The following is a 288,358-nucleotide window of genomic DNA, read 5'->3' on the forward strand; positions in this document are numbered from 1 at the left end:
CAACTTCACTAAGAGTCACAAGGGTAAAATGAGCTAACATCCTCGAGAGTATCCTGTAAAATATAAACTACAGTAGAGAGTTTTATTATTTTAAAATTATTCTGCTTTCTAGAAATTTTATGTCTCTTTATGTTACCTATCTCTAAATTCTTTTAAACTTTGAATACAAGTTATTTTCAAAAATAGGAATTTATAAATGTTTCTTGTCCTTTGTTATTTTGATTTACTTATTTACATCTCAAATGTTGTCCCCCACCACTGTCCCTACTTCCAACCTTCTTATCCCATCCCCCTCCCCTTTGCTTCTGAGAGGCTAACCTGCACCACCCCCCTAACCAATCTGCCTTCTCTAGGGTATCAAGTCTCTATAGGATTAGGTAAATTCTCTCCCACTAGGGCCAGACAAGTCAGTCAGTCCTCTGTTCATATGTGGGGGAAGGGTGCTGAGACCAGCCCCTGCATGCTCTTTGGTTCCTGTATTAGCCTCTGGGAGCTCCAGAGTCCAGTTTAGTTTGCAGTTAGTTTTTCTATGGGGTTGCCATCTCCCTCAGCTCCTTCTACCCTTCCCCTAACTCTTCCCCATAGGGGTCCCCGAACTTAGTTAATAGCTGGCTGTAAGTATGTGCATCTGTCTCAGTCAGCTGCTGGTAGAGCCTCTTAGAGGACAGTCATGCTAGGCTTCTGTCTGTCCAACATAGCATTAGTAATAGTGTTAGGGTTTGGTGCCCACCTATGGGATAGATCTCAAGTTGGCCCAGTTACTGGTGAGCCATTCCTTCAGTCTCTGTTTTTTTGTTTTGTTTTGTTTTGTTTTGTCCCGGCATTTCTTTTAGACAGGAACAATTCTGGGTCAAAATTTTGAAGATTGGTTGGTGATCCCATCCCTCTACTGTGGGCCCTGCCTAACTACTAGAGGTGGGCTCTTCAAATTCCATCTCTGTGTTGTTGGGCATTTCAATGAAGGTCACCAACCTTGAGTTCTGGGCTGCTCTCACATCCCGGGTCTTTAGGACTTTCTAGATGTTCCCTCCCCTCCCAAACCCAAGCCCTGGCAACTGCATATTTCCATTAATTCTCTTAGTCCTCTGGCCTTCTCTGCTGTCTGCACCATATCTGATCCCACCCCTGTTTTCCCCTCTTCTCTCCCACTCAGGTCCCTCCTTCCATCTGCCTCTGGTGATTATCCCCCTTGTAAGTGAGACTGAAGCATCCTTATTTGGACTTTCCTTCTTGTTTAATTTCTTATGGTCTGTGGGTTGTATCCTGGGTATTCTGTACTTTTTGGCTAATATCCACATCAGTGAATACATAGCATGCGTGCTCTCTGATTCTGAGTTATCTCAGTATAATATTTTCTAGTTCCATCATTTTGGCTGCAGAATGCATGATGTCCACATTTTTAATAGCTGAATAGTATTCCACTGTGTAAATGAACCACATTTTCTATATCCATTCTTCAATTGAGGGATATTTGGTTTGCTTCTAATTTCTGGCTATTATGAATAAGGTTCCTATGAATATAGTGGAGCATTTGTCCTTGTGGTATGGTGGGCCATCTTTTGGGTATAAGTCTAGGAGCAATATGGCTGAGTCTTCAAGTAGAACTATTTCCAATTTTCTGAGGAACCACCAGATTGATTTCTAGAGGGGTCATAACAGTTTGCAATTCCACCCAAAATGGGGAAATAGTCCTCTTTCTCCACGTCCTTGCCAGCAGATGCTGTCACTTGAGTTTTTGATCTTAGCCGTTATGATTGGTGTAAGGTGAAATCTCGGAGTCTTCTTGATTTACATTTCCCTGATGACTAAGAATGTTGAACATTTCTTCAAGTGCTTCTTGGACATTCGAGACTCCTCCGTTGAGAATTCTTTATTTAGCTCTGTACCCCATTTAATTGAGTTATTTAGTTTGTTGGTGTCTAACTTCTTGAGTTCTTTATATATTTTGGATATTAGCCCTCTATCAGATGTAGGGCTAGTGAAGATCTTTTCCTAATCTGTAGGCTGCTGATTTATCCTATTAACAGTTTCCTTTGTCTTCCAGAAGCTTTTCAGTTTCATGAGATCATATTTATCAATTGTTGATCTTAGATCCTGAGCTGTTGATATTCTTTTCAGGACTCGTCCCTTTTTTGATAGTTGTCTCTATAGACACATATTGTTTTACAGGACTCCATGTACTAGAGACATAATATTGCCATGGGCTTCGTAATATACAGATTGTAGCTTATACCTATCTTTCTTCTGGGTAGAAATTATAGCCTTGATGATCCCCCTGCCAAGAACAATACTGAAGCAACAGGTATAAATGAATGTCCATCTGGAGTGAAGACTTGCCCTGGTGGTCTCTTGGTCTCACAAAGACAATTAAGAATTCTGCATTCTCTTCCTACCAGCACCTGAGTTTCATGGAGGCTAGCAAACATCTTCATACCTTATAAGTACCTATCAGGTACCATTTGGCCCAGAAAAAAATTCCAGCAGGCCAAGTGGCCATCATTAAATCAGAGGACGGTGCCATAGCTGTCCCTCCTTATTTGCTCACTCTTTAGGATTTACTTATTTTTAATTTATATGCGTTGCTGTTATGCCTACATGTATGTCTGTATGAGGGCATTGGATCCCTTAGAACTGCAGATACAGACAATAGTAAGTTGCCATGTGGATGCCGGAAACTCAACCAAGACCCTCTGGAAGAGCACACTAGTGATCTTCATCACTTCAGTGAGACATCTCTCTCTGGCCCTTTTCAATTGTTTTTTCTTTCATGAACATCTATTAGGACAAAATTTTGTGAGGGAGATGTACCACAAATGCAGTGACAAAAAAAGGAGCACCACATACAACATTTGGATAGTTTATCTCTGTGTAAATGGGACATGGAGAACACCAACTTAGTAAGGTATTAAGCTCCGTTCTTTTGGCTACAAAGCTTAACATATATAAAGGGGGGAAAGTCCTTCTCGGGTGCTTTGGGAGGCACTTAGACACAAGGATTGGCTCTTAGTGATCTGGCTGATATTAGCAGCTTCTAACACATTGATGCATAATAAAGGAGACCTTTAAGAAGTGTTTATGCAGTGGTAGGAACTGGCTGTTAAGTAAATGAGCACTCAGTCTGAGAGAATCACTTAAGAACACTGAAATTCATGTCATGTCGTGCAAACTGATAAATATGTTAGACTCAGAAACTAGACGTTTAAGTTCCTTGCTTACACAAAAGGAATGATCCCTTTCAAAGTCTTTCGACCAGATTCTCTCTCTCTCTCTCTCTCTCTCTCTCTCTCTCTCTCTCTCTCTCTCTCTCTACTTGTATATGTGCATGCACATGTGTTTGGAGGCTTAGGCATCACTCCCACAAATGCTGTTCATCCCCACCCCTACTCCTTTTTATACTGGATCTCTGGCCTTAAACTCACCCAGTAGACTAGGCTGGCTGCCAGTGAGCCCTACAGATCATCTTGTCTCCATCTCTCTCTTATCGGGGTTAGAAACGTCTACATCCATGCTCAACCTTTTACCTTGGTTCTGAGGACCAAACTCAGGACTTCATTACTACCTGACTGAGACATGCAGGCTATAGGCCTGCAATCAGATTTTGCCTAGCCTAGCAAATGCTATACATAACAAAAGCCTAATATATTACTTTGATACAAAATCTTGTAAAACCTACTTAGGAGATCACAAATTCAAGGCAACATACAGACATGTTGAATATTTCAGAAGAAATTCTCTCATTTTCTTTTATGTTTTTTACCTTTGATGTTTATGCTGAGTTGATTTAAGTACTTACCTATGCATATTTTTATTTTTTCAAATATGATATGCAAAATTATATAGACTGTTTACTGCCTTAATCATTTTTACATGTACAGTTCAGTAGAGCTAAATATAGACACAGTGTCATGTAACTGATCTCAAGGTTTTCATCTTGCAAAACTGAAACCCAATCCATGTTAATCAACCACTTCCAAACCACCCCTCCTCCCCAGACTCTGGTAAGACCGCAAATGTATTTTGTAATCTCTAAGCATTTTATAATCTCATTTATGTAAGGCAATGACTTTATATCAGTATATACACACATGGATCAAACATATAAATAGACTTTTAAGAAGTGAATAGCCATAGAGTCTTGGACTCCTGAAGTTGAAAAGAATCTTTCATAGGCTTTTCTTCTATTGTGGCAACTATAAATTTGACAGACAAACCTAATGTTTGTGACTCCTCACAGGTTTCTCTGTCTATGTCAATCCAAATTAAGATAATCTCTATTTCACGTATTCTTCTCAAAACACCTATATCATGTATAATATATGTATAGTTGTTTATTTTTATTATACATATATATATATATTGATACATATAATACACATATACTGAATATATGTGTATTAGATAGATAGATAAATATATATATGATAATAGAAAACATTTCAAGCTTTAAGTAAATATTGAAGTCACTGATTTTCCTGTACCATTTCGTAGTCCTGATAAAGTAGCCCTCAGATGTCCCTGCCAATCCCTAAAGTGAACACCAGCCTGAGCCTACAGTGACAGCACACAGCACGCTGGAGGAACATGGTCAGCAGCGACTCATTACTCGAGGATGAACTGTAGTATTTAACTATTCACAAGCAAAACTGAAAGTCACTTGAATGGGTCTTTTTGACCGCAATCTAAAATGTAGCCTCTTCAAATTGCCTTTGTGTGACTCTTCAAACCCATCCCCTGCCCCTTCTCAGGATCATGTGGCTGGAGAGGTGAAGATGTGAAAACAGTAGAAAGCGACAAATATTTCGCAAGTTCAGATCACACAGAAATATATGATATTATAAATAAACCAGAGGGGAATTTCCCGAGGTCTTGGAAGTTACTGTGAAAGTTTTAAAATGGTCTACTGCTCAAAGCTTTAAATTTGGAGAAAATTCACTGGAGGGATTTTAAAAGCCACACAATTCATGACGGAAGTGGTGTATTGAACCTTGCTTTCATACTGTTTCTGCCAAATCAAGTAAGTGAATCTACTCAGGAGAAAATATCCACAAAAACTAAACTAAGCAACTGGCCTGTCATCTTTCCAAATAACCGTGTCGTGAAGCAACTGAAGGACCTGTTCTCAGTGAGAAAAAGACTAAATAGGGAAATGCGTGAATCAGGATTTTCTGTCACTATGCAGGCATAATTGGCTCAACAGGCAACTTGAAATGGACGCAGAGTAGATATTTTATGGATGTGCATTTTGTGGTTTCTATGGCTAAAGTGTGATTATGTAAGAGATTTCTTCCTTTGGGAAACACAGTGAAAAGTGTAAAGGAAAGGCACATCTTGCTTTGGATCTAACAGATGCTTCCGGAAAACAAATCTGGGCAGTACCAAATAAGGACTTCCTGTGTTTCTTTATTTATCTTCCATTCACGTGGACTTTGAGCAAAGGACGGGTGGGAGGGAAGAGCATCCCCCACACAGCTGTTCGGGTATGTCTGGAAGAGAAGCCCACCCACATTGCTTTTGGACACTGGGTGTGACTTCGAGGGTATCAGGTTTGTCTGTTAGGGAACCTGCCAATCTCTTCCCTGCCTAATTGGCTTCTGTGTTTCCTTGCATTCCCCTGAGTCAAAACATCCCCATTTATTGGGATAGACCCCAGAAATGCTTTCTCTTCTAAATAGACTCCAGTCATTAGTTTAGCTATAAATATTTCCATGCGATGGATTGTAGGGCCTGTAAGAAGCTCAAGGTCAGATCAAGAGACCATAGCTGTTAGCAATGTATATGCTTCTTCAGTGAATTAGCATTTCCTCCTTATCAGCACACATGGATTCTGGTTCTACCTTTACTCTACCCAGATGTCAGCACCTTGCGTTCCATATTCCTTATAATTATTAGAGTCTGATATCTAAGTAGAATAAAAGGAGAACCAGAACTTACGTATACTGATAGTAAGTCCCTCTTCCAAGGCAAGCTTTAGTTTGTTCCTCAATAAGTAGAGACTGTGGTCTGAATGAATTTGGTGCTAAAGAATGTTAAACTCAACTGTTGCTTTGTGGTGTGTGACATTTGGTACGTTGGCCACCTTATATTCTAGAAGGTTCCATTTTGATCCCCATAATCTGAAGTGGTATAGGTCATATTGAACTAGACGGGATAGAGGCTTAGATCCAGTTGCTCTGAACTCAGCTTCTCTGATAAACAGTGACTACAATCACAAACTACCATGGCTGGGGGAACACACAGGTCATGAGCTGCTCGTAGTAACATCTGTTTTACACCACCCTACACTTAGAGTTCTTTCCTCAAGTGGTAGAACTCTTTTCCTTTTTTTAATGAGATTCACAATCAAGGCACTAAGGTGTGGTAGAAAAAATTGTCTGACCTGAGGGGGCAGGAATGTGGGGCTGCTTGTTAACATCTTGGTGAATCGGGAGGGAGCCAGAGGTATGACAACAGGCAAATGGAGTTAGGTGATGAATCTTAAAGCCAGTGGTCCAGAGAATCATTTCCTTCTACTAGGCCTCACCTCCCAAAGGTCCTAAGACCTCTCAAAATGTGTCTTCAAATACATGAGCCTGGGAGCGACAATATATATACTCACAATTTATACCATAGCAGTTGAATGTAATGGTTTAGGATAGGAGATAAAAGTCAGTTCCTGTTATCTGAAGGCACAAGGGAGTCATGTGATTTTTGAAGGTCACACAGATGAGGTTTGAAAACACCTATGGTGAAAAACAAAATATGATCCGAAGCGGAAGAATAATGATAAAAGTTTGCAGCCTAGGCCAGAAAGGGCATAATTATTAGTTGTTGTGCGATAAATATCGTAGACTTCAGAGAGAATTTCTGTGCTGAATGTCTGAGGCAGGCTGGGCACATTCTTGGCTGCTTGAAGTGGAGAAGGAAGGCATATTTCTTCCTGGGACATTATGTCAAGAACTGTACATATAAAACATTACCATTTCTCTGAAGTCTTTATTCTGGCTTCATACGAATCAAGTACATTCACAAGCATCTTTCAGACTTGTAGGTTGGAAAAGTCCTTTGTATACATGTAAGCAACTGTACTATGCATTCTAAGAGACTTAAAACTCTCAGAAAGCTTTCCAACTGTATCTCAAAAACAAATGTATGCATTGAGGAAGTAACTGGAGTATCTAGAAGTGGTGAAATCCAGCTATGAAGAGGTATAGTGATTGCAGGGTAATCGCCACTCATTTTCCCAGGTCACATATGTTCATATGCTATGATGTGTTTTGTGATCCTGAGGAGTTTGCTTTTCTCCTCTAAGTCAAGTTAACTGTTTATTCCCACTAAGTAATAGGAACCAATATCCTGTATAATTATTTCTGTAAAATCCAGTCTCCTGATAATCTGCCTTCGGCACCCAAACCAATATAGTATTTTTTATAATAACTGTTGATGTAATGGCATATGCTTTAAATTAGTTTAAACTTAAACCTTTTAAATTAAGTTCGACTTAATTTAACTTGTAAATGAAAATATGCATGAACAGTGCTTGAGAATTGATTATGTGGACTTCTATGACTTTGGAGCATGATGTAAAATACTTTCACAAGTTCTTTCTTCCTTTCAGCAAGCATTTAATTATAAATACCAGAGGAGAGGTGAGCATAGATCTTACCACTTCAGATCTGGTCCTTGGGCCAACCACCGTGGCATGGTCATGACAGGATTAGAAATGTAATCTCCCCCATCAACCCACCAAAAAAACCAAACCAAAACAAAACAAAAATAGCAATAACAAAAATGGGCAATCATCAAGCAGAAAAGGAGAAAAGAATCTTCCAGCTTTGTACCTAGAATTCATGGTTCATTGAAGGAACAGGGAAAGGTTCCATAGAATTTACTACAGGACTGTGGAGGAAAGGAAAATGGTGAACGTTGAGACTGGGGAGCTAGGCAGGAGGCAGATGTACTTTCTGTGAAAGATTTTGAACTTCATAATAGAAGTGATGGAGAGTGGGAAAAAAAAAGAAATGTAACCTCAAACCCCTCTCTGGAAATAAAGACCCAGATTCTGCATGGACAAGAATTCCAAGTGACTCTCAGGTTTATGAAAATTTAAGACACTCTCCATGTGAAACCATAGTCCCAGTTCTTAATTTTTCGCGACTGAGGACTGAACCCAGGGCCTTTTCCATACTAAACATGTGCTTTGCCACAAACCCTACCCCTATTCTTGTGTTTTTGGGGACAGCTTAGGCTGCCTGTGGCTAGGAGAGCATCCTTCCTGTGCCTCAGGAGGTTCCTCTTACAACTGGAAGCAGGCAGGTCCCGTGGAATGAAACTCCTCCAAGGCCATAGCTACAGGACATTGGTTATTCTCAATTTAAGAACTTTGCAATCGGGTCATCTGTATTTGCTCAGAGAAGAAAGTCAGACACTTCAATTCCAATGAAGCAAATCTATAATTAATTAGTGAAATGATCTTTGCTTCAAGCTTCACATTTTTTAGAGAAAGCTGTCTGATTTGGCTGGGGCTCAGGCCCGCATGTGTGTGAGTTTCACAATTCACAGATGTTAGACACGCTCAGTCTGAGGAAAGGAAGAGAATGTCAAGTTTTAAATAGCTTCTCCCTGGCTAGAACAACAAATAAAACATCTTTATGAACACATTTTGAACCAGAATTTCTTACAAGAAAATGTCAGATTTCTCTTCAGCTTGTCTCACAACTTTGACATTTTCTGATGTCACTAGTTTGCAGGTGTCTATGACTACTGCATGAATGGAGATATGTACTTAGCATGTCAGCGACACTTGGGCACGCAGCTCTATTTCCCTCTTGGACTCTATTCTAATTTAGCTTCTGAATCATATTTCATTCAATTTCTAAATCCACAGAACCAGGATTGGTTTACGGCCTACATTCAGAAAGGAAACAAATTCATCATCATGGAGACTTTGCCTGGTAATATATTAATTCTTCACTATATAAACAAATGCCAGATTTTAGAGTAGAGTAAGTCAAGGGAGACTAAAAGCAACTAAAAGTGAGATGTAAGAGAATGAGACAGACTGACAGAATTTGAGGTCAACTTCATTTTTCCCATTGACGGGCTATCTGAAATAATTCTAAATAAATATCCAAATAATAAAACAATTAAGAAGCATTATGAAAGGAAACATTAACATATTAACTCCTATTTTAATATCACATTAAAATACTATAACTTACATCTGTATGGATAAAAATCACTACAGGCTATTTTATTTGGAGCAGAAAATATTTCTAAATACATAGGCAATCTCTCTCTCTCTCTCTCTCTCTCTCTCTCTCTCTCTCTCTCTCTCTCTCTCTCTCTCTGTCGAAACCAAGAGTGAGTTCTAGGTTAAATATAATCAAGGAATTTCCCTGTCTTTGCTATTTGAGATTGTGACCACAACAGGCGGTTGGCTGAAAGGGAGGCTGAAGGGGGGTTGGGAGGGGAAGAAGAGGGGAAAAAAATACTCTCCTAAGCGTCTCTGCCAAACAGTCTAGCCAGAGCAGCACTGACAGGAGCTCTCAAATCAAATCAGAGTACAGATACAAGGAGATGTTATTCAGTTGGAACAAGGGGGACATTTATTAACTCAGTGACAAGTCCTGGCTCCCGTGATTAAACTCTGATGCCATTCATGCCAGCACCCAATCACGGACAAGACCAGAAGTTCAGAGATGCCTACAAATTGCCAACAAGTGTGGCCACTCTATGTCAAGGGCTCTAAAACTGTGGCAGAGAGGAAGAACAGCTTTACAGAGGATGCCCAGCTGGTAAGAGCTGACTGTTTATGATGCTCCGGTCACTTGAAGACTCTGATTGGCTGAAAGGAAGAAACGCTCCGCCTCTTAGCAAATCTGTGTAAAGGGGGGAAGTGTCTAAACTTCTATGTCTGATGGCATTTGACCCTATTGCTTTCAGCCTCCTGGCTACATACCTAGATATTCTCAGGTGTATATGTATATTTTATAGAATTGTTCCCCATCTGTTGGTATCAGAGAGAGTTGAAGGAAATGAATTTTGAAACTTCACGGTGTGCTACCCTACAGTACTGCCCCGACCCTTACATCCAGCGGTGAGTTTAAATCAGACCTGACGTCTGTCAAAACTGAACTGGTGTGCCTGTGTATTCTGAGTGTTTCTGCTGTTTACTAAAGAAGCCCTCCTTGTTTAGTGGGCATAATGATACTACTTTGCACTTTGTGTGGACTTAAAGTGGTTTATAGACATCTTTTCTACAGTTACCTTATACTTTATTGAGTTACTAAGTGACAAAGTTTGAAGGCATCCATTTTTAAAAATTTGTCACACTACTGGAGAGAGAGAGAGAGAGAGAGAGAGAGAGAGAGAGAGAGAGAGAGAGAGAGAAGATGAGGTAGGAGTTGGGAGATATAGGTTGGAGGAGGGGGGATGAGATTAATCATTATCAGAGAATTAATTAAAACGGTACTTAAAATATGTCACACCATTTTAAGATGTTAAAAAGTATTAAAATGTACCAGTTGCCATGCTCAGTCCCCACCCACCCAAGAAAAAGAAATTTCATTGGGCAGGGATATAATAATGTATTGAGCAATCTTCAAGTCAATGAACACTGGAAATTTTGATTTATATCTTAAAACTAGATAGCCATTGTTATGTGCAACAGATTGTGGCTTGTCATTTTAGCTCTAAAGAATATTTTCTTTTTGATTTGTTTCAAAACAAACATCATCTTTTGACAAATACGACTTCTAAAACCTGTGATGAAACTGGATTTTGTTTTGTGTTTGTAGAAAAATATTTACCTAGCACTGAGAAGGAATATTAGCGAGAGTTCACAATAGTGTGCCTCTGTCAGGGGAAGAGACTGTTTCAAATTAGAGTTTGCTATTTTTAAACTGGTAAATGAAATCTGAAGAGTGTTTCCCGTGTAAAGTTATGGGAAACATTCACACCACACAAAGCACTGTGATGTTGTTAATTTAATGGCATGAGATTTGAAGATGGAATTTGGTACTTTGTAAGACTTATGAGAGAGATCTAGAGTGTTGAAAACGGCAGGGTTAGAAAGGGGTTAAACTGACGCTTGCCACCTGTGCCTGCTGGAGGCTCACACTAAAATCGAGTCCCAGTGCTGGGCAGGACCGGGTTACCATAGCATTGCCTTGGATTGTGAAAGGCTATTTATTTCCATCAGTATAATTCACCCTCTTGTCGGGATGACTCTTTCTCTTTTTGTGAGGTTTTCTGGTTGGAAAAACAGAAGAGAAAAGATACATGAAATGGGGAATACAGAAAGAGAAGACAGACTACAACCTCAAAGGAGAGAGACCCAGCCAGAGACAGAGAGATTGTTAATATCTCCCAGGTTGAAATGCGAAATGTAAATAGTCTTTTAACTCCTCCGTTGTTTTCTCTGCAAGCATCAGTCTTAGCAAAAACAAATGGACCCAGAATCTATCTTCTCGGATGACCTAAACATTAAATTTATCTGGAGCTGGAGACAGGAATGACAACAAAGCAGAATACCCAATTTTGAGTTCTCAAAGACCGTCCAGCAGTCAGAAAAATCACTCATTCCATTCAGTAGCTTCTAGACTCATGTATCTAAGAACGGAGCTGTGAGTCAGCAGTCGCCTTTACCATGTTCCCTCCTGGGCCTCTTCTGAAGGCTGTGCTGGATTCAGAGTATGGACTAGTGAGCCCCTTCCCTCCTGCATACATCCTTCTGCAGCCATGTGTGCTGGCGGATGGGGCACATCCATACATACAAGCAAAGAAATGGTTTTTCATGTGCCCCTGAAGACCTGTCGCACATGGTTAGACAGAACCTAAGTTCTCAGAACACTGAGAGATCCAAAATAATCAAAGTCTCTTTAAACGATTTGAAATTTTAGAGTGCCTTTATTTCAATAGCTTTCCCAACTTGGGAGAAGGCACAAGAATGTGTATAGAGCTGTGAGACTCGATTAACAGAGTCTTGGAAGATTTATAAAAATATTTTTCTTAGGCTAAAATGTTTCCTCATTTATTATAAAAACAACCATAAAATAACATAGGAAGGACTATGTATACTAAGCCTCCTCTTGTAAGGTATACGTGTACAAAAGTTGATGAGAATACAGGTGTGATGGATCATGCTTGTAATCCCAGCACTCAAGAGGCTGAGGCAGGAGGATTGCATATTCTGGGCCAGCTACAGAGATCCTGTCTGAGAAGAAAAAATCCATTGCGTTCATTATTGAAATCTGATTAACTCTATAACACTTACGTATTTGATATTCAATGAGTCCTTAAATATCTTAACTTTTACACTAGATTAGTTTCCCACAGGTTACTCTTCTTAATGAATAAACAAGGAAGTGAAATATTACAGGGGTGAGAGGAAGTGGGGGAGGGGAAAATAAAATCAAACTATATTGCATGAATATGTTTCTTCAGTAAAAAGAAGAAAACTGTATATGAACACAAGAACCCAGCACTGTTCGCTTCGCTGTCCAGTGGGTGAATAGTGTGAGTTGATTTTTCTAAGCAGACAACGCTGGTAGTTCTCAGTTTACAGAATCTATTTTAAGAAAGACCAAATTTAATCATTCCATAATCATCGTCATCTACATACTTACACTTGTCTTTCCTGACCTTGTCTTTGAGAGAAGCTCAAAGAAGACTTTAGTTGTTAGTGTTGTATTAAAGAAGGACAGGATAGTTTGATATTTTTCACACTCTGCTATGATAACTCATGAATTTCTTTTTCTTATATAGAATAGAGTCAACAGCATGTATTATGGCTAACTGATGAATACTAATGCCAGCCAAAAAGGGACAGTTGAAATATACATTTCAAAGTAATCTATACTATAATCTATAGTACTTTGAAGTATAAAGATTTCACCCACTTTTTCTTTCCTTCCACCTGAACGTATTGACATATTATGGATGTGATTGTGTTCTGAATCAATACTAATTTACTTCAGTCTTTGCAAAAGCTCTTCAGAAAAGAAGAAAGGCATTTATGTCCATGCAGCTTTGTGTTTGGCGAAATTCGCAATTACACAAAACAAGAAAGGATGGCTAAAAGTTACAAACCTGTCATTCGATTCCCAATCCAATTCTAACAAAGATAATAGAGCAAGAATAAATGGTGCAAAATCAGCAAAGAAGTCAGTGGGTTAATTTTCTAATAAACAAAGCGTATGCACAGTAAGTCTATTTGCTCTATTTAGCCAAATACTCAAAGCAAATGTAGTAATCAATATGTAAACTCAAAGTTGATATTTATGATATAAATTGTGTCCTTTACATTAGTTTCTCTTAGCATCTGGTTTGCTAAGCACACTTTGAATCCATTCTGGGATGCATTCGATTCTTTTGAAATACCATTTCAAAATATAAGCCTGTGAAAAATTAAAATAAATAAAAAGATGTCATTTTGAAATAATGTGATAATTGAAGTAAAAAAAAAAACTAAAAGTGGATATCATTACAATGTGATCCATTTATACAATATTATATTCTTTCTGTCAGCCTCTATTTAAAGGCAGTTCATGGTGCTGGAACATCAATAGAGTGTTTCTCATATAAGTGAGTTTTTGGTTTATTTGTTTGTTTTTGCTTAAAGGTCAGTTTTGTTAACTCTGCTTTATAAATAGATTGTAAGTGGAGGGGTGGTGACAGAACACATACAGAGGAAGGCCATTTCTTTTGTGTGAGAAAACTCACATAAAAGCAGAAACATGTCTCACACGGCCATCGTCATATGGTCTGTTCCCGCACTGGCACCCTTCTTACTCTGTGACCAGGAAAGCTGGCTTCCAAGGATGGCACTGACCATTCCTCTGCCCTCTGCGTTTGTATTGACGTCAGATAATGGGAACATCAGGAAGAGAGTCAGCACACCGAGAGTGAACTTAGGCTATACTTTCTCTGGTGGACTTCTTGTCGAGCTTCCTACTAAAGCGTGCAGGCCTAGTAAGAAGAGCTTCCCACAGACCACGTTTTGAAGCAACTGCCGTCACCTTTTTCTTTAATGTTCCATGTAATGAGCACTTGTAGACACTGCTAATTCCAAGGAGTCACAACAGTGCCATTATTTCTAATTACAGCTAGAATTAAAAACACAGATTAAAAACTCTTTGTGTGTTAGGAAGACTGCCTAAATAAATAGTACATAATACAATTTCCAGTGTTGGATAACAAATGTATGTGTATCTTTGGATGGGGAAATCAGACTTGGGCTTCTCTAATGATTAGGTTTATCTTGCTGACGGTCTGTAAGAAGTACATCACATCGAAGTGAGCTCATATTGTCCAAGTTCAGTTCTTATACAAAGCGAGCCCTAGCACAGGAACAAATAGATTACATTCCTTCAATTAAAGGAATATCAACTTAGAATTTATCTATAATTTATGATAATATACACATCAGGTGTAATCATGAAGTACTTCAGATTCCTAACCCAATGCTAATATAACTCTCTGTGTTACTTCTGGCACATTTGAATGTTCTGGGGACATGGAAATTTATCAGCAAAGTGCATGAAAGATCTGGTTCATATGATTGTCATGAATTTCTTAAACTGACACCTCTAATCTATAGTTCGCACATAAGCCAGTTCGACTCTAAAATGCACCTCCTTCCTGCTCGGCTCTCTTCTGCTTTTTTGTGTCTAGTGAGCTAGACTGCTCTTGTCCCACAAACGTGTGTGTTTTCACCGTGGACACTATTCAATGTACAGTAACAAACAAGGACATTCTACTTTACATGCCATTCTCTTCCTTATCATGTGTAAATTAAAACAAGAATCATTACAGGTCTCAACATTGTCTCATCTCTCTGAAGGTTTACACTTTAGAATTAAGTACTACGGACCTTAAAGGGGCTGAGTTGCCCGTCCCCAGCAACACACTAGCAAAGACAAGATGGAAATGTAAAAAGCTCCCGTTCAAATTCAAGGCTCCGGATCAAAAATCACATTTATCAATAACAAGGTCATATTATTAGATTCATATAAGATCTTATAAGACTGGTCTCTCAGTGTATCTGATCCACTTGGAAGATGGCAGTATGATGGCATCTCTAAGAAGCTACATCTTATGTGAATAGACTATATTATATGCCCAAAGGGAATAAGACAGCTACTAATTAAGGATTCCAATTAGCCAACTTTGAAAGATAGACTAATTTGGTTTACCTATGGGCATACAGTGTGATCATGAGAGTCTTTAAAGGTAGAAAAGTGAAAGTGATATAATATGAAAAAGATAACATAGCATAGCTACCTTACGGCTTTGAAGATGGAAGAGAGTCATGGGGCAAGATAGACGGGCAGCTTCTGCAGGCTAGAAACATAAAGAAACAAATTCTTCTGGAGAGGGGACTGAGCTCTGCCAACACTTTGGATTTCAGACGATATATAAGGCTTCTGACCCACCAAACTAGAACATATAAATTTTGTGTTGCTTTCCAGCACTAAGTTTGGGGTAACTCGTTACAACAGCTGTAAGAAATGAATCTACCAACTGCCAGATATTTATCCTCAAACAATAGAAACAAAAAACAAATAAACAAAAGAAACTTTGTCTTGGTTTGGTGTATTTGACTAATGTAGTCAGTCTCCTTATGTCAGTGTTTATGTTGCAGAGTCGGGGAGGCAGAAGCTAAATGAGATGAGTCCCATTCCCAGATTTCGGGGTACCTGAAGTAGAATGACCTGTGTGGAAACAGCACAAGAATAACCTCAGTTATTCTTGCATTATTAATAACAACAGTTAAACATGTGCTTAAGGGCAGATGAATGGCTGTCGGGGGTCAGAACTGGAAGCAGCCATCCGAGAGAACCAAACTGGAGTAGTGATTTTTGTTAACCGTGTTGGTTAATAGTTCCCAATTTGTTTTATGTGAAGTCAGAATTGACTTTTTGACAGTACCATTGTCTGAGGCCCCCATGTAGATTCAGGAGACATGGGGATGTTATATGCTTACTTCTAATTTTCCCAAGTATGGAGAGAAACGTCCCATCCATAATTGGTGGCTGTGATGGCTAGGTTTGGCTGGAGTCTTGGAATTGGTTAATATGGCAAAATGACTTGACGTGCCTAGTTATCGGGTCACCCTTGAAGACACAGCTCTAGCGCTTCCTGTGCGCTGAGGCTCCTCACTCGTTTGAGATTTGAGATAGAGAAATTGAGCAAGCGTTAAAGGAATGCGAAATCGGAATTTCTATCAAGTACTTCAGATGCCTCTCTTGTTTGCACACCAGGACCTTAGTGAAAGAACCTGAGACCCAATTCCCTCCCGAAGACGCATATAGCCTGGGATAAATCTTCCCCGAGCAGTACTGCATGGTCTTACTTTACTTAAAAGGCAAAAGTGGAGTGTAAGATTAAAGTGACTACTGCAGTCTGTGAGGCAGGACAAGAAAGCAGAGTTTCTGATTAGCTGTTTTGAAGCTCAAATTTGTCTCGACAGGGCTTCCAGCTCCTTTAAAGAGTTCACAAGGACTAGTCCTCCAGCAACAGTGATGGATGGATAAAGCACTGTAATTATGATCAAAGGCCACCAGCTCCTGCCTGGGTAATTACGCATTTCCCGGCTTCTGAGAGTCACTTTGTTCCATTCAAAAGAAGATGAGAAACGGACACAAGTGATGTGTGCTTATTGGTTAGTCAAGGTTTTGGAAATGACAGTTATTAAATTTTTTTTTACCTTAAGCCATAAGAATTAGGGTAATAATTTAGATGGGAAAAACTAATTATGACTTCATTCTAATGTTTACTGGTATTATTTACCTTCTCCATTCTTGGTTATCTCTCTTTCTAATTATAAATTTGACTTTCTGAAGATGAGACCTGAAGCCAGTAATGCTGAGAAACAAGAATCTGAGGACCCACGTTTTCCTGCCACGTTCAAATCTCCATTCCTCTTGTAATTTTTTTTCAAATGACCAAATATAATTTGCCAGGTTCAACAACAAACTCCCACTCTCAAATTCCCTTAACTCTTTGCATCTCTTATAAGAAGGCAAAATTAGTGGCACTAAAATAGTAAGTCTGAGAAAGCCTCTTGAGTCAAGAACTATGGAAGAGAAAGAAGCGTGATCATTTAATCGGCCCCACATTTACCCACAGTAGTTTTTAAACATAAGCTTCTTATTACATGTTTAATAACATGGGGTACAATAAATGATAGAACAATACAAATTGATCATGAAGGAACACTGCGATACAGATATTAGTTTTTAATACTACATAGTATGCTGCACCTGTAATTTGTTGATTGTTTTTAATTAGCTTGGAATTTCATCAGTGTGGTCAGGTTTTAGACCATCATTTAAAATAGCAAATGTAAAATCTTTTATTTTAAAATAAGGATTGGCATTTTTTTCTTCTCATCTTATCCTAGTTCACAGATACTTTTCGATTTTCCTGACCAAGTTGAACAGTGTCATGTACTTCTTAATTACAAGTTAGAGTATACAAATAAGTTTTCAGAGAGAGGACCTGCTTTCTTCCAGTTTTTCTAGGACATTGTGCCCATCTCTTAATATGAAAACAGTAAGAGGCATGGTTCTTTTTATAACTTGTTTTTCTTCAGACAATGAATGAAAAGGCATTATCTGATAGTATTTCTTTTTTTCCAACTAAATTGTTAGCAACCACAAGACTGCTAGTAAAAATGAAGAATGAATAACATCTTGACTGAAGAATCTAAATGAATGAATTGTTGTGGTTGAGTGTGCTTTTCTTTTGTATCCCATAGAGGCTATCGTGAGTTCCGTTGTGATTTCTCATTACCTAGGGTTATGAATAAATGGCTTGCTGTCAGTTGGGGCTGGCATATACACTGACACTATCCAGTATTGTACACTTAGAGTGAAAACCTCCTGTGCTTCTCTGTTGTTGAGTACTTCTGGTAGATGAGGTCTTAGTTAAGTTTTATATGTATAAATACCTTAAACTTTAATACTTAATACTTAAATACTTTAAGATATATATATATATATATATATATATATATATATATACACACACACACATACATACGTACACACACATATATAGATATAGATATACCTTAAATTCTCCAAAAGAGAAGACTAAAACCTTTTCTATTTGCCCTCATTTCTCCTTCATGACCTTTGCTTAAGTTAATGACTTTTTAAATTACTTTGATGATACAAGAAGTATATTAAGTAGCTTATAATGTCATAATAATGTTTAATCAGTTCAAGCTCTAATTTGCAAATATAAAACTGCACCCATTTCTTAAGCTAAAGAAAAGCATTATAAGAATATATCAAAACTAAAAATGGAGAAATGAAGCTAAAATAATTATATGTTCTTTGGGTTTTATAAAGGATTTTTTTTCAACTCTGGATTGCTAACTACATTTTCAAGGAGATTTGTAAATAATAAATATTTAAGTGAGCTGATAAACCTTTTGAGGTTGTAAGAAATGGAACAAAGGAAACACAAGATACCATGAACACCTCAATTTCATTACAAAGTACAAAGGTATTTAATAATGTTTAGTAAGTATGTATTAAGTGCTAGATTCATAAAATAGGAAGACTTTAAGAGCTCAGAATCTTATTTCTTATTGATTAGAAACATTATGAATACTTTCTACTTGGTAGTTAACTTTACACTTCTAATTTAAGATCCTGCCTCAGGATCCTTCCTATCAATGCAGCTTGATACTTTTATTGTTATTATTTTATAACATTACTACTGATTTAAATTTTATTATATATTTTGATTTTACTCACAATGTAACCTGCTCAGGGTAGACCAGTTGGACATATATATGTATTCTCCTGATGCCTACTACTTTATATTTTGTGTGGTCAGTGCTCCTGCCTAACTTTTCCTCTAGACTCTACTTACCCAAGGCCTGGTGGAGTCCCAGACTTGTCTCTTCACTTAAAGATGGAGGCGTTTTTTTTTTCAGTTTGCTGGTAACAGCTAGATGTGTGAGGAATAGGTATGGTGTACAAATGAGATCTCTTGGAGCTGGAGAAGCAAGAGAGCTGTTTTTAAAAAGTATTTCAGGATGATCATCAAATGAAGGAAATTGAAGTTCCAAAGACTTGGATGAATCCACTGTGAAATGGGAAAGAGGCCGAGTAGGGTTTACTTGTCTACATAAACTTATGACAGATACCTGAAAATCTAATAACTCTTCTAACTTTTGAGAGGAGATAGACTTTTAAAATTGCTTTGCACAGTGCTAGGAATTGAAACCAGGACCTTGTGCATGCTGGGTAAGCACTCTAACACTAAGCTGGAGGACGTGGCCCACATCCCTAGAGACTATGAATTTTAAGGAATAATTTTCACTTAATACCACAGAGCCAAAATTGAGGGAAATTATTTCTGCCTAGAGAATAAAAGTTTTTATCTGAATCAGAGAGACCTCCCACACAGGGCTTCAATTTTCAAAGCCAGGAATTACTTAGTTTGGAAGCACGGGGCTGATTATTTTAGAGGCCCTTCTTTTAGTTGATTTTAATGCAATAATTTTTCTCCCTATCAATCCCCAAATCCTATCTGCTTACTTCAGCCTCTGAAATTTGCTGAGTTCTACATACTCTAAACCCTATCAGGTTAATTTCACTCCCCCATTTTCTCCTTATCAATATGCTGTTTCCCCCCAGTATAATAATTTAACTGAGCCCAACAACCAGAAAAACTGGTTTCAGGTTTATTCCAGAAAAACTGCACATTTTCTGGATCTCACAAATCACATTCTCGTACTGAAGCTTATGGCAAAATAAGAACCTTTAAAAAGCATTTTACTGTGTTGAGGCTTTTTTTCCCTTTTCAAACTTTTTCTTCTGATAACACCCCCCCAACACTTTTTAACCATTCTACTGCTTCTTCAGCTCCAAAGGTCTTATCTCTATTCCATTCCTATTACCATAAGATCCAGCTGTACCAGCAACCCGAAAAAACACCTTCATCTCAATGAAACAGACAAGGCTGGACTCCTCCCCAGGTGATGGATGGATAAAATATAGAGGGAAAGTTAAGGCGGCTTTCAAATCAATTAAAATAATAAGAACAGTGTGCTTTGCGGGAAGAGAACATGTTGCCCCGAGACTTGGGATCCTTATAGCATATTCTGGAGATTAAATACAGCCGAGCTGATATGAGCCTTTAGAGGCAAAATTGTATTCCTTTCTAACAGCTTTGCATACACACTGAACATAGGTGTTCTTAAGGAAGGGAAACCTGAATTACTTTTAGTTTGAATTTCTTTCATGGACAGTGAGGTTGAACGTTTTATCATGGAGTTATCCCCCACCCGTGTTCCGTCTTTCACAATGTGTTATTTCATCATTCTGCTTCTGGTGCATTATTTGATTTCTTTTGGTTATTTTAGTTCATTGAATGTGCTAAGTATTAATCTTCTGGTAGATATATAGATATCAAAGATTTCCTCATAGGCTATAGATTAACTCTTTACTAAATAAACTATGTTTTGAGAGAAGCTTTTTATTTTACGAAATCCCATTTGTCAATTTCTGCCTTCACTTTCTAAGCAACAAGAACTCGATTCAAAAAATGCAGACTTGCATAATACTTTAGTATTAAATCACTTTGCCTCAAGTGTATATTAGATATACAAGTTTTCTTTGTGGGAAGCATCTCTTACTTATAAAATCATATCAATTTCAAATAAGGATACTTTGTCTCCCTTTTTTTTTTGTAAATTTGTATCCCTTTTATTTTCCTCTCAGGGGGTATGGCTTTTAGCTAAGACCTCAAGGACCATACTGTTTAGAAATAAAGGGAGAAGATACTCAGAATTATTCCAGATTTTAGTGGAAATATTCAGCTTTCTACCACTTATTATAATTTTGGTAAAAGTGTAAAGTGTAAAGTCTGTGTAAAGTCTGTAGGTTGGGACTATTTCCCAGAAGGTATGCTGGTTTTGCCAATAGCTTTTCCTAAATCTGGTAAAGTGTTAAGCAATTATTGTCTTTTAGTCCCCTTGTATGACAGATAACATTTATTGAATTACACATATACTAGTATCTTTGGAATGAAGAGTGTTGCATTGGGTGAATTATCTTTTGGATGCATTCTTGAATTTAGCTTAAAAGTCTTTTATTAAGAATATTTGCATTCATATGCATAAAATAAATCAATAATTTTCATCTTGTGTGTGACTTTATATACTTTTGAAACCAAGGCTTCACAAAAGGAGTTCAGTAGTGTTCCAATATCCTTATCTTATGGAATAGTCTGAAAAGACTTGGTGTTGTTACCTCTTTACATATCTGGGCCTGGGGCTTTTAGCAGATTATTATTATCACCGCTTCAAGAATCTTGCCTGTTTTAGATCTCTTTAAGTTGTTTTTCTCATGATGGTTTAATTTTGATATGCATCTAGAAACTCAACCATTTCTTTTAGACTTTCCAATTTAGTGGAATCAAAGATTTTAAGGTATGTCCTCATGGTTTTCTGAATTCCACTGGTATGGATTATGTTTCCCCTGTGCCACTAATTTGGTTGAGCCCTCCCTTTTTAGGAGTTTGGCTAAGGGCCTGTATGTCTTTTGAAAACACAGCAGCAACAACAACAATGACAAAAACTAGGCCTTTGTTTTGTTGATGCTTTGTATTATTTTGTTCTTGTCTGTTTGATTCTATTTCATCAATTTTGGTCCTGAAATTAATTATTTCTTTCCATCTACTAATTAAGGTTTTGGTTTGTCTTTGTTTTCCCAATGCCTTAGAATATGGAGTTATTATTTGAGATACCTCAGATTTTTTAGTAAAGGGACTTATGGCTATAAACACCCCTCGTGGCTCTATTCTCATAATATTTCATATGTTTGGGGTTGTTGTGTTTTCATTTTCATTGAACTTTAGGAATCTGTGTTTATTTACTTCTTGATTTCTTTGACTTTTTCGTCACTGAGTGGCATCTTGTTGAATCTCCTATGTGACATATGAATCTCCTATATAATTGTCCTACAGAACATAAATTATTTCAGTTTTCCTGTATTTAAGGTTTATTCTGTACATGGTTATATGATCTGTTTTACAAAATGTCAAATGAGTTACTGAGAAGAATGTGTTTCTTGAGTGTTTGGCTGAAATGTCCTATAGGTGTCTGATAGGTCCATTTGATCTATGATATAATTTATCTCAAATGTGTCACTATTTTTCATCTGTTTTTACCTTGTTGTTAGTAGTGGTTAGGAATCCGGGCACTGAAATAAGCCAATATGGTTATGGAGAATTAATCTCTGTCTTTACATATAGCCATCGTTACTTTAGGAAGCAGGAACACTCATGTTCAGTGCTTATATGTTTAAAAATCATAATACCTTCTCACTGTGTTGTTTCTTCTGTAATGATCACTAGTGAATTTGGCACAAAGTGAAGTTTATCAGATACTAGGAGAAGACATCTGCTGAACTCCTGGTTCTACACACTTGGGATACCATTTATACTTTTTACTCTCAGCTTATATCTCTCTTTGATGATGTGGTATGTTGCTCAGAGAAAATGCATGGAGGCACTCTGTTTTTAAAAATGATCTGCTGGTCTATGTCTATTGATTGGTATGTTGAGATAATTAATATTCTGGGTTAATAATGAAAAATATATATTAGTTTCCATTATTTTCCCGATTCTATAGTGTTTGGTATTTCCTTTTTTTCCCTTTCCTTAACTGCTCTTCTAATATTGATTATTAGTTTCTGTATTCTCCTGGGTGTGGTTCTCTCTGACTGAAGTTTCCCTTTAAGGATTGTCTTTTGAGCTGTCTTAGTAATGACAAATTTCTCTTTTTAGCATGGAAACAGGTTGTCCTTCTTTAATTGGGACGGGCAGTTTCTCTCTATACAGTGGTGTAGATTGGTAAGTATTATCTTTCAGAGTATGAAATATAACTTCCCAAGTCACACTGGCTTTTAAAGTTTCTGTTAAGATATCAACTGTTATTCTGGTGAGCTTGCCTTTGTATGTGACTTGATGTTACTCCTGTAACTGTCAATATGTTTTTTTGTTTGGTATATTTAACATTTTTAATTATAATATGACATGAGGAAATTATTTTCCAGTCTTAACTGTTTAGTTGTATTGGAATGACTTTTTTTTAATTTTTCTACTGTTGTTCCCTCAGGCATTTTTTTTTACCCATGACATATTGTTGCATATCACATTAAAATAACAAATGTAAAATGTAAGAAAGTTGGGCCCTGATCTATTGACATTAGTTTCTGCATAATAACAAAAATAAATCTTGTGAAATATAGTTTAACATAGAAGTGGGAAAGGTGAGTGAATCTGTTTTTGAGATTAGATATGGTATCTTGGTGTTTATTTTATTTTATTTATTTATTTTTTTTTTGGTATAGTTAGGTTGCCATATCAAAATAAGTAGTAAGAGTATAGTAGGAATGTTGAACACTGGGGAAAGCTTGAGTTTGAAATGGACTTCTCCAGTCACAAGGGAGTGCCATGGTTGTCACTGCCCAAATAATGTTATTCAGTTTTAACCACTGATAATCTTGAAATGAAACTGGCAGGCTAAGTAACTAATGTGACTTTGACAGAATCATCTTATAGATTCCTTTGCTGAATAGAGGCAGTGTGTAAATAATAGTCTTTATCTGAAGCTTTCTCACCTTCAAGAACTCAAAGAGCTCTGACAAATAGATTCCAATTTCTTTGCTACCCTTCAAGTGGGTATAATCACACACACAATGGTAATGACTGTGACCCAGACACTAATATCAAGGTTTGGGTCCTTCAGTTTAAGATGTTGGACTGACAACGGCTTTCCTGTTATTCCTGTCTTTGCTTTGTTGAGTCAAGTCTTAAAACTGTAGGCTTCACTGAAATACCAGGCATTTCTAAAATTGTGAAAAATCTGTGTGAAGGTAATACATATTTTACATTTCTGATTTTGATGAGGAACAGTTTTCCAAAGTTATTAACAAAAGTCATACATTAGTAATGTTACCTGGGGACAGCCCAACTCAGCAGGCCTTCCTATGGTACGCATGTTACACACTATGGTCCAGAGGCTTTGGACCATTTTCTTGGAAAACCTTTGAAAACACTATATGACGTATTCTTATGGGCATGGGGGATATCTCTCTGGAATTTTAACACCTTTCATTTCATTTACATCATCTTTCAAACTAGTTGGTCATTGTGTATTACGATGTCTATCTCAGGAGGCCCTTTTAAGGGACAAAATCTGATTCCAAATAATACTGGTTGAATATGGCACAATGCAAATATGTCTGATAGCTATGTAATTTGATCTTGTTCATTGATCTAACTAGAGCTGATACTCTGAAGCAGGCCATAGCCTTACATATGCAAACTGGATCTGCAGTAGAGACCCTATAATCTGAATCTACGGCCTTTTTGGTATTGTTCTACCATGACTGGTTATCAATATTTCCATTAGCTCAACTAGCACTTCCTTCTTTTTGATGGATTAATATATTTGACAGACTTGATCCTAGATATGAACTGTTTTCATTCTGTCTCTTTGATGTCTTAGTCAGATCCACAAAGTATCACTTAAAAAGGGCAACCAGTCTTATCGTTGGTTCTAAGTTACCATAATTATATATATATATATATATCACCATGATGAGCTCTCTTCTAAAATCTTCATTAAATTCTAATCCACAAAACTGCTTAATTTAGACTGACAGAATCAGAACAAGATATTTTTTTCTTTAAAGTCATGTCACTGTCCATCACTCTACTTTTGCATCACAGCACTCCAGCGTTCGAAATGTTTCTGTTTCCCCGCCATGAAACTATACCTTTTGGCCTTGTATGCCAGCCAAGCTTTTGTAAGCTCTAATAATGAAACAAAACTCTTTCCATGTTTAATATCTTTTCAGTTTTTGTTTTGTTTTGTCCAAGCATGTTTAGTTTCTTGTTTGTTGTTCTAAAATCTTTTTATTGTTGTTGCTCTAAAATCTTTATATTTTTATGGGACTAGATATCAATAAGTTCTTATGCTTTGTCATTTTGGCACCAGAACATTTTGTTAAGGAGAAGCATCTCAAGCTTTTCCTGTAGTTCTTTGTGCTTGAGAGAGAAATTCTTGAATTTCAATGATTCTTCCAATAGGGAGGAAGAGATTAAAGAATCAAACCAGTCGCTCCTCTGCTGCATGTTTATGCTCTTCAGAGTAAATGCTATCTACCCAGTCATCCTATTGAGTTGTGACAGAATTTTGTTCCTATTAGCTAAAACTGGGAAATTGTGTCCTATTTTCCAGTAACATATTTTAAGTATGCAACTTAGAGTTAACTCCTAAACTATGGAAAATAAATACTTGGCTAAAATAATATTAACATTATATTTCTTTATAGTCTTCCTTCCAAACACTCAAAATGACAGGTGATGTGGCAAAATGAAAAATACAGATTAGTAAACTGAAATGGATGTGAAAGAGAATAGTGTGTTTTCTTCTATGTGTTACAGTTCAATAAAATCAGTTTAATTTTAGCTTAAATAAATATTTTGTTCTCTGGCTTTGCTATTAGAGTGCTAACAATTTTGTCTCACTATGCCAAAAATTCAATATCAGATAGAAGCTATAAAAACTTTTAATTTATTTTTAAAAATATCTCTGCATAAATTCATTTTGAAAATGCTTTTTGGTAGAAGAGATACACCATTGATTACCTTGTGTTTCTTGGGTATTCTAATGTCATAAAAGGTATTTTCTAAAAATCTCTTAGTATCAGAAAAATAAGCTAAACAAATGATCAGCAGAGTAAACTGAAAGATATGGTGTGCCACAGTCTTTCCTGTATCTACTGCTGACTTTTGACTTAGAAATCTTGCAATTTCCTGTAAACAAAAAGATCCTTCCCTGGGCTTTCAACACAACATCCCTGGGCTCAATCCCTCTCTCCCAAGACAGACCATCCTACTTCTCATTGTCATGCCCTCAGTGAATTCCATGTTCATCTTCGCCAGCTGGAAGGGATTTTAATCTAAGAGTCAGTGTGAAGGAGCCAGATTTTAGCTTTCACATTTTATTTGTAATGCTTGGGTGGGAAGATCATGTACGCATTCTTGTGGTTCTAAAAGCTATAATCCATTAGTCTCTTCTGTAGTGATATCAGTCCCTGCATAAGAACAGGAGACAATGCTCAAATTAAGGACCCACAGGTTTGGGACACTGAAAAGAATGTTTCTGATTCTCTTTTAAGTACTTTTAGCTTATAGGAACAAAGTGTAAATGGACACAGTGTAAAAATCTTTGGAAGTCATTTAGAGACAGTAGCAGTTTAGCCTCCAGGTTGTTCTTCTCTGTCTTACAAAAAAAAAAAAAACCAAAAAACAAAACAAAACAAAAAAGCAAAAACAAACAAACAAACAAGCAAACAAAAAAACCAAGTAGAAAAATAATCATCAGCTTTTCTTAGACCCAGCAACCACTGACTTTTGTATTTGAAGTATTCATTTTTTGGAGTCAAAGTTAGTGCCTCTGACTAATGTTTGCAAATATAAGTATCTGTATTTGAAAACTTCTTTCCAACTGTTTCACAGTAACCCTAGTTAGAAGTGGAAATGGAGTCCAGAAGGTGTGCAAAGCAGCTGTGAAACACAGAGTTCATACTACCTACATCCTGGTTCACCAACAGAGGACAGTGACACAGGACATCCCAGAAGAACAGATTTAGAAATACAATCCCAGCACATCTTAGAGGCCACAACCTGAACTTCTAGTGTTGATGTTATCCTCTGAAGTCCAAAGAGCCCAGCTGCATTAGAATGAGTTAAGTGTCTTTACCAGGCCTGGGTATTTCATTTCTTTCTTTCTTTCACCCATAACTTATTTCAATAATAAGATTCCTGTATATTTCAAACACAATATTAGATTCTTTTGCTATAAAAACAAACATTAGTGATCATCTCTTGAAAGTCTTGTTTGTTTACAGCTCAATTCATCTTCAGAACAGTTAAATGACCTAAAACAAAGATTCAACTAAATGAGAGGTCAAGACACAGGCTAACACTCTGTATAGCTTTGAACTTCAAACTTACTTAGACCTAACTAACTTCTAAGACTTCTCTACCCTACCATAACATTTGGCCTTAGAAGACATAGGGGTTGAGGGCATGTAAACAGCAACCATGGTCAAATACTCAGAATTACTGGTCATGCAGCCTGACACCAATTATTGAAGGATGATGTCATTAATAGGCAGTTTTAAAGTTAGACTTATGAAATGCACAACCCTCATTATTCTTTTTCCTTTAATTCCTTCTCAATCTCTCTCTTTCTTTCTATCCCACTTTTTCTCTCTTTCTCTCTCCAAAACCAGTTTTGAAAGATAAAATCATTGACCAATAATGAAAAGTTCTGATCCTATGTCTTACTGACAATGCCATTTTTTCCATATAAATTTTCCTCTCTCATATTCAAGTTTTAATAAAATACAATAAGAAGAACATTTATTCCTTATTTTTATTTCATGAAATAATTTGACAATTCTAGATTATTTAGTTTTTATTTGAACATTAAGTATATCAATATTTCATGTCCTTTTATAGTGAATGCGATCTATTTATTTTTCCAATGCCTAAAGAAACTTTAATCCTTTACATGTGTATATAGCTTAAGAATATACATTTCTCTAGAGCAGAAGGGGTTAACTGATGGAGATACAGGTGAGCTGGTGCTAGGATATGTAGCTTAGCACTACTGTTCAAAATCAGTTTTGAAATCTAGTCATTATTTTAAAAATAAACTATATTTGACTTAAAACAATAAAACAAAGTATTTATAATCCAAACTTATGACTTTTATACTCTGCATTCAATGATAACGTTTTCACAATTTAAAATTGGCCACGGTTGGGATATTTATAAGCTAGATGTTTGCAAATGACACAATTCAGAGATCTTTCCCCTAGGGATGAAGTTGTTAAATGTGACCCCCAGAAAAGGAGAACACAATGAGTGTTGATCTGTGAGAACTACCCACAGCGCATGCCTGCCTTAGTTGGATGCTATCGTCTTCCATTTATGATTAGAAAGCTGATTCTGTACTGATCAGGTTTGAGCTTGGTATACTGTGTGTGAACTCTCAAGTGGGGTACAGCCTCAGTAATTGAAAGGTGAAGCAAATGTCCTGTGATAGCCATTGTAATTTTTGGGGTTTTGCAACTGGCAGGCCTTCCTGAGGAGCAAAGTCAACATGCAGGGGATGGTGGAGGAGGACGCTGAAAAGAAAGAACTTGGGCTCCTGGTCATGCGACTGAATTAACTAACTCTAGAATCACACTTCAGGCATTTTGTCATGTGAAAGACATATTTTAAAGCCACATTTAATTGGGGTGTATATTTCTTGTAGCTGAAGGTAACCTGACTAATATCCCAATTACCCTTTTATAGATAAAAGTCAGATAATTTCTACAGCCAGGGCAGTTAGGAAAGTTCACATAAGGTCTTATTAGCACTTCTATTTTCAAAGCTGCTCTTTTATTTTTAATCTTAAGTACAACTTTGAATTAATTATAGCTTCCAGTATATGAAAGTGTTATTTGAACCTAAGTCCTTTATGTGAAATGCAACTAGAAAGGAACTCTTTAAAGAGTATGAACAATCTGACTGTGTGTTCATATAATTATGGACACTGAAGACCATGTTGAATACTTAATATAGAACATAAAATAAATAGAACTCTCTTTAGCAGAGGAAGTTACGCTACAATTCGGCCTTGGAAATGTGTGCAGAGTCCATTAATTTTGGAGGTTGTTAATACCATATTTATAAAATATATCATCAGTAAGTATATATCCAGTTAGAAACAGATGAGTCACATTTAATTAAACATTATCACTATAATTCCTTGGAAATTCTAGAAGTTATAGAAGCAATGTAAAATACCTTAATATATTATTATCATGTGATTCTTTAACACAGAAATGTCACGCTGTTGAGGAGAAAGAGTCATGGACTGTAAGTCCATGACCCTGAAGAGTGTTATAGGAGGCTCACAGCAACCAGGTCAAAAACAGTAACTGTTGGTGCTATTCTTGAGGAACTGAGAACTAGGGGGGAGATGATTGTTGCAAATATGAGTTTCTACATTCTAGCAAAACATACAACATTTGAAGTGTTCAAAGTCAACCTCCATCCTGAATTTAAGTACTATTCTAATGATATGAGGCAAGAAAATATAGGTGAGGTGGTTATATATCATACATAATCATGTATATTAATAACATATAATATAGGTGAGAGAGATGGATATATATCACTGAACAACATTCATATATATGAATATATATATGTACATATGCATATAACAACAATAAATAAAAGGTGTCATGAATTTGAAAGGTAACAGGAAGGGGTATATAGGTTGGCTTGGAGGAATGAAATGGGAATGAAAATGATGTAACTATATTATGATTCAAAAAAATTAATATATGTATCATATATTATATGTATATTCATATATATGAATGTTGTTCAATGATTAAGTAAACTATAACAATAGCATAATATTAGCTGATATATTGGTTCATTTGGCTGATGAGATGCTAGCTCACAGACAAAAAACTTCTTGGTACAACTGAATTATGAATTGTTCTGTGTTAATGAAACCTAGATGGGACCCTTCCCAATGACATGAGCATGGTACCATCTTCGGTGCCTTGTCTCTGTAACGTGTTTTCATGTACCCACATCTTCAAAAATTCATGTACATTTGCAAAGACAGGGATTCACTGTGTTTGAAGGACAATAGAGGGATATATGTTTATGACCATATACAAGTCATTTAATATTGGACTCAATTATTTTAGAAGCTGTTTATACATCTTGCAGAAGGTTCTGAATCTTAAAAATAAGGCAACCTAGGGGTGAGTCTCAAGATTATTTCCAACATCCTGACTAAGTTCCCTAAGCTTTGAGAAAGAAAGCCAGGATACACACAGAGCTCAACACAAACACTAACGTTCCTTCAAAAAATGAGAACTGCATTGGGACACGTTAGCATTACTGCAGGGTGCTAAATTTTCTTGGCTATCTTTAACATGTGGAGCACAACTCCTCTTGTGGAAATTCTCAAAGGCAAGCTTTAAGCTTTAATGAGTACCTGTGGCATGGCCCTCACTCTAGAACCAGAGTCAGCAAACCATGGCCTGTGGGTCAAAGCTAGACAGACACCTGGTGTTTTGGTAATTAAAGCTTTATTAGAGCATACTCATGCCCGTTCATTTATGAACTGTCTACACAGTGTTTGGCACTGCAAAGACAGAGCAGGGAGATGCAAGGGTGTATATGGATAGAAGAATACAAAATATTTCTTACGACTCTTTAGAGAAAATAAAACAAACATGCTTGGCTCTGCTCAATTATAAGGTCCTGATCTTCCTCAGGACTCTGCTGAATGCTTGGGCATACTAAATTTTTCTACTCTGGCTGCATTGGAACATCATGGTCTCCCAGAACTGTGGAATCTTGTCACTATTTTCTCAAGTCTGAAATATATGCTTATTATTTGACTCTAATATTTTTTTCTTGTGTTCAGCAAGTTCAGCTCGTATAAAGACACTTAACTTGAATCAGTTAAGCCCTTAGGACAAACTCTGGCTATGGTAACTCACTGTATATGGGTGCTACGAACCAAAATCTGTTCCTGGAAGAGCAACACATGCTCTTAACTACTGAGCATTTTTTCAGTCTTGTGTTTTGAAAGCTAACATGAAAAATACATGTTATTGTCAAATATTCATTTAGTGTTCATTAACGATTGATTACATTCTGGGCTATAAAAGCCTCAGTATACTTGCAAATATTGAAATCATAAAAATTATGTTCTTTGACAAAATGCTCTATGTTATACAGTAGAATGATGTGATTTTTTTAAAGCTCCCCAAATATTTGGATTGTAACAATAATTTTATAAATAATGTGGATGAAGAAAGAAATCATGAAAGAAAATATGTTGAAGAAACAGAAGATGGAAGGGGACAGATATTTGAGGGTGTGGCCCCTATAACAGCGAGGACAGGGCCATGTTAAATATCTGTACAAGGAAAAGGAAGGCTTGTAAAAAGTTGTAAATTCTGACATTAGAATACTGCTAAGAGCAAATTAAGGATTCAATAAGCAAAATAAGCAAAATTAAATGATAAGGAAAATGGATGTTAGAGAAATCAAACAATCAGTGTTTGAGCTTTTAAGTAGAATTAAGAAAATTGGTTAAAAATAATTAATGGGAAAAATATAAAATTGAGCATCAGGGTAAGAGTAGAACTAACATGAACTACATACTGACAGAACATATCAGCCAGATGATAATTCTGTGACATCATGAAAACCTTTATGTCAGGAAAGCGAACAATATACATAAAGTAGGCTCTCATGAAAAGGTAACTTACAAAATACAACCTACCAAAAGTCACACAGAGACTTTAATTTATCTAAATTTATTAAATGCATTTATTTCTTAATAAAACCTTTTGACCCAGAAAACATCAGGCCCCGATACATTAGTGCTTCTATTGGAAACCTTAATCAAGAACTGGAGTGTCAAGTTTATGTGAATCGTTTCAAAATATACAAGAAAGAACATTCACCAACTCATTTTCGTAAGCCAGTGAGGCCCGATTCCAAAAGTAGCGTGCTAGTCCTCTTGCTTTCTCTTGCTTTGTATAACCACTGGGGCCAGAAGCCCGTTGGAGAGGGAAGGGTTTAGTTTAGATCATTTGGGGAAACCAGGCAGGAGCTCTAGGAAGCAACCCTGGGCAGAGACCATAGTGGAGAGCTGCTCCTTGGATTGTTCCTCAGGGCTTGCTCGCTTTCTAATACCAGTCAGGACCACCAGCCTAGGAGGAGGACCACCCACAGCAGGCTGGACTCTCCAGCATCAATTACTGACCAAGGAAGTTGTGGAGGAAAAGGTTTATTTCAGCTTACAGGCCCCAGTTCCAGTCAACCCTAGAGGGGAGTCAGGAACTTGAGGCAGGAAATTGCAACTCCAGGAAGAAAAACTGCTTGCTGGCTTGTTCCTCATAGTTTGCTCATGGATAGGACCCATAGTGAGCTGAAGTCTCCTGTATTAGTCATTAATTAAGAAAATACTCCTGTAGATTTGCCTATAAGCCGATTCCTCTGCACAGATATGTGGAGGTTGTGTCAAGGAGACAAATACACACGCGCGCGCGCGCGCACACACACACACACACACACACACACACACACACGGACACACGGACACACAGACACACACAGACTTGAGAACCAGAACTGTTAGATGAGGTGGGTCTGGAAAGTATGACGGTCAAGAGGGCAACTTGCAGGAACTGGCTTTGCCACGTGACTTCTGGAGACCAAACCCAGCTTGTTGCCCTTGAAGACAGAAGTCTTTAACATCTGACAAAGTCCCTGGTCTCACTGCCCCTTCTTTTACTTAGAGGTTAGGGAGTCTTCTGGAACTTGAGCTCTTTCTGCCTCTTTGCCTCGGAAGTGCTGAGATGACAGGCTTTTACCACTGTGCCCAGATCATATCACACAATTTAATGGCCGAATTTACCTTTTTCTTTTTACCTGACCATGATTTCAGTCATTTAGCTTGCATTTTAAACGTTTCCGTGGAAGACAGCGTGCTCGTGTCTCTGTCCCGTGGGACTCATGGCTCACCTGCGCAGGCTTCCCTACAAAAACGCAGTTACCTGAGTGCAAATGCTACCGACTTACAGGGCTAAAGACAGAAGTTTGGTTCTAAGGCAGGATGCGTTCACTGCCTGTTAGCCACTTTGGAGGAATAGAAATCGAACGTCTTTCCACAGTCACTTTTCTCCAACATTTCTGTAGCCATGAATATACTCATCCAAAACAACTCGTATGATTTGATTCTAAATGTCCCCACGCGTTCGTGTATTTGAATAATCCAGTTGGTGGCATTCTTTTGGGAGGTTTGGGGACATGGGGTCTAACTGACAGGCATATGCCACTGAGGACAGATCATTGAGGGATACAGCATTGTGAAAGAGTGAGACCTGGACTCTCTTCTTTTGGCACTTTGCTGATGTTATGTTTATTAACATGAATTTTAAAGTTTGTAATTAGGTAAGAAAATACTAAATATTTGGTAAGAAATACTTTTTTTATTTTGTTCCTAGAATTTTAGGGTTTAAAAGAGAACAGGAGAAATAAATGGTCTAGAAAACAATTGAAAAGGAAAAGTGAGATATCTGCTTATTGGATAGTAAAACATATTACATTTTATGATAATAAAAATTGTAAAGTAGTCTGAGTACAAGAATAGATAATCCCCCAAACTGGTGAGATACCATAGGAACCCAAAGAATGAATTCTTAACCTTGGTGCTGCCTGAGGGCTGAGGAGGGATAATTAGTGCTCAGTGTCAATGAGAAGAACAAAACCAAAGGAAGAAAATAAAGCCTAGTAGCTCTGTGTAGACTTTTATCAAACTTGAAATGTTCACTAAGCAGAAAGAGAAAGGGGCAAGCCATAAAAATGAGACCAATAGGTTTGGTTTGCAAAATTCTCTCTGCCTCCTGTAGATTATGGATTATTAAAATTCTCTATCAATTAAGGCTAGAAATTAATATGGCAACAATTATTCCTTAACTAGCTCCCCCTCCCCAAATCAGAAACTTTAGTATTTCAAAGTCTTAGGTCTTCCTTAGCTAGGCAGCCTCACAGCAAGCTCATCTAAGTTAGTCCCATCCAGCCAGGTGGACAGCTAGACTTCGCAGGTCTGTAGCCATGTCTGTCTTCTCTCACGACTCCAAGCAAAAGGCATTTTCTCTTTCTTCTTCCCCATATTCCATTCTCCCTCTCAGAAAGTCCCACCCTTCACTTCCTGGAGGCTAATTGGCCATCATTGTTTTTATTAAAGCCAATCAAAGAATGCCTTAGGATGGTGAGGAAGGATAGAAACACATGTTCACACAATGTACCCAAACAGCCTAGAATTTGAAATAATACCATCATGTAGAAATTAAAAAGCATACTGGAAAAATATCTCAGTCCATGATAGAGGGCCAATATGTTCCAACATATATTTGAACACACCAATGCAAAGCATAAGATCTCAGGTCCCAAGAAAATTCACAAAGACCCTTAATGAGTAATTCCTCCAAGAAAGAATGCAGTTGTCAAAAGCATATACAGAACACTCAATTTTGCCAATAATTGGAGAGAGCAAAATTAAAAGCAACCTGTCATTTTCTGATAGATAAATTGGTACCTTTATTTTCTCTTTGTACTGTTAATAGCCACTGCTGTGTAGAGTTATAGAATTTTAAATTGTTACATCATCCCAAATAGAAATAGGGTAACATTTTGCAAAAGGAAAAATATTCACTCATGGGGTGAGGGATGAACTTTCTTGGCACATACCCAGCCTTGAGTTGCTCCTCCCCCAACAAATTGATTGTTTAGAAGTTTTATTTCCTGGAATCTGCCTTAAAGATGGAAAATGGTTTAGACTGTTTACGGTGTTGTTCACGGAAGCATTACTTATAAAGCCAAAGACGACCCAAGAAAATCAATGTTAAAGTAACATCTGTGGCTTTTAGTCAATCCATTTGACTCTTCTACTCTGAAATCTCCTATTCAAAATATACACAGACAACATTCCTACCTTTGTGCATATGGTCTCTACTTGGGAGTGTCCCTTTACTCCTTTACCTCAAGATGAAGACCCTGAAACTATGTCCTGCTTTGACTAAGCCTCTTTAAAGGAGTAAGTCGGAGTCTTCGCAAGCCTGGAGACTGAATGACCCTTCGGTAAATGATACTATGGTGCAATTAAATTCATCACATTAGGCCCTTTCCGTGTACCATTTTCCATTTTAGCTTCACAAAAATATAGTCCCTATTGTCCAGGTGTGAAAATTGAATTAACATTTTAATTGCCTATGTAGCTTGTCTTAGTCAGGGTTTGTATTCCTGCACAAAGCATCATGACCAAGAAGCAAGTTAAGAGGAAAGGGTTTATTCAGCTCACACTTCCACATTGCTGTTAATCACCAAAGGAAGTCAGGACAGGAACTCACACAGGGCAGGAACCTGGAGTCAGGAGCTAATACAGAGGCCGTGGAGGGGTACTGCTTACTGGATTGCTTCTCTGGCTTGCTCAGCTTGCTTTCTTATAGAACGCAGGGCTACTAGACCAGGGATAGCAACACCCAACCATGATCACTCATTGAGAAAATGTCTTACAGCTACATCTCATGGAGACATTTCCTCCAGGGAGGCTCCTTTGTATCAAGTTGACACACAAAATCAGCCAGTATGCTAGTAAATGGTAAATATGAAATATTAGGCCAGATTTGTATTAGTCTATGAATAAAACACTTAATGATCACAAGGATAGTGCCTAAAAGAAGAACAGTGCCTAACTTGTATTAGAAGACCCTGTGCTAGAGTCAGCAGTGTTTTGTATGTATCTCCTCAGGTAAGCCTAGCAATAATTCCGTGAGGAAGACACCATTACTCTTCCCATGCACAGAGAGGAGACAGGTATGGAGCCCCTATATAAGACACCTAAGTCCTGTAAGTGTTAGAGAACAAATGAAGCCATAACAATTATTCTTTTTCTGACATGTGGCACCTTCACGGCAGATGTGATGGTTTTGTAGCGTGTTGTAACATGTACTTCATTTATTCATTCCTTTTTGGAAACAAACCTTTGTTAACCCAGTTGCTGAAGTACAAGATACCAGAGCAGCAGACACACAGTAGGCAGCAGGAACAAATGCCATTTCTAAAACCTAAGGGCTCTATTTCTTTCTGAGTTTCCGGTGAGTCAGTCCCAGCCCCTATCGTATTCCGCATATTGAATGTCTCACTACAGAGCAGAAAGATCTGAGTTTCCAGACAAAGCCAACATGATGACTTCACCTGCTGTTCCTTTGTTGGGCACTGGTCTCCTCTTTAGGCTTACACATGACGTCATTGTGGTAGCCTGCCAGCCTGACCCCTGCTCACTGCTTTTGAATTTGTAGAATTTCTCTCTTGAATGACCTGGAGTAGCAACAACTCAGCACCTGTTCTCAACGTGGTAGAGGGTACAGTGCTCTCAGCAGAAGGACATCTGCAGAATGCAGACCTGTCACCTAGGATGAAAAATGGGCCACACAACGTTTTACATTCAAAACTGGAAGGTTCAATTGCATCTTAGTCATTTATAGCCTCAGCAGTCGCCTGGAGACAGTTGGAGAAAATATCACTATGACGACAATATGGGTGTAACCAACAAACAAAAATGCACGGCATCACAGAGACCGTGTAAAGTTTGTGTTATTTGATTTCCCAGAAGAAACTTTTCTTGCATCCTTTATTCTTTTCTGCAATAAGTCAGTATTCGCTCGAGAACTCCAGTAGGCCAGGCACTGTCTTATATGCAGAAATAGTGAGTTCATCTTGATAAGTTCATTGTATCAAAGTGCTTATGATCCTACCGGGAGAAGAGATGATGGATTCCAAAGCATGTAATAAATATTGTAATGACCAGATAGACAGAATACTCTGAGGGTAAAGCTTATAGAGGGGCTGATTCTACATTGCAAAGGCTTAAGAACTTAGAAAGAGAATAGTAGAAATGAACCACTTCATGCAGATATAGTGATGTGAACAAAGCAGACTATTCGAGAACTGTGGGTCCATTAATGTGTCTGGAAGTGAGGGTAAAATGTGAGACAAGATTAAACTGGCATCATATGGATGAAGTATTAAATCATGAATTTCTTGGTATTCACTATTATCTCCTTTCAGGAAGAAGAAATCTATAGGTGTATGTAAAGAAAAAAACTTAATAATGCTAATTCTGAGAAGGACAGAGGCATAGATAAAAGTGTAACTCATGTTCCACATTGTAATTTGTGCCTTTTACATTTTTACATATATTTTCTGAGAGAGAGAGAGAGAACTAGACAAACAAATGTGACGTAGACTAATATAGTAAACAAAAGCATGACACCAAAAGTGTGACAGATCCCAGGGAAAGTAGAAACAGGAATATCCAAATGGGCTCTGGTGAAAATTCTGACATTTCCCCCTAAACATATGTCATTATTTCAGATGTGGCCAATAAAATACTAACAGAATCAGCAGTTGATTATCCCATGACTTAGGACCCTTTTTAAAGGTAAGTAGATTATCAGGAAATGAACAGAGGAATGGTTGGATGGGAGCTGTTCATGCTTAGAAGAGTTGATATTAGAAAGACCCAGTCAATGAGCGAGAGAGAACTGATTTTCAGTTTCTTTGTAGGATTAACTTCTTGTTTTTGCCTCACTCTGTTTTGAAAAGTTCCACGATTTTCTTTTTCGGTCATCAAGAAGGAATGTTCTTGATGTTTGCTCTTGCCCCAGGTTTTGTTCCCTCAGGCCTGACTTCCAGGTTCCCTAGCTCCCCAGGCTTCCTGTATCACCCACTTTGTTTCCTAAGGCCAGAGTGGTTTCTTAGTTCCTTTGCAATCCTGTAGGAGTTGCTCTGCCAGAGTGCCCACTTCCTATGAACTCCTATGGAATATGGGTGTCTTACAGACTTCTACAACTGGCTTACAGTCAGTCTCCATAAACATGTATTCAATGGAAGAAAAGAAGGGTAGGAAGGAAAATACGGGAAAAGAAAGTGCTTTCTCAGATAGCTTTTCTACAGAACAGGAAATGTAATGCAAATGTTTCAAGCTACATCTTTGCATTCATCTCATCCTTAAAGGGCAGAAAGTGGACTCAACCTTCAAATAGTTCAGTGGTTCTCACTCTTCATAATGCTAAGAACCCTTAATATAGTTCTTCATATTGCAGTGTCTCCCAAACATAAACTTATTTTTGTTTCTACTTCATAGTAATTCTGCTACTGTTATGAATCATAACATAAAAACCAGATGTATTAGAGAAACCCGGTGAAAAGGTCATTCAACCCCAAAGGGATCAAGACCCACAAGTTGAGAACTGCTGAAATATTTGTTCTTCACAAAGCTTGACACCAGAGTTTACTGACTTTCTAGATAAGAGGGCACAACATATGTGAAAAATATTGCTGAGAAGTTTACTCAGGGGAAGAGTTGAGTTGGGTTTTTAAGTAGTAGAAAGGGGAGGTACAAGGACAATAGAACAATAAAGAATTGAAGTTTGTGTATGAATGTGAGCACAGTTGAGCTGTGTCTCTTGCATATGGTCAGGAAGGAGTTCGGATCAGTAAAATCTGGAGTGTTAGAATCTTGCAAAGAGGAAGCAATGATCCTTTATAGGTGTAATTTACTTGGACTCAACCTTTATGAAACAATGTAGAGTTCCTATTTCCAAGGCTAGTGTTCACACAAGAGCAAAGCTTTTCTTGGCCTAATACAAGTGTTTTCTTTCAAAGATGTGAAAGTTAAACAAGGAGTTCATAAGCTCTTGCCTGATCTGATCAATCTAATTCCTGTATCAGAAATCAACTCCTAGTTTATCACTGACTCCAGTCTGTTGCATGAGTGAATGACCACCTCCCAGATAGCCCCCTGGATGAAGCCTTTATGTATTTTCTACTTATACTTGTAAAAGAAATGCATATTTTAAATGAAGGTCACAATGTCTCTTCTGGGAAATACTGATTCATAATTGTTGATGCTATTATAGAATAGCAAAGAAATCTGTCAGTGAGGTCACTATGAGGAAACCCCTGAATGAGATGCCCTTTGAGTGGCATCTAATGCTAAAATCACACTAGAGACAAACCCTGAGTTTTGTGTTCCTGCCACCCCTAGCTTCTTCTCCACCACAAACATCTTAAGACCAAAAATAGTGTTTTACCAGCAATGCTTGTGAATGTAGCATACATGTAAAACAAACAAGTTTAAAAACTCAATGAGAATGAAAAACAGTTGGATATCTACTACTAAGAAGTGACATTAACAAGACAAGACTCTGATGAGGTTCTGTACTTCTTTTTTGTTTCAAAGAAACCCTTATTATCTCTAGAGAAGCCAAATAAATCAAAACAAACAAACAACAAAAACCCCACTGTCAGTTTGCCTCATGTGCTATATAGTTCAGTAATTCCAATGGAGTTAAGGCAAGGCAGTTATTCCAAAGATTTAGCAAGGAAGCTCAGTCAGGCTATTTAACTAGATCAGAGAGCTTCTCTCCTCACACAGAAGCAGTTCCAGAAACAGCCACATCTCCTGTTGGGGTGAGCCAGCCTCACCTCAAGGTACAATGGTATAGGTTGGAATGAAAAGAATTAGTTACCAGGGCTTCCTTCGTGTCTGGCAAAGTGGGTATTGATGCCATTGATCACCTTTCCATAACCTCAAAGACATTGTCTACATGTTCCAGTACGACTCTAACCATGACAAGTTCAATGGCACAGTCAAGGCTGAGAATGGGAAGCTCACCTCCATCTTCCAGAAGCAAGATCCTGCCAATATCAAATGGGCTGATGGTGGTGCCAAGAGTGTTTTGGAGTCTATTGATCTCTTTACCACCATGGAGAAGGCCAGGGTCCACTTGAAAGGTCGAACCAAAAGTGTCATCATCTCTGTCCCTCTGCTGACGTCCCCATGTTTGTGATGGGCATGAACTATGAAAAGTATGACAATTCCCTGAAGATTAGCAGCAATGCTTCCTGAACAATCAACTGCTTAGTCTCTGTGGCCAAGGTCAACCACGACAGCATTGGCATTGAGAAAAGATTCATGACCACAGTCCATGCCACCAGACTGCCACCCAGAAGACTGTGGTTGGCCCCTCTGACATGATGACCAGGAGACATTAACTTTCCATGCACTGGTGCTACCTAGGCTGTGGGCAAGATCATCTGAGAGTTGAACAGAGAGTCACTGGCATGGCCTTCCATGTTCCTTGCCCCAATGTGTTTGTTGTGGATCTGACATGCCACCTGGAGAAAGTTGCTGAATATAGCCATGTCAAAAAGGTAGTGAAGCAGTCTTCAGCCAGCCCACTGAAGAGTATCCTGGGCTACACTGAAGACCCGATTGTCTCCTGGGACTTTAACAGTAACAAGCACTCTTCTACCTCTGATACTGGGGCTGGTCTTACACTTGACAGCTTTGCAAATCTCATTTCCAGGTATGACAATGTATATGCCTATAGCAACAGGGTGGTGGACGTCATGGCCTCTGTGGCCTCCAAGGAATAAGAAGCTGGACCACCTACTGCAACAAGGACATGAGAGAGAGAGAGAGAGAGAGAGAGAGAGAGAGAGAGAGAGAGAGAGAGAGAGAAAGAGAGAGAGTTGCTGAGGAGCCCTTGTCCCAAGACACTGAGCATCTCCCTTGAATTTTCAGCTCAGAACCCCTGAATAAGGAGAGGGTTTTAAGGAGCCCTAATCTCTTGAATACCATCAATAAAGTTACGAACTGCATCCCAGAAAGGAAAACTAAAGATCAGGAGAGCTGTATTTCAAGAGGAAACTTTGAGTTAAGAAAGCTGCACTAAAAGTAAAGTCTTCAGAATCAGAATCCTACTGAACCTGTCCATCTCCCCTCTCTCACAGACACATGTGGGTAGTGAGTAACTTGAGGCCTTAAAGAAGATATAATTTGACCCAGTCTTCCACTGTCAGGTCACAAACTTCACTGCTACGGGCAAAAGTGAGTAGAGGCTGTGATTCTTCCCTAAGAGCTGGCAGATTTATTCCAGTGCTATTGTGCCTGGGGAAAGGTCCTCCAGCACAAACAGATGCTTCTTCCTTAAGAAGATGCAGTTCACCGGCACTTCTGACACTTGACAGCATTGGCCACCCCGCCCCTGTCCTGAAAACAGCTGTTCCGTGTCCTCCGGCTCTGAAACTACTTCCTGCCTCATTCTTTTTCAGAACCCACCGAGACCTTATCAGTGTGCTTTACTGCAAGAAGAGATGTGGCTGCTGATATGGTTCAGGCCTTCAAAGGTTTATGGCCAGTGGCCTTGGGAAGGAAACTGATGGAAAACCTGATATCCAGAGAATTACAGTGTGTGCATCCTCACCTGCCATGCCCTAGGACTTAGCGGTGAGGGCTAGGCTCTCCTGCCTGTGTAGGTGTGTTGAGTAGGAGAGTTCCGCTTCAAAAAAGTCAGTCTACTTCTGACTGCTTATTGTGGAGGCTGACATTGAACTACACATCTTACTTTTCCTTGACTTAAGAATCTTCATCCTAAAGACTATACATGGACTGACCCTGGACTCTGACCTCATAGGTAGCAATGAATATCCTAGTAAGAGCACCAGTAGAAGGGGAAGCCCTGGGTCCTGCTAAGACTGAACCCCCAGTGAACTAGATTGTTGGGGGGAGGGCGGCAAGGGGGGGAGGATGGGGAGGGGAACACCCATAAAGAAGGGGAGGGGGGAGGGGGATGTTTGCCTGGAAACCGGGAAAGGGAATAACACTCGAAATGTATATAAGAAATACTCAAGTTAATAAAAATAAATAAATAAATAAATAAATAAATAAATAAATAAATAAATAAAAAGAGTTGAGCACCATGTAACACAATTATCTGGGAAAATCATATTGCATGTGAATTCAGCTCACAACTGTTCCTGTTCTTGGTCTTATTTAGCTCCTGCCTGTGAATATTTAGTTTACCAAATAACATGAAATTTGTAAAGTTACTACAATATAACGCTCTATATGTTGCTCATGTTAAAAAAAAAAAAAAGAATCTTCATACACCAGAGCTAATGGGTGTTGACCGATAATCTGCTTCTCGCTCGCTTTTAACTCCAGACACTAAGTGTTAAATAGTGGAATAGATCCTTTACATCACAACACCAGGCATCTCACTTGGCCAAGAACATGCATGAGGTAATATCAATCTGTTCTGCAATGAAAATCTCTCTATCTGCATTTGTTCTGTCGATAATTCCTAGGTGTTTGTGGATCATATGTGTGTGGTGACATCCCCAAAGTGTACGCCAGTTGGGTATATCCTGGGACCTGAGTTAATTTAAATCCTTTTCTGGGTCTCAGATTGTTCATCTCTAACTCAGAAGAGGGGGTTAGGAAAGATCCTTTTATGGTTTTCTGCAGTTTGAACGTTCTCAAAAAATATATTCCCCTAATGAAAATTTTGTTCGCTGTGTCAAGCAGAGACATAGCTGTAGATTTGCAAATGGCTGGGAATTATAGTGTCTTCATGCGTGCGTCTTAGTCACCATCTGTAAGAGGAAAGCAGGCCTCTCACTGAGAAGGCTGAGTATCCGTCCTGCTTCCCCAGTGTGTAGAGCAGCAGTCATTTCTGCTTGAAGAATCTCCCTGTGTGCTGCTGCCCTTGTCCTCTGGGCTCTTATTGCCATTTGCTGTATAAACAAGTCGATGTCTCAATCAGATGTCTGAGAAACAATGCAGCACTGCACCAAGAACAGAACCATTTGGATAGGTCATTACATCACCTAGCCGGACATGCTTGGATTCAAGGTGGCACAGAGTGTGGGCAGTTCAAGGCTACCTTGGATAATGACTGAGCTTAAAGTATGGGATCTCCAACCCTTCCTTTTCTGCCTCATCTCAGGCACGTTACACTGTTAGTATTGGCTTTGAAAGCAGCTGTTGTCTCACCGTGGACTAACTCCAAGACTTATCATCTAATGGGGGTGTAGTAGCAGTGACTACCTCATGAGCTCCCCTGAATTCCTTTCTGCATGAGCACCATCTTGTAGGGACCTCTACAAACGCATAATGCTTTGGAAAGATGGATTTTGCATTTTGTTTGTGTGTTCATGTGTTTTCCTTTGCACATTGACATCACTGTTTCTCTTTCTGGTTTGTTTCTTTGTCCCTTCTTTCCCTTCCGGGTCCTTTTATCATTTCTCCCTTATCATCATTCCTCCTCTTTCTCTCCTTCCATTCCATTTCAATGAAGGTTTCACTTTGAGAAGGAGCGTGATGTAACTTGTCACTCAATAGACTCTGACCAGGCTGTACAAATGGAATCAGAGCTAGAAACCCAGGCATGCAGAAGCCACTTGGGACCTCAGAGCGGCGGAGGCAGAGGCAGCAAGGCAATTCGGAGAGTGTAGGCTGAGATTCCAGCTCAGAGTAGAGTGCAGTTTTGAGAGGGACTGGCCTATGACCTGGCTTTGAAGCAGCAGAACCTTCATTTTAAATGAACATATAATGAAATATCTTTTGGGCTTCAATAACCCATTCTTTCCTCTTTTCATCCTATTTCCTTACTTTCTTTTAACTCAACCAGAGGGAATAGTCATTCCTTCCTTTAAGACAGCAGTTATGGGTTAATATTCCAAAAGAGATATTACAGAGTAGTTAATGATATCTTTTTATTTATTGGTATATATGTAGGGTGATTGCGTGCGTGCGTGCGTGTGTCCGTGTGTGTGTGTGTGTGTGTGTGTGTGTGTGTGTGCATGGTGTGTATGCTTGTTATGTGTATGAATGTCAACATGGGCATGGCAAGGTACATGTTGTGATGTCAGAGGACAACCTTCAGGGTCTCTCTGTAGCTACATAACCCAGGCTGGCTGTCCTGTGAACTTCTACACATTCTTCTGACTTCACACTCCTCTTCTCACAGGGATGTGTGGGGATTAGAGATGTCACTGTATTCAGCTTCTATGGGAGTTCTGGCAAACCAAACTCAGGTCTTCCGACTTGCAAAGCAAGCACTTTTATACACAGAACCATCTCACCAGCTATCTTGTTACATTTTCAAAGCTTGATATGTCTGACTTTCCAAGCCAGCTGTACTCTTTAATGAGCTATGAGACCATGTACTGATTACTCTTTCATTTTCTGTATCTATAAAGAGGCTAATAATAGATTGCGTTCTTTGAGGACTAAGTATGCTAATGTATGTGATGTTCTTAAAAGAGTATCAGCATGTAGTAAATTATATAAATGTTATTATTTATAGCTTCATATTTCTTTGTACTTTATTTTTTACAGTGCAATAAAAGTCTACTGATTTTCATTGAAATTATCATTTAAAGTAGTTTTTAGACATATATGAATACTTATTTCAATTTTTACTTAGAGGACCATCATATTATGAAATGTTAAGTAGTAGCTACCATGCATATCTCACATAAATTATATCAGAATAAAGAGGAATGACTGATACACACAGTGATGAGTTCCTCTTGATTGCCAAGTTGACCAGAATGAAAAATAGCTCGATTAAGAAAGCTCACCTCTGTGTATGTTTGCGAGCGCACTTGTAAGAGCAGCCATACTTGGTGGGCAGCAGCATGTCATAGGCAAGGTGCCCAGACATAGAAAGGGAGAGAGCTCATCAGCACAGACATTCTCACTCTGCTTCCTGGACATAGCGATGTGAGCTGCCTTGCATCATGATGCCATGTCTACCATATAGCTGTAGGCACACAACAGTACAATGGACATCATGACCCCTGCTTACACAGAGCCTACTCTCGTGAATATGAGAAGCCAGTACTGCTGTCAACTCTTCATGTAACACGATAAGCCAAAGTGAGCCCAGGTTACTTCCTCATTTTAAGACTCCAGTAACCCCTCGGAGCTGCTCTTAATCAATTTATTTTGCTGATGAAAATCCTAAGACCATTTCAAATTTGCTTTGTATTACCAAATCAACCAGTCACCTTCTTCGTGTTAGTATGCTACCTGGTACAATATTTTATTAATTTTCTGTATACAGTTTGAATTAAAAATCAAAATAATAAGTTCATATCTGGAGCTGGGTACTTAACTGCCTGCTAGGGCATATGTTTGGTATGTCTGAGGCTCTGGGTTCAGTGACAAGGAAGAGAGACATATCCTTACTATTTTGTGTTCGAGTTAGAGATGCACCAAGAGGCAGATGACTCTAATGTATTGGAGTTTAATACAAGTACTATCGGTTTATTATTAATTGTCAAATGTCTCTACAAAGTTAAAAGGCAAAGTGTCCAGAATGAATTAACATTAAGAAAATCAGACTCACCTGTACTCAATAAACACGAAACTGATAGCTGGTACAAAATGAGAGCACGAATGTATGTATAAAAAAACAAGACCCCAGCATTTGTGAAACTGTAATCATGAGTGTTCTGATATCAATCTATTCATAGCAGCTTTGATTTTTGTTGAAAGTAGTTTCTGTATCATTTTGAATTAATTATTTCTTGGACTTAAAAAGTATAAAGGAAGCCTTCCCATTTAAATAGTAACATGATATTGCTAGTAATTATTTACACGAACGTTTACCAACTCAGACTTTTAGTTACTAAAGTTTCGCCTTGTTAGGTAGGCTTTGACTCCGTTTTGTTTGAGAAACAAAGCTTATGTGTGGTGGTGAGGATTCACTTGTCTGATTGGATTGCAGCACTGGGTAGATAAATTATCCTGTACATTTTAGAGGCCTTCACCGTTTAATCTGCGTTGGACACTTGAAGTGCCTGCAGAGAGCCTGGTAATTGGTGAATCCATGGGTTGTGCAATAGCTGGAGGGGAAATGCCTTCCCAGAGGCTTCGAAGTAGGATTCTTTTGATTTTTTTTTTAATTGAGGTTGTTAAATCATGCTGGTAAGGCAGCCTGTGCTGAGCAGGAGGAGTAACAGGATGGGTTATTTTCTTTTCATATGGCCCCATGTGGAGTAACTCAAATATGAAAATATGGTGCCTTTCTTTGGAGATGTAGTTCAACTGGTCTTTACTGAATGCCTCTCTATGAAGAAGGCCAATATACTGCCTCATCTGGGTTCTCACCATAGCACTGTCTCCTAAGCACTAATTGTTGGCCCAGAATATATTTAAGGAACAGAAACAAACATGGCGAAAGAAAACACAGCACAGAGCATATTTCCAACTGAAGTTCAGTAACTCCAAAATCAGATAGGTAGATAGACAGACGCCGTACAAGAATGTGCCACTGACATTCAAAACCATGGACTCCTGGACCTGGGCAGTTATGGTACAGTAAGTTGACAATGCCTCTGACAGGAGCCTAGCATGGCTGTCCTCTGAGAGGCTGTACCAGGAGCTGACTGAGACAGCTGCAGGTATATGTAAGGCCAAGCACTGAACAGAGGTTGGAGACCCGTATGGAAGACTTAGGGGAAGAATTGAAGGAACTGAAGGGGATGGCAACCCCACAGGAAGACCAACAGTGTCAACTATCAGGGATCCCTGGGAGATCTGAGCCAGGGACTAAAAAGCATACATGGGCTGGTCCCTATCCTTTCTCCCTCAGCACATTTGTAGCAGAGGACTGCTTTGACCTCAGTGGGAGAGGATGTGTCTAATCCTGTAGAGACTTAATGCCCCAGGGAATGTGGGGGGTTTGAGATGAGGTGAGGTGGGGTGTGGGGGTTGGGGAACACCCTCTCAGAGGCAAAGGGGAGGAGGGAGGAGGTAAAGAACTCTGGAGGGGTGGACCAGGAAGGGGGGTGGGATAACATTTGGAATTTAAATAAATAAATAATTAAAAACTACACATCACAATGTGAAAAGTAAATATTGGACTGTTAGTACAAACTGAAAACAATATTATCGTGAAAAATAAAAATAAAAACTATATTTGGAAACTGAAATTAAAAAAAAAAGATGTCAATCTCTCCTTACATGTTCAGGTGAAATCTTCCATTTTCATCCTGTACTGACATGCGCTCTACCAGAGAGAAGTGAGGTGCAGAACTAGAAACAAGTGGCTAGATGTTTGGGCCCTTACTTCTTAAAGTTGAGATTGTGAGCTCCTCTAAATTCTCAGAATTCTCCGTGGGTAAACTTTGGGATGATTAAAATGAGGGTAAATCAAAATATTTTGTGCTGGGAACATAGGAAGCCTTGGGTCATATCCATCTCTGTCAAATCTTGACAGATACTTCACAGAAATGCTGTCAATATGTAAGATGAAGCTGATTATTATGACCTGCGCAAACAGGAACTTTGTGGCCTATGAGGGACTTCCATGCTTCCTAAAACAAAATATTTTAAAAATAAAGATTAGAATTATCTTTAATAACAAGATAAACTTAGAGACTATTCTCTTTTCACACTAGCTGATAGAAGTCATATAACTAAGTTCTTATTATTAATAACTTTAAGTCTAACTCCCTTTCTCTTCTGCTACAAGCCTGTTACTCCAGCAAGTTTTCCAAACTTTCTAGGACCCTGCTCCTAAGTAGGAAAAGGAGAGGACACATTATACCTACCTTGTAGTCAATGTCAACATTAACCGATCAAGTATTGATGAAGCATTTCGAGGCAAGCATACAATAAGTCTTAGTCAATGATGTTGCTAGCTCTTCTTATTGGCCATCATTATATTTTTCAGTTTTTATTATATCACATTCCAAGAAAACCATTGACTTCAGAGTTGTCTGTCCAATTTGTAATCGTTAATACCCAAAAAATATTTTTAAAAAATCTATTTCTGTCAGGCTATGAGGCTTGTAGAGATTCCTCTGTGGGAATTCTGGAGTGTCACAATAAATGGAAAAAATTACAGTGGAAATGGAAATGGGACATAAACATCATGAGTAAGAAGCCAGAGGAACTGCCTGAGCATTCAAAACCCTCCTTCAAGAGCCTAGAGGTGAGGATGCTGGAGAGCAGAGTTTAAGGGAGGCCAGAGTGAGATGTTCTTTTAAAGCTTGAAAGACATTGGAGCCAGACGCAGAGCTAAGCCCCAAGGGCAAAGAAGGAGAGCTAGACCTGCAATTGCCCACGTTGAACTCTATCCCCCATTTCTAGTCTTAATGCAGCTTTGGCTGGGTGACGCCTTGTTCTGTGTTTTGCTTTGTACAAGCAGGATGATAACGCATGCCACATGTTGCTTCCAGGAAGGCTGGTTGGATGTACTTCTCGATCGGAGGTAACATTGCTTTGATTCATTTTTCTAGCTTTTATCCCTTTACTTCTTTTCCCAGGTGACTGAGGACATGCCCCACCCTCCGTACACAGCATAATCTTAGCAAGCTGAGTTTGTAACTTTTACGGAAGTCTGGTAAAATTCCAAAGGCATGTGTATTACCTCCAATCGCCTAAGACTTCCTTTATAAAGAACAATGGATTCACTCTGGGGGCCATTTTGACTATTAGTCCCACTGCAGGGTTCTTGGTTCTGGAGTGAGCTGCATCGGTAGCTTAGTGACTAAACTTCTAGGTAGCGTTTGCTGTGTGTTGTTCCATATTTTAATTGAATGTGACCCATCAGACAGAAATGACAGGGGATATTTATTGAATTAATCTCAACTTTCCAAAGTTAATTTGAAACCAGCTTCCCTTTAAAGCTCAAATGATTGAGACTTGAAATTCTTGGTGGTAACCATGGTAGATGTTCTCTGCAACTTCAGGGCTTTAAGGAGGGTTTTACTTGCCCTCACAGATTCTCTCTCCATTGTTTCTTGACCAGTTTGGGGTGACGTTGATTGGTAAGTCACCTCTTCCCTGAGGCCTGGAATTCTTTCCTCATTCAAAGACTAAATCAGAATCTCAGTTCATTATTCAAAGTATTCTCTGCCTGGTTCTCAAGGCTACCAGCCAAGGATTTGATGGGTAAAGCATGTGCCACAAGAAAGAAGTGTGAGCCTTTCCGTGGGGCAAGCCCTGCAGCTGGTTGCCATAGCTACTGGACTGTTTTAAACACGGCGATGAAGCAAGAAGGAAGACAAGAGAGAAAATCTTGCCTCTATTATTTGAAAGCTAATCTTTGGAATTAGTAGCGCTTTCCAGTGTTCTCTTCCACAAAGTGACTGAAACGAATTCTACCTTGGACTATTATTAACACTGTAAGAAATGATACCTGTTGAAGAGCAAGAAACTAAAGCATACACTATCAGCAGGCAGCGTGCGTTGACCATTGTGCTACATGCACAGTTCACATCCATTCATACCTCTAGAGTAGATGCCATCATCACTTCCAATTCGAGGGGAAACTTAGGTTAGGTGAACTCTTACTCCAAGACCGCTGGTGAGGACTACAGCAGAAGTAGCATACCAGCATCCAGAACCTGCATCCAGAAACTCAGCTTGCTGGTGTGGAGTTTTGGATGTCAGACCAAAGTCTGCCCACAGGAACAGTAAAAGAAGATACAAGTAGCTGCCAGTGAGGCTGAGGCATGAATAAAGGAATGGAGATGTGCCTGAAAGAAGAGAGAGAGGCAGAGAACTTGAGGATTTTCAAAAAAGTAGCTCTCATACTCCGGGATCTTTGTACTGACTCAGAGAATGGCTGCGAGGCTCACCAACACTCAATAGGTGTGCCAATCATTGCCAGGGCTTCGTGAAGGAATTTAGAGCATTGCCCTTCCTGTAATGAGGAGAAACCAGAGCTCAGAAGTGGTTAAGACTGACTTATCCAGAGCCACACTTTCTGAGCAGTCAAGCACAAGTCCCTTATACACTGGCCAACTGCTTTTGTCCCCCCAAGATCTCTAAGAATACCTCACTCACTGGATGGTACCTGACACCATCTCACATATGGATTCAAAGACGTTCCTGGTCCCTGTCCCACAGAACAGTGAGTTCACATATGGATCACCAACCTACAGGGAAGCAATTCTACTCATTATCCACATTTTATGCTCACGTTAGCCTAGTCGTCTATCTAAAATAATTGATAGAAATTGAAATGTCAGAAAGTCCAGGTATATTAGAAATATCATACGTATATGGACAGTATTTGGCAGGACATTTATTTAGAGAAATATGATCTAAGGTGGAATAGTTGTATATGTCTGCATGTGTGTTTGCACTTATGAAAGGCTGCATGTGTGTTGTGTGTGTGTCTGTGTGTGTGTCTGTGTGTGTGTGTGTGTGTGTACTTATGTGTTTATAAGAGTCTGTGTGTGTTCTGCTCATACTTAAAGGGTGTTGAGGGCATATTGATGCACGCTATTTTTCATGCAAGAATGTTCTTTTTTTCTTGTTCTCCACACAATATTGAATTACCTTTTCAACCTCCGGTTTCCACTGCTTCCCTTGCGAAGCCACCCATAGCTTACAAAGTAGTTCCCCAGCTTTCTAGACAGCCTACCACTCAGATAACATCTCCTTATTGTTCAGAGCTCGGTTTAAATGTCACCATCTCAGGGAAACATACTTTGATACGAGGTTTAGACCCCTAATAGATGCTGTCTTTGTCCCTTCTATTTTTCTCTTCATGCACTTGTCACAGTTCCACGATGGTAATTGCTATGCTTGACTGACGTGAAATCTGTCCCCCTCAAGCTGAAGAAAAGACAAGACTCTTTGTCCAAGCTTTCTTTACTCGGGGCCTAGTGGAGCACAAAGCCAACCTTGGTTATATTCCTGCACTGACTGAGCAGCTGTCGCTATGAGCTCTGTGCGGCTCTCACACTGCTGAAATGTCTGCTGAATTCCGCTCTTTTAGAGTTTAGCAAACTGTTGGCAAACTTGGAGGTGCCAGAAAAAAAAAGTTCGAATGAGTAAAAAGTGTAAAATCTCTCACCCATGGAAGTTTTGTAAATTCTAATAAATCCAGTCAGCCAGCTAGAAAGATTCATATTTTCTTATCACTTCTTTCTCCTCGAGAGGCAGAATATAAATTCCCAGAAATGTAGTGCTCCATATTTATAAAATGTTATGACTTTAAAATTATGTCTACTCAGTCATATAACTTCCCTCACGTATTGTCCAGACACACATAATGTTTCTTTACACACTATTATCCTTCACTCAATGTCTGGGGAAAGATATTCCAGTGCCCTAGTATTACGAGAAGACAGGAGGTGTGGACATAAAAGGTTGGAGCTTCCTGAGAATGACTTACCTTCTCAGCAACTTCTTCTAGAATGATCCTTCAGGAAAATTGAGAATCTGCTTCCCCATGTGTTAAGTAGTTTTAAAATGAAATCTACCTCAGAGAGTAAACAGAAACGGTCACTAGAAGAGCATAGAGTAGTTTTTAGTGTGTGTTAAGTTTGAACAGAAACCAACAACAAAGAGGATTTTGTTATTTCAGGATCTCAATAAAATATTCTCACAATAGCACAACTCTTACTAATGAAAGGATTTATGGCTGGGAGATGGCTCATCAGAAGACCATGTCCACAGAAGGCAAAAGGCTATACTTCAATTTCCAATACCCATAAATAGCCACATAACCAAATAAGATAAAATATTACTGTGGGCTTTTTCATAGTGTGATGAAAGAAAAGCAGAAGCTATGACATAGATTTGTAAGTCTTGACCAGCATTAAAGTGTTACTTTCTGCATGCATTAATTAAAATTGCACTAAAAATCTCATTTTTCCTTGAATTAATTACATACCACAAAATCTTAATTTTAAATATAGATATAAAGACTATATGAATGGCATAATCACTTCCATTGGATTCCTATATCTGGAAACAGCCATCCATGCATGGCTGGGAATGGGACAGAGAGGATAAAGAAACCAGGGACTTTTGTTTATCACTGACACCGGACTCTTGGACATTGCATCTTCCTATGGGGGAATGGAGACGGTTATCTGGGCTATGACATCTGGCCTTTACTTTGCTTGACCGCTTTTGCTTCCAGTGCAGACTAGGACTGCATCTAGTGGACTAAATTGTCTACTAGAAAGCAGATGAGTACATGCAGATGCTATTCATGATGTTAGTGGCTAAAGAAACACAGGTGAATTAGACAAGATGCACACTGAAGCCCCTTGACCTCTGGGAACCCAAGAACCTAACAATTTGATTTTTGACAAAACATTTGAATTGTGTAGCAATGTTTGTGAAAAAGAGTTGTATTCCTACCCAAACTATACACATTCTGATTCAGTGTGTCTGGGGCACAGCCTTTGCACTGGTAATAGTTGCTTTGGCCTTCCAGGTGATTCTAATGGAAGAATTAAATAATTACGCACAGTAGATAAATAATTATGTCATTTCTCACCCACAGCCCTTCTTCTGTCTGTGCCATGGAAATTTAAAGGTTGACACTTTAAGTGCCTACTGTAGTTGGGAAAATGGTTAGAAATATCTAAACTTACAGGTAGATTTAAAAGAAAGTCATATACCATAATGTATCCAATTTTATAGAAACGTCTTTCTGGATGTTTATTCTTTTTCCAATTGAAAAAATCAGGGTTTTTTCCTTTTTATGCCACTTGGTGGATGATATGTAATGCATGCTATTCTGGTACATGGAATTGTATCTTAGTCCCTAGCTATCCTGCTTGCCAACCATGGGCATGGCTCACATTCTCGTGTGAAGGTAGAAACTGAGGGGGGCGGTAAAAGGTGCAGTGTCCTTAAACACATGTTCATTGCAGGATGCAATTCTTCGTGGAAGAAGCATTGTCTTGTGGGTGTAATCGGTATGTAGCCTTTAGTTCCCAACTGATAGAAGAGACCACCAGTTCACCCCTGAAAGGAGAGCTGATCCCCTGTCCTCAGAAATTGATCATGTTGAGAAGAACATAGTTGTCCCCGGTGGATTGGGAAGCAGTTCTCTAACAGAAGCTGGAATACTTCATGGCAGTGGAAGAGCCCAGATAGTGATCAAAACTGACCGCCATTTGATCCACTTTCTGTAAAGGCAACATCTTCTTCCCCCTTACCCACAGAACATCTTAGCTACTGAGAAAGCCTCAAGTCTCCATGCCAAACTATAAAATGCCATGAATGGCCTTTCTTTCCTCTCAGCACCCCCCCCATGCTTTCTCCTATACCTACTATCACACAAAGGAACCATAATAAAAAAGCATTAATCCTTTGCAGAACACAAAAGAAATCAAAATAATAGTGGACAAAGCTTGTCCTTGTAACCTGCTCATAATTATATTGTTTCGTTCTGCTGTGATCCATAATTTGTTGTGTTCTGAACATGATTTCTGTTTTTCGCCTGTGGTTTCTCTGTCTCTCCAATCAATCAGCTCCCATAGTCACTAGATCCTACATACCTAGCTAGGTTGAAAAAAAAAACACACACACAAAAAAAAAAAAAAAAACAACAAAAACAACAACAACAACAAAAAAAAAGACACAACAGAAAGACAAGCTCTGAAGCTACAAGGCCATGTGCTATGAGCAACTTTGCTGGGTACCAACAGGCAGACAGGAACTTGGAATATTCTTAAACTGAGCAGTGCTCACTCCGAACCCCTCATCCACAAATGGAAGTCACCACACACCCAGAAGGAAAGATCTCAGTTGAACTGCTTAACGTGCTCTCTGGGAATAGAACCCTTCATATGTGTAACTGTCGCTTTTATTCTTCAAATCACAGTTCTTGAAGTAGCTCTCTTGCTAGGTCTTTCATAGGACATTGACAGTACTTATCCATATTAAACGTTTTAACTTTACTGACAATTATTATGAACATTGATTGCATTTTAGAAGTATATAATCATATGTAATAGCTATACCACATTAGCTAAAAAGGTAGCTTTTTTTAAAAAAAAATCTACTTTCTCATTCAGGCATACTAAACACTTCTATTTACCTGTTTCTCTCCAAAGCAAGATGCTGTCATGCTTGTGTATCTGTAATCAGAGACAGAAAAAAAGGCACATTGCTTAAGTGCATTACAAATACATTTTCTGAATTTACCAGTGCGATCATTTTAATCCTACATTTAATATCATCTTGTATGGATTTATCTGAATATATTAAGCCAGTATTCTAAAATCAATATTTGATGTTCAGTCTAGGAGAGTTAAATCCATTTTGTTATTGTTAATACATATATAGCCATCTAAGTACAAATGTATACTTTGTGGTTTTTAAAGATTTGCTTTTGTAGATAATCCCACGTTTGCTGTGTCAGAGGATAAAAATGTATTTATAACTATATAATAATGACATTTTTGCTCTTTTACATATTTTATAACATTTCATTTAACAAGAAATTAGCTCGTTATCCTAGGAAATAATTGCCTTTTAATTAACATATGAATATTAATATTAATACCTTAAGTACCAGAATCATTATCATAATAAATGTAAAATCAAGAAGAAAAACTTAGAACCTATATTTAAAATTTTAAAATGGTCTCATATTAAAGAAAGGAGTGAAGTCAGTTGATTAGGCGAGCCATGTTTATTAGGAAAAAGGATGGGTTCTAGCAATAGCTTATCTTGACTCCAAGTTGACAGTTAAACCACAAAATTTCCATGTGTCCCAGCTTTTCAGCTGCCAATCAGTTTAGCGATATGAAATTATGGCCCAGAAGATTCTTTTAATGAAAGACCAAGGAAGTCTTTCAGTTTTTTTTTTTTTTTTATTCATAAAGAAATAGCTCTGAAAGTCATCATGGCACTGCTCTTGGCTGACAAATGACATTATGTTGTTTGCCTGGTACCTCTATGTGAATTTCACGTCACACTGCTTTATAATAAGCACTGTGAATTATCTGGTGTGTAGTGCACAATTGCTTTGTTAAAATGTTTAATAGTAAAAACATCGGTGATAATTATCTGTGGGTTGTTTAATATTTGTGCTTAGGCGATAAGTTTCTTACGTGTATTGTTTTGTTCATTCCTAAAAGCCATTGTGAAATATTCTGCCAAGCTGATATTACCAGTCTCCAGTTTTTTGGTTTTTTTTTTTTTTGGTTCTTTTTTTTTCGGAGCTGGGAACCCAACCCAGGGCCTTTGCGCTTCCTAGGTAGCGCTCTACCGCTGAGCTAAATCCCCAGCCCCCCAGTCTCAGTTTTTTGTAAATAAAATTTTTTGCTTTTGAGGACCTGGAGGTGCTACTCATGAAGGGAGCCCTCATAGAGTAGGGGGCTCCCTCCTAGACCACCTCAGATTAGACACAAATCATATTCAAAACGTGTCTTCATAGTGAGATCTTGTATTAAGCAGGGAAGAAAAGTTAAAATATCTGCTCTCTGATGGAGGGAAAAAACCCAGCAGCAAACGACCTTGTGGGTGTAATTTTTAAGAGGTGAAAAGGTGGTGGTGGGGAAGAGATCTGTGTTAAAATAGGCTCGAATGCCTATTTGATTGGGTGAGTTAATGGTTGAGCCAAAGAAGGCTTTTGATTGCTGGACTTCAAAACTTTAATGACTGGACCTTGGCTCTCAACCTCAGGAGGAAGAAATGGCCAAGCAAAGGAATAGACTTGGTGGCTAGCTTCAGGGATGGAATCTAATGGTTTTTAGCAAAGCAAAGGAGGTGAGAGAGAGAGGGAAGGGAAGGCCAGGCAGAGCCACACGAACTGCTCAGAGTACCTTCAACTCCTGTGCTTTGTAAGCTATCGATGCAAAGCCTAGGTCTGTTCGATTCCAGGTTTCATGTTCTTGTCTTTCTGGTGGCAAAGAATTATATGTAGAAATCAGAAATCACCAGTTGGGTGGAATGCAGACATGAAGGTGGGAAATACCTACATGACTGGTATTTTTAAGGAAGGACCAGACCAACTAGGTAGCTAGAGAGATGGACATTTATAGTCCTCACCGTTTTCATCAGAGGAAGCGTATTCCACTGACACCTCGATATTGAACCTCCAGCTTCCATGGTGGGGAGAAAACTAGTTTCTGTTGGGTTTATCAACCAGTCTATCATATGTTTTAAATTATAGCTACAGCAAACAGATACAACTACCATTATCTTTTTGCTTTCACCAATGGCAAGGTGTCTACCCTGGAGACTCTTCACTGATCTGAGGAAAGCGTCAGACCAAAATCAATAGTATCTCTTTTTTGTGTCTCCTCAATGTCCTATCTATACAACCTTCCTTTCATCCTTCCTGAAACCTATTTTATGGTTAGCAAATATTCACGCTCTTTTTCCTGCACGGAGGGTTGTGGGTCTCTGCTACAATATTCTTGATCATGTGATCTAGTTTATCGAATGAGATGTTAGTAGAAAGAGAAGAAGCAGAACTGTGTCTTCAGGCTAACTTTACCTCCCTTGACTTCGAATTTCCATCTTAGAAAATACCCTTGGTGAGCTAAATTGATCGCATCCTGTTGTTCCAAGAAGAAGCCTTCTTAGATGTGCAAAGTAAAATGTTGTTCCTCTGTGTTCCTTATATTTGAGTTACATATTGGGTTTTATATGGAAGCAATATCATTTTAATATATGATCAGTATACTAAATTCTATTCTGTCATATCGATTTACCTGTCATATTTGCATCAGATTGTACAATTAACCTTTCCTTCAGTATAGGTTGTTACATTTGGGAAGAACCTTCCATGTTGACTCTCCCCTAAGTATTTCCTATATCCTGGAGCTTAATTTGAAGATGCATTAAAAAGTTTCAAAAATAAATACATAAGAAGGGCTTATGTAACCGTACTCTTGATTCAAAAATGAATTTTAACTGTTTTTTAATTCAGGTTTCTAATATTAATATTAGCTATAATACAGATGATGTTTGCTCAACTAATACACTTTCTGGATGCACAGGAACAAAGCACACAGAAGCGTCTATCTACGAATAAATCCCAGAGTTTCATAAGGTAAAAAAGACCCGCGCTCCATGCAGTGGGCTCAGGTCTAGTCGTCCTGTTCCACTGTGTTTTATCCCGTCTCAAAGGCATCCATGGCTGTTTTCATGTTTTTCCTCTTTGTTTTCTGAGCTGCCAAGTTGCTTTCCTGATCTGGATCAACAGATTGGAAAATAGACTTAAGGCAGGCGTGACAATATCTAGTGCTTGGGAAGTGTTTACAAACATTGACTTCAAATGACTGTGTACTATCTTTCCACTTCACATTTGGAGCAAACATTTTTTTTTTTATTTTTGCCAGTTGTCGTTGTCATGAGGAATATATCCACTTACAGGAAACAACCTGTTGTTTTGAACAAAAATATACAAGAAGGCACAATCTATCTTTTTAATTTTTTTCCTTTTGTCAGCTAAAGCTTGATTTTTTTTTTTGTTACTGTTCTGTCATCCATATGCTTTATTCTGAAACGTAAACTCTCATGGCATACAATAGCATTCGATGTGGGCGGTAAATTTCACCTCTGTCCCAAATAACTTTAGCTTTACAGGTAAAACCTCAAAAGCATGGCATGCCCGCATTTCTAGCAACACATAAGAAACCCAGAAAATATGTTGGCTTATCACAGCAAACAAGTCATGGATGGAAGCATGTGTAAATGAAGTGTTCTAAGTTTTATTTAGAGTGATTGGTTGTGTGGGGGAGATGCCTGTGTCATGTCATGGTGTCTGTAGGGAGGTCACAGGAAAATGTGGGGCATTTAGCTCTCTTCCTTCACCATGTGGAACCTGAGGATTGATCAGGCCTAGTGCCAAAGGTCTTTGCGTCTAAGCCATCTTGCCAGCTCTGTAAGTGTACTTGAATAGAAGAACCAGAGACTTACATTCCCTAGGAACCTGGTGCTCTGAAAATCAGGATCCCCTTACTGAACCCTTCACTGTTTACCATGCCTTCAGGCTCTATAGACTAGAAAAAAAAAAAAAAGAAAGAAAGAAAAGAAAGAAAAGGAGAACTTTCTATTTCCATAATTCTTAAATATAACTCCGCCTTATAGACATGTTCATAACCACAGACAGCTCATGTTGGACCTTCTAGTAGAAAGCTTTACATTGTATGTAAGTGACTTTAGCAGGTCAATGTATTTGTCTACGGTTCCTATAGAAAGCAATCTGCACATATCCTCGGAATAAGTTACTATAACCTGCCCATGTAGTTATATAGATTTCACCTTTCCATTTAAGATCTAATAGCTTGCTGCATGATGTATGTGTTTTATGTTAACATTTATATTTATGTCAACAGAAACACATTTCCTAAATATTTAAGGCAATAATTAATCTTATTTTGATTGAAAAGAAGAGGAATCAGTCTTATTTATTTCTGAGCTTGGATCTTGCTATGTAGCTCAGATTGGCCTAAACTTGTCCCCTTTGCTCTGAGACTCCCAAATGCTAAAATTACAAGTGTGAGGAACCATGCTCCTTTAAAAAACTATGTATAGGCTTGTATGTCTGAGGCCACCAGAAGCATCAGAATGCCTAGAGCTGGACTTACAGATACTTATGAGCTGCTGGACCAACCTCGATCCTCTAGAATCAGAAGTTTTCTTCAACAGCTGAGCAATCTCTCCAGCCTCACTGGTTCTTAGGAAGGGTTGTGAAGAAAATGTCTGTGTGCTCTCTTTGAGAAATACAGACGCTTTTAAAAGCATGTTTTCCCGAATGAGTGTTTCTCTGGATTATCGTTCTCTCCTCTGAGTTATAATTCTAAAATGGACACACTTACGAGAGGAGGAGGTGCCTGTGTGAGCTATTTTCCAGAGGAACAGCTACTTTAAGGAATGACATACCAAGTACTGTGGTTCTCTCTTTTGGATGCAGGTCTTACAATTTAGCCTTGTTCTCACTGCCTTTCTCATATCAATGAAAAAAACATATATGTATCTGTAAATGTGTTGAATCACTTGAAACAAAGACAAAATAAGATAGCTACTTAGTAATAGCTCCCCCGCCCCCCAAAAAACCACATGTTATAGGACATCCAGTTATCGAGTATTTATACTGTTTTTCAAGGTAAGCTTTTCTTTCTTTTCTTTTTCTTTTCCTTTCTTTTCTCTTTTCTTTTTGAAAAATAGATTTAGAATGTACACTTGTTTCATAGAGGTCTGTGTTAGGGGAAGGGCTAACTGACAAGAGAAAATACACCCTGAGTATCCTTGCGTGTAGATTTGGGGTGGTTACTATCTCTGTTATCAAAGGAATGAAGTAACTCATTTGAATCCTGAGACCAATTCATGACCAAGCTAGGATCTGAATCAAGCTACAAACTTCAGCTGAACAGGACCCCAGAAAAGTTTCTCAGCTTTCAATCCGCTGCTGTGGAAACTACTGTTTGCAGCTATAATAGGAAAGGGTGGAGCTAATTTAATTAAGATAAATGCTTTATATCATTAACCAAAGAGCGTCCTTTTTAGCTCCTCGCAATGTTTCCATTTCACTTTTAGCTGCTGGTTTGTATCATTTCTTATTTTATCTTCCTGGTCCATCCAACTGTAGTTCCTGGACTTGCAAAAATATACTTGCTAAAGATGAGTAAAAGGGCAAGACGTATTTCCATCTCTGCCTGGCTTTTTTATGTGATTGGCTGAAATGTTCATCTCAGAGTGCCTGGTTCTCCTTGGGCTGCAGGAAGGTAAAGGAAGGAGGGTGGCTTGACAGAGTTAGGGAAATTCCAGGGGATGGGGGTTGCCAGATTTCTGGCTGGCTCTGAATTGCCAAGCTCCACCTCCTGCTCTCTGTGCACAGCTGTGGGCTTCATTAAATTGTGATGTCTACAAATCACATCTGCGTTAAACTGCAGAGCAGGGGGAATTCCTGAAGGCGGGCTGCTGCCAAGTTCCTGGAGTTTTAACAGCACTCTGATCAGACTGCCTGCTTCTCCTCGGAAACTATAATATTGGCTTCACCAATATTAATAGTGTTTTCATCAATTGTCGTGTCTACCCATTCACTGGGAGAGTTTAAAATATGTATGAAGACCAATGACTATGCCCCTCTCTACTGCACTGCGGTGTGTGTCACGTGTCATCAGATAATAGAATTGATAGAGCTAATGATCATTCCATTGGGCGAAGAACATCACTTAATCCTAGAAACACAGGTTTGTTTTGTTTTTTTCTCACCACGATTTGATTTTCAAAAACCGTCCTGTGGAATTTAGGACCAAGGATCTAGTTTCTTCTCTGCTTGGGCAGGGTAATACAACCGGCATGTGCATTTTATTCATCATATGGAGGATTTCTATGTGCAAGGGCTGCATTAATAGTGTCAGGAGAAGTGAGATAAGGCTGATGGGCATGAGCAGAGGCAGGGGATGCCCGCTATGAAGAGGATATCCTCGAGTTGACATAAGGATGAAGTGGCTATTATAAAATAAGGCTGCTATGAACATAGTGGAGCATGTGTCCTTGTTGTATGTTGGAGCCTTTTGGGTATATGCCCAGTAGTGGTATAGCTGGGTCCTCAGGTAGTAATATGTCAGATTTTCTGAGGAACCTTCAGACTGTTTTCCAGAGTGGTTGTGCCAGCTTGCAATCCCATCAACAACGGAGGAGTGTTCCTCTTTCTCCACATCCTTGGCATCATCTGCTGTCACCTGAGTTTTTGATCTTAGCCATCTGACTGGTGTGAGGTGGAATCTCAGGGTTGTTTTCATTTGCATTTCCCTGATGACTAAGGATTATTGAACATTGCTTTAGGTGCTTCTCAGCCATTCGGTATTCCTCAGTTGAGAATTCTCTGTTTAGCTCTGTTTCCCATTTTTAATGGGGTTATTAGGTTCTCTGGAGTCTAACTTTTTGAGTTCTTTGTATATATTAGATATTGGCCCTCTGTCAGATGTAAGATTGGTAAAGATCTTTTCCCAATCTGTTGGTGACCATTTTGTCCTATTGACTTTGTCCTTTGCCATATAGAAGCTTTGTAATTTTATGAGGTTCCCATTTGTCTTTTGTTGATCTAAGAGCATAGCATAAGCCATTGGTGTTCTGTTCGGGAAATTTTCCTCTGTGCCCATGTGTTCGAGGCTCTCCCCCACTTTCTCTTCTATTAGTTTCAGTGTATCTGCTTTTATGTGGAGGTCCTTGATACACTTGAGATTTGTACAAGGAAGTAAGACTGGATCTATTTGCATTCTTCTACATGTTGACCTTTAGTTTAACAAGCACCATTTGTTGAAAATGCGGTCTTTTTTCCACTGGATGGTTTTAGCTCCTTTGTCAAAGATCAAGTGACCATAAGTGTATGGGTTCATTTCTGGGTCTTCAATTCTGTTCTATTGATCTACCTGCCTGTCTCTGTACCAATACAATGAAGTTTTTATCACTATTACTCTGTAATATAGCTTGAGGTCAGTCAGAAACCGGAAAGAACTCAGATGACCTTCAGTGGAGGAATGAATGCAGAAAATGTGGTAAATTTACACAATGGCGTACTACTCAGCTATTAAAAACAATGACTTCATGAGATACTTAGGCAAATGGAAGGAAGTAGAAAATATTCCGAGTGAGGTAACACTTCAGCTCAGAATACCGAAGATACAATCAACAGATCATATAAAACTCAAGAAGAAGGGAGACCAAAGTGTGGATGCTTCAGTCCTTCTTAGAAGGGTGGACAAAATACTCCAGGGAGAAAATATGAAGACAAAGTGTGGAGCAGAGACAGAAGGAAAGACCATCCAGAGACTGACCCACTTGGGCATCCATCCCATATGCAGACACCAAACCCAGACACTATGTTAGATGCCAAAAAGCGTTTGCTGACAGGAGCCTGATATAACTGTTTCCTGAGGCTCTGCCAGAGCCTGACGAATACAGAGGTGAATGCTCATAGCCAACCATTGAACTGAGCACACTGTCCCCAATAGAGGAGTTAAGAGAAAGGACTGAAGGAGTTGATGGGGTTTGCAACTCATAGGAAGAACAACAATATCAACCAACCAGACCCCCAGAGCTCCCAGGGACCTTTAGCCAAGCAAAGATTACATATGGAGGGACCCAGGGGTCCAGTCGCATATGTAGCAGAGGATGGCCTTGTTGGACATCAATGGGAGAAGAGGTCCTTGGTCCTGTGAAGGTTCAATGCCCCAGTGTAGTGAAATGCCAGGCAGAGAGGCAGGAGTGGGTGGATGGGTGGGGCAGCACCCTCATAGAAGCAGTGGGAGGGAGGGTGGCATAGGGTATTTCTGGAGGAGAAACCAGGAATGGGGGTAACATTTGAAACATAAATAAAGAAAATATCCAATAATAAAAGGATGCAGGAGAGAGAGAGAGAGAGAGAGAGAGAGAGAGAGAGAGAGAGAGAGAGAGAGAGAGAGAGAAAGTCCATCACTCCTGATAGGAGAGAAGGAGAGAAGGTTCAAAAAGGAAATAACCATGGGTCCCGGCTTTGAAAGATGGGTAGTTGAAAAGAACTATATATGGGGACTGCAGGAGAAGATGAAACAGAGGTGCCAAGAAAAAAGATGTTCTACAGACGGTTGAAAATGTGTGTTCCTCGTGTTGAAATTGTGCTGTGATCACTAGACATCCACCATTCTTTTACTTGTAAAATTTAAAAAGTAAATAGCTTGCTTCCCTCCCGTTGGGTATAATATCTTCGGTGACATTGGTTGGAGTCTTACACTGATTTTGAAAAACAAAAGTGAGAGACAGCCAGGTGGTTGGACGCTCTCCTGATGGTGCTGGTGGGTGGACATGGAAGAGTGGTTTCAGAAGAACCATAGACATGGGAATCCATAGGTAATGGGAGAATCAATGAAGAGAGAGTGTCTGGAGGGTCTGCCTCTCTCTGGAGAGTTTTAGGAAGCAGTATGGAAAAGGAAAACAGAATAGTTCAAACCGGCATGTTTTATTCAGCACATACCCTCCACAAACACCATCATAGGCAGTGGCAGTTCCTGGGACACAGCATGCTTCCCCTGTTTCAAGCTATGAGCAAGGCCAGCATATAAATATACAAGAACTGTGTGAAATGAAATCCAGTGTGAGCCCCACAGTAGTGTGGAGAAAGATCTATTTTTTGACTGGAAAGGAACGAGAAATATTCTTGGAACACTCTAAAGTCAGAAGAGACTTAACCAAGTTATTGCTGCTCATCTTCCGCCATGCAGAGCACTGTCACAAAACACAGCAAGGCAATTCTCCTTCTCACAGTTTTGGAACGTGGGAAGACTGAGGTCAAAATCATAGAATAGCCTGGTTAGTGATATCCCATTTTAGATGGCAGCTTTCTGACATGTCCTCACAGCGGAGAGACGAGGCAGCTCTTGGCAACCTCTTTATGAGAGTACACCACACACACACACACACACACACACACACACACACACACACACACACACGCATATACACATTCACACATACATGCAGTAGTACACACATCATGCAATAGTGCTCTGTCTCCATGATTTCATTACGTCCCCAAAGCCCACCCTCAGCACACCATCAGCTTGGATGTGAGATTTCAGAATATAAATTTAGAGGGGCATCAACATTCAGACCACACTAATAATTAAGTGGGGAAGGTTGTTTTTGTTGAAGGAGAGACTGAACTACGACTTCACAAATGAAGGTAAGGATAGGAGTAAGAGCTCCTGACAAGCTCAGATTAGTTCTTCAAGTGTCTGCACAGTAACACCGACAGGTTTGGATTTCCAATTTAATAAAGAAATATCTCAAACACAGGGTTGCTCTGAATAGGCTTACATAAATGCTGGTTGTCAGGGGGTTGGTTCTTTGTATCTTTAAGCTCAATAAAGAGGTAGCTTTGCCACAGGATAGAGTATGTGAGGATCAGACATCCTGGTCATGGAACTTAAGGATCAGCTATGAACTGAGATGAGCAAAGCTGACCGTATGTGCTTCTCCAGCAAGCTTCCCTTCATCTCCCCTTTGGGCCACATAGAGATGTCTATTAGTCCCATGTTCCTGATACTCACCACACTGCCTAGCAAGTAAGCTATTCAGTAAATGTTTCGATGAATAATCAGATGAAAAACCAAGTTGTTTCAATAATGGGATGAACCTGTTTTAGTGCTTGAGTCATCCACACACAGCAGGAGAGAAAGCCAAACTTTGATGGCTTCCCTTTGATTATACAATTCTTGATAAATAATGAGTTTCCTTCAAGATCACTTTACCCAATCTTTGGGGAACTGCGTTAAACATCCTGATTGTTCTGATCTGGGTTTCACTTCAGAAACTGAATCTTCACACCTCCCTGATTTATTTGCTCTTTGAGGTGTGAAGAAAAAAATCAGTAAGTGGAGCTTGAAGACTAATAATTTTTAAACACCTTTGCCAAAAAAAATGTTTTCTTACAAATGCTACAGTTGAATAATTAAATCACAAATTAACATTTATAGCTACTAGTCTCAATCAATTACCCCCCAACAGTTTACTGGTTTACTGAGTATATGTTTTCTGGAATTTTTTATATTTTTTGTAATTTTAATTTTTATTGTGAAGTGATTGATTATGAAATGTTAGGCATTTACAGATATATACATACATACATACATACATATATATATACATACATACATACATATATATATATATATATATATATATAGTCAAGCAAGCCAATAATGTAATTACCAGTTATGCTATTGTGATTGATTGGGTGTGTGCATGTACCCAAGTGCGTATATGTGGTTGGGAGGTTGCATGTTTTAGGTATACATACATGTATATAGAAGTCAGACTCAACCATTGCTCAGTTGCTTTCCATCTCCTTTCTTAAGATAGACTCTCTCATTAGGCTAAAGCTTGCCAAGTAGAGCAGGCTGGCTGCCCATGGAGTGCCTTCACATATTTCTATGTCCCATAGATCTGGGATTAGTAATGTATACCACTACACTTAGATATTTTGTACAGCTTCTGGGGATCAAATTGGTTCTCAGGCTTAGTCAGCAAACACTTTACCAACTGAGATATCACTAAAGGCTCCATGCCAACTCTTAATCTTTTATAACATTGAAAATTGGTGGTTAGCACTAGGCAAACCAGGGCAACCCAAAAGAGAATGGAGGGAGGATTCTGGGAGCCAGAGGGGTTGAAGACGCCATGACTACATGTCCCACAGAATCAAACAAGTAGGGCTCATAGGGATTCACAGAGAGTGACAATCACAGAAGTAGTCTGAATCTGAACTAGGTTCCAGTTCATTATGGTTGCATAGCTTGGTGTTCTTGTGTGACTCCTAAGAGTCTGCTTCTATCTATCTATCTATCTATCTATCTATCTATCTATCTATCTATCTATCTATCTATCTATCATCTATCCATTCATTTACTTATTTTGGAGAAATGGAGGGGCAGTGGTTCTAAGGTAGCAGGGAGATAGGGGGATCTGGGAGGAATAAAGCTAGGGGAAACTAGTCAGGATGTAATGTATGTAAAGAATTAAATAAAAAAAAGAAAATTTGAAATTAGATAATATCTGATCAATTAGACATCTTTTCTCATTTGTTAATGATGATAAAGGTGGTGAAAGTTTGGTTTTATATGGTTTTCAAGGCATAATTTTTGCATATTAATAGTTCCTGGTTAACATAAATATGTGTGAAACCTAACAACATTTTAGATAAGTTTGGGCTTCCAAATCTGCAAATTACATGCATTACCACCTTGTTATGATGTGAAAGTGAATTAAGGGCACCAGAGAACCAGTATTGTATTAGTATGAGACACTGATGTTGTAGCATGTGACATCACAGAACATCTGGAGAAGATGCTGTTCAAATGATTTCTGCCTTTAAGCTTCACCTTCAGCTATCTTGACTTGTGACCTGTGGGAAGGTGATCATGTGGTCAGAACTCCTTCCTAATGCTGGTGCTGTCTTTGTCCTGAAAGCTGCCAAGACTTTGGGAAAGGGTTGGGATTGTCCCAGAAGCAGTTCCTTCAAGTGGTCCTGTCTCACTGGCCATGCATAGAAGATAGAAGAGAACAATCCAGGAATTTCAACACCACATGAACAGGAGAGAAATAACATTTGGTAAAAGTTTGTTAAGAAGTGCTTGTAGTCCACTGCCTGGAGATTTTCTCTCAGCACATCTTTGAGATGTTTAACAAAGAGCTGAGTTTGAACAGCTTCTCTCTCCAGAACTCCCTTGCTGGGATGCACCTGTCTTAAGAGAGTTCTCTTGGTGGGACAACATCCCTACTTCTTTTCACAGCTTCCAAGGTTCTCTGAAAACTTAGAACTCCCTGACTTCTTGGGAGAAGTTGAAAAAGTCAGATAAATGAGTAACAAAGTCTAGCACTAACACATACATGAGTATGATGGTGGGGCAGGGCTAGAGTTACAGCACTTATGTTTTGTAGCTGAGTTTTACACTTGATCTTAATCAAAATACTGAGACATGACTAAGTGCAGTACAATCTGAATGTGAAAGATGATGGTTGTGAACATTTTTCTGATCTTCTGGGGGATGAAGATCTTGGGAATGGCTTACCTGTTTCTCTATGAAAGGACTGTTTTTCTTCTTGGAGGAAATACATTTTGATAAACACAAGACCTCTTAGGTGTATTCACGTCAGCAAACTGTGAGTATAATTGCACACTGGTCTTGATACCAAAGGCCTCTACATAGTTAGAACCAGGCCACAGCTAGTGAGTCTGGAACCACAGCTGCGGTTTGTGGGACAGCTACCACGAACTATAAATCTGATGCTAGATATTAGAGAAGCTAGTCCTGTGACCAAGTGAAAACACAATAAAGAGTTCTCTAGTCCCAAATGGTAACAAGACAAGTGGCAGTCCCCAAGCACCAGAGGGAGTGACCTGTCCACAGAAAACAGAATCAGGGCTGTTTTTTATGGAAGTGAGTGGACTTGTTCTTCAGGAATCTAGGTCGCTTCTGACCCGCACAGCTTTCTGTCACCCCTAGAAGGATGTCATCTGTTTACAGACTGACCCGCAGCCATCTGAGAAGCTGAACTCTGTCCTCAATGAATTCTAGGTCTACCCTACAACCCAGTGATGTCATGGACCTGCCTTTCCTAGCCCTTATGGCTACTTTTACATCTACTTATCAGCAATCTTTTTATACTATGAAATACCATTTATTAGCATTATAGCACACCAACCGGCCCACATATCTAATCTCTCCTTTATACTTTAAACCATTCTATGAATGTTATGCTTACATTTTAGAGTTAATATATTTCTTTGAAAGTCTGACTACAAATATGTTTAGTTTTCTTGCCCCATCCATGGCTGTCACAGCTTCTAACCCCTGGCTACCTAAGCAAGGAGCAGTTTCTGGAGCTATAAGTTTGTGGACCCTTGTTTAAGACAGCTTTCCATTCTTCCAGCAAATTTGCTCTGACGGTCTTTTTATATGGTATTACATGTCTAGTTTTTTTTTCTATAAAGTAAAAAAGCAACAAAAACAACCACAACACCTTTCTTGAAATGTAGATAAATGCCTTTAATACTGAAACGCTTTGAACTGTGGAGAACCCTTGACTGGAATGAGCCTATCACATTACTGGTATTGCATTTATGCTGTGTGGGGGGAAAAAGACCTTTTGGGATGTTCCTGTGTTCTATGTCTGGAGACTACTAGAGACTCATACAATGCTTTTCTTTCTTTTGTTCTTTCTCCTTCCCATTCAGCCAGACATGATACATTCCTCACTCCTTCAGAAAGTTCTGATCCAAATCACCACTCCCCAGCATACAAACCCCACCAATTTCTCATATTGTCCCCACTGGTTTTCTCAGAGCCCTAATTTTAGTTGAAGGACATTAAGCTAAACTTCCCCTTACTAAATGTGTCCTTCATCTGGTCTCTCCTTTGTTCTCTAATACAGAAGTCAAAGGATCTTGATCACTGGAAGACTATCAAAACCCATAAACACCCCTGGCTTTAACTTTTTATACCATCGAATACTGTCTTTATTATCACTGTTGGCTTTTGTTAATTTATTTGCAAGTAGGGGGAAAAAGCATTCATGTGCAGTTTGCATGGCTGAGAGGTCGCACTGTTTCCAGTCTCATGTGGGTAGTGCCTCTCTCAGGCTTGTAGACCTCCCCACCTGAACCTCTTACAGAGGCAAGCAAACAGAAAGTTCTCCGCAGCTGAGGTTTTCACAGTTAATTACCCAGCGTGCGTCAGTGGGCGGCTGAAGGGAGAGGATGGAGTGCACAGCTCAGGCTCCTTGAGCCCATTCATAAACTCGTCTGCAGAAGGTGAGATACCCCAAACTGAAAAAGGAGCTGCGGTCAGAAGGAATCGTCATTGCTGTGCCCTGGAAGGTTTTTGTGGAGACTCAGGTTTTGCTCACAAAACAGGAGCGCTAGCTCTCGGTAGAGCAGGCAAGGGGGAAACCTTGCCAGGCTTTTGTCCAGCAGGTGTTAGGAATTGCCTGTTGTTAGCGGATCAGAAACAGCTTTTGGAATAGTGAGGGATGATGGGTTGTAGGCCTTAAAATATCAGAATAATGGAATAGGGAAGAGATGGCCGTTGTTTACTAATCCTATAACCTTTACACCAGGCGATGTCCTTTAACGAGGCACAGGGATTCCCATGATCCTCGCGTCAGCCGGAGCATACTGAGACAGAAAATGTGGTCTGGCACTGTCCAGGGTGGTGCCTAGATAGGAACTTGAGGCAGTCCCCATGAGCAGCCTGAGGTTGGTGGGAAGAGGTTAAAGACAGGGCAGTGCTGTGACAGGCCTTAGCCATTCGATTATGACTTCTTTTCTTCAAGCTGCTTCTGTGAGGCTGAGAAGCTTGTGTGTATCTATTTCACATGCCCAGAGTCCCCTCTCCAGAAGGTTGGCCCACCTGCCAGACTGATTCTGGTCTGATTCCCTCTGTTTGAAATCACCACAGCTGAGGAACAATGCTTCTCAACCATCCCACATCCTAGCACTGCTTGAGGAATGCCAAACTTCTAAATAAGATCCTTTCCCCCAGATTCCACTCTTCAAAACACGGACTTACTGGATCAGGGTCAGGCTCTTTTATGCATCCTAAGTGTTGGGAGGTATTGCTCAGTTTGAGAAATGAGGGGTAAGGAAAGCCTGAGAGGTTCAGCCTAGAGTGGGACAATGGCAAAAAGGCAGAAGGTAAGAAGGACAGGCAGGCGAGAATACCAGGGATGAATTAGTGGTGGGGTGTCTGTTGCTAAAGAGAGGAAAGGAGCCTGCCAGAGGCCGGTGAGCTCCAGGGATCATGGTGGTTCCAGTCAGCTCAGGTGAAATCAGTGTGGAAGGCAGGCTAAATTAAACCAGCAGAGGTTACAGTGAACTCCATGAAGGCAAATCAACCCCCTCTCTAGGCTATGGGTATATGGCATGTTTGTTTCTCTCAGCAAGAAGGGATGACAAGGTGAAATGACTCCAAAAGGAGTCCTTTGAATTGACTGATGAAGATAGCAATGATATTAATTAATAGGGTAATGTGTGTGTGTACGTTTGTATGTCTGTGTGGCTGTGTCTGTATTTGTATGTGAGTGTGTATGTGTATGTGACTGAATATGTGTGTGAGTATGTGTGTTTGAGTGAGTATGTGTGTATGATTGTGTGTGAGTGATTGTGTGGTTGTGTGTATATGTGTGTACATGTGTGTGTGTGTGACTGTGTGTGTGTGTATGATTGTGTGTGTGTATGTGTGTGTGACTGAGTGTATGTATGATTGTATGTGTGTTTGTGTGTGGTTGTGTGAATGTGTGTGTATATGTGTGTGTTTATGACTGTGTGAGTGTATGTATGAATGTAAGTGTATAATATGTGTGTATGTATGTGTGTTTATGATTGTGTGTATGAGTGTGCGAGTATGTGTGTTTATGTGTATGACTGTGTGCGTATGTGTGTGTTTATGTGTGTATATGTGTGTATGTGTGTGTGAGTGACTGTGTGTGTATGATTGAGTGTGTGAGTGTGTATGTATGTTTGTGTGAGTATGTTAGTGTGTGTATATCTGCAGGAACCATTGGATTCTAGTCGACCTGATAGCACAGTAGAATGAACCCTAGAGTCTCCAGACAAGGGATCTTGGAATCTAACTTATGTCGCGCACTCACTCCTATCACTGAAGATGAGCTTGATGCCCAGAGGACAGAGACAGTTGCCCAAGCCCCCAGCCAGTGACAGCCTCCATGAGGGCGGTAAGGGTAGGCATGCAGCTGACCTGTGTCTAAGCCTCTACGTGGCCCATGACTGGAGGAGTCAGCAGCGTTTGTGAGCCCTGGGCCACAGGCTAGCTCACTCAGTTTGAATCTGTCCCAATCATGATGCAGGTATCCTTATATGAAAGTTGCTTAGCTGGGCATGACATCATTTCTTCAACTTAAGGTGGGGATTAGAACAGTGAAATGTTATCATAGTGTGTTGAAATGATCAAACTAGTACGGCCAAAAATATTTAGAAAATGCTTAGCGTGCAGCTCTTACTATGCACCACTGTAACTGGTCTACTCTGCTACTCCTCCTAGTGCTAAATTGGTGTCTGAGCACAGGGGCTTAGCCCAGTGGTGGAGCACTTGCTTAGTTGTGCTCGAGGTTCAGGGTTCAATCCCTAATGCTGCCAGAAGCATTTGGAAAGTGCTGAGCGAGTATGGCTGTGACACATTGCCTACTTCGGAATAGACATTTAGAGAAAACTTCATTTTTATCAAGGCAGTCTGAACTTGTCTGAATTTTTGCTGACTCCTCAAGCTATGAGCTATTTTTTTTTTTACAATGTTTCTAAGTATTGTTTGTTTGTTTATCTATTGTTACAAATCATTTCAGAGCTGAACTACATTCCTGACTCAGCTCCAGTCCCATTTCTCCTTTTTATTTCCTGAAAAGGTGTTGCTAAATTGCTCACGACGCCCTTGAACCTCGGGCCCTCCTGCCTTCAACCTGCCTGTCAGGCCTGTGAGCCAGTCAGGCTTACAGTAATCTCTGGCATTAGAATGCTACAAGGGGAAGGACAAAACACTGGCTTTTACCCAACCGTACTCTCAGTGATTCTCTTTACCTTTGAAATGTGAAGCTCCCTGCTTCTTACTGAAAAGGCTAAGTACCCTCTTAGCTTAGGGTTGGGCCCTTCCTAGCTCGTGAAGACCAAAGTCTCCCTGACTCACACAGTTAGTAAGTGATGAGAATGGCAGTCGAGGAACTCTGAAACCGTGTCCTAGGAAACAGCATCCTCATTCTCAGGACTCACATATGACCTGGCACACAGGGTCATCTGTAAGATTGAGAATGTTGGTGTCTGCCTCAAAGGATATTATGAAATTAATCAATGTTCTCTGGGTAAATTGTGGGCACCTCTTTAATGGGAGCACTGAGATGTTAGCTGCTCTTTAGGCTCTAGCTCCTGGCACTGATCCTTGTAGCCCACTGATCAAATGTGACAAGAATTTGCATGACCCCCATTCTCTGTCAGCTACTTCACTGAAAAGTACAACCAGAAAGACTAATGTCTCCAACGGTCAATCCCTGAATCCTACTAAAACTTCTACAGCATAGGATATCATTCTAACCAGGAAAGAAAAGAAAAAGCCACTAATGACTTAGTGACAATGACAAAGAATATCCCCACTCCTAAACGAATGAGGACAAAGAGGGAACTAAGTCCATGAGTGCAGGCTCTGAGCTAGGAAGGCTGGTCATCGCATAGGTTCATAGTTTGAGAGAGAATGGCAGCAAGCGAGATGACATCAAAGAGAAGTGTTAATGGGTGTGGTATACAAAGGGAGCTATAGAGAGGGAATAAATGTTATCTTCAAGGTAGAAGCATCAACGACAGGAAGGGAAGCCAAAATGGGAAAGTTAGAGGCTATGAAACGTGAGAGAGGAAAGGGGTGCTCTCTTATAATTAACAGTTTCCAAATTGTCCTTTGGTATACAGAACTAAAATTGTGTAGTGTTGGGGTACACAGGGAAGGGTCATGGAAGAAGGGAATGAGAAGAAATGGACCTTAAGGAAGCTTGTGCTAGGAAAAGGCAAGTCTTCTGAAAGGAAAAGGCAGCCACCAGCTATGATGAATGACTGACTAGAGGAGAAATGGACATATGGGGGATTCTTCCTAATTTTAATCACTTTGGTTACGTGTAGGAGGAATCCCTTCAATTATGAAGCTCCATAAATCAGGATAAATTGAAATAAATTGGGGCATAGGATATGCTATAACTGCTGTTCTAGTTTTGTTTGGTAAGAGTAAAGCTGATGTGGGATTCTGATTCAGAGTAAATGATGTGTTAAATTCTCATCTTGATGTCATGACTGAACACCTGACAGAGACAAAAGGTGACTGATTTGGCACTTAGTCTCAGTGTATCAATCATTCGAATCAGAATCCTATGGAAGAAAGTCATGGAGTTGCCATTTTCTCTAAAGCTACTTGGCATTGTACCCTGGTAACAGGAGCGTCTGAGACTGGCTTTTCTTCTTGGTGGGCAGGACTAGGTATACAGGACTAGGAAGATGGCTCAGCAGATGATAGGCCTGGTTGAGCAAGTAGCATATAGGAAAACTAATAAATGCCCAGAACGCACATGTCAGGTGAAAGTTACAGCCTGGATGTATATCGTCGCAGCTCCTAGGTCACAGGAACAGAGAATGTGACTAGACTAGGCATTATCTACGCACCCCAGGTTCACAGAGAGGAACTGCGTTAAAGCACAAGGTGAAGAACTATTGGGGAAGACCACCACCATCAGACTTGGGCCTCCACACACATGTAGATACACATACCCATACACTACACACATATGACTACATACATATGAACAGGTATACACATATATGTATAGCACATACACACAGAATAAATAACTATACAGAAAAAAAGCAAGATTTAGCTCTGGGACATACCGAAGTAACCTACTCCTTTCACCTATGTCCTACTTCATACTTTACATTGACTCTCAATAAAGCAATTATATTACAAATCATATATATATATATATGTATATATATAATTTTATGTATATAAAAGATATTAACCCATTGGATTGACCAGAGGCCTCCTGAAGACTCTTTGGACATACTATCTCAGTCATACTTGGAGCTATCTTTCACTAATCCCCTAAGTGTTTATTAAGCCGCTCAGGTGACAATCAAAAGTCACCATCACAAATGGAGTGAGAAGAGACACATGATCATTGTTTGACATGATGATAGAGAAACGTTGCCCTCTAAGGAAGCAAATATGTTTATGGGACTTACTTAGAGTAGCTTAGCTCAAAGAGACTGATTTTGTGCAATCCTAAGGATAAATTTATTCATTTGGGGCCTTTAGTGGCTGGTGGGTAGAGTAAAGAGACAATGCCCCAGAAGGCTTCAAGGTATTCTTTGGCCTCCTTAAAGCTAAATATTAATAATTACTATCATTAATATTCATAGTGCTATTATGATCATAACAGAGTAACTCAAAGATTTTATTTTAAACTCAAAGGGTTTATGATTAAAAAACATAAAAGGAATTCTGTGATCTCAAATGCTTAAGAGGCCAACCAGAAGGCTATATTATAGAAGATCTAGAGAGGTTCCCCAAGAATTTGAGTGATCAAAGTCTCTTGAGTAGTAAAGAAGTTGACTGTATTTTTGTAGACTCTCATTCCTCACCATGCTTTCTCTCACTGGAATGATGCTGAGGCCTTTGGAATACTCTCAGGGCATATCCAGAGACCCTCTCAGTGAATGTCAACTCCTGCTGGTGATGTCACAGGGTTTATAAACTTGGCTTCCCTGTATTTATAAAAAAACTTAGGAACCAAACTGGAAAATAAATTTATTTACTACATAACCTGACTTGGAACAGAAAGGTTACAGATTTCTCTGTTTCCAGATATATTTCATTTTTTTATGTAAGAAGACAAAACAAGACCAGGAAATACATATCTAATGGATTCTGAAAGAGGACCTGAACTCAAGATTCTCCCTGTGCTCTGTTACAGACACAGGGACTTTTGTTTTGTTTGTGCCTAAAAACAAGCTGAGAAAAAAATGGAGTTAAAGTTCTTCTCCTAAACCTCTTGAAAGTAATAATTCTGATTTTATTGGCAGTGAAATTCCACCCACACTGGGCCTGGCAGAGTTCTTTATCTCCAGGTCCATTTCTCTGAAGGGTTTGGACTGTTCTTATCTTTTCTTGGTAGGCCAGCTTCAGCTCAGACTCCTCTGAGCCTGGTAAACATACCTTGATTGTAGTCTGATAGATGACAGAGATTATATCTCTTCCACCAGGACTTCTGTGTAGGGTCTTGGATGGCAGTTACTGTGGCATCAAGAGACTACAAGTGGGCCATACAATCTAGAAATATTATTCACTTATCATTACTACTTTTTAATGCTATTTCATGTCCATCTTGCTGGCAAGCTTATTGTGATAAGGAATGCTTATTGTGATAAAATAGATTCATTAGGTTTTTTTAAAAACATTAATGATAATCTCCTAAATATTAAAGTTCCATGATTCCAAAGTTTTATGGGGAATGAAAACTAGACATTATATGTGTAATTTAGTAAGGCATGACTTTGAAGCAACACAATCTTGCATTAAGTCCCAGTTTTATCATTTACTGCCTGAGTGAACGAGAATAACCTGCTTCTCCTCTCTGAGGCTAGAGGGCCTCTGCAGAACTGGAAAAGCAGGCCCCATACACAGTGCACCTTAATCCACACCAAGGCTCCGCTGCCAACCTGCAGACAAGCAGAGCTTAAACCCAGAGGAAAGACCTGTGTTGGTTTTTCTGCCCCTCAGAAGGTCATAGTCCAGTCGGGAAATTAGAAATTTGTGTACAAAATGCTGTGATAAAGGGTAAAAATGGGGAAAATTTAGTTACTTTATTAATCACATCTATGGGAAAACCTTTTGAAAAAGCAACATGTCCCATTCATTCATTAACTCCTCAGCCTGGCTTTCCACAGCCTGGAGTCTCAGTATATGGTTGCCCATCAAACATTTCTCCAAGACTATTATGCTCATTCTTTCAGAGGGATGGCACTGAATTCACAGAGAATTTTATCTTTTAAGCCATTCTACCATATTTCAAGGACAGTGATGATAGATAGCAAAACAATTAAGGAGAGATGGGTGTTCAATATTTATTGTAGTGTATTTAGTAATTTAGTGTGATTCATTTTTCAACTTATTTCATAACGATTAGTTCGAATGATAGCTGGGAAGTGATTAAGCTTGGAAAGTCCCAGGAGTTTAACCTCCTGCTTTCAAAAGCCCACAGAGCAGCAGAGTGATGGATCTCGAGGAAGCTGATGCTGTAGGAACCTCACCTGTCCTGTGACATTATTGAGGGGAGATGAACCTGACAGACTACACATCCTTCATAGCCAGGACTTAGGCATCAGCACATCCTTCAACCTATGTCAGTTCCAGTGTGATTCTAGCTGGAGAGGAGGGTCCTGGAAGAGCTGTTCGTCTTCCCACCAAAGTCATTGAGACCTGGTCAAGAGTGCTTAGAGTCAGAAAACCTGGCAGCAGCAATTAGTTTCCAGCTTCTTACTAAACGTTATCTTTTCTGGTTGCTGAATTAGGGCCTGTTTGTATATAATCAAGCAAATTTCTATCTTCGAATATACATTTCTATATGTTGTAAAGGGAAATATGGTGACTTTGTTTTTAAAATGATTTCCCACTTTTTAATACTATTGGGGAGATGATAAGTACGGTGTTGCTAAAACACCAGAGGGTGGCCCAGGGATGGTTAAGACTTAGTGGCTCATGGACTAATTTATTTTTAAAGACAGTGAGGAAAGAGCCAAATTAGAGCCTAACAGGGCTGGCCTGGTTCTTGTTGTTGTTTGGTGTGGTGTTTTAGTCCAGCCTTTCCATCTGGTAAATGAGTAGTGTCAAGCTAGGAGTGGTGCCTTCTACAGGGGCAGGAAAGCAAAAGCACATGGTGTTTTCCAGTAACTTCCACAAAGAAAAGTGTTCTTTAATGAATTAATATAAGGGTAAAGGATAGTTTTTTAGGGGAAAAAAAGCAGCAAACTCTAAAAAAAAAACAAAAGGAACAAAACCTTCAGATTTCCAGTGCTTGGGTGTGACTCAGTTGACAAAGACCTTTGAAGGGAGCCATTGTGGCATGAGTAATTGATACTGAGATTCACCCATAGGCAAAGACTTGAAAGATAGGTAAGACTCTCTTCACCCTTCTTGCCCTGTGGTCCTGGATGACCTCTCCATTCCCCTCCTCTATAGTCTTTTGCACTCTGATCTATGGAATAAGACAGCTCTCTTTATAGAGGAGATAATTGAACATGTCATAATGTAAACCTTGATCTCCTTCCCTTTCCTCTCTCTTCCCCTCCCCTCTTCTCACCATCCTTTCTTTTTCCTCCCCTTCATCTCCCTTTCCCTCTCATCTCCTCCTCTCCCTTTGGACATCAATATTTCACCAGGTCTACATTATTAAATTTATGTCTCTATTAGAGGTAAGAAATCCACACAGTTTAAGGCAAAATTTATTTAACAAAGTAAAGCAAAGGACAGCATATTCTAGAAGCAATGACTGGAGCCACATGTTGGAAGGGAGGAGTATGTGTTAGAGGATGCAGGTGCCACCCCACTGGTTCTGCATTGTATAATTTAAAGAAATGTCTATGAATATGTATTGTATAGGTGACATAGGAATGTCTATGAATATGTGTGATAAAGGTTACTAATAGAAAGTGACACTTCTCTCAAATTATGCAGGGCTAGAGAAATGGATACTGCTTTTTGAGTTTGTCTTTTTCTTTCTTAATAAGTGTGTGTGTGTGTGTGTGTGTGTGTGTGTGTGTGTGTGTGTGTGTGTGTCTCCATGCGTCCCCATATCATGTGTCCACAGAGCCCAGGAGAGGGCATCAGATCCACTGGAACTGGAGTTACAGGTGATGTATACCAGCAGACAGAAATGGAAGAGAGCTGGAGTCCTCTGAAAGCATGTTTGTAAGCACTGAGCCATATCTGCAACTCCATATTAGTGTATTCCATATGAACTCCATATTAGTGTATTTATGTCCAGGTTCAATTACAAAGTTCACCGCTGGCAAATGGTAGGGGAATATAGAGTCAAACTACATTACCACCGATACTATGATGTTTGAGGGGTGTTGTTGTTGTTGTTGTTGCTGCTGTTGTTTAATTTAGATAGCTTATTAGTGTATATATGTGGTAGTTAGGCAAGTCCCTTTGCATCTTAGTTTCTGATGCAATAGGAAGACGCTAACTACAGCTTCGGGAGTGTTTAGCAAGAAGAAGCATTCTCAACATTGGAAGAAATGCCTCTGAGGATATAGACTGTGGTTTTTCTTGGTTTCCTTACATTTATCTCCTGACCTACCCAGGCTCACATTTACCAGACTGTGATGATTTGTAAAGAGTTTAGAGTTTGAATTGGATAAATATTTTGTCCTCTTCCTGTTGTCTTTTATAGCCTGCTAACCACAATGTGCTACGCAACCATTTTAAGTCTTTCCACTAGGCAATATCCAGACATATTGGTAAAATATATATTCTGATTATATGCTTCAGATTGGTTAGCATTGTGGAGGTAGATACACTGTTCTAAACAGTGAAAAACATGTAGACTTAAGGACATGCGTACACATACACACACACACACACACACACACACACCTACATGTACACACACAAACTTGTGACACTGAGGATTTTGGAAAAGATTTGTGAATCTTATTGTATAATATTTATTGTAATTACTTATAAATCTATAATTATCTTGAATTAAAAATTGTAGTTGATTTAAAATGGCTTATAAAGGAACTACTGAAATGGCTCATTGGTCCAGAGCCGTCCATCCTGCAGTTTGTGTCCCAGTAACCATTACTGGAAGCTCACAATCACCTGTAAGTCCCTCTCCAAGAGATTCAGTTGTCCGTTCTGTTTTCAGCTGATACCTGCAGTCATGGACATATACCTCACAGATGCTCATGTGTACACATGATTACAATGAAAATTTAAATCGTTAAAGAATCACTTACAAAAAATTAGCTTTCAGGTTAAGTCCTAGCGCCTCTGCTTCTTTTGACATGGCATGCAAGTATCACATCCTCACTGATTGCACAGCCCAGCATTCTGGATACATTTAATACATAGAATTAACATAGAGCTGCATTAAATAATTTCACCTAGTTATTGTCTACCTCAGCATTTCATATTCACCTGCAGCCTGATGTGGAAGAGACAGACTACTGGTTGACCTTGCTACTCTATCTTCTTTGCACATCAGCTCCTCCTGCTCTGGCTAATTCTCCTGTCAGCCACTTATCTCTTTCTATGGTCACGCAAAACCTACATCTCATGATCTTATCGAACTGTTTATACATGTTCATTATGGATTTGTTTTGCTCTCTTCTCCATCATGACCTCCCAGAGTAGTGAGACAGTCAGACTCACTCTTTATTTCTAAAAGCCATTTGCTTCTGGGTGAGGAATGCATATTTTATTCATTATTTCTATAGGTTTAACCTGATCAAATAAATGTGTTGATGAGGTAGTTTGGTAATCATTTGTTAATAAACTCAGTGCTGTGCTCTGTTACCCTGTAAATAAAACATAGAATAAACATTTGAAAGGGGAAAGAGAAGATTGTCCTTGTATGCTATTAATTTGACTCTTTCTTATATGAATATCAATGATTTAAGAGCATAACTAATTTCATTCTGAGGTAAAATTAGCCTACTGATCATTATAGCAAATCACTACCCAGATTATCTAGGCAGATAAAGTTCAGACTTGGAGAATAGATCAACTGAGAAAGCTTGAATTTCACTCTAGATAAACAGATGAAAGTTGAATTGAAAAAAAAAGAAAGTATACTTGGGGACTGAGCAGTAAGATGAACAAATTGAGGTGGCATTAATTGGCCCAGTACCCTGGTGTTTGTTTATCCTTTAGTTAACTGGAATTCTAACTCTAATTAAGCACCACCTCCACACACCATGGTAAGCAACTAGTGATTAAACAAAGAAAGCCGTAAGTCCAGCAGCTTGCGTTTATTGTCCTGGAGTGCTATGCTGAAATTGTAGTCATGTGAGAAGTTATTAATCTGAGGGTGAAATTTTAGTTCTCTGAAATCACTTCTGTGTTTCAATGCCCCTTCTTACCTGCTGGAGGCAGAATGGGCAGATAATCAGTTGAAGCACTTATAAAATAGGTTTAATGATAGGTCGGTCAGAGTTGCCCTCAGACTTAATGAAGGGGTGTTTATTTTCTTTTTGAAATCTGTGCTATGTTGGAAAGTTTAAGCACAGCATACAATAACAATGCTATTAATTAAGAGAGATGGATTTGAGTTTTTTAAAAAAAGACTTGATTGTCTAGCAGTGGAACTTCTGTCTTATTTTATTTAGGGCAGAATGCAGCTCATGATGTTCTCTTAAAAAAAAATCATCAATTGCGAAACTTAGAAACTGTGCTGTGTGACTTTATAGACTCATTGGTGTTTTCCAGATAGTTTCTGTTTTGATGTAATTAGCAGGGTCACAATTACAGAAACTATAATCTTAGCTTCATTTTTTTTGTCCTTTTAAGTTTCATAGAAACCCCATCTCATTTCTCCTGGAAAGAAAGTTATTACCGGTCCGCCATGTCGCAGAGCACCCAGACAAGTGAGTTCCTCAGCCCAGAGGTGTTCCAGCATATCTGGGATTTTCTGGAACAGTAAGTATCAAATAATCAAGAAGTGTACCATAACTGCTTAAAAATAAGTAATACCAAATGGCTAAAATATAATTTACTACAGAATATGTCTAGATCCGTTTCTAAAAAGTTACAGATTTGGAAAGTTATTGCCTCCAATAATAACTGTGCATTGAAAATAGTTTTCTTTCTTTATAGACTTCAAACCAAAAGATAATCATTACTGCAAAGTAATATTACTGTAGATATTCTGAATGCCCCCACCAACAATCCCAAACATCTTCACGTGTCTAGTGTCTGTCACTCAATAGTCAATACTATTCTCGCTTGAAGACTTATACTCTAAGAAGGTGAACCACCCCAAATTACTAGTTGCTTTAATGTTTCTATAAGAAATATTTTTTAATCAAAAATAGATTTTAGTCAGTTAGCACGAAGATAAAAAAAGGGAACACTAGTATGTTTACTGCATACTACTGAACTCATAGAAGCTGAACGAAGCACCCTACCCTTTGTACCCATGTTAGCCTGCAGGTCATGCAACAGAGATCATGGCTCCTACTTGAGAAATAGGATTTAGTTTGGTCTTCCTCAGATTTTACAAATGGTAAACGGTTGAGTCAAGATTCAAACCTGGGGTTCCTGATTCTAAACAAGGCTTTGACAACCTTGAAGCAGAAAGTATCCATTGTTACTAGTCAGTTAAATGTGCTGTAGTCTCTTCCAATGGGTAATCCATACCTTCCTCCCTCCGTGTGTTAGGCCTATATGCTCAGTACAGCCCATCGACTTGAACTTTGTGGATGAACCATCAGAAAATGGTGCGACAAACAAGATTGAGATTAGCATGGATTGTATCCGCATGCAAGACTCAGACCTCAGTGACCCCATGTGGGTGAGTGCCATGAGCTTCCTCTTCCTGTATGGGTGAGGCTGTCCACAAATCAATTGTTTGTTTGTTTTTTTCTGAGGTGTTCTTCATGTTAAGCCTAAATTAGAGAAGGTGATGTCAACGAGGTTTCCATATTTGTAGACAAGCAGACACTGGATCGAATTCTGCCCAGATCCTTCTAGTGTTGTGTTCTACGCACATAATCAGGAAGTAAAGCACAAAGAAACACACATGGTGCATAAGCTGTATTTTCTGGGCATTCCCACAGTGTCCCTCATGTTAGGATGCTAGGTCTGCTACCTCTTTATTAAATGGTGAAACCGTACTGGTGACTTCTACCTCTGGCTAGGTCAGGAGTATTGCTGTTAATTTGAAACAGGTCCTGTACAAAGGAAAAACACTCAGGTAATTCCAAATGACAAAGAACCTGCCTTATGGAAGTTGTGTGTTCTTGTACTCAAGAGATTTCCTATTCTGACACATGGCTACGTAGGATAGAAAAAGTTAGGAAGTGTAAAATCACAAGCCTTTAAATCCCAGTCTCTGTCACTATTGTAGTTCACACTGATGTACTTGGTTTCCTACTGTTCCAGAATGTTCCGTTGTTTTCTTTTGTTGTTGAAAACATTCTCTTCCAAATTATCATTTCTACCCTCTATCCAATTCTTATCTGTCCCTCACTGCCTGCTTTGTCCTGCTTTCTCTTGGAGTCCTTTCTCTGCCACTAGCCCCACACATGCACTGGCATTAAACACCATCCCTCTGAAACAACCTTGGGGAAAACCTGTATTAAAGTTTGCATTACACAGCACTATACTCGTTTACTTCTCTGCCTTTTCAGGAATAAGGAGCTACGTGTTTGTCATTTGAGTGCTCAAGAGCACAAAGCAGGGGTTCAGGAAGAATGCACAGTGGGCTTTTACCTGAGAGAAAATACAAAAACAAGCCCAATAATGCACTTGGAGACTGGTATGTTGGAACTCAAGGGAAGGAGAGAGAGAGAGAATGAATTCAATTAAATAAAGACATTTACTGTCCTCTAGATCCCCTGCTTTAATTGAAAAGAATTTACAATTGTCATAAATTATAGTTGAGTATGAATTGTCAACTTCTATATTGGTTTTGTTCCAATACATTCTTATCTTTATCTCTTTATACACGTATTTGGATATGAATGGCAGTTACAAAGATGGGGCCAAATTATAGCAGGCATCATCAGCAGGCCTGGCAAAACAGTGAGTTGGATGCCAGTAATTAGTGTTGTGCTGTGTAAATTAGAAAGTAGAGACTCTAAGATGCCTAGCCCCACTCAACTGCTGTACGGCTGTGTGGGGCTTTCCATGCTTCGTAGCAGACGTTCTTGTTTCCATTACAGGTTAATTGCTAAATACTTTCTAAAGTCTACACATAAATTACTCTCCCCATCAATATAGTATTTTAATAACTTGGGAATTCAGCCAATTCTTTTTTCACTACACAAGAAATACAACTCTATAATGGGCAGGAAGAGGCATGTCAGATTCTTAAGGACAGAAATTTAGAAATTCATCCTATGGTTTCCTGATTTTTGATATGGCTAAGAAATGGAATCATGGTGTTTTCTTCTGGTTATTAACAAAAAAAATTAAAGTGCTGATGTTAAACTAGGTTGTATTAAATTGTAGATTCTGCATGTCTTTTAAATTAGAATATGTTTTCTAATTATAAAATTAGATTTGAAAATTAGTTCTATTGAGATAGTTAATGAGAGTGAATACAATGTCTCAAAAATTCATATTTTAATCTATTTTTCAGGTGCCTTAATGGTCCTTGATTCTGTTGTTTGATAGATTGCTATATTTCTCAGATTTGTATTACTTTGGATCTGTGTAAGCACGTCTTAATATGTTTTAAATATGAATTAAATATTAACAGTTACACATTCTCCTCAGTGATGGATGCTGGCCAAACAAGTATTTTGCATGTATTTATTTTTTATCCTTCACATTAAATTAGATTTTTCTCTATGGAAACTGACTGGTAATTTTCTAAAATGCTCTGTATTTTTAAATGCTTACTGATTCATCTCAGATACACATGAGAAGTCTTCAGCTCTACATTATTAAAAGACTAATATCTAAGTTGTATGCATGTATATATGCATGTGTGTGTAAGAGAGAGAGAGAGAGAGAGAGAGAGAGAGAGAGAGAAATTTGGTAAAGACATAGACCATACCACCTGTCTTAGCACCTATCATAGTACCCTATATATGATCCTGATTTACATAAAACTTTCATCATGTGTATGAATCCAGACATATTTAATTTCTTGCTTCTTACGATGCAGATGAGGAAATCAATGATTTTTTCCTTGAGAAAACCATGAAATATCATTAAAAGCAAATCAGGATAAAATTGTTCTTAAATTACTGAGAAATATGTATATTTTTATAAAAACATTACAAAATAATGATTGATTCAAACTAAGAAATTATAGCAATATGTTACAGAAAAGGTGATTTTGTGATTAGGCTTTGAAAATTGAATAAAATTGATTAAATGGGAGGAAAAATGTAATTCACATTTGGAAATCTGGTATCATCAAAGCATAGCTTGAAGAATATCAGAAATTTGAAGAGATAAAGTTGAACTTTTCAACTACTAAATATATATATGAGAAACAATTGAACATTAAAAACTAGAGTGTTTAGGGCTTGAGAGATGACTCAGCTATTAAAAGCATAGATGCTTTTACCAAAGGATTGAGATTATGTTCCCAGCACAGACCCTGACTGAAATTAAAAGGCTCCACTGTAGCAGTTCCCAACCTGTGGGTTGAAACCCACTTGGGAGTTATATGTCAAATACCTACAGATCAGATATTTACATTAAGATTCATAACAGTAGGGCTAGAGGAATGACTCAGCGGTTAAGAGTACTGACTGGTCTTCCAGACATCCTGAGTTCAATTCCCAGCAACCACATGGTGGCTCACAACCATCTGTAATGGCCATCCAATGCCCTCTTCTGGTGTGTCTGAAGACAGTGACAGTATACCCACACACACGAAATAAATAAATAAATTTTTTTAAAAGATTCAAGTAGCAAAACTACAGTTATGAAGTAGCAATGAAGTAATTTTATGGCGGGGGGCGGGGGTCACCACACCAGGAAGAGCGTGTATTCAAGGGTTGCAGCATTGGTAATGTTGAAAACCACTGCTCTAAAGAATGATATTCTTTTTTGCATATTTGGTAGAATTTACCAATAAAATCATGTAGGCCTTTTCAGAAGCTAGATATTAAATTTCTTCGTGAGACTCTTCATGTTATTTATCTTGAACAAGTCTGGACAAAATATAGTTTTTGAGAAAATGATTAACTGAATCATAGTTGCTGCGCCCATACACATAGAATTGTTTGAAATATTGTTTATATTCTATTAATATCAGCAAGATATAAAATTACATATCCATTTATTAGGTTGGAAACTTTCAATACCAGAGACTTACTGATTTTGTTCAACTTTCAGGAGAACACCTCACATTTTACTTCAACTTTTTTTTATAATAGTTTTCTCTGGCCAATCTCATATTTTCTGGCTTGCATTTCTACCTTCAGTGCCTTTGGTTTTATTTTGCAAGCCCCCCTCCCCTTATGTTTTTTCCTGAACTTTCTTTTCTCTTTCTCATCCATCTCTTCCTGATCTATCTCTTCCTCTATTTCTCTTCTCCTTGTCTTCATCCTCAGTTTTCTTATTTGTAGTTTTATTCCTCTTCCTCTTCCACCTGCTTCTCTTTTTTCTTTCTTACCAACAGCCACCTCTTTATCAAAGTGTTAATGTCTAAGCTGCCGCAATAGAAATTTGTGTCATGGAATTGATTATTTCCTTCGTTTTCTTGCGGAGATTTTAGCATGACAACAGTGAATTTCCCAATGGATACTGCTTTAGCTGCATCTAGAGACATTAATGTGATTAATGTGTTTCTCAGTTACCCTTTAGTTTTGAATACGTGTACACTCTGGGGGGACTTCAAATTTGATCCATTAGTGTTCATAAGACAGGAGCTCTGCTTTTGTTGTGTGGGAAGTTCTCTAGTAGCAACTGGATCCAGCTGGTTTTTGGAACTATAGAGTCCCACATCCTTCTGGTTTTTTGTCTCCTGTTTCGTTGTCTACAGTGTTGACATTTTCAAGCAGTAAGTATGGATCTTTCTCCTTTGTCAAATACTCAAGTGTTTTCTACATACGTGTTGGGAACATGATAATCTAAGATTCGTAATATTCATGGTGACTTGACCCTTTCTATAATTGTAGAATCCTTCTATTAATTTCTGCCAGTGTATTTTGTCAGTCTACTTTGTCTTGAGCAATAATTCAGTGAACTGAAATTTCTAGTTATTTGCTTTTTACCTGAGGAGTCTTTCCTTCATCATTTTTCTTATCATTGTATTTGAAATCAGTTTCTCTTAATAATATGCAATTGGATTATTTACATGCATTATGACAATCTGTGCCCTTTTTGCTGTGCACACCATTCATATGTAATAGAAGATGTGTTCTCTTGACTGTGGTTATTTTGTTTGTTCATCCCATCATTCCTGTTCCATTTATTTGGCCTTTTTAGAATACTTGACTTCTTTGTTCTAAATGTTTCAGTTTACCTGTTTTTTCTTTAGTTGTCTTTGCAGAGTGTAGTAGCCCTCGAAGAATCTCAGTTTTATATGTTGTCATCCATATAGAAGTAACATAGAAAAGAATGTAGAATGGAATATGCAATCTCTTAGCCTCTTTGCACTATAGGTGCACATCACCAGACACTGACTGTTACAGCAGAAACTGGCATTGGTTTCACTTTCAACTCCCTAAGCAGTGAATTCAAAAGAAGATGGGCTAGTTTTGAGTAGAGTTCTTTCAGCTCTGGTGCTCTTGCTTAGGGGAAAACTATAATTCTCATTGTGTATTGCTAAGAAAATGATAGAACTTAACTTACTATCTATCAGGTACCAGAATGTTTTTTTAAAGGTAAACAACACCTATGCTTTTAAGCAGAGCAAGAAGACAGCCTAAACTCTCATTCAGACTCCTGAATCTATGGGAATTTCTAAATTACACTTGATTTTTTGTCTTTCTCCTCTGCCTCAGCTTGCCAGTGCACATGCGCACATGAATACATTCACGTGGAATGCAATTTGAACCACAAGAACATTATAATATTAGAGAATCAAGTCTGTACAGCTTTTGGTATATATGCTGTTTTAAGTCTTCCTCTGCCAAGTTTTACTATTTAAATATATATTAAGTTTATACCCTCTGAAAAAAGAAACCTATTTTGAAGTTGCTCACAGAAATTACCCTGAGTAACTTAAGTCAGACCGGAGTTAGAACCTTACACACATGCCCTATCCTGGCTTCAAAAAGTTCTGATGAGCTAGGCAAGAAGTAATCATTCGTCATTTGCTATGTGCCCTCGTCTCCAGGCTTCTAAGATGTGTGTTTTCTGCTGACTAAGCCTTGCACCATTTCTTCTCTTCACTTTCCTGGCTTCCAGGAGACCTCTACAGTCTTTCCCACATGATTCCCACTCCTATCCTTTGATACCTACCTCTTCCCTACAATACCTACACTCTTGTCTGGTCATTTAGGTAACTGATTCAATTAGTGAAATTAGATTTGGTTAAAATCTTTCAAAAATGTTCAATGAATACCTTGCTACATAGGACTTCATGATTTACCTTTTGTTGCTAAATTGTATCATGGGATCTGTAATAAAAACAACTGGTGTTGGCTTTGTCTTCAGAGCTCCACAGAGACTCCAGTAACATGTACCCCCACATTCCTTTCCTCATTTGTATAGAAAAGTCTAATAACAGATGTCTTTACCCAGGAGAATTGTGGTAATTTGCTTCCTTCAGAGTTCCTTACATGTAAAAATATAGAACCAATCACTTGCTATTATTTTTTTGTGGTCACTTATCTACTTTGCATATAAGCTTTTTAAATACAGTATATAGGTTGTGCTTTAAAAATAATAGTAATAAATTTATCTACTTCTAAAACCATAAATTTAAGAATTTTATATACTCCCAAAAGCATGTATGTCCCTATGTCATGATAATATGTATGAACATTGAAATTTTTTATACTCTTCTTTTTAGATGAAAAACATATTTTGAGTCAAGTCATGATTTTTTTTCCTTTTGTTGAAAATATTTTTTCTAAAATATATTCTCACTAGTCTAACCTCCTACTTCTCGAGTTCCTCACTATATCGTCTCCCATCCAGATTCACCCCCTTTCTCTATTTCATTAGAAAACAAGCAGGCTTCTAAAGGATATTTATAATTTTTAAAAAAGATATAACAAAAGCTAAACCATCAGAATTGAACAATACAAGCAAACCGGAGGAAAGCAGTCTAAAAGAAGGCACAGGGACCTATCTCTTTGCACACTCAGAAATCTCATAGGAACATTGAATGGGGAGTCATAATATAAATGCAAAGAACTGGTATGGTAAAGAAAGATGAAAAATATATAAATAAGATCATATTAAAATAAAGAATAATAAGATAAAATTTTACAAAACAAAAAGGAAAAGTCCTGACATGACTTGAGACAAGCTACATCCAATGGTGCCATTGAGTTCATTTTTCATTGACCATTTACAGTTGGGCATGAAACTTGCCCTTTAGAATAGTTTGTTCCTCCAGTCAGACTCGCTAGGGGAAAACTCACTTTTCATGTGTAAGTGGTTATCACTTGGAGATTACTTTGGGTGTTAGGTTAGGTATAGAAGCTTAGAAGTGCATGTGTCGGGGTTGGGGATTTGGCTCAGTGGTAGAGTGCTTGCCTAGCAAGCTCAAGGCCCTGGGTTTGGTCCCAGTTCAAAAAAAAAAAAAAAAAAAAAAAAAAAAAAAAAAAAGAAAGAAGAAGAAGAAGAAGAAGTGCATGTGTCATATCTCCTATCAACCCTAGGATGCCAGTCAGTCCAGACCCTTGCAGGCCCTGAGCTTGCTGCCTCAGCCTCTGTGAGTTCAATATGTGTGTCAATCCTGTTGATTGAGAGGGCCTTGTTTTCTTAATGACTTCTATCTCCTCTGGATCTTATACCATCTCTGCCCCTTCTTCTGTGGGGTTCCCTGAGCCCCAAAGCAAAAGATTTGATGGGGACATATATTTAGGGCTGAGGATTTGGAGGTCTCTCATTCTCTGCATAATATCTGGCTGTGGGTCTCTGAATTTCTTCCCATCTGCTACAGGAAGAGGTTTTTCTGATGGCTGAGCAAAGCCCCGATCCATGAGTATAGTATGATGTCATTAGGAGTCATTGTATTGCTACTTCAATTCTATTCCATTGATCAACATGTCTGCTTTTATGTCAATACCATACTGTTTTTATTAAAGTAGTAATACTGTTTTAATACTGTAGTTTTATTACTTCGTAGTACAACTTGAAATCAGGAAAGGTGGTACATCCCGCAATTCATTTATTGTTCAGGACTATTTAGTTTCATTTGTTTTGTTTGTTTCATTTGTTTGTTTCGACATGAAGTTGCAAATAGTTATTTTAAGATCGATGAAGAATGTGTTAGAATTTGGTGGTAATTGCATTGACTTTGTAGATTGCTTTTGATAAGATGGGCATTTTTACTATATTAATCCTACTGATCCATGAGCATGGGTGATCCTTCCATCTTCTGATATTATCTTCAATTTCATTCTTCAATGTCTGAAAGTCTTTATCATGTAATTCTTTCACTAGCTTGGTTAGAGTTACCGCAAGGTATTTTATAATATTTGAGACCATTTTGAAAGATATTATTTCCCTGATCTTTTTTCCCCTCTGTCTGCATTTGTGTATAGGAGGGCTACTGATGGAATTTTAAGTCTCTTGTAAATGTTTTATTAAATATGTTTGTGTCTATGTTCATAAAGGAAATTGTTCTATAATTCTCATTCTTTGTTGAGTCTTTATGTCACCTGAGTATCAGTGTAACTGTGTCATTAAAAATAATTGAGCCACAATCCATAGTCCTTCATGGATTTTTTTGTTTGTTTTGATTCATTTTTGAAATGAAATAATTTAAAAAGTGTTGACTTTAACTCTTCTTTGAAAGCCTGACAGAATTTTATGCTAAAAGTATATGGCCTTGTCCATGGGCTTTGATTTTGTTTTTGTTCGTCGTTTGTCTTATTTTCTCCACCCATTGTGATTGAAGGTTTTACAGGATATAGTAGTCTGGTCTGGCATCTGTAGGCTCTTAGAGAAAGTAGAACATCCGACAAGGCCTGTCTGGCTTTTAGAGCATCCTTTGAGAGCTTGGGGTTATTCTAACAGGTCTGCGAATGTGAATTTACTTGGTCTCTTTCACTTGCAGCTTTTAATATTCTGTTTTATGCACTTAGTATTTTGAATATTATGTACCAAGGGGAATTTATTTTTCTGTCCAGTCTATTTGGTGTTCTGTATGTTTCTTTTACCTTGGATAGCTATCTCCTTCCTTAGATTAGAGAAATTGTATTCTATGATATTTTCCCAAAAATATTTTCTGTGCCTTTGATCTGTATTTCTTCTTCCTGTATTCCTATTATTTTTAGAATTTTGTTTTCATAGTGTCACAGATTTCTGGATGTTTTGTGTCAGAATATTTTTTATTTTAGATTTAGCACTTTCCTTGATTGAAGTATCCATTTATTTCTATCATGCCTGAGATTCTCTTCTCCATATTTTGTATACTATTGGTGAGGCTGATTCACCTATCCAAGTTTCTTGATTTTTCATTTCTAGATTTCCTTCACTTTGGATTTTCCTTGATTCTATTTCTATTTTCAGGTCTTGCTCAATATTCTGGAATTGCTTTCACTATCGGTGTTATCACTGAATTTTAAAAAGGGTTTATTTCATTTTAGGAACCGTTATCATATTTATAAAGGTAATTTTAAGGTGTTTTCTTATGCTTCAGCTGTTTTGTAGTTCTCAGGATGTACTATGGTGGGGTTGTTGGGTTCTAGTGAAAACACATTGTCCTAGCTGTTATTGATTATATTTTTATGCTGGAGTCTGGGCATCTGGGTTTGCAAAGATTGTAATTCTTGCTGATGTCTGGAATTGTTTTGTTGAGTGAGTATATTGTCTCCTTGGTTTCTGTTGTCCTCTTTGGTTCTAGGGAGAGTGTTGTGGCCATGTGCTGCCTGGTTGGAAATTCTTCTGGTATTCTGATAGGTATGGTCACTGGGTGTTCCAGATAGAATGTGCTCCTGCTTCCCTAGCTGGAGAATTACAAATACATTTTATAAAACCCTCTTTTATTTTTCTGTTATAGATCTTATTTACTTCCCCTGATACACATACACACATACACACACACACATACACACACACACACACACACACAGAGAGAGAGAGAGAGACAGAGAGACAGAGAGACAGAGAGAGAGAGAGAGAGACTCACACACACACATACACACACTTAATTACTATAATACTGGTTGTTCAGACTTAACCACATTTTAACTTTTCTGTTGGTAGAATCTTTTAGAAAATGTTTAGATATGGATGTTCTCTTATGATAGATGCTTAGGTGCATAATTACTAGGTAAAATCGTCTACAAAATGGGCTTATTTCCTGGAATTTTTTCTTTTATTATTGTTGCTCTCTGTTTATATTTCAGTTAGTTGTGCAGGAGTGCTTACAAACTGGACATCATTTTGGTGATACAGTATCTTCTAGGGAAAAAATACAAATATCTGTAGGAGACTGAAGTGTCCGGTAATTTGTGCACCATGCTGGAGTGTCTCCTTTAGTGTCTCCTTTCTTTTCTGCCAAGTTATCTGTAGAATTCATAAGGATAGATATTTTAGCTGAAAAGAATAAGTCCTTTCAGAAACTGGAGCAGCTAATCAATGCAAGAGCAGACTGTCTGTGACAAGGACAGTGTGGAAAATCCATGGTAGAAAAACATGTATAGTGTACAGCCTTCATCCTGGGCACAGGAATGGCTATGTCATTTTCTCCTTTCCCTCCAGCACTTCTTAACTTTCCTGAAGAAGCTCTAGTTGTCTACTCAGCTGGTGGGCTGTAGAATTCATTCTGCGACCATAATTGAAATGTGGCAGCAAGGAAGCATTTCACTAAACAAAAAAGCGCCCTCGCCATTCCTATGAGTCTGTGTGTAATCTCCTTTGCTGCTTATGGGGACGCTCACTCTACATTTAGTTTAGACGGAATTCAGATGTCTCCGACAGCAGACTGTTTTTCTCTTTTCTTCTTTGTATGACCCAGCCAATGGGAAGACATCACTTTGTTCAGGAGTGCCAAGGGAGCGACTTTACCTTAAACACACATATGCATTTCAACCTTGAACAAACAGGCTGCTTAATAAAATAAGGGCAAGGGTTTTCTTTTCTTTCTTTCTTCTCTAGAAATTCACAAATATCACTTGACAGCTGACGGCTCTTCCCGTACAAAAGAGACTGTTTGCTTTTTGCTTTGGTGTTTGGGTAAACTGCAGCCCACACTGGCAGAGAATGTATTGCCTAGGGGAAGGTGTTTGCAGTCCCGGTGTTTAATCTGAAAAGAAACCCTTTTCCTTCTCTCCCTCCCTCCCTCCCTCTCCTACTGCAGAGGGAGGGTTGGAAATGATAGCCCCAGGGGAATAGTTTCCGTAACACCTGTCTGGGGGGTAACCTCAGCAAAGTTACTTAAGACACTGTGCTCAGTGTGTCTGGATTCACAGTGAAGAAGTTGAAAAGGACAGATAAACAGACAGGGATTTCAGCAGACACGGGAAGCTGATGGTGACCTTGCATTGTCTTAAAAATGTTAGCAGGTTGACACCCTAGCCTGCTGACTCGCAAGGAAAAATACCATACTGGCTTTCCTCCCGCCAGGGAATATAGTTTCAACCTGAAAAGCTTGGAAAACTCTTAAGAGATTAAGGGAACTTGGGAAGTGCTCTAGCGGCTGTTACACCTTTCTACAATGATAGTAACTAATGTGCTTTTCCTACAGAAATAGGCCAGTTCAGTCAGTGTGTAGTGACTGCTGTCACTCCAGGGACAATCTTTACCAGGTACTGTAAGTTAATAGTGTTTTCTGGCAGTGAGCGGTTTAGTGGTCCAGTATCAGGCTGATACCTGTAGCTATGCTGAGTCTGCGAAATAACTGAATAAATGCCAATAAAAAAATGTCTTCTTCCAAGGAACTTCCAAGTTCTGAGGGGAGGGACTTCTCCAAACAGCCCTCGTTGAGGAAAGAGCTGAGAACAGGAGGGAAACTCTACATGTGACACCATCAGGAATTCCAATAAGCTTGTTTCTATTGGAAAGCTGAAGAAATACTGCTATTTAAAGGGGAAAAAAAGAATATTCCTGGAGACGGGAGTGACTCAAGACCAGGATTTAGCTCAAGTACATCAAACCCTGAACGTAAGGCAATGAGTAGCAATGCTTACAAAGAATGGAAATACATTAGTCACCTGGTGACTCAGTTGACAATTTGGAGCTTTTCCTGGAAGGGGAGGGATACAGCTCAATTGGTAGGACCCTTGCGTAGAATGCACAGTTCTGGGCTCCCCTGTGAGCACTTCATCACAAAACAGGAAAGCAGTTTCCCGGAAACTGAAGCACAAAGACCACCATGGGACCTTTAATGAGAAGCCCCTCTTAAGTGCATCTGAGAAATCAACGAAATCCGCCCAAAAATCTACAAGCAAGGAAAAGAATGAAACAATGGACAAATAGCCGAGACGGGTCAGTGTAAGAGAAGAGTTATGTCTGTAAACCACGTCCTTGTTCAGCTGGGCATCAACAGCTAGTAGAAGGCCGGACAGCTGTAAGGAGACTGCACATGCCTGTCTCCTGTGTGCCCTCTCTGGCTATTTGCAAAGAAGAACCAGTGTTGAGGCCACTGACCCAGTCTGCCTTTACAATTAGTCCCTCGTCATCACTGAGGATAGACTACTCAGGTAGCAACAGAGATAAAAGTAAATGTTCCTTTAGTTCTCTTAGTTTCAATATCATAAGAGGAATAATTATGCATCTCACTAACTATGATACAAGAACCATGTTGATGGAGTGCTAGGCATGAGAGATAAAATGAAGCTAAGGAAAACCAATGGTTGAGGGCATTATTTCTGATCAGAAGGGCCACAGAGACCTCTCCAGGGCAAAAGGAAAACCGTAGATGTGCATACCAGTCACGCCTTCCATGTGCACTGTACACACCTGTGGAGAACTGTCCTAGTGTCCGCCACTCCCTTGATGCTCCACTTCCCTTGATGCTCCACTCCAGGTGCCCACCGGAAGTAGCCTGCCTGCAACTCCATGAGTGTGCTGCCTCTTTGGTCTGTTAAACATATTCTTTGTGTTTAGAAGAGATGTATGGTTCTCTTCTGTATAAAAAAAAAAAAATCAAAACAGCAACAATAGCAAAAAGGAACAGGTCCAGCTCCTTTGCATTTACTCACCATCCTGCCAAGAAGCTGAGCGCACTTAATGGATATTACTTAAGTCATTTCTTGCCACATCTTCTTAAATTAGTGGAAAGTGAGCAGGTATTTTTCATGTGCGACTGTGGTGACCCTGTGCTACAGGATAGCGAAACAGAAACTACATTAGAAATAAAATCACGATTTTCTTTCCTCTTCAACCTTGCCACTCGCTTCTCTTCAAACCAGAACTAGATGGCCTTATAAAATGTGGCTTGGTAAAGTGACCTCTACCTTAGATATTTGGGCGTGGTAGCCCATTATTTGGGGGTAGATGGAGCTTTACTGGGGCAATCCAGTTGGAGTGATGGCTACACTAGAGGAAAGGAATGAGTTAAAGACATGCACCACACCATTAGAAACAGGGACAGCTCCAGTGTTTGAAACTGACCCAGCAGGGAAAGCTCGGGAGGGTTTGGAAAACCCATCCTTTTTGTGAATAGTTGATAAAAGAACCAAGCAGCCCAATGTGCTATCTCTGTCTTCCTCAAAATAAAAGATACATCATATTTAAGATTGAGCTCTTAGGCAGTTGCCTGCCATGAGAAACATTTTCAGTTTGAGGCTCTCTGATATAAAGCATGTTTAAAAGCATACAGACCTCTGTAGTAGTCAAATTTGGGTAAGAAACTCTGGCCTGGGAGTCATAAGTCTTGGGTTCTAGACTCCACCCTGCTGACACTGATGGTTGTCTGTGGATGAACACCTTTCACTTTTCCCTCAGGATTTAATTTCCTTAGGGGTAAGTCAGATCGCAGGTTCCAGCTGCATCATACTCATTTCTCTCATGCTTGGTGACAGCTACATTTGCCATTTCTTTGCTTCTGATTTCTTTGTGACTGGGACACCTCCAGTGAGGTAATGTGGGCATGGCAGAACCTAGATGAACCACTGCTAAAACAAAACCTCTTCTAAGTAACACCTGCATGACCTAAAAATCTAGAGATTTTCGAATAACATCTTGTTATTTTTCCAGTGGTGGGGATGGGGTGTGTGTGTGTGAGTGTTTCAAAAACCTAAAATAAAAGTCACTTTTTCTATCTGAGAAAATGCCTGGCTCCCAGTCTGTCTTCAGCGAGGGTATGGTGGGCAGCAACAGATCGCCTTAGTAAAGATTAAGTCATAACGTGAGTCCTGTCTGGAGTGGTGGAAAAGAGAGGTAGGTACATTCTGTGGCTCTCCACTCCCTCACTGAAGCTGCCTCTATCTCCCTGGCCAGCCCCAGGCAGTGTTCCTTCCAAACAAGGACCTGCCTAACCAGTTCATTGGAATGTCTTTCTACAGACTATCTCCTCATTCAGATTTCTTCTGAAATTGAAACACTCTAAAGGCATAAATCACGTTGCTGTTTTAAGTAGTAAACGACGCACTCAACTATCTCCTGCCTTTGCTTTTCCTTTGAGTGCACAGACCTAGCCACAGAAGGAAAGAACAAAGGGAAAGCGATTAAGCCCACGCTGCCTTCTTCCGTTCATTCAGAGGCAACTCTTTTCTGGGTTGCATTTGTTCTAGGGGTGACAGGATTAAGCCTTTTTGTTGTAACTTTCCTCCCATTGCACACCTTTCTCTGTCCTTCCCGCTGCACCCTACAGCTGCCTTTATGAAGTTATTTACTGTAAGTTTTCTTTGCTGGTTGATGCCTTTGGGTCAGCAAATGATACAGTGTGAAGCAAAAGATCTAAATTACAGTCATCATACACCAAGCCACGCAAAAGTATGCAAAAAATGTCTGATAAGCATCATGCCTGTGAACCCCAATGCTTCCAAACTCACCTTCGGTGACCAATGGCCTCTGAGGCCATAGCTGAAGAATTGGTGTGTTTTTCCCCCTTTTTTATAATTTGAACGGTTTCTTTATTTGATTCTACCAAAAAAAAAAAAAGAAAAAAAAAGAAAGAAAGAAAGAAAGAAATCATCTTGAGCAATACAATACTGACTGAGATCATTTTCTTTTTAAATATATATTTATTTATTTTAATTATTATTATTATTCTTTAATCAGTTTATACAGTCCAGTCATTAGGCCCCTCCTGGTCTGCCCTCCCACAGTTCCTCATCCTATCGCCCTTCCCCCAACTCCTACCCCCATACCCCATCCCACCAGACCTCCCCACTCCCTGGGGCCTCTCTAGTCTCTCAAGGGTTAGGTGTGTCTTCTCTCACTCAGGCAGAGCAGGCAGTTCTCCTATGTATATGTGTCCAGGGCCTCATATCAGCTAATGTACGCTGCTTGGTTGGTGGCTCAATGTCTAAGAGATCTCGGGCAACCAGTTTAATTGAGACTGTTGGTCTTCCTGTGGGGTTGTCCTCTTCCTTAGCTTCAAGGTGATATCATTTTCTTATCCTGATTGTGTGCAGTTTCTAACCCAAGTAGAGATGGTTTGTGTTTTTTATATTCAGGGAAGTGGGAGTTGGGGTGGGGATCTTGCAGGGGACCCAGGTTCAGTTTCTAGTACTCATGTGGTGGTTCATAGCCATCTAGAACTCTAGTTTTGGGGAATCCAATCTCTCAGTCTAGCCTTCATAGGTCCCAAGCATATACAGTACACACGCGCAGTGCAAGTGAAACATGATACACATAAAATAAAATGAATCACATCCATCTTCTCTAAAAGGAGAAAGTATGTTGATTTCTTGGCTTGTGCAGTAGAAATTGTAGTTCAGTCTTATATAAGATGCATTGATAGATTGTTCCAATTGAAACCTGAACATGGATGAACTAAGGCATTGTCTTTGCTGATTTTCGCTTTTCGAATATCTTCAGAGTCTCCTGAGTTGACCTGAAGTCTGGTGTTGGTTCTATCATTTCTCTTGCAGAGCCATGATGCCAACTGTACCCATCAAGAAGATCAGCTCATGGCTGATAAACCAGACATATTAGTCTGTGTCACATAGATTACAAGTTGCTTTACTGACTGAGGGCCCGTGGAAACAAACCTTTGCTGGCTGACTAGAAAAGTATGCTTAAATATTAGCGTCCTTGAAAGCAGATTGCAGTACATGAAACAAGCTACAGAAGCTATGTTCTGAGTATAAAATCTCTAAGCATTTAACTGCGTGAACTGAGCCCTGGGGACTGACACATATCACTAACCCACTCCAATTTTGCTTTGTCACTAAAGAATTAATATTCAAATCTAGATGATAGGTTTTCTAAAGAATTGTATGGCAATGTGAAAATACTATAGTGTGTTGATATATCAAGGGAATTACATACTATTTCAATATTAGATATTGATTTTAAAAATTAAGTAGTCTGGGCTCTGTGTTGAAATACCCTGGGTAGAATAGTAACTAACTATGAGTTTTAGAATCTTTTTTGTCTGTGAGCTTATATGGTCATGTATATGCCACCAGCATCTGTCAAAGTCAGGCAACAAATGGCAGGAGTCAATCCTTTCCTTCTGCTATGTGGGCTTAGGGGATTGAACTCAGAAGTATGTTTACACAGATGGATGGAGAAGTTCCATTGTAAATTCAGCACAAAAGCTAGTTAATGCGGCTTCTGGTGACCTGTCTAGTCCTGGTCTTCTGCTTCCAAGTTATATGACATCAGACAAATTATGTAATCATCCCATGTATCTTCCTCATTTGTAAAGTGGGGATCACAATAAGCTCCCTCTTGGGCTGGAATATCAAATCAGAACATGTATGGAAAGTGCTAGGAATTATACTAACATCAGAAGTGTCTAACACAGGTTCTCTGTTTATATTCTGTGGTTATTTATGCAAACCGTCCTTGTATGTAAGTATCATGCATGCACTATATGCATATGAGTTTGTGAGTCCCTGAATGCCTGAATGCAGAGGCCAGAGGATGGCATGAGTGTTTCTTTATCATCATGTACCTTGTTGCATTGAAACAGGGTCTCTTGCTAGGTAAACCTGGCCTTAAGTAGGCTAACCAGTCAGCTGAGGGGATCCACTTGACCACATGTCTCAATGCTGGGATGGACAGGCAACTACAGCCACGCCCGGCTTGGTTCATGTGTGCTAGGGGTTTGAACTCAAGTCCTCCTGCTTACACAGCAAATGCCCTTACTCACTGGACCATCTCCCCACCTTTGCAGATATGTATTTTTAAAAGTACCTGGTGTTACTATTTTAATTCGTTTTATTATCTCCTAAATCTTCAGTTCTGAGTAATGATCAAGTTGAATAACAGTGTAGAAAGTTACTTTTGGGTAAAAGGAAAGAATATTTTTCCTTAAGTTTATTGTAATGAGTCTGTTCGAGATTATTGGGCTTTAGAAGTCATTGACACACATCTGAGTGTGATTGGTTTGTGAGAAGGACGAACGATTGTGGGCCCCTGAAATGTAAGGGCTACGTTGTTCTTATTTTTCTTGCTCTTGATTGAAAATTACTTCAAAAAATTATTTTTGGTTGGATACTGCTAGAGCAGTCTTTAATCCCAGGACTTGGGAGGCAGAAGCAGTCAGATCTTTGAGTTTGAGGCCAGGCTGGTCTACAGAACAAGCTCCAGGACAGACAGGGCTACACAGAGAAACCCTGTCTTGTAAACCCAAAAATACTAATACTAATTAATACTAATAGCCTTTGTCCGTAGTTAGCCCAATAGATAACACTAATCTTGTCTCTGATTAATAAAACAGTTGTAATTAATAAGCATGTGTAGGTAGTTTCTAAGCACTGCAAAAGCTTCATCAAAAGAATGCAACTTTTAAATGATGGTGCACATTTGAACTTCAAAAGGCTCTCTAAGGGGCTTAGCCAGGCTAACATTGCCTCAGAATCTCTTGGGGCCTTAATTCAGTGCAAATATGATATGAACATAAATGGTCTTTACTTGAATGTTACTTTTCTTTTTTTTCTGATAACCCTCCTAGTTGGATTCCTCAGTTTGGCGGAAAGGATTTTTCACAGGATGAAAATTTGTCCCCATTGACAGTATCTCAATGATGAATCACAGATTGATTCATGATTTGCAGCAGATTGCTCAAACCTCCAGAACACGGAAATATTACAAAGCCTGGTACCTAGCAGTGTTCAGCCAACATCTGATGAGTGGTTTGGGTTAGAGGGGTCATTACCACCAAAATTTGTTAGCTTGTTCAGTAAAGAGGTACATGTCAAGTCTTGGTGATGTCACACATTGTTTGGAGTTTTTCTCTTCTGTTCTGTTTTGTTACTGATTCCTGCCCTTGAGGCCTGAACTCAGGACTTCACACATCTATAAAAGCATATCATATTCTGTTGACTGTACTGCTCCTGTCCCAGATTTTCCTAATGTAAGTTTTAATGAGCATGTGAGCATGTGTGACTTCAGTGATGGCTTTTGTCCACCTCAGTAGATGTTATGCCATCCGCATATGCTAGCTCCTGCTTTTCTCTTCAGTCAGACTATGGAGACACATTTAAAATGCTTCTTGGACAGCTATTGAGCCATTCGTCATATAACCAAGCAGCAGAAGGATGGCCATGTGGGGCTTATCAAAAGGCATTGTGCCTAAAAGGCTGTTCCTTTTTCTTTTTGATTTTCCCTTTTTAAGACCACTTTTCTGCAAATCTATGCAAATTTAAAGTGTCCAGTCCAAGTCAGCATTGCCACAAGATTGTTAGGCAAGACGAAAAGTTTAATGTTGCAAGGTTTTTTTCCTTGAAATTGTGAGTCACTTCCACTGCAGAAATTATGTAAGATGTCAGAAATTTTCATTGGAACAAACCAAAGTTAATTGCAGCCAAGAGTTTTAAGTGAGATATAGTCATAAAGAACACAGAAATATTTCATGTTTATATAACTGTGTGTTTTAAAATATTATTTTATATCTATTACCATCTTTGATACAATGTATACTCTAAGCGCATAGTAACTATGTCTTCTCCTCTTTCTCCTCCTCCTCCTCATTAGGACCTAAAGCATGCTAGATTAATAGACTATAACTAAGTCATATTCTCAGCCATATTTTTCACTTTTTATTTTGAGGCAGAATCTGAATAAATTGTCCAGGTTGTTCTTGAATTTGCATTCATTCTGCCTCCACTTCCACTTTTGTTGGGACTACACTCATACACTACCGAGCTACCTGAAGTTTTTGTTCAATTAAATGTTGCAAAAGTCATTTAATTCCATGCAGTGTGTATTTTAGTGTTTATGTGCTATTAGTAGAAATATGAGTCTTGTTCTGGAACCCCCAACTTAAAATATTAAGATTTCAAAAATACGATGTTTTTATAATATGTCATACTATATTACATGCTGGCAGTGTTAATAATGAAACAGAAAGTAAACAGGGCAGAAGTCTTTTGAGATCAGTGAGTTAGTTGGTCTTGAAATTTTCACTTTTATAATTATTGATCTGATTGGTTTTTTTCTTTAATAATCTTACATATTTATATGGAGCTTCTCGGTAGAAGACCAGTACATAATGACCAGTGCATAAAGGTTTCTTTGGCTGATCTCTTGCTTATCTACAAAATCCAGATTTTCCTTTAGCCATGGTGGAAATGTCTAGGCATTGTCTGTGCTGTCATTGTCAGCTCCCAACAACTTTCAGGAAGTTTGTGAATTCGTTAGCTTCTTCCTATGGAGAATTCCCTGCCTAATGTCTGCCTGCCTGATAGTTTTAGTAGGATTGGTAGGCAGCATGTTGGAAACCCTGTTTGTTGGAGTATGGCACTGATAGATGCAGCTTGAGTTTACGTGTCTGATTGTAAGGGTTTGCAAGCATTCCTTTGATGTAGCAGAAACAGCTAATGACGTTAGTTAAGTAAACCAACTATATTATAATAGGTCTGGGTATTCATTGAGACATTTAGCTTCATATTATCCCTGACCCAAACTTACAGCTTCCCAAGCAGAACACCTATTTTGAGTTTACTGGAAAGTCAGGTCATATAAGATAACCCCCTCTCTCAGGATGACAATGCCAGGACGGACGGTGAAGATTATCTGGCTGCTGAAGTCTTTTTTACTAATAAAGACACACATGCACAGTAAAACAAGGGTCCAGCCCAAGAATACACAGCCAACTGATGGATGATCCAGCCAGATGTTCAGATCCCTGATACCAGGATGTAGCCTATAAAAGTATGCATCTCCATTTTATTTCTTGAAACTAACCCTCATTTAGCACTAATACAAATGTCATACTACCAGTCATTTTTCAAGATATTTGGTGAATATTCAATGCTGAGTTTGGTGACTAGATTGCTGTGCTTCATGGCAAAGTGGAATGAATCTCTTCTTCATTTTCAAGACGTGGGCTGTAATAGCCACTTTCCATACTTGGCCATAAGACTACCTCATCCCATAGCCTTGGTGGTAAAATGAATTAGCTTTACACAAGTCTGCTCCTTCAAGAAGGCTAAGCAGGGCATCAAATCCTCCCTTTGTAGTAAGACAGGCTGCCTAAGACATGATTGATACTGCAAACAGAAGTGGACTTCCAGGGGAGAATAAGCAGATAAGTGGGTAATGCGTAGATAATAGTTTGGGTTTGCACTCCAGAGTCTTTAACTGAGTAGTTGAAGCTTTTGCTGCATCTTAAAGCATTGAGGCTCCTCAGGTAAAGGGAGCTTTAGTCTTTGCTCATACTCAGTTCCTGGTTTCCCTGCTTTATAAAGGAGGACAAAATGTTCCAAAACCTACCAGCGGTGACTCTTTTTTTCTTTCTCTGAGAAGCTATGTCAGAAGATGAAGCAATACCTCTGAAAGTTATTTTGATCTTGATGTAATGTTTTTCTATATGCACTTTTCTCCACAGTGTATAACTCTGGGAAAAAAAATCAAACAAGCAAAACCCCTCAGTGTTAGCAAGTAACACATCCTGTACTTTATTTAATCCTCTGGTTGTGTCAGAATCATTCCCTCTAAATAATTCTCATTCTTGCACTGGTTTATTTTTTTTCACTTCCCCAAACTTTTCCTTGTAAATCGTAGGTCAGTCCTTAGACAGTAAATCTGTCAGACAGCTTTAAGCGACTGTGGCTGCAAGAAACCATGGCAAGAGAAGCTGTATTAGCAGGGTTGATGGACCTCATTAGAAATGCTGGAGTCTCTTAATTTTGTACACATCTTGGAAACTCAGACAATCTGGATACATTCCCAAACCAACCGATATTTCCTTGTAGGTAGACTAGGAATCACACATCAGAGTTCAACTCCCAGGAAAATTACAGAACTCAGCCAGACCCACAGGCTGTCAGGTTATTTGGAAAGTTTCCTCCTTATTTAACAGAGAGAATGATTTTCTGGATGCTAAGACACTGACCATCAACACTGTGACACTGACATTGAAAATGCTGCTTCCTTATCATGTCCATTTATGACGTTGTGTTTGTTCCATTTATGACGTTGTGTTTTGTTAACTCTGGTGAGCGAGTGTACAGGTGAATGTGTCTGTACCTGGGTAATTATAGAACTCTTTGGGTTAGAGAAGATCTCAAAGGTCACCAGATCTAACATCCCCAGCATCCTGGCTTTTAACTCTGTAATTACTGTATAGAAGCTTCTGCCTTCTAATTCTCTTAGAGGGAAGGAAGGGGAAAATGTCATCCAGTTCATTCTCTCTGATCACAGGATAAACGTCAAGCTAGAGAAGAGGTGCAGTCAATAAAATGTTGGTTGCACAAGTGTGAAGATCTGAGCTTGATCCGCAGAACCCACCTACAAAACTGGGAGTGGTGGCATGTGCTAGTGACCAGTGTTGGGAGCCTGAAGACAGGAGGATTTTAGAGGCTCGACAGATAGCCAGTGTAGCCTGACTTGTGAGCCACAGGCCAATGAAAGACCCTTCCTCAAACAGAAAGTGTGTTGTGCTTAAGAATGAATGAAATCTGATGTGGTCCTCTAGTGTCCACATATACGTGTACATGTGTATACATGCATTACACTAACCATACATGAATATGCACACACAGAGAAAAGAAAGTACATCACTAAGTACAAATAAACAAATAACATTAAAAAACTCATGTGTGGCTAGATGCTCAGGTTTTGTTTTAAAGCAAACTGTTGACTTTTAATAATAATTTCTTTAAAGCCTAATCTTCAGAAGCAAGGCTACGGTTCAGCTACAGAGTTGGTGAACTACTGAACCTTCCCCGAGAACTGCAAATTCTAAAAAAGTAAACCAACTAACCACCACCACCACCACCACCACCACCACCTCCACCATCACCACCACCACCACCACCAAACAAACAACAACAACAACAAAAAAAAAAAAACCACAAAAAGCAAAGCACATATTTTAATACTTGACAGAATATTTAATAATTATAGATTCTAGATAATAAACAGTAAGTCTGCAAGTTACTCATTGTAGCCGAATTCATTTTTTATTCATTTTTTGGCAACAAGTTCTCTGCTGGTCACAAACGAGGATGACCTTGAGTTTCTGATCCCCCCAACTCCCACGATTACAACATGCCCCACTGTATCTGTTTTATGCCTGCAGGGCTGGGTATGAAATTCAGGGACTCACGCACACTAGGCAGGTACTCACTCTGCTCCTTGAGCTCGATCCTTCGCCCATATTTCTTTCATGTGGCAATTGCTCACAGGTGAGATAAAAGAATATAGGAAAGAAATCGTGGCTGTTTTACATGGGGGACAAGCGTGCAGTAAGGAAGACATAAATCCTGGCCATTGCTCTTTGGGAAACTTCAATATATGACTGTGAATTCTAGTCTTCTATAGCTTTCTTTCCAGTTTAGAAGTGGTAAAATGATCTCCCTTGGCAACACCCAGAGGTGATTTAGGTAGTGGTATCCTCTCTTCATAAACAAGAACACAAACTTTCCACTAACACAGGTCTTATGGACTTCAAGGAAGCTCTTAAACTCTACTCATAATAGGCATGTTTGAAATACAGACTGGGGTACAGAGTCGTCCTGTGTCACCCCATTCGTCTACTTGTTTTCTATCATTTTGATTTTTATTTCATAGTGCTCCTTGCTTCTAGTTCTTTTTTCTTTTCTCTTATTTCAATTTTCTGAAAAGAATGTTACTCTCTGATAACTTTCTGTATGAATTCATGCTATTTAGATCCTATCCAGACACAACTTCCCTTCCCAAGTCTTTTCCACACTGCTGTCCTGACTTCATGGCTTTTCCCTCTTTCTCCCTCATTTGTTTGTGAATAAATGGTTTTCAACACGCTTCCGTACTTTTATACTTCTTTGTCTCTTGGAAGGCTCTAGTCTTCATTGTTTACTTCCTTCTAATTCTCCATTTCTTAATTCCCACATTTCTTGTATCTTTTATAAGCTCCATGCCTAGAACAACAACAACAACAACAACAACAACAAAAGTTTCATCCAACCTAAGCAAAGCTGTCTTGTACATTAGTGAACTTAATAAAAACCTGTCCTGGGCATTAAATCTTAATATATTTTTACAGCAGAATTCAAAGCAGGTGAATTGGATGGATGAGAAGGCAGTGTGGACAATACAACAGAATTCCACATATAGACATGCTTGTTTCTTTTAGTTGATTGTTGCAGTAAAAATATGAAAGCAGGAGAACTATTCCTGTGTGTACCCTGGCGGTCTCCCTACCTTGCTAGTTCCGGCTCCAGCCGGCCATTGGAGCTATGGCTAATTCATCTCCGAGTACTATCTCTCCCACTGACTCTCTGCTAGTCGTGAACACTCTGGTTTCAGTCACCTGGTAAAATCAAGACTCAACAAACTGTAACCCAACAATTAGATTTACATGTTAAATTCTCAATCCACAATACATCCACACAAGAAACTTACAACCAAGTAATAAGGATATAAACTGCCCAACTAGATAAGATATAATTTGCCCATCTAGACACACAAAATCCTGTACACATCCATTCCTTAAGAGCTGTCATAACAACCTGTAAATGTGCAGAGAGGACTTGTAACATCTGCCTCCATGTTCTCTTGGCTGATCCCTTCCCTCACTCTGGTCTCTAAAACTTTTTTCCCCACCCATCCTTCCTTCTCATCCGATAACAGGCCTCGTTCTATCATGTACCTGCCTTCACCTGCATAATGAGATCAACCTACAATTGATATCACAGGTGATGTGACTCTTCTGGGATATGTTATGCAAACAGGCCATGTGATACTAACACAGAGTTACAAACATCAAGACCAATCACTTCCTTGCTTTGCACTGGCCACCTGGAAGCAAAATAGCTTGGTTGTGTCTACGGCCCTCAAGCATACAATGCCTTCTAGTTCCTGCCATATAGAAATTTGGGATCACCATCATTACCACTATCCGCCATTTCTTTTCACCTTTCCTCTCATCTTTAGTCTTTGGAATTTTACATTTCCTCTGAGAAACAATGTAAGAGTCCTTCCTCAACTTGCCATACTTTTCAGAAATAAAAAAGGTAGATATCCTGGGTACTGAACTATCATCATAACTATATCCAATTAGAGTCCCAGGGAATGTAATAACCAGCATTGGTGAAGGGGCATTTGATGGACTACTAATGGCTTATTCCTCCTGCCTTCACAGATGAGTACTGATGAAGAAATGGATCCCCGTTTAGATTTTAAATTTTACCCTGAGAATAAATTCTTCCCCCACCCTCTTCTGGAGTAGTCTCTTCCAAGGCCACAGATCTGTCAAGGGTGGTTTAAAAGTATCTGTTATGTCTAGGGCAATGGAGTTGTACTCTGTAATTGGTCACACGGGTCAGTCTTTACAAGGCATAGCATTCAGCAGTGCAGAAAGGCATCCTGTACTCTTGTTTGCTGAGGGTCATAGGGCAAATGCTGTTGTGACAGTTGGGTGGACTTGGCCCACTTCTTTGTGGAGGGTGAGAAGGAGATGAGTTGCTATTGATCTGTGTGATGGTAGCAGATGAAGGCGAGCCCTCAGATCATGTGGTCTTCCTGATAGACTTTCAATCCACATAAAGATTTTCTACTGAAATGAGGAGTTAGAAAATCAGTCATAGGGAAGAAAGGTGACTCTAGCATGTGTTTTCTTGCAGGGATTTTAAGCCACCAAGTCTCAGTGAGCTTAAAGTTACCTCATGTGTTATACATGGTGAAGTCAAACCGACTATAGGCTTACTCCAGTATTGCCTTCCTACACGATCATCTCTGTCCTATGAGCCCCAGGGCTCAATAACTCCACCTTCTTGTTTAGAAGCATTTTTGATGCTTTGATTTAGGGACGACCTTCTCAGTCCTTCCCTCTTTATCTCCCAACTGGGAACCAGTCACACCTTCTCCCTGTTTCATCAAACTGTGGCTTGTGACTTAACGCTAACATGTCCTTTAGTTATCATTTAGCATGGTTACCATCCTGACCTTGTATTCATGTGTTCATGTTTTTATGTAGAAATCTTTACTGGTTGGGACAGTTTTAGGACCAACACTAAAACATATTGTTGCTTAGATCTTTTCAGAGACCATATTCAGGAAAATATGCAGGCGTCATTCAGAAGGCATTATGCAATGCAGTGTGCAAATATATGTTTGAGATGAAATAACATGATCTTTAATTGATAGTCTGTAAGACTCCTTTAAGACTTACTGTCTTCAGTGTATGTATGGTTTGATGTTATGATCCAATTCAGTCAACTAACTTTAAACCTTGACTGCCATTTTTGTCTGTTTCCTATTAACAAGGGAAAGGGAGTTAAAGGTTACATTGGCAGTTTGCCACACAGGAAGAACCAATGTATTTTGACTTGTTCCATTCTATAATGACAGTGGAGATCAAACAGGGAGCATGGCCTGTGTGGTACTTGAGGATCAAGTACCAGAACTTCACCTGCTTGAGTGCCAAGCTATTGCCCCCAGCAAACAACTACTATAGTTGCCAAATTAAGAAGTATAAAAAGGACCTTCTGGGAATTAAGGCAGAGGAGAAGATGCTGACTGTGTCTTCTAAGTATATGCTCTGCCTGAAGTATCAGTGAACTGATTTTGGTACAATCCTCCAAGCCCAGGCTGCAGCAGCTGTCCTGTTAAGTCTACCCTGGGACATTGCAGCTTAAGACCCTTATTCCACACAGGATCTGTCTGAACAAAAGTCTGCACGGGTAGAAAGCAATGATTACAAAATGGAAGTAGTAGATTATAATATCAATAATACTGCCACTGCCCACTTAGCAACTAAATTATAAATCATGACCAACTGTAATCTTTTCTATTCTGTTTGTCTATCTCTCTGTCTCTCTGTCTCTCTGTCTCTCTCTCTGCCTCTCTCTGTCTCTCTCTGTCTCTCTCTCTCTCTCTCTCTCTCTCTCTCTCTCTATGCATCTTTCTTTATCTCTTCGTAGAGCTAGGGATAACAACTAGGTTCTTGCATGCAAGGCAAGTGCTATATCGTAAACCCTAGTGTTTTTTTATTTTTCATTTTGCTAGACCAAACATGTGTGTGAATGTATGCATGTATATATTTGTGTTTACAGGTATGAGCATGTATATGTGTACTTGTGTGCATTTATATGCATGTATGTGTGCAAGAACACATACTTCCACACCCATATGGGCTTTTAGATTATGCACACTGAAACCTTGCTTTTTCATGTGTGTTCTTTTATGATTTGAACACTACCTGAATATTTAAACTATTTCACAATTCTTATAATTACTTAGAATTTCACAATTCTTATAATTTATAATTTCATTTCATTTATTTATCTTTCAGTTTGGGTAAATTCCTCATTATTTTGGGTGTTTTGTTTGTTTGTTTGGCTGGATGTCATGCAACTGGGGCCTCACACAGGCTAAGCATCCACGGTTCTACTGAACAAGTTTCCCATTGCTGTCTAACATGAGTGAGTCTGAAAGACAATTCAGTCTTTTCTAGAAGTTGCATGTATTCTTCAGAGGCGGGACTTCTCTTGTTGACTTTTAAAATCTCTTTCTGACAGAATTTTCCAGCTAAAGATGGATGCAGATAATGTTTTCTTACAAAACCAAAATAGCGTCCTCCACAGGCTGGAAGATCTGGCTCTGTCGCCCAGTCGCAGAGGCACACCCTGCTTGGTTGCACCACTTTTTAATTGAGTGGCGAATCAGGACGGGAGAGCTGGAAATAAGTCAATTCACGGTGTTAACAGTAGAAAGCTCTGGAGAGCAATCTTCAGCAAGGGACACATGGCTGAAAGGACCCGACAGACTACTGGAGCCCACTGTGTCCACAGGGCCTCTCAGTTTCCCTCGCAGACCATGCAAACAAAATGCTACTTTTTCTGAGGCTGCATTCCTGCACACTGTTGGCACGCGTGCAAGGCAGTAATCTCTTGGGTAATGAGCGCTTGGTGCCACACAAAGTGAGTGTGTGGGGAGGGAGCCAGCGAATCTGAGTTCTGAGCTCAGCTCTAAGTGTAATTTATGTGTGAACTTCGTTATGCATTTCATCCCTCCGCAAGCGCATTTCCTTATTTGAGAACTGAGGCAAAGGAAGACAAGCTTGCTTTACACACCAGACCTCTCCTGAGCACAGATTGTGCTGATTGCTGACTCTCAAGTTGCAGGGGCTACAGAGCTGATTGAGGCATGGCCACTGCGCTCATGTGCTTCCTTATTATAGAATTCATAAACACACGGAGTGAGGTTCCAAGATGGGATGTGCAATAACAGGAATTTAGCAAGAAATTAGCGACCGACTACCTAGAGGAAATACAGAACCATAAATAAATAGCATACACACAGCACTATGTAGCAAAGAGCAAGTTTTGAAAGCATGTGAATTTTCCTTTTGGAGAAAACTATAGAACCAGCCGAAAGATTATGAAACATAATATATGTGTGTTGTAAGGCACAAGGTAAAATAAAATCCTAAGGCAATTATTACAAATCTCTAAGCTGTGTCCCTCTTTGTCAGTTAAAGAAGCTTTTCCCATACATACTCAAATGGCACTATCCTAGAGAGAGAATTGATCACAAGATTATTATCAAAACCCCTTCATATATGAACGTTCAGTCTCCTTTTATGAAAAGAAAGCCAGTAGGTAATTTCAAATCTGACGTTATGGACCCCGACAGTCCTTAGTAGATGTAACAAATGCGTTAGTGTTCCACATGTGGGAAAGGCAACAGTGTACTATGACATCATGTTGTATTTATTTAAGGTTTTCTTCTTCCTCCCATGTTCTACTGCCAAAAATGGAGCATGAGGCAACCCGATGCCAGGTGTATGGAAGGGTATCCTCCTTTTGCTGCTCCTCAGTTCTAGAAAGTGCCATGGTTTGCCATACCTAAGTCACTTCAGTTCCAGTAGAGGCAGAAGAGTCAATTATCTTATATCCACTGAGGCCTCCAGTTGTCATTTCCTGAGCATTTCAACTCTCTTTAGTTGACCTTATTTGGAGGTATGTTTTCTAGTAAAACGCTGATGTGGGCCACAATATCCATGGCTGTACGCTTAATACTGAGGAAGTAAAGTGGTCAGGACTGTACAGAGAATTACTGACTGCAGAAATGCCCTAGGACTTAGCCATTTACTGGCTTCACTTATAGAGAGTCAGAGAGCCGACAGGCGATACCAAAGGCAGGTAGAAAAATCACTGAGTAGACTATCAAGCCTGTTTATATGCACGAGCATTGAGTGCTTAGCATCTTGAGGTGGTACAACCCTGAGTGGCCAGAGCAGAGCGCAGGTGGAAAGGAGGTGGCAAGGGCTGTGAGTCAAAGGTACTGTGGGCTTTGTGTAGGAAAGCAGGGTCTTTCAAATTTCTTTCAAGGTGTAAAGCTGTCACTTCTCCTTTAACCTGGAGCTAAGGAGAATCCATTTAAGGAAATAAAAGTGAAACCTGAAGTCGCCAGGCCCTAAGTAGAATGGAAATTGACTGCCCCACAATTTCCTTAAGGGAGGAAATCCAGAAAAGACAAATGCCTTACATTGAATCTTGTCTGTTTTCATCAATAATAAACTTTATGTCATGGTCAAATAGACAAAAATAAGTTCCCAAAACTCAGGAATCCTAGTCACATCCAGGGTCAACCTGTGACAACAGAGTTTCCAGGACAGATTGAAAACTGAGGTGTTGAAGGGAAGCATTGTACTTGGCACAGCCACAAAAGCCAGATCACTGTCCTATATTCAGGGTCTGGGGCCAGAGATCTTTTATGTACAGTTGTTACAGGTAGGAGGAGTCAATTCTTTCTATGGTTTTAGAAAGAAAGGCATGTTAACCTCTAGTATTGCATGGAGATACAGTTCAGTAGAGCTAGAAAGCAACATGATATGTTTTGTGATCGTCTTGAATGAGTATTTCTCACCTGTTCATTAAAAGGGATGAGCTTAAAGCCATGTAGGCCCCAGACCCTGGTCACTGATTGTGACTGCAGAGCACTTTCCCTCCCTGCCTGTTGGGAGTTTTGTTGCCTGGGCCACTTAGTATGGTGGCATCTCTACACACACTGTGGCATCAAATCAGAAGGCTAAGATAAGGACAAAGATATAATTATTCCTCAGACTATTGAAACTTTAAGACATTGTAATGTTTGAAAGTGAGAAGTTGAGGATGTAGCAAAACATGGAGCTATGGACATGAATAAATAAGAATGATAGTTATATTTTGTAGAACCTATCATGTAACTTCTGATGCAGAGCTGGCTAGGAGAGTTAAACATAATATAGGATAAAAATTTGACTTTTAAGGGGGAAGTGTTAAAGATGTTAAATAAACATAGCCGGAATTTGATGTGAGCTGGTTTGATGTGAAGACCTGCTATTTGTAAATCAAACCAGTGGGTGTGGAGTGAACCTGTTTATTTTAATGAGTAATACCAAGTCCCAAAAGGAGGAAGTTACTCACTTATATAATATAATGAATTAACGTTGTAGCTTTTCAATTCTGGAATCACATTAGATTTCTGAAAAACTCTCAAGTTGGACAACCTAAAAAGGCAGACTTCTTCCTTGAGATCTTGGTAATCAGAGGGTTCAGTCCACTGTTAGTTGGCCCTGTTGCTTTCTGTTTTGTGTTGAGGCGAGCCGTTATAGCCTGAGCAAGTGTGGGAGGAAATGGCACTACACCTTTTAACACCTATGTCTTCAACTAAGCTCTGGTGCTAAAGCTCCAGGCCCTGAGCCATACCATCATTCAGGGGCTAAACCTCCACCACATGAGCATTGGGGAGCGCGTGAGATCGAAAGGGGAGAATGGTATAAACAGAAGCGATAATGCATACAGTGTGGGGAGCAATGGGTGGTAGCTATTAGCTTTTGGAATAGTGTGTATATATCTCTGTGTGTGTGTGTGTGTGTGTGTGTGTGTGTGTGTATCTGTGCGTGCGAGTGCTTGCGCATGCACACATGCGTGCACATACCACAGTAAGTACACGGAGCTCATAGGATAACCTTGGCTAGCAGTCCTCACTTTTCAACTTGTTTGAGAAAAGAGCCCTTTGCTATGTGTTGCTTTGTACACTCGGATAGCTGGCCCAAAAGATGCTTTGAGGATTCTCTGGTCTTCACCTCCCATGTCACAATAAGAAAACTGTAATTACGGACATGTGCTAGTGCACTTGACTTTACATAGGTTCTGGAGATTACAAATCAGCTCCTGCTTACACGCCAAGCACTTTGGCCTATGAACTATGTTTCTACCTATGCAATGTTATCTGTTGGTTGAATTATTGAATTTATGCTGCTATGTTTTACCAAATAGCATATTATATTGCTTTAAGGCCATTGCATGAATAAACATACCTTTAATATTTAAGATAATACATGCAGTTTATGAATCTTATATACTTATATGTAATTTGTCCTTTTGGTATAGTTTATATCAAAATTTTAACAAGGGATGCTCTAGGTTCTAAAAAATGTGATTACATTTTATTCTGTGTACTCTTATTTCATTTATCATAAAATGATATGTTCATAATATAAATAAGTAGTGCAAATGTTAAATCCCAAGAAGTCATTTTATTTATACAGTGATCAGAATTCTTATGTCCATTTCTAATCAAGGGAGAAGTAACATTATTAGTTGATCAATTTTTAACATTAATATCATTATAAATAACAAGAGCTTACAGATTCAATCGGACAGTGTTGGAGGGCAAGCATAGGCTATTTTCAGAGCATTTGAAGGAGAAATCCTTGATGGACTTGGTGGCTCATGCCCATAATCCTAGCTCCTCTAAAGCTGGGAGAAGGACAGTTGCAAGGCCAAGGCCTAGTGTATACATTGCCCTGACCTCACAGCAAATAGATAAATAAACAATGGAATGCAGAGGATTAGTGGAGATTGAAACACAATCTCACCAGCAAGCAAATAATCTATGGTAAAAGTAGAGTTGCCCATTTCGTTGTTAAAGGTAGAAAGGATATCTTACAGTGTTGTGATGGGGAGAGTCTTCTGAGTATGTTTTGGGACTATGGAAATTAGGATGATACCATATCCATTCAGTTACTTAGGCCAGAACATTTGCCCCAGTACTTCTAGCTGTGTGACTATGTACCAAGAAAATGGCCAAAATGCTGCGCTAATTAACAAAAGTAGTATTGTATCTCATGTTAATTTTTTGCTGTCTGTAAACACAGGAGAATGCCAATGTTAGCAATAATTGTGAGTGATATGCTTATAGTTGGCTTTTAAACATTAGAGTTTTCAGGGTTTGCTTCTAATTATCAGATTACCATTTAGTCTAATTTTCTATCATAATGAAGAATTATATGAAAGATGATTACATTGCTCCATTTCTATATCTATTGAGTTGGATTGTTTTGGAGACCTTCAAAAGCCAAGCATTATCTAAAAGCAGGGATGTTATGTGGTTAAAACTCGGCTATTATTATAATCACAGAGTGGGCTGAATCACAGAGTCTGCTGAATGAACTGCAGACTGCTGTGTCCATGGCACTGGAGGAAGGTGAAACAGAGAATGAGAGGAGATAGGAAGCTGTAGCCTAATCATCCATCAGAGTTGCATGTAGATCTGGGGGCTGAAAATACTCAGAATTTCACTGTCACCGAAATGTCTTCATTTATGAAGCAGCACCAACGTACTTCTAAGTCATTATTTTCATGAGAATTAAATAAATTGTATATATATATAAAATACTTGGAAGCATACATGACCCAGAAGAAGTTCAAAGACAGGCAGACAGAAAGGTGTGTGTGTGTGTGTGTGTGTGTGTGTGTGTGTGTGAGAGAGAGAGAGAGAGAGAGAGAGAGAGAGAGAGAGAGAGAGAGACCTAATGCTCTCTACTATTTTAACTTTTACAATAACACGAATACAGAAACTTCTATCTTGAACACAATCATCAGATTTGGACAGGATGTCCTGCCCCATCTGTGTTAGAAGGCATCCCCACCTTTCAGAGCCTACCTGCTGACCCTAAGCAGGTGTGGCCTTATATCTTGATTCTGAATGCAGGTTTGGACCAAAGAGGGAGTTGATCAGGTGACTTCGCAGTTTATAAAAATGTTCATCCTTGTCCCTGGTGCGGGGCACAGAGGGAAGGAAATCAGTTATCCGAGGGAAGATCGGAGTTTGAAGAGTTACTCTGTGTTCTCTGTCAGTTACCCTTCAATTTGGATGGTAACTGACATTTAAAGATGTGGCTGATTTGGTTTGCAGCAGCTCGGAAAGTCCCTACAGCCCTGAGCTTCCCCTGTGCTCTGAAAACCCCAATCTCTCTTTGGACTCTCACCGCTTTGTCAAGCTGGCAAGCTTCCCTCTCCACAAATGATTATTAAGGATTTGAGATGTTGAGCTTAGATCGGAGTCATTATTTTTCCTCTCTATTTTAATGAACTACTGTGCTGCGATTTTTCTGGGAAAAGATTTCCACAAAATAAGTGTTTATTTCATAATACGCTTTGGGAAAAGAGTCTCTGTTCGACTTGCTTTTTCTTTCTTCTAGAAGAAAACTGAAACACAGGCATTTATATGTATTACATGTGATAGGCGTGACAATACTTTCTAACTTCAAATGCATTGTTTAATGAAAGAGTATGCGATACTTGTATTGAAAGGTAGAATTTTACAACAGTTAATTGACCCCATATAATGTAAGAATTTACTTTAACTAAGAGATTCAAGAAGCACCCTGAAGAGAGAGTTAAAAGACTATCAAAACAAACACATGCATCAGGTGAACATTGAATACAGGTTAATGGGAACCAGATAGAGAGACGATGGAGTGCCCAATGAAGAAGCAGACAGAGAAGAGGAGTAGGACAGAAGGGAACAGAAAGGGTCTCTGTATAATGGGCACAGTAGGGAGGACAAAGGCCCCAGCAAATGAACATGGGACCAACTTGCAATGGTTTCAAAGTGTTTTCTAAATAGTTGTTTATCCTATTGGAACTGTGGTACCCTGTGAGTGTCCCCTTACTTGCGCTAGGAAAGGTAGAGAAAGGATGACTACAGGTCCCAGGAGAGAACACATTGCAATTTTTCCCTTTTGCTGCCTCCTCGCCCAGATACCTTTTAGTTAAGACATAGAAAGATAACTAAACTTAAAACTAGATACACAGTCTTTCTTAGAGTTTTAAGCATTGCAATTAAAAACAAACAAAGAACTTGCCAATTCTTGGTTTCCTTTGGTAAATAAATAATCCCAAGTACTTGTAATCTTGGCTTCTAATCTCCCTTGTCTTCTAAGTCAAGAAAATGAATTTCTTTAGGAGGATCACTATGAAGTGTAAGACTAAGTTCCACAAAGCCTATGATTTTTCCTTCTATTGTGTTGACCCCAGCCATAGGACAGACTTACTGTTTATCCACAAACCCTGCTTGAATGTCTCATTTTCTAGAGATCGTTCTGTGCCGTGTTGTTCCCTAGCCAACTCTGCATGGCCTGGGTTCAAATCCTTCCGAACCATTGTCCCAAGAAAAGCAGAATGCATGAAACTGTTACTTTCCCATAAGCTCTCAGCTTGATTAAGCACATGGTTCTTACATCCAGGATGCTAATTCTGAAACCAAACATTAGCAGATAGACTTTAATTAGCACTCTGAGGAATGTTTATGTTAAATTCAAATCGATCTGAACAGTTAGCTAATTTTTCTTCATGGAAATATCCTAAAGCAAAAATAAAGAAACAATATGCATTTTCATTCCCAATCCCTGGCTTCCTTTTGCTCTGTGCCCTTTAAGTATTTACAACTCTACATGGCTTAACTTCATCATTTGTACAATGCAGAGATAAACAAACTGAGGGACAGCTATCAAAGCAAAGTGAGGGAACTCTGTGTAGCACTTCTCCTAATCCTAGGCAAAGACACAGACTTCCCTCTTTGTAAAGGTCTTTAGGAATCCTGAGCTCTGACACACTGTCATTTCCCAAATGAGGAGTCTGCATCTAGGCTGGTTGAGTAACTTGCCCCTAGGACATGGAGCTGGCTAAAGCCAGAACTGGAAACATAACTCTCGTCTCTAAATCCCCTGCCCAGGCTCTTTTCCTCAGCTACCCAAAGTTCTAAACTAGCCATGGCCCTTCGCTCTTAGATTCCTGTCTAAAATCTTGGTCCATGCGTGACTGAGACCACAGACTGATCTGTCTGCGTGATTAACACACAGAAAGAAAGAGACTTTTCACCCCCAAGTCCTGCTGGGAATCTTTTAACTTCGTTTAAAAAAATGTTTGTTTAACCTGTGATTGTATATAATTAATAATAGCTCAATTAAAGGATTCAAATTATTGTACTGTCAAATTAGTATAAAAAATAATGTAGTAACAGATTTACTTTAAAATAGCCATTCTCAAGGAAAAATTCATTTGAGATTAAATGATAGGTTGAATAAAATTCCTTTGTTAAGCCTGAAGCTTCTGGGGGATCCAATACTGGCTTTGGGATCATCCAACCTTTATATTAGCTCTTAGCCTGTCATGGGGAATAAATTGGAAAAGCATGGATTAAATGATTCTACTACATTTTTAGCGCCCCCCACCTAGGTTTTGTTTGGTTCATGTAAGGTAGTAAGACGCGTAATTCCTCCTCATACTTAAGTGAGGAAGTAAATGGTTTGTGTGATATAATTTTGTAGTATTTAAAATCTCATATTCTTGAATATTTGAGATTAAATTGTATATAGGAGATTTTTCTTTCCGGGAAAGAAAAGGGGGGGTGTGCTTCACAATTAACAATCATTCCTGGGTCTTTAAAATAACCTTTACCCTAATGACCACTTCATCCTTTTCCTGAATGACGTTTGGAAATACAAAGTGGATTTAGACAGAAGGCAAATCCAAATTCATAAATATATTACAAATGTTAATTCTAGTATTTTTATAGTAAACTATTATGAGCACTAGATTTTTTTCTGATTTTTTTAATCTCCTAAATTTTAAAAGAAATCTAATATTCATTCTTACTAATCTCAGCCAGTTATAATTTTAGGTACAGTAGAGAAAACTGTGTTTGGGATTCAGGGAGGTTAATGTTCAGATACAAGGCTGGCTGGATTTTAAGCCCTAGGTAATAACGACAGAGCGCGTTAGAAATTATGTCAGAATTTGGGCGCACTCCATCTTCAGTCTAAGAAGAGAAGAAAGTCTATAAGAATATTTTTATGTGTTTATGCAAATCCATGCTACTTCGATCAAAGATAACCCTTTTAGTCATTTAATAGAAACACGACAGAAAATAATCAATATTCAATTTTGTTATACATTCATAATAAGTATCTTTAGAGCCCTATTAGATACTGAATATAGAATATACTAGAGAAAAGAAATATACAAATAGAGGAGGGGATTTTGGAGCCTGGCTATGCTTCCCAGAGCTTCTACTTAACTGTATGTTGTTTTATACTGGATGTTTGTTTTATAAGTCTAGCCAGACTGATGGTTTCAATTGCTTCTGAAACATATTTTGAGCAGGCAAGTGGCTTACGGTGCTTGACGTGAATCTGCTGGTATATGCATGATAAGAATAAAGAGAATACTTGGGCTGACAGGCAGTCTCTTTTGGAGTTCTATATTGAGACAACCAACACACACGTAATTTTTCCCTAACCTCTAACTTTGTGAAATAATTCTTAAAAATCCCAAAGGCAGGGGGGAAAAAGTCTTCCAAAACTTTCGCACAGCTCCTCCTTCTCAACTGGAAAGTGTAGTAACCACTTCAGGTCCCGCCTCCTCCCTTCTGCGTGTCTGGTGGGGGGGGTAGGTTTGTTTGGGTGTGTGGGGGGGTTTGTTTTGTTTTTAGGACAGAGTGCACTTTCTTATGGAAGAGACAGGGAAAGTTTTACCTGTCTGTCTTCTGCTCTCTCTCTCTCTCTTTTTTTTTCTCTTTTCTTTTAAAGATTGGTGATAAGGAATTCTAACTACTTAATGAGATGGGAGAGGCCTCACTCCATTGGAGTAGAGGAGCCCAGGTGGAAGTTGATGGATTGGACAGGTAAAGTGAAGAGTCCCGCCCCTCATGCCTATAGTTGGGTATATATTAGGGAACCTTAAAGTATGTACAGAGAGAGAAAGAGAGAGGCACCTGAGTTCTGTTATCTTCGTAGAAGATTCCCAGTGACAGGCTCTCAGAGGGGGTGGGGGGGCTGGCAAAACCCTGGAAGCAGAGAAGAGGAGAGCAGCCTTGGCCAGTCTTACTGCTAACATGTTGTACCTGGAAAACAATGCCCAGACTCAATTTAGTGAGGTAAGGCTTTAAGATTTTAGCCCTCTGCGTAGAGGTGCTTTGCTTCACTTCTTCTTTTAAATAAAAACAAACATAGTTGTGGTTCTAGTGACCCGACGTAAACCTGTCTGCAAGTGGTGTGTGGGAATCCTCTTTTCTGAGTGAATGTTTTCTGTAGTGGCTGTAGGAATTTCTTTTATTTTCTTTGCGTGTCAGGTGAAACAGTAGGAGCAAGAGGGAAAACAAAAATTCCTGGGTGACATTATGTATTCGAAGAAACACAATATTCAGGATTTTACAAAATTGCTTTTCCTGTAAGAAGAGCAGCGGAAGTAGACAGCATTCTGCTAGAAACTTTGAGTGTGTGAATGTAGCAGTGAGACAAATTCATTGATTGCGTATTAACTCTTTAATTCAGTTCTCCAGGCTTCACGCTAAAAGGAAATGTTTTTTTTTTTTCAAACTAATGAAGTAGGCTTGTTTAAAGCTAGCTCTTTTAGATGCATCAGTCCCGGGAGCTCATTTAAATATAGAGATCCTGTCCCTACTGTGAGGTGACTGAGGTAGAAGTTTACTGTGGTGGGAGGACAGACAAGTTACTTCAGAACAGAATGCTATTAACAATTGTGTGTGTGTGTGTGTGTGTGTGTGTGTACACGAAAGTGAGCATCAGAGCGTTCAAGATGTTAAGGTTTGGCAGTCCTCTGCTCTCTTCTTAGCAAGTTTGATTTAGAGATTTTAATCACTGGGCACAGGGATGAGGGGGAAGTAAACCTCTGGTCAGACTGGAGGGCTCTGAGGATGTTCCCTGAGGCCCGCGAGGCCTAACAACAATATTGGTTTACATTCCTAGGAAGACGCAGCTGTGTTGACACTGATCTGATTGGGAGGGTGCAGGGGCTGGCTGTCCAGAAAGAGTCCAGTCTTTCCTTTCCGATGGGAAGACCCGTAGGTGAATGCTCGGTTAAAGGAGGCTGGGGTGCGGGAATCCAGCTCCTTTATAGTCCAAACAAATCCTAGCACCCAACACACACGGCAAGAGGAAGAGAAGCAAAGGGCAGTAGAACAGGGCCAGAGCTGTGTGACTGACCATGCTGTTGTCTAGACGCCTGAACTGTGCAAATATAACAGGGGAAATATCAAGTTATCTCAAGGAGGAAAAGGAAGTGCCTGCTTTCCTTTAAAACAGACAGGCAGGCTTGCCTGTCCTTGCTAGAGAAACTTGAGTTTCTTGTTTTGCTCTCCTATTGAAAGAAATTGTTAGCAAACAATTTTAAAGAAATGCTATAAGTTGTATGTGCGTCCGGGTCTTTCCTTTGCGTCCGATGTTGCTCAGTTTCCATAATTAAGAAAACGGTCGGTCTGTCCATCTAATTCCGTCTGTATTTGTAGGCTGTTTTTGCGAAGTGAGTTTTAAGTGTCTAGGGGGTAGCTCTCTGTGAGGGAAGCAAAGTTCGTTCTGAGATATGGCTGAGGGTATTACAAACCTGGTGTCAAGGTACAAAGAAATGATTGCCTTAAAAATTTTCTTATCAGAAAAGCCATTTTTTAAAAAACATGGCAATGGTATATATCTGCCTTTTGTAGACAGTCATTTTTATGTGCAGGAATATGGCAACCTTATCATGAAGGAAATACCTCTACGCAGGCTTTTCAACTGCTAGGCAGAGACTAGCGAGGGTTCCGGAGGCCGCTGGGCCAGCTGCTGGAACACTCCTGAGTTGCCTAGAAGACAGCTACCAAAGAACATGGCTGGACTTCCTGTTGTCTGAATCACTTTCCTCATGCTTCATGGCTTTCTCGTTTTCCATCAGTGTATGCGTTATGTCGTAACTTCATGGCCAGCTTCTGTTATGACCAGCTTCCTTGTCTGTGTGGGCTTCTCATTAATATCTGGTGCTGCCTCTACGTATACGAAATATTTGGGTCCACATGCTTCTCTAACTATGGAGTTTTAATAAAGAAGAATGGCACTTTGATAGTCTTGTTTATCTGTACCCACCAATATAGAAATAGTAAGAATTATTAAACCTGGACAGGTTGGGGAATATAAAGGAATATAGAGCAAGTATTATTTATAACTATAATGTACTCTCTGGCTTAACATATTGTTTTAAACTTAACTTACTGAGAATTAGAGTTGATAATCCAAAAATTAGTAAAGAGGTAGTATGTTCCCTCGCTATCCTCTCTTCAGTTTTCCAGTTATTTCCCTGCAGCTGAGCTGATTCAGGGAAGGTGCTAATGAGCAGGAAGGGCCCAGAAGGAGGATATGGGTAAGAAGTGACAGGCAGGGCTTAAAGTCTGCCTTTGTGTGACAATGGAGAAGTACCAAGCCTGCACTGGGATCTAGTGCCAAGCTTGTAACCATCCCAGACTCAGATAAAGAGTGTTACAAGAAAGGAATTTCTTCACAGACCAAACTCTACTCTCTAAAACAATAACACAAAAAGAATGAAAAAAACAAAAACAAAAAAACAAACAAACAAATAAACCCTAGACTTAGGCCCTCCTAACCCTCATTACAATACTGCATCAATATCATGTGTGTGTGTGTGTGTGTGTGTGTGTGTGTGTGTGTGTGTGTGTGTGTGTGTGTGTAGGTGTGTGTGTGTGTAGGTGTGTGTGTGTGGGTGTGTAGTGTGTGTGTGTGTGTGTGTGTGTAGGCTCATGTGTATGTGTGTGGTGTATGTGTGTGCCTGTGTATGCGTGGTGTGTGTGTGTATGTGTGTGTTGTGTAGGCTCATGTGTATTCATGTGGTGTATGTGTGCCTGTGTATATGTGTGGTGTGTGTGCGTGTGTATGTGTGTGTGTACGAGTGTGCACACACCTGAGAGAGAGAGAGAGAGAGAGAGAGAGAGAGAGAGAGAGCAAGAGAGAGAGAGAAGAGAGGAAAAGAAATGAGGAGAGAGAAGCTTCGTTTCAAAAAGAGGTCTTTGCTGAAACATCCCAAGTTTGGAGAGGGAAAAGGACATTTTTGTGAATTGATACTAAACAGAATCCAAGACGCAAAATTCCATTTTACTACTCAGAGTTCGCCGTTTCTCCTTTTGGATGAGAGTGCTCTATGTGTACAACTAGGCACTACTTGCTACCATTGTTGTGCGGCACTCTGTGGAGCAACTGTACACACTCTGAAGAGGACTGTTGTAACTGACGTAGCTGCCCAGAGAGCTTTCCGTGAAACACTTGAGCAATGCTTCGGGGAAAGTACTGCAGCCTCGGTGAGGGCTCCTGCAGGCCAGGCCACTACTCACGCAACTACCTCAGGGCCTGCATGGTCCGCACAGCTTTCCCTATCTCTGTCCTTTCAGCGGCTGCCTTTTAAGTGGGAGACAGTGTTCTTCTTCCTTGTTAATAAATGCCAGTCCTAAGGATTCCCATGCAGGGCTTTAGATGAGGGACCTTCTCAGGCAAAGCATAGTGGCAGGCCGCAGCAGTAGACTGACTCTGGGTGTCAGCCACATAGTCACTCTCCACGAGGCTGCCTTGCCCTACCTGTTTTCCAATTGGGTGCCCTCAAGCCCAGAAGGGACTGGGAGAAAGAGATCTGAGATGGCAGATCATAGATCATACTTTCCTCGCTACTATTGGAAAAGAGATGGGCTGATAAACACTTATCCTTTATCTAGATAAGGGAAAGCTTGTTTGGTTTGTTGTTTTTTAGGAGAGCAGTGATCCTCCACAGGGGTGTGGGGGGCAGAAGTATGAATGAATGTTACCCACAGCAGCCCAATAGGACTGTCTGTTCTTTCCTCAGACTGCATTCATTTCTTGAGCACAAATCTGCCACAGACTTTCTTAGGCTTGAACATAGAGGATTTAGAATGGATTCGGTACTCTGCCCTGTTAAGGAAGTAAGGGTCTGTGGTCATGAGACTTGGTTTAGCAAGGATTTGAGTGAAAAGGTTAAGAAGTATGTCGCCTCAAGTGCACACTGGCTTTCTTTGGTGCACGCTTATTGCTTAGAAGAGAGGAACATAGGTTAAAAATATCTTATCTCAAGGATACCAAGTCAACCTTTTTGCTTTGTGGTTGAAGAGATTTCAAGTTTTATTACATATTGATAGTAAAAAAAAAATAGAGACAGCACTAGTGATCAAAAGAGAACTCAGTTAAAAAAGAAAATCTTTTCATAATTGCTGTAAACTTTACTTGTTTTCAAGGTGGCAATGCTTTCTAAACCTAGTGGACTCTCCCTCCCCTTTGATACCTGATGATGGACAAAGGTGTTCTCTGTCATCCAATGCTAATTTCAATGGTGCTTATAGAGAGTATCCAACAGGGTAGGGGATTTGGGGGCTAGAACACAATAGCTTGGAATGTCAAAAGGAAAGGCAGTTGTGCCAGAAGTTCATCTGACTCATGGTAGAGTCTTCATCGTGGTAGGGAAGAATCGTGGGCAACATGCAAAGTATTAGAGCAGAGTAAAAACCCCTGCGAGGACAATCGGGAAATGCCAAATGCATCTGCGGGATGCAGCTTGGAAGGACACATAGAATTCTCTGAATCTAGACATACAGGAAGGAAGGAAGGAAGGAAGGAAGGAAGGAAGGAAGGAAGGAAGGAAGGAAGGAAGGAAAATTTCTAGGGGACGTGGCAAAACACAGAAGGCACATGAGTTGGGTGCTGGCTGACATGCTCAGAAATGTCATATAGTGCAATGGAATAGAAAGTATGGAGTCAAAAGGATATAAGGTTAAAAATATTAAGGGGCTAAGAAGGTCCGTGCTACTGAGAGGAGGGTGTGTTGACAGTGCCGATGGCAAATCAGGGGTGAGCTCTGAGCAGAGCAGTGTGCGATCTCAGATGTGAGAGCTCATAGGGAGGAAAAATAAATGGCTTAGCCATGGACTATATGGAAATAAAAAAGGCATTTCTCGCACCCCCTATACATCAGCTGCCAGTTCTGCCCAGTTCCACTGCATTTTGCTTCACCAGGTGGAATAGTAGGAAGGAAGCCTTTCTCAGGTCTCAGTCAACTCAGGTACTCTCTGCCCAAAGCTCTCTTCAATAGCTGTGGTTCCTGTCAAGCTGAATTGGGGATACTTAGTCTTGTTTCACTCTGTTTATATCTGCTGTTCCAGCAAAATTATTAATACTACTCCTTTTCAGTTGCAAAAGTGTTCTAGTTGGTACACAAGTTATTTGGTTGCTCTAAAAATGGACTCTATTCTTTTCATATTTTCCCTAAATAAACTATTCCCAAATAAGAAGTGATATATAGATCAAACATCAGCCATAATCTGTAAAGATTATTTTTCCCATTAAAATGAACACTTCTGTATGACACAATAAGCCTTGAAAACTAAGTTTAGACACATGGACTGTTCTTGAAAGGGAGGCAGAAGTGAGTAAGTAGCAGTCACAGACCTTTGAGAATTTGCCAGCCTAGGTAGGACAGAATGTGCTCATAAATGATTCCAACTTAAAACCAGCCTGAGAGGGACACTGTAGTTTCTGAGAGAGAGAGAGAGAGAGAGAGAGAGAGAGAGAGAGAGAGAGAGAGAGAGAGAGAGAGAGAAACAGAGACGGAGACACAGAGAGACAGAGACAAAGACAAAGACAGAGAGACAGAGAGGAGAGAGAACATGAATTATTTATGATTATTTGTGAAAAATATTTCACGTGTTAGAGCTTCTACAATTCAGCAAATAATGGAGTGGAGGAAATGAGTGTGCAAAGAACATAGGTATAAAATTATCAAACTGTAAGAGAGAATAGAAGCAGATCAAGGCATACTGATTTGTAAAGAGAATATATTGATTTATATACTTCTGTGCATTAACAATGAAGGGCTTTCACAGAAACAGAGAACTGCAAGGGCTTATATGCTCTGAAACATGAATTCTGTTCACAAATTTGAGATTCATAACTTTGATGACATGCTCTGGGGTTTTGCTAAGGGGCACATTACAGCAAGAGAGAAGAATTAGCCCACAAGATGACTTGAACTGAAAGACATTGCAGATAACTTAGTTCCATAAGATTGTGTTCTAGTGACAAACTTCAGATGGTTTTGTTTGTCAGGAATTAATTATATTTCCTAGTCATCATAGGTCCAGGACACTGCTCTTAATAAAATTTGCAGTTCTGGAGATAAATATGGGAGACAAAATTCATTTGTGAGATTTGCTCGACATGAGAATTCCAGTTGGAATGTTTTAGAACAAATTCAGGTGGCAATGCCACCCCCCCCACCAAGTTAAGAAAAACATAAGAAACACATTTAGGCTTTAATTTCTCACATAAAGCATCTCACCCATGACATTTTAAATTTCGATTGGGGGGAGGAGGTAGCATCTGAAAAGTCATGTTGGGAAGAGACCTATCTTTGTCTGTAATACTGAACTTAACTTCCACAATCCCCCATCACTCTATTTCCCCAAGGAAGAGCAGCAGGCACCTGAGAATAGAAGTATAGAACAGCAAGACTAGTAGGACAGGCCATGGGTGGCTAGATGCTGATGGGGGATTTAATGACTTCATATAAAGACAAAGACAAGTTTGGTGTGATGTGGACCTGTAACCCCAGAATTCTTAAGGCAGAGACAGGAGCATTGCAGCAAGTTCAAGGCTACCCCAGGCTACACTGCAAGTTCCAGCAAGTTAGAGTCCATTTAAAAAGAAAATCAAAATGAAATAGATAAAAATCAAGGCAAGTGGAGTACATGGATAGAAACGAGGGCTGAGCTCCTTGATCAGTGGAGGGACACCCCAGCTTGCCTCACTTCCCTTTCTCTTCCTTCCCTGCCCCTGTCCCTCTGTGACACCAAACACATTCAGAAAGTGCCCAGCCTTGTCATCCTTTTAACCCTGCAGACTTTAGGGCACACAGCAGAGTTTCACAAAGTGCCACCTGCTATCTAGTCTCCTTTGAAGAAATAATTGAATGAAATATCTGCTAAGGTCTTTACAAAGACACTGTCTTATAATGTACACTTGGTTTTCTTATGTGATCTGGAAGTGTCCTATTTAAAACAACATTCCTCTTCATTTTCTTTCAAGACATTGGGACTTTGTTCAACTATTTTTAAAGAAAGGGTTTCTCCACGTAGTCCTGGCTGTCCTGGAACTCACTCTGTAGATCAGGCTGGCCTTGAACTCAGAGAGTCTCCTGCCTCTGCCTTCGGCATGCTGGGATTAAAGGTATGCAGGACTACCTCCCTCAGCCATGGTGCTTCTCAATTCTGAATGTATTTGATGTTGTACTGGGACTAACTCATGCGCCCTAAGTTTGAAATGAAGTCCTTCAAGAAGTTTCTTCCATGAAGACAAAGTGAGATTTCATGACCGTAGGTTTAAACTGAGATGGCCTCCCCCAGACAAATATCTATTTGTCAATTGAAAATTGAGCAGCTGGTGGTAAGGGAAACACACATTGATTATGGGAAGGGGAATAACCGAAATAGTTTTGGAAAAAAATTGACATTTCATTCAAAATGTTTCTTAAGTGACCAACAAAATGGTGAGGGGAAAAAATATTTATAAAAACTGTAGTGGGTGGCCAGAGGGAAAGAGTTGTGATCAACCCTCCTCAACCACTCTGGAAACACTACAAAGGAAAGAGTTCCCTGTTCTTATTGGGTGCAGAAGCCACTAATAGGTGCAGTTAGGATAATACCTCTGTGAGAATTGCCACCCCCAAAGAGAGCTTGCTTTAGACAGGACTCTGCACCAGCCCTCTCTTTCTTCCTTTCAAGCTTGGGCAAAACCCCCACAGGGGCCATTTCCAACCCAGGCAGGGATCTTTCTCAGGCTGCTTCTTTCTCAGATCACAGAGACAATGGGGAATATGCTCTGTTTACTCAAATCAGTCTGGATTAGTGTCAGTCTATTGATGGAATCAGAATTAAAAGGAAAACCATTACCCCTCACAAAAGGCAACAACATCAGATGCTTGGGGGATGGCTTGACTACTTTTAAACAGACTATGGGAGACACTTAACAGACTATAGTAGGGGACAGTCACACAGAGACACATGGCAAGACCAGGTGAGGGTAAGGCGATTGATTTTTCTAAGCATTGTGCATGGGAAATTATCTCAGCGGGCAGTGTTCCTGCACTTAAATGGCCAACATCTTGACTGAGGAGGTGGAGGAAGAGACTTGTTTGCTTGGTTGCTTTCTGTACCTCAACCCTCACAGGCCCATCTATTTATCTTCAGTTGGAATCCTCTGTAGTCATTAAGGCTCTCTGGGAGAATGGGTAGAGTGTAACTACATGCAGTTCCTCAAGCTGGCGTTCAGAATAAGATTTCCATGCTCTGAACCTGTGTGTACCATGTGTGTTTCCTCTGTCACTAGGCTGACATCTCTCAAACGATAGGGAGTGGGGTCTTTGCTTCTGAGCCCTCTGAAGGGCTACTGAATAGTGTTCTCTGAATGGTTTGGATGACCATCTGCTGCTGTGCTTCCAAGTGATATCTTCAGATAGCAATGTGACTTTTGGTATCTCATGAAAATAAGAGGATTTTTAAATAGTAGGCAAAATAATATACACATGCAAGGTTTGCCCTTGGTATAACACGGTTTTCCTTGATGTCTGATAGGTTGTTTGGTTGATTTTGGGTTTCCTGCAGTATGATGAGTTTTACTCACATCTGTTAAAATGTCAAGTGACATGAAAGGTTTTTGAAAAGATGGATCAGTTTAAGAATGGGTTGTACTGGGAACAGGTAAACAGGGCAAAGTAAATGCTACTTTCATATAATTGATTGCCTATGAGGGCAGAGAATGTGTGTGGTTAAAAAGGAAAGAGAGAGAGATTAGATTTTTATCTCGTATTGCAGTTAAAGTGTTTACTTGCTTCCATACTGATTGCTTGATTCAGTCTGTCCCCTTTGTGTCTCAGGCTGATCACCGGAGGCATAGTAGTGTAATCTGGGTGAATGAGCTTTGTGACTGGCAAACACCCTCTTCTGATTGGCTTCCGTGCTCTGAGAAATCCTAAGTCCTTTTGCTTAAACATGTCATCTAAGCCTTTTCCCTCGAAGACACCCACTGTGGAGCTGGCTGAAAAAGGGCCACTTCTCGGAGGTAAAGAAAGGGAGATGAGGAGTTAAGTGCCTTCAGGAGTGAGGCATGGCTTCACCAGAGCTGCTAACCTCAGTTTTGTTTTGCAGTGAGAAGTGACAGGTTAGAGGAGGACCCCAACGCCCAGGCTACTTCACACCATCTAATTACAAAGTGTAGTAAGGCATCGAAAGCGTTACCTCAGATGAAATGAAATATGTAGCAATCTGCCAGGCAGCTGACAAGCAAAAGTAAATTAGAGGGCTAGGGCCGAGACCAGCAGCAGACCCCAAATTTGATCTCTGGAGCTGAGCATCGAAGACATGGAAACAAAACTAAAATGAGAATGTGTGGCCTTGAGCTCCTCGTTTTTTAGTGGCAAGACCTGGGACTATACTCCTTGTTCTGTTCTCCAATATACACCTTGCACGTAAAGGCTGATGGATGGGCCTCCGAGTATGTGGTACAAAGCCCGAAAGAAGGTCCTAAGTTAGATCATTTCCAAGAAACAGTTTATAAGTTTGATACGCCAAAGTCTTAGGTCCTCACAACATACCTTTGTGAACTCTTCTAAAACAGACTGTTGGCTAACTGGACAGAAAATCCTACAATTCAGAGAGGGCTGGGCCAAGTCCGTGGCCTATCCACTAGAAACTAAAGGCCTCTCTAAGCTTTTATTCCAAAGGAACCTATGTTTGCCTGTAACTGTCTTTAGTAGGAAGACAAGACTGTCAAAATGGAGACTCTTGTGGCTGACCTACATGCATTGAAACAAAGGTCTAGACCATCAGGTGGGAAAAAAATCTCTGCCTTGGCACAAAAGTGAGTATGTGTTCATTTTCAGGAAGTAGAGGCTCCTTAGTAAGCTCCTCAGGTAGGTGTGAGCCACCAGGCATTACTCACTGCATGTGAGTGACAATTCTGGCTCCTCTGCTATGGGTTCCCACCAATGCTGAAGCTCAAAGAACAATTCCCATCTACAGAGAGTGTAAGCAACACAAAGCAGAGGTCATGGAGATTATAGGAGATGCCCTATGTTCTCTGCTGACAGACGGGTGCCGAGATGAATGCAGAGCTGCGTCAGGAGAAGCCAGCATTGCTTTGTTACCTTAGAAGAAGGAAGAGACTTTCGGAATGTGATTTGTAGCCTTACACTTGTTTCTGAGAGAACAGATTCCTGACATCTACCGTGCCACAGACATTTCTCCAAATAATAGGGATTTGTCACTCTCTGCAACACATATAATCTCCCATGAATTTATCATCTGTCAGAGTAGACCAATGTTTACAATATTTACTTACTGCAGTTACAATGATAATTATGTAGTGCCAAGAGGAAGGGTTATGAAAATGGGACGGAAAGGCGAACTCATCTGTCTGGGCAGTGAGAGGGTGTGTATGCAGAGGACGTGGAAACAGAAAGTTGATTAATGAACCAAGAGTTCACTTTTGAAAAGTTGAAGGGAGGGCCGTTTGCCAAAGGGAAGTTGTAATGACTACCTCTCTGGTCAGTTTAAAGATGGGGCCATTTTCTTAAGAGACTAGGGATCTTCTCACGGGGCTTACCACCCAGAGTGCCATGAAGAGATGTGCGCTATTCTTTTCCATGGAAGCTCCGAAGAGCTAGGGCTGTATTTGTAATTATGGATTAAATAGAGGAATCCCGAGAACAGGGGATGGCTTATTTGGCAGGGTGGAAGCATTTAGCTATCTGAAAAGACCACACTCCTTGAATGCAAATTTTAGATGAATATTCCAGGTGGACACTCACAGGTTCACAGAATGGAGTCCAATGAGAAGATTCGCTTCTCTAGTGTATCTAGCATTACACTGTGGCTCTTAATGTAATATTGAGCAAATTATTTTTTCCCATGATCTCTAGTGCCTTCATCTTTGAAATAAATATAAAATGTGAATATCTATGAGGACACATGGGCACCAACAGTGCAAAGCGCTTGAATATTATAAGGCCCAAGCTGAAGACCCGGTAGGAGTGTTAACATCAATAATAGCTAATATCTTTCCACAGAGAGGCTTGCGTATGAGTGCTATACATATATCACATTTTAGGGTTTACTTTGGCCAGTTATTACTATTTATTGAAGTCGGCATCTCCTGAGTCATGTCAGCATGAGCCACACATTTACCACAATGTAACAGCCCTCCTGTTTTGTGTCATGACATTGGATGTGGATTAAGCAGATGAACTGAGAATTGTTGATGAGCTCTGCAGTCACTGGATTGTATTTTCCATGGAGATGGCCTAATTCTCCCTGAAGATCTTCATTAGTGTGCACTGTCTTACCCCAGCATTACCATTATTATGCATAAATAGAGCAAGCAAAATATTCAGTTAATCTGGACTGATGATGCCTTTACAGAGCAAAATAAAATAATGGCCATAAACATACTTCTGCTTGTACTTTAATAAGTAGCAGACAGGTTGAACAAACTGAAACTCTGAGTTTCTCTTTCTAATATGTGTCAAGAATTACAAAACTAATTAAAAGTAGATTTCTACTGTCTATCAAACCTTCATTTTCTTGGTGCATAATGGTGTCAGACTTGAGATTCCTCATGATTTCTCTCTGTAGTGATTACCAGGGTGCATACTTACCAAAGCCCTTGAGTTAAAATTTCATTCTCTTAACTGAACTTTATATGAACTTTATATATTTCTCTTTAGCTAGATTTAGGTCAAGTTTTATTATCTTCAATGTACTTTCCTTTTTCTACCTTTTAAAATTCTCTGTCTAGTTTTTGTTGATGTGTTTGTCCCCTTGACGAGCAAACTTAATCCATTTGTCTGACCTGATTATATGATCTCTCATATGTCATAGAATCTGAACTCTCCAAGATTCTTGAAACTTTATGATAAAATATACAAGTTGGTACTCAGCCTATGCTTCAGGTTTGTTCTCACTTAAATACTTTATTCTTACATTTTGTTTATTATATGAATGGATATGTTTCATTTTCAGTGACTCATTTTTTAATAATCATGTAGCAACCAAGAAAGTAAAATATCTTATGCTTAATAAAATATGCTTTTCAGAAAAGGGGCCAGGACCTCCGTGGTTAAGGTAGAAAGATGTTGATCTAGTTCAACATTCTACTGTAAATATCTTCTTGACCTGAAACAGAATGCTTTCAGTTAATTATGTTCAATTCTAGCATAAAACAAACCATCTTTTTCTCAAGTGGGACAGGTGGTGGAAGGTTGAAAAATGGCAAGCATTTTTCCCTTAGGCTGTGTTTGTTGAAAAGCACTATCCTGCTAATATTATTGGATCAAAATGGAGTGTTGTGTGCTAACGAGTGAGGAAGGGAATGAAGGCTTTAAGAAGCCAAGGTCATGAAGAAACTGTTTTCTTTTCCCAAGACAGCTGTAGAAGGCTCACAAAGACTCCTTGAAGCCTGAGGCAAAAGATTATATCCGCTGAGGAAACTAGCTATGCCACTGAGACAGAGTTTTTTATATTTATTTTTTTAGGGCTTGTCCAGGTAAATCTTAACAAAGACAAAAATGATGATTCCATGCACCCATTTTGAAAGTAGGATCATAGCATCAGTTTAAAATTGCTTCACAGGGGTCTAATAGAATGTGAGAACTGGTACACCTTCCCATTGTCTTTGTGGTCTGATGCAGAATCTCAGTCCAAAGGAAGCTGGGGTCAAATTCGCTCACCTTCCTCACCCAGGGGACGAGCACATTGCTGGTAGTGTCAAGACTTAAGCCCATGTTGCCAGGTCTGAGAGTTCTGTTACACTTCTAAAATCCAAACAGAAATATGAGAAGCACTGAAGAGGTCTAATCCCTTTACCCAACAGTCATTCAAGAGCCAAAAATATTTTTTCCAAATGAAATATGTTGGTTATTTTTTCCATGTGATCTCAAAGTACCTAGCATAGATGGCAATATCTAAGAGAAAGAGATTAGGATATTTGACTTCTACATGTAAATTCTGGGTTTGTTTTCTGATTTTTGTTTTTTTTTTCCACACACAACTTTTACTTAAGCCCCATTTGCCAGGCAATGTTTAAATGACTTGTTTTGATACTTTATTGGTGTTAATTTTTCTAGGAAGGTGATATATGTTGAGCTTCAAGTGACTATAAATTCTGGGTTTTAAGACAGACTTTGCTCCTAGCAACCTATTGAAATATTACTGAGCTCGTGTGGAGGGAAGTCGGGTCTATAACATGTTCAAAATCTAAAATGGTCGCTGAAGAAAGAAAAATAAAATGAAGCTCTAGGGGCTGTATTCTTAAAACATTTTCACAGATCAGACATAGAAAAACCGAATTTGATGCAGTCCTAATCCTGGACATCAGAGTTGACGTTTAGTAGGACACGGATTAGAGTCTGTTGACAACTGGAGATGCAGACCTTACAAGGAACTTCTCTTCTATTTGGTAATTAACAGTTGTACATGTTCTTTGTCTATGACCAAAGCCAACAGATTTTCAGTCGTGGGAATCCCTAGTTCTGTAACAACCCTATCTGTGTTCCCCAGCATTCGTAAGGTGTTCTGTGACATCTCGGAGGGTAGTATACTCTTGTGAACACCAGGTGCTTCACCTTGCAGTGTGAAGATGAGTTCATTTATGAAGAATGTGAATATGCTTCGGGGAAAGCACTGGTGGTACTTGGGGTGCTGTCAAGGAATGCTCTATTTCCAAGTAGCTTCTACAGGATATAAAGCAACTGGCTAAAGTCAGAGGAAATCAACTCTTTTATCATATTAGGAGTACATCAGATAGCAACAAATTGTGCCCATTTTCGTCTTCATATTTTCTGAAAAGAAGGCTGCCTCTTTTTTTTTTTTTTACAACATTGACCTCCCTTTTTTCTGTATGTGTGTACAGTATCTTAGGGATATTCTGAGATCAAGTAACTTTATCATTAGAAAGAGAATCTCTCCTCTATATTTCATTTTTATTATTACAATTATTTTGTCCAGATTTGAGGACTGAACCCAGGGCCTTACACTTGCTAGGCAAGCACTCTACCACTGAGCTAATCCCCAACTCCTATATGTCATTTTCAATCCCATAACACTCTTTGTTACTAAAAAAAAAAAAATGCCTAGTGGACTTCATCCCAGGGCAATGCTTGTGTTTGATGCACAAATGTCATCTCCTAGTCCTTGTCAGCATTAATAATCAATTAGCATTCCAGCATAACTCACTTCTCTGTGTGTTCATGGGATTACCAAGAGGAAAGAAGGGGACAATATTGTTTCTTCCTCTCTACCTGCTTCCCTTTGCTGGAAAACAATTCTTCTATCGCCTACCCAGTTTCAAATAATGATGGTTCATGCTAGGATTAAACACAGTTAAGACACTCCATTTGAGAGCTACAGGGAACATCTTCACTTAACTTCCTAATATCAGGCATTAAAAAGGCTTCAAAATGGATGAAGAGGCCCTGAGTTTTCATCTTGCATTAAGCACTAGAATTTATTTTCCTGTCCTGTCTGGGGAACCCTTGCAATTCTGAGCACTGTTGGTTGGTCATTGGTCAGTCAATGTATGCAGACACTACTCCAGTAAAAGAAAGAAACAAGTGAGACTTCTTAAATAGCAGGGCTTTCAAAAGCAACTTGACTAGTACTATTTCCCGTGGCTTTTTACTTACTGATTTCTAATTTACTTACCGATTTCCAACAATCTGGGAAATGTGTCCAAGAAGGATTTGTACATATACGTGTTTACCATTATCCCATGCATGTTCATTTCTCTTTATAGATGCTAGAAAAAAAAATCAAAGACGTTGTATTTGTTGTCATCTAAGCCCATAATTAGAAGCATCGAATTTATAATTTGTAAAAACTGAGACAATTGAATATACTACTGGTTCTTGATTTTTAAGCATAATTTGTGATATATTTAAATTATTTCAACTTTCCACTTTTTATTGCTGGATAACAAATAGAATTTACATAATCCTGAGGACTCTAGTTTTGTGTTATATATGTGTATATATATTGAGGAATTAGTAGGAACAAATCATTCTGTTTCTAATCTAGGATTTTACTGAGCCGCATAGAACTTAAGAACATGGCATCAGAAGCAGGTCAGTCAGCAGTCGCTGTGCTCTCTGTGACTTTGGGAAGACAGTTTCTTCTTTGGTATCAAGTGTGTTCAGCCTTGCAGCCAGGGCAGGGCCTGCCTTTGAGATGCCTCTGTAAATGGCATTTTACTTTTTCTTCAGTCCTTGGAGAACTGATGTGTTTGCTTACTGGCTTTTAAAACTTGGCCCCCAACTTTTTTCTTTATATGTATTGGGGTGGAGGGGGGAAATTCAAAGGGCCGGTGTCTCTTTGTTCTATTCCAAGCCCACAATTAGTTGATGTTTCTGCTGTGTAGCTGGAGGGGGAGGGAGGGGTGGGCCAGCAGTCTTTTACAGCCTACGAGAAAGTGTTCTGCTAGCTTCTTTGTCCTTTTTGTCAGGGACCACTGCCTCCCTAATTGTCCTGCTCTAGGGAAGCACGTGCCCTTGCCAGCATTATCTGATTCCTACAGGACTTTCAAGAGTACTTTGTATACTGACCCTTAAGGAAGCACAAATAAGATTTCTTCAATCCCCTTCCCAAGCTGTGGCCTCCGGCTGGCTACCTAAGAGCTTTAGTTTAGCAACGTGTAGACACCTTTGTACCTGCCTCTGTTATTTTTTTTTTCTACCCAAGGTGTCTACCTGTAGTTTAGCCACACCTGTCTGGAAGGGAGGTCGAGGGTGAAGGGTAGGTAGGAGAGGGATAGGAACTGTAAAAGTCAGAAGGGAGAGAAGACAAGACAAACAGCTGCACTTGTCAACATGGGGATAAGTGTAAATAGATTAATAGTTATTTACAGAGCAAATGGGAGGTGGCATTCAACAGTGGAATGTGAGTGTCTGAATGGAATGGGATGGGTGTGCGGCTGTGGCCATTTCGGCAGATGCTCTCTGGACTGAGTGGAATGACCGAGCCTGTTTATCTCCTCCTGAGACAGAGTTAAGATGGATAAAACATGCCATTAAAGCTTAAAATGAAAAGCAAAATTCAAGCCTCCACTTCTCTCTTTTCCTTCCATTTCTTCTTTCCTTCCTTCCTTCCTTCCTTCCTTCCTTCCTTCCTTCCTTCCTTCCTTCCTCCCTTCCTTCCTTCCGTCTGTCTTTCTTTCTTCCTTCCTTCCTTCCTTCCTTCCTTCCTTCCTTCCTTTCTTTCTTTCCTTCTTCCTTCTTTCCTTCCTTCCTTCCTTCCTTCCTTCCCTCCTTCCTTCCGTCTTTCTTTCTTTCTTTCCTTCTTTCCTTCCTTCTTTCCTTTCTTCCTTCTTCTTTTTTTTTTTTTAAAATCTTTTTTCTGTTCTTCATGATTTCCACAGCCTGATCTCTCAGGATTGTATTTTATCAAAACTCTAGTCTCCTTACCTCCTTTTAAAAATATGTACCGGCAGGAATCCTTCTCTTCCCGTCATTAGCTGGAGGAGAAAACAAGGCTATTGCAGCTAAGACAAATGGAACTATAAGCTGGTGAACGTTCTGGAAACAGGCTCACTGTGACTCTGGTTAAGGGACAACTGACAGCCACTGTCAGCAGACTTGAGGCAGTTTCAGAATTTCTAGTCTGTCTGGGGGTCGTTGCTTTGGGTAAGTTATTTTCCCCTCTCTGATAATGAGAAAGTTATTTTTCAGGTAAATGGGCAGATTTTGATTTATTCCATATTCATCTCACTGCAAATATGAAGTATTCCTAAATTATGTCTACCACCACGTTTGTTTGGTTGATTGTTTGTTTTGTTTTGTTTTGTTTTTTGAGACAGGGTTTCTCTGAGTATCCCTGGCTATCCTGGCACTCTCTCTGTAGACCAGGCTGGCCTCCAACTCATAGGATCTGCCCAACCCCGTCTCACAAATGCTGGGATGAAAGGCATGTGCCACCGTGCCCGGCTCTACCATAGAACTTTATCTCTAGCTAACACATGAAGAGTACAGATTCCTTAAAATTAGACCTGGGTGACAAGCTACTGTTGTGTGGTAGCCAATGCAGATGGTAAAGCTGACTGTGGGGGTTCAGGTCCACCAGACCCAGTTCCTTAGTAGAATAAGACAGGAGGATGGCTGAAGTCGAGAGTTTGAGTCTTATCTGAGAAAAAGGCAAAAAACACCATCTCAGAACATAAAGTCTGCAGTGGCATTTCACGGACCACCCAAGTCATTTCAAACTTGTCCCCAGGGTGGTCGGCTGTCACATGATTTAGATTTAGTGCTAAAAAGAAATTTTGCCTTATGTGTATAACCATTTGATATTTAACTCCTATAAATCTATCAGTTGCTCATTTTTCTTATGAATATTGTAGCAACATGAGAGCTACAGCTAGGCACAATGGCTGCTGCTGCTGCTACTTCTATTTCGTCGTCATCATCTTCTTCTTCTTCTTCTTCTTCTTCTTCTTCTTCTTCTTCTACTACTACTACTACTACTACTACTACTACTACTACTACTACTACTACTACCTCCTCTTCTTCCCCCTCTTTTTTTCTTCCATTTCCTCCTTTTCCCCTTCTTTTGCCTTCCTCCTCTTCTTTCTCCTCCTCCTCCTCCTCTTCTTTTTTCTTCTTCAAGCAGTAATACAGACAGCATTTATTTAAAGTAATTTCTCAGCAGTACCATGCCCTGCTGTGTCTGTTTTGAGTAAGTGTGTACTCTAGTTTCCAAGAATCACACAGTTGCACTGGGTGCTACCTTGTACCACACAGATGGGTGACTTGACTTGGTACATGACGTCTTTGGGACACCATGCCCAAATTTTCACAAAGCACACCAAATAAAGCCAATTTTATTGAGCAATGAACTGTAGCTTACATGACTAATGGTACGGTGTCTGGGTATCTTCACAGCCACAGTACACGAACCTGGGGCTCCTGAACGGCATGGACCAGCAGATTCAGAACGGCTCCTCATCTACCAGCCCCTATAACACAGACCATGCACAGAACAGCGTGACGGCACCCTCGCCCTATGCACAGCCCAGCTCCACCTTCGATGCCCTTTCTCCATCCCCTGCCATTCCCTCCAACACAGATTACCCAGGCCCACACAGCTTCGATGTGTCCTTCCAGCAGTCAAGCACCGCCAAGTCGGCTACCTGGACGGTAAGAGAGTCTTACTCCAAGCCCCAGGATGGTCTTCACCATGTCCCAGGATTTCTCCCTCTTCCAAGTTCAAATATTACTTATCCTATGAGGAAATAAGTCATTGTTGAATGCTGAACAGTTATCCAGAGTTTAGATGATAGTCAACGCAAAAGCTTTGCCTCGCCTGGCAATCAAATGTACCGGTTTTGACCAGTGCAGTGATTTTCAGTCTGTTTGTTCCTGACTGCTGCACCCTCTCAGGAGGTGCTTTGTATGCAGTTTCAGGAATATGGAAAGCATTGGGACAATGAAAAGCATCACTGTCCTAGAATATAGACAGTTTCCAAGGTGTGCTGTGAAGGATGACAGTGTGTTAAGAAGAGAGTAACAAATAAAATGGAATAATTTAAGGCAATAAACATCACTTCCTAAGACCAATATGCTTATGCATTTAGAGGCTATAGCATGGATCATCATTTGTTGATATATGATATATAATACATATACACGTATCATATATATTCATTTAAAATGCTTTCCCCTCCCCGCATCAAAAAAAAATCTCTACAACTCTTCAGGACCCTGAGTTAGTGCAAAGGGATTCTGATTTTAAATGTTGGAGAAACCAACTTTCCATGTTTCCTGGCTATAGCTTTTCTAATGCTTATGCATCCATCCCTGTCTCCAAGTTAAAAAATAAACAGACGCAGGGACAGGGGGCGCAAGGCTGTAATCATAGCTACTCTTGAGGCTCAAGACCGAGAGTTGCCATTTACCTCCATTCCTAACAACTCAGAGAGACCCAGAGTCAAAGAAAAAAGACACCCAAAGGTACTGGCTACTGTTAAAGACCGGCCATGCATGTGAGGCCCTAGGGGAAAAAATAGAATATTTATCTCACTTCTCAGTTTACAATGTACTACAGAATAACATAAATACCAGTCACATATAAAGGAAGAAACCTGCAGAGCTGGTTTAAACTGTTTTCACCAGAGGACGCTAAACATAGCAGCATGTATATTTATCAGATAATTTACTGTTTTTGAAAATCCTTATAAATATCATTATTTTATTGAAATATTGTTTTTACAGCTTGGCTAGTCCTTTGCCTTCTACTCTCAGACAGTATCTCTCTCTGCTTTACCTTCTAGAGCAGTGGTTCTCAACGCGTGGGTTGTGAATTCATTAGGGGTCAAAGGATGCTTTCATGGGTGTTGCATATCAGATATTTACATTAAAATTCACAATAATAGCAAAATCACAGTTGTGAAGTAGCAACAAAAAATTTTATGGTTGGGGTCATCACAACCTGAGGTACTGTATTAAAGGGTTGCGGCATTAAGAACAGTGAGAACCACTGTTATAGATGGTACTGAGTTCACTGTCCTCTTTCACCTGACATAGCATCCATGGTGTTTATGGATAGCCCACATTTCTCACATATTCTGGCATCATCTTGTATCTGGTCCTTCCTTTCCCCCTCGCGTTTTAGTAGCAGATAGCGTGATTTTGTATCGCTCGCCTACTGTGAGAAAAGCTAGAGAACATGCAGATTGACCCAAATGCTTACAGTTTGTAGGGCTGGGTGTTTTAACTTCTGCCTCCTCGATGGAGTGTGCCATTGTGCTTTCTGGCTTTTCAATGAGGATGTCCCTAAACTGTCTACAAATTAAATTTACTTCAGTGTTCTCTTTCCATGGTTTGAGAAGGCGCTCTGTTACAGCTCATATTTGAGCTATGAATGCAAGTGCCAGGTTACATTTTCATTTTCCCTCCACGTCTTGCTCGCCAATTCCATCACGATCTTTTATCTCATTGGTATTTACAATCCTGAAGATGGATGCAGAAGTTGAGTAGATTTCCCAGTGATGAGCAGTTTCTCAGTGATGTTCTGCTGTCTGCATGACAGCATCCTCTCTCACAAAGACAAGTTAATGTAGGATGGGAAGAGGAGGATGGTACTCACAATGCTCAGGATCACCCTTAGTTGATTGGTTACTGAGTCCTGAGTCCACATGTCTAAGGAGATAAAGGGCATATAGAGACGATCAAAGAAATACTGATTCCCTTCTAAAGTCATGTAAGAAGAGTGAAAATGAAGCTCGATGCATGTAGAATAGACCAAGCTTCCTCCTCTCTCTTTCTCTCATCACTTCTTCTCCAAAACCTAAAGACCCACTTATATTTTTGACCCAAAGCCAACCCATCTACGATGAAGAATCTTCTCTCAAAGATACAAATTTTCTCACAAAAGTCTTGAGGTATACTGCTTAAAATATAGATTGGGCAGGAAGAAAATGATTTGTAAATATATGCTGATAAAATAACCTTGATGTGAAAGCAATATCAGAAGCCCAAGGTTGGGGGAGGGGGAATACAGTTATTTCGGTTTCAATGTTCTGGTTAAGAGCCAGAAAGCTTGGATCGTGGTATGATTGTCAGTGTGACCTAAACTAAGTCACATGAGTCATCTGGAGTTTCATAGTTGGGTTCTTTGGTGAGGACAAAGATGGTGATAGTTACTGTTGTCAGAGGTGAGGTGGCAGTACTAATAATCAGGACAGAAAGCTTAGAGCAGACAGGGTTCTCACCAAGCATACTGCCTTCATGGAGAAGTGGAGCTTGTCAGGCGGTTTGACATCTCTTGGATGGCTTGCAGTTGTCTACAATCTCTATAGAATGAGGGTCCCACTAGTGTATCACAACTAGCTATAGTTTTATTAAATTTATTTATTTATTTACTCTCAAACCACCTTATTTCAAAACTACTGGCATTTCTTCAAAATCTCAGTCACTGGATTCCTTATTCAGGTAACTGTAACAATGACCTATGGAGATAGTATTTCTCGATTAGGAATATTTATGCTTTGAACACAATAGCAACTAATTATATACATATTCTTAAATTCATATATCGGCTTTGCGTTTCAAAGAAAAGTTACTTAAGTATCTTAGTTGTGCCTGGTAACTAAGCATTTTACCTCCAGCTTTAAAATGCGAAGCATCAACAAATCGATAAATTAAGTCATGCCCCAGGACCTCACTCCAGAGAGTAACTTCTCTGTGTTCTCTATGCTGCCACTTTTTCTGACAAAAGGTAGACACATGCCAGAGTAGGCCTGACTGCCTACAGGGCTGGTGTCTAATATCCCAATGCCCCTGTGTTCTGTAGAACTTGTCTCTAATATGCTGATGTCCAACAGACTGACGGACATTTTGTGCTATATTACATAGCATTTACTTCCCAGGTATCTTTGCATTTAAAGCAATTTACTCTAAACAAGATGCTACATCTTGGGTTTTCCCTCAAACTGGAAGTAACTGAAGTAGCTGCTTAGTCCTTCTGGTGACATTATAGGAAGGAGTTTGGTTTGGTTTAGTTTGGTTTGTTTCTTTAGCTGCTGTATCATCTGTCATCATGATGTTCTTTCTCCAGAGTATTCTGGTTTTACTCTCTGCAATAGTGTCAGCATATAATAAGATGCTTGGAGACCAGGGACATATACCCATCTCACTTCTGCTCTAAGTAGCTAGAGTGACTATCGCTCTAGTTCTGGGAAGGTATATGTTTTGAATCTCTTCCAACAAAATAAAGCAAACTGACAAGGTTTCTCTACCGTAGCTTTAACACACACACACACACACACACACACACACACACACACACACACACACACACTCTTACCCTCTCAACTAGAACTTTAAGGTTTGGTTTTAGACCTTCTTTCCATAGTTAGATTGACACTAGTTAGAGAGGCCTCTTACTTAATAATCTATGAATGGTTCAATGGTTTACCGGAGACTTATCATTCACAAGACATTGGAAACAAAGCACTTAAAAGTCATCAAGAAAGGCAAGCACAGATTTCACCTCTGTGACTTACTGTTATAACTTGGACTTGCTCACAGACTAGCCCTCTTGGAATCTGACTTTGTTTGTTTGTTTACCTCCTCTTGTTTTTATTGTTTTATTTTTATTTTTTGGGACCCTTACTTTCTTTGTATGTATACATAGATGTCAACACTGTTCTAAAGAATGTCTCATGAGTAAATGTATCTATTAGTAGTAGGCAAGCCACAGACACACACTTGGTCATCATTTCCAATTTATCTGAGTCTGAACTTGTCAGTTGAATTTGAGTCTTTCTGTATTGCTAACTTACGGTAGCTTTGCTGAAGGTACAGTTACATAACAGGTAATAAGTTTTTTAAAGTCCCCATTAACTTTTGAAATGATTTTGAGATATTAACATCCTTACTTCATTCACTAAGGACTATAATAGTATCCCCTATCTGAGTACACAGGAATAGGACATAGCAACATAAGAGGTTTTCCTGAATACAGGTTGCTATTAGTTTTCCTGTTTCTTCAGCATGCTCAAGTTCATGTAGGCTCGTCTCACCAACACAGGCATGGACACTTTCTATTTATAAAACATAGTGATTTAACACACCTCTTTACCATCTTTAATTTGCTTTTATATAGTAGGATGGTGTTTCTTTCTTCCCTGTGTGGCCAAGGAAGCAATGTAAGTTCCTTTCTGGAGAGTTTGCCTTTGACTTTCAGTCAAACATTAATGGATGTCACCAAAACACTTGGTAGCTAGTTCCACATATGGAGCGAGCCATATGTACAGATCAGAATGCTAGATAACTATTAAACAGAACCTTGGGTACTGGTGTGAAGTGTGAAGTGTTTCATGGGTGCAAAGAGGAGAACAGAGAATAGTGGGAAAGAAGCCTGCAGCTGAAGGCCAGGGTTTTGTTTGTTTGTTTTCTACTGGACTGCAGCAAGGAAGTTGCCTTCCACAGATCTAGGCTGGCTCTGAATATTGACCTCGGCCATACACCTTTGCTAGCCGTGGCATTATTCATTTATTCAGTCACTTATTTAGCAGCCCATGACATAAGTAGATTGAATTCTCTGTGAACACCTTTCTTTTGAAAAATACTGAACTGTATTCAGACTAAGATCATGACATTGCTCTTGGGATGAAAAAATCATTTGGGTTCTTGTATTTTTTTTTTTCTTTTTATAAATCTCAAAGACTTGTTAGGTAGAAACTCTATCCTAGATGGGATAAACATGGGGAACATGGTGGGTCCTAAACAAATATAAGGAAACCTGTTTGTAGCTAGTTTTGAGCCATATCCTCCAGTTCTGAGACTTATCGTGAGCTTTCCATGAACAGGGCCTTTCTACTTTGGCCCCTGGTTTGCAGACAGCCTTCGTCCTTTGCTTTTCTTAATCATACCAGGTTCCAGCCGTGTTCAGAGCTTTGGAGAATCCGCCTGGAGCCAGCGGAGAGATTAGGGAGATGCAGTTTGAAAAGGGAACAACTCGTTCCCTGGCGAGTTCCATTGATCCCAGCAATTGAGTCTCTGTCTCACAGAGAGCCAAGCGGGCTGCGATGTGCGCCTGTGGCCCACTCCCTGTCATCAGGTTACCTGTAACGTAAGACTTTCAGGGACAGGCTGCCAGCTCTGCCGAAATCAAATGCAAGGCAGCCGATTGCATGGCCCTGTGGAATTCAGACTCTTATGGCTAGCCCATCAAAGGACATGATAAACTTCTCCATGTTGCCTATGATTTGCAGATTCTTCTCATAGAGAAAATATTTCTGGGCTCAAGCTTTGGCTCAGTGATGAAGTTTAGTTTTAGCCTACACTAGATTCCAGGTTCAATTTCTCACAAGCTCTGTCTCTGTCTCTCTGTTTCTCGCTATCTGTCTCTTTCTCTCTCTCTCTGTCTCTCTGCCTTTTTTATCTCTCTGTCTATGTCTTTCTTTTATACATATAAACACAGAGACACACACACACACAGACACACACACACCACAGACACAGAGACACACACACAGACACACAGACACACACACAGACACACACATATACTTTAAGCCTTAATTTGGCCTTAGTAGATTCTCACAATTAAGTGACAGTTAGATTTTATAGCTGAAGGACAGGAGAGAAATTGGTAGCCTATAACAAAGATATTTTTAGTTCTTGGCATAGCTGTTCTGTAAATTACCGGAGATACATATAAACACATCTTTCTGTACATCAAACACACTAATGAGTTACCCAAGCTATTTCTTAGAACACAGAGTACTAAGTAAGAATGCCTCAAATAACATGCTTGGTGACTCTCAGAGACGGTTAAAGTGACTGCCTTTGGGGTTTGGATTTACACACATCCCTGGACAGGCATGCTACAGAAGAAATGTTCCCCAATCCAGAACATAATTACTCAGCCATCTAGCTAAATCCGAGTTCATCTAATCTGATGTTGATCACTCTCCCACTTTCTTCTGATGATTTCTAGACTGAAGCATGGAGTTTCTTTCACAACAATTAATGGTGGTTTATTGTGTATGAATATAGTGTGGACCATTGATCCAACAGAAATAATTTCTAAATTATTACTTTCACACTACAAAAAGAATCCATGTTGTTCCCTGTCTCTCTTATTCTTTCTTTTCTTCCCATCCCTAAATCTCCACCCATTCTTCCTCATCTTCTCTATGCTTCTTCTTCCTGTCTATCTCCTTCTTTCTTAGTTATCACTTGTGGTGGCCAACCGAGTTTCATAGGTATCACACACTAGTCAAAGAGTGTGTCATTTCTCTATTTCCTTGGAATGGTGGGCTAATGTGGAGAAAATCTTGATGCTACCAGTGTAGGCATTTTCAAGATCAGAAGTCAGACCCCTGAAGCTTCCAATTCAACAGACAACTTGATTAATGGTAGGCTATGCTAGCGTAGAGAGCTCAGAGATGCTAGTGCAAGCAAGCCTACTGCAAATCCTGAATGGAAATGGGTTGACCCTGCATGTCTGCAGAATCCCCTGCCTTATAGTCCCAACCACTTGTCTTAAGGGAAGCCAGGCCTGTTATTAAATAATGCAAGAAAGACTAGTGACTCTGATTTGCATGTGACACCTCCAGATCTTTAAATGATAGCAATATCTTCTTTTAAAATGTAGTAAAATACTATAAGACAAAATAATAGGCTAAGTTTTCATCCTGTTCAATGTATTGACAGAGACAAGTGAAGGTTACTTGAAGTTTGAATAAAATAACCATAGTCCTCTAAGGTAGAAAGTTTCAGTTAATATCAGCTATGTTTCATTAAGTAGTAATTCATTGTCCCCTTCACAGGAAATAGACATTGAAATCTTGTTACATGTAACCAAGCAGTACATTGACAATGCATACTTGATTATTTTTTCTTATAGAATCTATCCTTTCAGACTTCTCATATCTCTAAAATTTTATTGTATAAGATCCCTGATGTTAGGCAATGTTCTATGCTTGATTAAAGAATTTTACGTGTTTCTGTTCTTATCATTAGAGAATTTATGGAATTCTGTGCCTTAACTCTAAAATTAGCCAAAGCTGTAATCAGAAGTGGGCAGTGAGGTTTAACGGGCTTCAAATCAATTTTCTCAGCTTACTAACTGATAGTTTATTTTTAATTGGCACATACAGCATCTTCTGGAAGAAAGATCACTGAAAATTGATGCATAAACAGGGAATAATACCAGAAGAATTTTTTTAATGACTCAAGAAAAACATACTATATCATTAAGGTCACTAGAAATCCCTTAAAATGAATGTGTATTCAAAATCAACCCTGGAGGATGCGCCTTTTACTGTGGGATATTTGCGCTTGGTACTTTCCCATATGTGAGCTTTGCACATTCTTGTTCCTGTCAGCTCCTGGTGAAGCATTTCCACCAAGGGCACAGTTTGTCCCCTACCTCCCGTCCACCTCCTGAAGGGCATGCATACATTTCTCCTGAAAGATATTCACAAGCCAGCCCTCATAGGGTGATTTAAAGCAACTGCATTAAAGAAGCCTCATGCACTTAGGCCAACAACAATCAATGTATTTACGTTGATTGCTTCCTATATTCCATCACTTCTTTGCTCCTTTTACGTTTTGTGGGGTTTTCTTCTTTGTTTAATGATTTTATTTGAAGTGGCCAACTGAGATTTACAAATGTCACACGTCCCTGGTTATCCCACCTTTCTACCTTCCTGGAGTGGTAGATGCGTGAAGACGAGATAATGTAACTTTTCTACCAGCGTCTCTGTTCTTTCTGCGTCACAGAAGAAATGTTCGTAGACTAGGATGGTAGCTCTTAGACTCTTTAAGTCTTGTGATGTGTCCTATACATGGAGTGGTTTTCAGAACACGGAGTCCTGTAATTAGGCACAATGGTACCCAATGAGAATAATTTTAGTTGGTGTCTTTCCCGTGGTTTTTAATAATGTCCTTAACCCTATCATCAAACTGAAATTCAAAATAAAATTTAAAGTAGCTCAAGAACCTATACTTAATTTTTTTTGAAAGATCAAGCATTTATGTATTTATTTTTATATGTGTATGTGTGTGGGCATGTATGACACAGTCTGGGACTCTTCCTTCAGAAACAGAGGGAGCCATCTCATTTACTTTGAATTTATGTTAAAGGTTTATATGAACAACAACACTTGCCCCTTCATTGTGTCAGGAGAAACTGAGTCTCCATAAATATTCTGTAGACTTAGTGCTGAGAATGCTTAATCTCAAATCCCCCAGTCAAACAGGTTCTTCTTCCTTTGGTACTTTTTAGAGCTTACTTTTTTTTTCTTCTTGGGCCTTTTTTTTTTAGCAAATAAGGAGAACAGGGATCACCAGAAGGCTCCTCACTGACTCGTGAATAGCCCCTTGAGTAAAGCATGGCTCTCAGCAGGCAACGGTGGGGTACTAATAAGCAAGAGGCATGGGGGCAGGTGGTTTTACTTCTGCCCATCTGTTAAATGGGTATTATAATATTTCCTTGGCAAGATGGCTTTGGGGTGTAATTAAGGTTTATGAAGTGCTTTGAGAGCCTGGGAGATTCTGTTCTCAAAACATAGCATGTTATTACCTCATCCTGGATTTCTGTTGCTTAGATTTATCTTCTCGAACTACATCACTCCCCCATGTTTACGATTCAGGGAGTTTTTCTGAGGTTTTCCAACTCAGTTACAAGGACATGAGATGACAAACTATGCATGTTTAAGTGCTTGGGTATAAATGTTGACTGAAAAATATATACTTTAAAAAAATATTAGGGACTAAACCACTACCCAAAGACTATACATGGACTGACTCATGGCTCCAACTGCATATGTAGCAGAGGATAGCCTTGTTGGCCACCAATGGAAGGGGAAGCCCTTGATCCTGCCAAGTCTGGACCTCCCCCCTCCAGTGTAGGGGAATATTGGGGGGGGTGTAGATGGGGAGAGGAATACACGTATAGAAGAAGGGAAGGGAGATGGGATAGGGGACTTATGTCCGGAAAACCGGGAAAGGGAATAACATTTTAAATGTAAATTAAAAATATGCAATACAAGAAGAAAAGTAGATTAGGGAACAATTATTTTTATTTTATGCATATTGGTGTTTTACCTACATGATGTTTGCCTGTGGAGACCAGAGAGAGCACAGGTTCCTCTGGAACTAGAGATACTGAAGGTTGCAAGTTACCATGCGGGTGCTGGGAACTGAACCTGGGTCCTCTGGAGGAGCAGGCAGCACTCTTGACCACTATCTCTCCAGCCCAGTATATACTAATTTATAATTCCTTTTAAAAACACATTTAACTGAATACAACTCTGAAAAGCAGTAGGATGAATTCATGTCGATTGCACTTTGATAACTCGAGGTGGAGTTATATCTTGTTCTTTGAGGCCGCTTCATTTAATTTCCCTCATATCTTATATATGAATTTGGGAAATATTTGTAAATATGAAGCCCTAAAATTAATGTAAATTGCCTCTACTCTGTTTTTCTATTTTGTACTCTTGAGAAAAATCATATTTCTCACTCAAACAATGTCATAATTATGGATTATAGTTCGGACCAAGCAATCACCATCAAATAAATAGCGTATGTGATTAACCATTTATCATAAAAGCAAAGTAATTACCGCTCTAAACACCTATGCTCGCATAAAATAGCAAAAGGATTTTCAGCCCTAGAGTCTGCTTAACTATCTCATATTCCTTGTCAGATGTGTTAAGTTTAACTTGTAACAAAATTAGAAGTCATTTTTTAATTTGACTTCCCTGTAGCTAGCTTTAGCATAGTAAACATTTTAATTATTATTTTGATGTTGTGGAATTTTTATACACCTGTTAGAGTAATTTAAAATGCCTATTTCCTGAATATTATTTTCTAAAAGTTTAGATTTTTATATAGAATGTAGAGTGGATTTGTTTTTTTTTAAAATTATATTTCTAAGGGTTTTACAAATAAGGAAGACCATTTGTCTTATTGAGTTTGAAAATATATTGGAATGTATTGGTGTGGGTCTTTACTCTCTCGCCTGACACCCTACTTCCCAAATGAGAGCAGTTTTTAAAAAGATGAGAAAGGCTTGAGATAGGAGAGACTTCTAGCCCTTTGCCTTCTAGTCCCTTGACTAGAGGGCAAAGTCAAAGGGTAGGGAATGCATTAGACTTAAGGCTTATTTGTAGACACTACATTGGACTATACTTACCTTTTCAGGCTTTCTATACAAACTCTGGAGCCAGCAGGCAAGGCTTCTGGGAGATGTTGGAGTGGTTTATGCATTGCTCAAGCATATTAACCCACAGAGTAGAAGGAACCTGGGAGAACTATTCCTACGCACTGACAGTTGAAACAGTGCATAGAGAAGTTGCCCATGGTGTGTACAGCAACTGTCCCTTTCAAGCTAATCCACACCGCAAAGCACATTTCTTTCTTCATTGCCTCTCCTGATACCCAGACAGTGTAGACATTGCACAAGTGTAAATAAATGCCAGGTGTTTTCAAGTGTCTTAGTATAACTCCATTCCCTCTGAATGAAGACAGTTGATAAGTAACTGTTTTTTAATATTGCCCAAGTCAATCTTTTCAAAATATGGTTGCCAGCTTCTAAGAATTATCACAAGATAACTTTGGTCTTTCTTAATCTCCTATTCTTCTCTCTCATGGTAACAGATTGTCTCTAACTTTTGCCAATCTTCAAACTTAAAGTCTAGACATTTATATGTAGATACAACAAAAGCACATTTCGGAGTTGTTTATATTCTGTGTCTGAGAATCATTGTTTAGCTTAATGAACACTCACCCATCACTTATTAATTTTGTTAAAGTTCTATAGGCAATGACAAGGTCTAGATACAGGGATTAAGCTCACTCAGTACCACAACCAAAAGGAATGATAGGCTTCACATTTAATTTTCTACTCACAAATGGGAAGCCGTTTTTGTAAGCATCTACAATGTACTGATAATTCAGAATGGACATCTTACCCAGCAACCATCATTTTAAGCTACAATGCTTTTTTGCTATACAAGGAAGGGAAACATAGGTTTTAATCTTTAATGTAGAAATACTGGAGCAGCAGTATATGTGGAACTCTATTCTTCCTACTAGGCTCCCTTGACCAACCCACTGTACCAAACCCATTGCGGGGCAGATGGCAGGTAGGTGGTACCTGTTAGACAGTGTGGGCTGTAAAAGAAGTGTAAGGGGGACTGTTTTTGTGAAGAATGTTATAGTCGCCAAAGATCATCCTTGCCTGTGATGGCAGAGATCACACAAAGCAGGACAAACGGCATCAGCAGCAGTAGCAAGCACCAGCTAGTACTTTCAAAGCCTCAACGTTATGACATCGAAGAAGCAACTGCAGACAGCAACATTAAAAAATAAGCCTGAAAATATGCAGGGGCTTCAGTGTTCAATGGTGAGAGTACGAAAGGACAGAAAGCTTTTATAAAATATAAACCTGAAGGACACAAAGCCAGCAGAGGACACCATCTGGCCCAGGTCTCCAGGAAAAGTAGAACAAAAAGTCTCCCATCCACTTTGGACAGAAGTTAGCTGTGAGCAGGAACACACTTAGTTCCTTGAGTAAATCTTTAGTAGTCTTTTCTGTGTTCAATGATCTTTCATAAAACCTTTACATTTCACTGTTTCAAAGCTTGCTTTAACTGGTATCACCCTTTGGATAGTACACAAATGTGTTCTTACTAGCAGGGGCCTTCCGGGTTTTAATATTCTGCTCTTCCCTGAACTCCCACCCAAGAACAGTGATTATCTCAGGCAGCCTGGGTTTAGCAGTGTGGCTGGGACAGGGGAAGGGGACCGTCTCACTAGAAACTTGTAAGTCGAGCCTTTGACAAAAGTGTAAAAAACTCACATTGTGTTTGTTAGTTGATGTTTGCTAAGACCCGGTAGCAGCTTTAATGGTATATGTTTATGATGTGCACTTCTAATTTGAGGAAGAGATGGAGATGAATTCAAACGGAATGTGCAAAATCAACCTAATTGCTTTCCATCTTTAATTGCTGCATTTGGCAGTCTATTATGTGTCTTTGCATTCAGATCTGAGGACACACTTCTTATGTCTTTCACTTTTCTTCCTGGGAGAGTTGATTGAGCTATTTGGGGAAAGAAAAAGACTGGGAATAGAGAGGGCATATTCTACCTTTTTTTTTTTCCCCTAGCAAGTCTGTTCCCTTTTGAGAAATGAATTTCTTTCAAAATATTGTTCAGCTAGCCTTAATGAAGAAACATGTGATCCTATCTACTTTTCTAATTTAACGATATATTTTCCTAATTTGCCTTGAAATTTCCAAGAAGAAGGTCTCAGTCAGCATCAGCTTGAATTTAGAGAAAGCAGATTTGCAATCAAAGGTTTGAGACCCTTTGTTCATGAGATGTCACAGGGTTTAACTCTGGTCGCTAGTTCAATGCTATAATTCATTGGGATGAATTGTGCTGGGGCAGTGTTTTAATATGTTCTGTAGGCTGGCCATAAGCCAGTGGCCATCCTGCTTCAGCCTTCAACTTAGCTAAGATTATGGGGGTGAGGGTGGGGGATTGCCACCTCGAGCAGAACTTCTTTTCCTATAACGTCTGGATATTGTTCCACTAATTCAGAACATAGCCTGATTTGATAGGATTTTTATTTGAAGTAAGGAGTCAGACTGCTTGTCTTCGAGTATCCAGGGACTCCAGTAGCTTCTCTCTTCTAGAGTTGGTGAGAATACACATAAAAAGAAACAATGGCCAGAGCTACACTGTTGTCTGTTTGTCCCTGGTATGAGATGAAGTGGGGACAAAAGAAGCTTTGGGACAAAGTAAACTAGGAAAGGGGGAGTTAGAATGAGTGTATTTTCCCTGGGTACTGCCCACACTGTAATATGAGCAGACAGAGAGTTTATATCCTGCTAAAGCTTGCTTAGAAGCATTCCCAAGCTAACAGATTTTCTTTTAAAAAATGGCTTAAGAATTTGTTTTGAAGTTGTCAGTTGAGCATATGGCTGTAGGGCATGGACTCAGTCCTAATTTGTTACTTTCATAATGTGTTTGACATTGGAATTTAGACTTCAGAAACTGAAAATGGAATGCTTTGAATGAAGTGCTTTTCATAAACTCTTGATTTAAAATTAAAAAAAAAAATTATGTTCCCTGGTGAATTAAAGTGGAGCATCGGACAGCAAACAGCGTACTGCTTGAAACTCTGAGAGGTTCTTGCGGTCTCTCTGTGTCTGGCAAGACTGCAAATTTAAAATATTGTATTTGGTACACCCTTTCCTCTTCTTGCAAACAAGAATGTTGGTGTTTTAATAAGGGTCAGAAGGTTCCTGAGAAGGCAAGGAAGTAAAGGAACAGAATTCTGCTTGTTAGGTAGGCAAAGCCAGGGCCAAATTCCACCTCTATCTATTTGGCCTATGGAAGACCCTCTCTTCCAAGCTTCATCTTCCCCAATATGGGGATGATATTATCCGATTTTAATAGACTGAATATAGAGTATATGTTGCAGCTTCTGCTGAGTGCTGGGTATTGGCAGGAAGGATTATAGAGTTGGAGTTAGAATTTAGGCTCGACTTGCCAACTCTGGCTCTCGCTGTGTTGGGAAGGTAACGCCATGGACCAGTTCTCACTTCTGTCATGAAGCTATCCACCATGGGGTGATGGAAGGAGTAAGCATTTGGGAAGCAGAGTGTGGACCACCTATGTTAGATCACAGAGGCTGTGTGCTTTCCTCTAGACAGTGGTATTCCACCAGAAGCCATGCTCAAGCACAGAAAAACTGCATAAGTGAAGGTAAGATGGAACGGCCTGGGTGTGTCAGAGCCTCTGAAAAATGTCCACAGGCAGTGTGCTGAGCATCATGGGTAACAAGATTCCTTGGAATCACGGGATGATTATGCTCAGATCATATTCAAAACAGATTAATTTAGTTCTGTGTTGATATTGTTGGAAGGGACAACTATGAAAGGCAACAGTTACACAAACACACAGTGGTGGGGCCCAGTGGTCCCTGTGTCATAGCCCACTCCTGTGGTAAGAGAGGTGGGAGAAGGCAGGAACAAAATGCCAAAGTCACTGTTTCTAAGCCTGGGCAGAAAGGGAGGGAAGAATAGCTGAGAGCCAGAGAAGGCGCTCGTGTGCTAACTGCCCCCATGGAGCAGCTGTTATAGCCATGGTGAGCGGTCGAGCTCCAGCTAAGATCCAGGCAAATTGCTTTGCCCTCTTAGTGCCTCAGTTTCCTCACCTTTAAAATGAGGATAATGATAATTACCCCTGGGGTTTTCACGAGGATCACAGGAGATAATGAGGTCTAAGTGGTTTAGAAACTAGGAAGTTGGTGTCCATGTGAACTGTGGCCTCTGCCTTGAGAGGGGAGAGGCTGTAGGTCAAAGTGGCTACTTCATAACTTTTGAACTAAACCTGGCATGCTTCTATCTGGGGCGTGTGAGGTGCTGCTTGAATGCAGCGATTCTTGTTCAATTTATTTCAAAACTTTCTAAGATACTTTCTTCTGCTCCTACTTTTAAGAGAAAGAAAATCCTGCTAGATATCCCAACCTTGACTCCCTCCGGCCTTGTCCTTTCTTTCTAAGGAAGAACCTGAGTAGTCTAAATGGTAGAGTTCCTGCTTTTCTCCTAGAATCATTGGAATGGAAGACTGTGGAAGGTAGGGGCCCTGCAAGAGGACTTGCCTAAGTAGGGTATCCTGTGGAGAGCCTCGGTCTGTTGGTTTCTTCACATGGACAGCTGTCCTTATTGCCAGTGTGTTCACAGTATTTGATCACCAACCTTAACAACAATGTCTAGGTCACAGCCATATATCTGTTGGAGACCAACTATCCCCTAGAGCCCGAGAGAGGGGAGAGGCCCAGTAAAATTCTCACAACTGAATCATGGCCATGAGCTAATGTCTCCGGATTTATGAGTCAGCGCTGGCCCAGGCATTGGTTTTGTAGGTATTTTAAAAAGTAAAGCACAGAGGACACTGGTTAGACTCCTCTATTGTCCTTGGCTTGTAGAGGGCTAAAGAAAATCTCCCTGTCACTAGAGAGTGACATCCTAAAGATTAGATGTTCAGTTCCTGTTTCTCTGTTGAGACATAAAAAAGCCAGAGTCTCTTTGGTAGTAAATAAAATTAGTACTGATGAATTCTGTGATTTAGGTGGGGTGTGTATGTGTGTGTGTGTGTGTGTGTGTGTGTGTGTGTGTGTGTGTGTGTGTGTGTGTCTTCAGGCAAAGTGGGTGAAATGATGTGTTTGGGAGATGAATGTTCTTGTACTAGGCAAGACATAGCTTGCAGGAGAACATCTGGAGCCGACCCATTCTGTATGGGATGGGGCCAAGACGTGTTTATGCCTAACCGCCTGTTAGAACACGCCTAATCTTAAAATGATTTATAAGGTTTTAGAGGATTCCCCTGCACATATTATTTCCTTATATAACCAGCATATGTACTGGCAGCTTCATTAAAAAATACAAAGCAACGGTGGCTATCCATATGAAACAGAATTGAGGTGTTTAGAATCAGACGGCTATTAAACGTGAGGGAGGCATCCAACTGAATTGATAGCATCAGTATGAAATTATGAATTATAATATTATGAAACATGAGATGAATGCCTAGTTCATAAATATATTAATCAGCAGAATACAACACATATGTTGTACTTTCCTAGTTTTAGAATAGTCATGAGTGATATTTTGTAGAATGAAAAACTACCTGGATCGTTTGCTCTCGAATGCACTTAAGTATGAAACTTGAAAACTTGATTTAAAAAAATATCCATCAGGATGAGTGAGAGAAATCAGTGCAAGGGAGGGTGTTTGAACTATGGTCACATCCATTAAGCAGTGGCAATTTTAATTGTACCTACCTTCCAGATTCTTTGGTTTTTGTTTTTTTTTGTTTTTTTTTTTTTATTTTTTTTTTTTTTCAGATAAGGAAATAACATGTGGGAATATAATGGGAAGTCTTCTTGGCTTCTTAAATAGACGTTTTGTGTATTTTTTTTAGATGCATGACAGTCCTCAGCACACAATCTCTGGAGTATAGGAGACTTTGGTGATCGCCCTGTAGCAAATACGTAGTGTTCCTGTGGAAGCATGCCTTTCTTCATTGCTTCTACTCTCCTTCTGCTCTGCTCTGCCCTGTCATCCTCAGCTGGCTCCTGGCTGCTTTCTGTCATGATAGAATTAGCTTAACAAGGAAAACAAAAAGAAAGGAAGAAAGAAAGGAAAGAAGGAAGGAGGAAGGAAGGAAGGAGGAAGGAAAGAAGGAGGAAGGAAAGAGGGAAGGAAGGAAGAAAAAAAGAAGGGTGAAGAAAATACTAAGAAAGTTTAAAATGAAGTAGTTCTGAGACGATTCATTCCAACTTTGTCCTGGCAAGTTAGCATAATTATACTTTCCTCACTGGTAAACTCCAGTCTTTCTGTACTGTCTGAGTTACCTGCAGGCGTTACAAGCACCAATAGCAATTTTTGTCCTCTTCCTTGGAGATTTTTGGAAGTATTATGTCACTTAAATGAATCTGAGCTTATTACATTTGGGGAACTTCTTAGAAAAGATTGTATCCACACACTGAATTGATGTTTTATTTATAGCCACTTTAAAGACAATTCTACAAATACCAAAATATTTAAATATGGGTCACTCTCAGAAATATCTGCACATATTTTTCAGTTAGATTTTATTTCCTGTCACTCCAAAATGCATGCAGTTTTATTTCAAGAAAATGAATAAAGCACAGTATGGACAGAGGTCTAGTGAAGTCCAGGTAAAAGGGAAGTGCCCCCCCAAAAAAGGCAAAAAGTAATTTTTGTCAACAACTTTTAAAAATAATGCTGTATACAGAACTCCAATCTTGACCCATGACCTGGGAAGACCTTTAAAAGGTTTGTTTACTGTTTTCAAAATTGTATCTTCTTAGAAATTTCAAAATTTACTAGCTCTCAGACTGGACTGCCCAAGTAGACATCTGAATGATTCTCAAAAGATTCGTCAAATTAGCCCCTTCTATTCTTTGATATAAGCACATGAGCAAAGTTGGATGTCCCATTTTCCTAGTTCACAACTGATATTACTATTGAACAGAATTATTAGTTATAAAGAACATTTCCTGGGGGCCAGAAGGTATGCTTGAAAGTGAAAAAGCACACAGATAGAATGGCCTGCAAGTGACCAGACCATGCTCTAATTCAACTTCTATTTCTGACAGACAGAAGTAATCTCCCGTCAAGGTTATGGAGAGTTCACTGTAGGAAACCTATAGTCCAGGGCCTGCCCACTGAGCATGTCCCTGACAAATCGCCTAGTTATGAGAGTTTGATGCTGTAGGGTAATCATATTAATACATAAGTTAGCCCTTCCTTCTTCAAAGGGCTCACAGTCAATCATGGAGAACTGATAAAGCTGGCTATAATTCAGTGTGACAGGAGCTCTAATCTGTCTGGAATGTCCTTCTTCCCACTACCACCTTTGTCTTCCAGGCAGACTCCTGCTTATCCACTTAAACTCAGCAGCAGTATTAACTGGAGACAAATGCTTTCCATTCCACTCCCCACATGCATACTGAGGAGGATGGAAAGAACGGTTCTATCTGGTCGCTGTACCTCGGTCCTGGTGTACTCAACAAGTCTCTACGTTTGGTTGCTATTTCTTGTCTGAACAAACGATGATGAAAACACTAATTTATCTAGTTTTCGGGAGAATCCAATATTTACTGTTGGATCTTGAAAAGATGTACAGGACATTAGGGCATTAAAATAAAAAAGGCTTTCCAGTTAGAGGGCAACTAGAGACATGGAGACACGAATGCATCTTATACACCAAAGACTAGGGAAAAGTTGCATACATGTGGATCACAGTGCAGCAAAGAATATGGGTCTGGGAAGAAGTCCTTAGAGGTAGAATACTAAGGAATTGCAGTCATGGAATGCCATCGTAAAGGACTAAGATCTATCTTGCAAGTCTGGGGAAAGTAATAATTGGTGAAGACGACAAATCCTATTGTAGGAAGATGACTCGGAGTAGCTGCTCAGAGGTTGGAAGGAGGTTGTACACATTCAGACCATGACAAGAGCAAGAAGTGCTGAGTGTAGGAGAGGGTGGAATTATAGTTTGTATTTCAGAAACAGAGACTTCCTTCTACATGAGGGTTTTGACTCCTATTAGTGTAGTGTTTCTTTGGCATATTTCAGAATTCCTTCTTGCCAGGACCATGGAAGCAAACAGGAGGAATGATAGATTCCTCAAATGTTTGACATTTCTACATTTTGATTAACCGTGGCTGTCTATGCTATTTGTTGGTGTGTACAGGGCCCAAGAGTATATATAGTTGGCTAAATAAAGTCAGACTGTGTACCTGTGGCTTCAATGCCTTTGGAATTATTTGAGAAGTAGTAGGGTTCATGAAAGGAGGAAGAAGAACAATATTGTAAAGAGAGCCAGGCCTATTATACCAGCCAGAGCTTCAGTTTTCTTAGTTTGGAAAGGAATATATTAGACTAAAGATTTTAGCCTTCTTTCTGGGTTTTACCTTAGTTGGAATAAGCACTTTTCATGAAAACACTGTCTCTAACTCTGTTTTTAAAAAGATAAAAGCAAGATTGTCTTAGTTTTAGGCTTTATGAAAACAAAGCACATGCTATCACGTAGCCACACCATTTTCAAAATCAGCAATGGCAAATGCATTTATTCTCTGACCCTCCATCTTTGATGGTTCTGTTACCTAAATTGTAAAAAATCTCCTTTTCTTTGTGATGAACAAAGAGAACCCATGGCTGTCTTACAAAAGAGCATTTGCTACTCTCCTTGTTACTTCTACTCAGAGAGAGAGAGGGGGGGGCAGAGACAGAGACAGAAAGACAGAGGGAAGACAGGGAAGAGAAAGAGAGGGATGGAGGGAGAGAGAAGAGAGAGAGAGAGAGAGAGAGAGAGAGAGAGAGAAGGAAGGGAAGGGAAGGAAGGCAGGCAAGAAAGAAGGAAGGAAAGAAGGAAGGAAGGAAGGAAAGAGGGAAAGAAGGAAAGAAAAGGATTCAGAATTTTTGTCAGGTACAGTGTTACTGAAGTGAGTTATGGAGCTGGACCCAGAGAGACCTCTAAGATAAGGAACCAAGAACCAACAGAGAAGATTCAGGAAGTTAAACAAATGCCATCCTGCTTTAGCACCCGGAATGTGCCATTTTAGGGTGTTTGCAGCAGAGCCTACTGCAGTGGAGTAGTAACTGCAATGGAGTCAGAACAGTAAGTGTGCACTGTGTGATTCAGATTACAGATACAAGCTAGACTCTCCAGCTGCCAACTTCCCAGTTAAGGGAAAGACCATGGGAGCCCAAAAAGAGCCCTTGTGTTACTGGAAAGTTAAACATAGAGTATTTGGGAAAGATTCTTTGAAAATTTCTTCCACTTCTAACTAAATTCAGCAACAAAGACTCTAAATCATTCTTAAGTTCTCATGAAATATTTGCCCTTTTAACTCCTTAGATTTCAAGTCAACTTGTAACCTTAATTTCTTACAATGAAGATATATTATTTTTCTGGAGTATATGTGAACTGACCTCCCAGATATCTCTCACCCACCATGTGGTAATATGTGTTATTCATTTAAAGTATTATTGAAGGTTAACCCCACTGTCATCCTTCCTTTCCTTAGGCTTTGGGAAAAGTCAGCTGCCTTTTCCTAGGAGGAAAATTGGGTAGGAGGCAGAGGGAGAGGGCTTGTTAGGAGTGATTATAAGTACATGTATTATTAGTGAGGAAAACTTTCAGCTGTGTAAAAGATATATACAGTGAGAGAAAGAAGAAGAGAGAGGAGGACATAAGACAAGTACAGTGAGAGAAAAAGGAAGAGAGGGCATAACCTATAAGGTTTTTGTTGGTTTTGCTTTTTGAGATAGGATCTTCTCATGTAGCTGAGTCTTGCCTTGAAGTACATCATCTTGCCTTGGCCTTATAGTACTGAGCAATCAGCATGTGCCACCATGCTCAGGGACATGAGTGTAATCTTGTTGCTGCTGCTATTTTTTTTTATTGTTCCTATCACTTGAGTAAAAGATGGATGAAAAAAGATCTCTATTTAGAAATTTAGTATTTTGTCACCAAGAACAACTGAAACCCTAGTGGCATAATAAAAGAAAATATATTATATAAAATCCAGAATAGTTAAATTGTAGAGTTTTGCAAGATCTAAAATGTGTGAAAAAAAAGAAAAAAATAAACAAAACACCCAAAAGTTTTTGCCCCAGGCTTTGATAAAGAAATAGACTAGCAAAGTTTATGTAGCTCACCCTTCCAGTGTCCTGTGTTTTCCCTCCTGTACCAGGGGTCAGCAACTCTGACAGGGAACAACCCTGGGAGCATCATTACAAAAGTGCAAATCCTGTGATTTGGGTGTGGAGGAGAAGAGAGTTGTTTAGATCTGTTGCCCAGTTTTCATGGGTCCCAAAAACGTTCTGTGCCTTTTAGTATTTCTAATTGAATGATCATTCTTTATCCAACTGACTGGGAAAAATATAGGTATTGATATTAAATAAGCAGAAAATCACCTGGACTCTCTTTATTGCATTGCTTTTAAGTAATTGTTTTATTTGTATATTTTATGATAATGTTTTTATTAATTATTTAAAATTTTCATAAATTATTTTGGTCCTATATAACACCCCCAACTCTTCCCCAATCTACCCCACTTCCTTGCTCATTCAAGTTCACTTTTTAAAAATTAAGTCCAAGTTGTGTGTCCTAACTGCTCTTGGGCATCAGGCCTGCCCTGGACATGCTCAACATGCCAGGGGTCTCATTCTTAAAACAAATTCCCTCTTTCAGATCATTGCCCAAAGACTCCTCAGCTCACACTGTGACTTTAGCTCCACTGTCCCCTCCTCCATGCTGGCATTTTGTCTGACTTGAGCTTGCTTAGCGTCTTCCTCATGTAGACTGCCACTGTCATTGTTAGCTTCCTTTCCACTCCATGGCATCATCTGACCATTAAACACTCTGAGAATTGAAGACCCAGAAGCAAACCCACACACCCATGGTCACTTGATCTTTGACAAAGGAGCTAAAACCATCCAGTTGGAAAAAGACAGCATTTTCAATAAATGGTGCTGGTTCAACTGGTAGTCTACATGGAGAAGAATGCAAATAGATCCATTCTTATCGCCCTGTACAAAGCTCAAGTCCAAGTAGATCAAGGACCTCCATATAAAACCAGATACACTGACTCTAATAGAATAGAAAGTGGGGAAGAGTCTCTAATACTTGGACACAGGGAAAAACTTTCTGAACAGAACACAAATGGCTTATGCTTTAAGAGCAACAATCGACAAATGGGGCACTGTCAGTAGGACATCGTCACTCTCCTGTTGAGTGTATGCAGCCTTCCGTGCACAGGTAGAGTGTCAGTTCAATTCCCTAGGCTACAGGAGTCTGGTTTTCCTACCAGGCATGTATTTTGCATTGAGGTGCAAGTTTGTTTCCAACAGATACTATTTGATCCCCCACCCCATACTGCCAATCTTATTTCATCATTGTATGAATGCTGTAGTAACAGAAAAGGCCCCTGGCTAGAAAGCAATGGGTTTCCATTTACAACATATTTGGTCAGCATTGTAACTTCTGGTCTGCAATTCACTGTGCTGGAAGAGCTATCATGGTGAGAATGTTCTAGTTTCTTTTGTCCCGTTGGATTTTCCTGGTAACTGGCTGACAGAAAACAGGTAGGTTGTTCGAGACCTTTCTGCTCAGGGCTCAGTTACAGTCAGGTACTAGAAGATGGGGAGTTCTTGGAGTCAAAATCCTAAATTCAAGAATGTAGCTCAGGACCAGCTTAGTAGGCAAAGTGGCCTCAGTATAGCATGAGTATAAAGCTGTCACTCATTGGCTTGAACCAAATATTTCAGTATCAGCATAACTAGAAAAGCTAAGAGAGTAAGACCTTTCCCCCCTCTATTTCCTAATGAGATTCACACAGCAGGGTTTTGACTTATGTCTTTGTCTCTGTCTCTGTCTCTCTCTGTCTCTCTCTGTCTCTCTCTGTCTCTCTGTCTCTCTCTGTCTCTCTCTCTCTCTCTCTCTCTCTCTCTCTTTGTATCTGTTAATATGCTCAGGGGTATACAGCTTATAGGCAACTCTGAAATTTGGATGATGACGACACAATTGTAATCATCACTTGCTGAACATGGAGGCAAGTAGACTCCATAATGCACCTCACATTGCTGTGACTGGCTCATGCAAAAATTCTCCAAGATAGGGAAAGTAGGGCCCCCAGTTAGCAGGGATACTTACCCTCTATGCCCTCAAGTCACTGGAGAAATACAGAGCTATCCTAAAGTCCAAGGGTTTATGGCCTTGGAGGTGCTACACTTCTGCTAGCATTCTGACTTCCATCATTTTGCATCTACTAACAGCTGTGGAGATCCACTTATGCTTCTCCAGTGTCTATCATGAACTAAGGAGGTCAGGAGTAGAGTCTACACCAGATCTTCTGAGGGTGACTCTTTTACCCGGTTCCTTTACTTTGTCGCAAACCCCTGGGGTTAAGAAGTAACATGAGGTCCCCTATCATCTAAGGTGTTACTGCTACTTTCTTAATTTTCTTACAGTTAAAGTGTTCCACCTAAAAGCAGTTACCTATGGTGGAGGAGAATAGGAGTCAGGAGAGTGATCATATTAGGAAGGAAATGGAGGAGAGACAATTACATACATTGGATCATGCCAGGCTCATCCCCAGTATGAAAAACCACCACACAGTCAGCTCAAAAGCTGCCATGCGTGTCTGTGAGTGAGTTCAGCCTTATGTAAGTACAGCACCTCAGTGGCCAGTTGACACTTCCTACCTGAGAAACACGAAGCACTGTTCACAGCAGAAGTCACAGTTCTGTCTGGCAGAGGCATTTGTCCTGTAGTGCCCTGCTTATGGGTTGAGAACAAACTCCAGAAAACCCTGAAATCTGTTCACGTTGACAAAATAGATCTAAGAGTAAACTCTTAACTCCCACTTCCTCCCTCCTTGGAGGTAGCCCACCCTACAATTAATCTTTCATCGTGGGTAGCAATTCTCTCTCTCCTCTTTCTCTCTCTGATTCAGAAGGAAAACACATATTATATAGGAATACATTTGCATAAAGATGGCTCTTAAAAACGTGCTGTTGTTGATAATTATTTATGAAAGAAAATAAAAAAAAAGTCATACCTCTCCACCACTGAATGTGAAAGTGGAAGCCTTAACTAGCAAGGAACAGCTTTTGTACACGGCTATGTCTTCACATGAAGAATGACTGAGTTCAGAGGAGAAATTTTTATTTTGAAAGATATTTAACAAAGATAATTGCTATTAAGACAGATTGGTCCCAATGTACCTAGCAATGCACGTACTAGTAAAATCAAGGAAAATAGTGATTCATGTGTGTGCATGCATGTGTGTGTGTGTGTGTGTGTGTTGTACATAAAGCTGAGTCTGAAGGCACGGAGACATGACGCTGCTTGTCAGGTATGAGAGAGACAAGACCAGAGGCGCCGGGAAGCTTGACTACCGTGGAGTGTTCAGTTGAGACTTGTCTCTGCCCCATGGCCTGCAGCGTTTACGTAGAAATTGGGGATGCTTTTACCTGTTCCAAAGCCTTACCTGATCAGACTTGCCCAGGTTGGAGTTTGGGAAAAAAAAGTGTTTGAAGTAAACAGGAAAATTACTCACTGAGGTGATGTGCTTTACTGGCTCTGGCAAAGCTTTGATTTTTTTTTTTTTTTTTTTTTCCTTTTCAGTTTTGGGACGAGAGACTAGGGGGGAAGTCATTAAGGCACTGCTTGGAAAACAGAGTTTTGTGTTTGACCTCTGCAACTCGAAGGGGGGAGGAACGGCCTTTAAAACATTTAAGCGTATGAGTTTGTCCCTTGTTCTAAAAAAGAATAACTCTGGAATTTCCCGTGAGGAATTTTGATTGAAAATTATGGGAAAAAATGAGTGTTTGTACTGTGTGCTCTTTGTATTGTGCTGTTTGCGTGACCATGGTGCTGTTTCTACAGAACAAACCCTTCCTAGCCGGTGGGCAGCAAGTTTCTCAGCCTGTAGGTCACGCTCTTGTAGGTGCTGATTAAGACCATGAACTTGTACATTTGTGCACTGGAAAAGAGACACACAGCTCACTAAAATGGTGTAAAAACAAAACAACAAGAATGCTACAAAACAAAAGGGGGTGAGAGTAAGGTTTAAGTTTTGAAGGTGTTGTAAAACAGCCCCAGAGCTCTCTCCTTAGTCCTTTGATTCAGGAATAATACCTTGTACTTTGTTTTGTTTTGTTTTTTTTCCTGGCATCCATATTGGAAAGGAATCTGGTGGCCAGTAAGCTAACTCAAATGGAAGAATTACCTGTGGTATTCGTATTCCCAGCTCTGGTGCCTTGGGCATCAAGAACATAACAATAGAGCTCCAGTCTGGCCTTCCTGTGTGTGTAATCCCTGACTTACAGGGCTTCTTGCCTGCATTAGGGCAAAACTGGATCCAGACCATGACGAGACACTCTATACCTGAGTTAAGAAAGGTTCAGATCCTTGATCTGAGGTACCTGCCACTGGGTCAGTATTGGAAGCCCCTCGGAAGACCTGACCTCTGGGATTGCATGGAGAATTGTCAATTCCCTAGGGTGGTCACAATTCTTAAGACATTTTGCCCTTTGTCTGCCCATATTCCACATTAAGGAAATCTCAACATTGATCCTTTTCTGTTTAAGATATAAGACAGTGGATTGTATACGTACAACTTAGGAAGCCAAGGAGCAGCCATTTTAAGAATAAAAGTTTCTTCCATCCATTGGAGAATCCATGGGGTTGGAAGAGTGAGAAGTGAAATCGCTTGCCAGACACTTGAGAGTGCTACACAAAGTACCTATTTAGAAGGTAGAACTCTTCTAGCAACGGGAAAGGGTCTTCTTTTTCTCTCCTTATGATAGATAGACATCTTGACAGTGTTAGTCCCACAGTCCATATCTTGTCCCATGATCTAGACAGTCCTTGGGCCCTTGCTGATTGAGTTTGCTGACTTGTTCTCAGCGTGTCTGTGTCACAGCAAGCCCTCCTTCCAGCTGCCACGGATCCAGCTGTTGCAAATAGTTCCCAGTGCTTGTAGACATTTTCTCTCAACACTCTAACATAAAAAGATCCGGGTAACACCTTCTCAGTCTAGCTGGTAGAAGGCCCATTGCTGGTGACTGACTGTACATTGACTTCTAAGCCTGTCACCCTTTGGTCAGTGTTTTGTTTTAGGCTCCATCCTGACGTACCAATGACCATCACGTTCCGTTTATAAAATGCCTTAGAGTTTCAAAACACACACAAATATGGCCATGCTGAATCCCTGTCACAACCCTGCTCTGCCGGCAGGCATTTCCCTCATTTCTTAAAGAAAGAGTTATGTAACCTATGCATCAGAGCAGGGCGAGCAGCTCCACCCGTGTGAGCGCTATGTCCTTCACAGGGTGCTGGCCTTCCACTTAAGCACTGTGCCCTGCAGCCAGAGGCAGCATTTCACTGTGGTTACAAAATGAGCTTTGTATTGCCTTCTTGCTTTACTCGTGAGTCTTTAGATACCTTACAGTCCCTCTATGCTATGCAGCCTCCCAGCTCCCCTCCTTTCTAGGAAATAATATTGGTAAGATATTGTGTTGAATGCAAACGATGGGTCTGTGGAGTTCCTTAAATCTCAATTTTCAATACAAGTCATCGAAGTATGGGGTCATTTCTCTCTGTACTGGCTAGTATTGGAAGATTAGACAAATGAAATTTCAAGCCAAATAACAGATTTCACATAGATAGTGAAAATGTATCTGGTATTAGGATATGGCATACAGTATATGATAATTATGCTAAGCTAGTTATTTGTTGTATTTTTTAGTTAAGCTCTAACTGGGCTATGGGATTTTCTGACAGCCATACTCCATCTCAGACAACAACTCTTAAGTGGAACTTAGTTTCTCCTCCCCCTTCCATTCCTTAGTTTAGCACTAGTGAGCATGTGACGTTGACTCACACTGAGAGCTCCATTCATTCCCCAGGGGCCTCCTTCCATCTTCCTTCCTTCTTCCTCTATCCAGAAACTTCTTAACATTTCCCGTTTCCTTCCTTTTCTTCCTCCTTTTCTTTGTTGCCCTTTCCCTTTCTCCTTTCTTTTCCCTGTTCCCTCTCAAAGCTGGTCATGTGCAATCCTCCAGCCGTAGATTCCCCAAGAGCTGGGATGTCAGCCACATATTTATCATGCTCAACTCCGCACGGGGTGACTGCTGTTTCTAGCTTACTTTGTTGTTTTCCTTATTATTTCTGGAGTAGTTGGATATACGTTTAACTCCATGGTATAGCCAAGACAGCCGTGTTGTGCTTTTAGCTTCGAGCTAACTGGAATATGGAGTTTAGAAAGAATGCAGACAAAGTGGGCAAGACGAAGCATGTCGCCATCTCAGATGAACTGGAAAGAAAGAGGAAGTAACATGATGATTAGCTGCTGAGAGATGTTGCAGGTAAAGGACGGTGTGTAAAGTCTTTCTCTTCCCCCTCCTCCCTGACCTTTCAGACACTTACATAATACAGGTCTACATAGTACCTAATTAACAGTGAGGTTCTTCCCACGTGTGGCATTTCAATCGGCTTACCAGTTTTTTCCTTTCTTTCTCTGCTTTTTTTAATGTTCAGATTCATCCCGTGAACCTATCACTCTAGTCAGAATAGTGGCTAGACCTAAATCAAAATAAATCTCTAGGAATTTGGTTTACAAATGTGTAATGGCGCTGCCTTCTGATCTAGCAGTGCCAATGTGATGAGACTGACCTTTGTTCCCCATCAACAGAACTTCCTCCTATGGTTTACCCTGGGTCAAGCACTGTGTGGTCAATATGGCAAAAACTACTCTCCTTCCACATTTCCAGGTGGCCTCAGTGACAACATTATCTGTACCTTAGATAGAAGATCCAGATTCAGCTCTGCATGAATTTAGCAAAAGTTACCCAGGGTGACATCCTATGCTGTGTCTTGGCCAGGTCGGGGTCAGAGATGTTTAGCTAGAGAAAGGTGGGTAGATCTTAGTTTTGTGAGAGTCTGGAGACTCTCTCTAAAGTTCAGTCTTGGTTCTCTTCAACGGCAAATGAGAAGTATCTGCATCTCAGACCTAACTGTGGAGCCCCTGTACAGTCTGATGGCTTGTTAAAGCCACGGTACTGCATATCTGCTGCATCTTTCAGTAGGTGTTAGTGGACTGTATTCTGCACAACAAGCATGCCTTCAGTTGTCTAGTCTGCCTTTAGATCCTTTTAGCATACTGTGGGGTGGGGGTGGATCTGGGGGCGAGATAAACATTGAAGTTCATTAAAAGGTATGGACCTTAATTTTTTTTTACGTTCTTGCAGCAATCCTCAAGCATGTAGTTGTCTACCTCAAATTCAGGATATGGATGAAAACCTGAAATTAGCCACCGAACCCTTATAGGAGTTAATCTGATTTCCCCCTGGATTTAGGCAGAGAATGTTATTGATTTACTGAAAACAGCTGAGAGGCAGGAAAAGCCAGGAGGAAGGAAGAAGTGGGGCAAGATAGAAGGCCGAACACACAAGCTTAGGGTTCAGAAGCATGTGTTAAAGTTCTCCAACGCTATCACCATGAGACTTGTCAACAGTTCTCATGTCTTCTCAATATTTTCTTAGATTTGGAGCTATGAAAACACTTTGGGATTCCAGTTCTATCACACTGGGTCTCATCATAAATTGCATTTATAACTTATTTCTGGTTTATTCACAAATAAGAAAACATGTTGGTTTCTGTTTTCCAAAAGGTAGGGGAAAGATTTACATTAGCAGGTGGACTGTAACTTGATTTCAGCAGGGAATGTATAAGTGAATGTGGACAATGGCTTTGCCGCTGTGTGGTGTGCTTGTGTGGTATAAAGGTGTATATATAGTTAATGGATTCAAGTCTGAATTTCTACCCTTACGCTGTTTTAAGCAAAGTATCTATTTAAACCTCTACTTCCCAGAGATAAACAAACAGGAGATTGAAATAATCTATAAACTGGTGAGTGATGGCAGTTTCTGTGGACACCAGCTATGTGCCTTAGCTTTCGTATCCTTGGTAATAATCACATATTTCCTCTCATCTAATGGTCTTACCCAGCTTCCTGGTTAAAAAAAAAAAATACCCCACAGACACCAGCAAATGACCATGACTGGCTCCCTTTAGAGCAGGTGTATGGACAGAACTTCAAAGAAGGATCATTTCTCCAAGGAAATATAAAAGTGTGATGAGAGCAGTATCATTTTGTCAGAAATGCCTGGGCTCTAACGCAGGAAGAGAGCCATAGATGCCCCCAGTGCCAAATGGTTTTCAACCCGTTCCTATTCCAAAGTGTGTGGTTCTCATTAGGAGGTAGAAATTGAGCAATCATTTACCATGAGGCATTTTAGAAAAGGATGCGTATGTCTGTGTAAGCAGAGAGATGTATTATAGCAACATGGAAGGATAGGGAGGGAAGCCTACCACTACAGACGTGAGGCTTTGTCTTGGAGTAGGCAAAAGACACTGCCCTGTAGCAATGTGTGACCTGAGTCCCAGGAAGATCTTAATGAGTACGAGTGGCTTTCTTGATAAACTAAGGTCAGGCTGAGGAAAGAGAAGGGGTAAATTTTGGGGGTTATTTGAGGTCACATGGGAGCATTAGAGATTCTTGGGAATATCAGAGTTAGCCTGAGGGAGAGGAAGGACACTTTCTCCATCTAAGGGCAAGTGATGGCTAAGTGCAGAGCAATCTCCTAGATCAGTGGTGCCCAACTGCTGTGACCCTTTAATACAGTTTCTCATGCTGTGGGGACCCCCCCACCCCCCGCCAACCACAACATTATTTCATTGCTACTTCACAGCCACTGCCTTTGCTACTGTCAGGAAACGTAATGTAAATATCAGAGGTTCAAGATACCTGACATGTGACCTCTGAAGGGATCTTGATCCACAGGTTGAGAACCACTGTCCTAGACGGGTGTGCAGCTTGTGCTTGGAAGAGAAGTGGTGTGATTGACAGAGATGGTGGGATAGAGGAGGAGATTGGGAGAGGGAGGCAGAGACAGACGGCCAGAGGGAGAGAGAGAGGGAGAGAGGGAGAGAGAGAGAGAGAGAGAGAGAGAGAGAGAGAGAGAGAGAGAGAGCACACTATGTGTTTCTAGTTCCATACAGCTCCTAATCTGCCTCTCCACCCTGGCTCTCCAGATAGCATCATCCTGAGGAGTTGCAGGTATGTTTCGCAGGAGACGATTGTTAAGATTGCAAATGAGAAGTCTTGGATTCTAAATTCTAACTTACTCCTTGTGTGATTGTTTCTCTGAGCCTCTCACATTTTAGAGAATTAAATGAAATTTACCCGGTGGGGGTGAGAAATAAAGATTTTTTTTTTCCCTTCACCAACCCAGAGTGGAAGAACTACCCTGTGTCTATAGAAACCCGCTTCTCCCCCTCACTCTGGGGAATACCTGGGATTGTTTTATTGAGGAAAACTGTTCGAAAATGTTCGGTCAGTACTGAGAAGAAGGTCTCTCCGAAGCTTCCTTTCAGCCCCTTACAGGTTATTAAAGTGTGTTACCTGCTCACACGGCAGGCAATTCACCTCTCGCTAGCCTTCTGGCCTGGACGAACGTGGCTTTGGGTAATGCGAGAAAACAGGCTAAATATGTATTGAGTCCCCGAAAACAAATGCCTCCCACAGTCAGCTTTAAGAAGGTGACTCTGACTGTATCCGTGGCCAGGTCTGGCTAACATGGAAACACTGGCTGTGGAGACTAGATGGAGGCCATTTCACTCTGCTGAAAAGAGAATGTTGCAAAATCACCCAGCAAGTATGTCAAACCTTTCTTAACGGGCTTTCTGAACTCATATCCTTAGGCTAGGAGGAGGCTGGCAGGCGCCGTCCCAGCCCCTGCCCAAGGATGGTGCCAATATGCTTGCCTCCAGCTGGGAAGGCAGAGCTGTCTGCCCTTTGGTGGGTGCCCCCAGACCTCTATAGATTTGGCTGTGACCTCCAGTCAACTCCCAGGGAACGCTCCTCTCACCGGAAGTGCTACTGCAGAATACATATCCAGTGTCCCCTGATCCCCACCTGCCAGGCAGGGTGGACCCACTGGTTGGTCTTCAGAGTAGGTAGAAAGCAGACAGCCCACCTGCTTAATATCTGCATCTGCGGGTGAGGCCAGGGAAGAATGCGCCGCTCCCAGCCTCGGCTCAGGTAATTAATCCCCACAACTGACAGGTGGCAACAGGCTGCCCTTTGGCTGGGGCTGTCAGGAAAAGTGCTGGAAGGAAAGATTTTTTTTTCAGACTATCAAGAGCACAATTCGTACATGTCTGGCAGCTAGACTACTGTGGCAGGAAGAGAGGTGGGGAGAAGGGATCCCTGCCAGGTGGCTGTGGGGCCGGTGTGGGGATTCGCTCCAGCCTGACCCTTCCTATAGTTCCAGTAGAGTATGGTGGCCTGAGATCTGCCTATGAGCTCAGTTCCAAAGTCTGTCTTCTTTGCTGTAGATAGAGTTTGAAAGTACAACAACTCAAGAAGTTGGGATCCAAAGTGATCTTGCCCGTATGATTCAGCAAGTCAGTGGGAAGGTAGAGACTTTGTGCTCTTGACTTCCTGTTCCTAATTCCAGAAAGGAAAAGAGAAAAGTATGGCTTGAATCACCTAGGAGCATAAGTAGTTACTTCTTGATGGATTTGTTTGTTTTTGTTTTCTTTGTGGGGCAGGGAGGGCAAGTTTAAGAAAGGCTTTCTCTGTGTAGCCTTGACTGTCGTCCTGGAACTCACTCTGGTAGACCGGGTTTACCCCAAACTTACAGAGATTCACCTGTCTCTCCCTCCACTTCTGGAATTAGCGGTGTATGCCACCACTGACCAATCCCAGCGCTCCGGATTCTGTGAGTTTGAGGCCAGCCTGATCTACAGAGTGATTCCAAGAACATCCAGGGCTGCATAGATATTTGGGGTTTTAACAAACTTCTGATACTTACTCCCCCTTTGCTCTTTTTCCTTCTGGTATTTTGGTAAACTGTGCACCATGAAACACTCAACATCTTTAATTTTGTTTAGACCGTTAAAATTTATTCCTGGATATGTATGTTGTACTGTTTCTCCAATGGGTTTTTAGGGAATGTAACCCATAGTTTAATGTATGTTAGCTCATGCTCTCTTGTTATTCAATATGATCTTCTCAGATCAAGCCTGTTTGTCTCTCTGAATGCAGTTCCTTTGTATGTTAGGAAACCAAATGTTTGGATTAATTTCCCAAAACTCCCTGATGATAACTTATAGCTCATCATACATGTACCTTTCTTGTATTTCATTCTTCTGTGAGAATCTCTCTGCTATTGTGACAAATGCCAGCTCTTTATTTTGTCCTCCCTCAACCCTGCATGTGTTGTGTGGCTTTTTCTGTGTTAATTTCAATTATGATTTTATCACATTCTTACCATTATAAAGGCCAATTAAATATGGCTGTTCTCAAGGATGTAGGTTTAAAAAGGGAAAAACTAATTGGTCACTGAGTGCTTCAAGATCGCACCAAAACAGTTGAAGACAGCCTTCAAATTGGACTATTAAGGGCTCATGTATGATGCATGGCTGTGGCTGCTTCTGACACTTGCCTGTTTTTCTTGTGGTAAGCTTTGGGGTATTTGAGGCACTAGTGAACACATTTCACCTCTTTGATTCTTTTGGGTCTTTTCAAAGGGGAACCATGAACCAGAAGTTCATCTTACATTTCCTCTTAGTGAAGGGGAGTTATCCTTTGGGTTATTGTAAATTCTGATGATTTTCTTTCTTAATTTTAAATCAACCCAAATCTACTCATAGCACGTGGAATAAAATAATCTCTTTATTGATGCTTTTAGTTATGCATTAGATTTCTTCCCCTTTTCTTCAGACCCAGATATGTTCTTTGGGTGGGTGATTTGCTCCAAATGTTATTAAGGCAAGGTTACATTTTTTGTGTAGGTTGCCTCCAATGGGTCATGATATATGTGACATTACATTCAAAGAGAATATTAGAATATGTCCTTGTAGTAAAATACCATGGCAGATGTAGGTTGATCTAGAATGAAGACTCTAGGATAGTTTGGACATTGCACATTTGCTCCATTAAGAAGAAGAAACATGGCCAAGCGGGTTATACACTTATTGGTTAATCCTTGCACGGAATTCATTCCACCTATATTGTATTTTTTTCCTAAAAATAAGGAAAGAGTTAGTTTATCATTTGTTTTGTGGTGTTTGGTTGTAGTGGGAGGGAAGGTCTGAGCTGTGTCTGCAGAAAGGGAGCTGCTAAGAGTGCATGCAGGTGTGTGCTGAGATTAGCTGGCATCTCCATGGGGAACTGAATTACCAGTCTAGCAGCCAAGAGTGCGTAATATAGAATGTCACTGAGGCAGGTGCTGGCAGTGGGGTCCTCACCACCGGAATGCCTTTCTGGTCCTCCCTTCTATTTGCAACATATTATTAAGCAAAGGAGCTGAATCTGCCCTTGTTTCACCAAATCCCTTTGAATAATTTTATTTGAACATGATATTTGGCTTTAAGCAGATCCTCTCTCTATATGCCAAACCTGTCCCCCTCTTTCCCCAAACAAAACAAAACTTTCTGCAAAGCTTCCTTTACGATGTGGTCGGGGATATTGTATAGCATGAGAGAATTTAACTCAGTCACCAGCTATCCAGCTCTCTGCTTCCCAGGCCACTGAAGAAATAATTTTTCATGTTGATATTTAAATTCTAATGATTGCCTATGGGGAACTTGGTTGAGCCCTAATGTGAAATTAGGCTCTTCATTCTTGGCCAAGAGCTGATGCATCTTTAGCACGAACAGAAATTAGAATCACATATACCGACACGTACATCTGTATGCATGCTGTTTCCTAGTCTTTCTGTGTGTCTAAAGTGATTTTTGCCAGCATTTTATCTCATGTTTAAAGGTCACCGGGGCAGTGTGACGCTGAAAACAATGTTTCTCTGAGGTTCCTCACCAATGATAACAAATTCAAAGTAAAGTATCCTCTGACAGCCCTGTCCAAACCATAGCCTACCGAAAATTATAATGTCCTTAAAATATTGCACTATTATTTTAAAAACATTTTGTAACCACTTGTACAGGTCTCAGGCATGAATTTTGTACATGAGGTTATATTGCCCTAAATGTCAGAAAGTTGTTGTCCATGGGGTGGTAAGATAGCTCAGTGGGTAAAGACATCCCCCGCTTAAATTCTGACCTACGTTAGTCCCCTAAATCCATGCTAAGGAGAAAGGAGAAAACTAACCCCAAAAGGTTGTCCTCTGACTTGCAGGTGTATAATGTAGGACAATGAGCTGAGTCCCATCCACACATCATAAACACAATATAATAATAAAATTTGGACATTCCTGCAAGATCATCTCACTAAGGACTCTCAGTTTTCCATGTGGGCGATTAATTCAAACTCTTGGGGATATGGAGTTTTCTGCACCTGCATAGGTTGTCACATGTTCTCGACTTCTTTGGAGAAGTCAATTATTTCTACCTTTCGGAAGAATGTCCATTCTTCCTTTCGCCCCTATCTTCTCCATCATAGCATTTGGTTGCCTGGTTTCACGTTAAGGCTTTCCTAGAGAGCTACGCCTTCACTTGCTGCCTCGCCTAAGTGTGCAAAAGGATCAGCAGAGAGCAGCTGACTCATCCCAAGAGCCAGGGAGTAGCTTGTTCAGCGAGCGGTAGACATTTTAGGTTACAGTTACTTTTGACTCCAGTTTGAAAATGGGCTTACGTTTAGGGAATAAGAGTGCGATTCCCAGAAAAGCCAAGAGCAGGTACGTGCCACCAAAGCAAATGTCAGTATCCTTGGAGACCTTCTGAAAGTTGATGATGTTTCTAAAATATGACCTCTCAGCAACCTGCTAGCTTCTGTGGTCATGTGCTTTTGTAACTCTGTGTTGATTTAAATTCACTGTTATCTAACAGCAGTTCAACCCTGGGCCTCTATTCTAAAGCTGGGTGGTACTCATTGATGACCAATGGTCTGCAAGCCAAAGTCTGCCTGACAAGGTCTTCTCTTAGGAGCTTCCTCTTCTTATGTTTAAATCCAGTAGCTAGACCCAATGATCTAATCGTCTTGCTTAAGACTTCCAGAGCTGACCCCCGAAGAAAACCTTAGAAAAGTTATCTGAAGCTCAAAGTGTCTTGAAATAGGGTGTCTGAGTGGTGGAGACAGAATTGGGGTCTGACCTTAAAAATGCCATGCTGCTTTTCCTGTGGAAACTCTGTAACTCGAATATGGTATGTAAATCCCTTGCAAAAATGGGGACATCTGAATCTACTTCCTGATGGCCTGGGTTAGCCTTGGAATGCCTTCATATCTTCCAGATGGAATGCTCCGTCATTTGTCATTTGTACTTTTGCTATGTTTGTCCTTCTCTCAGAACTTGTATTAAAGTTGTAGAACTAATTTAGTGCCCATGTTTCCTTTAAGCCAACTCCTTGATGGAAATGGGCATCGCTACAAGACTGTCACTGGTGTAGAGAATGTGTTTAATACATATTTTTTGAATTAATAGATGAGCATTACCTCTCTGGCTATTTTATATCTGAAAATTAAAGGGAGAAGAAGGTTTGGACAAAACACTATAATATTTCCTCTGGGCTCTGGCATATTCTGTGTTCTGTGGCTTCTGAAATCATAGGTCTGTCATAATTTTACAGGGTAATGATTCTCATCCTACCTTTACAGAAGGAAAATATAAATTAGGGAGCTAGAGACTTAGCTCATTGAAAAGCACAAGTCACTGGATTTTATCCTCAGCACACAGACACATATACACACACACACAACATATATATATATATATATATATATATATGTAAATATATATACATATATATGTAGTATATAATACAAATAATAACATAATATAAATCTTAACATATTAACATATCTATAATTAATTTAATAATATATAGTGTGTGTTAATCATTTTAGCTATAACTGTGACTAAATGCCAGAAACATTTTTAAAAAGGAATGATTAATCCATGGTTTCAGAGGTTGCCCTCAGTTACGACAGGTAGTGCTGTAGAACCTCTCGCACTACCTTGGGCAGGGAACAGCAGATAGATGATAGGAAATGGCCTGGGTGAGACACAGCCCCAGTGACCTACTTCTTACAAATGGATCCTGCCTTGCACAGTGCCACGTCTCCCAATGGTCTCTTCAAGTGCCTCAGCACATTAAGCTTTCTTTAGACCAGAGCCTTCTTATTCTAATGGTGTTTAGCAATGTCCTCTCAAGCAGCTGAGGTGTGAGTGACTAATCCAGAAATTTCTTAATCAAGTCAAATCAACAATTAAAATTAAGCATCATAATTAAGATTTATGGTTGCTTATTTTTGGACAGAGTCCTTGTATATCCCCGTGGGGTCTTAAACTTGCCACCCACCTGCTTCTACTTCCTCAGAGTCGGAAATAGAATTGTTTATCACTTAGCTCAGCCAGAAACTGTAAACATTAAGAACAGAAAAGGCAAGTGACTTAAGATACCCATGTAGCTTCCAACATTTTAGCGTTTTATGTTGCTTCACGTTTTTCACAAAGTACCACTTTATACAGTAAAGGTTTCCCCTTCTATATCATATCATATCTGGTTCTCCTCTCCCCTTTCCATTGCTAACTGAATGAGCGATGCTTATGTATAGGAGCATGGAAGGATCTGCTTGAATAAGTAGTGATTACTGGGACGAGGACTAGGTTTCCAGATGCATTTTAATCAGCTCCATGGACACGTTTGCTCATGGCTTGAATGTAGGTGGGTTGGGGGGAGGAAAATGCAGTCAGAGAAGGTAGATAAGAAAATGTCCTCATTGGGAGATTGTAAAGAAAAAGTTGACACCCAACAGCAGCTATTCAGACTGTAAGGATCAAGAACCAAAACTGGGGCAGTGAAAGAAGGGAGAAGGTGGATAGATGGGAGATGATGTTTGAACTAAGCACAGTACAGTCCTCTTGTGTCCTTCATAAAAGGAACGCACAGAGCATCAGGAAATGTTAGTTATAACAAAAGATGCTTGCAAAAACAATGTCAGTTGCTTATGTCACCTCTTTCTAATTTCAAGCTGAATGCATGAGCTGACTTTGACATAGGGCTCCTGATTCTCAGTAATCAACCAAGACCTGGCTCAGCCTATGGGGTCAGCGACAAATAGAGGAGAGGTAGGTTTAATTCTAGTTGAATAAAATAAAATAACATAAGGCAGCACTGGAGTTAAGAAAGCCGTCTTGTGAAAGAGAAAAGGATCCAGTTCCAAAGCCAGGAAACAGACTCTTGTCTGACAAACAATTCTGGGCAACAATTACTGGATTAGAAGTCAAAAGACCAGCTTTAAGTCCTGCCTCTTCTGTTTATCCCATGTCTGTATGCAGTCGTGCAAGCTTTCACAAATAGAAAAACATAAAAGGAGACAGCAACATTAGCTCTGACTCTATCTTAGTGTATTCTTGGATGACAGTAAATACAAATTCTGAGTCAGAATTGGTTGGGTAAACCAAGCATTAACTAAATAGAATCAATGTAAAGAGTCAAAGAAAATATCTTAGGAACTCCAAAATAAGTATTTAGTAGAAGTATTTCTACTGGCTTCAGTAGAAATGAATAAAATACAGGCACTAAACGATTGGAGGAAAAATAATAAAGACAGGTCAACAGTCTGTTAAACAAGATGTAATGGTATAAGAAAGACATTATTTGAAATGCAGAAGAGTGAGATTAGTATGTGAGATAGAATACCACAGAACTCACTGTGGGAACCTTACCCACAGTGGAGAGCACAGAAGAGAGGCTCTCTCAAACAAATACAAACAAAAGGAAGAGATCTTCTCATATCTTGAGACAGACAATGAGGTGTGGATGAGAAAGAATAGTTGATGTTAATAAATGAGATAGAATAGAAGCAGAAGATTTATCACCATGTTTTTAAGTTAAGACATAGGCATAGTACATTAAATCAGAGATTTTTTATATGTTTAAGTTTATTTAAATGTTCATGTACAAAAAAAAACAAAAATAAGGAAAGAAAAGACAAAAAGATATCTCAAAGCCTAGTGGCAGGTCTCGCTGGCCTAAAGAATTATCCTTTGGTATAAGTAAGACTCTCTTTGCAGTTGACATGACTCCAAACTGCTAGAACTAATAAGTAAAGTTAGCAGGGTCCTGCAGGGTCAACACAGGAAAAATAAGTTATTTAAGCATAAATTCATCTCTCTACAATAAGTTGTATAGATAATTTACCCCAGTAGAGACAACTGGAGATCGGGAAATGGTAAGCAGCAGAAGCCCATTGCTAGATAAAATAGAATATGATATTTGCTAAGCCGTGCAAGGTTTTCAAAATTATCATTATAGGACATTGTGTAATATTCTTCCCATTTGGGTAGAATTCCACAAAGGTGAAGCTATAGTGAGCCAAAAGCACACAGACAATTTCTTGGGGCCAGGAGCTGGGGGACAGGGTAGTAACAGAGGCAAAGATTCTTTGGGAACAGATGGGAGCTATTCTCTATATGGAATGTGACTGATTATTTAACTCTCTACTCTTTCCGAAAGTCACCAATTAAACAGTTTAAAACTGCTACAATTTACAGAAAGTGGTAAAGCTGACTGAAGCAAAAGACATCTATGTGGGAAAAATTTTTAAATGAATAAATTAGGCTTTGGAGTTCAGAAACATCAAACCAGAGTTGAAGATCGGATTAGAGATTAATTTTGGAAATCCCAGAAACAAAGAATCGTGTTGAAAACACTGTGCTCAAACTGCAGTCTTTGCTGACATGAATCACCAAGGTGTTTAAAAATATTGACGTAAATCCACTTCCCAATTTTGCTATCTCGTACAAATGTGGGAAATGGGGAGAGACAAGAAGTCTGTGCGCTAAGGGATAAAGAAGGAGGCTAAGCTTGAGGGATTATTAATGCATGATGGGTTAGCGAGACTGAGTGTAGAACCAAAAGTCCTATGGAAAGCAAAGTGCCATCAGAACTCATTTGCGTGTAGTGAAGGAAACAGAGGGACAGAGTCTTCCCTTTGTGAAGAAGGGTCATCCTGGCAAGCCTCTGCCTTCCTACTCTTTCTGTTCTGTGAGCCTGGGGGTTAAACCAGATGCAGTCAACACAACCCGGTTGGGTCCTGGTCGGATAGTGTGATTTAGTCAGTAGGACACTCTCAGCAGCAGCACTGGAGACCACGGAAAGGTAGCATCCCAGATGCAGGGCTATCTGGAGATGTCTGTATTGCCCTGGCAACACAAAGAGGAGAGCAGATTGCTCCAGATGGGGAGCCGCACACTTGAATTGTGAGGATGAAGAGATGGTGGGCTTAAAGAGCTGGGTTGGAGAGTGTGGATCAGAAGCTGGAGAGATGGCAGGAGGGATGGCTTGGAGGCTTCCTGTGTGGTTAAGAGGATGTGTTGTTCTTGTAGCGGACCTGGATATTAGTTCTCAAAACCTTCATGGCATCACAACCTTCTGTAGCTCCTTTCAGGGGAATCGAACTGAGGGCTTCTTCTGAATTCTGCAGGTGGTACACTCATACACATAGAAAGATAAAAAAGGAAAGGAAGGAAGGAAGAGAGGAGAAAGAAGAAAAAAAGAGAGAGAAAGAGGCAGAGGCAGAGGAAGAGGGAGAGGGAGAGGGAGAAAGACAAAGTATTAGGCTGATGAAAACCCAGTAGGAAAGACCTGGACTATAGAAAGGTGAGAATTAGGTAGGACAGATTACAAAACCCCTTAAAGAGTCCTTAGCAAGCCACGTTAGAAGAGAATTGGTTACCCTTGCATTCCTCAGAGCCAGATGGCCAACAGTACTGACAGCCCAGGTAGCCTTCCTCCTAGCCCAGTGTCTTTTCAAAACTTGCTTTCTTTGTGCAAGTACAAGTCAATGAAAAATAACCTCTATGTTATTATCAGAAAATGACCCTTTTGAGTTCCAGGATAATGACACTGACAATTGTAATGTAAACATTTGAAAGTCATGTATGATGCAGCCCATTAGAAACAAGTAAAAGTATGTTTTCCCCCTTTCACACGAAAGTAGAAAGATGAGCTGCAGTTAAAGGAAAAGGACATGGAGCTATGCAAGGCCTGTGTATCCTCGGGCAAAGCTTTTCTTTGCCTTACATTTCTTATCTATTAAATAGATGATGATGAGGAGGAGGATGATGATGGTGATGATAGAGGTCTATTATCTCTTATCTGCAATTCTGAATTCAAATAGCTCTAAAAACCAAACATGGTTTTCTTTTGTTTTGATTTTCTAAAATTTTACGGCAATCATCTCTTGATTAAATCCAACCCAAATTCAGAGGCTCGGAAGTCACTCCCTGGTCAGTGCGGATGCTGACAGTTTCTGCAGAAATGTTGGCGTAGGTCCTGGAGGGCAGGCCTTACTCCTTGTGGCTGATGGTGTTCATGATAAACACTTCCTGAACTTTCTTCCCTTTGTAAGACCTAAAGAACTCCGGATACTGAATCCTCTGGCTCCAGGGCCTCAGATAAGAGACCAGTAATCCCTTCCTCATAGTTGGAGAGAAGATTCACTTTCTAATAACAATACTCATTATTGAAAGTCAGAAGCCAGATTGCCAACCTAGAATCCCAAGGGTCTGTGCTTGAGGAAGCCTTAACTCTGCCCTGCCTGCCTGTCTGCTGCTTTCCCTTCCTCCTCTTCTTCCCTCCCTCCCTCCTACCTTCCTTCTTTCCTTTCTTTCTCTTTCTTTTTTGAGGGGTTTGGTTTGGTTTTTGGTTTTCAGTTTAAACAATTGTATTATATATCCCAGGCCAGCTACAAACTCCTATGTACTCAAGAATGACTTTAAAGTCTTGATCTTCCTACCTGAGACTTCACATTCAGTTTCTATGGTGTTATGGAGTTCAACCAGGCAAGCAACTAACTCACTTGGACTCCAGCCCCTGAGCTTTTTTTATTATTTTTTGGTCACTTTTGTCTTTGTAGTTCGGTTTATAGTATACTAATTACTGCAGTGGATTGTCTCTCTTAGGATCCTGTCCTGTTCTGACTATTTATTCTTCTATTTTACAGTCCTTGCTTGTAAAGAGACTTTGGTTACCCTCCATTGTTAGCTGACAGATTTATTTATTTTTCCTGTTTTCTAAAGCTTGTTTTGTTTTCTGCAACACACGAAAGGATTACATAAAGTATTTCTTGCAACTAAAGCACAAATAGATATGCTAACTTCTTTGGCACTCCCCATGGACATGAGTTCCTAATATGCCCTAATACAATGTTTCTGTAAAGTCATCATTTAAGAACACAAGAGCAAAATTATTCATCTACATTTCACTCAGCATTTCCCAAGAAGAAACTTATTTCTGTGGTTGGTATTTTTTGGCACACTTCCTTGACTTCGAGCTATGAAAAACCTTCTTACTGTGTTTAATCCCTGACCTGTGGGCATGAAGGATTGATTTCGCAATACCATCCCAGCACTAAGAAATTTTAACTGAAAGTTTCATATGCCGAAATGGTCGGAAAAAAATGAAGTGTTATTTAAATAAATATTCTGTTTCAAAAGGAAGCAACACAGCATGTTTAAATGGGATTTTTTTTTTAAGTAGGTGTTGGCCTTGAGTCAGTTTAGGGCTGGGTCATATAAAAAAAAAAAAAAGGAATCTCTTTGTGGTTCGGGCTCTGTCCTTCTGCATCTTTCTCTCTGGGAGGATGGTGCTGCCAGCTTAGGCCCGCAACCTGCGGCCCTGTTTACCCTTGTTTGGCTATGTGTTACTAGGTGTCCACTCTTGGCTATGACTTCTAGTGCCTGGGTGGTTTTACCTCAGCACTAGAGTCAACAGGAATGCAGCCACGAGACATTGGCCCAGGGAGCCAGGGTGATAAGGTTTAACGTGCAAAGGGAATCAGAAAAGACAGCCTCTACTCTTGATTTCAAGGTAGCAAGAGGAGGCAATGCAGGATAGGGCTTTCCCTCTTAGATTGTTGGCATTTTCACCATAGTCTGCCAGTTCCAAACCAGCTCATCCTGAGAGGATGTACCCTCCCTGAAGAAAACTGAATATTAAGGAAAGACTTACTCACATGTGACTGGACAGATCTGGACAGCTGTACCAGCCTCCTTCAGAACCATGAGTGGCTGCTTCCTAATCCATTGGCCATTTGGGGGAGAAGGCCAAGTGCTTCCTTCTGGTTTCTGTGTGTGGTCTCTCACAGCAGAACCACACAGTAAGTCCAGAACTTAGCGGGAGCTCTTGTGGTGCAGCGTTTAGCTATGGATCTCAGACAAAAATCTCCTCAGTTTTTGCCAGATACCCCATCTTAAAAACAAGTTCCATAAACTCTAATTCCTAGGAATCTCTTATAAGGACAAGGGAAATTATAGTCATCTAACCAAAAAGCTTGAAACATTGTTTCCTGTTTATTTATAGGGTCCTCGTGAAGTTGTTCATGGGGCTATTATGTTCAATGATAATTTTATCCTAGAATTTCACAGTGTTTTCATCATATTCATTTCCCCTCCCCCAACTCCCCCAAGATGATCTACCCAACTTCCTATTCATTCTCTCTCTCTCTCTCTCTCTCTCTCTCTCTCTCTCTCTCTCTCTCTCTCTCTCTTTCTCTCTTGCTCATCCAGTAAATCCAATTTGTACAGTCCAAATGCACTTGAGTGTGCAGCCTACTCTGTAGCCCACCTACCAGAGGCCTCAACCTTCAAGAAAACTGACTCTTGTCCAACCCACCTTGGATCTTTTGACACGTATTACTTTTAAACCCTTTGCAGTTAAATCTCCTCGTCCTAAAGATAAGAAAAAGGCCAGGCATTGTGATACCAGGTTTTATGCCCAGCACTTGGAAGATAGAGTCAGACAGCTCTCTGTGAGTTTCAAGCTAGTCTGTCAGTGTGCTATACAGTGAGATCTTGTTTAAACAAACAAACAACAACAAAATACCAGACACACACACACACAGAGAGAGAGAGAGAGAGAGAGAGAGAGAGAGAGAGAGAGAATAATAATAGTAAAAATATACTCTATTTTGGAAACAAAATTTTATTTAAAGTGGCAAGAATTATCAATTTGATTAATAAATATAGTTTTCTATTATAAAGTTGCCACATGCCACACTTGTACTAGCCAGAACTTAGCCTGTGGCTAGAAGGGCTTTCAAAAGTGGTTGTGTTTTTCTTCTTCCAGTTTGAAGTAGCATCTTCTCATATTGGTTCTCTCTTTCTTCCTGTGACCCCCTCTCCTCTCTACGCAGTATTCCACCGAACTGAAGAAGCTCTACTGCCAGATTGCAAAGACCTGCCCCATCCAGATCAAGGTGATGACCCCACCCCCACAGGGCGCCGTCATTCGTGCCATGCCTGTCTACAAGAAAGCCGAGCATGTCACCGAGGTTGTGAAACGATGCCCTAACCACGAGCTGAGCCGAGAGTTCAATGAGGGTAAGAACAGCGGGGTTCTGGGAATCTGTTATTCTCCAATCAAGCTCTTTGATGGTAACGAGGCTGGTTCTGATTTCCGGCTAAAAATAATGGTAAATAAATTCATGGCTTTCACGGTAATTGAACTACTTATTAATTTCCTTTTCCAAGTGAAAGGATATAAACAGACTAGCATGGGGGTTGGTATGTCTATCACAGCCTTTGGCTTGGGTGCCTGCCTTTTCCAGAGCCATCTTTCAAGTTTAGAAGAATTGGAGGCAGGGGAAGACCAAAAGAAGGAGCGTGAAAGAATTGATGTAATGAACAAATGGAAAAGCAAAAGGAAGGGAAAAAAGAGAATAAAAATTGAGAAGTCAAACAATGGGTAAATTAAAAGAGAAAGCAAGTGGGTAATGGAAAGAAAGGCAGATGTCTGAGAGGGGTCTTAAGGACACCTTTATGTTGTGTGTCTGTGTGTCATCTATACCAAATCCAACAGCAGTGTTACAGAAGAGGGGAGAGCTTCTAAAGGTTAGAGTAGATTTTGCACGTTTCCATGAAGGGGACGAAAACAAAGAACACTAGAAGCAGAAAGTTGGAAGTGCAGGAAGGGTTGGGAGTTAAAATGACTCCCAGAAAATTCTGAAAGCATAAGTATTGGGAAGTAGTTGGAGGTGTGAATCTAGGACACTGACGAGACTGCATGAACTTTTCATGGGGGAGAGAGAATAAAGATTTTAAAGGTAAAAAATGCAACCAAACATCTCTGACCAATTTACACATTAATTTTCTAGTTTTGTCTGTATGGCTGCACGATCCACATGTTTGTGTCTTGCTTTGCACGTAACAGCATACCATAAAGAATATCAGACTTCATCCTCGGTTTGCGTAAATGTCAGAGTTCCATCAAAATGATAATATTTTTGGAGGTTTCCTTAATTTTTCACACAATATTGTTTTGATCAAAATAAACAGTGCTGTAGCGGATACGTTGGTAGTCTTAGACGCTCAGTTTTATCGAATAGTTTTCATAGACTGGAATTTCATAGCCAAAGGGTAAAGACACCTTTATGGCCCCTAAGTCTCAAAACACTTTCTTTTGGAATATTGCCAAATCTCACAATTTTCAGACTGTGCCTGGGCTTTTGTAAAACCTGCCTCTCTCTCTTCTTGTCTCTCACCTGGGCTTCTTTGAGCACAGTGAAGCCAGGAAATGTCTTATCTTTGTAACTAAAGCTGGGTCTAAAGGTGGATAGGAGAAAACAATAAAGGTAAGCAGTGCTCGCTGTCTCCTGGGATTCAGCTTGCTTCTCTCAGTGGTGGGGCCTGAACCCAGGGCCCCGTGTCTGGTGGGCGTGCGTTTTATCACTGTGTGATACGCTCAGCCAATTTCTTCTACTTCTCATTTAGTATTTTTGCCAAAGTCTTGGACCATATGCGTTTGCTTGTGTCCCATTTTGCAAGGAAACTAGAGGAATTCTATTCAGTAGGTGATGACAGAGCCTTGAGCAGCAGAGCATGGACCTATCACTTAGACACGGATCATCAATAAAGCCCTTTGGGTTGCTGTGAAGTATCTGGTGTCATCCATGGTAGACACTGGCCATGCCACACGGGGTGTCTTTGCTCAAGGATATGGGTTTCCTTTATGACACTGGGTGGCTTCTTAGTCCACTGTCATTTGTTTCCATGCTGATTCATTTTGTACTCTTGATTACTAGGGTGTGTAAACTAACTAGTATGTCCTTTCCTGACCCACAGGACAGATTGCCCCTCCCAGTCATCTGATTCGAGTAGAAGGGAACAGCCATGCCCAGTATGTAGAAGATCCTATCACAGGAAGGCAGAGTGTGCTGGTCCCTTATGAGCCACCACAGGTAAGCAGGCAAACAGGGCCGAGGCAGACCTGCAGCTGGGCTAGCAGGGCAGAGGACAGAGCACGTATTTGCTAACATGTGGGAATCTAGCACTTATCACTGTGCTTACCCTTGTCACCAAATACTTGCAAAACATTTTTTTAATATCTCTTGTTCCCATGTCACCCCCCTTAAAGATACTCAAGGTGGGACTGGAGAGATGGCTCAGCAGTTCAGAGAACTTGCTGCTTCTCCAAAGGGCCTTGGTTCTGTTTCCAACCCCATCCCAACACACGTGGTTCCTCACAACTGCCTGCAACTCCAGTTTCAGAGGACATGATGTCCTCTGCCCTGTGGGGACGCCATACACACATATTGCACACATATCACGCAAAATGCCCAAACACATAAAAAAGTGAATAACCTTCTTTCCAACATCTTGAATTTAAAAAGCACGGAGTTAACTTAGTAATGGGGCTCTCTCACCATGCTGCCCTCCTCAAAGCGGAAAATGATGCTTGCGAGGCAGTTTTATATGAAGCACGGTTTTCTCTAGATGACGGGGAATTGATAGTACATGTAAACCATGTTAGATGTGGTGGGTTTTTTTTTTTTTTTTTTTTTTTAATAGTAGATTGTAAATGGGAGAAGCGACAACACATTGTTTAGCTGAAGTTTGCCTGAACAGATGGTACATTTACAAACATGTGTGTGAGGCAGAATAGACCGGTGGAGCATACACAGTAGTCACAAGACTGCAGGAGTCACAAAGCTGGTCCGCTGGTGGTGCCTAGCTCGCTATGGGCTCTTTGGCATGTGCCTCACCGTCTCTGGGCTTCACAGGCCTTGTGTATAAAATGAACAATTTAGATGATTTAATTCTGAGGGCGTTCTAGCTCTAGGATCTGCCTCATGGAAATGTACGTTCAAACCTATATAATACTGCTTTATCTTCAAAAAGAAAATATCCCTGGAGAATTGCTGCTAATTTGGGCACTTTATCAAAACAAAAAACAAACAAACAAAACAAACAAACAAACAAAAAAATCCCCTCTCCTTTTCCAGAGAGATCTGCGAGGTATAGACTGAAGTGAGTAATTTGAGAGAGGTTGTGAAAGAATCAGGGTCAAAGAGCAACGAGCCAGTGTGCTTCCTGTGTTAGAAACATTAGTTTGAAGCTTTCTAGAAAGCAAGACAAAGAGAGCTCTCCAGGGGATTTTACCATATCCCTTCCTAGAAGGAAACATTTGCCATTTGAAGCGGAGTTCTAGAGGGCAGAGCTGAGGGCAAAAGCATCAGGGCATGCCATGTCACATGTTATAGCATATGTGGACATGCGTGTTTCTTCTTCTCCTGCCTCAGGTTGGCACCGAATTCACAACAGTCCTGTACAATTTCATGTGCAACAGCAGCTGTGTCGGAGGAATGAACCGCCGTCCAATTCTAATCATCGTTACTCTGGAAACCAGAGAGTAAGTGACTGGGAGCAAACCGAACGAACTCATAAACAGCCAGAGGTTGAGGACCAAGTAGAATCCTTTTTTTTTTTTTTTTCCCACTACCTTTGCTGTAGAAAGAAAAACCCCAGATTTAGTGCTTTGAGCTGCAAATCCACTGTAAACACAAAGAGATCTGAGAAAGTGGAGACGGGGAAGGGGGAGGTGACCAGAGGAGGGGGCCCAAAAGAGCCAAGAGGGGCATGCCAGTCACTTCAGACCGAAATTCTTGACGTTTGACTGGAATTGTTTCGGATAGACGGTGTTTGTTTTCGCGTGGCCCCAAGGCATTTAACAGTTTCCTTGAGCAGTCTGAGTTGCTGGAGGGGGATTTTATCCAAGGACATCCCCTGGCTTAACTCAAGTTTCCTTCAAAATATGTAGCTAAATACAGCTGTTCAGCTAATGGCTTGGAGGTTCTTTGCAAGAGAAATGGAATGTTCTTTATTCACATTGCTTGTGGCACACAAACACTTTCTGGTTCTGCCTGGCGCTTTTGGGTGCTTGCTCTGAACAGCTATGCTGAAGGGTATGTGGGGGGGCAGGGGTGGCGGTGCGCAGAAGACGGTCAGCATAAGGAAAAATTAGTGGGAGAACTCCAGGGGACTGTAACACCGGTCACTTTAACCTGTTATTCCTCATTAATTTCCAGTGGGCAAGTCCTGGGCCGACGGTGCTTTGAGGCCCGGATCTGTGCTTGCCCAGGAAGAGACCGGAAGGCCGATGAAGACAGCATCAGAAAGCAGCAAGTATCAGACAGCGCAAAGAACGGCGATGGTACGAAGCGCCGTAAGTAGATGTAGAGGCCAGATGGGGCAGGGTAGAGTCGTCTCCAGATGTAGGACTCTGCAGATAATATTAGGAGGGCTGCGTGAGGAAATGCGTGATCACAGGTCACAGAGCAAGTAGGAGTATGGCTAGCAGAAGCGGACCCACTACAGTTTGCCTAAGCCACATCCTTCATCGGAGATCTCACTGTAAGATTCCCCAGAACCTGACTTCCAGGGCAACAGCACCACAGCTACACATTCTCAGGCCCGCTGCAGACTTGTTGCCTCAGAAACATCCAGTGTTTTGTTTTGTAAGCCCTCCACCTGGGTCGAATGGTACCTAAAGCTCCGGGCATCCATTTACCTTTCAGCTCTTAAGCATGAGGCTAAAATGGTACACTCTCCTGGGAACTCTAAGGAGCGGTACCCTCCGAGAACACATTTCCTTAGGCATAGTCCAGGGATGCACAGATGTGCTCTCGCTGAGCCTTGCAATCACAGTGTTGAACAGAATGAGGTCTTGTATTCCTTATCGTCTTTTCTAAAACTTGGATTCTAATTAATTGATTATTAATGGAGGTATTTCATGAAACGCAAAGTACAAAATTATAGAAACAGAGATGTTCCCGCCGGAAAAGGTTTGAGTGACCCATGGCGTATGCCTCCACCTCAGACACTCCACAGGGTCCTGAAGGCCATCTGGCTATAGCTACAAAACTCTGTTCCATGTGAGCTGCTGGTTTGTACAGAAATATTATTTTAGAAAGCATTATGCATTAACACAAACCTAGTGATACCACAAGTTTGTTTAGATTTAAAAAGAAAGAAAGAAAGAAAAAAAAAAGATTCCACTCCCTACCCCAGCCTGACCTGGAAATCTGGATCAGGCTGCAGGCATTCAGTTCAACATCAACTCTCTCCCTTTAGTGGTCCATGCTCTGGAATTTAAGGCATAAACCACCACACACAGTTTTTCAACAGGTATTTTGAAGCTTATGCCTTCTTTGATGACGAGGCCCTAATCTTATAATCTATTAGTATTCCGATGAATTAAAACTTGAATTGCTCTTTACAGGAGACCCTACCACCCCTGACTTCCAACTGTTGAATGTGATATGCTTTTGTGATTAGATTCCGTCTGACCCCTGATAATTCCTCACACAGCTCAAATGTGTCCTACGTACATATCCACATTCTAACTTCCCTTTTGCAGCGCTCATCCTATCTCGACTCCCCTATCCCTAGCGATTTGATGAATTATAGCAAGAACCGAATATCTGAATTTGGTGGGAAGATCATTCTCACACCCTGGATCCTGATTAATTAGAGATTCTAATTTAAAAATCTTAGTGATTTATCACTTGTTAATTCTGATATTTCCCGTTTTACTATTACTAACACAGTTCCTGTACCATGCACTTAACTTTCGGAAATGAAGACTCTAAACCATACATTTTTATATTAATTAATTAATTAATTTGTTTATTTATTTAGATCTCAAATGCTGCTCCCTTCCTCACGGAGTCCCTTCCCCCATTCCCCTTCCCTTTTCCTCTGTGAGGGTGGGATCCCCCCATCATGTCATATAAAGTCTCTGACAGATTAGGCACATCCTCTCCCACTGAAACATTTTCAAAAGCAAAAATACCAGCTTTTCTTTTCCTTAACAGCTTTTCATAGACACACGCAGGTAGTGAGCGTGTAGTCAGAATGCCCCTTCGTAGCCTAGATTCGCCTTTTTTTTAATAGCCTTTTCTAGCTCTCTTCAGCCTTCTTATATAAAAGCAATTAGCATCAATTAGATGGTACTTAGCACAATCATCCTTCATCTCACAGGTTGCTAGGCTGTTCGTATTTAGTATGTACCCTTAAATATCAGACTCGATACATCACTGCTTCAGTAACTCCCCAGCATGAAGCTCCTGTCTTCCTTCCTCCAGCTTTCCGTCAGAATACCCACGGAATCCAGATGACTTCCATCAAGAAACGGAGATCCCCAGATGATGAGCTGCTGTACCTACCAGTGAGTCATCCCCAGATTCTCACGGGTGCTCCATTTAGCCTGCCTTGAATGCGCATTTATTAGCCAGTCATCACCCAGTGACCTGAAGCAAGAGGGAAAGAACTCTCACACACTGGAGCTAGAACAACAAAGGAACCTAGATGACAACTTAGATGACGTAGGCTGCGAGCTTGTGAACAACAGCCGCATATTTCTCCCAGTGCTGAAAGCTGCAAGTCCTAGGTCAAGTTGCCCCTGGTCAGGTTCTGATGAGGGCCTTCTTCTGAAATGTTGCCGTCATCTGTGTATTGTCTTTCACCGGGCAAAAACCTCTCTGGCAATCTTTTACAACCACCCTCATCTCATCCACATGGCTCTACTCTCACAGCTTAAATGAGCCCCTAATACTTTGGAATGTAGGAGATTAACGTATGAAACATAGACAAGGAAACACATTCATTCCTAGTGGCAGAACGATGTATAAAATAAAGCAAAGAGATTTTCCTTTGCAAAACCAGAAGCTATCCTGTCCCTTTGGAACCTATTTATATTTTAGGATCAACTACTTCCTCTCCCATTCTGCCAAAGCTACCCTCATAATAGGACATTTTTTTTTTCAATCAAATATTTAAAGTTAATTCATATGTTGTTATTTGTGAGGAATAGAACTTTTGGAGACAGCTTTGCCATTCCTAAATTTTTGTCACACTTGAATCACAGAGTTGGTACTCCAGCAATTAGCTAGTCACCTTCTGGGGTGCTATTCGCCTTCTGGGGTGTACCCTGGCTATCTGATGCATGTCAACCACATGTAACAAGCAGTCAGTTTATAGCAATCAGCATCTCCTTCCTTTTAAGCATTAATCACTTCTATGTGCCGGGAACACTTGTCTTCTCTTAGGGAGTGTCACAAAGGAAGCTAAGCAAGGCAGAATCCACAGTCCTGTGTGTAGAGCCAGGAGGCTTGGCCCAGTTCTTACATAAGACGATCCTTTGCTTGCACAGGGTCATGGATGAACTCACTTTACTAGGCTATGGTTAGAGTTTGTTGAGTTCTTACTACCCTGGGTCTTTGCCGTCTGTACCGCCCATTGCTATTCTTCTCAGACTTTGTGAAATATTGGTGACCAGTGCCACCCAGGTGCCCTCCAAGCTGACAGAGGTGGCAGTGCCAGGAATAGTGGCTGTGCTAGTGCCCTGGGATTGGAGCTTAGGTCGCTCAGCAGGTTTGGGCGTGCATGCTTCCTTCTCGGCCTTCCCAGCCCTGGCCCCCAGGGAAATCTAACAGGGAATCAGGTGAGACTCTCCGTCTCCTTTCTAAAGCTCCATATAGAAACTGAATTGTGGCCTTCAGGTGAAACGTTGCTCCTGCTATACTATATGTTACAGAAATCCCAGTGTGTGACCAAAGGAGCGACTATGATGAACTAAAGCTAAAAGCAATGAAAAAGTAAACAAAATGGAGCTTATAGTATTTAAAAAACAAATAAACAATGAAGTCGATTCATGCTGTGTGACCAATAGGCTGGATCTCGAGCAATGGGAAGGATATAGTAGTTTTTACCATCAAAGCATTTACCTTCTCCTGAGGACATAGTTCCAAGGTAACGAAATCCACAGTAGAGCGAGGCTAAGGAAGCATGAGGGAAGGAACAAGCTTGGAGAGGAAAGGCTCTAAATTACGGTGGGCTTCTTGGAGACAGAAGAGAGCAAAGCTAACAACAGCAGCAGAGAATCTGGGCATGGTCCACCTCTTGTGCTCAGGCCAGTGATTAGGTACAGCACACAGGTGCCAAGGTCCAGATTATGTTGAACACTTACTCCTAGGGCCTCAACAGTTCTCCCGTGGGCTGCTGGCTTCATCCTAATCCAGCCTTCTCTTCCTTTTTAAAGCTTTAAGGAAGCTATCTTAAAAAGATAGGCACTCCTCCTGAAACCCTTTGTCATTCCAAAGATAGTGCATTTTTCATGATTGTTATGTTTTGTAAAATTGTAGCTGAAACTGAGTCATTGTTCTTAAGAGAAAGGTAGTACTGACCTCCTATGAATCTCTGGTCCCGGGGTGTCCATAGATGGATGGACAGCCTTGTTTTGTACATGTTTTGTTTAAAGGTGTCTTATTTAATATATGATGTATGTAGGTTTCTCTATTCTGAACTCACTGTCAACAGCATGCTAACTCATTTTTAGATAAGGTTTGTCTAATATAAGCATCTTCCCTGAATGGCACAATACTGCCTCCCTCTTCCCCTATAGAGACAGTAAGGGGCATTTTAGTTTAGAGCCCATTTAAGGCAACAAAGTAATCAACAGAAAACACAACAATAGAATGAACTATATGGCAGTAAGTTCAACTAAAAAAGAATATAAGTTCAAGGCATGAGAGCTGAAAGAGGGGCAGAACCTCTCCTTGTTCACCGTCAGCTGGGAACATGCAGTTGGCTGAACTCTCTGCCTGTGTGGCTACAACTGACCGAAAAGTACCAGCTCCGTTGACACTCACGTTACAAATATGTATTCGTGAGGAGGTGCATTTAACCACACAGAATCCTCCAACAATGAGAGTTGGCTGCCCGTCGGCGCCTCTGCAGCTCCTCATCTTCTCTGTTTTCCGGCTTCCCCGTAGGTGAGAGGCCGTGAGACTTATGAAATGCTGCTCAAGATCAAGGAGTCGCTCGAGCTCATGCAGTACCTCCCTCAGCACACGATCGAGACATACAGGCAGCAGCAGCAGCAGCAGCACCAACACCTACTTCAGAAACAGTGAGTGTGTCCCCGTCCTCTCAGAAGGCATGAACGAGCGTGACTGTCTGTCTTCATCAGCAGTAGGTTAACGGCAGACCCCATGAGGCTACATAACGGTTTAGACAAGCTGGTTTGGCTCTTTGTCCCGTTTTTCACCTCCTGCGTGTCTTGTAAACTGTCTCTGGGGGCGTTTCATTTGTGTTCTATTGAGCCCCAGACTCATACTAATCCTTACTAATGCTCTATTCTAACAATGCCTATTTTAAAAACTTCCACTCATCGCAGAGGATTGGTACATGTATCTCCAATCCCATTTGGGTACCACCTTAGATACAGAAATACCAAGGAGACAAGGATTCTGAAACCTAGCCCTGTTCCTTGAAGGCTGTCCCAGGGCAGAGCACAGGAATAGCAGGTTTCTAAGTTTTAGCACCTTTGCTCTAGACTGTCTTCCAGCAATAAACTTTCAAACAAATGGGAAAGACTTTGCAACCCTATTAGCATATGCATACAATCTATTCATATGTTAAGTTTTACTCTCCTACCTGAAGCTCTGATGATGTTAATTGTTTTGTGACTAAGGAGAAGAGAATAGCTCTTCTGAAAGGAGGGCAGATTGGCCAATCAGAGCCCTGTTTATTCTTAGCTTTTGGTGCTTAGTACAATCTCTTGGGAGTTTAATACATTGTATATTAGTACAGGTGTTGCCAGAGAGTCTCGGTAGATAAACGTCTATACGACAATTTTAATCCACTTGAGAAATTTCAAACACTCAACATTTCACCTTAAAAAGAAATGATATCAAAAACTACCTTGACTGAGAAAAGAGTGTTTTTTTTTTTTTTTAAAGATACAGTGGTAATTTATTCTAATAGTCATAAGCTTCGACTAAAGATAATGTTTAAAATAGAAATGCAAATAAATGGTCAATGATGGTTATTTTCAGATATTATCGTCTACTGCTATGAAAAGCATAGTGAAAAGGGCTCCTAACTCTTCTTTTTTAATCAACACCAACTTTGCTAAAGGAGTCTAGACTGCATCTCTAATAGTCACAGGCAACTTCCGAGTCATGAGGAGCAGAAGATTCAGAAGTGAGCATGCCCTCTTTTCAGCTCAAAGCTGTTGAGCATTGAAGATCCTGTTTGACAAGAAAAGTTCTTATCACATCTAACATGAAAGTTTTGCAACTGGTAGCTACCATTTGTACTGAAGGCCACTCATAAAAAGTAAATTGAGTGGTTTCTTGGGAACATCAGAACACACAGAATTCTCACTGCTGATCATAGGGATTCTTTTCCATATCTGACATCAATATTTGTTAGTATATTCAAGTATAGAATTGAGTTAGTTCATACAAAAGGGATCGAAGGAAAACAAAGTTGAAACATAGAAGACTGGGGGGAAGAGTTGTGAAGGAGTTCCATCCTCAGACAAGTAGGTCATAAATTACCTTCTGTTCCTTCTCACAAACTTCTGCCAACAGAACACCAGTAGGATTACATTACGTGTTAATGTGTTGTGTTGAGCTAGTTCTGAGACTTCAGCTCTGGACTTGGTTGTTCTGGTCAATGGAAATAACTGTCTAGCATAGGGACTGGTAAGCATCTTCGTTTTCCTGTGAACTGTGAGAATTACTTATTTTAGGCATCTTGGTACAGATGATCTCTTATAACTGGTCAGTTTTATGATTGTATCAGAACACTAGTAGATACTAAATGAATGACGGTGTCTGTCACGTATTTACCTTATTATGGAAACTGAACTTGTATTTTATATCATTTCCTCATATCATGATTGCTCTCTCCTCCATTTTTAAAAGTGGACAACCATTGGAAGCTCAGGAGCCACATTATACAGCTTGCCAACCACTCTTGCAGATAAATATGTAGTTCGTCTTCTAGTGTTCATTAAAACGAAATTTCTGTTTGCTAGGCCCATTGGAAAGCTAATATGCATATTCTAGAGAGAATATAAAATGTTCTGAAGTCAGTATCTGACAGCAGCCTTTAACTTAGACCTCTTTTTCTCCTGTGAAATCTAAACATTTCTGCTTAGATATCAAACGTTCATGGTGTTGCAACCCCTTTATTAGAGCACATTAAAAGACTTGACTTTAAAATGGAGATAAGAATATAGCTCCTTTTTCCAATAGTTTACAAACTTTTGAAATACTAAGAAAGCTTTGCAGGTTTCAGGATTGTATAAATTTATGTGGCCATTTGAGGAAGTTTGGTAAATTAAAGGAGAAAAGAAATAATCTACTGTATTTGTTTTACGGCCTTAATGAATAAACTGGCTTAATTCTGGTCAGGGGCTCATACTATCTGTGTTGGTAGAAGGAATGAGTAGATGAAAATACAGAACTCGTATCTCTGTCAGGAATTTTCCACAGGTAGTTGATTGATTGGCTTGAATTGCTCCAAGGGGAACTATTACTATTACTATTACTATTACTATTACTATTACTATTACTATTATCTATTCTTCATGGAGTAATCTATTCTACCTGAGAAAAAAAATGTATGGCTAAGGAGGTTGTGTTAGCAAAATACAAATTTTTAGGGACTCATTTAGAGTCGCTAAAAGTGAATAGTGTGGGTTTAGCTGCATAGCTCCCCAGGTGTTCATTTGAGTCAGTCGTGTGCATGGGTCTGAGTTGGTGTCTCACAGCTGTGTAGCTTGTGCATGGAAAGCTAACAGACTGCAAAATGAGACCTTAGCAAAATGCAGATGTTTCCTACAGTTATGCCTTTATACCATTACATATACACGGCTCCCCGATGATGGACATGAACCCATGCAAGTTCTCCAGTTGCTACAGTCTGTGGCTGAGATTGTCTTTCTCGGCTCTGTTGTTTTCATGCAAATCTCCGAGAGAAGGAATGAGTAGACAAAGAAAAATGGAAATCTAATTTCCTGGCAATCATTTGAAAAGAATAAATCAACTTAGAGAGCGCCTATAATAGCCTGTGATTTCCTTTCTACAACATCGTACTAATTTTATACTGGTACGGAGTCAAAAAAAATTTGTTTTTAAGAATAGAATGAAAATTGGTGGGAAAACAATATACTTCCTACATAGTGACAGTAATATATTTTCAGTCTAATTACTTCTTTAAGTTGCCCATTCTGTGCTTCCTCTCTGCTTGCCTTTCACTTGTGCATGGGTTTGTTTGTTTGTTTGTTTGTTTGTTTGTTTATAACCCTTCATAGTTACCTTCATGATCACAGGCTATATGGAGGCTAGATATTTAAATTTAGATATTTAAATTGAGTTGCTATGATTCAAGTCATTATAGACAGATACAGGCTTTACACTGTTTAAGAAGAAATTATATTTTCACTAGCATGTCCATACAGGTACAACTCTAGACAGTTATGTTTATTAAAGCTGGACTCTAATAGGAAGACAAATTGGATCTAAGTATTATTATTATTATTATTATTATTATTATTATTATATTTAAATTTCACTCTCTAGTTGTTCCATAGTTTTTACTGATACAGTGAAGTTATTTGACGTCTGTTTTAGCAATCCTTAATTTTTAGATTAAAGACCCATGTAGCTTGTATTTTTATTTGTTTGTTTTTCCCCTGTAATTCACCCTTTTTTGCCCCTTCTGTCCTCAGATCAGTGTGACTTTCTTATACTTTCTCCCAACCGTTGGTTTTCTCTGGGAAACTACATTTTGTTTTCTATGGCGTAGCTTCCATTTACTTAGAATACACCCCATGACACCCCGACACGCCCTTCTCCGATATGTCTTGATCACAGCTCCATAGTGAAAGAAGCCAGAGAGTGCTGGGTCTGAGCAGCATCTTCAAGACGGCTTCTAGCCCTCACACCTTGCTGGGAAACCAAGCAAGCCCACAAAGCAGCTGAGGCTAGACCACCTTTAGAACCAAAGCTCTTTGCCTGTCTCATCTGCTCCATCCTTAATTAAGCAATTGAGGCAATACAGGGACACTGCAGCTGGTGGCCAGTGGTGCAGCCAGTGCCCCTTCCCGTGGTGCTGCGGTGACCAGCTCGTTGATCTTCATTGTTCTCTCAATTTAAAGGCATTTCCTTACTGAGACTGTCTCCCCACGTCGGCTTCATGAATGTAAGGAGACAGTGACTTCAAGATTATTAATGAAACGTAGGAAAGAGAGCGTAAAGGACGCAGATATCCAAACTGATATGAATCCAAACTACACTTCTCAGATTGTAAGGTCACCCATTTTCAGGAAGTCGTCATCTCTATAGACTTGAGAAGACCAGCAACACCATGCAACCTGGCAATATCATGGCGCTCCTCCCGACAATGATAATCAGAATTGACACAGTGCTACTTTTGAACTTCACAGCAAGATTATTACATTATGGCATGTATTTCAGGACAGAGGTTTACTAGCTCTGAATTAGTGAAGGAGAAAAACCTTAAAGGTTCATTAAATTCTATTCAATCACTTTTCCAAATGAGCATATCTCCTTGTAGAACTGGCCTTGCTTCTAGGTCCGGAAGTTTGAACCCAGAGGGTGTATATAATCCTGCCTTCACCGGAGCACTGATCTGATCAGTTTGTGCTGACTATTTGAGACTTCGATATCAGAGACACTCCATCCAGGCTTTAACCTTCCAAGCAAAGAAAACTAAAAGCTGAAGCTCTCTTAGTAATAACTTGCTTCCCCCATGGTGTGCATGCAGGCAAATTTCATTATGAAGATACCAATTCTTGCTTATACACTAGACTGTGGATTGAGGGGGGAAAGTGCCTTTGTTCCTTTGAAGGTGCAAAACAAAAAGGATTCCAAAAGCCAGTCTGGGAAACAGTTCTCAAACAGTTCAGCGGGTTGCACAACCTTGCGCCAAATAAAAGGGCTTATTCTTGGCAACCCATGGCATAATTGATTTCTTAATTATGCAAAAGTTGCTTTCATAAGTTTGATATATGCATTTATAGGCCAAGTTTGTGACTGAGAGGATTAAGGTATTTACCACCTCGATCTGGGCACACACAAAATGCTCATTAATAGTTCTTTCCAGATGCATGATGACGCAGCTCCTAATACTGATAAGATCATATTTCTTCAGACTTCAGAGTTTGGCTAGACAGAGCAGTAATGAGGTATAATAATTGGGTCTGTGACATTTTTACAGAGGATCAAAGTTTATTCTTGTTTTTGTATTTCCTTTGTCAATTAATTGAGTCCAGTATCCCCATGCCAAGCCCTACACTGAACACTGGACCTGCCTGTCACCATAATCCTCAAGTGAGTCACCTTATGTTAAGAAATAGAGATGACTGGGCCCCCAACTAACTCTTATATGGAACCTGGGAGAGTGTATTTTGAGAAATATGATTCTGATGTAGAGTGCTGATTAGCGGCCCTTGCTTTGTCTTGCATCTTCTTTACATAACTTGAGAATAGAATATTCTGGATGGTTCTAAAAGGAGGATTTTTAAACTAAAGGATTTTTAAAAGAAATGGCTTTTCAGATGCTCTGCTCCATCTGCACTGTGATCATGAAGGTAGGAGAAGGGTGTGTTTCTGTGCTCATTTGATGTGGATTTGCGAGTCCTAAGCCTTCATTCTCTTTCTCTGGTTCCTCTCTACAGTCTCCTTTCAGCCTGCTTCAGGAATGAGCTTGTGGAGTCCCGGAGAGAAGCTCCGACACAGTCTGACGTCTTCTTTAGACATTCCAACCCCCCAAACCACTCAGTGTACCCATAGATCCCCGTCTCTGTGTTTGAGCGCGTGTGTTTGTTGTGTTTCCGTGTGTGTTGTGTGTGTACGCACACGTGTGTACATGTTTCCAGCCCTCACAAACAGGACTTGAAGACATTTTGGCTCAGAGACCCAGCTGCTCAAAGGCACACATCCACTAGTGAGAGAATCTTTGAAGGGACTCAAAATTTTGCAAAGGAAAGATGCTTTCTGCACACTCTGTATCTTTAGATCCTGCCTTGGATGGACAGGAACTGTGACTGTGCTTGTCTGTGAGCTTTCTACTGTTTTCCCAGGAGGGAGGGGGACCCACTGGGAAAGAGACATTACAATGTTTATTGGAACCCTTTTGTGTTACCTTCTGTTGTGTTTCTAAAACTCATAATAAAGCTTTTGAGCAGGTCTCAAACTTAAGATGTATTTTTAAGAAAATGAGGAAAAAACTTCTGTCATTGTCTGTGCCTAAGCAAGTTGTGTTGACCGAGTGACTTGGGCCTTTTGAATGCTGACGTTCTCTTCCTACATAAGGAGAAAGTTGACTTAGGCTCTACCAGGTCTGATCTTTGCCACTGTATGTTAACATCTGCTATGATAGCCTTCCTTGCATCAGGTCCTACTCCCCCATACTGTTGTTTAGGTGCCAAGGCTGGTAAGCTACTTTTGTGGTGTTAATACGAGATGAAACTACCCTAGAAATATTGCCCCAGGTATCTGCTTACCATGATTCAATGGTGGGAGAGTTCAAAGTCTCCTCACCAAATCTATGATTAATGGGTTTAATTGGAGCTGCTACTTCTCAACCTGCCTACCATAAAACCAACTGGAATCCTCATTACTGTCCATGTGCATAATCTGGGAGAGCTCCTCTCTGAGGAAATGATGTCTAAGCACAGAAGTATTAAAATCAATATGCCTAGCCTACAAATTACAGGCAGAGAACTAAACAGGTTCTCTTTCCTTTTAAAATAGTTTCCCAACTCAAAAGAACTGACCGAATCCCTGTTTCTTTCTTCAACATCCCTGACCCCTCCTGTGCCAACAAGGCCACCAGCTCTTCATTCTCTGTCACCAGCACAACAATTTCTTGTGATCGAGGCTGCTGCTTTGTGGATGTGTGGTTTTAATTTTCAATAAACTTTTGCATCTTGGTTTATCTTGTAGTTTTTGTTTCTGTCTCTCTTGCTTCCCCCAAGTAGAGTATATTCTCAGAACTTAAGGGCTGCAAGTGCTATATGTGGGTCTATGAAAGAAGAGAGAGAATGCAGTCACTGTGACCCTCTTCCTATTTTGTTTGGAATTTTGTTTAAGGTACTATATCCCAGGTTATCAGTCTGAAAGTTAGTTTACAATGCATTAATGAACCTCACACAGATTTTAGCCCTGTGACAGATTAAATCTTAGGGTGCCGAAAGACATCTGAACAAGTCTTCAGTTTTGTTTTAAAGCACCAAACTTAACTAAATTAAGTTTAAGCTAAGTCCCAGTTTCTTAGATAGTTAGGTCTATGTGCCATAGACTTTGGAAAATATTTGGCCAGAAATCTACAGTGGGACCAACATCCAAAGCTTCTGTTTTGTTTTAAATTTTTGTGTGTTTTGACCTTTGTATCATTGTAATCAATATTTCAAAGGAAGTTTTTTTAATGCAGCAAAGCATGTAACAGATAAAAACATAATACAGAAATATCTTGAAATGAGATTAAAGTGGATTAGTAAAGGAAGATGCCTTTGCTATAGTTCAGTTAGTAACTTTGAGTTGCAAGTACTTGGGGAAAGTACTTAGATTTTTTGGCATTCCTGTCAGAAATATTTTCTGCTTTAGCCTATTCTTATGTAAATTTCTCATATACTCATCATAGCCTTTATATGCGTGTTTATATTATGATGATTAAAATATTATGGTTGGCCTTTTAAAGAACTCTTGGTGCCCTTGGTCTTTGGAAGCAAGGTTAGCCAACATTCAGGCCACAGAGAGGTGGGCTATTGGGAAATACTAAGAAGAGGTATACTTCTTTTCTACATTGTTTTTTAACCTTCTTCATATTCAGGGTATCATTCCCCTTCAAAATTCCTTTTCCATTTCCACATTCAGCATTCTAGAAGTGGCTTGGAAAATACATTTGTCCAATGTGTCACCAAATTTCAGTTAAGAGTTTTAACTAGTATATTTGAAAAGAATTAAATCTAGCAAAAGGATCAAGTGTGCTTCTGGAAAGCCATGGACATAACCTGGAACTTATCACAAAGACTGCCTCTCCTGTCACAGCCATGAGAGGTAAAATCAAGTTGTCTAATTTCTAATTCCAGATCATTTAAAGGAACATCTTATTTTCAGCAGAGAATACAGAAGTTTATGGGTTTAGAGTTAGGATCTAAGAATGGCAGACTGGGAACAAACGAAGTTGGTGGTTGAGAATTCAAAAGCATGTTTAAGGACCTAGGTTCAATCTGCACCACTGAAAACCAAAAGGAAGAAAACAATAACAACAACAACAATGACAACAACAACAACAACAGCAACAGCAACAGCAGCAGCAGCAACAAAAGGCCTGTCACTTGGCTTTTCTAATAATACTTTCCCTCAAGACTAGAACTACAGGAGCCTTACCTGTTTGTATCTCTATGATACTCAGTTCCTAGCAAATTTTAATAAGTGTCTATAGAAATGCCCTCACATGGAAACTGTATTACATTTTTCTGCAAAGAACTGCTGTTACCACATTTTTGGTTATTTGTCCTTTGTTTGGGGTGAATGACAAGGACAGAGGGGACAAGTAAGGAAATCAATCAAAATGGCATAGCTTCTGTTTTCATTTTCCTTTTGTCTGCAAAATTTGGGGGACTGTTTACTGAAGGACCATGGCATTGCACTCGCTATGGCCAAGGAGTAGACTATTTTTCAGGACCTTTGAATGGGCTGTGACTTTATTCAGGATCATACTTTTTCCTAAGTGTGTGAGGGCTGCCCATTTTAGAGATTGGGGAGTTAGTAATGATCACGGTGCTGTGACCTTTGTCTTTGTGTCTGTAAAACTCACATTTGTGTTTTAGTGGGTGCCTTCAAGATTTATGGCCCTTTCAACCTCATCCTAAATCATTTTTATACTTATTCAAGTAAGAATCTTTGTCAACTTTGTTCACTTCTTCCTATAACTTCATATGCTGGTACCCTCCAACATATCAGATACCAGAGTGTATATTGACTATTTGGGGCCATAACGGAAGAGGAAAGATTCTAAGGTGTTTATAGGAAACCAGACAAGGTTGAGGACTCTCACATGATCTCCTTCAGACTTCACAGCCACCCCTGCAGAGCCTGAGGTTTGCCAGAGGAAAATGAGACTCAGGTGATACCTGCATCAAATCCAAATACGTTCATACGTTCAGATCACATCTAGCAAATATTTTGATAGGCTCCAAAATTTGCATTCCTTATCTGCTCATTGTTCCTGACCTCTCTTCCTAAAATTAAATTGATTATCATTAAAAATAATAGAGTAGCTAATAAGGTAGGGAAAAAAACAAAACAAAACAGTGACCACAGATGCAATCAAGGTTTCACAGCGTGTAGAAAACAGCAGTAGACTATGAAAGTCCATAGACAAAAGTAAAGTTTGTCAGTGTATTTTTATCTTCATGATTGTGGTTGTTAATGGTTAAAACTACTCTAATTATAGAGTTTGACTGTGTGTTCAACTGCTTGATGGAGAATATTCTGAATCTGGAATGTGAATGACTATCTTATATAGTCATATATCCTATAACATATTATCATATATCATAATAGCTACCTTCTCCTTGCCTAAGGGAGGGGTAGAAGCAGTAGCTGCTAGCACCACTCCCCACTACCTTTCTCTGTGTTTCCCTGGACTGAGATATGGACTTACAAATGCTTCTAGGTTGGTCTGAGTGTGCTGACTGCCCACTAGTTTCCTACACATTGGGGTATGGAGTTAGAGTGTCTTGGTAGCAGATAGATTCCTGTTAGGTGGTGGTTGCTCTTTGCCTACCTTGGCTTTTCACATTTACTTTAATACTTCAATAATTTCTTGATCTTGTATTCTTGTCATCCACCATCATCTTATTTCTAGGGGCATGTCACAAAATCAAGAGAAAAGAAAAGAAAAAAAATGGCTAGGTGCCATTTCTGTCCTTAACACATCCATCTGGCAACAGATACTAGGCATTTGAGCATATTATTCTCTTAGAGTTTCATATTTACTTCTTTTTCAAATGACAATAGCAATTTATTGAGCATGTGCTTCTATGTTGTGGCATGAAATACTCCAGAGGAATGGCAATTGTGCAAACATGGGTGGAAAACAGCCAGGTGACCTGCGGAGTTACATAACCAGGAGGATTTATTATATGATGCCTGACTGTACTACATAGGAAAGGCCAAGGAAAATCAATGTTAAAGCCTTGTTATAAAGTGGAGTAGCTTTCCACAGTCATTCTAATTCATGCAAACACACTATGGTGTGTAGTGCTTGTTTTACCCTGGCCAGCGTTCATCACTGATAAGATAGCAGGCTGTCTGTTTTCAGCAACCGTGGGGAATTTGGTACATCTTCAAAACCCACCGAAAGGACATGTAGGTAAAGCCATCATTTAAAATTGTAAATATTTGTCGAACATCACATTGCGTTTGTTTGTAACGTGCAGTTATTAATATCCCTCATACACACATATGGAACCAAAACTCGTATGCGAATTTAAACTTGTCTATTATTTTTTTTAAAAAAAAGGGAATATGGGTATTATAGAAAGAAGGCAAATCAGAGCAAAACAAAACATCTGGTTTGATGAATTCTGAAAGAGAACTTTTCCCACCACAGGTCAGACACATACTCAAAGCCAAATCTTCACCTATTACTCAAATGCTCTTCTCTACAGTTGGTCCTCATTATCTCCTTTCTAGTTTCAATTTCAGCCCTAGAAGGAAGGATTTTTATCCCTGTAGAACCTCTGTCATGTCTTAAAAATAAAAAAACATTAGATTTTTTTTATTTCCTGCTACTAACAGTGTAGTACATGCCTCAAGCATGCCCAACTGTGTCTATAGTTACATAGCTACATTTTTATATAAGTACTATATTTACACACACACACCACTCACACACACACACTCACATACACACATATACACACACATACACATACACAAACATGCACTCACACACACATACACACACACACACACTCACACACACACACACACACACACACACCACACTCACACACACACACCACACACACAACACACACACATACACACACATACACACACACTCACACACACACACACACACACACTCACACACACACACACACACACACACATACACTCACACACACTCACACAACACTCACACACACACTCACACACACACGCACACACACACATACACACACACACACACACTCACACACCCACACACACACACTCACACACACATGCACTCACACACACACACACACACACACACACACACACACACACACACACACACACACAGGACTTGTAGAAATTCATTCCCACAGTGGCTTGGGTTCTAAGGTTCTCCTATATAGAATAGTTGTTCACATGGCCTGTGTCCACATGGCTCCTGTACAGCTGAGGAAGGGTGTTTATACCTCGGGGCTTGCTGTGAGAGAGTAGAGTATGGTGTCAAATGCTTTCGATGACCGACTTTATCAGATATGTGCTGTGCACCCCAAATGGTTGGAAAGAAGTCTAGTGTCTTTCTGTACTTTATCAGCCTGTGTGCTTTGCTGGCTTCTTTCTCTCCTTGCCAGTTTTTAAGATTTATTTTAGTAGAAAATCAAGAGAGAGAAGATGGAAGGAACAATAGGAAAAAAAAAAGAAGTATGTAAATTTTCCCTTTCATAAATGAGATATTAAGTACTCTACTATATACAAGCTAGAAAATAGTGATCTCGTGATAGCTTTGGAGTCCCTTCCAGAAGGGAGAGGCTGGCACGGATGATAAACGAGTCTAGGCTATAAAAGGAGTATTTGGCTCAGCCATAGTTCTAATGCAGGACCTGTTGAAAGAGACTGTCCTGCTTTTCGGTGTCCCGTGTTGACCATCACTCCATGTTTGTATTCCTAGGACCTCGATGCAGTCTCAGTCTTCATACGGTAACAGCTCGCCACCTCTGAACAAAATGAACAGCATGAACAAGCTGCCGTCCGTGAGTCAGCTTATCAACCCACAGCAGCGCAACGCCCTGACTCCCACCACCATGCCTGAGGGCATGGGAGGCAACAGTAAGCACCTCCCTTCAGCTGCCAAAGAATGAACAGGGCTAAGACAGGAGAAGAGTGCTTTAGGGTGGCAAGGACACTCTCCCCTAAGCTAAGGACGGCAGACAGGGTACCCTGTGGGTAGAGGAGCCCAGAATTTGATGACTTGGCTTTCACAAATAACCCTTCATTGTTGAGTTATGGGGTTTCATCACAAAATACCCTAGTACAGGGAGATGTGAGGTTAGTAGGGATAAGGATCACTGAGACAAGAACAGTTCACTCCTACCAGCCTGGATGGCGGTACACCTCCGGCCTCCTCTGACACCATCTTAAAAATGTGTCGGCCATGTGGGAAGTAGCCGTGGTGTGCTAGACTGAAAGTGTCAGAAAATTGATTCTCATCTGGATTCTTGCAAAATTATCTGTGCAGCAGCAAGCAAGTCAGTCCTCTGCTCATATGCTAGGTCTCTAAAATGATCTTTTCACGGAGTTAGCATTTATGTATCTCTGGCTTGATGGCCTTACTTCATTTCACACACAGTCATAAGCAGGGAATCGATCTCTCAAATGGTTTCTCCTTTTCTCTTGCATACACAAGAATTCTTCATAGTAACTAAATGTGGGAATAGAAGACAGTGAAAAAACTGGATCTAAATAAGTGGGCAAAATTCGATACAAAGATCTTCTAGGAACAGGTTTACCTGATCTATTGTGAGTCTAGCAAAAGGGACAGAGACTTGAATGAAGCAAAGAATAGTAAGGACCCAGGATTAATAGCGTTTTCAGGGATGGAGAAAATGGAACACTATTTAGGTCCTAGAATCTCCACTGGATGAAAAACCTAGGAACTACCATCTGGTCCTTCAAAATCCCTATTTGTTGTGACCAAACCTTATGATTTATTTTTCTCTGGAAAACGCAGTCTATCTAAAAGAAGCTAAGTGAGTCTGAGATCTTCTGTTGTCCAGCAGACCAAGTTCATTTTCAGTGTAATAGCGTGACAACAGACACTTTACCACAGGAATTTATAACAGATATCATAGTGATAACACACCCGAGGTCCCAGACCTGACAGTGAAAGGAGACATTTGGTTTTATTTTCTTTTTTTGTGACATAGTAACATCTCAGCTTGTTCTAGGGGCAAGAGAGTAGTAATAGTAACCACATTTTACGTTTAGACAACGTTTCACTCACTTTTGTTTAATTCATAGTGCACACCTCTCCTCTGATGTACCCAGGCAAGTCTGAGGGGAGCCTATGAAATGTCATAGGGCTGTGTTTTGAAGCTGGCTTCCTCACTGCAGGAGTCAGAGGTCCCTCCAACACCCCTACCCCCAGACCATGCTTCTAATTACCAAAGTAGAAAAAAATTATATTCTTATTTTCTCGAGATACTATTTTTTTCTTTTTTAACTAGAAAGGAAATTGATTTCACAATTTTTATTAGTCCCAAGCTTTGGGAGGGGGCAGCTGAGTGAGGGGTGGGGTGTCAGTGAAGGCTTGAAGCTGATGGTTTTGAAAAATGTCCAAAGCGTTTGATGAAATTGGTGAAGTCAGGTGTAATATACAACAGAGTTTGAATCCTGAATTTGTATTTTTTCTTATTAGGCATAAAGTTTCCAGAATAATGCTGTAACAAGTCATCTTGTTTTGAAATAGATCTCATTCATGGATGAATTTCACAATTTTCTCAGTATAAGCACATCTCACTGTACAAGGAAGTCATCCTGCCTATGGGGGATAGAAACAGAGATTCGATCTCTATGCTCTAGGAGAGAAGTGTAGTGAGAGAAACCAAAACAACCCACTCTGGCCAGTGGAAGGAGAAACATATCAACTTAGCAGAAAGAACAATTAGAAGAAAAGGAGCATGGGAAGAGAGTCTTAGGAGGATAAGGGTTCAGAAATCTGTAATTAATTTTGAATTCTCATTCTATTCTGCTCAACTAGGTATAGAATGCATGAAGGTATATAGAGGAATTAGTTCACTCTTTCCCTCAAACAACCACCACCACCACCACCACCATCACCACCCCATCACCCCCAACCCCACCACCACCACCACCACCAACAACAAAACCCCACAGGTTTTTGGTAATATTCAACAGGATAGAGAGTACATTGGGATGCTGGGGTATGATAGTTTAGTAACCTTTTCTATTCCTCCTGCTTCTGTTCAGTTCCTATGATGGGCACTCACATGCCAATGGCTGGAGACATGAATGGACTCAGCCCCACCCAAGCTCTTCCTCCTCCACTCTCCATGCCCTCCACCTCCCACTGCACCCCCCCACCTCCGTACCCAACAGACTGCAGCATTGTCAGGTGAGTGCACAGCATGTGACCCTGGGGTCCATCCTAATCGTTTATGGGCGGAGGGTAGACACTGGCAAGACTGATAAAGTAGTTGAGAAGAGAGAATGCTGTCTTGTGATTTAAGGAAGACGAGTCTGATCGGTACAGTAGTCAGCATAGCTCTGTTAGGAACTCCTACAACCAGTGTAGTGAAAGTGGAAACATATGCACACAGGTTTCAGACCTGTGTCTTGGTCTTCATGTATTCCCTTCTACTCCCTCCTGTTCTGACAGGTCACTTGTGGCCCCTGAATTGGTGCTCAGGGCTGGGTTTCCCCAGAGGGATGTAAACTGGCTCTGCTGCTCCCTTTCTTGCTCTCTAGGCCTCACAGCTCTCAGCCACCATGGGACCATAATTTTGGAGTTGGATGTCTATAAAAAGTTTTAATATTAGCAAAAAAAATATGAAATTTGAAGAAGCCTCAGCTACTCTGCTAGGAAATGGGGACACTCTAGGACGGGGGTTTAATGTGGACAGAAGATAGCAAAGTCTGGAAGGTGTGTCTCACAGAGGTACATGCAGCTCTACATTTCATGTTTAGCATATGTCTTGAGCTTCAAGGGGAGCTTTATCCCTTTGGCTGACGGTAGAGTATGTTTTGCTCATGTGCAACGTTAGCAAAAGAGACAGTGTGGTACATGGCTTAGCTCTGCAGAAATTGGCCCTGGGATGGTAGTAACATGACCAGTCGCAGGCCAGCATTACAAAGATGATAATCTCTGTTTTAAAGGCACAAATCAAGAAATATCAATGCTAGTCCGGAGTCTTAGCCTACAGGATTTCACTATCTAAAACATCCTCAAGAATCCCTCAAACACAAAAGAGCAAGAATCGAGATTCCAAGTCTTATGTGATCCTGGAGGCAAGTGCACTGAGGGCCTGACCACCAAACCTCCACACATACCCAATGCAATGGCTCCTGGTGTATTTGTTCAAAACCTCCAGGTACCTCAAATCACCAGCTGAAAAATCGCCACCTCCCAGAACACTTATACTTGATTTGTTGTCAGTTTACCTAAAGTTTGAGTTTCTAGCAATCCTCAAACCTCAGCTTCAAGGCCCGTACACACTTCATTTGCTGCCAGTCTCTTATGCAGGGCATCCAAGGGCAAAATGTTGGGTTTTCCTTTATCTCGCCAATGCAGTTGGGGTGAACTCTCTTTTTCTGTTTCCTCCTTCCTCTTCCCTCCTCCCTCTGCAGTTTCTTAGCAAGGTTGGGCTGTTCATCATGTCTGGACTATTTCACGACCCAGGGGCTGACCACCATCTATCAGATTGAGCATTACTCCATGGATGTAAGTAAACTGCTAGACCTTTCTCTTGAGTATAATTTCTTTATTTTTCTCCCTCTGGTACATATGCCTTGTAGTTCCATCTAGGATAGATTTAAAATTTGTTTTAGTCATGCTTCTAATCCTCCACTCTAATGGAACCCATAATCCTGTCAGACACATTCCCCAGGTTAGAAGCTCAGAAATCAATATGCCTGAACCTTCGGCTGTGGCCCGTTGCACCCAAATGTATGCAAATTGAGAGACAGAATATTTAATTCGTAGGATTGAGAAATTTTAATCTCTAGACAGGTGACCGAAAACCAAACTCCTGGGAGGCTGAAGCAGGAAGATCACTTCGGCCCAGAAGTTTGAGACCTGTTTGGGCAACACAATGAGACTTACTCAGAGATTGGTTAAAAATGTCCTTGTTAGAGCATCAGGCAGGAGAGCAGAAAAGACATAGTGTGATTCTCCCTGAAGCAAACAGATGACAAAATTGTCATTGGCCATAGCACATTAATGGCAGAACCAGGAGAAGCCTGTGACACTGTTCACTGGGCTTTTTCATCTCCTCTTAAATTAAGGGTTTTAAGGGTGAGTTCACTCTTCTTTTCACTGCTGATTCTTCATTCATTTGTAATTCTGTCAGCCCTGCTCCGTGCCCTATCATGGGGAATCATTACTAGCCACGAGTTCAAGTCCTGGGCACAGATATTAGTAGCAATGAAATTTGAGGCTGTTACTCTGCCCCTTAGGCCCTCTGTTAATCCAATTGAGTTAGAAATCGCTCCCTTCTGACTCTGAGCTTCTCTAAAACAAACTGCATGTGCTGAAACTTTCTCTTGCTTCCCACCCCATATCTTGAACTTCTGCATACGTGGGAACTACTTCTCTGCCCCTTGCAGCAATCTGATCCTCCCCCTCCCTCTTTGCCCCCCCCTCCACCCCCCCTTCTCTCTCTCCTTCTCTTTGGCATTTCTAGCTTCCAGATGGCACTTTGGACTGCTGGGAGGAGCTGATCTCTGCCTCTGCTGTTGCTTCTGTAGTGGGGACTCCTTCCCCTCCTTGAGCACCGATGCTAGCTGTGTCCCTGAAGCATGAGAAGGCTCCAGCCCCAGAGGGATTAGTGTACACCATGCTACACTACACCCAGCCCTCACAGTCTAGAAGTTACCCCCGTGCTTCCTTGGTAGAGCACATCATAGGTAGCAACTGCAGAGAAAGCTTTAGATGTTCTGACGGGACCGAGATGACGTCAAAATCACCTCTCTCCACTGAGGAAAACAGAGTGGCCCTGTTTTTGAGAAGCATCTGTAGTGGAGTCCTGTGTGGCGCAATGAGAAGGCTACCCCTTCCCTATGCCTTTATGTAATATGTATTACTTGTGGACTTACCGTGCATGGGGCGTGCCAGGATTCTCCTACCTCCTTTCACATGCAGAAGTGTTTTCCACAAATTGTGAATGGGGCTGAGACCATAAGAGTAATCTCATTCTCATTTGGGCTCATTCAGTTTCAGAAGTAAACAGGGTGTAAGAAGCAAAAGATCATGCTAACTTAATCAATTTGTGGATTGCCTTCTTAACGGTATTTTCGTCTACTACAGAAGTTAAAGAAGCTGTGGTTGTCTGAAAACCCACAGAATGGGACAATACGACAGTGTTGTCGTAGAAACTATTCAGTTTTCTCATCTTCCCCTCAGTATTTTCCTGCTCATTTCCAGAAACAGATACCTTGTGTGTCTTTGCAGCTCTCAGTTACTGTAGTGTGCCTTTGCCTTTCTGGGAGAGAAATGAGAAGACGTTGGGTATCTTCAGATGTAAAGCTGAATTTGTGATGTGATGATAAACGTTATCCTGTGTGCCTTATTAGCTATATAATACCACCATACCACGCATGTCTATGAGCCCATAGTATGTAGAATGGAAAGAAATAACTGTATCCAAAGCATACAAGTAGGAAACTAAGACCACATTGCCATCTGCCAAGCTGCTTTCTGCCTGCTGCACTGTTTCATTAAATGGAGACACAGAGAACAAACTAATGGCAATAGATCCACGACGTGCACACCCCCCCTTAAGATCGACCCTACTGGGAAGGCCTCTTGTTCCTCCTGAAGTGCATGGCTATAACTTAGATATAACTGTGTGCATTTGATGCTTTTTTATTTATACCATGAAACCTTTTGCTCTTTAGGACACTTTCAGGCTCAAAAGCTAATCCTGAGTGTACGGCATATTTACCTTGTTACAAAACTGCAAGGCTTGCTAACTTAAGCTTCGGTTTTGCTCTCCCTAAAATAGGTATAACAATATCCAGCACTGATTTCAGGATTCAATAGGGCTATGAAAAGAATCAGTTTGGAAACTCAATCCCCATTAGAAAACTTCCCTTCTTCCTGCACTGTCAGGGACATCCCACTAGTCCCAGTCCATAGATTTGACTCCCAGAGACGTACAGTTCTCCTTGAGACTGTTGCCCTCCCGTTTAACTACTTCTGCACTATTTTACACGCAGATAAACTGAGGCCAATGGAGAACGAGTGTATTTTTATTAGTGATAATAATTTCAAATCATTTAAGCCAAAACAACAAAGAATGAAAACAGCAGGAGCTAGAAATGTAGGTGTCTGCCTTCTAACGCCTGGTCTCCTTCCCATTGCTCAGGATTTGGCAAGTCTGAAGATCCCTGAGCAGTTCCGACATGCCATCTGGAAGGGGATCCTGGACCACAGGCAGCTGCATGACTTCTCCTCGCCTCCGCATCTCCTGAGAACCCCCAGTGGTGCCTCTACAGTCAGCGTGGGCTCCAGTGAGACCCGTGGAGAACGTGTGATTGATGCCGTGCGCTTTACTCTCCGCCAGACCATCTCTTTCCCACCCCGTGATGAGTGGAACGATTTCAACTTTGACATGGATTCCCGTCGCAACAAGCAGCAGCGCATCAAAGAGGAAGGGGAATGAGCGTCCGTTGCCGGGTTCTTCCTGTCTTCTTCCTCCTCCCAGCTCCTACAGGGCACGCCTGCTTGATCCTCAAAGCCTTCTCGCTAGCTCTCCTCCTCCTCCTTCTCAGTCTGGTTTCTAAAGGGACGGAGAATTAAGAGGCTACCTGTTACCTAAAGTCTGACCTGTCACCTGATTCTGATCCTGGCTTTAAGCCTTCAATACTCTTGCTTGCAAGATGCGTTGACATTGCTAGATAGACGTTAGCAGAGAAGCAGTGGGTCTCTCTAAGCACTGGAGATCTCTCATTGACTTTTATAAAGCATTTTCAGCCTTATAGTCTAAGACTATATATATAAATATATAAATATACAATATATATTTCGGGTGGGGGTATTGAGTATTGTTTAAATGTAATTTAATGGAAATCGAGTTGCACTTATCAACCTTCTTTGGAATTTGCTTGTTTTGGTTGGCTGATCTGTACCCCTTTCTCAGGGGTATCATGTATGGTGACAGATATTTAGAGTTGAATGGTCTATGTGAGTTACAGTGATATATAGGTCCTTTCCTTTCTTTGGATGATTGCCGTTTAGCACATCAAACCTGTGGATGCGTCCAGTGTGTTTACCATTGCTTCTTATGAGGTAAAACTGCATATACGCAGTTTTCTCTGTCAGTCTATTTTATGTTCCTGGTGTCCATTCCAGTTAGGTTGGTTCACTCTGTGGCCATTTCAAGCAAAATTTTATGTTTGCTTTGTCACACACTAGAAGACAGGGCATCATCTCTTGCTTTTGTTTGAGAATGAGGAGTACAGTTTTTTTTTTTTTCTGAAAATTCTTAAATGGTCTAAATCAGCCATTCCAAATAGCTGATGAAATGTAGCCAATATAGCAGTTAGCGCTCAAAAATTTAAGACCCAACACCCTCGTATTTATTAGTAAAACAAAAATGAAACATTTGCTGTCATTAGAGTAGCCTTAAAATTAAATTTCAATACCAGATTGACTGAGTAAAATATGCATTCAATGCTGTTGTGAGAATTGGGGCTAATTAGTCAGGATGATTGCAATTTGTGTAGTTTTTATGGTGAGTTGTAATATCTATTTAGGAAGGTTCAGGAAAAATAAGAATGACTCAGAAATACTCAATCTCCGTGACAACAGAAAGCAATCTCACCAAACTCTGAATTTAAACCCCTTTTGAAACATGGAGTGAGGCTTGGGAAATGTACCTTTTAAAGACTTTCCTATCTATAAGACACTGCATGCAGGGACAAGTTTAATCTCTCATCAAGGTGGAAAATAAGAATAGTAGCTTGGAAACTACAAACTTGCTAGTGTAGCTTTCACATGGCATGAGCTCAACTACTGTTATTTTCCTCTTTATCATCAAAGCTCCATTGCTGTAGAAAGCAGAGGTGAAGACCCAGTTTTCCACCTGACACTTTCCGTAGACCAAGAACTGTCTACAAAACCAGGGCAAACCTCTTCAGTGAAACTGTTTAATTCACATGGAGAAAGACTTGTTTCCCACTTTGGGAAAGCGTGCAACAGTGTTCCCCCTAGATGTTTTGGAAACATTTTGAGTCAAATATATTTTTCCCAGACTAAACCACGCTAACGAGCTCTACAATCCTCCTGCACATGTTGGTAAAGGGCTGTCATTGCACAGGAGCTCCCATTTTTATCTTAAAGTGCAAATGGGCTAATACGCCTATGAAATGTAATGTATGGGTTTTGCCAGAAAATAGTGTATTGTGTACACGTGTCTGTGTGTGAGTGTGAGTGTGTGTGTGTGTGTGTGTGTGAAATTGCATACTATGCTGGTTTTGTTTGTTACTCTTTCTCTTGGGGATAGTTGGGTTTTCCAGAACCACAGACGAAACTTTTTTTTTTTGTTGCTGTTTTTATATTTTTGCAGAAACACCATTTAGTGAGAATTCAATGTCAAATAAGACATGACACCTTAATTGTAAGAAGGGGGGGGGAGAGGGAAAGTTGTTTTTTTTTAATTTTTTAAAATTTTGTATACTAAAGAGAATGAGTCCTTAATTTCAACATTCTGTTGCATTTAAATAATGGTAAGCGTCATTAACTTCTGTACCAACTTCCCAGCTTGGCAAATTCAATGCATGGAGAACAAAGCTGGGCCTTAGCCATGTTAGGGAGAAAAATGGCTTCCTGGGGGTTGTGAGCATTTGGGTTGCTTTAGCACCGTTGAGGTGGCACAGGGGACTTCTGAGGCATTTCAGCACTACTTAGGGACTCGGAAATTCCTGTACTGTAGCTAATGATTTTGGCGTCCGCCATTAGCCGTAGATAGGCCGTTTCTCTCCTCACACCAGTGTTAAGCGTGTGAGTTAGCCAGAGCTGTGGGGAAGAGCATGGAGAACAGACGTCTGCTGGATGCCTCTCACCGGAGAATGAGATTCCTTCGAGTGGTGGTGAAGTAGGATAGGAAGCAGGAGTCTCCTTGTTAGTCCAGTTAGCTATTGTTTTCTTGATATTCCCCCCCAAAACATTGACTATGAGAGATATGTGGGGCTTTTTTTATTTTTATAATTGTACAAAATTAAACAAATATGAAATGTTTTATATACTTTATTAATGTTTTTTTTCAAAAGGTACTTTCTTATAGACATGATCCTTTTTTTACAGGTTCAGTTGCTTGTCCCTTGGTATTTTTGTGTTATGGGCTATGGTGAGCCTGAGGCAAATCTATAAGCCATTTTTGTTTGCCAGGACATGCAATAAAATTTAAAAATAAATGAAAATACACTGAGAAATTGTGTTCCTCTGTGAGTATGTATCTGTGTGTTCATCCTTCTGACCTCTGGCCTTGTTTCTCTTACAATGGGAAGAGAAAAATACTTCAGTTGAGGCCAAACAGAGTTTGCTGTCCAACTGGAGAATAGATTGCCACGTTTCTGAATTTTATTTTATTTTTGCATATTCATTTATTTATCAAAGATATTTTTATTTAATATATTCTGATCATGGTTTTCTGCCCCTCTTCGACTTTCAGATCTCCTCTATCCAACTCCACAACTTCATACCATTCCCTCTCTTTAGAAAACAGGCCAAAACATGCAGAGAAAACAGACACACAAAACACCCATTAAAACACAAAAATAGAAACCATAACCTATAAGCAAAAGATGTGTAAGGTAAAAAATAAAATCACAGACAAAGCCCTGTGAGACCAAAAATCTACCAAAATGCCAGTGAGCTTGTACTGTGTTTTCAGTCTTCTGCTAGGCATGGGGTTTGTCCTTAAGTGTGGTTCCTATAAGCCAGTGAATCTTTATTGTAGAAAATAAAATCTTCCTTCGCCAGAGGTTGTCAATGGGAGATCATGTCTATCGTCCCCTCTCAGTGCTGGGACCAGTATCTGGCTTGGACATGTGTAGTCCTTGTACATGCTGCTGCAGTGTATCAGAGTTCATAAGCACATCAGGCCTGTTGTGTGTAGAAGGCACTCTTTTCTTCCACCCCACTGCTCTGAAAATCTTTCTGCCTCCTCTTCCCTGAGCTCTGAGGCAAGAGGTTTGTTTGTTGGAGCACCGGTGTTCTGAGGTCTCTCACTCTTTGAACATTGTCCAGTTCTGAGTCTCTGTACTTTTCCCCTACCTCCAGTGGGAGGAAGCTTCTCTAATGATGGCTGAGCAAGCATGTGTGTGCTATTGTCATACATGACCATCCCGTGATGGTTATAAATACCCTCCTCAACACTGAAGGAATAAAGTACAGATCACCCTGGGTGTGTGGGAGACACACTGCCTCTGAATAAAACAGACCAGGCCTTTCCATTAGATACATAAATCAATAAATGATTTCTTAAAAAATGGTCTAATAATTTTTGATAAATGCAAAACTTTATCCTCTTGTAGACTGACCTAGGATGGCATGAAACCTAAAATATATCAAGAATTTTGTAGAATATTCATTATATATGAGAAGAACCTAGAAAATACTAAAATCGGTCATGCCAATGAATGAAATTACATTGTGAAAATGGAAACATATAACCAAGGAAGTTGAACCTTATATTATTTATTGAAAAGTGGTGACAGTTTCTCTAAAACAAAGTGATTGGTTTGTCCGCACCCATGTCAGGGAGAGAATACTCAGCTATGCAAATGACTCGTCAATATTCACCAGAGAACACCAAACTCCTTGTCTCTTTGTTTTGTTGGAAAGTTATAGGTGTGTACAATAGAACCAAATGTATTTTCTTCTAATAGTCAGAGGCTCTCTAAACCATTTTATAAACCCAAAGTAGATATGAAAGGTTAATGGTCTTATTTCTTCATATCTTGAAAAATTTTCTTTCATGATTTGGCATTATAGAAACTGTCTTAATCCTTATTGATTCTAATTATCCTTCTCTTCCTCCAAAAGCCAAAACCATGTTTTTCCATCTTTTATTTTGAGATTGTAATAGACATCATTTCTTCCTTCCCCCTTTCTCTTTCCAAACCCTACCACATACCTCTTCTTTCTCTCTTTCAAACTCATGGCTTCTTTGTTCATAAGTCTCGCCACCACAATCTTTATAAATAAAAGAATGAGATCATTCCAGACTGTGCCAATTAACGTGCTAGCCACTGGCCATGTGCTACCATGGAGCCCTTAAATTGGGCTCCTCCAAGTAAAAGTCATGAATGCACCATACACATGCACTTTCAGAGATGTGAATAAAATGAATGGAAAATCATTGTTCTTTATTTAGTGTTGATCACATGTTGACAAGATTCTATCTTGAGTTGAATTTCTTTAATTTAAAAAATTTCCTTTTTAGATGACTTCACACATTATTGTGGCCGTCTTGTTTTTACCAGCCTACAAAATGACCCAGTAAGATTACAAAAGGGCAATGACACAAATACATATTTACATACATTCATAGTTTTATACAGTATTACCCATAAGTGGTCAGGAAGGTTTGGAGGAATACAAAGTCTATCATTGCTGATGTCCAAATAATATTTTCTTTTCTACGATGACACAAACATTAAAATAGTAAAAAGAAGATAGTTCAGGCTTGTTAATCCAGAAGACAAACAAACATGATGATGAAATTAATCATAAAAAGGAATCCACAGACTAAGTCTTTATCCATGATGTCGGAAAGTTAGTGTCTCGAGCACAAAGTTCAACAGATAAGCACTCTGGGTCTATGGATAAAAATGACGACTTCATTTACGGAGTTATTTGACAGGAAGAATTTAACCAGGTTAATAGTTTTGCAACAAAATTTTGGTCATCCTAAGAAGGAATGTGGTAGTATTCTCCCATCTCTAGTGATTTCTGGGGACCAAATATTCTGACATAGTTTACAAGTGCCCAGAACTAACAAAAGGATCTGACAAGGGCGCTGGAGAAAAGCAGTTAATGGGAAACTCAACTTTGAAACAGAAGATCTAATTAGTGTTTGCAAATGTAAAATGTAGAGAATTTTGAAAGCAAAGGACATGGACCTCTCTCTCCCAAATAATTAAGATCTGTGAGTTGCTCCTAAATAATTTTGTAATTTTCGATTTTCATGATGCAAATGTAAGGTGTACAGTCATAAGTGACAGTAATAACAGTCAGATGAAAGGAAATTCCTATTCTTTAGGCATGTTGTATGCCAGCTCACAGGCAGTTTAGCTCATTAAGATCAAGAAAATGAAAAAAAAATAAGTTGATATTTCAGTTTGTTTTCTACTTCTCTTTAGACTTTCTATTCCATTTATAAAATTACAAAAACGTGTAAAAGCCAGAAGACCAGGAAATCTGCCGTGAAGTTGTGTCTCCAAGAAATGATAGGGATGGCCTCAGCTCTCGTACCTCAGCAGTATGGCCTTTAAAATACACTTGAACGCACGCAACACCTACATAGTGAACTAGGGGCAACTCAAGGATGCTGAGAGTAAGCAAATTAGTCTTCCTCAGAGGAGAATCCTTTAATGGGCTATCTAATACCAATTGATCAGCCCTGAAATCAAATAGATTTAAGCAGCACTAGATGAGTTCAGCTGCTTGTACTTATCTGTTTATGCGCTTGTGTATATGTGTGTGTATATAGATACATAAAATACAGATGGAACAGTGACACAAAACCATCATGAATTTGAGAAAGAGCAAGGGGGAGGGACTGAAGAGAGCAAAGAGAGGGAAATGATGTCATTCTATCTTACCATTTTAAAACATTACTAAAATATGAAAAATAGTGACTGTTAAAGCCTGAATATAATGAATCATAAGAACTTCCGATATCACAGCATAAATCATAAAGTTTGAATAAGTCAGTTAGAACTATCTAAAATTCCCGTAGGATATAGGTGATACAAGGCTGTAATTTAGCTTTAAGTGATGTGCTTGCTGTAGCTAATATGATAATACAATAATCCTAGATGGGGTGCAGGCATTCTTGTTAGAGAGGTAAAATTATGCAATAAAATATCACATAACAACAGTGGTACATGCTAGACCTGGAGAGTATAGTCGGACTCTTGAGTTGAATATCCAGAAACTAACATATATGGTTCTCAATCTCCCTTCCAATGTCCTTCTCATCCACATCTACTATTGTGACCAATCAGATGAATCAGAGTCCCACAGGGAATTCTGAACTCAGTATACATTTTAAGCATTGGAAACTCATTTCTTCTTAAGAGAAACTTGCCACAGAAAGTGAGTGTCACACGGGTATAGTTCAGAAGCGTGCAGTTCATCAGTTTAGAGCAGTGTTTTTAGAGTCATGTTGGGTGTGTCTTTGAAATTTATGAGATTTGTAACTCCCCACACTAAGTCCAACTCTGTTTTTGTGCCAAGTGGGTGGCAAGTACTGGCAAGTAAACTTCCCTTTCATGGTTTTTATCAGAATTCTCAACCTAGGACCTCAGAGCACCAGCATTTTGTAATTCAAATAAAACTTAGCTATAGAGAGACAGGGAACAGGAAGTACTTTCAAGTCGAGAGGGCTGAGATCCGAAATAACAGGAAATGAAAGATACAGGAAGCACACGGCTCACCTGAGATTTGCTCTATGACCCAGGAACACAAGCACTTTATCTCTCGGACAAACTGGCATGATTTTATGCAACGCGTGATTTCTAATCACTGGCTGCCTTATATTGGTTGATCACTGTGCACTTCTGTGTCTCAGCTAAGTTCCCACCAGCTGATCTAACAGTCCTCCAACTTATTATTGCCTTTGTAATACTCCTCCATTTCATTAATAATTGAAACCTATAGAAAGCATGTGAGAGCACTTTCAATACTTGGAATGCTGAATGGAGAAGTCTTAAAAGAATGAATAAAAACAAAACGAAGTAGAGAAGACCTATTGCCAGATCCTGGGCTGCCAAATGAACAGAGAACTCTGTCATGTCATTTCCTGGGGCTTCCTGCCAAAAACACTTTGGAAATGATTAGAAACTTTGTACTCAAAATTGTGGAAATTGAAGTGTCATTGGGCGCCAACACATTTGGTATATTAGTACAAAGGCTGACATTTTGTAAACATCCACAAGAGAGATCAAAAAAAGATTGTGTACAACTTATTCTCCACTATCTTTGAGATAAGGGCAACTCTATGTTCATTGTTTTTACTTTTTGCTTTCTCCAGTCCATTAAATAATTGTGAGCCTAATTTACTTACTTCGAAACAGCACAGAGTCAGTAAACTCTATTGAAATTTGCCAGGAATCATTACATTTTCCTGATTCCCTTCTTTCTCTCTGTAGAAGAAGACACCCATGCTATATTCCATTCTCTCTGTAGAAGAAGACAGCCATGCTATTTTCCATTCTCTCCTCATGCCTGAAGTTCCCATCTTAGCTGGCGGTGCTCTTTGGTGGATTTGATGGCATATTTGTCTATCACCATGTCTCACACCTGACCTTGGAGATAACTGCATGTCACCTCCTCCTTATAAATGGCCACCCTCAGGTCCATGACACCTTCAAGAGTGACGTGTAAGGCAAAAAGCTATCTCTAAGCCTGGTCTCACCAAAGTTCACCAAATGGTACCATGCTGTTCAGTGGCTTTCTAGTGTTCCGTCAGCATTGAGCAGTCAGTGGGAGTTCTGTCTGCTCAGATAGTGCCTAGCTTCTTCCCTAGGATAATATCCTATTCATCGGAGAGCAGCTTGGCCGCCTTTCACTCTGTCTTTCATCTCCTTTGCCTCATTACTTCTTGTCCTGCAGTACAATACCACAGTCTTTGCTCATCATCACAGACTCTGTAACACTTTGACCTCCCTTGGTGAGGGTGGCAGGAGAGTGAATGCCTGGTCGCTCCCATGATCGTAATGCATTCTTTCCCTCCCTGGGGAAAAGGTCTCTTCTGTCTCTTGGCTGAAAGATGATTTTCTTCCAGACTGCCCTCCAATTATTTCCAGTGTGCTTGCATAATACCAATCTCTCTCCCCATGTTGAATGGAATGGGTGTCTTCATGGTGAGGAAATCAGGGATGATGCATACTGGCAAGTGTGAGAAAATGAGCATAGATTGATCTAAGCAAAAGATTGGTGCATATATGGTGTCACATGGTCTTGGTTCTCTTTGCATTTCCTGTCAAAAACATGACTCAGCTTCTTCTGAAACTGTGCAATGCATTTTGGGAATTTGACATTAAGCAAAACACAGCTCTACAGACAGTTATACAAAGACAAACCTAGAAAGAATTTAGGGATCATTCTCATTACATGGAGTAGGAAACTGAGCTCTGGGAAGGAATGGGAAGGTACAGAGTTTCACAGGAAGAAGATTTTCAAATGGTTCATAGTAAACCAGTTGACTTGTATCTTCAATTCTACTTTAGTTCAACCTCTGCCCTGACCTGTCCTTGTCTTAAGCCTCTCTTCCAGGCCACAGCTCTTCCCTTGCTATTCTCTCTTAGTGGGACTTTGGAGTACAAGTGGTTGCCTACTGCTGGCTCATGTCCACTCTCATGCTGGTTTTAGCCATAGACATTTATGTTCAGGAAGTACTCTAGGACTCACAATACGGAATTACTTGTAGATTTCACAGTCTTATTATATGCGTTGCCTCCTGATGACTCTGCCAGTTGGTTTAATTTTTTTCTTCTGTTTCTAAATGCAAAACAGAATGTTCATTTGTGGTACCTGAAGAAATAATGGGCAATATTCTAGACTGCACCTGTACAAAACAAACACTGTGTGAGTGAGTGTGTGAGGGAGTGAGTGGGTGAGTGAGTGAGTGAGTGGGTGGGTGGGTGAGTGGGTGAGTGAGTGACTGAGTGAGTGAGCAAGTGTGTGAGTGAGTGGGCGAGTGAGTGACTGAGTGAGCGAGCAAGTGTGTGAGTGATTGAGTGAGTGAGTGAGTGAGTGGGTGGTAGGTGAGTGTGTGAGTGAGTGAGCGAGTGAGTAAGTGAGTGAGTGGGTGGATGGGTGGGGTGGGTGTGTGAGTGAGTGGGAGTGAGTAAGTGAGTGTGGTGGGTGGATGGGTGGGTGGTGGGTGAGTGTGTGGTGGTGGTGAATGGTGTGTGGTGAATGGTGGTGAGGTGGGTGGTGGTGGTGGGTGGGTAAGTGGTGGGTGGGTGAGGTGTGAGTGGTGGGTGTGTGGTGAATGGTGGTGGTGGGGTGGTGGGGTGTGTGGTGTGGTGGTGAGTGGTGGTGGGTGGTGGGTGGCTGGGTGGGTGAGTGGGCGGTTGGTGGTGGCTGGGTGGGTGGTGGCGGGTTGGTAAGTGAGTGGGTGGGTGAGGGGGTGGTGGGTGGGTGAGTGGGTGGTGGGTGGGTGGGTGGGTGGGTGGTGGGTGGGTGGGGTGGGTGGGTGGTGGGAGTGGGTGGGTGGTGGGTGGTGGAGGAGTGAATGAGTGGTGTGTGATTGGTGGTGGTGGTGGTGTGTTGGTGGAGTGAGTGTGTGGGTGAGTGTGTGAGTGGGTGGGTGAGTGTGTGAGTGAGTGGGTGTGTGAGTATGGGAGTGAGTGGGTGAGTGTGTGAGTGAGTGAGTGAGTGAGTGAGTGAGTGAGTGAGTGAGTGAGTAAACCGTGCCTTTGCCTGGCTATCAAAAATTTCTTTTGGAAAACTCTGCTACTCCTTGGCCAAACAAAAGTGGCATTCCTGATTTAAGCCTGGAACCCCATTCAGCAGGGATTCTCAACCTGTTGCTGATGAGCCCTTTGACAAACCTCTGTCTTCAAAAATATTTAGATGATGATTCTAACAGTAGCAAAATTGCAGTTATGAAGTAGCAACAACAATAATTTTATGGTAGGGAGTCACCACCCCATGAGAAACCGTATTAAATGTTCACAGAATTAGGAAGGTTGAGAAGTACTGCCATAGAGGGATGAGGACCAGGGTCTTTCCTTGGCAACATCTCATAATACTAGTATGTCAGGAACCAGAAGAGGCAACATCAACAAAGTGGAAAACAAATGCAAATTTATCTTTGCATCAATTTTAACAGAAATGTCTATGTATATCACCAAGAAAAATAGATATAAAATAAAAACTGGATGTTGTACTGGCTAGTTTTGTGTCATCTGAGAGCAGAAGCCTCATCTGAGAAAACAGCACATAAGACTGGGCTATGGGCAAGCCTGTAGGGCAGTTTTTTAAATAGTGATTGAAGGGAGATGGCTTAGCCCGGAGTAGATGGATGGTAGCACCACTGGGATGGTGGGCCTATGTTCTATATAAAAGCAGGATGAGACGGTCATGGGGAGCAAACCAGTACACAGCCTCCCTCCATGGCCTCTGCATCAGCTTCTGCCTCTCCAGGTATCTCCCCAGCTTGAGTTCCTTCTCCAATTTCTTTCCATGATGAACAGTGATGTGGAAGTATAAGTCAAATAAATCCATTTTTCCTCAAGTTGCTTTTGGTCACTGGGTTTCATCGAAGCAATAATAACACTAATTAGGACAGAGTCAATGATATAGCTAGATTTTGTATGAATAAATGTTTCCTTTTTGTACAGTTCATATGTTCTGACTCACAGTGTTTACAAGAAATTCCATATGAACGACCTTCCGTAACGCTGTGAGATAGAAAGGGTAGACCGAAGATACAAAGGGACAGGAAAATGGAGCCTTTGAGGAATAATGTGAATATCTAAGTCACAAAGCTGGTAGAACCAGGGTCACATCAAACCTTTCTGATTGAGTCCATAGGTCTTGTTTATGGTACAAGTGTCCCCAATCATGATTTGCTAAGTTTTTGATTGGGTCATACCTTTGGACTAAGCACATAGGAAACAGAAAGCCTATGGTCTTGCTTTAGGTAACAAGAGAGTAAATTTTTAAAATTATATCAGTTTTAGATTACATCAAATAATCCCAAACCCTCCCGGCTCCAGGCAAACATGAGACTCTCCGGGAGCTTCCATTGCCAACAAGATAACACTTACCACTGACTGCAGTCTACCAACCTTACCGCTGAGCAACCCCGTAGCAATTCATTCTTCTCAGAGAATACGAACAGCCATTTGTAGAATGAACAAAAGGTCTTTGAATTTTCACAGTTCTGTTCTGCATCTGCTCCACCATTTACTTCAGCAGAATGCCTGGACCTAAAGCCACTCATCTCCATTCACTCTTCACGCCTCATCTTTCAAGAACTCAAACATTTCCTCCAGGACAAAGCTCACTGATCCATCGCCCAGCATCTAATCGGATCCTGTTTCAAGGATACATGGGGTTTGCATAGTCTCTGACACTACATCTGATGTGTATTCCAATGCTAAGACACATTTTAATTGTTTAAAGGCAGAATATAAACACACACACACACACACACACACACACACACACCATCTGCCAAAGAAGATGAAATGGGAAACAATTTATAACTGTCAGCGACTTTCCCACTATCTCCAATGTGTATCAAAAACGTCTTTTGAAAAGCTCTGGAATACTTGACAAAGATGAGGCCCACTGGTCAGCATTTGGATTCTGTGTGGGTGCCATACATGTATGTTGTTGAGGAGTCTGCATGAACTCTTATCTCTATAGGTGTCACCGTGGACTGCTTTGTGGCTGACTGGTGAAAAGCTTCTCCTGGATACTAGGCTCTAATATATACTTACCGCTCCTAACTTCTAAACGTGGTGCTGAAAACACACTAAGCATCTAAGGTTCAATAATTCTGTTGCAAGTTTTAATAATGCTATCAAAACAGGCAAAACACCTAATGTGCTTTCCTTTATCTGAATGGCCTGAAGTAGAAGGAAGGGGTCAAGAAAAGAAGTGCAGATACAGCATATGCAGCATTGATTTTCTGCACGCATACATAGCATTTTCCTTCAGGGTACCCTTGTCAGTCACACTACATGTAACTTCACTGGGGAGCTGCTGCCTGTCTTAAAGGGACAGTGCTGTATTAGTGAGTAATTTACTAAGACTAGAGATGTCACCTGATGTTTTCTCTCTGTTTCTTCTTGGGTTCTGAATCATCAATAAGGCACATCATTACTTTTCCTCGACAACCCATGACTTTTCCAGAACTGTCTTCAATAGGGGGACAGTAGGGAGGTTCACTGTCTGTAAGCATAACTGAGGTTTTCTGGGGGCTTCTCTCTATTATATGTGCATTTTATACTTTTAAAGATATAGGAAGTTGGGCTGGAGAGATGCCCTAGTGGTTAAGAACATCTGTTGCTTCTGTAGAGGACCAAGGTTCAATTTCAGTACCCATGTGGAGGCTCCCAGCTATCTGGACCTCCAGTTCTGAGAGATCCAAATGTCTGCTTCTGACCTCTAAAGGCACCGAGCACACAGGTGATGCACAGTCAAAGACAACACTTGTGAGCAAACATCAAAATTGATAAATTTAAAAAAATATGGAGAGTTATCTGTACATATATATACTGCACAAATATTTTGATTGTTAATATTTAGTAGTATATATGTAAGATCTGGTTGGTCTGTTTGGTTTACTTTGTCTGGAGTCTGGGATATACCTGAAGATACGATATATAACAAGTATCTATAAAATCTTACGACATAATACTGGACTGTGAATGACTTGGAGAAACATGCTTTGGGAGGAGACTGGGAGACTTTCAGAGAAGAGCATTCTCTGGACTACTTTATCCAGAGACCATAAGAACATACCCCTAATGGCATGCCAACATATGAGGCCTTTCCTAGCCAGATACATCAACATGAGATGCTTATATGAGTAAAACTCAAACATTGAAACCACTGCATGGTGACTTTTTAACTCTAATCTATATTTCTATATCTATAAGATATGTATAGTATATTATATTAAATATTCATATTTTTACAACTTAGCTAAAGTCTGCCTTGAAAAGAGGCTCAGGATGCATTTTCCACTAAGTTAATCCTGCTGAAAGCTTCGTCAATCTATCTATATCTGAATCTGCATCTGTATCTATTCATCTATATCTATATAGATATATAGATCTATCTATTTAATTATATAGATACACACAGTATTGAGAAATGGTATTTCTAGTGTTCTAGAACCAAACATAGCATCTACAAATTGTGGTATCTTTAGCCACCCTTCAGAATACTAAGGTTTTTCTCTTAGTTACCTCTAGAATAGCTTGTTCTTTAGACACCAACCATGGGCATTGCAAGAAGACTATTGAGCCTCCATGTGATTGTCACAAGGATAGTTTCCAACATCTGTGCTGAAGAAGCTGACACCCGTCAGTATTCAGACTGTATGAGTGATGGCATTGCAGAATATCAACAGCATTGGTTTCACATGGTCCGTGTGACTGTACAGTTAGTAATGCTTTTCAATCACATATCATCCCATGAGTTGATCACCTAAGATCATGAAGCCAGAGATTGATCTGAATGACTACTTGGGTTTCATTTTCATACTCCTCCCAATATGCTACCACACTAGGGTAGCTTAACATTCTGAAGCATTTCCCTGACTTTCTTGGACAAGGCATGTTCCAATTCAGCTTGAACCAAAAGCATATTAACAAGATCTTGAATTGCGTTATTTAGTGAGACTGCATCTGGATTCCTTGTTTCAGTTCTACGGGGCATAAAGGAAAGTCTACGTCTTCCTAGTGGGCTGTCCAGCTAAATCCAAAGAAATAAGGCTCATCATGGTTACCTCAGGTGGTTATTATGTGCCACTTTACCCATATACTGTTGTTTTTAAGATACTTTAGAGACAGATGACAAAAGGGAGGTTCATTTCTGTGGGCCTAGATGGAGAGCCAGTCTCATCAAAGCTAGGGAGTGCTTTATTCTTCAAAGACCTTAAGTATTCATATTGTTCCAGTTTAGCAAAAGCCTGCCTTGAAAAGAGACCCGGGATGCATTTTCCACTAAGTTAATCCCACTGAAAGCTTCTTCAATTAAATCAAGCTTTAGGGTCCAAGAAAGAGACAAGTGAATTAAGCCTCCATGACTCAGCTCCTCCTTCCTCATTGCACAGCCAGGAATGTGAGAAGGAAATGAGTTGGATCAAATCTATAATCCAGATCCATGAAGCAAGGAGCCTGGCCCGAAACACACCCAAGGTAGTTTTCCAACAGAATACCTGTGCATTACAGTAAGTCTACTCTAGTACTTGGTCTTAGTGAGTAAGAATCTCACACTTATTTGTCGGGAAAGAAGATGAATAAGGAAAGGTATGTACCCGTGCAAAGGGGTTCTGGGTGGAGCCAGCATATTGGCATTAACAGGAACTGGGCTGATTCATTACCACAGGCTAGCGACCCTGCTATCATTTAGGGAATACAAAAATCATAACACATATCTGATGTCTGTACACCCTTCCAATGGGAAATAGTCTGAGAGTGCAGTAACAGGACAAGAGCGGAGAGGAAGCCTCCCAATCAAGTGGCACGGTGTGAGGTGAAGTCCTGACACAGGCCCTTTAGCCTGAACTTGAAACTGACTGAATTCTGCTGTGTCAGTTCAAATATAGGGACTCAAACTGAAGCTAAAGATCTTGGCATTCCCCCCATTAAACCATCAATAAAAGCCTCTTTCTGAGATAAGTAAATTTTCAGCCACTTCCAATTTTTGGTGTTCCAATAAATGGAGAGGCAGCCATGGTGGCTGGAGAGTGAAGCCTGTTCAAGAGAAGCTGTGTGTTCCAAACCAAAATTTCTTTTAATTTGCAGGTCTCTGTTTGCTAGTTTGCTGACACTGCAGCAAGGTAGATTTCTTTCTCTTCTTCCTCTTCTTCCTCTTCTTCCTCTTGTCTTCTTCTTCTTCTTCTTCTTCTTCTTCTTCTTCTTCTTCTTCTTCTTCTTCTTCTTCTTCTTCTTCTTCTTCTTCTTCTTCTTCTCCTCTTCCTCTTGTCTTCTTCTTCTTCTTCTTCTTCTTCTTCTTCTTCTTCTTCTTCTTCTTCTTCTTCTTCTTCTTCTTCTTCTTCTTCTTCTTCTTCTTCTTCTTCTTCTTCTTCTTCTTCTTCTTCTCCCTCCTCCCCCTCCTCCTCCTGCTCCTCCCCCTTCTCCTTCTTCTTCATAGTACTAGAAATAGAAACAAGGATTTGGGTATGTTAGACAACCACTCCCCACTGAACTCCCAGCCCAGCCGTGTTTACTTCTATTTCGATGCTTTACGGGCTTCACTGGGTTGTTCAAGCTGTTCCTGAGCTCAGTATTTAACCTTACCAGGCCCGAACTGATACTGTCACAGTCACAGCACAATATGGCAGATTGGTCACCACTTACACTATATGACAGGCGATGTATCTCAGTTTTCACAGGTCAAATTTCTACTCATATCATTATGAGTTGAGTGATATTATTTGTTATTACACCTGTCGGCAACTCAGACTGCAGAGAAGTCGTTCTAATACACATATGAAAAAGATGAATCTAGCTTATGATAAAGTAACAATATCTTGATAAATACCCGTGATTCTTAACACAGCAACAGTGAATATTTCTCATTTATTTACGCAAAACACACATATACACATACATACACACAATCTACAAATCTAGTTTCCTCTAGATCAGGGCTTATAAATACATTTAGAAAGGATTCTCAAAACAAGTAAGTTTTATCAAGCAAAAAATTATCAAGCACACATATAATACTATGTCAGTTACTTCTGAATAATAAAGAAAGGTAAAACAGGCAAAAAGTGGTACCTGTGAATGACCAAGGATATTATTAGATAAAAAATAATACTCTATGAGAAAAACAGAGTAGAGACCTGTGCACGTTGGAAGGACACATAAATATGTGTGTAGTAGAGTTATAAAATGGGTAACAGTGAAACCAAGAAACCTGTGCACACAGACGGGATGTACTATAGAAACAGAAAGAATATTAGCTATAGACTGTAATGTTTGAGGATCTACAGGACCCATTCACCAACAAATTGGGCAGAAACAACTTTTAGGAAGCTTCTACAGAAGTGGGTTTCTGTGAGGCATTTTCAAATGTCATTAATGGTCTCTCTGCATTCTCCCTCCTCATTTCCTGACTTCCCAACCTTTACCCCATTTAATATTCCCTGTTCCATTATTCACTTTTCTACTTAACCACCATCTGTGTTCAGTCCTCTTTCCATGAATCCCTCCACGGTCTTACACTGATTTTTTACTTCTCCAGGCATTCCAATATTTAGAGATACATATCTAAAGATTCAAAGCCAGAAATCACTTATAAGGGGTAATATTTGGCTTTTGGCTTTCTGAATCTGTGTTACTTTACTCAGAATTATTATTTCCAGGCCCACAAGATACTAGTTAACTTTGGAATTTCATTTTTTCTTTACAGCTGCATAGTATTCCATTGTGTAGGTGTTCCACATTTTCATTACCCATCTATCAGTTGATGGACATTTAGGTTACTTCCATTTACTGGGTATTATGAACAGAGCAACAGCGAGCATATGTGAGTATGTATCTTTATAGTAGGATATAGAGTCTACTGGATACATGCTGAAGAGAAGTCTAGCTGGTTCATGTGAGAGCTCTTTCTGACTTCTTTAGGTGCTTCCACACTGGTTTCTATAGTGGTACTACCATCAGCAATGAATAAATATTCTACTTTTTCCACATCCATGTCTGCATTTGTTGTCCTTTTTTTTTTCTTGATCTTAGACATTCTTACTGAGATGAGATGAAAACTCAAATTAGATTTCATTTGAATTTCCGATTGCTAAATATACCACATAGAATTTGGGTACATGGAGAAATAAAACTTGTATCCTGATACCAACCTGGATGCTTCATTCTTGTTGGCTACATTCATAGTCCTGCAGTGTTATATGGGAGGCAAAGGGAAGTGACCAATAGTCTTATTCAGCTAAAATTCTGAATGCTACAATAATGACTGGCCTGAAAAGACATACTCACATGTGCAGTTGTAGCATATTATGTTGTAGAAATAACCAATTACTTTTGATCAGATATAAAGCTCACCGAAAAGGATGGAACTCATACCTAGTACGACTAACTAGACCATAAAAAACAAAACAAAACAAAACAAAACAAAAAAAAAAAAAACAGTGGATAGCTAGATCATAGGCCTTAAGCAAGACCATACTATTATTCTGTAAAATGGGCACAGTGTTAAACCATGTCCTAATGACTTATCTCTGTACAAGTATATTACTGTTGCTTTCAGCCATCATCAGAGAAGCTTCCTTTTACAGTACATGGGAATCAATTCAGAGACTCACAGGCAGGGAATAAGAGACTGTGAATCATTCAGTCCCAAATGGATCATTGATACCAAACTCTTTGCCTTCAAGTCTCAGGGATCATTATGTAAAAGGGGTATGGAAAGATTAATAAGAGTCAGATACAGTGGATGACTGTCGTAACACAGTGTTAATACATATGAAGGGATTTTGCACATGTGAATTTACAGTGGCTGTGTGTTGTGTACAATACATGGACACGATTAATCCAGGCTAAAATCTTACCATGGACTGCATGCGGTCTCACACCATCTTGTGGGCTATTGATGTTTGATGGCTGCTGGGGTCGGGGAACATAAAGTTTCTTTAGGGATGCATTCCTAAAGCCTACCTTTGCTCCAGTAGATGGTTCTATACTCATGTGCTGGCAACACTAGGAGAGATCTGTGAGTTTAAAAAAAGAAAGCACATGAATATGGATGAGACAAGTGTTTGCAGATGTGGGAGGGAGATGGGAGGGATTAGATGAAAGATAATGGGGGTTAGATTTGATCAAAATACATTATATGCTTTTGTGAAGTTCTCAAACTATAAAGAAATCAGAAGGCATTCAGTGTGGTAACTTACTAGAGACAGACCAAGAGGACTAGGCAACAAGGTTGGAGTTGGGAGAAGACACCTGATCAGATCCTATAGAAGCAGCATGACCCATACTACGGGTTTAGTTTTCAAATTTTTTTGTGGACTCTTGTATTCATTTACATTTCAGTCTCTCAGTCTAGTTGGGATTTTCATTTTATGTGGTAGTCCAAGTTGTGATTCTGGCTTCAAGTCCATCCAGTCTATATATTCTGGTCCAGACTAAGGATGCTACAGTCCTATCTGGTCCTCAGACATCAGTCCAACTTGCTTTTCAGAAGTTTTGTTTCCCCCATGTTCATGAGCAATATGGCAGCATTATCTACATGGGCTCAGAGGCATGGTTATCTCTTTGATGCTGTCTAGGTTCTGTCTGCCAGCACTCATGAATAGAATGTCCATATAAAGTCTTAGTATGTTCTTGGGTCAGGTAGCATGGCTGTTCTCTCCTATGCACACATAGATTACTGTCATCTTTTTAAAAGTGTGATTCTTTCTCTCCGTGCTGGTTAGAATTTTGTTTTTTTTATTGCTTCTGTCAACTTAACACAAGCCAGAGTCATTGGGAAAGGGAAAAACCTCAACTGAGAAAGTGCCTCCATAAGATTTGTCTATAGTCAAGTTTGTCTGTCATTTTCTTGATGAATGGTTGATGTGAGAAGATCCAGATTTCTGTGGGCAGTGTTACCCTGGACAGGTGGTTCTGAGTGATATAGGAAACAGGTTTGAGCAAGCCATGGAGAGCATGGAAGGACATCAGTTACTTTGTCTCAATGTTCCTGCTTTGAGATCCTGACTTGGCTTCCCACAATGGACTATGACCCAGGATATATAAGATAAATAAACCCTTTCTTCCTCCTCCCGTTCCTCCTTCTGACCCTCTTGTTCCTCCTCCTGTCCCTTCTCCTCCTCCCTTTCCTCCTTTGCCTCCCACTCCTTCTCCTCCTCCTACTTCTTCATCTTTCTCTGGAGAAAGTCACCTGTGACCATCATATTCCTTCAATTTTTTTCTTTGTCTTAGTTCTACAAGTTAGAGAGTTATAGCAAAGTTTACAGAAAACATTAGCAAATCATTACCCAATTCTACGTTGAACCTTCTCTTTTTAAGACAACAGCACTCGAACAACCCTTGTTTTGATAAAGGAGATGTATGTACATTATCAGGAAAAAGAGTGAACTTAATATTCTACTTTATCAGGAATATTTTAATAAGTATAATAAATTGCTCCTCCTATATAAATCCATACACTTATCTTGTTTATCTTGGTGCCATTCTTGTCCTAAAATTAGGCCTGGTTGTAACAAGCATACTTAGATTTTCTCATAAAAAGAATTAATGATTTACTCTAACAATGGAAGTAGTGTGGGACAAAATATAGATGAAAAGAAATAATACATGCTTAGAAGTTCAGATGAAAAAGACAAGATTATTTTTCTTATCTTCCTAAGGCACAATCGCTTTAGACACTCAGTAACAATATTTTGTTAAGAATGATAATGCTAACAGTGTTCGTTATTAATTTATAAACCAACTAAACATTCCTTTTCCTTCTCAAGGAGATAATCGAGTATTCTTCAAAACTGAAAAGTATAATATCTTTCCAAAGGCCACACACTGTCTGCTCTGTCACCGAGGGAGGTTGGGGAAGGAACTGAAGATCACGGAGAACACTCCTTTACTGGCTTGTTGTCTGTGACTGACACAGTCTGCTTTCCTATCCAATGCCACCTGTCCAAGGGTGGCACCACCACAATGAACTGTGCCTTCCCACACCAATCATTAATCTGGAAAATGCTTGACAGACTTGCCTCTAGGCCAATCCTATGGAAACATTTCCTCAATTGTGAATTCCTCTTCCCAAACTCCAGTTTGTGCCTAGTAGACAAAAATCCAACCACGACAGTTGAAAATTGAAGAGTGACAATGTTGAGGGCCCAATGGTCTTGTCTTTACTCCACAATCATACATTAATTTATTAAAAAAAAATTGTTTTAGGCTCCTTCTTAGGAGAATTTAAAGTAAAATTATAAAAATACATTACACAGGACCAGTCCTCACTCTCAGAAATTTAATGAATAGATTTTGGAAATAAGCCAGAATTGGTAGAAGTATAAGATATGAGACCCCAAACTGTTGAAGTCTAAGACGTTAAGGAAACACCAAGAAACGGCAGAGACTCTAGCTAATGGGACAATAAGGAGCATCAGCGAGGGAATCATGCTCAACCTCTTGATGTTTTCAGGCAAAGATGGCCAGGAGTGCTTGAAAATAAACAAATCAATTCAATTAAATGTGCATGTCTATAACAGGGAAGGGCATCACTTTGCCACAAAACTTTAACTGGGGTTTTTAATTCAGGTGCACAGGGTGTGGAAAAGAGTGTTGAAAGATGAATCTGGTAAGGCTGGTTGCAGTCTGGCAAGGTCACGGTGTGACTTGCTTGCCAGAACTTTGAACTTCATTTACATGAATATGGAGCACTGCAATTCAACCACGTGAGAGAGAAACATGGGGAAGCATTGAACAGGAGTGCGGCATTCTAAAAATGTTACCCTGGAAACTCTGTGGTAATGGAGTATAGGAAACTGAGGGACAGGTGAAAGTGCTGTATGAGGTGCTACGAAATACTTGGTAGCACTCAAGAGAGCAGCCTTGTAGAACATTTTGGACTACTTTAAACTCTAAATCAATGGCTCCTCCTCCAGCTAGAGCACCAGAGAGCTCACAGTCATGACTTCTTTTGTGCAGCTCATTTCTAAGATCAAGAAAAAAAAAAAAAAAAAATCGACGTGCTCTTCGGCACAGTCCCTTGGTCGAGAGCACTTGAAAAATCCCGCTTCCTTTCTGGGGCATTTCCCTCAATTTGGAAACACTCACCCACAGCTGAGTTACTGACAAATATCCAAGGATCCTTACCAATCTGATCTGAACCGCTGAGAATTGTGCCTGTGTTCGACCCCTTGCAGTCTCTAACACTAACAAAGGACATACCTTCTACCGTGCAATCAATAGCTGTTGACTAAGGAGAACGAAATGAGATCAGGAGAACGCTGAAGTGAGGTGGCAGGGTACTTGGAAAGAATTCTTATTCATTGTTTGAAAATTATAAACAACAAAAAAAATCAATGGACGGTTTAATTGATGCATCGAATCTTATTTGTCCTGCCCTTTACATTCACTTTGTAATTTATTAAAATACACTTCCAATCTCCTTTCTCCTCTGAATACGAAATTCCTAACTACAACACCCTCAGTAGCAAGCTCTTACTTTATCCTTAGCATTCCCCTGCCCCCAGAGATCAACAGAACTTTTTTAACCTAGGGCAAACAATTTTTCAATCGTGGCTTTAAATTTGATGAGGTTCCATTAAGAAACCCCATGTATGTCCTACTTCTAACAGGCAAACACATAAAGAGACGGCCCAAGCACTTCATTAAAGGCAGGAAGATTAAGGCCGAAGATTACACAAGCAGCCACCCACACTGGTGTTGCAAGGCTAACTAACAGTCAGCCTGAATCACCACCCTAAAGCTGCCTGTATTCCTTCCAACTCCTGGCTTCAGCTTACCAATCAAGATGCAAGAGAGTAAAATGTTAGCATTGGTGACCGAGAAAGCAGGTGTGTTACGTTTTCCTTAGTTACTCTCAGCCCCGCGGCAACAATTGTTTCTTGTTTTTTACTTAGTAAACAAATCACCTGGGTGGTAATTAAAGAATTTATACGAGTCTTAAGATCAGGAAGAATAATATTTGGTCTTGTTTCTAGCAGGAGAGGCACTGGTTTGTTATCTCAGAAACTAGGTTTTAAATAAGCTTTCTCCACCCAGGGCTCCCGTCAGCCACCGCGGCTGCACATCTCGCTCAGCCCCTCCTTCACCAGACCTTGTCCTGTTCTGATTGTTCTCCTCTTTTATCTCACTTCATGCCGTCCTAACCTGCAGCCACAGATCTGTTCTGCAATTCCAATGATTCTTAGAATATTCAGTCGATTTGTGTTTCCATGTTCCATCTTGTCATTCTCAGCCAACTGGAATTTTCCTGCCTTCGTTCCATATAACATTTGTGTACCTCTTCCAACATTTTCCTCTTTTTTATTTGACTAAAACATCATTAGACTAACTTATTTCTTGGTTATCTTGCTTCTGGATTGCTAAGCTCTTTTAAACCAAGAAATTACAACTATATTTGGTCTACTTGGAACCGATTTTAGTTTGCCAGATCATGTGAGCAGGTGAGAGCAGGTGAGCCAATTATTATTGAAAATTAATTTAAGAATCTTCACAGTAGTAAATATTAATACCGCACAGCAATAAGATTATAAATGGAATGAATAATTGTGTGAACAAACCATGATCGACCTAGTTGTTTTACTTGAATACTGAATTTCATATCAAGCATCCAGGAAACCAATGAGAGAATGGAAGACAGAAAACCAGTAGGTAAATGATTCTCATGATTTAGTTAGAGGCAAGAAAAACTGGAAATGTGTTCGATTAAAGTTTGAAAATTGATGTAAGATCTTCATAATGTATTGAAATCATAATGAGATGAGTCAGTGTACCAGTAATCTGCGTACTGCAAGAAATTAAAATGCTTTCCAAAGGGATTAAAGTGTGTGTGTTGTGAGGGGTGGGGGGTGTTCAAATTTAAGTATCCCATTTCAAGCACTCAATTAAGAACCACTTGTTTTTCAACAGCACCATAACATGATCCAGGGATGAAAAAATAATCTTACTACAGCAGCCTAGTGTGGGCGAATACACACAGAACAAATCAAAACAACATAACAACTCAATTCCAGAAAGTCTTTGTACCTTAGTAAAGATGCAAATGAAAACATACCCACCCTCGGGAAATTATTTAATAAAACAAAGTTAAGGGTTGGGAAATTGGCTTTGTTGGTAAAGTGCTTGCTTTGCAATTGTGAAGTTGAGTTTGATCATCTCAACCCATGCTAAAACAAAACCAAACAATAACAATAACAAAAAACCAATGAAAGAAAGGAAGAAAGAAAGAAAGGAAGAAAGAAAGAAAGAAAGAAAGAAAAGAAAAGAAAGAAACTGAATGCACTGGCATGGGCCCTGCACTGGGTCCACTGCCTCAGGAGTCCTCTGTGGATTGCTTGTCAGGCAGTGTTGCTTCCTTGGTTATCTTCATGTCATCAAGACATCCTGCCTCAAAAAAGGGTGCGGTGCAGTGCGAAGTATCTAAAGAAGGCCTGCGTGAGGTGGTGTACAAGCATATACACACATGTATGTTCCTGTGCCCATATGTTCACCTGCATATACATAAACACAAATACATATGCACACACACATATTCAAAAGAAGACAAATCCACTTGCAGGTGAAAGAAAGTTTTATATATATATATATATATATATATATATATATATATATATATATAATTTTTTAACCACACTTAAGGATAGGCCCCATACCCAACAGTAGGTGGCCAACTGTTTGTTTTATATTGTATTGTATTGTATTGTTTTGTTTTGTTTTAGCCTGGGATCAGGAAATCAAGCTCAACTTCAGACTTGCAAAGCAAGCACTTTACAAACAAATCCAATTTTCCAGCCCTGTTTTATTAAATAATTTCCCAAGGGTGGGGTGTGTTCTATGGACATTTTGTCTTATAACCAAATTTCTTTCGATGAAGCAACAAAAAAAGTTTGGTAAGATAGGCTCCTTAACACATGATGTTACCATGAAAAGGGATAAATCTTGAGACATTGAAAATAAAACTCAAAAACTCTAAATTTTTTGTGGCAATTGAAAACGTACTACAAAATAAACAGGAAGTAAAGTAGTACTTGGAAAAATGATAAGAAAATTGAGCGAAAACTGAAATTCACCGAAAGGTATATTAAAGAGGCTTGGCTGGTAGCAAGAGTTCGTTGACATAGTGATATTCCAGACAGAAAAGGCAGGGGAATGACGCCAGACAGGATAAACCTGTAAACAAGTAGAAAGTTCCAGAAAGTTTGGAAAAGCAAAGGTAACACAGGGCGCTCTTCACGGTGTGTGTATGTTGGGATACCCGACCACAACATGCACAGAAGCATGGTATTTTCCAGAGTAAACACTTAACATTTTAATAAATCAAGCTGTGACTATCAAGGTAAACACTAAGAAGGGAAAAGCAATTTATAGTTAATAAGCTAACTGGCAGGTGAGTGGATGGCAGCTAATTGAAAAGAAGGCAAGCTAAAGAAGTGAGCAAATGGACGGAGCAGACACAGGGACACCAACAATTTATGGTCACTGATGGCCTAAAAGACTTCACACTTCAGACTGGTAAAAATGAAATGCACATTCATTTTATGAGCCATCCCCTGGACATAAAGATGTGGGAGGATAAACACAGGTGGGCAAAAATGAGCAGAAGATACGAAACACAAGGTGTGTGTTATTATAAACATCTTCATGTGATACCAACTTCGATGCAGAAAGAGAAATGGGTGTAAAATCAATATAAAGGGTGACACAGAAAACTTTCGGTCACTGGCAGAGCACACAATTCAATTCAGCAGAAATGCAGAATTCTTGAACTATACAATTAACAACTTTGCTCTTGACAGTTCTGAGTATAAAACAATGACAGATCAAGTTCACCAGAAAATTATAAATATTGGGCATTATTTTAGGAAAGTATTGCAAAGTTTTTACATATTTGCTTGCTAACTGTGTTTCTTGAGTGACACTTTACGAATTGCATAAATAAAATATAAATTTTAAACTGTTTCACAAGACATTCAAGTAAAAATATGAGGGAGTAAAACTTTAATATGCAGGTAAAATACTAGCTTTTCCTTTATAGTTATGCACTCCTAAAGTAAAAAGCTGTGTTTCATTAATGAAATTTATATTTTTATATTAAGACATTGATAAAATTTTATCAAAGACCTAGAGAACCAAGAGTTGGTTTCCTATAATTAGAGAAAGAGATTAGTCATTTTAGCAAGAATGACCAAGAAAATAAAAATGTTAAGTTACTGATGTTAGGAGCAGGACAAAAATATATTAATACAGATATTAGAAAGAATAGAAGTGAAAGTGGAATACACATTTTTATCAATAGGTTTGTAAGTGAACTAGGTGATTGTCAAACACAGTGTACCAAAACAGACACAAGGAAAATGGTAAGCATAAATACGGATATTCCTACATATGGTCTTTAAACAAAGTCTTCATTTATATTATCTTATAAATATATTTGCAGGCACAGATGGCTTAGAAAGTAAGTTTCCTCAAAACTCATAATGGAAAGAGAAGGAACAAATAATACTAGATTGCCCGTTTCTGTTTCCGTTATTGACTTAGAAGATGACTTTCCATCAATAACGTCTTAAGTATTAATTAATTGTGACCTATGGGATGAGGTTGCCAACAGTGCTTTCTGAGATGGCAGGAGGGACTCAGAAACATCTGTCATAAAACGCCTGTGTGGCATGAGCACGCTGTTGCTCGTAAGTGCAGCATTGATCATTTGGAAGGAATATAATAAACACAATAAAAATGGTAAATAATTTAATCGGTGTGCTAAACAAAATCTAGTGATATAATTAATTAATGAGGATATTTGAAAAATTAGATGAAAAGACCTAAAGAGCAAAGGAAACACACACACACACACACACACACACACTCACACACACACACTCACACTCACACACACACACACACACACACACATGCATGCACAGGCACATGCACACATATACATGTATAGGAACACACATATACAGGAACACACAAACACATGCACACTTTAAAACAATGCATTTAAAATAATAAAACTAAATATGTAAATATAAAAACTTTGGTGGATGTAAAGACATACAATGATAGCTCTAAAACAAAGATGGATGCTTTAATTTCATTCCTAACAAACATGAGAGTGTGAGGACCCTGAGGAATAACAGCTGCTGATGAAGTGATCAACTCTTAGAGGAAGTAACGATGTTAGTATATGTGCACCTCACAGCACGGCATCCAAACTTGTAAGCTGGAACTGGTAAAGGTGAAACAAAACAATAATCAAATAAATGAACGACAGCAATGACTAGATGATCCCACTAGTTCATCTGGCAAGATTTCAACATTACTGTTTTGGCAACTTATGAAACCATCAGACAAATAGTCCATTAACTCCCAAACAACACTGTATTAGTCAGGATACTCTAGAGTCACAGAATTTATGGATAGTTTCTATATAGTAAGGGAATTTGTTATGATGACTTACAGTCTGCTGTCCAACTCCCCAACAATGGTCATGAATGCAACTAACAAGATGTAACTATTCCTCATACAATTGCAAACACATTTGTAAATTTACAATGGGGCAATGTCCCTTGGGAACATTCTTTCAGGATCTCAACTTAAACACCAATCTATGTTGAAGAAATTGGAAGGAAGCACAAATAGCTATACGAATGTGTTCTTAGCAAAATAAAACAGAAGCATTCATATCACTTTATGATCCTCATTTCTGCAACTGATTACATGGTCTTAGATAATATTTCTAACTGCTTTTCTCAACTACCCATTCAGGATTTCCTCCACCCTCTGCAAGCACCTCGGCAGATCTTGGCTCTTTTCTTGGAGGAGTGAGCCATGCCTTCATTCCTGATGGGTCTGTGCCCTTTTCCATCCTGCTTGGATTAGGCTGTTGCAGTTCCCATTGACTTTAATCACAGGACACGGCAGTACTAAGAGATGCCCTAAGGGATCTCCTGCACTCCAGACATAATCCTTCTTACCTCTATTTGGAGAGGCAATCCAATTTCACCATGTTTATCTGGACCTATCATCCCTCATAACATCGTTATTCCTTTCTTAACCTGTTGGTTTAAGGGCATTAGAAACCCAAAATGACCAGGGGGGATGTCTGAGCTTCCAGTTCTATGCAATGTTTGTTGTGGCTTTTGGTAGGAGCACTTCTTCCTCTGGAACCAAAACTTCTAAGCCAGCAGAACATAGGGGTTGTGGGGACAGAAAGCAAAAATTTTCCTAGAGGGTCACTAGGAGTGATAGTGAGTAGAACTATTCCCTTTTCTACCCTTGATTCCTGGATCCATGGATCTTGGCAATGGGAGAAACTGTACCACATATCGGACATTTATTCAAAACATATACTGCCGTCTGAAGAACTGTGCCCCATCCCTCTATGCTGCTGCCATCTAATTGGCACTGTACCTCTGTCTTCAAAAGGCCATTCTACTTTTCTATCAGACCTGCTGTTCCAGGATGATGCGGAACATGATAAGATCAGTGGATTCCATGATTGTGGGCCCACTGTCACACAACCCTGGCTGTGAAATGAGCTCCTTGGTCAGAAGCAGTATTGTGTGGAATACTATGATGGTGGATAAGGCATTCCGTAAGTCCATGGATGGTGGTTTTAGCAGAAGAATTACACGAGGAAAGGCAAATCCATAATATGTATCTACTCCAGTCAGGACAAAATGTTATCCTTTCCTTGAAAGAAATCAATCTGCCACCAGGTTGCTGGCTGGTCACCTCAAGGAATGGTGCCATATCTGGGGCTCAGTGTTGGCCTCTGCAGTTGACAGATCTGGCATTCAGCAGCATCTGGATCCAGGCCAGCTTTGGTTAGTGGAAGTCCTTGTGGTTGAGCCCAAGCATAATTTAAAAAGTTCAACTTCCAATGTCCCCATAGTCTATAGAAGTCTCAATAGTGTTTTAAACCTTCAAAGTCTCTTCTGAGATTCACCCAATCGCTCAACTGTAATCCCCAAGGCAAAACAGGAAAGCAGCTGGGCAAACTCCAAACTCTGCATCTCCATGTCTGATGTCAAAGGCGTCTTCAGATCTCCAACTCCTTTTTCATCTTTGTTGATTGCAAAAACCTTTTTTCTCCTGGGCTGGTTCTACTCACTGTTAGCAGCTTTTCTCAGCAGCTAGCCCACAGCTCTGGCATCTTGAACATCTTGGGGTCTCCAAGGCAACTTCAATGTTATAGCTTCTTGTTGCAATGTCTGGCATCTACACATGATCTTCTGGGCTCCTCCAAAGGGCTGACATTGCTTCTCCAGCTCTGTCTTCTATATCACTCTAAGCTCAAGTTGATCCACTCCACTGCTGTTGCTGTTTTTAGTGGTCATCCCATGTTACTGACATCGCCAATACACTGGGATCTTCCAATTCAAATAGGCTTCACCAATAACTTTTCATAGGCTCTCTTCATCGAGTCAAGCCTCAACTCCTTTGCATGGTCCCATCCATCCTGGGCCATCAACTACAACTGAGGCTGCACCTTCACCAATGGCTTCTCACATTGCCAAACCTCAAATGCTCTTCATGGCCCCTTCATGCCTTTTAAACTCTTACACATTACCAAGTACAACTGCAGCATGAGGTACAACCTTGGCTACCTTGGGAACACAGCTTCTCTCTGCTCTCAGAAAACACTTCCCAGAAGATTTCACTTCAGTGATGCTGGTCTCTTCTTAATCATCACTAATTTCTTCACTCCAGCTAACCAGTATCAACTGTCCCAGTAGTCCCTTTCATTTTTCACTGTAAAGCCAGAGTCACATGGCCGAAGCTGCCAACTTCTGCTGTTTCCGAATCTGGAACATGGCCTTCTTGTTCTACTACATTATCACTATCTTTCTGTTTTCTAACTCCTTCACTGTCCTGCATCTTGCTCTGTAGATTGACTTTGAACTCAGAGATCTGTATGCCTGTCTCCTGGGATAAAACGTGTGTACCACCATGCCTGCATCAAAGCTTAGCTGGATAGGATCTTGCCCAAAAGTCCCTGTCCTTTAATCTGCTATCTCCATGAACACAGGATCCAGCTCCATTTCACTTCCTAGTGCCCCTTTAGGGACCATATATTTTATATATTTTTCTTTCTAAGTTTGCTTTGCTTGTTCAAAATGCTCTTCATGAGAATTAAACAGAGAACAAAGTCTGTGATGGAAATTTCTGAGACTTCCTTTGTCAATGCAATTCATCTGAGTCTTTTCACCCTAGCCTCAGGCAGACTCTGTAACACAAGAGCAAACAGCAGCCACGTTCCTCACCAAAATACCACAAAAACAGTCTCTAGTTCACATACTGAAGTTCTTCTCCACTGCAGCTCTTGGACCAGGTCTGTACAATTCAAATCACTCTCAGTAACAAAGTCCTCCATATTCCTACTAGGATGGCCCATTAAGCCCCCTTTAAAGCATTCCACTGCTTTCCGAATCCAAAATCCCCAAATCCACATTCTTCCAAACAAAAGTATGGTCAGGCCTATTAAAATAATACCACACTCCTGGTACCAACTTCTGTATTAGTTAGGGTTTTACAGACCTGTAAAAAGACACCATAACCAAGGTAACTTTTATAAGGACAACATTTAATTGGGGCTGGCTTACAGATTCAGAGGTTCAGTCCATTATCATCAAGATGGGAACACGGTAGCATTTAGGCAGGTATGATGCAGGAAGAGCTGAGAGTTCTACATCTTCATCTGAAGGCTGCTAGCAGGAGGCTGGCTTCCATGTAGCTAGGATAAGGGTCTTAAAGTCATTCCTAATTCAACAAGGCCACACCATCTAATAGTGCCACTCTCTAAGCAAAACATATACAAGTCATTAAAAATACTGTCAATCAGTGTGATCTAGCTGACTTTTAAGGGATATGCTATCTAACAGCAGCACAGAGCACATTCCTCATTGGTTGTTAGAATATTCACCAGGAAATACCACATTCTGGGCCATAAAAAGAACTTTTACAGATTTAAAGGGGAAAAGTAAGATGAAATATGCTTTTTTGACTACAACAAAATTAAAATTAAAATAGCAATAATAATAATTTTAAAAGGTGGCTTTGGACCTGATGGCTCAGGCCTGTAATCAACACTCAGGATGCTGAGGTAAGAGAATCATGTGTTGAAGGTTGACCAGTTCTACAGTATGTTCCAGGTCAGTCTCTATTTTTTTACTTAATACAAGATCATGTTTCAGAAATGATCAAAGAAACAAAGCAAAGCAAGAATCTCCAAGGCATGTGGAAAGGTTAAACACAATGAACTTCTTGGGGGGGAGTAAAAAGGATGGGAGAACTTAGAAAAATATTTTAAGTAAATGAAAATAAAAATAAACATATCCAGGATAAAAAAAAAAAAAGAAATGATCAAAAAACAGGGTGAAGGTTAAACACCATACTTTGGGAGAAAATAAACTCAGGGAGCCATCCTTTTGGATAAATGAAGACAAAAAATTAAATGGTAGAGATTAGTAAGGCACACACTTACAAGGTCCTTAAATTTAGAATTTGGACCCAGCCTCAGCTATAGGAGTTCAGGCCAATTTAAGCTTCATAGCAAGACCTTGTCAAACAAAACAAACTTGTCAAGATTAGTAGATTCCAGCAAAACAAGTGTTTCAAGGAAAAGTAATACAATTACATGCACATTTTAGAACACACATAAGATCTTGAATCAATAACTTAATCTTTCAGACAAAACACGAACTAAAGAAAGAAAACTAGGAAAAGAAACGAAAGAAAACAGGTAATGAAAGAATAAAGCAAGCAGAAGCCAAAACTAAAAATGTGAAGAGTAGTCTCTGAGGTCAAAAATTAAGAAAGTGATGGAAAAGTATGACTAAACCTTGTCTTTACTGGAAAAGGCAACAAAATTGATAAGCCTGTAGCTTAGGAAAATAAAAAGATATGGAGAATAGTTAGACTACACACAAGCCACTGCCCTGGGAAACGAATAGAGGTCACTGTGTTGGACCCCAGGACATCAACAGGGCCATACGAGAAGCTATGACAGTTCTGTTTACAAACTTGCTAATTTTGGTTAAACAGACAATTTATAAACTCCTACAAAGGGAAGTAAATTTGTTAATGTGCCTGCTTAGTAAATAAATGGAGTCAATAAATGAGCTTCAATAAACTAACAATAGGGCTGCTGGGCTTTAAATATTACAGAATAAGTTATTTCAATCCTCATTTATTTACCCCCAATGAGCAACAAATAGAATACCTGATAATTCATTCTATAAGGCAAATATGATGCTAATATCAAAAGCCTGGTGAAGGTAGCACATAGGAAGGAAAACTGCATGCCAAGACAGCATATGCACTTAGCACAAAGTCTCAGAAAATTATGAGCAAATTAAATAAAAGCATGTATGAAAATAGTATGTATGCTATCAACCAAGTGAGATTTAAACCAGGTATGCAATTATTGGTTGAACATTTAAAAAATCAATGTTATTTACACATCAAAAGTCTGAGGGAAAATTATGCTGTACAAGAAGTATATTTGGTAAAAGCTAATATTCATTTATGAATCAAAAACAACAACCGAAATCTAGTCATATTGAACTCTTTGTAGCTACATGAAGAACTTTCTCAGCATAGACAGAGGGCCTATATGCATGTTAATGGTTGAAAACTGGAGGCTTCCCCTTCAGATCTGAACAAGGCACAGATGCACTTTGCCACCATTGATATTCAGAGTTGTGCTAGAGTTCTGCTCAGTCTGATGAGACAGGAAGGAAGAATATCCAGCCTTGTCTTTTTCTCCAAAGGGATCATCTGGGTAGAAGTTTCCATGTGAAACTGATGAACAATCCAGCAAGGGATAAACTATCGGGTTACTAATCCAAACCTGTTACCTTTATGTGGACAAGCATCGAAAATTGAAATCACAAAATAGCATTATTTTATTAACACTAGAAAATCGAAACCCATATCAAAGCCAGGCATGGCCATCTGCAATCCCAGTTTTGGGAGGTAAAAGTAGATTTATTCCAGGGCTTCCAGGGCTTTCTGGACAGCTAATTTAGGCAATACAGTGATCTCCGAGATGAAGATGAGACCCTGTCTCTAAAAATAAGATTAAGTACAACGGAGGATGACAACAAACATTAATCCCCAGAGTCCACATGTGCACTCATGGGCAATCATAATTGAATAAACATGCATGCTTGCACACACACACACACACACACAGAGAGAGAGAGAGAGAGAGAGAGAGAGAGAGAGACACACAGAGAGAGAGAGAGAGAGAGAGAGACAGAGAGAGAGAGAGAGAACCCCATCTCATTAAAAATGAGAAGGATCTGAACATAAATGTTATCAAAGAAGATGTACAGCTTCTTAGTAAACACATGAAAAGATGTTCAATAGCATTGGTTAGTGGAAATATAAAATTTAATTAGTCACCACTTCACTTCCATTTGGCAAAATTAGGACAAGTATTGCTGTAGGTTCCAATTGTTAGAGCAAATGCACAATACCAGGGATTTCTCTTAGTGGTAGTCCCCAAGTGCATACTCATTCTGGTAGATGGTGTGCGTTAGATTGTTATAGCACTTAACTTACCTCAGTAAGGCAGCACTCACACCTAGGTTGATACCTAATGATCTAGGAGTCAGAGGTCAATCTGCACACAAATGTTCATAGCAGCTTTACCTTTACAGTCTCCAAATGCTGGAAACTAATAATAGGTAAAGGGAAGCAGGGATTGTGAGGTAGGATATACATATGAAGATATACAGTCTCACACATGAATTTAATTTCATACTACCCAGTGGTAACAGAAAACAACTACAGAATTTGTATAAAGGTAAAGAAGAGCCTTTCAAGGTAGGGGTGCAGAAATAATAAAAACTCTGTTGCTTATGTCGCCATCCCTAGAATTATAAATAAGCACTCCACACTGAGCCGGCTCAGTGGGCTGTGCTTATGGGTTTGTTTATTATATACATATTTGACAACAACTCTAAAAAAAGAGGAGGCCGGTAAATTGTGGAGAAAGTTTGGTGGAGGCAGAAGTGGGGAGGGTAGGAGGGAGGAGAAGGAGGTAAATGATGTAATCCCTTTTCATTCCTTTTAATCCATTGTCTTAAAAATGTGATTTTAAAAAAGCCAATGCTGGTTAGAACCCATAGAAGGCAGAAGATGAAAGAATCAATGAAAGGATGTTGATCTTCAGGACCATGAAAACTATTTTGCATGGTCAATATAATAGACACACCATATTTTGTGTCCACCAAACCTACTTTATCTTACAGTCAACAGGAGGAAACTTAAAGCATGCTAAGCTAAACTTCATTTTTTTTCTTTTTTTGTTTTTTTTCATCTTTATTAAATTGGGTATTTCTTATTTACATTTCAAATGTTATTCCCTTTCCCGGTTTCCATGCCAACATCCCGCTAAGGCTCCCCCTCTCATTCTCTATGGGTGTTCCCCTCCCAATCCTCCCCTCATTACCGCCCTTCCCCCAACAAGCCCATTCACTGGGGGTCCAGCCTTGGCAAGACGAAGGGCTTCCCCTCCCAATGATGCCCTTACTAGACTATTTATTGCTACCTATGCAGTTGGAACACAGGGTCAGTCCACGTATAGTCTTTGGGTAGTGGCTTAGTCCCTGGAAGCTCTGGTTGGTTGGCATTGTTGTTCATATGGGGTCTCAAGCCCCTTCAGCTCTTTCAGTCCTTTCTCTGATTCCTTCAATGGGGACCCACTCTCAGTTCAGTGGTTTGCTGCTGGCATTCACCCATGTATTTGCCGTATTCTGGCTGTGTCTCTCAGGAGAGGTCTACATCTGGTTCCTGTCAGTCTGCACTTCTTTGCTTCATCCATCTTATCTAGTTTGGTGGCTGCATATGTATGGGCCACATGTGGTGCAGGCTCTGAATGGGTGTTCCTTCAGCCTCTGTTCTAAACTTTGTCTCCCTATCCCCTCCCAAGGGTATTCTTGTTCCCCTTTTAAAAAAGGAGTGAAGCATTCGCATTTTGGTCATCCTTCTTCAGTTTCATGTGTTCTGTGCATCAAGGGTAATTCAAGCATTTGGGCTAATAGCCACTTATCATTGAGTGCATACCATGTGTGTTTTTCTGTGATTGGGTTACCTTACTCAGGATGATATTTTCTAGTTCATTCCATTTGCCTATGAATTTCATAAAATCATTGTTTTTGATAGCAAAGTAGTATTCCATTGTGTAGATGTACCACATTTTCTGTGTCCATTCCTCTGTTGAAGGGCATCTGGGTTCTTTCCAGCTTCTGGCTATTATAAATAAGGCTGCTATGAACATAGTGGAGCATGTGTCTTTGTTATATGTTGGGGCATCTTTTGGGTATATGCCCAAGAGAGGTATAGCTGGGTCCTTAGGTAGTTCAATGTCCAATTTTCTGAGGAACCTCTAGACTGATTTCCAGAATGGTTGTACCAGTCTGCAATCCCACCAACAATGGAGGAGTGTTCCTCTTTCTCCACATCCTCGCCAGCATTTGCTGTCACCGGAGTTTTTGATCTTAGCCACTCTGACTGGTGTGAGGTGGAATCTCGGGGTTGTTTTGATTTGCATTTCCCTGATGACTAAAGATGTTGAACATTTCTTTAGGAGCTTCTCAGCCATTGGGCATTCCTCAGCTGTGAATTCTTTGTTTAGCTCTGACCCCATTTTTAATAGGATTATTTGTCTCCCTGCAGTCTGACTTCATGAGTTCTTTGTATATTTTGGATATAAGCCCTCTATCAGTTGTAGGTTTGGTAAAGATCTTTTCCCAATCTGTTGGTTGCCATAAAAACTACAAAGGTTCTGTAAGGTAAACTTCATTTATGTAGTTAGAGAATTGCAGGGAAGAGTGCAGACTGTGAAGAGAATCGAAATGTGTCACAACTGCATGAAAAAATTTTACTGAAGTGGAATGTACTGAATGGCCTTTTGGAAATACCTGAGTGTATAAAAGTAAAAGCATGAGAAACACTGCACTCTACATCCTAATGTATAAGTGAGGGGAGGGCTACCCTGTGGTATTGTTATATATGTGTACTAGAATTGGGTGATTAAATAAGTAGGTTGTGGGTGTGGAAGCCAATGTTTTTTACTGGAGGAGTGGGAGTTCACAAGCAAGCAATGGAAGAAGGCTTTAATTATCCACAGGCCAATCAAGTATACTTGGAAACACCAGTTCAAAATAAAATGTCTAGCTTAAGTTATGGTTTTGGAGGTGTGTGTGTGTGTGTGTGTGTGTGTGTGTGTGTTTGTGTGTGATTGTTTATGTATCTTTTCTCTAAGAGCTGAGGTCATGGGCAATGTTCTTAAGTGACACATTCTATCAAAACTGAAACAAAAGAAAAAGACTACCCAAACAGACACATCTGGAGAAAATGAATTTGCAATTAAAAACCTTCACCTACATAAAGATCTTGTTTCAGATCCATTCGTTAGTGAATTCCTCTTAACATACATCTTAAAAAATAAATAAAAAATCTATACAAAATCTCAGATAAAATGCCAACTCATTTTAATGAATTCTTAAGATTATCCTCATACGAAATTAAATGGGAATATTATAAAAAAAACAATTGGAAAGACCAACTATATGCAGAAAAATTATGCAAAAATTCTATCAATTTAGCAACTTGAACCCAGCACCATATAAAAGCCACGAGATGCCATAAGCAAATGCAGTTAATTCCAGTAATGTAAGAATGCTACAGACATTTAATAAGTGGAAATTGTGATAGAAGGAGATAAATGAGAGAACTTTAATGTTAACGTATAGTGAGCTGGAAAGATTCCTCCACAACAAGAGTATTTACTGCCTGTGTAGGACCTGAGGAAAGTTCCCTTCACTCATGCAGGTGGCTCTCAACAGGCTTTAATTTCAGCTCCCAAAGAATCTGATGTCTCTGGCCTCCTGGATACCTGCTCTCACATGCTCATACCCACACAGAGACATAGACGCAGATAATTTTTAATATAGAAATAATATTTGGCAAAAACAGTAAGAGCTCACCCATATCAGCATAATCCTGACATCATCAAAGTAGCAATAGAAAGAATATTTTTTAATTTGATGAAAAACATTCAATAGATCAAAAGCTGACTTTATACACAATAGTGAAAGAGAATCTGACAAAATTATAGACTTGGGGCAGAGATTTGAAGAAATTAAGGCTATTTCTTTGATTAGGGCTTATTAACTGACAATAATTATATGCTTTTGCATGCCAGATCAATTAAAGACTTTAATAGTTTTCATGGGAATATAAATTAGTGTAATGGTTTAGAAATTGGGCAGACAACAGATTCAAAGAACTTCAAAATGGTTGTATCCTTTCACCTAGAGTTCTTATGTCCTAAAATCTACTAGGGAATCTTATCAAAAGTATAGGCAAATATTTATGTATAAGAAAGTTCACTGGACTTTTTTGTGTGTTTTTATTTGTTGAACTCTGAATTGAACTTGACCTTTAACATTGTGATAACAAAGACTCTCCAACTTCCCTTCTTGAGTACACAATTTCTTTCCAGACCATTTAGGGGCTAAATTGTTCTCTACTTTTCTCTGAAAGAAAAAGGACAACTCTGTGTTACTTGTTTTGTAACCCACCACATACAACACACATATGTATCTACATAGCAATATGCAATGTATTTGCTGTTTTTCATATGAGCAGAAATACATATAAAAGTTTGACAGAACTGTCAGCTATACTCTCTATGGACCCATGAAAAATCTGGTGGCAGGGGAGGACTTTGTGTTTTAACAGCAAGAATGATAACAATTATAGCTACTACTGAGAGGTGGGGCTAAGAATTTGGTATGAATGTATAAGAGGAATTTATCTAATAGTTATATTTATAAACAAAGGCAGAAAAGCATTTCACTATTGTGCCCAATAGGTGATACATTTTATAAATTAATTCATAGTTCATCTCTTGTGTAATATTAGGATATCATATATGTGCAGAAACTATCATTAAAATGTTTGTTCACCTTTGAAAGTGCACTTAAATGCCCTAATAATACTTTATTATATGTTAATAAATGTGTAACAATTAATTATAAAATATTTCAAATTTACCTCATGCTAGTGATAAATATTATCATAGGATGGGCTGGAGAGATGACTCAGAGGTGACAAGCACATATAGCTCTTGCAGAGGACCCTGAGCCATCTTCTGACTTCTGCAAACACCAAGAATATATGCGATGCACAGATGTATAAGCAGGAATGATACTCACACTCCTAAAACAAAAATAATCTAAAATATATTATCAGATAAATTGTTTCTTCATTGATTGATTTACATAATGATGTCTACCAAAAACCAAAACCAATAAAACCCTACCTAGAAACAAGCCTTAGGTACCTTAGGTGCAAGACCGGCAAAGAGAACTCATTGGATTAATCATAATATTATTGCTGCACCAAATAAATTAATTTATAATGCCATTTACCTTGAGCTCATCAAATAAAAGAAAATAATCCTATTATATTGGTGTGGTAGGCATTAATCTTATTTAATCTGCAACAGAACTGATAGAGATTGATGGATCATCAGATAGGACTTTTGAATCTTGTGTAAGAGTCATAGAGGGGCTGGAGAGATGGCTCAGAGGTTAAGAGCACTGACTGCTCTTCCAGAGGTCATGAGTTCAATTCCCAGCAACTACATGGTGGCTCACAACCATCTGTAATGGGATCCGGCACCCTCTTCTGGTGTATTTGAAGACAATGACACTGTATTACATATATAAAATAAATAAGTTAAAAAAAAAGAGTCATAGAAATTCAGACTTGATACTGTGACAGTGGGCAGTATGATTTGAAGATTCTATTGTTCATTGGTCTCCAGATGAACATGTAGGTTGTATGACCTGTACGACCTACATGTTCATCTGGAAGAGCTTAAAATCATAGACTCAAAGGGTCCATCTTTGATTGACCCATCTTTGATTGACCACACTAAAGGCCCTCAAGACCCATCTCTGTCTAAGCATACCAAATCCTCTTGAGTTTCTGTTTAGTTTCTACATATGACCAGGAAACCCACAGGATTTTAATATGGGCACTTATCAAAAAGACTCATTTTCAGAAGTTTGGTAGATTTTTTTTTTAAGTGTAAGGTCCTTGGAAAACAGTGAAAACGATTCTGTTTGTAGGTATGTATCAGATAGTACCTTTCATATTATCCTATGCTTGGTATAACTATTTTCCTTCACTTCCTTCAATCTATTGAATATGAGCTGCTGCGATTGATATCGGAACATGGACTGCTGACTTGATATATTCAATAAACAGATAGAAGAAGACCTGCCTTCAAAATGAAGTGTTTGCAGAAATTCAAATTGATTAGACATGTAAAGAGGCTTCAAAAATAGAGTTTGCTCCTTTGCTTTTTGGCCAAGATGAAGAGGTGAATGATTTGGAAAATAATCACAAAATAAAGGGGCATTTACAAAACTAGTGAGCTGAAACTGATTTTTAAATTATAATGGAACCCGGAGATCTTTTGAATCACTGATAACTACATATTAATACTTTTTAATATTCCCCAAATGATTCAAATGTATAGCTAAGTTTAGAAAGCAGGAGATTAGACACATCCTTATATTCCCACCTTGGTAAATACTCAGCTTCAGTAGAAATGGCCAAGCCCAGATAAAATCATGCTGTAAAGCCAATTTATTAGATTCTATGGAATCAAATTCACTCTCACCATAAATCAGTCATGGTTTATGATAGGCTAAGCAAAACTGCCAAGCAGACCATTTTCCTATTATCCTCCAACATGATTTCTTCTGTGTAGCAACTGGCCTTCACTTAAGGAAGTTGGCAACCAAGTTAGGGGAGTCTCAGAAAAACAGCTGCCATACTGTACCTTGCCTTGGGGAATGATCAACCCTTCACTTCTGGGAAAAGTTAGTCATCAAACATGTCATCAGCCTTACCAAGCACTTAGTTCCTTTTCCCTTGAGGTAAGACTGACTCACTTTTCCAGAATGACAGCCATAGATGGTAGAGAGACTAGATATGTTAACCAATGCAAGGATAGCTTATCTCACTTAATTTATTCAACGTACATGCCTCTGGGTAACATTAAGTCCAAAAAACCATTAAGCTATTTGACTTCAAGTCTAGATAGTGTCCTTTGCCTCATAAAAAATTAATTTGGGTATAAATGTAATCCCTTTTTTTCTGACAGCAAGCAGCAGGACTAGCCAAGAAATGCCATGTGGGGCTGGGGGATGAACTCAGGAGTTAAAATTCCAGATACACAAGCATAGGACCTGAGTTCAGATCCCCTGCATCCATATAAGAATCTAGGACATGGCAGTATGCTCCTGTAATTCCATAAGTGGGGGGTTAGAGTCAGGAGTATGGGACATTTGATGGGTTCTAGGTCACTGAGAGACCTTGGCTCCAAAGATATGGGGAAGAATGAGAGAGGAATATGGCTATGTTGGACTTAGGCCTCTGCACTAACACACACACACACACACACACACACACACACACACACACGGAGAGAGAGAGAGAGAGAGAGAGAGAGAGAGAGAGAGAGAGAGAGAGAGAGAATATGCCAGAAAGAAGGGAGGGCATCACTAGGTTGAAGAAGGCATTTGAACCAAAATGATTCTGACATCTTCAAAAGTGCCTACTAATTGATGACTTGATGTACTCAATAAACACAAGAAGAAGCCCTGCTTGGACCAATGTATTATGAAGGGCTGGTAGAAATCCACATGGGTAATAGATATAAAGGGGCTTTCCCAAGCCCTTCCTCATGACTTACCTTCACCAGTAGGATAATCCTATTAACACCTTCCTTAGTAGGTCATAATATGATAGTTGGGAATTCTCTCTAGCCCACCACTGCAACTCCAAACCCCACCAGTAAGTCTCCCTGAAGGCTCATATCATGGACACATTTACCTCAATTTCTTCAAACCTAATCCAATGCCACAAACATGAAAAGGTATAAATGCATATCACCTTTGTCTTCCTATATGACTGTCAGTGTTAGTGCACTGGCTTCTCTTTACTTAATCTATAAAAGTGCACTCAAAATTTGACCCTAGAAGGTCCTGGAATATGTTAAGGTAGAGAAACAACTTCTAAATCAATGGTTCTCAACTTGTAGGTTGCAACCTTTTTGGGGTCAAACAACTCTTTTACAAAGGTCATATATTCACTTTATATATTCACATTATAATAAATAATAATTGAAAAATTACAGTCATAAAGTAGCAACAAAAATAATTTTATGGTTGGATATTTCCACAGCATGAGAAACTGTATTAAAAACTTGCAGCATTAGAAAGGCTGAGAACCACTTTCTAAACTGTACAACTCATAGAAGGAGCTCACATTGCTAGAAGCACTTCTCCATTAGATATATTAATATATAGGCATCCTGTCTTTTGAAGGGGTCCCAATGTACCAGGACTTACCAAAAGAACATCTTCTATATTATGTATATGTGTACACACATATCAGACAATGACGCAGGGCAATGCAGAATTCATAAAGTGCATGTCAATGATGAAGGATCCTCTTGTTACTGAACCAAGAGTCTGGCTATCTCCTTGGCTTTGAAGACAGAGTCTACCTTCTCTTTCTTTCTGCTAATTTCTTCTTTTCTCATGTTAATTATGACTCCTAGAAGTAATCTGTAGTAAAAGTTCCCTGTAACATCCTTTCTTCTAGACAGTGTTATAAAAGAGGAGCTTGTTTAATCTTAAAGTTCTAGCTAAGGTGAATTTACTTATATAAACTGATACAGACCAGGGTTTCTGTGTGTAATTTTAACATTCGTGTGTAATTTATCTTCGCTGCCAGTTCAATAATAACTAAATACTTGCTAGACATCTCCTAGCATTCCCTGTCATTACTAAACTGGTAATAACAGAAAAGCAATTCTATGCATGGTCCCTGAACTCAAATCTTTGCCTAACTCACTCATTTCTTGTTCTTCCCTGGGCTCATATAGATTTCTTGAGTCTAAACACATCTTTAATGAGTACCTACGAAACCACAACAATACTATATTCAGAATATTTCCTAAATGTACGTTTTCTTTTTAATTTTCCCTGAAAGAAGCTTAAAGAACTTCCCCATCTCTTCCCCAGATGGTCTATGCTGACAAGACTCCTCTGCTTTCAGAAGGATTTGCTTATACTATACTATCCAATGCAGAATGTTCTAGATTGTTCTAGAAGGTCATCTCTGATGGGTTTGATTCCACAGGTTTCATGTGATGTCCCATCTCTTTCACCTCTATATTTCTCTTCATTCCTACTTTCACCTTACCTAGAATTCTCCTTCCCTTCTTCTGTGTGTCTTCTAAATCTTGCTCCTTTGTCTTCAGTAACACTTGGTTTAATTATTGACTCTCCAGAATCCCTTCTAGACACCTCATACCTGGAAATAATCCTAGTATCATTAAGCTGTCAAGGGTTAACCAATTGTATAATATCTAATACCTTGAAGTTTTGATCTCCTTGTATAACTGATACTTGCTCCCTTCCAGTATGACTGTACACCATTAGTGATTGGGTGTCTCTTCATAAATGCTTTTTATTTTTTCTTGAGACTGATTCTTTCCCACACATGGCTCAGATTGATGAGTTTCATCTCTGATTTGAGATACTAGTCTGTTATCTATTTTGTATAGATATTTGCTTCAAGTCTTTGTTCTGTGATTTTTTTGTTCAAGTCTTTGTTTCAGTGTGTGGACATGACTTTCACAGAGGAAATTTTATTATAATAACGAGCAATTGCAATCTTATTTTTTCATAGATTATACTTCAGACCCTGTACTTGAAAAATCATATTAACACTCAAGCTAAAGTAGATTTTCTTTCACATTATTTTCCAGGAACTCTTTAATTTCTATTTTACATCTGGTACACTCCTTATTCCAAATTAATCTTAATAAAGGTAAACAACCCATGTGTAAAATGTAGGGGGAGGTGTCCAGTGTTTTCAGAGATAGTTATTGAAAAGAACATTCTTTCTCATCATCCTGTGTCTGCTCCACAGTTAAAAATGTATTGACTATGTGTGTATGAATGTACTTTTTGGTCCTTTTCTCTGTCTCTGTGATGAAGTTTTATTTGGTCCATATACCATTGTCTTAAAGACTGTAACTTTACAATACCTCTTGAAGTTGGGTAATGCCAATGTTTCAACTTTGTTACTACCTTTTAATATTGTCTGCTATTCTAGATCACATAATATAGGGATTTAGAACTGCAAAATAAACTATGATTCTATGTTTCCATGTAGTTATTCCATGTAATCTCCTTTATACTTTGTACTTATTTACTCAGTGGTTCTCAACTGGAAGCCTGTGTGAACAGGAGATGAAGCTGGAACTCATAGAACATTCCTTATAGCTTGTGATCTTGCCCTTTGAAGGGTACCAATGTATTAGTAAGGAGCATTCTGTAAAGGTAGAGTTTGTCCCTCCACATGTGCCTCCCAAAGATGCTGTTAGTCTAGTAGATGCAATTACAGAACACTTTGTAACTTACACTTCATGGTTCCATGTGCTATCATGGGATCTCTGACTCCTTCCTTACATGTGGTCTCCAGGAAAATGAAGAGGGGGCACATGTTGGCTCCCTGCATCTAACTCCTTATCATCTCCGTGGTTGATCCTACACAGCTGACCAATTTCCGTGTACCGAACAAATGATCATGGAGCAGGGAAACTATGAGGGAACACTGCAGCCTTGCTAGAGATGGTGGTGCTCTTTGGGATGGGGGGGTGGGACAGTGAACTCCGGTAGAGTGCATGCAGCCATAACAAGGTAGCTTTAGACATGTAACCATTTCACAGCAAAGGCAGCCAGTAAAGTGCAGACCATTTTGCACACCCAAGGCCAAGGTCGGTCATTGGGAAATAAAAAAGTATAAACCAAACAAGAGCTAAAGCTCACACTCAGCTGTGCGTGGTTCTGAGGCATCCAGGAAAGGATGTGTCAAGTATAAGAACATTGGAGACTAGAACAAAAGACCCGTCCAAAGTTGGCACTGAACACCTGTCTCTGTCTTGTTTTAGGCTTTATTTTCTTCAATTCCTGTTTTCCTTCTGATGGGTTATTGTGTAGTTGTGGACAGGCTAGCCTCACTAATTTTCATTGGAGCAGTAATATTTGCACTATAATTTCAGGGACATGGGCAAGAGCTATAGGATATCCAGGGAATGATATGGGACCTTTGTGAACTGTGGCTTACGCTGATTTACTTGCTCCCATTCACTTCTGAACACTTGCCCTTCTCACTTGCCTGTTTTACACTGCTAAACAGGCTCTTATTTTTCTGCTGAGAACCCCAATGGAAGCCTTGGCTTCCTTCTCAGTTTCTGCATTCTTTGTCTTTTATTTGTAGCAATTATAAAACATCTTTTACTTTTAGGTCTCTGTCGTCTATAGCCAGCCTTGAATATCGGGGACGAATGATTCTTCCTTGTTTTCCTTATAGCAAATAATGTAGTCCTTGACTCATTCAAAACACACACTATATGAAGGGGCAGACAACACATATAACCAGGTAAACAAAGGAGTGCATGAGACGCTCGCCCCCTTCTTTGCTCTTCCTGGATCCTTTGATGTAACTAGTCCCTTCTAGAACACCACGAGGTCTGTGGCTAACTTGATCCTGCCTACCGACGGCTCTGTGGGAATTTGTCTTTGCCACATAGGCCAGCCTCTTGTTGAGCTGGAGAGCGATGCAGCCTGGGTGTTGGGAGACAGCTCCACCCCTGAGTCACAGTGCCTCTGGGTTCTGTGGTTCCACTCTGTGTGAAAGGTCTTTCTGTAGCATTCTTGCACGGTGAGTTTTCTAATTAGCTTTCCCTTATAAGGTGCCGGAGGGGACGATTGGTCAGAATGAAGGTCCATAGATGGGATAACAGTGGCCAAGAAATTTTTGCCTTAGGCTGCTGGGTGGGAAGAAGCCTTCCAGTTGACACCTGGTGAGAATTTAATGACTCAGAACTCTACTCTCCACCCCTGGTCTCTCACCCACCAGCTCTCTTTACTCAGCCAGGCCTGGACTTTGAGAGTATGAAATCATGTACATCAGGATCACAACTGCACGGTAGATATCCTTGGGGTTCTTCAAATGGCCAAAAGAAGATGAGATGGCTCCTGAATACCGTTTAGCCCTCACATCTCTGTGAGGAAGCTGCCTTTGAGTAAAAGGCTGAGGCAAAACCAAAGAGTTTACAGACCTGTCAAGAGATTGAACAGTAAAGGAACAGCAAGGACAAGCAGACATGATGGTCTTCAGCTATCTAATGGTTAATATGTGACTGTATACAGACTAATGTATTTTTAACACATATGTATTTAGTATAGAGTCAATAAATATTTCAGTGTTAGATAAATATTGTAAAAGAAAAATGCTGAATTATAAATTCATTCATAACTCCAACATGTATAAACCTTTGTTTTTTACTGGGCATTGTTCATTTATTTTTTTAATATGTTACCTAGATCCTTAAAGAGAGCCATGATTTTTATTTTACACAGGAATAATTAAGGTGCTAAAATGTGTGGAGGAGTCATTCGGGGATATAGGGATTCAGTTCTTATCTTAGCTTGTCACAGATTGCATAGTGAGTGTCTAGTCATTCATTTCCAATTTCCTGGTTCTTCAGGTCTTTCCAAGTTCTAAATTTCTGCCTTCAGAGAGACAAACAGGATTCAGATCCAATGCTAATATAAGCTCAGTCCCTTTAAATGAAGGTTGACCTTTGCATTAGTCTAAGTGTTGTTGTAAGGAAAAGTTTGTGTTTGGTCAGTGAGCACAGACATCTAAACTAACCCAGTTCCAAGTATGTGGCTCAGATCTCAGTCAATGAAGGGCAGCTTTCTAAACCAGTTCTTTAACCTGATCCATGCTCAAGTTCATTATTGTGCTCTTAAGATCACTGAGCTCTAAGAAGGGAAGCAAATAAGATAGCTCTAAGAATAGTTTTGAGGAATCTGTGGTGACTCCAATCCAGAAAGAGGGAAGGGACTTGCAGCCTCCACTGTGCCTGTGCTAGTAGTTAAGTGGGGTGTAGAGGCAATTTCAACATTAAAATTACCTCATGTCTTATGATAAAACATAAATTGTCCACGGGCCAATTCTTTTCCTATGATGCCCAGACACCAGGACAGGAAAAATCTTCCTAGAATAGTTAAATACTGGAGAAGATTTTAAAATGTCCTTGTTTCCAGGGACAGATTCTATCATTTGAAACTATACCCATCTTCAGATTGGGGAAGCTAATATGCGAGGAAGGTAAAGAATTTTTAGGTTTCGTATTTGTATTGCTGGGCTGTGGTTTTGATAGTGTCAGTTGCCCTTTATCTAGGAGAGAACATTGTCTCAGTTGGTCCAGAGGAATCTCCAGCTACATAAAGGCATGGAGAGATGGGTGGATTCTGCTTTTTTGTTGACATGCAACTTTGCTCAGGAAGCTAAAGAGGAGTGTTTTGGAACACACGTACCATTTGGAAATAAGGATTTGGCACTGGATGGAAATATTCTCTGTGTTGGATTTAATTGTGTTGTACTGTGGATTATCAGAGGTGGAGAATGTCCCATGCAGGAGACTGGTAAAAATACCCTTACAGTATCATTTAAAGCTTACTGAGAAATGATAGCCATTGAAATGGAAATAGTCATAATTCCTGCTCTCAGTGCATCCTCTGTGCCGTTCAACCTCCTTATTTTCTCCATTGCCCTCTAAAAGAGGTTTCCTTTCTTCCATTATATAAGGTAAGATGGGGTTCCCAGAAGCCAAGTAACTCTTCGAACATCACTCAGCTAGTCATTAACCCTGCTAGAGTACAGCCTGTGAAATTTCTTTCTCTGCTCACTCTTGATTTGTGCTTGAGTCTTGAGTCGGGTATGTTGCAGAGACGGCAGGATGCAAAGACTGCATCCTGGAATCTAGACCGCTGAGCTGAGAGGCCATCACAGGCAGACCTGATGTTCCCGCTGACATGACTCGAGAAGACAGAGGTTCTCAACTTTCCTAATGCTATGACCCTCTAATATACTTCCTCATGCTGTAGTGGCTCATCCAACCATAAGATTATTTTTTACTCCATAACTGTCATTTTGATACTCTTATGAATCATGTTGTAAGTATCTGTGTTTTCTGATGGTCTTAAGTGATCTCGTGAAAGAATCATTCAACCTCCGAAAGGGTCGCGACCCACAAGTTGAGAACCACTGGTCTAAGCGATGCTGGGAGAAGCTGGTGTGACAAGAACTAGGGTGGAATTGGAGGACTGTACCTGTTTTCTGAATCTGTCAGGGCAGATCAGAAGTCACTTATCTTTCCTCAGCCTCTAACAAGTCATTTTGTTTAGAAAAGGAGATTATCACCAGACAGAAATGGCACCAATATCCTGACACCTGATTAAAAAGCAGAATGAAGATAAAATGATTTCTCTATCCTTCCTGGTCTGGGAAGCCAACATCCCTCACCCCCAACCCCCAGGGAAATGGCCCTGTCCCAGCGGCATCTTGCTCTTCACTTTGAAGTTCCTTCTTAACCTGTTTGCTTTTGGAGCTCCAAAAATGTTTGTGCTCGCTGCCTCCCTGCAGCAGGCTGGCCCAGCAAGGTTGCTCATGCTGAGACCATGGCTGGCTTCCCAGGTGAAAAAAAAACCACGACAGTTAATTACATCAACCCAATTAGCAGAAGCACCCACCTTGTGCAAGCAAGGCTCACCTGCAGACTCACCCGTCTGGCAAAGGGCCCCCAGGCTTCAGTGGGGAAGCTGCTGAACTGAGAGACTAAGTGTTTACCAGTGACCTCCTTTCAGTACCCTCTTGTCTTACAGATAAGTAAAGGAACTGGAAAAGGCCCAATCTCTTACACCACAGTCTGCCCAGCAGCCTGCAGAAAGTAATGGCTTTCAGATTGTTCCACTGGGGAGGAACAGAGCCTTCCCTCAGCACCTACCAGTGATCAGAGGTGGAACACGATCAGATATTGCCTTTGGTAATGAGGCTGTTTGCTTGCCTCTAACAGAGCCCTGAAGAGACAGGGCCCTCTCTGAAAGGCAGGCTGGGGAACGTGACAGCTGTTTTCCTTGGCTCCAAGCTCACACTTTCCACCTTCACAAGGAATCCACAGCTCTGGGTTCAAAGATGAAATCCAGCCCTCTATTAGCTGCCTACCAGGAGCATGTCGCTTCAACTCTTGGAGCCTTGATATGCTGTGGAGGGGTGAAGAACCATCCAGCGATTGACATGGAGTAGGGAGAGAATATCTCTAAAGGGCAGCATTGGGGTAGAACTGTCCCACGTTGGGATTGGATTGCTGGCTGAAGGACAATGCCTTTGTCAATGGCAAAGGGCTATATTCTGAGACATATGAATTTTGCATTATGAGAAACTCAAAATGAACCCTTTAAAAAGTTGATGAAAGTCACTTTCAAAATTTAGTAAGGAGAATAAGGCTGACAATAAACTCAGAAGAACCAAGCAGAGTGAATGGACGTGTATATCCTATATATGTATCAGTGACGTCCTTCCTCCCCAAGCCTGCTTTCCTTATCTATCAAGTGAGAATTCAAATACTACTTCCTCTAAGTATAAAAATTCACCTTCTTCCTAATCATGCGATGGCAGTAGCGAGATTATTTGTGCAAATATTTTCTCTACATTCATTTGGTTGACATGCTTTGAAGGTCCTTGTTGAACTGGGCCCTGTTACCAGCCCTGCCATAGAGCCAGTGTCCCCCTCCCTAGAGCAGCTCACAGCCTGAGGAGGGAGTACAGCAAGTATCTCCGTATCATGAATGCTACTTTGTGAAATTCACTGACAACAGAAGGCACCTCAGTGCTGGAGAAGGGAAAGAGAGAAGACATCCTGGTAAAGAGGTTATCCCAAATGAGATTCCGGGTGAACGGAAATAGCGGACAGACTCACAGAGAAGCCCGGAAAGCGATCGCCGCAGGCTCAGAGATGCTCGAGCAAGGGCAAGTGGGAGACTGTTTAGGAATATAGCGTCTATTCGTCTGCTTGGGGGCTCAGAGACCGCTCTTTACGGTTACACAAGGTGGACTTCTACTCCCCTGTGTTTAAATTCTCCGGTCTCCTGTAACTGGAACCTTGGTCCTTAGCTTCTGCTTGGAAATCCGGGTCAGAACTTAATGGAAAACTTCCCTGTTGAAGACTATGACCTTTTAGGTCTTTTTCTTTCTTTTTTCTTTCATTTGTTTTGCATAATCAATCACTCACCTGCAAACCTGGGGGTTTCCCTATCAGATGACAGGTGACAGGAGTCATGGAAGGGATTCAAATCCTCTAAGGTGGCTCAGTGATGTCAACCCAATTACCCGAGACAGCTTATCTGCACAGCAACGGCCCTCAGGTGTTGGTACCTGTGTGGACTTGGGTGGAATTCTTTGCTGGGACACTTGGCTGACAGCAAGTCTGCTCATCCCTGCCTCTTTTTCTTTTTTCCATCCCTGAAGAGAAAGCACTCTCAGCCCCTTGCCATGGCCCAGAGACCTTGCCTGAGTTCTGGAGATAACAATATGCACAACAACTTTAAATGTGCTGGTAAAGAAAAGCTTCAAGGGTGAAGCCTGTATTCCACAGTCCTGCACCAGGGTTAATCCACCAGTTCAGTAATTCCAGTCTACTCCACAAACAGCTGCTTCTCTTGCTTCCACCCCTGTACTGCCCCACCCTTTCCTGCTTTGACCACCTCAGTTTCTTTTCTAGAACAGGGCTTCTTCACATTCCAGACTGAATGGGTGAGGCTAAGCCTGGAGGGTCTGCTGACTCTGCACTATGCTTTAATTTGTCCTGAGAGGGTAGAATGTATTGGTTGTTAGACCTTGCATCTAACATTGCTTTGGAAGACACAGTGCATTAAATATGTGGATTTAGTGGGTTCGATCATTCCTAAAGGCACTGTCCCCCTTTAACCATCTGTGATCCTCTAAACGCTGAGTCTGGATAAAGGAGGACCCTCTCAGGACCCTACATCCATGGCATGGCATATCAAACCAGGTAAAGTAGTATATTCTATAGGGGTGTGCTACCGAATCACAGAAAGGTCTCAAACAAAGATGATGGTTCAGGAGCTTGTTTTCTCCTTCCCTGTGGTAAAAACCAAGTCCCCAGTGCAGTTCTGTAAAGAATGAGGAAAATGATGAACACACACACACACACACACACACACACACACACACACACACACACACACAAATGCATGCATACAGGGGGAACTTCCCAGAGGACATTTCAACACAACACCTATCACACCTGCAACAGTGGCCCTCTGCTGTGTTACCAAACAAGATGACAACAGCAGAGTTCTATTCAAGCACACAGCAAGGAGATCCATCTGATAATACAGCCACATTGCAGGTTGCTTACTGAAGAGGAAGGTGCTGACCTTATTGGGTTCCTTTGTCTCTACAGGGAATTAGACAGAGGAAGTGGAATAACCGGTCTGGGTCTTTGAGACTGGGGTGTGGCAGCCTTAGCACTTAAAGTATCTCCTTTAAAATTTACTGATTCATCTCTTTGTACCTTTTCTCCAAGTCTAAGATGATGGGAGAGAAACTTCTCCCCGTGAAGATAGCATAGCTGTGGAAAGAAAATCATAGACAGAATGGAGGAAGGAGAGAGTATTTCCCGTTTTGGAAGAGGTGCTATTATTTTCAGTGAGGCAGACTAGAACCCTTCCTCTGATGAGTTTGGGGATCCACCTACTCTTAGGGCCACTGAGCTGGTACTAAGGGAGAAATCTCCCTGGTACTTCCCTGGTCATAAAGAGTACTATTTCAGGTCTTCCACACCAGAGGTGAATGCCTCCCTCTATACCATTTTCCAGGATCTTGGGGCAGCTTACCCTTGGCTGTGACTCGATTCCTGCCCTGTTATGAAATGCCTGTACCAGTTTGGCACAGTCCCCTGCCTCATTTGCATTTCTCCACATGTGGCGTTCTCATGCCTCTGTGCACATTGCTCTGCTTAGGTATAGCTTGTGCAATGCCTTACTTCCCTGTGCTAAGGTCTCTGCCTTTTGTACGCCATTTAAGTTTAGGCAGAAAATCAGATTCTGGTCTCTTACTTGCCATTGCCTCATAGACTCGGAGAAGAATCCTACTTGTGGCGTCTTATTGAGTTTGGTGTGCTTTTTCCAATGTCTCTGAAGTCCGGAGTCACCAAGTTAGAATGGGTAACTCTCAGTCCATTGTTCTTCACACAGCTTGCTCATTTCTGCTTTAATCCCCTGTGTATGAGCTCATGTATTCATTCTTCTGTGATATGTACCTCTTTATTCTCTGGAACTAGAGTGGTGAGTATATTTCCATCCATCTTAAAGGAGTGCAGTCAGTAAATAAATAAATCAGGTCAATTCTACGTAGAGCGTTTGATATAAAAGCATGAAAATGTTGACCAGAGAAAGGCAATGCTATTGATGACTGCAGAAGTTCAAATGGAAAGAGATACTGCGGCCACTTGGCCCAAGAAGGTAGACTATGATTTCCCACCTGCCACAGATGGGACAAATGGAAACCCATGAGCATTCTTTATGTCTAAATAATAAAAATGAAAAGAAGAAGTATTCCAGCCAACACTAGGAATGAGAAAGCCAGCACTACTGACTATAGGGCAGAGGGTATTGGAAACAAAACAGAGAGGTCATTGGTCCCAATGTTATGAGAAATTATAATAACTTAGCTGGTGGGTAAGAAAAATAGTGATAGTTTTGTAGACTGACAGGGTTTAACTTGTGTTCTTTAAGTATTACCCATTTCTGTGCTTATAATAGACTGAATGGAGACAAGAAAAGAATAAAAGAGAAATGCTAATGGGTTACTTTAGAGAAAATAGGTTGAGTACTCCTAGCAAGGTACTGAGAATCCTGGTGACACAAACGTGTTGCCTGTGGAGAACAGAGATGGACACAGCTTGGAATCATGGGTGTAAGGAAGGTCAAGGACTGGAGAAGGGTAGGGCAGCTTGCTCAGGAGAGAATCTGAGCTTAGCATAGAATGGTAGGCATCATAGAAGGCTTCTTAGAGGAAACAGAACATCCCAGAGTAAAGCAGATACATGAGGTACCGTGACCAGCTGTCCATGCTCTCCTAGGATTGTGCTGCTTTTAACACCTCTGTACTGTGGAAATAAGGGTGGTAGAAGAAGGATCAGAATGTTCCAGAGCCTATGGGTGGCCCAAGACAATTGTTCTTTGTTCAATATGGCAGAAGACGCCAAAGGGTTGGTCACCCTTGTAATCGAACAGAACATAATAGAAACATCCTATCAATAAAACTGGAGGTCCTAGGCAACGGAGAACAAAGGGATGTATGGAGACGGCAGGATGGGTTGGAAAAGGAGGCAAAGGTTCCGATATGCTGAGTTCTTCACACCGGATGAAACAATATTTGATGTGTTTTGATATCTCTGGATGTGTTTGAAGGAAGAAATGAAAATACCAACAACTTAGAGAGGTCACTGGGACCTTCAATTTATTTATGTAAAAGTCTTCATTAAAGATCATGTTTTAAGGTAAAAAACAAAAAGGATAAATTCAAGAATCAGGGTGGAAACTGTATTTGCAACAACATTTTCCAGCCAAGTGTTCTGTAGCCACACGTATGTTCATAGGCCTAGCATGATCATCTCCCTCCAGAACAGCAGTTCTCACCCTTCCTAATGCTGTGACCCTTTAATACAGTTCCTCAAATTGTGGTGACCCTCACTCATAAAATTAATTTTATTGCTGCTCCACAGCTGTAATATTGCTAGTTATGAGTCATAATTTAAATGTCTGATATGCAGGATATCTAATATGCAACTCCTGTGAAAGGATCATTCGACCCCCAGATAGGTCATGACCTGTAGATTGAGAATCCACACGTTTTAAGGCCAAAGGAGTCAACCACCATTGCCCCATTTGCAAGAGTGGCACGAATCTTCTCCTTGTCTCTGCATCTCAGACCCACGATTTTTGTCTTTTTCTCCTTGGTGACCTGCCTCCAGGTCATTTCTTTTTCTTTCAAATGTCTCTCCATATAATCCTTGAGTCCCGAGTCTCTCTGCTGCAGCCTAATACAGGCTTGCCGATGCTCTCACAAAGATATATGTGGGGATCAGTAGGCCTTGACTCAGATGGGTGCAAGTGACAGTTCAGGAGAGAAGAGTTCTCCTGGCAAATTTAAAACCAATTATTAATAAAAGTTTGTCTGCTCTATTATTTCCACCTGCCATCAGTCATAGATAATCACAGTGGTAAATCTTCTTCCCACCGGGGCAGACTAATCAGGCCTCCCACTCCCCGGTCAGAGTCACTGTAAGGGATTCCTCATTGGTCTCCATAAGTCCTGTCTTTCTCCCTCAATACCACAAATGTCATTTTTGCTAGTATGCCAACTGAGCGATAAAGCACACATTTCCGACTTCCCCAAATCTCAGTTGTCCTGTGGTTAAATCCCCAGCATCTCCTTCCAACCTGGTCTAGGTCACAGTGCCCAGAAAACAGCCCAATAGCTGAAACACGATCTGTTCATTCAACGTCCCAAACTCTAATTCCCAAGATTGTGCGTGCCGCAACATTCAGCGTTTCCTTCTGCACTGGTCAGAAGGAAAACTCATTTTGTTTCCAGCCCTATAGGGGATGCCTTGGATGACTTTTGTTAAGTCACTTTCCCTTCAAGAGGTTCAATTTCTCCTTAGTCAGATTAATATAATGCCTACAAAGCTGAAGTCACAGGATGGCTGGGAGGGCCGGATGACATCATGGCTGTGAAAGCCACCACCCTTATAAGCCACAGTGGTGGCTATGAATGGTAGGTATAATGTTCTTGATAATGCAAGATGCTTTGATTTTGCCTGTATGGTTTATTTTACCCACAATACCTTTTATCTTAAGTATTCTAGGTAATATGATGAACAGCCGCAGGGTAACTGACTTGCAAGGTTTTCCTCTCTTCTACAAGCATATCCTGAACTATGGTCTCAAGTTCCTCCCAATTATATATACATCCTTTGTATTCGATCAGATACCAACCAGCACGTGTTCTCATTTGTGCATGGTCATCTGTCTCGGCCGATAAGTGCTACTACATCTTACCTTTTATTTAACATTTCTCCTCGTTGACAACACACAAGGGATGTTAAATCAAGTCTTGAGAAAGTGAATGTCCGAATAAACTAATGAATACAGAGCCATCTCTTTTTTTAACCCCTCAGTGGCAAAATATGTTAATAGTGCCCTCTGCTGCTGACCCGTGGATTCATGTCTGCTATGCAGTGGAAGAGAATGCACTAGAATAATGGAAAGAACAGTAGGAGAAAGAGGCAGAAATTGCGGAGCCTTTCACAATGTGTGTAGGGCTGAGTGGACGTAAGATAAAAGCTGGAATGCCACTGTTTCGATGAAGCTAGGGAGTCAAGGGCCCCGTGAGGTGGCTGTTGGAAAGTCAGGTCTCTGCTTTCCAGATAGGTGGTAGACATCCAGATTGTAGTGAGAATGCCCTTCAATTTTATGTAATGAGGTTCTCTTTTTCCCGTGTTTATACCAGGGCAACAAATGTGTTCTTTATGGCTAGAGGTTATTTCTGCTTGTTATTCTATTGGAATCTTTTGAAGTTGTTAGTGGATAATCGACAGCATGAAGAGCAAACTGGCAAAGCACCACTCGGGAACAAACCCTCGGCCCTCTTCCCTTCCCTGGCCGCTCTGTGTTAGAAAGTAAAGTTGACCCCGACCTTCTTGGGATCACATGATAAATTCTGGGCATTTCCCATCTACGATCTCAAAGAAACCTCCTGGTAACTAACTCATGAGAAAGATATGACTAGCCTTTTCTTCACACGTAAATACTTTAAACCTGAGAGGAGTAGGAATGTCCATTATTTAGGAGCTGGCCAAAAGCCACAAGAGGTATCAAGGAAGACTTGGGTGTGAGGTGACATTTCCCTGTCCACCTTTAGTTATATTCAACACACTGTAAAAGAGGCAGTGATCTGCCCTGGCCTTCCTCGGCTGGTCTGGAAACACCAAGCAGTGTCAGGGCAATGAATTTTTCTTAGTGCCTTTATCATGCTATGAAGAGCTTGATAGTATCCATCCTACTTGCTATAGAGAGACAAACATTGGCTTAAGATCAAGAATAGAAAACTCTGTGATAAACACGGATGGCCAAACTTTTTTTTCCCTTTAATTTGTCCATCTTTTGTGGAAGGCTTATTCCACAGGGTGCTAGACATAACGATAGTCTGTGATGATTCTGAGAACAGACTTGTTTAAAGTTTTCAACACCACAGTTAGTCATATGTGACAATTTGGATCTTAGTGGCCAATGTGTCCTGTTGGATAGGCACAGCTCAGAGTCCCCCCAGGACGCAACCCCTTTCTGGTACTGAGTCTTTTGAAGTGGTTCACTAGTGCTTCAAAGCAAAGTTCCTGGTACAGGGAGCACATCTGATGTGCTTTTATTACCCTTCGAGACAAAAAACTTCACTCAGAAGCCAAATGTCTGGAAGGAAAAATCTGTACCCTGCTCTCAGCCTGCGGCCTGGAAGTTCAGAGAGGGCTGGGAGTGCTCTGTGAGGAAACCAGGGCATGTCTGAACAGAGTGCAGTCAGACGGAGGCTCAAAGCCAGGGCGGCCGCCATCTTGGGAGGAGTCGCCCTTTCAGGATCTCTACAGGAGTTTGTAGAAGTAGGTGAGGCCTAAGGTCAAATAACCTTGGGTCACTCCCCTGCCTCCTACTTATCCCAGCAGCTCAAAACTGTCAGAACGGCAACACATCCACTCTGTGGTTCTCTGGAAACCTCAGTTTCCACTTCAGGCCACGTGCCTGCCTCGAGTTTCTTTTTCTCTTGCATGGAGTACAAACCTGCTGTACCTGGCTGCTGGGAAGGACTCAGTAGTCCTTTAAGGGAAGCAGGCAAGCAGAACATTTCCCTAGGAATCTGCATTCTCTAGTCAAAGGAACGTTGGATGGCACACAGCGGAAGACCAGAGTTAAGTATTTTAAGACTCCTCAGAAGCAAATTGTGAAAAAAAGATGTGATGGCGTTTATGTTGAATACATAGAGGGAGGTGGGAAATATGGTTGTTATTTAATTACCAACATTAACTTCAAAGAAATATAACTAATTCATCTTCATATTATCTCACAAGAAAAACATACCCTGAAACTCTGAGCTTTAAAAATAGGATGGGAAAGCAGGGGTGTGCTTAGTAGATGTTGCTAAATAACACCGTATATCATGAGAAACAAAAACATTGTCCCGGTGACCAGAAGCCTTGAAGTCAGTTTCTGAGCCTCGGGCTCTCTGTGATTTCTTCAAAATCTAAGGAATAATGTTGCCTAAGACCTTCAAAGGCGCTTGCAAAGGTGAACAGAGCAAAAACAGTCAGAGGGAAGAAACAGAATGCGATTGGACACAAGTTGTGTAATAGCTGACCATTTGGTTTTAAATAAGGCAAAGTGGCTCCATTAACTCCTGTTGAAGATAATTTTCTTCTAAGGTTTCCTAAGGACTCTGAAACCCTCTTCTCTGTATACCATGGAGAAAGACGTCTTTAACAAGGCACACACGGCCCCCACCCTTTGAGCCTACCAAATGCTTTCAGCCTTTCAGACATCGTACTTCATGGCTAGAATGTCTTCCTTGGTCTGCCATGAAAGTGTAAGGGGTTGTGTGAGTAGACTGGCCCCAGGGTGTGTGGGGCAGGATAAAAACCCTAGTTCCTAGGCAGAGGAAACACTTCAGAGCCATCGGCTCTGGCTGTGTGAGGGCCTCTCTGAGCCACTTCTGAGAGGAGCTTCTCCTCTCCTCTTGGATAGGAAGCATGCTCCCCGAGGGCTCCACTCCACCCACTTAAATAATATCTCTCTTGCCAGGGAATGAAATAAAACTTCCTCCTTACCTGGTATTTATTTGGATTTTCACAGCACTCATTAAAGTCTTTTTCCTTAGGCAATCTGCAGTACAGATCCTATTTCACCCTAACCCCTAACAACAACGTCAATATGAACTCTCAAAGGCTCAGTGTTTGAGACTTCCAGGAGCTGCCCCATTCACGCCAAGCTATTCTCGAATGGAGACAGTGGTGCAGGGAGAGTTTGGAGCCCCAACTGCTTATATTCAGAAGGACGGGGCACTCAACAAGCAGTTCAGCTGTAACCTCTGTAAACCATTCACCACCCCAACCTCCTCATTCTCTGACTTCATCTGGCCTTTCTTTCCTACATCGAGTATAACTCACGCACTACACTACTTACGTTATGTTGCTGATTCCTTGACAAGGGTTTTCCTTCACCTTACTCTGTGTCCCTCCACTCATTCTAAGTATCCTCCTGGCCGCTTAGCCACTCAGGACTATCTGAGAAATGTACTCAGTAATCATAAAAAGCTTTATTCAACCCTCTTCCCTGAGACTGCCTCTTTTCCCCTATCTACAGAGTAAGGCTTGCATTAAACGTCTCTCATAATTATGTACTTATATACGAATGCCAAGTGCTTCAAGACCATAAAATATGTTATAAATGCCAACAGTGATTATAAGTCTTTGGAACAATAGGACATATGGTTAGTGAGTGGAAAAAAGATGAGACAAGGCCAGTAATTCTCGCCTGGTCCCTACTCCTACCCCACCCACCACCAGATGTAACTCAAGGGTGAAAAGAGCAACGTGGCTTTAGCTCAGGTCTATAGGACTTATGTTGGGGACCTGCCTTCATAGAGGAACACATTCGAGGCTGAGAAGAAGAGCCTAGGAAAGGATTTCAATATATAAGTAAGACTCCACATCCAATTTGAGGTTGCAGTGCAGGCCCCAATGAAAACAAAGCTCATCCTTATTTATCAAGGACAGAGGGGAGTGAGCAAATGACAGGGGCAGTTAGCAGGAATTGCCCCCAGCCTTTCCCCTGGATGCTCTCTGTTATTGTTTTATGGAGGAAGGAGAAGCAAGACATCTTCTTCTCCTGATTTCTGCTTCCTTCAGATGTACAAAAATTGTGGCCAAAGTTAAGTTTGACAGTGAATAAACAGCCAGTCATATCCCGCACCCCTGCCCCCAGCCTCATTTCAGGAAAATGGAGAGCAGGAATATGTTCTCCCATTACTGTGTTATGGATTCTTAACAAAATCTCTGTAGCCAGAGATGATTCACTAAGTCAAGCACTTTACATGGCCTCTGGCATCCATTGTACAACAGACCAGGATCAAGGATTTCACATGGCCTCTGCCATCCATTATACTGCAGAACAGGATCAAGGATCAGATTGTTCCATGCTTGTCATTGTTGGTTCTCAGAAGTCAGGGCAGTGATGAGCACAGCAAGCATTGTGATCCACCAGGGGGAGGAGGAGGGGGAGGAGGGGGAGGAGGAGGAGGAAGAGGAAGAAGAGGAGGAGGAGGAAGAGGAGGAGGAGGAGGAGGAGGAGGAGGAGGAGGAGGAGGAGGAGGAGGAAGAGGAAGAGGAGGAGGAGGAAGAGGAGGAAGAGAAGGAGGAAGAGGAGGAGGAAGAAGAGGAGGAGGAAGAGGAGGAGGAAGAGGAGGAGGAGGAAGAGGAGGAGGAAGAGGAAGAAGAGGGAGGAGGAGGAGGCAGCAGCAACAGTGACTTTGACAGTCTGACAGAGACACTGTTCCTGCCCAGCAGTGAGCTCAAAAGTGATTGATGTGACTTGTCTTGATGCATCTGAAGCTATCAAGCAGATAGAGAACAAACCAGGCCCTGTGTCTCCGATTGAAAACATCAAATTGCCAAGGAGCAGATTTGCAAGTGGGTTGCTGGGACCATGTGGAGAAGTCACTTCAGTCAACAGGCTTCTTGGTGGCAGGTGAGGGAGAACCAGGGTCTTGTAGTTTGGAATTCTTGCCAAGTGGCTCCTCTTTGCTCCCAGGAGCTCAGGGTGTGGGTTCAGTCTACCTTTCCCCACTTTTCAGCTACAGCAATGTCAGCTTCCTCAGAATGCTTAATGCTTTGGCATGAGGAGCTGCTGAGGTGGCCCCATTACTCCTTCCTTGACGTCAGTGAGGGAGTTGTTCCCTGTGGTTGTCTTATGTGAAATAATTCAGCATTTGTACTTCAATTAAAATTCATAGGTATATGTTATTAAATGGAACTGACTCATCCCATGGCTCCTCTTCAGCTGAGTACGTGCCAAGGAAATGCTACTTATGTGCTAACGATGAAAAGCCAGGAAAACGGAGTCTTCCCTGTCAGTTGAAAGGCAGGCTGTGCAGAAAGCACTTTACATCCCAAGTGGCACTGTCCTAGGTCAGTCCTTTCTCAATTTAAGTTAAAGACAATCACTGCCTTTGAGGGACAGAAAAAAAGACACCCACCCATGATCCCCCCATCATCTTTATGCCTGTCATGAATGTTGCTGGGTACTAGCTATGTCTCATGAATGAACTGAAATCAAGTTCAATTAGGCACTTGTGTCCAATGTATCTCCTGGAACAGAAGGAGATACATGTCATCCCATAACTGTTGGTAAGAAAAGAGGAGTTCCTGTGCTTCTGTAAAATCAAACCTTCTTCTCTGTTAGCAAATGAGTTAGGCCTGGGCAGAGGGTAGAGGGAGCAACAGTTCTCACATTGTTTCTCTTCTCTCTGGAAAGATCGTGCTTCTCCCTATAGCTCTATGCTCTTGAGTCAAGGAAGTGTCTACAGGCAGTCACTATGCAGTGTTCATGGCTCTCCTCGCCTTCCCCTGTTAAATGGGCATTGTATCCCATGCTTACAACACGTGTGGATTCCTCAGGAGTGACCATGTTTAGCGTTTGATCTGTTTAATGTTTTATGATGATGAAAACAAACCTTTGAAGTATCGAATTTTGACAAAAGGAGGGACAAATGGTAGGACTTTGTTACCTACTCTGCTGTGAGCACAGAGTCCTTCTGTGTAAATGAGGGAAAAGGTGCCCCTGGTGGAAGGATCCAGAACAGCAGAGGCATGGAAGAAGGGGCAAGTTCAGTCTTTGTGCAAAGAGATAAAGGTACCCATTCTCTACTTAGAGGAAGCCCTGCATCTAGATTTCAGTCCCACGGTCAAGGCACTCTTGAACCCGCATCCCAACAGCTCTGGCTTTAGTTCTGCTCCTGTCTGTTCTAATTCAGTCATCACAGGATCATGTCTGAACCTCAGGTTTGGCCCAAGGAGAAAGAGGGAATTGGGTTGTAATTTCTGTAGCTTCCTTCGGCCCTCACAACAACAGAAATTCCAGTGGAATTTTCCACTTACTTGCAAACAGGACTACGTTACATAGAGACTCTAATTTCTGAGTTTGGCTTTCCTAAGCCATCTGATGGCACTCCCTAAATATTTGAATGAAATTATGCATGGTTTGATGTGGAGCAGATTAAAAAATGAATGCTTTAGTATATCTTCGATGTTCCAGGTGTAAAACAACACAGCCAACCAGCAGAACGGGAACAACCACTCCCTGTTGTCGGCGTGACACACGATGAGATCGCACACGACAGTGGCGGCATCTACTGAGGCCCTTACCCACTTTCTATGGGCTGGATGGCACATTCTGTGCTGAAGCTGCTGCCTCTCCCAGGGCACCAGCACACCCAGGAAACAAGAGCTGTGCAGAGCCAAGGACTGATTTCTTTGTTGATGTCTTGTAACCAGAAAACAGAAATTAGATCCTTGCCCAGATCTGTCTATCATGGAGTGTGAGTGCCAGCAAGTGCTTTGCAGTGCAGAGCAAACAAATCAACTTCTTCGCTTATCACGAACTGTTAACCCTCAAGTCGGGAAGCAAGTTTCAGAGTCTCATGCACCTGTAGTGACGTCACTGGCTGCTCTCAGATGTTAGCAGAAAGATGTTGCTTGTGTTTTCCAATATTTCTGGTTCTTTTTTTTTTTTTTTTTTTTTCGGAGCTGGGGACCGAACCCAGGGCCTTGCGCTTCCTAGGCAAGCGCTCTACCACTGCGCCAAATCCCCACCCCCCCAATATTTCTAAAATAAGCCTTGCCATTGGTTCGTGTTAGGTTTATATCTTGAGCAAGGCATAGGGTTTTGGAAAGATTACAATGAACTACACCATTTTCACTGGAGGCCAGAAAGAGGAAGGGAGTCACTCTAGGTCACCTGGGAATCAAGAACGTTTTCCATTCTTCCATAGCAGAGATGAATCCAGAATCCTGGTTTGGCAGCGGTAGGTCAAGAGCACACAGCGCTGTAGTTGAATTTCTCAGTTCAAATGCTCTTAGCACTAATAGATCAGAAGTGGCAGAAAGTGAACCTCACCTTTACTGGAGAACATTGCAAGAGTGGGTGTGGTCTCCCAGAGGCTAGAGTAAGACAGAGCAGAGCCTTTGCAGTGAAGCCCTAGGCCTTTGAGTTCTCTGAATTAACACTCCAGCTTGCTAGCCCATCCTGTTCCCTCCAAAGCAAGCTACCCACTGTCTGCTAGCAGAGTTGTCATGGTCCACTGCTCCAGGGTCATCCCACATAGTTACAAAATCACCATCAGAGGGTAAAATGGGTGTATCAGAAGACAAATGCTGTAACAAGGATCCCTTTATTAAACACCTCAGACACAGCATGCCTCTGTGAGCTGACAGCAGCAGGGAGAAGAGGCTGCCCAACAGAGGCAGCTGAAGAGGAGCAGCCTATGAGAAGCAGTTCTGAATTTATACCAGCAGCAGCCCCTCTCCTGAAGCCTAGCAATAGCACCTGGGACAGGGGGATTAAAAATGTTCATTCTTCCACTATCACTGGGGTGAACCCGTGCTGCTGGGACCTCTGTGTGCCTCTTTAAAGACAACTTGGAGGCTGTCCCTTACAGAGCACTATGAGGGGAATCAGAACTTCTGCTGAAAATACCAGTCCTAATGGTCTACACAAGGGGGTCCTGTGTCACAGTCCTTATTCCAGCGGTGGCTTCCTCCAGCCTGAAAGATGCTGTTCAGAGGGATTCTTGGGGCCCTGTGGATGTTGTCCTGGGTCTCCTCAGACACAAGGCAAGCTTGCTGTGAAGAGTTTGGACTCTCAGCCATCAGTACCACGAGAGGTGATGGGGGAAGGCAGTAAGTCACAGAGGCCTGAAACCAATTCACATTGTAACTTTAGACTTGGGCACACTCTAGCTGTGGGGAGCTGAGTACCAGCCTATTGTGTCGAGCTTCTGAATATGCAGCAAATTAACTGTGTTTGTGTTTGTGTGTGAGTGTGTGTATGCTCGCGTGCATGCGTGTGTGACATAGTGTTTGTGTATCTGGGTGGTACGTGTTCGGGTATGCTTATGTATGTGTGGCATGTTTGGGAGTTTGTGTCATGTGTAAGTGGCATTTGTGTGCTTCTGTAGTGCATTCATGATATATGCTAACCTGTGTGGCATACAGAGTGTGTGTGTTGTAACTCTGTGTGGTGCAGGGTTGAGGGTGTGACTGGGCTCCGAATGATGATCTGAAGCAAAACATGGAAGACTGGAAGAAGGCAATGCGAGCAAAGTTAGGAAGAGAGGCAGAATTAACAACTCATAGTATCCTGTTAATTTATACCACGGCTCTGTACAAAAATAAAAACGTTCTCATAAGATTATCTATTTAAATAAATATTCAATAGAATACTCTCTTTTCTATAGCTCATCTTTGGGGTTAATATTCAGTCCATGCTTCCCATGCTGTTCTTGATCCAAGATGGCAATCACTTCATCAGCCTGTATCCGCTCCTGCAAAAAGACAATTGACACATTTCTGGTACAAGCGTAATAACCAGCCCGGGCAGCAGATGCTTCCCCAACATTTCCAGCCAGCCATCTGTGCACAGATTGGTGCAACATCCAGTCAAGAATACACTTACTTCAGTCAAACCAATGCATTCTTTACACTTCCCATGTTCTGAGCCATTACCTTCCAAGATGGCTCCTGAGGAAGAAATCTCATCCATTCATCAGCTTTCTACCCTCTTTGTCTCTCAGGTCAAACACCAGCTCAGTGTCTGTCTGAAGAGACTACTCACCTTTTGCCAGAGAAGCCTGGTCCTCCTAGTCTCCCTTACTAGATAAGGTTTCTGTCCCTGTCTTTCTGTGTCCTGTTTGTGTCCCTGTCTTTTCATGGAGGATGAAAGCCAGAGTTTCTCAGACAAGCACTACTGACATTTGAGAGAGAGAGATCTATTGTCAATGTTAACATCCCTGGTCTACAAGATGTCCCCACATTATGGAAACGAAAGTGTGTCTGGACATTGTGAAAGGTCCTCTAAATAGCTAAGTACTACATCTTAAGAACAACTCTTTCAGATCCTTCTCACTAAGTGTCCTAGGAGGTTCCAGACAAGTTTTCCTCCTCGATTACGCTCCTGGTAGATATTCTCCCTTAACTCTAACTGCAACACTGTCCCACATTGGGCTCACCATTCTTCACTTGGTCCCTGGCTCTGTTTTCTTGGTGAGCTGTCACTTTTTTAATATTTTTTCTTCTTCAGTTATATTGTGTACTGCCCCTCTCTGCCCAACTTATACTACATTTGGTTACCTCAACGTCTCTGAGCGTTCATTCTCAAAACAGCTTCCCAGCCTTGATTAGAAATGCTCTCCCAGAGGCTCCCCGTATAGCTTGTGTTATCTTTTACCTCTGTATCAGTCTGGCACAGAGCCAGTAGTCTTCCTTCAACTTCCAAGGCAACCTCCCCTTGGGTTAAGCCATTGTTTACCTGTGATATTCCCCTGACCTAAGTCCACGTGTTGGCTGACGTCATCTTTTCTGTGTAGTCATTCCCTAGGCCTAGGGGAGCTTATAAGAGTGTGAGGAATGAGCAGAGGATCACTGCAATGGCTTCTGAGCAGCTAGAAGCAAATCCATCTGCCTAATAGGAACTGTGAAACAAGGCCCTGACTCTTTCTTAGCCTTACATCCAATGCTCACCTTTTAGAAAGCATTCAGTCAGTTCTAGCTACTTTGACCTTTTGTGGGCATTTGGTTTGTTCCTTTCATGGTGCTAGGGATTGGACCCAGAAGCATGCACAGGCAAGGTGTATGCTTTAACACTGAGCATTTTCCCGGTTTATTTTTGGTTCTCAACTACCCTACTCCAAAACTCTTCTTATCTCTGGTCTTGTACAAGCTGTCCTCTGCCTGGAGTCACTCTCTTCCTGTCTTCCTTTTAGTTGCCTCTCCCTGCCACTCAGGTTGTAACTCACTTATCATGCACTTGTAAATTGTTTTTCTCAAGTCATTTATGCTATTCTATATTGCTGTTGAAACAAATTGTATTACGTGCATATTTTTGCTGATTTTTGGTCTTTTTTCTTCTTGTTCTAGGATGTAAAAAGGAGAGAGTAGGATCTCATTGTCTTGGTCACTGATATATTTTCAGCGCCCATAAAACCTACTGCCTCTTGCAAGGGCTTCATTATATTAAAAAGGAAGTATTTATGGAAATGAAGGTCTAAAGCGCATCTCCCCAAGGGATGCTGATCTTATAAAGATTATTGCCAACATTGCCTCCCAAATTAAACCTTCCCCAACTGATTCTCCCTGTCCCTAAGTGATCATTTGCTGCAGACGATTCTTACAGAACTTGTCTTGTTAGTAACTCGGTTCCTGTTGTCATTGTTCTGGCTTAATGTGAAGTTTCACGAAAGCAGAAATTTTGTCCTGTACAGTTTCTCTTCCCCCTTGGCCATTCCTAGTCCAGTTTCCAGCACACTAAATTATTAGAATAACTAGATTCTGACTTGAGAACAAACTTCCTGCCGTGAAGGAGCTGAGAGTTAATAATCATGTCACATACAGGCAAAGATACTAAATAATGGGAAACCGCATTGTTACCTCTTGAAAGCACAGGGCTCAGCAAGTTGATAAGCCTTCAAAGCTTTTGCGTTTGATAGCCACAAGGAACTATTAACATATGCTTCTCTTAAAAGGGAAGAAACCCACGGGCTGGGACAGATGTCTACAAACCATCTAGTATCTTATGTATGTGTGTGGCTGAATACTTCCTAAAGATAAGATTCTCTTTCCCTCTCCCTCTCTTTCTTCCTTTCTTTTTAATCTATCACATGCACATATATATTTGAGTCAGGGTTTCTCTGGGTTGCCCTAGCTGTCCTGGAACTCACTCTGTAGACAAGGCTGGCCTCGAACTCAGAAATCTGCCTGCTTTTGCTCTTCAGTGCTGGGAGTAAAGATATACATTACCATGCACATTCAGTAATTATATAGACGATCTGTTACTTACTTTTCTTGGACAGGCTTTCTGTGTTGAGGAGTCTGATCTAAGTTGGAGTTAAACCCAGGGATTCACAAACTGTCACATATTAGAAGCACCTGGGACGTTTTAAACTCCTGGTACTCATAAAGCTCTGTGCGTAGTTAGATGCGCACATCTGAAGGTAGTCAGGCATTAGTGTTCTAGGCATCAAACACTTAGGTGATTCCTGGGAGTTTTTCCAGAGGAGAAAACATTGCAGATAGCAATTCTAAGAGGTGCTTGTCATTTCCTACTGTGACCACTAGATGCCGCTAAAGCCCGGAACACTGGAGATGTTTCTCTCACTTTTTTATAAAGCATGGACACTGGTGTAGAGAAGGAGCAGAGAACAAGGTTTGCGTGAATTACTTTAATAAAATGCTATGATGTCTTGTGAGGTGGTGGTGGGTGTGAAATGATTTCAAATTCATACTAAAATGGGGTGCTGAGTTTTCCCCAGTCTAGAGTTTGCTCTCTAGACTTTCACATAGGGGCAATGGTGCTGGCGTTTTGTAGATTAAAAACCCAAGTAGAAACTACAGGTGAAGGAGGATGCTGCACTCCCACCAAGTTTTCTGGCCTCTGCTGAGTTCTCATCCTTGGCACCTTTTTTGTCTGTGCCAGGCCGCTGTCCTTATAGCCCTGGCTTCAGATGCTACTGCGGTGTTGTCGTTTCCTGGCTGCCGGACTTCCCTTGTAGTCAGCGGCCATCTTCTCTTCACTCCTGACCTCAAGCCCTACCTAGCTGTGAAGAAAGTGCTTTGAGGGTGCAGACAAAAAGAAAACGTAATTAACCTGCGGCTGCCGCTGCTGCTGCCGACACTGGATTCAGTTTAGAAATTGAAAGGAAAAAAATATGCACATCATTGTAAAACTAGAATTGCAGGGGCTGGGAGACGACCTCGGTTAGGATGCACAGGGTTCTTGCAGAGGCCTGGATTTCCGTTCCCACCTACCATGTCTGGTGGCTCGCTCTAACTCCAGGAGGCTAAGTGGTCTCATCAGAACTCTGCTTACACACACACATGTGCATACACACACGCCATTGAAAATCAAACCATCTTTAGCAGCATTGAACGCATGCTTTTAATTCCAGCACTCATGGGGCAAAGGCAGGAGGATCCCTGAGAGTTCAAAAGTAGCCTGGTCTATGTAGTGAGCGACAGGGCAGACAGTTCAACATAGAGAGTTCCTGCCACAGCAACAAGAGGCAGATCTTTACAGGTATAAACCAGAGAATCGTCTCTCCTTCACGTTCAGGTGTGCAGTAGACCCTGAAGTCAGCGGTAGACGTCTGTGTCGGCTCTCTTCAGAGCCACCCTTCGTGGCCATCACCATCAGACCCTTGAGCTACGGCAGAGCTCTGATGGATATTTTCAAGCTGATGCTATCACTGAGCCAAGAGGAGGACTTGGAAGTTATACCTAAAGGGAGCCTGACTGTTCTCCCAGGAGTTTCTATTCTCCCTGCTGGTCTAAACTACAGGGCTCTTGACAGAAACAGTAAGTGTCCTGGACAGTCCAAATATAGTATTATTTTAACATTCAACTTAATAGGGTAGCAAATAATAATGGTCCTCTAGTTCCCTTGATGCTTTCCCACGCATGCTGCATGAACTACTCAGAGATGTTGTGACGCTTTCCTATCCTTACTAGTGACCAGGAGAAAGTCCTGGCTCCCCACGGTCTAGTGGTAACATGGTACAATGGCGTCAGTGAATTCAGTAGTCAACATTTGTTGTGACAACCAAGATGCACTAAGGGATCTATTTCTGCATATGTCTTCATGGTTAGAACTCAACTGGGTAAAAGTTACCTTCGCAGTCCCTTTTCTTTCCCCCAAATCTCACTACAAAAGTCAGTACAGTCTTAGGGACCACGTAAAGGACTTTACATAGTGGTCAATCCAGAAAGCAGGGTGCGGACTCACCAATTCTCGGTAGAGAGGGTCTAGGGTGAACCACAGCGCCACAGCACAGCGCTGGCCTCTGGTAACCGCCTTCACCCCATGAGGGTTCTCGCCACCAGATGAGAAGCTGATCATTCGCCCACATTTTGGCTTTATAGAGGCCTGAGAACAAAATAAAAGTGAGACTTTCAGTTCCTGTGTCCCGTGAGCTTCTGTCTTTCCTTCTGTGGGACTACTCCTTTCGGTTAAAATTGGAAGCAAAGAATAATGCAATCTTCATGATGAAATAAAACAGACATTACCTCAGTTACTTTTACCTGCAAAATAGAAATAGTTTCAAAATAACTTTTTCCTTATACAATAAGAACACTTAAGCAACCTGGGTGGCCATCCCATGCACATAGGATTCACGTGGCATGGGCCTGGCCACTCAAGAACACAAACGTCCACTTTAGTTTACTACATCAGCCCTTGGCACTTTCGATTCTTTGACACTTAATGTGGACATGCATTCTGATACCTGTAAAATGGGAAGGAAACCAGAACACGAGGGGTACCAGAGAAGGGCAGGGCAGTGAGGGAACTGCTGAAGGGACCAGGCTGAGAATCTGCAGTCTAAGCAACATAGGCTACAGTGTGTTCGAGGCTGCGGTCCTGTGTCATAAAGGTGTGTAATAGGGTTAGATGTCATTTTGCATCCTTTAGGAGATAATGAGAGCTTACTCATTCCATTGAGGTTGGAATGACAACCACAGACAGCACAGTGGCAGCCCTGGCCAGTGTGTGTGTGTGTGTGTGTGTGTGTGTGTGTGTGTGATGTGTGTGTGTGACAGCTATGGGATTATTTCTTTCTAACGCTCTCAGGAACATATCTGAATTTTTCTAAAGTCTTTAAATGCTCTGTAAAATTAACTCTGTGTTAATGTCCTGTGTGTGTGTGTGTGTGTGTGTATTGTTGTTGTTGTTGTTGTTATTGTTGTTGTATGTATATGGGTCATACACATAAGTGCTGGTGTCCATGTAATCCAGAAGAAGGCGTGGGTCCCCAGAAGCTGGAGTCTGAGGCAGTTGTGAGCCGCCTGATGTGGATGCTGGGAACCAAAACTGCCCTTCAGTACCCAATGCTGGGCAGGAAGAGAGGACCCTGCCCACTTCTCTTGAGATTGGATTAGGTTTGTTATGGAAAAGCAGATAAATGAGAATTCCCCATTTTAAAGAATTCCCACCTGATAATTTTAATTATCTACAAAAGCCTTAAACTCTGCTGCATGAATGAGCATGAGGCGCTATTGAGCTTTTCCATTCAAAGCTTAACGCTTTTTTTTTTTCATTCACGTTTTGGAGGGAAGTAGATTCTGGGTTTTGTGGCAGATGCCTCAGGTATTAGAACCATAGAACTGGTCGAGGGGAACATTCCCCACCCGTTCCGGCTTTCCCACAAAAGCAGCAGGATGGTACTCAACTTACACTCAGCAAAGACAGACATCAACCATTGGGCATTTCCAAATATGGCCACTAGATGGAGTAGAAGCAAAGGAATCTTTAACCACCAGTCTGATTTTTTTTTTTTTTTTTTCTTTCAAGTGATTTAAAATATAACTCTTTTTCTTCTTCAGCTTCCAGGTTTTCAAAGCTTGGAAACAAGATGTTTTGTGTGCATAGCTTCTCCACGAGTGAGAATCTTTACAAGGAGTTAAACTTCAGCCCAGATCATCAATCGTGGTTTATATTCTCAGTCTGAAGCCTCAACCTACTTCCTGATTTATCTTACTTTCTAAGCAGAGGGTGAGTCAGCGCATCTGCTTGAACATAGGTCGTTGCGTTCAATTTCATGAAATATCTTAAATTATACCTGTACTTCTTGGTACTATTCCACCAATCCTCATAGGAATCCTCCTTAAGCCAATGATATATAGCCTAAGATATCATCCACTTATTTCTCCATGGTGCTCCATGACTATTTTACCACTGAGGAAAGCGGGTAAGCTAAGATTGAATGCTCAAACAAGGAGAGCGTTTGAAATTTTCTTACCTATGCCAAGAACTTCACGCACATGTCTCAACTGCTTAGATTTTGCAGGAAGAAAGAGACCTTATAATCAACTTATAATTATTCATAAGTTTTTCATTTTGTAGTTTAGTGTTCTCATAGTGTGTTTGGTCTTTGGCTTAATGACCAAAAGAGTCTAACCATGTAGTCTGTGCATGCTAAGGACGCTGGTTTCTGAAGCCATTTTTTGACTGTGAATAAAATGGCTGTCTGTGACTTTTACTTTAAATATTTGTGAATATAAATATCCATTTGGAGGTAAAAGCTCACGGCTTATACTTAATTGTATATATCAATTTGCATGCACCTATGTCCATGTTTGGAAATTCATGCTTAGTCTAAGCACTCTGGCTACTCAAAGCCGTTGATTCGTCCTTGATGTGGGTGACTTAGGAACTGAGGCTGGAAGATTCCCACTGGATTACTTGACAGAACCTCCAGGCTATGATCCCACAGCTAATATCATTTAAATGACTGTGACGAAGACCTTAAAAAAATCCCTATTTCTCAATTTGCTCATCTTTAAAATGGACTAAAATGGTGACTTATGCTTTAGTATTTTTATTACATATAAACTACCGGAACCCTCTTTACTTCTTAAGTTCTTGAGCTCAGAACTATTTGAAATCCAACAATCTGAAAGATCCCAGAGAGATGGTAATGCTGGATTGAAGATACTAAACTACAGTTTAGGAAGGGGGTGACTTACAGTCACAGTTTTAGCATCCATTTCCGTGAAGATGAATTCTCCTCCTTCAAAGTCGTCATTCATATACAGGAGAGCACTGTAAGGAGGGGGCGGGGCAGTCAATGACAGTCCAGTCTTCAACAGCATCACAGTAAAATGTGGACGACTAGTGACGAAGGGAGTGGCCTGAACGGGGAGTTGCCTTTGATGCTGGCCCTCCAAACCTGTGAAATTAGGCTCAGGAGTGTCTGGGCTATCTCCTGTTGCTTACCGGTCCCTTTCTGTGTGGTTTTGGCCTCATTTCAAAACTCACTTTACATTGTCAACAGCTAACCAGGCTTGACTTCAGATAGCCCTCTGAATCCAGCCACATTGCTTATAACTCTCTTCTTCCCACGTATAGAAGGAGCACCGGGATGGGTTTCTCTTTCTTTAGCTTAGGTAATGCATTCTAGCCTGGTCATGCAGATAGGAAATGCTCACTAAATATTATGAATAAAATACAACATAGCAACTGTCATGTTATTAAATATTAACAGTCACTACATATTAACATATATTGTTTCATGCTAGGGTATCTTCTCTTAGTGTACTAACATATCCCCTCATACTGTACACCAGTATTCCCTTTTTGAGTTTCTATTTCCTTTTACTTTTTCCAACATAATATTTTTATTGAATATCTGAGAATTTCACATTATGTACCCCGATCTCTCAGGTCTCCTCATCTCCTGCCCTTTGACCTATGCCTGAAAGAAGATAAACAAAAACAAAACTAAAAACAAAACCAAGTCTGATTGTGTTGCCCATGAATTCACTGGAACATGTCAAACTCCCAGTAGCCAGCCCTGTATAGAAAACTGAGTTCTTCCCCATCATTTCTGTTTTCATAATGGAAAAATATAGACATGATCTTTGGTGAATGTGAATAATACACATGCATGTGATAATGTGTTATGTATGTTAAGGGACCAGGCCTGTGAGCTCTTGGAGTGGGAAACACATGCAAAATGATACGCTTTGGTGAAACAGATTGATCTAGAATGCGGCTTGTCTAATTAAAAGGAGACAAAAGAAGCATGATGCTTAAGGCAAAAATGAGAAGGCTCCTTGTCACGGTAAAATTTTTTAAAAAAAGTTTCTTTTATCCCTCACCAGTGCTGGCACCAAAGGGCCACATGGTATCCGTGGGAATATTTCCATCTCAGTCAACAAAGCCTCTCACCCGCTCTGCTCCATCCCATACCACACTGCTGCTGGCTTCTCTCTGAGCCTGGAACAGTCTCTCTACCCATCCAGTTCCCAAGGCAGTTGACACCATGCCAGACATACATATGCCAATTCCATGGTGGGCCCAGGTGTCCTGCCACCATACACTCTCTTGAACTCAATTAAATCACCACATGAAGAACACACAACACAACAATTGATAAGATACAATTGCCCACCTAGGTAAAATATAGTTTGCTCATCTAGACACACCAAATCCTGTCACATCCATCCCTTAAGAATAGCCACATCAACCTGTAAATGTGCAGAGAGAAATCTTAACATCTGCCGCCATGTTCTCTTGGCTGCCCACCCCCACCCCGCCCCATCTCCTCCTCTCTAAAACTTTTCTCCCGCCCATGCTTCCTTCTCGTCCAATCACAGGCCTTGTTCTAGCCTGTACCCGCCTTCACCCGCATAATGACATCAACCTACAGCTCCTGCTCCGTCATGGAGGCTCCAGCTGATGCCTGGAGAACTCTGCTTCACCGAAAGGAACAAGGAAGCAGCAAAGCAAGGCGGCTTCCCTCTTCCCACCAAAGCTTGACGAGGAGCGGCCCTACCTATAGTCCCGAAAGGTGTAGGCAGGAGGCTCCTTCCAGCATTCGTTGGCTTCTGGATCCAGCAAGCAGTTGTCCGCATGAATGGGGTGACTGAGGTCATTTCTTCGATCCTGCTGCCCTGCCAGAAGAAGGAACAAAGAGAATTGGGAGCAAGCAGGATGAAGAACGGCAGCAGAGTCACCGCAGTGTGCAAGGAGAAAGCACAGTTTGACGGCCATCTTCGGTTTCTGGCTGTCCCTTGCCAAGATGGGGAGACAGAAGGAAGTGGTGCTATATAAAAATAGCGGCTGGCTGAGGGACTCCTGTGCTTCAGCTTAATCTTGATAAGGAACTTGGGCCAAGCCACACGCGTCTTTTCAGCTAGAGAAGATGGAATACACATACCTGGTAAAGCCCAGGCGTTGTATGGTTTGCCCTGCATGTGGGTTAGCAAAGGCTCCAGGAGGACTAGGAGACGTAAACCAAAGGTTCTGACTCACTCTCCAATGGTGTAACGGGCTCTGACAGGTAGGTTTTTCCCCTCACACTGAGGTGAGTGAGGAGAAAAGCAAAAGTCTGACAACAAGCAGGAGTGAGGGGCACCTGTTTCTCAGAAGGCTCTTCAGTGAGCTCCTCACCATCTACGCCTCTGCTCTACTGTGGCCACAACTGTACTTTTCAGCTTCCAGAGTCCCTGAAACCCCAAGCAGAGAAGCATTTTTCTTCTGTCTTAGCAATTATGGGAAAATGGATTTGAAGGCAGAAAATGTACAGAATGAGGGTCCTCCAGAACTTTAGGAGTCAAAGGGGAAGAAAACGAGTTAATAAATTTCTGTTGTTTTAGACAGCTATAGTCCTCGTAACTGACCATTCTAGAATGTAATAGAGCTTTACAGTGCATTGTTTTCTTTCCTGGGGCATGCTAAGCGGAAGGCGACAAGTTCAGGTTCTGGAAACCTACCAGACAGGGCTGTTCTGCAGACCATGTGTGTATAGGAAAAATACAGGGTTGAGTTCAGCATGAAATAGGACTCCACAATCTTCCGAGCCTTCTCGCTGATGTCATAGAACAGCCGTGCACTCTTCAGTGGCACTCGGCCTTCATAACCAAACTGAAACAACAGAAAGCCAAGGAATTGGAGACCATGGGGTTGACTGGAGGGCTCGAGACCAACAGGCTCTAGGTTTCATTCAGAGACTACAGACTAGCCATCTCTGTATCAACTAGGAAGAATAACTTCTACATGCTTGTGGTTTCAGATAGAACAATGAACCACTGGACCAGCCTCTTCCTAACCATAGAGGGAAACTAAAAAGCTCAATACTCTCTCTTCTCCTATAATACCTTATCCTTCATCTCCTATAATATACACTTCATCCTTCTCTAATACAGTTTCCAGAGAAGAATTACTGATTTTGGAATGTTTCTGTCATTAGCTCATGACGTCCTTGAGGATAGTGGCTGCAGTTTTGGGGGAGACAGAAACTGAGGAAGCATGAAGCTTGGTGGATGGATGCCTGAGGGAGGGGATTTTCCGAAACTGCAGTGGCCAGGCTGTGGTTTAGTGAACGAGCATCTGCTGAGAATGAACCCTCAGCACCACCAGCGAGTGACAAAGCCACCAACCAAGTTCCATTTCTCAGTTGCGCCCCTCTAAACTCTTCTTCCTCAGTCTGCCATTCACGAAGGCCTCTGCCTTCTCCCAGGAACCCAAGCTTAAGGGAAATAAAGAATTTACTTTGAGTGCTTTCAAAACAGTTGCTCCTTCAAACTTCTCATTGGGTGTGTGGGGTGACGTTTTCCCTCGGTATCCATCACCAACCAGCATGATTCCCTGAGGATAAAATGAATTAAAAGACTCTATTAGTGACGACTAAAAATCTATCCTTTCTGCTTTGGCTGAGAAAACAACCCAGGACTCGGTATCATTTAACCCAATGGTTCAGAGACAAACAATTCTAACCAACGGAGGGCATTTTCTTTATCTTCAGCCCATTTTCATTAAAAAATAGAGCACCTTTTCTTAAATAGACATATAATTTAAATTCTTCATGTACTGGCTAGTGGCTGGTTAGAATAAAGAGAATTCTCCAGAGACTTTTATGCTAGGCGGGGCACATGCTGGGTGGCTACTCTCCTAAGAACTAAGCCAGGGGGAGTTTCAGATCATTCCAACCCTGGAGCTACAAAGCACCTTCACAGAGACTGTCTTCCACCTGAGTAAGCGCAATTTCAGTTTCCCTTGTTGCCCTCAAGGGTTCTGACACTCTGGCATAGGGACTGGCCTTCTCCAGGACACTGTCCTGCAGGCTAAGTGCTGACTGGCGAGCATCTTGTCCCCTCTATGTCACTGCCTCCAGGCTGAGCATAGGTTAGCTTTAAGGTCTCCTATTCTCTAGTCCTCACACTGGCCACACTGTGCAGCTCCCGGCACTGTTCTTCCGACAGGACGTTATCTAGGAGAACCCGTTGAGTCCCATTCAGCTGCTCGGAGTTGTAGACGAAGGTGATGTTCTCATAGAGCAGAGGGCCACCTGGAGGGAGAAAGCAGAGCGTCTTTCCTGCGACTTCCACCCTCTAAGAGGGAGCATAGAAAACCCAACAGTCAGTCTGCAATGGAGAGTGAGTGCGGGAGATGCAGTCTCCATAGGAACACAAACACACAAGACAAATTGCATAGTACAAAGCTTGATAAAGGTTTAGGTCTCAAACTTGGGGATAAACTGCTAACTGAGGTGCCGATTAGCATATCAACATGGATGGACTGTTACCCTGTCTCTGGCATACATACCCCCTACTCTGAATACCACCTGTGCGGGGACTAGGCAAGGTATCTCTTGTCCAAGCTTCCCTTTCTCATATAACCCAGCCATTTTAGCTAAGGTGGCCTCTTGGCCTTTGGGCTGACAGTCATCATTCCACTTTCCGGGCCTTTCAGCTTCTAGATGTCTAATCCCCTTTCTTCTTATGTGTCAGGTTCACGTGGCAGGTGGTGTTCATGCTGGACTCTCCCAGATGCCTCTGTCTGTGCTTTCTCTTATCTATAATAAAACCCTCCGCCCTTTAGGAGTGGGCATTGCTTCCTTCACTTTCTTCTTTTTATTATTCAACAAACGCAATACGGATTGAGGGAAAGTAGATGTTTAGACGCCAGCTCTCCCACAGGGCTATAAGCATTGAATGTGCAGCGGTTAAACCATTTTTTAAATTTAATTCTGCTCTGAGAAAGCAGCATTCCACCTGCTTCAGTATCTCCTCCAGGAAGATGCCTTTCTTCACGGTCCCTCACTGTAGCTCTGATGCAGCATCACGACCATTGCATTGCTATAGATTCCTGCTCGCTAAGTACGGTACAGGTCTGCCACCCAGATTTCTTCCGCATGCAACTCAGACATCAGGGAACACAGCATCCCCTGGTTTCCAACACCGTTGACAATGTACTCCTATATTTAGGGCAATTGGTTTTCTTCACGTGAGTGTTTTCTGGAGTGTTTTAGAACCATTAGCCCCACATAGCCTCCTTGGAGGATGAGGGGCGGAGGAATGTTGGTGAGAAAAGCAGAGACTGAAGTAGAAACTTAACAAAGAAAGAGAACAATTCCTTTCCCCACTGGAGTCATGAATGTAAGAACCTGATACATTCCTGAAGGTACCACACCTCGCTGAGGGAGGCCAGCTATGGAGGGCACAGACAGTTAAAGGGCATTGTCAGGAGAGCGAAAAGACAGCCACTAAAGGAAAAAAAGACGCAGAAATTGATGTTTCCTTTATCAATATGAGCAGACTGGTCAAACTGGGGAAAACCACTATCTGTTAGTCTGGTTTGCATATCAGCTGTGTCACAGTAATGGCTAATGGAACACAGAAAGAAGGAGGTAGAGTTCATCAGTCCTGAGCCATGCATAGCTATTTGCTCCTGGAGGAGCGTCAGTGCTGACAAGCTATCTTGGATGCAATTTTCCTTCTGTGCGTGCAGTCATGAAGCTCTGCTTGTATAATCTGCATTTATGCTTCATATAACTTAGTGCCAAAAATTATGAAACCAAAGAAAAGCAAGAACGTAAAAGAAACAGCATCCCCGGGAGAAGTACTAGTGAAAAGGGTTGATATTACTTTGCTTAAAATAAAATACCAGATTTCCCGTGAACATTCTCCTGAGTGATTGGACACATTCTTTGGGATTTTCATTGCTTGTAGCATGTGACTGTACCGTGTGTTTTCAACCCACTCTTTAAATATTGAAACTACTATGGAAACTCAGTGAATGTGATGAAGTTTACTTTTAATCTGGCTTGGCCTGACCACATTAGCTATAGGCCTATCAGTTTGATTTATTGTTAATCTTCAATCATTAAATCAAGCAACCAGTGTAAATTGACCTTAAGTGCCCCCATCAAGATACACATCTGGAGTAGGACTCAGCTAAAAAAGCAGTCATTCAGATGACCTAATCATTGCTTCCATTAATTTTAAAATCTAGTATCAAAATTTATAAATGTAGAATTTCTTGGATTCTAAGACTAAATTCGCAGAGTCCCAGTTTTCAGGTTCACATATTTATATAAGTAGAAAAGTAAGTCGTTTTCTTTTGATGATTCTTAGAGTTTGTTGTTCGGCTCACTTGTAAGTGGATTTTAGCCATAAGGTACACGATCCACAGACCCAGAGAAGCCAAAAAACGAGGCCCCAAGCGAAGATGCTTGAACCTCATTCAGAAGGGGAAATAAAATAGGCATCAGAGGTGGGTGGAGGGAGAGAACTGGGTGGGAGAGGGTGTAGGGAGGGGGATGGGGAAGGGGAAATGGGAATCAGGAGAGGGAGCGAGAAGAGAATGGAAATCAGCAGTGAGCAGGGGGTATCTCTTAGATGAGCCAGAGCCCTGGGATAGGGAGACTCCGTGGAATCTATGGGGGTGACCCAAGCTAGGACATCTTGAAGTGGGGCATATGGAGCCTGAAGTGGCCTGTAACCAGTAGCTGTACGGGACTCCCAGTGTAGGGATAAGGACACCAACCCCCACACAAAACCTTTGACCACAAATGTATCCTGCCTACCAGAAGTGCAGGGACAAAGATGGAGCCGAGACTGACAGGATGGCCAGCCGATGACTGGCCCAACCTGAGAACCATAACATGGGCAAGAACCAATCTCTGACGCTATTAATGGTTCTCTGTTATACTTGTATAACTGTCCACTGCAAGGCTCCACCCCAGTAGCCAGTAGAAACAGATACAGAGACTCGGAGCTCAGGGAGCCATGTGGAAGAGCTGGGGGAAGGGCTGAGGGTCCTGAAGAGGATAGAGACTCCACAGGAACACCAACCTGGACTCTTGAGGGCTCCCAGAGTCAGAACCGTCAACCTGAGTACCCCACATATATATAGCAGATGTGCAGCTTGGGATTCATCTGTTAATCTATAGAACCTATTTTTATGGACAATGTCACATACAGTCAATCTATAGAATCCATCTTTACAGAATGTACAGTCACATCTGATCTTTATTTACTATATTTTGTTCTCTGAGGAGATTTATATAAGCTTTCTTGTTCACATGGGATTGACTTATTTATCACCTGTTAAGTTTTTATTACATTGTGCTGTGGTTAAATATGCTTAAATAAACTCCTCAGGGGTCAGGCTCCCAAATTTGAATGAACACTGGCTACTTAGCTGTGCTGAACTGAACTGCCTTCTTGCCTCATGAGGATCGTTACTCTGCTGGCTTCGGCAGCGACAGAGATCCCACATTCTGCTATTAAGTCTCTGCCCCATCTCCCTTCCATGTGATATGAAACTACATGCTGAAATAAAGCTGTTTCTCCATAAGTTGCCTTTAGTCATGGTGTTTTATCATAGCAAGATAAACCCTAAGATATCGGCCAAACCTCAACTGAGATGTTGGGATAAACTTTGTGGGAGACCATGAATTCCTGGCCATATCCACATTGACCCACAGAAGTGATGAGAAAATAAATGACTATTGTAAGCAGATGAAACTGGATAAACCAAAAATAACAACCGTTCCTTCACAGGCCTTTTCCATATAGTTTGAAAGAGATGTTCCAATCTATGTAACTAATTAGAATTATAACTTGAGGTAGATACCTTCACACTCAGAAAACTGCATATTTACTGAAACTTAGAAATTCAAAAAAAAATATACTCTTTGTGAAAGAAAGGCAGGAGAGTTGTTGATTTAAAAAAATTTGCCAAAATGAAATTTAAATAGAACAGAGAGTTTAGTGTACTAGACTGTTTTGCAAGTTGTCAAGTATTCATTAGTTTCTGGTTTGAAGTAATTTACTTGAATATCAATAAGATTATTCTTAAAACATGAATTTTAATATTACAATGCTAAAACATTTAGAAAAAATATTCTACCACCTAAGTTCTGTATGTGTTTGCAGCTGTTATCATCACTATTGAACTAGTTAGCCGTAATCAGAATACTATATTGGATTCTGATATTGGTGTTATTAAGCTTGCCTCAATGGAGTATATTTAGAAGAGAGGTTTAAAATGTTGGCAGCACTCCAAGTCCTGCGACAAGTAACACTCAGATACTACATAAAGGCAGGGGGCCACATGAAATGTCTTAGATATGAAGAATTGAAGAGATTGGGAAAAAATGGTATTTGAAATAGGCCTTTTCTGAGTTAATATAATTACCACAAAATGTTTACAATTAGAAAACAAATGAAAGAAAGAATGAAAGAAAGAAAGGGAGAAAGGGGGTGGGGACTTTGGTACTCATGAGGATGCAATCTGTCCAAAGATGACTTCCAGTAGCACACCAGACAGAGGAAGATGTGAAAATTATAATAAAAATGTAGTCCAATAGGTTGTGGTTCCTGGGGCCTGGTTTGATGGCTGCAGTCAACTTTTAACCACTGTGCAGGGAGATTTAGTTAGCCCACTTAATTCTTCTCTCATTCATAAAGTATGTGCCTGGCTCAGGCTCCCTGGATGCAACAAAGATCACGTAGAGAAGTGTGCCCTGTCGCTTCCTGCTTGTGGTTCATGGCAAGAGCAACAGTAATCCCATAAATATCACATGTCACTAAGCATGGGGCAGTTGCAAGCTAATTACCCTTCCTTCACAGATGATCACTAAGGGATTAAGGAGTGACATTTCATAGTGCGCTTCCTATCACAACACAACCGGACACCAAGCTTTCAGAGTCCAAGTGCAACATTATTTCTGCGGCATTCCCAGTCACTCTGGAGTCATTAGCAAGTACGGTCTTTGGAAAATGCGTGTTAAAGGAATGAGTAAGTGACAGAGGTATCTTCAGCAAGTCGTCATGAATGTTTATTACATGGGGCTAGTTTTGAGGTGGCCCCCAATGACTGTCCTCTTGGTACCAAATGACTGTCCCGTGTGAATATTATTTAACACTAACTTGAATAGATTACATATTCTTTATTTCATGGCATGTGCCTCCTGCCTTTCCCCCTTGACATCTGCTTTCTGCCAAGCCACCAGAGTGTTCCAGGACTAGTAATTTTATAGCTCACCACTATTCTTAATTTGGATTTTATTCAAGTGTCGGGGGGTACTGCAGTTGTGGTGTAATAAGAAATGTATTCATATTTTGTTACCAGTTCTTAGTTCAACTCGTAAGACACTTAAGTTTCCCAAATAATAGGAATATATTTTAATCATTCATTGTCTTCCTAAAGCTCATGCTTAATGCTAATAAAGTGCCTCATGGTGTTTCCTTTGTATAGACTCAGAATGGGCCTCGTCCCAGAAGGACCAAGGATCAGAGGAGTACAAGTTGCACTTTGGGAAATGGAGATGGTGGAATCAGGCTCTGTACAAGGCGTAAGTACCAGGTTATAGAAGCTTGCAGTGGAGGTTCTGGGAGGGTAGTAATTCAGAGTGCAGGGAAGAGCTGTGTCCTGGTTACGTTACACCTTGCCCTGTGTATACTTCATCTGCTGGTTCATTTGTATTCCATGTTGCATCTTTTATAGAGAACTGCTAAGCATCCTCTGATCAGAACTGTCAAACTCATAAATTCCAAAATGGATCTTGGGGGCCCTCATTTGTACATGGACAGAAAAGAGATCAATCAGCATAGGTGAGTGCCAAATGGCTTTTGTCATCTGAAAAAAAAAGAAAGTGGGGACAAGGCCTAAGCCTTTGGGTCCTGATGCTGTCTCCAGGTACGGAACACCGGGACAGAATCTACAATGTCACATGGGTGGCTCCCGGATGCCTGCCGAATGACAGTGGTGGAATGAATCCCATGCACCTTTTTCACAGAAATAGTCTGTCTTCATGGAAACACAGAAAACAAAGGAGGTGTGGTTTTATTTATCTTTCATACTGGCAGATTTCCTGATATCCATTTGTTAGTTCAACCAAGAGAACTGTGGAAATGGTCGCTTTGGATAACCAACCTATCATTACAAAGATTTTCCCCTCCACCCTTCCTGCTAACCTTAGTGACCAGACATTGGATACCTTGATAGACGAAATGAGAAAAAAAGCTTTGCAATCTAGCAAGGGCCCTGGAGTTTTCACAACATTTTCATCAAAGAACTGATGCATTGGCATTCACTTCCTGGGTGGTTTCTCGGCTTCAAAAGGAACCCGAACTCTGGCTGACTAGGAAGCTTTCAGGCTCTGGGTCCTGGAGCTACATACTGAGGTCTAGGTCACAACAGGTGAGCCTATCATCCTGTTTACTGTTTCTAACCAACTTGATGAAAGCACAGGAAGGAAAGGGTTGGGAAACCCAAGACCGAGAGAGCCAGAAGTTTCAGAGAGCCAGGGAGGTACTAACCAGCTCTCCTGAGGAGAGCAGGGCAGGCTCAATGCATTTCTTTGGCCTCATATATTATAGCTGGGGCTGAATAAATGCAGCTCCACATTTGTGGGTCCAAGAAAACATAAAACTAAAAAAGCTAAAACAAAATTGTGTATGCATCTATTAATATACATCCATGTTTTCTTCATCTTGTTTCCTAGAGAATATACTATAGCATATGTAATATTATAATATGTGCATAGCACATTATATTATGAACTATAAGTAGTTTTGGGGGACTTAAGGGATGCAGGAAGCTGCATAGTTATTCTGTCAATTCTATGATATTTTATCTTAGGGTTTTGAGCATTTTTAGAGTCTGATATGCTTAAGATAGGGTCAGTCCCAGGACTAATAGTTGTATATTCTTATACCTGTATTTTGCCCATATGGCTTATACTATAGATATACTTAGGTATAATTATGTAAAATCAATGCAGTAGGTATAGAAGAAAATATGGTCATCAGGTTCAAGTGCTTGCCTGACGTCATGTTTTGTGAGACATTGAGTAAGTGACTAAATTGCCTCTTGTGAGAGACTGTTACTATGAAAGCGAAGGCAACATGAGTTTGCTTGAAAAATAACGGTGTTAAGAAGTACTGCTAATGTTGTCAATGGTACTCTTGTTAACAGTATATTATTATAACGATGCTTGACTATGTAAAACTGCTTGGGGCAGTACTCTGCCCTTCCACTAATTCTGTTCTTTTGTGACCAGGCATATAGCATTCTGTTCTTATCGCTACGCCTTTGTCCCACTTGTTTTAACCACTAGAGCAGCTTTCTCTATGCCCCTATAAATCACTTTGAAATATCTTTAGGCTGATGTTGTAGAGGAGTTTTAGGCTACTTACACATCATGCACAAAGCCCAGCATCACATTTCCACCATATCATATATATTTTAAAAATAAAATTCATTTTTATTCAAAGCCCCACTCAAACCTATTTTATTCAAGTATCTTCGATGAACTATCCTACGATCCTCCATGACCTAATGCCTTCTTCGAGATCCTTGGATATTCAGACTATCCCACACTATCGAGCCCTCATTCACTGGCTGGACAAGAGAACTCAGTCCAGTGACCTCTCTATCCCTCAAGTATTCAGCTGAGAATGGGGAAGCCTACACAGTCTCTGCCTAGTTCAAATTGTGGAAGGAGTGTCTGGAAACACTTTCTCAGTGACACAGAGGTCTGAGGCATTCTTAAGTATTGATTTCAGGCATTGGCAGATATAGTGTTAATCTTTCAGAGAAATGGATTCAACCCCAAACTCTTGAAGAATTCCTCCACCTCACCCTCTACCTTGGTCCTTACAGAGATAAAAGCTTGCAAGTACTCACCTTCTCTAAGGTCTCGACCTATCTTGGGTGGTGACTTCTTCCCCATTGACAATCCGTGAACTTCTGCCCCATCCATATTCACTCCTGAAGGGACTCTGTCCATTCAAAGAAGTTGAGACTGAAATTTTTCATTAAATAAAATTTCCCCAAGGTAAAGAATACTGTATTTACATATGCTCTGATTCTGAACTGCATATCATTCACCTATCTTTCTAAATCAAATTCTATGTCATGCCTCTGTGTGGGTCTCTCAGCTCCCTCCAAATGCTACTGTCTCTTTAAGTCTTTTCTTGTATCTTTTATTACAATTAGATCCACTCCCTTCATATCAGTCGATTGTCCACAAAGAGCAGGAAAAATGATTGTGTGCGCCTTCATGTACTGTTTCTTGAACATAAACTGTATCACTGAATAATGCTTGACTAGAGATAAACCATGTCCTAATGTAATAGTTGGTTCTGAGGAGGGAGACACAGTTTGTGTCAAGTTTTGCAAATGCACCAGTGATAGTAGACAGCCTTTCCATCTCCACAGCCTTGGTATGTCCAAACAACCCTTAATATCCTAGATTCTCTCCCAGTCATCTTATGTCACCCAAGGGCTTATTGACTGCAAGGTTCTAAGACCGCCTCCAGATTACTGTGGCAAAACCATAAGCTAGTGTCCGCCATTGACAGGGGTCCCTTCTGTTGATGTGGCCTTTCTCAATTTGACTGGACTGTGTGATCCCAAACAGGCAACTCAAACATGGGATAAGTTTGAGTTATTTAAAAACAGGTGAGTTGACTTCAATTGTATTAAAAATGGGTTCTCTTAGTTTCAATTTGCTTAGTAACAATACATAGTTTACTATATAGAAATCTTTCTGGCTTTGATTTCAAATGACTATAGTAAGGGAATTCACCATCATCAGGGAAATTGTGTGAGTATGATCAAAATGTGTTGCATGAAAATCTCAAAGAACAAAAACCATTTTAAAAAGCAAATTTTATAAGATTTGTTAATAAAAGTAGCATCCAGCTTTGGGCAATAGGAAATCGCAGGAAGTTAGCATTTTGAGAACTCTTGGGCTAAGTTCTCCATTTAAGGAAAAAATCTCCATACATGTGAGAAAAGTAATTCCTCAAAACCACACAGAAGTGAGTGGGAGAGTTGAGGCCAGGATCCTGCTCCTGACATGCAAGTCAGAGGTCATAAACCCACAGCTGTCTCTAATCTACTGGGGTTGCGTTCCCAGCACCATCTCCTGCCCTGAGATTTTCATCTCGCTTCAGTCTGTTTTGCAAATGAAGGACTCACCGGTTCTCATCCTGCCGTCCTCCATAACTGATCCAGTAATTCTGTTTACAGTTGAAGAAAAGGTATATATTTATTACCAAAATACCATTTATAGGAATAAAAAACTTAGAAAACCTGAAATATCCAGAAACTTATACTGTGTATTGATGAAGAGAAGGCTAATGCAATTTTGCCAAAGGTACCATGGATAACAAATGAATCAAAAGACTGTGTAGAATTAGGCGCTTGGTTCTCTGGTTCTGGATAGAGACTTGGAATTTAATAATGGAAAAGGATTCTAAGATCCTTCAATGCAAGTGCTTTGTGGAGTATGACTAAAACTTGAACAAAGAAATCAAGCTGGATTAATTATATGAACAGCACCATGAAGTAGGTGTTATATTTTGGAGTGTCTTGGGAAAATACAATTCTTCAAAATACTAAGTAGGAACAAATACATGTATTACATCAGAAGTATTATGTTAAAATAACCTAATTTTAAAAGTGTTTTGCTGCCAATAAGCCATAATTAAGAACCAAGTAAAAACTGTTGTAATTAATGATATCATCAACACATTAACATAAATATTGAATAAAATATTCAGAATTAAGTAGATACATGGAAAAAATCTAAACCTAGGTAATTCAAAGAGAAAAAAAATAATACTATGTGAAAAGGAGAAAATAGTATAAAGTGCCCATTAGAAAATAGAAGTTCAAATAGCAATACTATAGCAATTGGCACGTAATATATGTGAGGAGTGCAGATGCTTTTCCTTTTGTAAGGTTGGTAAATTGGGACTTTCCTGTACCACTAGAAACAATGAAGTTATCAGAAATATTTTCTTTAGAAAAGAATTATGTTTCAAAAACTTCCAGACCCCTTATTTCTCATGCAAAATGAATCCATTCTTGGGATTTAGTTGAAGGTAATAGTTTAATAAAAATGATCCCTAGATTATGTATGTTTGATAGAAATCAGAAATAACTGAAACATCAAAAGAATTAATCATATATTAAATCCATCTACATAACCAAAATACTTTAAATCCTTAACATGAAAAGTCAGGTAAGTGTCTCATTAAATAAGAACAAGAACTTGCGTTTATCTATAGCACAGATGATGTCTGCAAAGGGTTCTGTGTCATGGGCTGACAGGCTGATCAGAGGACAATACAGGAAGCAGAGAAAGGACAGGACAGAGGCTGACTCATGACTCTGTCAGTGCCTTCTGAAGATGTGTTACATTGTTTAAAGGATGGCACGCATTAAGAGTATGAAAAATTTTACATCTGAACATTAGAAAACTAAAGCAAGACTGAGACAAATGAAACATTCACAAAATATTTGCTTCTGACTTTGGGCCTCAGCGTCATGGGACTCTATTAAAATCTTTAAAGTTTAATCACCTGTATAATGTAAAGGCTTCTTTCAATTGGTATTAATTTAAAGAGTTTATTAGGCTCTTTGACTAATGTGGGCAGGGCATTAATATTTAAATACCCACCAAGAAGATCTTTTGAAGGTGAGCTTTATTATGTTTCAAGCTTTCATATTTATTTTTAAATTACTTAATTTATTTATTCACTTCATAACCCTATTGTAACTCCCCTTCCCTTCTCTTAATGGTTAGGAGTACTGTCTGCTCTTCTAAAGGACCTGGGTTCAATTCCCAGCACCCATATGGCAGCTCATAGCTGTCTATAACTTCAGTTTCGAGGGATCTGACACCCACATATCAATGCACACAAAGCAAAATTAAATGTTATTAAAAAGTTTAAATAACAGTTCATTTTCTCATTTTATTCTTACTGGTTCAGAATATGAAAATCCCAGGCCCTCTGCAGCTGACTTGATCAGTTCAGCTTCGAGTTTATGACGTTTGACAAATGCTGTTAAATCCTAGAAAGAAATAGAATTCATGTTTAAATAACCACTAAGAAATGCGACCAATCCTGAAGTAGAACTTTTCATTATAATAGTCAGTGAGCTAATATAAAAATCAGAGTTGCAAATGCGGTCCCCTTGGCAACAGTTTTGTTGCAAGATAGTGTCTATGAACAGTATGT

General features: G+C 40.4%; 2 protein-coding genes across 11 annotated transcripts in view; one reads left to right on the forward strand and one right to left on the reverse strand.

Moving 5' to 3' along the window:
* The first annotated feature begins 9,866 nt into the window (after nt 1-9,866).
* Tp63 (tumor protein p63) lies at nt 9,867-206,960 on the forward strand. 10 transcript variants are annotated; one of them, XM_032899239.1, is made up of 14 exons: nt 9,867-10,075; nt 78,868-78,996; nt 79,738-79,870; nt 133,746-134,000; nt 176,602-176,788; nt 178,529-178,644; nt 179,986-180,095; nt 180,772-180,908; nt 182,830-182,912; nt 185,518-185,654; nt 197,465-197,622; nt 199,783-199,927; nt 201,160-201,253; nt 203,898-206,960. In XM_032899239.1, the coding sequence occupies exons 1-14, from the start codon at nt 10,014-10,016 to the stop codon at nt 204,192-204,194; spliced, it is 2,043 nt and encodes a 680-aa protein (XP_032755130.1). In that variant the 5' UTR covers nt 9,867-10,013; the 3' UTR covers nt 204,195-206,960. The 10 variants fall into 10 exon arrangements, with proteins under 10 accessions (XP_032755130.1, XP_032755134.1, XP_032755136.1 ...); XM_032899241.1 differs by having other exon boundaries at nt 10,014-10,075; nt 180,772-180,896; nt 203,898-204,194; XM_032899243.1 differs by lacking the exon at nt 201,160-201,253.
* A 57,735-nt stretch (nt 206,961-264,695) lies between these two features.
* Nucleotides 264,696-288,358, reverse strand: part of P3h2 (prolyl 3-hydroxylase 2) — a 145,261-nt gene continuing 121,598 nt past the window's right edge. Inside the window, exons 6-15 of the mRNA XM_032900041.1 lie at nt 288,102-288,191; nt 286,311-286,351; nt 285,012-285,106; nt 277,253-277,380; nt 276,585-276,680; nt 275,807-275,957; nt 274,867-274,984; nt 273,056-273,131; nt 270,318-270,458; nt 264,696-265,866 (exon numbers count right to left, since the gene is read on the reverse strand). Coding sequence (XP_032755932.1) covers nt 265,774-265,866; nt 270,318-270,458; nt 273,056-273,131; nt 274,867-274,984; nt 275,807-275,957; nt 276,585-276,680; nt 277,253-277,380; nt 285,012-285,106; nt 286,311-286,351; nt 288,102-288,191 — 1,029 coding nt within the window. The 3' untranslated portion in view covers nt 264,696-265,773. The remainder of the gene's footprint in view (nt 265,867-270,317; nt 270,459-273,055; nt 273,132-274,866; nt 274,985-275,806; nt 275,958-276,584; nt 276,681-277,252; nt 277,381-285,011; nt 285,107-286,310; nt 286,352-288,101; nt 288,192-288,358) is intronic.

Source organism: Rattus rattus, chromosome 4 (genome assembly GCF_011064425.1).
Source record: "Rattus rattus isolate New Zealand chromosome 4, Rrattus_CSIRO_v1, whole genome shotgun sequence".
Lineage (NCBI taxonomy): Eukaryota > Metazoa > Chordata > Mammalia > Rodentia > Muridae > Rattus > Rattus rattus.

Bases quoted from the DNA above. Each gene is read 5' to 3' on its own strand.
- Tp63 (XM_032899239.1), top strand. From the start codon at position 10,014: ATGAATTTTGAAACTTCACGGTGTGCTACCCTACAGTACTGCCCCGAC. The intron at 10,076-78,867 runs GTGAGTTTAAAT...TGTCCTTTTAAG, and splicing joins CCCGACCCTTACATCCAGCG to TTTCATAGAAACCCCATCTC. The intron at 79,871-133,745 runs GTGAGTGCCATG...GTATCTTCACAG, and splicing joins ACCTCAGTGACCCCATGTGG to CCACAGTACACGAACCTGGG.